The 288358-nt window shown below is 43.6% G+C and overlaps 1 protein-coding gene and 1 pseudogene across 2 annotated transcripts; both read left to right on the top strand.

Moving 5' to 3' along the window:
- Positions 1-174297: 174297 nt before the first annotated feature.
- LOC311107659 (matrix-remodeling-associated protein 5-like) lies at positions 174298-268684 on the top strand (annotated as a pseudogene). The gene is made up of 12 exons: positions 174298-174384; positions 182587-182815; positions 182920-183070; positions 256639-256762; positions 258052-258442; positions 259015-259167; positions 259262-260217; positions 261697-261946; positions 262090-263016; positions 263753-264683; positions 266469-267039; positions 268468-268684. The product of its transcript is annotated as a matrix-remodeling-associated protein 5-like (transcript).
- Positions 268685-270078: 1394 nt separating this feature from the next.
- Positions 270079-273955, top strand: LOC311107300 (ras-related protein Rab-33A-like; the record flags this gene model as incomplete). The annotated part of the gene is made up of 2 exons (XM_084149783.1): positions 270079-270462; positions 273506-273955. The coding sequence occupies 2 exons, from the start codon at positions 270079-270081 to the stop codon at positions 273953-273955; spliced, it is 834 nt and encodes a 277-aa protein (XP_084005909.1).
- Between the last annotated feature and the right edge of the window lie 14403 nt (positions 273956-288358).

The raw sequence follows: 288358 nt of genomic DNA, 5'->3' as shown, positions 1-288358 counted from the left end.
ACTCATCCTTCTTCTTCCTCCAAACACGGCGAGTGGAGTTTAGACCAAAAAGCTCTATTTTTGTCTCATCAGACCACATGACCTTCTCCCATTCCTCCTCTGGATCATCCAGATGGTCATTGGCAAACTTCAGACAGGCCTGGACATGCGCTGGCTTGAGCAGGGGGACCTTGCGTGCGCTGCAGGATTTTAATCCATGACGGCGTAGTGTGTTACTAATGGTTTTCTTTGAGACTGTGGTCCCAGCTCTCTTCAGGTCATTGACCAGGTCCTGCCGTGTAGTTCTGGGCTGATCCCTCACCTTCCTCATGATCATTGATGCCCCACTAGGTGAGATCTTGCATGGAGCCCCAGACCGAGGGTGATTGACCGTCATCTTGAACTTCTTCCATTTTCTAATAATTGCGCCAACAGTTGTTGCCTTCTCACCAACCTGCTTGCCTATTGTCATGTAGCCCATCCCAGCATTGTGCAGGTCTACAATTTTATCCCTGATGTCCTTACACAGCTCTCTGGTCTTGGCCATTGTGGAGAGGTTGGAGTCTGTTTGATTGAGTGTGTGGACAGGTGTGTTTTATACAGGTAACGAGTTCAAACAGGTGCAGTTAATACAGGTAATGAGTGGAGAACAGGAGGGCTTCTTAAAGAAAAACTAACAGGTCTGTGAGAGCTGGCATTCTTACTGGTTGGTAGGTGATCAAATACTTATGTCATGCAATAAAATGCAAATTAATTACTTAAAAATCATACAATGTGAATCTGATTTTCTGAGATTCCGTCTCTCACAGTTGGAAGTGTACCTATGTTAAAAATTACAGACCTCTACATGCTTTGTAAGTAGGAAAACCTGCAAAATCGGCAGTGTATCAAATACTTGTTCTCCCCACTGTATATTGTGAGCTTTTGTGAAAGAGCACATTTAGAAAGATATGGCATATAGAAGCATACCAGATTGACATCTTGAAAATGATTGGAGGAAGTTCAGGAGTAAAAACAAACAAAATATAATTATTGACTGTGTCCATAAAATGTATATAGTATGTATAAGCAAGAAGTAGAGGCCTAAGCATTGTTGTTCACTAGTTTACTCCAATTAGGGAAGAGATGGTGGGGTTCGAAAGTAATAAAGGGAAATATGTATATTTTTAAAGGATATGTATATATATATATATATATATATATATATATATATATATATATATATATATGTATATGTATATGTATATGTATGTATGTGTATATATATATATGGGTGGCTATTTGGCTATTTGAAGAATCTCAAATATAAAATATATTTTGATTTGTTTAACACTTTTTTGGTTGCTACATGATTCCATATGTGTTATTTCATAGTTCTGATGTCTAGGTCAGACAAGACATAGTGAGAGACAGTAGACACTCACCATGTTGTCGGTTCTCGGCACAGCTCAGAGATATACAGGACTTACTAGGAAGAGTCGCAGCAGCAGGTCAAGGCAGTGAGACGAGGGTTGTCTGGCCAAGACACAGCTCTGAGATGTACAATACTTACTGAGAGAGAGAGAGAGAGAGAGAGAGAGAGAGAGAGAGAGAGAGAGAGAGAGAGAGAGAGAGAGAGAGAGAGAGAGAGAGAGAGAGAGGTGTGAATATATGTCACACTGTTCTAGGTTAGTGTCTGCTCTGCAGACAAGCCAGAGAGAGACAATAGACACTCTGCATTTGCTCCTGGTTGTAACAACATTGTAATTACTCACTCTGAGAGACTAGGAAGAGTCAAAGCAGCAGGTCAAGGCAGTGAGATGAGGGTTACTAGCAGAGAGAGACAGAGAAAACAACAAAATTCAAATGACTGCTGGTTGTAACATTGTTATAACTCTTCTGTGACGAGAATCAACTGCCTAACTATACACTCTTTCTGAAATATTAATATAGAAACTCACTCAGAGGATGGGAGACATGGGTCTAGGCACAGTAAAATGATAACAGAGAGAAGTCGACAACTTTTGAAGGACTGCACAGCTTTAACTTCACGTTGAGAAAAATCAAATGGCTGGCTAGATAGCTAGCTACTAATTTAACGATAGCTAGGCTAGTGTCTGTTCTGCAGATGAGAGAGAGCGAGACAGTAGACAGCATGTGCATGACAGCCTAAGTAGTAGCTAAGTTAAGTTACACATGGTGGTTTATGAAACTAGCTAGCCACGTATCATCATCTGCTAGCTAAAGTTAAGTTACGTACTTAAGGTCAGAGGGCTTAAGCTGTCCAATGTTAGCTAGCTAACATTAGCCTAGCTAGCTAGCTAGCTATGGATAAGGGAAATGTTCAACACAACCAAACAGTGGGAAATGACTATGACTAAATTAATGTAGCTAGCTTACTGTCTATTTAGCTAGCTAGATATGTTCACTATATATACATCTAATACACAATGTCAGCTAGGTAAGTTAACGTTCACGTAAGGCTTGCTAGCTAGCTAGCCAGCTAATGTTAACGTTGGGCTTATTAGCTTTATGTTTTAAATTCATTGATAAAACCTAGCTTGATGACCAAATTCTACGAACATCTAACACATATTCAATGTTATAAATCGGCATTTGGTCAAAACTAAGTTTGGCTAACGTGCATTTTAGTTACCTAGCTAACTTTAGCTTACCTGAAAAAACATTATATGTTCCTTTTTAGAGGACGACGACGGAGTGAAAAAAAAACGTTGGAACATTGAGCGCCTCGATCCTCGACCACTCCGCGCGCTCTTCTCAGAATCCCACGAGACTACAGATTGGGACACATCCCGACCAATTTTCTGTACAAAATACGTTATCTGGGACATGAAAACGCCCCTCTAACCTCCCTTCCCCTCTACAATGTGAATCTAAAGTATTATGTTTTTCAATCATTTGTCATGTAGTTGCCTTGATCGGCCTGAGCTATTATCGCCATAACCCAAAACCTTGTGATAGCATCAAAGTCGGCATGGTGTTGGCCCAGTTGACGACACACAACGCTAACTCTCAGCTGATCATGCCTTCACTCAACCGAGTTCGGCCCGAGTCCTGGTGCTAGATGGGGTCTATGTGACAGATTAAACATTATTAGAAATGTTGTGTAAACATTGTTAACCTAATAATTATCTGATAATTAATCAAAACAAGCTGGCTCTGCTTCAGAGTCACTGTATCAAATCCAATATTCACAGTTAGTTGGACTGTTCTTCAAACACTACAAGAGGGACTTCAGAATTACATTTTTGCCTAAGAGCCTCTATCTTTTATCTTCCCTCTCTTCCTTCCACTTATTTTCTTCTATCTGTGGCACATGGCATGTTGCTATGGGAGCAAATGTATTGTTTCTTTGAAACATCACAGTCAGTTATTCACAGGGGACTGTAGCTGGGATAAGACACAGGACCTATAGGAGACTTCCTCCTCAATCGGCTAAGGGTTTAGACAGAGGTTAACTGTTGCATCAGCACCCCCATGGGAAAGACGGAAACTGCTTCCTTCTGAACCCAATATTGTATTCTCCATCCATATCATGGCTCATAGTAAAGTCCACCGGCTCTACCAGCATTAGCATAGTCATGGATGTCGAGGACTACACTACAGTAAATCTGAGTTCCAGAAATCTGCATTTTAACAGTGGCCCTTTAAAATGTGCTAAATGTGTGATATTGTGGGCCAGAGAGACTGGAGCCAACAACACATACCGAAGACTTTTGAAGAGACATACTTCAAAAGAGATTAGAGATGTGATATAAATGAACTGGCAAAATAGGAACTGATTTTAGTTTAATCGTCTAGTATTAAATTGCAAGGTTTAAATAGGAGCAGTGTTGAATGTACATTTTGGGAAAAAATGAAATGAAACAGTGCCGGAGAAGATGGCTGCCGTTTTACAGCCCTACACATAATGTTTCTGCCATCGTCTCTTATAACCAAAAAGAGCTTCTGGATATCAGGACAGCGATTACTCACCTCGTATTGGACGAAGATTTTTTCTTCAACGAGGCGGCCGCGAAGGATATCATACAGACACCCGACAAGGCCCAAATCCCTGTCATTCGCGTGAGGAAGAGACAGAGATATCGTGGACGTAGATCGGGGTGCCTTGTAAGGATCCGACGGCGAGCGAGTAAACTGCCTCTTCCATCAATCCTATTAGCCAACGTTCAATCTTTTGAAAATAAAGTGGACTACTTAAGATTACGGTTATCCTACCAACGGGACATTAAAAACTGTAATATCTTATGTTTCACCGAGTCGTGGCTGAACGACGACAATGATAACATTCAGCTAGCAGGCTATACGCTACATCGGCAGGACAGAACGGCTGACTCCGGTAAGACAAGGGGTGGCGGTCTGTGTATATTTGTATACAACAGCTGGTGCACAAAATCAAATACTAAGGAAGTCTCGAGGTTTTGCTCGCCTGAGGTAGAGTATCTTATGATAAGCTGTAGACCACACTATTTACCAAGAGAGTTTTCATCTATATTTTTCATAGCTGTCTATTTACCACCACAAACCAATGCTGGCATTAAGATTGCACTGAATGAGTTGTACAAGGCCATTAATCAACAGGAAAACGCTCATCCAGATGCAGCGCTCCTAGTGGCCGGGGACTTTAATGCAGGGAAACTTAAATCCGTTCTACCTAATTTCTACCAGCATGTTAAATGTGCAACCAGAGGGAAAAAAACTCTAGACCACCTTTACTCCACACACAGACGCATACAAAGCTCTCCCTCGCCCTCCATTTGGCAAATCTGACCATAACTCTATCCTCCTGATTCCTGCTTATAAGCAAAAACTAAAGCAGGAAGCACCAGTGACTCGGTTAATAAAAAAGTGGTCAGATGACGCAGATGCTAAGCTACAGGACTGTTTTGCTAGCTCAGACTGGAACATGTTCCGGGATTCTTCAGACAGCATTGAGGAGTACACCACATCAGTCACTGGCTTCATCAATAAGTGCATCGATGATGTCGTCCCCACAGTGACTGTACGTACATACCCCAACCAGAAGCCATGGATTACAGGAAACATCCGCACTGAGCTAAAGGGTAGAGCTGCCGCTTTCAAGGAACGGGACTCTAACCCGGACGCTTATAAGAAATCCCGCTATGACCTCCGACGAACCATCAAACAGGCAAATAGTCAATACAGGACTAAGATTGAATCGTACTACACTGGCTCTGACGCTCGTCGGATGTGGCAGGGCTTGAAAACTATTACAGACTACAAAGGGAAGCACAGCCGCGAGCTGCCCAGTGACACAAGCCTACCAGACGAGCTAAACCACTTCTATGCTCGCTTCGAGGCAAGCAACACTGAAGCATGCATGAGAGCACCAGCTGTTCCGGATGACTATGTGATCACGCTCTCCGTAGCCGATGTGAGTAAGACTTTTAAGCAGGTCAACATTCACAAGGCCGCAGGGCCAGACGGATTACCAGGACGTGTACTCTGAGCATGTGCTGACCAACTGGCAAGTGTCTTCACTGACATTTTCAACATGTCCCTGACTGAGTCTGTAATACCAACATGTTTCAAGCAGACCACCATAGTCCCCGTGCCCAAGGACTCTAAGATATCCTGCCTAAATGACTACCGACCCGTAGCACTGACGTCTGTAGCCATGAAGTGCTTTGAAAGGCTGGTCATGGCTCACATCAACAGCATTATCCCAGAAACCCTAGACCCACTCCAATTTGCATACCGCCCCAACAGATCCACAGATGATGCAATCTCTATTGCACTCCACACTGCCCTTTCCCACCTGGACAAGAGGAACACCTACGTGAGAATGCTATTCATTGACTACAGCTCAGCATTCAACACCATAGTGCCCTCTAAGCTCATCACTAAGCTAAGGATCCTGGGACTAAACACCTCCCTCTGCAACTGGATCCTGGACTTCCTGACGGGCCGCCCCCAGGTGGTAAGGGTAGGTAACAACACATCTGCCACACTGATCCTCAACACTGGGGCCCCTCAGGGGTGCGTGCTCAGTCCCCTCCTGTACTCTCTGTTCACCCATGACTGCATGGCCAGGCACGACTACAACACCATCATTAAGTTTGCCGACGACACAACAGTGGTAGGCCTGATCACCGACAACGATGAGACAGCCTATAGGGAGGAGGTCAGAGATCTGGCCGTGTGGTGCCAGGACAACAACCTCTCCCTCAACGTGACCAAGACAAAGGAGATGATTGTGGACTACAGGAAAAAAAAAAGGACTGAGCACGCCCCCATTCTCATCGACGGGGCTGTAGTGGAACAGGTTGAGAGCTTCAAGTTCCTTGGTGTCCACATCACCAACGAACTATCATGGTCCAAACACACCAAGACAGTCGTGAAGAGGGCACGACAAAGCCTATTCCCCCTCAGGAGACTAAAAAGATTTGGCATGGGTCCTCAGATCCTCAAAAAATTCTACAGCTGCACCATCGAGAGCATCCTGACTGGTTGCATCACCGCCTGGTATGGCAACTGCTTGGCCTCCGACCGCAAGGCACTACAGAGGGTAGTGCGTACGGCCCACTACATCACTGGGGCAAAGCTTCCTGCCAACCAGGACCTCTATACCAGGCGGTGTCAGAGGAAGGCCCTCAAAATTGTCAAAGACTCCAGCCACCCAAGTCATAGACTGTTCTCTCTGCTACCGCACGGCAAGCGGTACCGGAGTGCCAAGTCTAGGTCCAAAAGACTTCTCAACAGCTTCTACCCCCAAGCCATAAGACTCCTGAACAGCTAATCATGGCTACCCGGACTATTTGCACTGCCCCCCCCACCCCATCCTTTTTACGCTGCTGCTACTCTGTTAAGTATTTATGCATAGTCACTTTAACTCTACCCACATGTACATATTACCTCAACTACCTCAACTAGCCGGTGCCCCCGCACATTGACTCTGCAACGGTACCCCCCTGTATATATAGCCTCCCTACTGTCACTTTATTTTACTTCTGCTCTTTTTTTTTTCTCATCACTTTTTTGTTGTTGTTGTTTTATTTTTACTTTTTTTGTTTAAAATAAATGCACTGTTGGTTAAGGGCTGTAAGTAAGCATTTCACTGTAATGTCTGCACCTGTTGTATTCGGCGCATGTGACCAATAACATTTGATTTGATTTGATTTGAAATTATAAGCTTAACATGTAGCTGTTGATATGACATACTCACACTGGGGTATTCTTCATTATAAACTGTGTGGTTTGAGCCCTGAATGCTGATTGGAGGGAAGCCGTGGCATATCAGACCATATACCATGGGTATGACAAAACATTCATTTTACTGCTCTAATTACGTTGGTAACCAGTTTATTATAGCAATAAAGCGCCCCGGGGGTTTGTGATATATGGCCAATATACCACAGCTAAGGGCTGTGTCCAGGCACTCTGCATTGCGTTGTGCAAAGAACAGCCCTTAGCCATGGTATATTGGCCATATACCACAACTTCTCAGGCCTTATTTCTTAAGTAACACTCTATATTGATATGATCAACTCACTGATAGAGTTTGTATGAAGCTGGATTTACTGTGTGATTTCATTCCGATTTAGTCAAGGTGATGGTCGTAAGATATCTACGGTTGAAGTCGGAAGTTTACATACATCTTAGCCAAATACATATAAACTCAGTTTTTCACAATTCCTGACATTAATCCTAGTAAAAATTCCCTGTTTTAGGTCAGTTAGGATCACCACTGTATTTTAAGAATGTGAAATGTCAGAATAATAGTAGAGCGAATGATTTATTTCAGCTTTTATTTCTTTCATCACATTCCCAGTGGGTCAGAAGTTTACATACACTCAATTAGTATTTGGTAGCATTGCCTTTAAATTGTTTAACTTGGGTCAAACATTTCGGGTATCCTTCCACAAGCTTCCCACAATAAGTTTTTGGCCCTTTCCTCCTGATAGAGCTGGTGTAACTGAGTCAGGTTTGTAGGCCTCCTTGCTCGCACTCGCTTTTTCAGTTCTGCCCACAAATGTTCTATAGGATTGAGGTCAGGGATTTGTGATGGCCACTCCAATACCTTGACTTTGTTGTCCTTAAGCCATTTTGCCACAACTTTGGAAGTCTGCTTGGAGCCATTGTCCATTTGGAAGACCCATTTGCGACCAAGCTTTAACTTCCTGACTGATGTCTTGAGATGTTGCTTCAATATATCCACATTTTTTTCCTTCCTCATGATGCCATCTATTTTGTGAAGTGCAGCAGTCCCTCCTGCAGCAAAGCACCCCCACAGCATGATGCTGCCACCCCCGTGCTTCACGGTTGGGATGGTGTTCTTCGGCTTGCAAGCTGCCCCCTTTTCCCTCCAAACATAACGATGGTCATTATGGCCAAAAAGTTATATTTTTGTTTCATCAGACCAGAGGACATTTCTTCAAAAAGTACCATCTTTGTCCCCATGTGCAGTTGCAAACCCTAGTCTGGCTTTTTTATGGCGGTTTTGGAGCAGTGGCTTCTTCCTTGCTGAGCGGTCTTTCAGGTTATGTCGATATAGGACTCGTTTTACTGTGGATATAGATACTTTTGTACCTGTTTCCTCCAGCATCTTCACAAGGTCCTTTGCTGTTGTTCTGGGATTGATTTGCACTTTTCGCACCAAAGTACGTACATATTACCTCAACTACCTCAACTAGCCGGTGCCCCCGCACATTGACTCTGCAACGGTACCCCCCTGTATATATAGCCTCCCTACTGTCACTTTATTTTACTTCTGCTCTTTTTTTCTCAACACTTTTTTTGTTGTTGTTTTATTCTTACTTTTTTTGTTTAAAATAAATGCACTGTTGGTTAAGGGCTGTAAGTAAGCATTTCACTGTAATGTCTGCACCTGTTGTATTCGGCGCATGTGACCAATACAATTTGATTTGATTTGATTTGATCTCTAGGAGACGCGTCTCTTTCCTGAGCGGTATGACGGCTCCGTGGTCCCATGGTGTTTATATTTGCGTACTATTGTTTGTACAGATGAACGTGGTACCTTCAGGCATTTGGAAATTCCTCCCAAGGATGAACCAGACTTGTGGAGGTCTACATTTTTTTTTCTGAGGTCTTGGCTGATTTCTTTTGATTTTCCCATGATGTCAAGCAAAGAGGAACTGAGTTTGAAGGTAGGCCTTGAAATACATCCACAGGTACACCTCCAATTGACACAATTGATGTCAATTTGCCTATCAGAAGCTTCTAAAGTCATGACATCATTTTTTGGCACAGTCAACTTAGTGTATGTAAACTTCTGACCCACTGGAATTGTGATACAGTGAATTATAAGTGAAATAATCTGTCTGTAAACAATTGTTGGACAAATTACTTATGTCATGCACAAAGTAGATTTCCTAACCGACTTGCTAAAACTATAGTTTGTTAACAAGAAATGTGTGGAGTCATTGATAAACAACTTTTAATAACTCCAACCTAAGTTGTATGTAAACTTCCGACTTCAATGTATATCTACCGGTTAACACGATCTGTTATTTCTATCAGGTATGCTCCCCCTTGTACTGCTGAACAAGGGAGAGATAAAGCCTTGCGCCAAGACCGTATTCAATGTAGTAATTTCAATAACTATAATTTCAATAAAAAACTTGAACCCACCTGTCCCTGACTTTTTCTAAATATGTGTATTTTTACACTCTAGCAGTACTTTGAGATAAATGTCATAAAATAGAAAAACTTTCGAAGCACTTCATCCTCAAAGCACCAGACGTTCAAAATGACTATATGCATATTTAATAGTAGAATACCTGGGCCTTGAGGAGTACCAATAGCCGGCAGTCTAATAACTCAATTTAACTAGAAAAGCCTGGCCTCGTTGTTATTTGGTTGTGTTTATGAAGGTCTTAGGAAACATTAGAATATTACATGTAAATATTTGAATTAACATTTTCATTAGTTTATGTTACTGTAGGCTAAAACGAAAAATCCCAAAAAACAAAATTTCAAGTGTAAAATAAATTTTATCAAACCATGAAACAAAAAGCATGTGTGTTGGAAAATGGTAAAAGCTTCTGCAAACAAATAAAAATACCCAAACCACCAAGATGCACGGTCAGCGAAGAAAATATCTCGAACTATCATGTACATTTTACATTTAAGTCATTTAACAGACGCTCTTATCCAGAGCGACTTACAAAATCGGTGCATTCAACTTAGTGGGACAACCACTCCCTTTTCTTTTATTATTTTTTTTTTAATGGGGGGAGTGGGGGTAGAAGAATTACTGTTTTACTATTCCAGGTATTCCTTAAAGAGGTAGGGTTTCAAGTGTCTCTGGAAGGTGGTCAGTGAATCCGCTGTCCTGGCGTTGTGGGGGAGCTTGTTCCACCATTGGGGTGCCAGAGCAGCGAATAGCTCTGACTGGGCTAAGCGGGAACTGTGCTTCCGTAGAGGTAGGGGGGCTAGCAGGCCAGAGGTGGATGAACGTAGTGCCCTCATTTGGGTGTAGGGTCTGATCAGAGCCTGAAGGTAAGGAGGTGCTGTTCCCCTCACAGCTCCATAGGCAAGCACCATGGTTTTGTAGTAGATGCGAGCTTCAACTGGAAGCCAGTGGAGTGTGCGGAGGAGTGGGGTGACATGAGAGAACTTGGGAAGGTTGAACACCAGACGGGCTGCAGCATTCTGGATAAGTTGTAGTTGTTTAATGGCACAGGCAGGGAGCCCAGCCAACAGCGAGTTGCAGTAATCCAGACGGGAGATGACAAGTGCCTGGATTAGGACCTGTGCCGCTTTTTGTGTAAGGTAGGGTCGTACTCTGCAAATGTTGTAGAGCATGAACCTGCAGGATCGGGTCACCGCTTTGATGTTAGCGGAGAACGACAGGGTTATTTGCACTCTGGGAGGAGGACACAATGGAGTTGTCAACCGTGATGGAGAGATCATGGAGCGGGCAGTCCTTCCCCGGGAGGAAGAGCAGCTCTGTCTTGCCGAGGTTCAGCTTGAGGTGGTGATCCGACATCCACACTGATATGTTTGCCAGACATGCAGAGATGCGATTCGCCACCTGGTTATCAGAAAATGAATTTTGTGTCGTCTGCATAGCAATGATAGGAGAGACCATGTGAGGATATGACTGAGCCAAGTGACTTGGTGTATAGAGAGAATAGGAGAGGGCCTAGAACTGAGCCCTGGGGGACACCAGCGGTGAGAGCACGTGGTGCGGAGACAGATTCTCGCCACGCCACCTGGTAGGAGCGACCTGTCAGGTAGGACGCAATCCAAGAGTGAGCAGCACCGGAGATGCCCAACTCAGAGAGGGTGGAGAGGAGGATCTGATGGTTCACAGTATCAAAGGCAGCAGATAGGTCTAGAAGAATACATTTAGCTCTTATCCAGAGCGACTTACAATTAGTGAGTGCATACATTTTCATACTGCCCCCCCGTGGGATTATGGATAAGAGCAGAGGAGAGAGAGTTAGCTTTAGCAGTGCGTAGAGCCTCCGTGACACAGAGAAGAGCAGTCTCAGTTGAATGACCAGTCTTGAAACCTTACTGGTTCGGATCAAGAAGGTCATTCTGAGAGAGATAGCAGGAGAGTTGGCTAGAGATGGCAAGCTCAAGAGTTTTGGAGAGAAAAGAAAGAAGGGATACTGGTCTGTAGTTGTTGACATCGGAGGAATCGAATGTAGGTTTTTTGAGGAAGGGTGCAACTCTCGCTCTCTTGAAGACGGAATGGACATAGCCAGCGGTCAAGGATGAGTTGATGAGCGAGGTGAGATAAGGGAGAAGGTCTCCGGAAATGGTCTGGAGAAGAGAGGGGATAGGGTCAAGCGGGCAGGATGTTGGGCGGCCGGCCGTCACAAGTCGCAAGATTTCATCTGCGACTATCAGTAGCCTAAACATCAGTATAAGTGAGTAGTAAAAATCAGCACAAAAGCAATAATGACATTATAATTAATATAAGTGTCGATATGACTGATGTAAAAAATTGTATATTATTGTCAGTTATTCAACAAAACATTTTGGCCTCGCTCATGCTTACAGTATGGTGTGCGTCTTCACGCAACAGTTGGATCTAATTTAGCTGTTATCCCTTGTCCTAACAGTCGTCACACATTTTCGTCACTTTAACTTGATTGCAACACTTCCCACAAACGAGTCCCTTGCAGCTGAACCAGGTGTCACGGGTTCTGTTCCGAGTGCATCTGCCCACCTGTCAGTTTCTCCTCCACGGGTGCTGTGCTCAATTTGACTCGCGTGGAATCTTTGCTGCTTCCTTGGCCCTCATGTGTCTCTCACATAGCCCATGTGGCAGACTCATGATGAAGTCTCTCCTGCTCATGGTGTTGTTCATGCACTGCCAGAACAACACGTGTGCATTGATAGCGGCCAAGTCAAGTCATGTTGTAGAACACAGCAACAGGCCAGCAGCGAGTTCCTCCTTTCACTGTGTGCCATCTGAACCGAAACATTATCCGACACTCGCTCACCTGCTGCCAGATATGGATCCTTTTCCAGATATGGAAAGCCGTTCAGCATGAATCAAAATAATAATCATCAGAGATGTCATGATCCTCTTCTTCCCCACCATCTGAGTCGTTTTCATTAAGATCTTGTAGCAATGCTAACACAGCGTGTGCATCCATTTGTTTTGGTCTTGCCGTTGTAATTTACGGATGCTCTCACTGTGTAGCCTACTCCAAGTAGGCCTATAGTAGACTAATTTTACATTTTAGTCATTTAGCAGACGCTCTTATCCAGAGCGACTTACAGTTAGTGAGTGCATACGTTTTCATACTGGCCCCCCGTGGGAAACGAACCCACAACCCTGGCGTTGCAAGCGCCATGCTCTACCAACTGAGCTACAGGGGACTACACTAATAAAACTGCTTGGATTTGGTGGACTGATATAGTGTACACAGTTGAGATTATAATTAGAATAGATGAATACAATAGAATGGCCTTGTTCTTCATTCACAATTGGTGATTACATAATTATGCATTGTTCGCTTCCCTTCGCTCATCAACTCACCCATTCTACCCCTTTCTCCCAAATCATAATATACTGCATTTATTTAATCTGTTGTTACATGTGTGAAATTAGTTTCGGTATAGTTTCGGTTCAGTTTTGAGGCACATTTCAGGGTGAATATCAATTGGGGAAGGCACCTTGAACTATCGGGAGAACGAGTGGAGCAGGCTTTACTGTCGGGAGAAGGACAGGCAATGGGGGGGGAAACCCTTTAAAAAATGACATGACCTCCTAAAACTGGTTATAACTCCAGTTCTGTTTGTGATATTAAGATTCTAACAATGACAGTGTGTTATATAGACATATTTAAGAAAAGTCAAGGATGAGGGGGACATGACTTAAAAAATTAATTAAACATCTAAATTAGTTTTGAGTTATTATTATGCTCTCTGCCTTTCTAGTGTTAATATACACAATCACAAATAAATCTGTTGCATCCCCGGTTAAAGGAAGCGGGATCATTTTAGTTATTGCAAAGAGAAACTCGACAGTATTATGCATTAACATCATGAAAACGGTTTATTTCCAACATGACATGATACAACATAGCTGGTTCCAAGCTGAGTCCATCTGCAACCGCTCAAAGGTAGCACACTTGAATACCCTGGCCAACAACCAATGAGGGCCTGCCAATTAAGCTATGCACATCCAATCAGATACATATTTCTAATATCACGCGCTGAACACCTTACTCTCTTATTTTACCTATAATTATTATAATTATTTATTCTTTTAGAAAAAAATACAACTCCTGAGTAGATAACCCATTTACAGCATTTTTTCCTTTTACAGGTAACAGGAGTCTTCAAAACAAGTTGTTACACAGTTCTTTGTTTACATCTTTTTATTTAAAAATGTTTTAACAGTCTTTTTCCAGTAGTTCTTTTACAAGTCCAGCCTCTGTGGTGGGCGTTTGTTACGGACAGGACAGGGTCTCAGAACAACATTCTGAGGCTGTGGTGGAGGTATCTCAACTGCTTCAGCAGCTGTGCTCTGAGGCACGTTGATCGCATTGTCCTATATCAATGTCATCAACATCATACACCCAAAATCCTCCTACATAAATAGAACCATCTCCCTGTGCAAGTGCATCACCTTGTCTCCTTGGCTTTGTCAAGGGGTGCTGAAGGTGGGTGTGGTGCAGGAATCAAGCGCAGGACGCAGAAGCTCAGTCCAAAAGACTTTAGTGAAATAATCACGGAGTAAATGAGCACAATAAGCCCGGAGGCGAAATAATGGCGCACACAGGCGTCAAACAAACGGCGCACTAACATGTGCGAAAACCTCTCCAAACACTGGAGGGAAGTACGTAGCTCAAACACCAAAACAGAAGAGCAATCACACAAACACAGACACACACAACGAGACTTAAATAGGACACTAACGAGGACTAACTAGACACAGGTGTACAACATCAAGACAAAACCAAACGAACATGAAACATAGATCGGTGGCAGCTAGTACTCCGGGGACGACGACCGCCGAAGCCTGCCCGAACCAGGAGGAGGAGCAGCCTCGGCCGAAACCGTGACAGTACCCCCCCCCCTTGACGCGCGGCTCCAGCCGTGCGCCGACCCCGGCCTCGGGGACGACCAGGAGGACGCGGAGCAGGGCTCGCGGGATGGTCACGGTGGAACTCCGACAGGAGAGATGGGTCTAGGATGTCCCTCCGCGGCACCCAGCACCGCTCCTCCGGGCCGTACCCCTCCCACTCCACGAGATACTGGAGACCCCCCATCCAGCGCCTTGAGTCCAAGATGGACCGAACGGTGTACGCCGGAGCCCCCTCGATGTCCAGTGGGGGCGGAGGAGTCTCTCCTATCTCACCTTCCTGGAGTGGACCAGCTACCACCGGCCTGAGAAGAGACGAGGGGTTAATATTCTTATATTCAACAGGTAGATGTAACCTATAACACACCTCGTTCAATCTTCTCAGGACTTTAAAAGGCCCCACAAACCGCCGACCCAGCTTCCGGCAGGGCAGGCGGAGGGGTAGGTTTCTGGTAGAGAGCCAGACTCGATCTCCGGGTGCGTACACCGGCCCCTCACTGCGGTGGAGATCGGCGCTCGCCTTGTGACGACGGATGGCCCGCTGCAGGTGGACGTGGGCAGCGTTCCACGTCTCCTCCGAGCGCCTCATCCAATCATCCACCGCAGGGGCCTCGATCTGGCTCTGCTGCCAAGGTGCCAGAACCGGCTGGTAACCTAACACACATTGGAAGGGGGTTAGGTTGGTAGAGGAGTGGCGGAGAGAGTTCTGGGCCATCTCGGCCCAGGGAATGTATCGAGCCCACTCCTCAGGCCGGTCCTGGCAATACGACCTCAGAAACCTACCCACATCCTGGTTGACACGTTCTACCTGCCCGTTACTCTCCGGGTGGTACCCTGAGGTAAGGCTAACCGAGACCCCCAAACGCTCCATGAACGCTCTCCAAACTCGGGAGGTAAACTGGGGGCCTCGATCAGACACTATATCCTCGGGTACCCCGTAATGCCGGAAGACGTGGGTAAATAGGGCCTCTGCGGTTTGTAGGGCAGTAGGCAGACCCGACATAGGGAGAAGACGACAGGCCTTAGAGAACCGGTCCACAACGACCAGGATGGTGGTATTCCCCTGAGAGAGGGGAAGGTCTGTCACAAAATCCACCGAGAGGTGGGACCATGGTCGTTGTGGAACGGGCAGGGGTTGTAACTTAACCCTGGGCAGGTGTCTGGGCGCCTTACACTGGGCGCACACCGAGCAGGAGGAGACATAAACCCTCACATCCCTGGCTAACGTGGGCCACCAGTATTTAGTGCTAAGACAATGCACTGTCCGGCCAATACCCGGATGTCGAGAGGAGGGTGACGTGTGAGCCCAGTAAATGAGTCGATCCCGAATCTCGAGCGGAATGTACTTCCGACCCTCAGGACACTGTGGAGGGCTGGGGTCGGTACGCAACGCTCGTTCGATTTCGGCATCGACCTCCCACACCACCGGTGCCACAAGACAAGACTCCGGTAGTATGGGAGTAGGCTCAACGGACCTCTCCTCCGTGTCATACCGCCGGGACAGCGCATCTGCCTTACCATTCTGGGACCCAGGGATGTACGTGATTTTAAATACGAACCTGGTGAGAAACATACTCCATCGAGCCTGGCGAGGGTTCAGTCTCCTCGCTGCCCGGATGTACTCCAGGTTCCGATGGTCAGTCAAAATGAGGAAAGGGTGTTGCGCCCCCTCAAGCAAATGCCTCCACACCTTAAGGGCCTGAACTACAGCTAACAGCTCCCTGTCCCTGACGTCATAATTACGCTCCGCCGGGCTGAGCTTTTTTGAGTAAAAAGCACAGGGGCGGAGTTTAGGTGGCGTGCCGGACCGTTGAGAGAGAACGGCCCCTATACCAGCCTCAGACGCGTCCACCTCAACCTGAAAGGGTAATGCGGGATCCGGATGCGCCAGCACCGGAGCCGACGTAAACAGGTCCTTCAGTTTCCTAAAGGCCCTGTCCGCATCAGCTGACCACTGCAGGCGCACCGGACCCCCTTTCAGAAGGGACGTGATGGGAGCTGCCACCTGTTCAAAACCCCGGATAAACCTCCGGTAGTAATTCGCAAAACCCAAGAACTGCTGCACCTCTTTGACAGTGGTTGGGGTTTGCCAATTACGCACAGCGGACACACGATCCACCTCCATTCTCACCCCTGACGCGGACAACCGATAACCCAAAAAGGAGACCGACTCCTGGAAAAACAGACATTTCTCTGCCTTGACATATAGGTCGTGCTCCAACAGCCTCCTCAATACACGGCGCACCAGGGTTATATGCTCGGCTCGGGTAGACGAGTACACCAGAATGTCATCAATGTACACGACCACCCCTTCCCCCTGCATATCCCGGAAAATGTCATCTACGAAGGATTGGAAGACTGATGGAGCATTCATCAACCCATATGGCATGACGAGATACTCGAAATGACCTGACGTGGTACTAAACGCTGTTTTCCATTCGTCGCCCTCCCTAATGTGCACCAAGTTATACGCGCTCCTGAGATCCAGTTTTGTGAAAATCCGCGCTCCATGCAATGACTCCGTCATGGTCGCAATCAGAGGGAGTGGATAACTGTATTTCACAGTAATCTGATTGAGACCACGGTAATCAATGAACGGGCGCAACCCTCCATCTTTTTTCTTCACAAAAAAGAAGCACGAGGAGGCGGGAGAAGTGGAGGGCCGAATGTATCCCTGTCTCAAAGATTTGGCTATGTAAGTCTCCATAGCTTTTCTCTCCTCTTGAGACAAAGGATACACGTGGCTCCGTGGGAGCGCTGCTCCTGCCTGGAGATCAATCGCACAATCCCCCTGTCTATGAGGAGGCAACTGCGTCGCCCTAGTCTTACTAAACACGAGAGCTAAATCCCCATATTCAGGCGGAATGTGCAGTGCGGGCACTTGGTTTGGACTTTCCACCGAAGTCGCCCCCACGGAAACACCCAGACATCGCCCCTCGCACTGAGCAGACCACCCATCGAGAGCCCTCTGTTGCCACGAAATAGCAGGGTTATGGGTGCTTAACCAGGGAATTCCCAGCACCACTGGGTACGCAGGAGAGTCGATCAGATACAGCTGTATAGTCTCTTCATGACCCCCCCGCGCACACATCCTAAGTGGTGCTGTGATCTCCCTAATCAACCCCGACCCCAACGGGCGGCTATCTAAGGCATGAACGGGAAAAGGTTTGTCAACAGGTAGGAGAGGGATCCCTAAATCTAAACAAAACTTCCGATCAACAAAATTCCCAGCTGCGCCTCAATCTACTAGCGCCTTATGCTGGGAATGAGGTGCAACCTGTGGAAAACAAACAGGTATACAAAAGTGCGCAACAGAGAGCTCTGGGTAAGTGGGGCGTCTACTCACCTGGGAGTGCTCCCCAGTGCGTGGCCTGTTGTCTTCTCCCCCGGAGAACCCTCCCCAGCACCTGGCCGCAGTGTGCCCTCCACGACCGCACTTGGTGCAGGAGACAGGCCCCCTCGGGCTCCTCCTCCTCCTTTCTCTAGCGCCGGCACCCCCGAGCTCCATAGGGCCCGGCTCGGAGGTGCCGGAGGGCGAAATGGACGGACCCCCCTCGGGACGTCCACGGGTGGCCAGCAGGGTGTCCAGACGGATGGACATATCGACCAACTGGTCGAAGGGGAGATTGGTATCCCTGCAGGCCAACTCACGTTGAACGTCCTCCCGTAGGCTACATCGAAAATGGTCGATGAGGGCCCGTTCATTCCACCCTGCGTCCGCCGCTAGAGTCCGGAACTCCAGCGCAAACGCCTGTGTGCTCCTCCTCCCCTGTCTCAGGTGGACTAGACGCTCCCCCGCCACTTTGCCCTCAGGTGGATGGTCGAACGCGGCCTTGAAGCGACGGGAGAACTCGGCGTAGGAGATGGTGGTGGCGTCCATCTTCCTCCACTCGGCGTTGGCCCATTCCAACGCCTTGCCCGTGAGACAGGAGATGATGGCGGAAACGCTCTCGTGTCCCGAGGACACCGGGTGTACAGTGGCCAGGTAGAGCTCCACCTGCAGGAGGAACCCCTGACACCCGGCAGCTGTTCCGTCATACGCCCTCGGGAGCGAGAGCCGAATCCCCCTGGGTTCCGGACCTGGGACTGGTGGACCGGCCGATGGGGTTGGCAGGGTAGGTGGAGGTGTGGGTACCCCTCTGGCCTCCCATCAGTGCAGGGTGTTGATGACGTCCTGTAGAGCGGTCCCCAGTTGTCGTATCTGGTCATCCTGGCCACAGACATGCTCCTCGAGCGACTCAGGCGTGACTGTTGATCCTGCTGATTCCATTCAATGGGTGTGTGATTCTGTCAAGGGGTGCTGAAGGTGGGTGTGGTGCAGGAATCAAGCGCAGGACGCAGAAGCTCAGTCCAAAAGACTTTAGTGAAATAATCACGGAGTAAATGAGCACAATAAGCCCGGAGGCAAAATAACGGCGCACACAGGCGTCAAACAAACGGCGCACTAACATGTGCGAAAACCTCTCCAAACACTGGAGGGAAGTACGTAGCTCAAACACCAAAACAGAAGAGCAATCACACACAAACACAGACACACAACGAGACTTAAATAGGACACTAACGAGGACTAACTAGACACAGGTGTACAACATCAAGACAAAACCAAACGAACATGAAACATAGATCGGTGGCAGCTAGTACTCCGGGGACGACGACCGCCGAAGCCTGCCCGAACCAGGAGGAGGAGCAGCCTCGGCCGAAACCGTGACAGGCTTGATCTTCAACATCTGATTCACATGTATTTTCTAACAGTTACCCTCAACATTAACCATGTATGTGACAGGACCCAGAACCTTAGTTTGTTTCAAACAATTCTAAAAAATAAATAACGTTTAAGTGGTGCGTGCATATGCTATGAAGCCCCTAAATAAGATCTGGTGCAAGCAATTACCTTCAGATGTCACATAATTAGTGAAATAAAGTCCACCTGTGTGCAATCTAAGTGTCACATGATCTCAGTATATATACACCTGTTCTGAAAGGCCCCAGAGTCTGCAGCACCACTAAGCAAGGGGCACCACCAAGCAAGCGGCACCATGAAGACCAAGGAGCTCTCCAAACAGGTCAGGGACAAAGTTGTGGAGAAGTACAGATCAGGGTTGGGTTACAAAAAAAACATCCGAAACTTTGAACATCCCACGGAGCACCATTAAATCCATTATTAAAAAATTGAAAGAATATGGCACCACAACAAACTTGCCAAGAGAGGGCCGCCCACCAAAACTCACAGACCAGGCAAGTAGGGCATTAATCAGAGAGGCAACAAAGAGACCAAAGATAACCCTGAAGGAGCTGCAAAGCTCCACAGCGGAGATTGGAGTATCTATCCATAAGACCATTTTAAGCCGTACACTCCACAGAGCTGGGCTTTACGGAAGAGTGGCCAGAAAAAAGCCATTGCCTAGAGAAAAAAATAAGCAAACATGTTTGGTGTTCGCCAAAAGGCATGTGGGAGACTCCCCAAACATATGGAAGAAGGTACTCTGGACAGATGAGACTAAAATAGAGCTTTTTGGCCATCAAGGAAAACGCTATGTCTGGTACAAACCCAACACCTCTCATCACCCCGAGAACACCATCCCCACAGTGAAGCATAGTGGTGGCAGCATCATTCTGTGGGGTTGTCTTTCATCGGCAGGGACTGGGAAACTGGTCAGAATTGAAGGAATGATGGATGGCTCTAAATACAGGGAAATTATTCAGGGAAACCTGTTTCAGTCTTCCAGAGATTTGAGACTGTGAATGAGGTTCACCTTCCAGCAGGACAATGAACCTAAGCATACTGCTAAAGCAACACTCAAGTGGTTTAAGGAGAAACATTTAAATGTCTTGGAATGGCCTAGACCTCAATCCAATTGAGAATCTGTGGTATGACTTAAAGATTGCTGTACACCAGCGGAACCCATCCAACTTGAAGGAGCTGGAGCAGTTTTGCCTTGAAGAATGGGCATCCCAGTGGCTAGATGTGCCAAGCTTATAGAGACATACCCCAAGAGACTTGGAGCTGTAATTGCTGCAAAAGGTAGCTCTACAAAGTATTGACTTTGGGGGGGTGAATAGTTATGCACGCTCAAGTTTTCTGTTTTTTTTGTATTATTTCTTGTTTGTTTAACAAGAAAAAATATTTTGCATCTTGAAAGTGGTAGGCATGTTGTGTAAATCAAATGATACAAACCCCCCAAAAATCAATTTTAATTCAAGGTTGTAAGGCAACAAAATAGGAAAAATGCCAAGGGGGGTGAATACTTTCGCAAGCCACTGTACATAATAACATGCTGCTTATCTCTCAAACACTATAAAATGCATTAATATTTAGTCTTAAAAAAAACGTTTATTTCAAAAATACAGAATATAATTTATGTGCTTAGTAGCCAAGGCTATGGCTGTGCCATGCCAATCTATGGCTGTGCCATGCCAATGCCATGCCAATGAAATCAACTTGTTCATTTAGCAGACATCAAAGGCCCTGCCCTACCACACTCAACACACATTTTACAGTACGAAAATAATGGAATATAATAGAAGAAAATAACAATTGCTGATTGGCACCAGTAGCCTAATCGCATGAGGAGGCGCATGGATCCACAGTTATTCTAGGAAAAGGTTATATTTTGAAACGGAGACCATCTGCACAATTTGTAGAGTTGTTTGGCAAAAAATAGGTTATTAGAAACCTTGGAATCTTTTTGATAGGGTGTAGCAATCAAAACGTCTGGCCAACATGGACCTCTGTAGGATGAAATGGAAGAAATGCTATTTGGTAAGCTCCGTTCCCTTTGTTAATGCACACTGCGCTGGTCATCAGTTTCTTCATTCTATATTTTACAATTGATAATATTGTCACCCATCAGACTATTGTCAATTGAATCTTGTCTTTAGGCCACATCTATTATTATTATTATCATTATTATTATTATTATTATGATTATTATTATTATATGTGTGAAATTAGTTTCAGTATAGTTTAGGTGTAGTTTGGACGGGCCAGCTGGGCAGGCAACTGTTGTCTTACAGTCAGAAAATAGACTATTGTCTTATTTGAGTATCGATGCGCTTCTGGATCAATCAATACATTTTCTGACTGATTACAATTTACATTTGGTGTCCTGTTTTTATGACCCATTTTATCATAATAAATGCATTCATTTAGCAATGTATTGTTTATTATGGAATGTCTACACATTTGAAATATCAATGGCCATGACTGTCATGGCCATTCTAGTAGTTATGGAATTTCGGCACTCTGAGATATTTTGAATTGAGAATTGAGATATACGTTGATACTATTCTCATCCTATTTTCTGTCAAAGACTACTCTCTGTTCCTGGCCTGTTTCCATTCTGTGTCAGATGGTCTCTCGAGGTAGATGGAGCACGTCTGAGCTTCCATTCCATTAACGCCAACCTGCCCTTGGATGATCCACAACAGACAATCACACTATCTCCTCTTGTAAAGCTACAAGAGCAATGTGTATTACATATTAGATGTTAAATCAAACATAGATAATACATAACTAAAGTTGCAGAAACTAAAATGAGATAGGATACAAGAAATATGAATTTCTCTTCCCTCTTGAATACTATACAGGCAATGATTTTGTAAGAATTCCTTTTCACCTCATAAAACAACCACACTTTCCATTGCAAACCCGGGCATACTAGTGGAGAAGTCTCCATTAAATATAGAAGACAATCCCTTCATAAGTGGCTCCTGTGCTGTGTTGTATGTGCAAGGTACTGAAGCTGAATTAACACTGAGGGAAACTTCACTGGGTGGCTCTCTATGTGGGCAGTTTTCATCCAAAGGACACTGCTCATTGATTTATTATACAATAACCACAAACAACAGTCTGCCAGGGATGCCAACATCATATCAAACATACGTCTAAATGTAGACAGAAATGTAGTAAAATATTGAAACGTTTTATGTAGGTGACATGTTTAATTTATTCCTGATAGCTATGTACCTCTATATCAGGTCTGGCACTTTCTGTCACATGTTCATATGTTGATTGATAATTGATTGAATGTAACCATTTAAGCCCTCCTTATCTTGCTCTGTGAAACAGGGGTCGAAAGGACAGACAATGCGGCTATTATCTGTAGCAATTCATGTTCAAATCAAATCAAATTTTATTTGTCCATGCACCGAAAACTACTGGTGTAGTAGACCTTACTCTGAAATGCTTACTTAAGAGCCCTTAAAATAGCATGATTCTAGAATATAACTATTATATAATGTCAATCTATGTATCCATCTAGCTATCTATCTTTCTGTCTATTTACAGTGCATTCGGAAAATATTCAACCCATTCACTTTTTATACATTTTGTAATTGTATCCATTTTAAAATAAGGCTGTAACGTAACAAAATGTGGAAAAGGAAAGGGGTCTGAATACTTTCCGAATGCACTGTATCTTGTTTTCAGATGATGTGTCACAATGACGCTGGAGAACAATAACATTCCTTGTAATAAAGCCTACTTCTTTTGGATAGCAGGGGCACGTTCAGTAGCCAAACATTATCCTACATTGCAGATAGATATGTCAACAATAGAGCCAACATGATTCCATATTCTACCTGTCAGGGAGGGGTGCTTGTTCTACATAGCATATTTCTATATGAATGTTCCAAAGCGTTATGCACACAGAGTAATAATTATACTGAACAGAAAATATAAAACGCAACATGTAAAGTGTTGGTCCCATGTTTCATGAGCTGAAATAAAAGATCCCAGACATTTTCCATATGCACAAAGTGTATTTCTCTCAAATTGTGTGCACAAATTTGTTTACATCCCTGTTAGTGAGCATTTTTCCTTTGCTAAGATAATACATCCACCTGACAAGTGTGGCATATCAAGAAGCTGATTAAAACAGCAAGATATTTACACAGGTGCACCTTGTACTGGGGACAATAAAAGGCCAGTCTAAAATGTGCGGTTTTGTCACACAACAAATGCCACAGATGTCTCAAGTTGAGGGAGTGTGCAATTCGCATGCTGACTGCAGGAATGTCCACCAGAACTGTTGCCACAGGATTGGATGCTCATTTCTCTATCATAAGCCGCCTCCAAAGTTGTTTTAGAGAATTTGGCAGTACGTCCAACTAACCTCACAACTGCAGACCAAATTGTATTTGTCACATGCGCCGAATACAGTGAAATGCTTACGTACAAGCCCTTAACCAACAATGCAGTTTTAAGAAAGAATACCAAAAACAATCACACTAAAAAATACAATGTTAAATAATACGAAATAAAAGTAACAAATAATTAAAGTAAAAATAACGATAACGAGGCTATATACAGGGGATACCAGTACGGCGTCAATGTGCGGGGGCACCGGTTAGTTGAGGTAATTGAGGTAATACAGTGGGGAAAAAAGTATTTAGTCAGCCACCAATTGTGCAAGTTCTCCTACTTAAAAAGATGAGAGAGGCCTGTAATTTTCATCATAGGTACACGTCAACTATGACAGACAAATTGAGAGAAGAAAAATCCAGAAAATCACATTGTAGGATTTTTTATGAATTTATTTGCAAATTATGGTGGAAAATAAGTATTTGGTCACCTACAAACAAGCAAGATTTCTGGCTCTCACAGACCTGTAACTTCTTCTTTAAGAGGCTCCTCTGTCCTCCACTCGTTACCTGTATTAATGGCACCTGTTTGAACTTGTTATCAGTATAAAAGACACCTGTCCACAACCTCAAACAGTCACACTCCAAACTCCACTATGGCCAAGACCAAAGAGCTGTCAAAGAACACCAGAAACAAAATTGTAGACCTGCACCAGGCTGGGAAGACTGAATCTGCAATAGGTAAGCAGCTTGGTTTGAAGAAATCAACTGTGGGAGCAATTATTAGGAAATGGAAGACATACAAGACCACTGATAATCTCCCTCGATCTGGGGCTCCACGCAAGATCTCATCCCGTGGGGTCAAAATGATCACAAGAACGGTGAACAAAAATCCCAGAACCACACGGGGGGACCTATTGAATGACCTGCAGAGAGCTGGGACCAAAGTAACAAAGCCTACCATCAGTAACACACTACGCCGCCAGGGACTCAAATCCTGCAGTGCCAGACGTGTCCCCCTGCTTAAGCCAGTACATGTCCAGGCCCGTCTGAAGTTTGCTAGAGTGCATTTGGATGATCCGGAAGAGGATTGGGAGATTGTCATATGGTCAGATGAAACCAAAATATAACTTTTTGGTAAAAACTCAACTCATCGTGTTTGGAGGACAAAGAATGCTGAGTTGTATCCAAAGAACACCATACCTACTGTGAAGCATGGGGGTGGAAACATCATGCTTTGGGGCTGTTTTTCTGCAAAGGGACCAGGACGACTGATCCGTGTAAAGGAAAGAATGAATGGGACCATGTATCGTGAGATTTTGAGTGAAAACCTCCTTCCACGAGCAAGGGCATTGAAGATGAAACGTGGCTGGGTCTTTCAGCATGACAATGATCCCAAACACACCGCCCGGGCAATGAAGGAGTGGCTTCGTAAGAAGCATTTCAAGGTCCTGGAGTGGCCTAGCCAGTCTCCAGATCTCAACCCCATAGAAAATCTTTGGAGGGAGTTGAAAGTCTGTGTTGCCCAACGACAGCCCCAAAACATCACTGCTCTAGAGGAGATCTGCATGGAGGAATGGGCCAAAATACCAGCAACAGTGTGTGAAAACCTTGTGAAGACTTACAGAAAACGTTTGACCTGTGTCATTGCCAACAAAGGGTATATAACAAAGTATTGAGAAACATATGTTATTGACCAAATACTTATTTTCCACCATCATTTGCAAATAAATTCATAACAAATCCTACAATGTGATTTTCTGGATTTTCTTTTTCTCATTTTGTCTGTCATAGTTGACGTGTACCTATGATGAAAATATCAGGCCTCTCTCATCTTTTTAAGTGGGAGAACATTCACAATTGGTGGCTGACTAAATACTTTTTTTCCCCACTGTATGTACATGTAGGAAGAGTTATTAAAGTGACTATGCATAGATAATAAACAGAGAGCAGCAGCGTAAAAGAGGGTGGTGGGGGGGCAATGCAAATAGTCTGGGTAGCCATTTGATTAGATGTTCAGGAGTCTTATGGCTTGGGGGTAGAAGCTGTTTAGAAGCCTCTTGGACCTAGACTTGGTGCTCCGGTACCGCTTGCCGTGCGGTAGCAGAGAGAACAGTCTATGACTATGGTCGCAGGAGTCTTTGACAATTTTTAGGGCCTTCCCCTGACACCGCCTGGTATAGAGGTCCTGGATGGCAGGAAGCTTGGCCCCAGTAATGTACTGGGCCATACGCACTACCCTCTGTAGTGCCTTGTGGTCGGAGGCCGGACAGTTGCCATACCAGGCAGTAATGCAACCAGTCAGGATGCTCTCGATGGTGGATGGACCCATGCCAAATCTTTTCAGTCTCCTTAGGTGGAATAGGTTTTGTCGTGCCCTCTTCACGACTGTCTTGGTGTGCTTGGACCATGTTAGTTTGTTGGGGATGTGGACACCAAGGAACTTGAAGCTCTCTACCTGCTCCACTACAGCCCCGTCGATGAGAATGGGGGCATGCGCAGTCCTCTTCTTTTTCCTGTAGTCCACAATCATCTCCTTTGTCTTGATCACGTTGAGAGAGAGGTTGTTGTCCTGGCACCACACGGCCAGATCTCTGACCTCCTCCCTATAGGCTGTCTCGTCGTTGTCGGTGATCATGCCTACCACTGTTGTGTCATCGGCACACTTAATGATGGTGTTGGAGTCGTGCCTGGCCATGCATTTATGAGTGAACAGGGAGTACAGGAGGGGACTGAGCACGCACCCCTGAGGCATATGCAACGAACAATGAACACAATTGCATTTTATCGATGGCAATTTGAATAAGAGAGAGCATGACGAGATCCTGAGGCACATTGTCGTGCCATTCATCCGCTGCCATCACCTCATGTTTCAGCATGATAATGCACGGCCCCATGTCGCAAGGATCTGTACACAATTCCTGGAAGCTGAAAATGTCACAGTTCTTCCATGGCCTGCATACTCACCTAACAGGGAACCAATTGAGCATGTTTGGGATGCGCTGGATCGACGTGTACGACAGTGTGTTCCAGTTCCCGCCAATATCCAGTAACTTTGAACAGTCATTGAAGAGGAGTGGGACAACATTCCACAGATCACAATCAACAGCCTGATCAACTCTATGCAAAGGAGTTGTGTCGCACTGCATGAGGCAAATGATGGTCACACCAGATACTGACGGTTTTCTGATCCACGCCCCTACTTTCTTTTTAAAGGTATCTGTGACTAACATATGCTTATCTCTATTCCCAGTCATGTGAAATCCATAGATTAGGGCCTAATGAATTTATTTCAATTGACTGATTTCCTTATATGAACTGTAACTCAGTGAAATCTTTGAAATTGTTGCATGTTGCATTTATATTCTTGGTGAAATGAGTTGCTAGATCTATCTGTCTATAATTCTGACTATTGTCATCAGATGACGATGGAGCTGTCCAAGAGAGCAATACTATTCCTTGTATTAAAGCCTACATTTTTCTATATAATCTGGTCTGTTTTTCAGGCGGGTGGTCACGTGTGTTTGCGATCAGAGGGCTACTGGTTTGAGCCCAGTAAAGGGACAGTAGAGGAAGCTAAGCTATTAGCAGCACAGTGACACCGGCTACATATTGTGGCAATCTTTATTATTATTATTATTATTAATTTTTTTTTATCCCCTTTTTCTCCCCAATTTCGTGATTACGATTTTGTCTAATCTCTGAAACTATCCAACGGGCTCGGGAGAGGTGAAGGTTGAATCATGCATCCTCCGAAATATGACCCGCCAAACCGTGCTTCTTAACACCCACTCGCTTAAACCGGAAGCCAGCTACACCAATGTGTTGGAGGAAACACTGTTTAACTGACAACCGAAGTCAGCCTGCAGGCGCCCGGCCCGCCACAAAGAGTCGCTTGAGCACTATGAGCCAAGTAAAGCCCCCCCGGCCAAACCCTCCCCTAACCCGGACGATGCTGGGCCAATTGTGTGCTGTCCTATGGGACTCCCGGTCACAGCCGGAAATCGAACCCCAGGCTGTAGTGATGCCGCAACACTGCGATGCAGTGCCTTAGACAATTGCGCCACTCGGGAGGCCTATTGTAGCGATCTTAACCCAACACCTAGCAGCCTTTTCAGACGTGTCGGCATAATGGTTAAGGTGTTGCCTTGACAGTTGCTGGACCCAGGTTCGAGTCCCAGTAAGGCCTACCCCCTGAATTCGCTACATTGGTGTGAGAAGTGGGTTGGCGGCTGTGAGGCCATCAGAGAGGCGTGTACATGTGAGAGATTTTGTATAGAGACTTGAACTGGAGCAGGATTCAAGTCCCGGTCGGGCTAACCCCTGAATTCACTACAATATACACACATTTCTTTAGAAAATGAAGAGAGTCATGATTATATGATGATTATGCCACTCCTATTCTTTCTGAAAAGAGTTGTACACTTTGGCATGCATGTTAGATAGTTATCACCTTCAATTTTTCCGGTTGAACGATGTAGTAAGAAGTCGCACAGGGTTTCTCCTCCGACAACCTTTTGTAAATTATCTTTCATTTTGCCGATATTGTTTTTTCTTACTATCTCAAAAGTTAATTTAAGTATTCAGGAATCGAGTGTACCCAAGTTAGTATGAACAAACCAGTCACACGCTTTGGAAAAATCAACTAAACAAACTTTGCACTGTACCAAAGCAACTTCACCAAAGGCTGCGACCATCCCACCTTCTACGGCTACTCCGATAACACTGGAGATTTTCGCCAGAGTGCTAGCCAAGTCACGGAAAAGTCTGGCATCAGAACTCTCAGAGTCGGTGAATAACTCCCTGGTGGCTTCTCTGGCCCCAATTCAGGCGACTATTGAAACCATCTGTCGGTCTGTGGCATCCCATACCACCACACTGGCTGAAGTCAAGGCCGGGCTGTCGGGCCACAGCGACCAGATCACCACCCTGGAGACCAGACTTAATGAGGTGATTGACGCTAACAAGTCGCTACAGGCAGCAATAGGTGGAGGATTTGATTTCACGGTCAAAATGCAAAATATACACGTGGTGAACTGCCCGAGGAGTCTGAGACAGCAACTCCAACCCAATTCATGTCGGAGCTGTTCAAGGAGGTGGTGGGCGATGAGACTTTTCCCAAACCCCGACAGAGCCCACAGCAGCATGGGACCGAAGCCTTTCCCGGGTGGCCATCTGCATCACATCATAGTGGTTCCACCACTACAACGAGAAGTAGCTCATCCTTCAGTGGGCAAGGGAGCATTACTTTCTAAGGCTACAAGATCAAGTTCTACCAAGATTTCAGTCCTAGCTTGGCGAAGAAACAGGCCGCATTCAATGAGATAAAGTCTACTCTGTACAAGAAGTGAATCCGCTTCAGGCTGATTCACCTTACCCGCCTCCGTGTCATCTTTAACAGCGGGGACCACTTTGTTGACACCCCAGAAGAAGTGGAATCCTTCTACCGACAGCGCATACATTGAAGGGCTGGACAAGGCTATGGATTTTTCATCTGCCTTTATCAAATCAAATCAAATCAAATTGTATTGGTCACATGCGCCGAATACAACAGGTGCAGACATTACAGTGAAATGCTTACTTACAGCCCTTAACCAACAGTGCATTTATTTTAAACAAAAAAAGTAAGAATAAAACAACAACAAAAAAAGTGTTGAGAAAAAAAAGAGCAGAAGTAAAATAAAGTGACAGTAGGGAGGCTATATATACAGGGGGGTACCGTTGCAGAGTCAATGTGCGGGGGCACCGGCTAGTTGAGGTAGTTGAGGTAATATATACATGTGGGTAGAGTTAAAGTGACTATGCATAAATACTTAACAGAGTAGCAGCAGCGTAAAAAGGATGGGGTGGGGGGGCAGTGCAAATAGTCCGGGTAGCCATGATTAGCTGTTCAGGAGTCTTATGGCTTGGGGGTAGAAGCTGTTGAGAAGTCTTTTGGACCTAGACTTGGCACTCCGGTACCGCTTGCCGTGCGGTAGCAGAGAGAACAGTCTATGACTAGGGTGGCTGGAGTCTTTGACAATTTATGTCAGTAGGCCTAGCAATGCAGCTCTATTAGACGGCTGTATCCGACTGTTTACACTCGGACAAGGACCTGTTGCATGTGGATTTAATAACATGGAGCCATTTCATCTATTGAGTTTTAGGTTAGGCTATAAAACAAATTTTATAGCCTAACCTAACCTTGTTGCCTTCTTTTCATATGGACAGTATGGACACAACATGAATCTACATGGCTCATATTATTGATCTGTTGCGAGTTAAATATTTACAGCCAGTCTATTGAAGCAACACACTTTTGTTTTTGATATAGCATATTAAGCTAGACTACTGTATTGACAACCATGAGGTCGCCTAGGTAGAAAGCTCCTGTACATTTTGTTAATATTTATTCATATTTATTCATTTATTTATTCAAGTGTTTGAATAGCCGACGTGTATAGATTAAGCCTGGATTACATCCATTTGTTTCCTGCCCGTGAATTCATGGAAAATCAGCTTTCCCAAGATAGCTAGCTAGTAATGCTACCAAGCTAGCTAGCCAACTTTAGTGTATTTTGATTTGAATACACCAGCCTATTTCTGTTGTTTATATGGTCTCCTGACCCAATGAGGAGGACTACAATGCATGGCGAGCATTCATCACTAAGGAGGTTTTTCTCCGAAGTTATGAGCGAGCTGTCATCATTATTCTGAGTGCTTAATTATAGAGAACATACAAAATGTAAGTTTACACACTCCCAGGAATGTCATACATGATGGATCATTAGCTTATACACTAACTTTCACACATCTAGTTGGCCGGGTGGGGTGGGTGTGGAGCCAGAGACAGCAGGGGTTCAAACTGTAGAACCCAGTTTCTACATTTGAATATAAAAATGGATTTTATCAAACAAAAATATGCTACATTTTATCTCTGGGACCCTTAGGATGACAAATCAGAGCAAGATTACTGAATGTAAGTATATTATTTACCTTCAGAGATGAATGTATCAAACCAGTTGCCGTTTTTGGTTGTTGTGCACTCTCCTCAAACAATAGCATGGTGTTTTTTCATTGTAATAGCTACTGTATATTTGACAGTGCAGTTAGATGAACAAGAATTTAAGCTTTCTGGCCATATAAGACATGTCTATGTCCTGGAAATGTGCTGTCACTTACAACAGTCATGCTAATCACATTAGCGAACGTTAGCTCAACCGTCCCATATACGGGACACTGATCCCGTAGAGGTTAAATTAAAACCACACCACAAAAAATCAATATACAATAAAATAAAATAAAATGTATTTGTCACATGCGCCGAATACAACAGGTGTAGACCTTACCGTGAAATGCTTACTTACAAGCCTTTAACCAACAATGCAGTTTTAAGAAAAATATTTACTAAATACACTAAAGTAAAAAATAAAAGAGCACCAATAAAATAACAATAATGAGGCTATATACAGGGGGTACTGGTCCCGAGTCAATGTGTGGGGGTACAGGTTAGTCAAGGTAATTGAGGTAATATGTACATTAAGGTAGGGGTAAAGTGACAATGCATAGATAATAGATAATAAACAGCGAGTAGCAGCAGCTTAAAAAAAGGGGGGGGGGGGTCAATGCAAATAGTCTGGGTAGCCATTTGATTAGCTGTTCATCAGTCTTATGGCATGGGGGTAGAAGCTGTTAAGAAGCCTTTTTGACCTAGACTTGGCGCTCCGGTACCGCTTGCCGTGCGGTAGCAGAGAGAAAAGTCTATGACTAGGGTGGCTGGAGTCTTTGGCAATTTTTAGGGCCTTCCTCTGACACCGCCTGTATAGAGGTCCTAGATGGCAGGAAGCTTGGCCACAGTGATGTACAAAAAGGTTTCAGTTTGCATCACAGCCTCGAACCTAGATCAAATAGATATCCAATGAAGACATGCTGCATTCTCACGTTGAATGAGACTGTGTGATCTGTAATACTAATTCTGTCCATCTTTTTCTGTTTCTGCTTAACAAAGATGTATTATTAGTCGTTAGCATGTAGGGGTGGGAATTGTCAGGGACCTCACGGTACGATATTATCATGATACTTAGGTGCTGACACGATTCTCACAATTCTAAATGCATTGCGATTCGATATTGTGATTTTATTGCGATTCGATGTTCCAAACATATTTCTCACCATACGTCTCCTGCAGAGGGACAAGATAGAGACATGAAAAAGCCAGTGTTGAAAATAAAAGTGCTGGAAACTATTTGGCTCCCTATTTAAAAAGAAGATGGAGAACAAGCTATGATGAAATAGTGGAGTTTTGGTGCAGGTACAGTCAACAAGTGCAAAAATTATATTGCAATACTGTCAAAACGATACGATACAACGTCAAAAATAATATCCCGATATATAACATCACTATTAGCATGTGTGTGTTCTCCATTCATGAGCTAGCTTTCCTTCATTTTGAATGGGGAAATCAAAACTAGAAGATTCATTTAAATTACATCAACAACACCTTTCTCGAATATTCAAACGGAAGGAAGTGTTCATAATGAATCGTTCTCTGTGATTCGAGTGTCACTGTTGACAACTTGTAGGTCATTTCAAAAAGTGAATATGCGATATTGCAAATTTTCCAACCCCTTTTTCGGCAAGAAACTAGCAAACGGATCGTGGCGCCATCTGGTGACCATTTAGGGAATGGAGTTCTCAGCTGATGTGCCAAATTTAGTTCCAATTCAACATGCATTGGCCAATCAAAACCTAATATACTATAGATGCGGCTATAATACAGGGAATAGGGTGCCATTTGGGAAGCAGACAGAATCTGCCCAGGAGGATCAGGGGTCAGAGAGGAGGCTGCATAGATTCACTGCAGGGTTCAAAGGAGCTGAACCACAACATCATTAGGCTACACGTGGAGAGAAATGGATGAGATCATTGATAGGTGTCAAGCCATCTGTCAAGGCGTGCTGAAGGTGGGTGTGGTGTAGGAATCATGCACAGGACGCAGAGGCTCAGTCCAAAGGCTTTAGTGCAATATATATTATATATATACAACAGAAGCACAATAAGCCCGAAGGCAAAATGCACGACGCACACAGGCGACAAAACGAATGACGCACAAACATGTGCAAACAACCCTCTCCAAAACACTGGAGGGAAAATGTAGCTCCAAACACGAAACAGAAGCGCAATCACACACAACGACAAGCACACACAACGAGAACTAAATAGGACACTAACGAGGACTAACAAGACACAGGTGTACAACATCCAGACAAAACCAAACGAACATGAAACATAGATCGGTGGCAGCTAGTACTCCGGGGACGACGACCGCCGAAGCCTGCCCGAACCAGGAGAAGGAGCAGTCTCGGCCGAAACCGTGACAGTACCCCCCCCCCCTTGGCCTCGGGGACGACCAGGAGGACGCGGAGCAGGGCGCGCGGGATGGTCCCGGTGGAACTCCGACAGGAGAGATGGGTCTAGAATGTCCCTCCGCGGCACCCAGCACCGCTCCTCCGGGCCGTACCCCTCCCACTCCACGAGATACTGGAGACCCCCCATCCGGCGTCTAGAGTCCAAGATGGACCGAACGGTGTACGCCGGAGCCCCCTCGATGTCCAGTGGGGGCGGAGGAGTCTCCCTTATCTCATTGTCCTGGAGTGGACCAGCTACCACCGGCCTGAGAAGAGACACATGGAACGAGGGGTTAATATTCTTATACTCAACAGGTAGATGTAATCTATAACACACCTCGTTCAATCTTCTCAGGACTTTAAAGGGCCCCACAAACCGCCGACCCAGGTTCCGGCAGGGCAGGCGGAGGGGTAGGTTTCTGGTAGAGAGCCAGACTCGATCTCCGGGTGCGTACACCAGCCCCTCACTGCGGTGGAGATCGGCGCTCGCCTTGTGACGAAGGACGGCCCGCTGCAGGTGGACGTGGGCAGCGTTCCACGTCTCTTCCGAGCGCCTCATCCAATCATCCACCGCAGGGGCCTCGATCTGGCTCTGCTGCCAAGGTGCCAGAACCGGCTGGTAACCCAACACACATTGGAAGGGGGTTAGGTTAGTAGAGGAGTGGCGGAGAGAGTTCTGGGCCATCTCGGCCCAGGGAATGTACCGTGCCCACTCCTCCGGCCGGTCCTGGCAATACGACCTCAGAAACCTACCCACATCCTGGTTGACACGTTCTACCTGCCCGTTACTCTCCGGGTGGTACCCTGAGGTAAGGCTAACCGAGACCCCCAAACGCTCCATGAACGCTCTCCAAACACGAGAGGTAAACTGGGGACCTCGATCAGACACTATATCCTCGGGTACCCCGTAATGCCGGAAGACATGGGTAAATAGGGCCTCAGCGGTCTGTAGGGCAGTAGGAAGACCCGACATAGGGAGAAGACGACAGGCCTTAGAGAACCGGTCCACAACGACCAGGATGGTGGTATTCCCCTGAGAGAGGGGAAGGTCTGTCACAAAATCCACCGAGAGGTGGGACCATGGTCGTTGTGGAACGGGCAGGGGTTGTAACTTACCCCTGGGCAGATGTCGGGGCGCCTTACACTGGGCACACACCGAGCAGGAGGAGACATAAACCCTCACATCCCTAGCCAAAGTGGGCCACCAGTATTTAGTGCTAAGGCAATGCACCGTCCGGCCGATACCCGGATGTCCAGAGGAGGGTGACGTGTGAGCCCAGTAAATGAGTCGATCCCGAATCTCGCGCGGAACGTACTTCCGACCCTCAGGACACTATGGAGGGCTGGGGTCGGTACGCAACGCTCGCTCGATTTCGGCATCGACCTCCCACACCACCGGTGCCACAAGGCAAGACTCCGGTAGTATGGGAGTAGGCTCAACGGACCTCTCCTCCGTGTCATACCGCCGGGACAGCGCATCTGCCTTACCATTCTGGGACCCAGGGATGTACAGTGGGGAGAACAAGTATTTGATACACTGCCGATTTTGCAGGTTTTCCTACTTACAAAGCATGTAGAGGTCTGTCATTTTTATCATAGGTACACTTCAACTGTGAAAGACGGAATCTAAAACAAAAATCCAGGAAATCACATTGTATGATTTTTAAGTAATTAATTTGCATTTTATTGCATGACATAAGTATTTGATACATCAGAAAAGCAGAACTTAATATTTGGTACAGAAACCTTTGTTTGCAATTACAGAGATCATACGTTTCCTGTAGGTCTTGACCAGGTTTGCACACACTGCAGCAGGGATTTTGGCCCACTCCTCCATACAGACCTTCTCCAGATCCTTCAGGTTTCGGGGCTGTCGCTGAGCAATACGGACTTTCAGCTCCTTCCAAAGATTTTCTATTGGGTTCAGGTCTGGAGATTGGCTAGGCCACTCCAGGACCTTGAGATGCTTCTTACGGAGCCACTCCTTAGTTGCCCTGGCTGTGTGTTTCGGGTCGTTGTCATGCTGGAAGACCCAGCCACAACCCATCTTCAATGCTCTTACTGAGGGAAGGAGGTTGTTGGCCAAGATCTCGCGATACATGGCCCCATCCATCCTCCCCTCAATACGGTGCAGTCGTCCTGTCCCCTATGCAGAAAAGCATCCCCTAAGAATGATGTTTCCACCTCCATGTTTCACGGTTGGGATGGTGTTCTTGGGGTTGTACTCATCCTTCTTCTTCCTCCAAACACGGCGAGTGGAGTTTAGACCAAAAAGCTATATTTTTGTCTCATCAGACCACATGACCTTCTCCCATTCCTCCTCTGGATCATCCAGATGGTCATTGGCAAACTTCAGACGGGCCTGGACATGCGCTGGCTTGAGCAGGGGGACCTTGCGTGCGCTGCAGGATTTTAATCCATGACGGCGTAGTGTGTTACTAATGGTTTTCTTTGAGACTGTGGTCACAGCTCTCTTCAGGTCATTGACCAGGTCCTGCCGTGTAGTTCTGGGCTGATCCCTCACCTTCCTCATGATCATTGATGCCCCACGAGGTGAGATCTTTCATGGAGCCCCAGACCGAGGATGATTGACCGTCATCTTGAACTTCTTCCATTTTCTAATAATTGCACCAACAGTTGTTGCCTTCTCACCAAGCTGCTTGCCTATTGTCCTGTAGCCCATCCCAGCCTTGTGCAGGTCTACAATTTTATCCCTGATGTCCTTACACAGCTCTCTGGTCTTGGCCATTGTGGAGAGGTTGGAGTCTGTTTGATTGAGTGTGAAGACAGGTGTCTTTTATACAGGTAACGAGTTCAAACATGTGCAGTTGATACAGGTAATGAGTGGAGAACAGGAGGGCTTCTTAAAGAAAAACTAACAGGTCTGTGAGAGCCGGAATTCTTACTGGTTGGTAGGTGATCAAATACTTTTGTCATGCAATAAAATGCAAATTAATTACTTAAAAATAATACAATGTGATTTTCTGGATTTTTGTTTTAAATTCCGTTTCTCACAGTTGAAGTGTACCTATGATAGAAATTACAGACCACTACATGCTTTGTAAGTAGGAAAACCTGCAAAATCGGCAGTGTATCAAATACTTGTTCTCCCCACTGTACGTGATTTTAAATACGAACCTGGTGAGAAACATACTCCATCGAGCCTGGCGAGGGTTCAGTCTCCTCGCTGCCCGGATGTACTCCAGGTTCCGATGGTCAGTCAAAATGAGGAAAGGGTGTTGAGCCCCCTCAAGCCAATGCCTCCACACCTTAAGGGCTTGAACTACAGCTAACAGCTCCCTGTCCCCAACGTCATAGTTACGCTCCGCCGGGCTGAGCTTCTTAGTGTAAAAAGCACAGGGGCGGAGTTTAGGTGGCGTGCCGGACCGTTGAGAGAGAACGGCCCCTATACCAGCCTCAGACGCGTCTACCTCGACCTGAAAGGGTAATGCGGGATCTGGATGCGCTAGCACCGGAGCCGACGTAAACAGGTCCTTCAGTCTCCTAAAGGCCCTGTCCGCATCGGCTGACCACTGCAGGCGCACCGGACCCCCCTTCAGAAGGGACGTGATGGGAGCTGCCACCTGTCCAAAACCCCGGATAAACCTCCGGTAGTAATTCGCAAAGCCCAAAAACTGCTGCACCTCTTTTACAGTAGTTGGGGTTTGCCAATTACGCACAGCGGACACACGATCCACCTCCATTCTCACCCCTGACGCGGACAACCGATAACCCAAAAAGGAGACCGACTCCTGGAAAAACAGACATTTCTCTGCCTTGACATATAGGTCGTGCTCCAACAGCCTCCTCAATACACGACGCACCAGGGTTATATGCTCGGCTCGGGTAGACGAGTACACCAGAATGTCATCAATGTACACGACCACCCCTTGTCCCTGCATATCCCGGAAAATGTTATCTACGAAGGATTGGAAGACTGATGGAGCATTCATCAACCCATATGGCATGACGAGATATTCGAAATGACCTGACGTGGTACTAAACGCTGTCTTCCATTCGTCACCCTCCCTAATGCGCACCAAGTTATACGCGCTCCTGAGATCCAGTTTTGTGAAAAACCGCGCTCCATGCAATGACTCCGTCATGGTCGCAATCAGAGGGAGTGGATAACTGTATTTCACAGTCATCTGATTGAGACCACGGTAATCAATGCACGGGCGCAACCCTCCATCTTTCTTTTTCACAAAAAAGAAGCTCGAGGAGGCGGGAGAAGTGGAGGGCCGAATGTATCCCTGTCTCAAAGATTCGGCTATATAAGTCTCCATAGCTTTTCTCTCCTCTTGAGACAAAGGATACACATGGCTCCGTGGGAGCGCTGCTCCTGCCTGGAGATCAATCGCACAATCCCCCTGTCTATGAGGAGGCAACTACGTCGCCCTAGTTTTGCTAAACACGAGTGCTAAATCCCCATATTCAGGCGGAATGTGCAGTGCGGGCACTTGGTTTGGACTTTCCACCGAAGTCGCCCCCACGGAAACACCCAGACATCGCCCCTCGCACTGAGCAGACCACCCATCGAGAGCCCTCTGTTGCCACGAAATAGCAGGGTTATGGGTGCTTAACCAGGGAATCCCCAGCACCACTGGGTACGCAGGAGAGTCGATCAGATACAACTGTATAGTCTCCTCATGACCCCCCTGCGCACACAACCGAAGTGGCGCTGTGATCTCCCTGATCAACCCCGACCCCAACGGGCGGCTGTCTAAGGCATGAACGGGAAAAGGTTTGTCAACAGGTAGGAGAGGGATCCCTAACTCAAAACAAAACTTACGATCAACAAAATTCCCAGCTGCGCCTGAATCTACTAGCGCCTTATGCTGGGAATGAGGTGCAACCTGTGGAAAACAAACAGGTATACAAAAGTGTGCAACAGAAAGCTCTGGGTAAGTGGGACGTCTACTCACCTGGGAGCCCCCCCCCTGTGCGTGGCCTGTTGTCGTTACTCCCGGAGAACCCTCCCCAGCACCTGGCCGTAGTGTGCCCTCCACGACCGCACTTGGTGCAGGATACAGGCCCCCTCGGGCTCTTCCTACTCCGTTCTCTAGCGCCGGCACCCCCGAGCTCCATAGGGCTCGGCTCGGAGGTGCCGGAGGGCGGAATGGACGGACTCCCCTCGGGACGTCCACGGGTGGCCAGCAGGGTGTCCAGACGGATGGACATATCGACCAACTGGTCGAAGGTAAGATGGGTATCCCTGCAGGCCAACTCACGTTGAACGTCCTCTCGTAGGCTACATCGAAAATGGTCGATGAGAGCCCGTTCATTCCACCCTGCATCCGCCGCTAGAGTCCGGTACTCTAGAGCGAACACCTGAGCGCTCCTCCTCCCCTGTCTCAAATGGACTAGACGCTCCCCCGCCGCTTTGCCCTCAGGTGGATGGTCGAACACGGCCTTGAAGCGGCGGGAGAACTCGGCGTAGGTGATGGTGTTGGCGTCCATCTTCCTCCACTCGGCGTTAGCCCACTCCAACGCCTTGCCCGTGAGACAGGAGATGAGGGCGGAAACGCTCTCGTATCCCGAGGGCACCGGGTGTACAGTGGCCAGGTAGAGCTCCACCTGCAGGAGGAACCCCTGACACCCAGCAGCTGTTCTGTCATACGCCCTCGGGAGCGAGAGCCGAATCCCCCTGGGTTCCGAACCTGGGACTGGTGGACCGACCGATGGGATGGACAGGGTAGGTGGAGGTGTGGGTACCCTGCTGGCCTCCCATCGGTGCATGATGTTGATTACCTCCTGTAGAGCGGTCTCCAGTTGTCGGATCTGGTCCTCTTGCCCACGGAGATGCTCCTCGAGCGACACAGGCGTCACTGCCGATCCTGCTGATTCCATTATAAGGTGTGTGATTCTGTCAAGGCGTGCTGAAGGTGGGTGTGGTGTAGGAATCATGCGCATGACGCAGAGGCTCAGTCCAAAGGCTTTAGTGCAATATATATTATATATATACAACAGAAGCACAATAAGCCCGAAGGCAAAATGCACGACACACACAGGCGACAAAACGAATGACGCACAAACATGTGCAAACAACCCTCTCCAAAACACTGGAGGGAAAAATGTAGCTCCAAACACGAAACAGAAGCGCAATCACACACAACGACAAGCACACACAACGAGAACTAAATAGGACACTAACGAGGACTAACAAGACACAGGTGTACAACATCCAGACAAAACCAAACGAACATGAAACATAGATCGGTGGCAGCTAGTACTCCGGGGACGACGACCGCCGAAGCCTGCCCGAACCAGGAGGAGGAGCAGTCTCGGTCGAAACCGTGACACCATCCCATTCCCTTGGGGGAGAAACACCAATTCCCAAAGAATAAATACATCAGAGAGGGTCAACAGCTTCAGATTCCACCTCTCCCCTGCGTCAAACTCTAATCTCTATCCATTTCAGTGCTGCCACCCGCCACCCTACTCTCAATGGCTTGGCTATAGGAGTGATGTACTGTACATCGCTGCATTTTCAGAAAGGGTTTTGACCACAATCTGACAATAATAATAAAAAGCATATCAGTATATAGACTTTTCTAGAGACGTTATACTTTGGAGCCTTATTATACAGTGAGAGAGGGTGAGAGAGAGCTGTTGCAAATTTCAGCGGCAGCATCGCCTGGCCCGATGCTCAATGTAGGGTGGATCATTGATCTTTGCACAAGACAAACGTTCTCATCTGTATTCCACACATGACAAGAGTTGATAAAAGATTAAACTATATTTTTGCAGCAACGATGCCATAGCCAGCAGTGAAATTAATTAGAGTGTCATCAGAAGATAAACACGTTCAGCCTTTAATAACTCCATGGTCTGAAGATGATTGGGGGTTGATCTTAAAGATCTGACAGCCAATCTGAGAAGCGCAACCAATCAGCCACAGCAAAGATTTACTTTCTCTAACCCAACTCCCCAATAATACAGGGATCCCTCTTGCACTTTGTCTCTCAGTAATATATTATGGAAGTGCCTGGTAATATCAAATTAATGGTATACAAAGGCATTGCCTTTATCGAAGAAGCATTTGCATATTAAAGCAAATTGCCACAACCAGCGCTGTGCTGCGCTTTCACGATAAAGACACATTTTCTAGTGGAAGATTTGCCAAGCAAGTCATCTTTACGCCTTAAAGCAAACTAAACATTTTATGCGGAAAAAAAGACGATACCTTCTGTAATTAAAATGGATCAATCTGATTCCTTCTGGACAATGGCATTGAAGGAATTCAAAAAGGAAACTCTGAGGAGTTGTGATTGTGTGATGTAATGACTTTGAGAGGAAGGTGGATGAGCTCCAATGAGTAAGAATCTTAATATCTAGTGTCTTTTAAACACTTCTCATTTAAAAACCCTAGCCAAATCCTGAGTAGGGACTCTTATGGTTTGAGGGTTTCTGAAGGCCTTAACTTGATCATTGTCCATTGCAAATTACTTCCTAATTACCTTGTCGGAGAATTAAGGAGCACAAAGTGACACATCTGACCACTTAAAAGGGTGATTCTCCTAATAATGTCTCTTTTTATGGACTAATTATAGTTTTGTTTTAATAAAGAAGTTGTCTCTCCTGTAACAATATTGGTATCTTCAAACTATCCGAGTGTTTTTAATAATGTGGATCTTACTGATTAAATGTTCCTGCTCATGCCTTCATGCATTAAACCAGGTTTGGCTGTTTAATTTTAAATGGAGCACCTGCATTATATTTCTCGGCACCATTCAAATTAATCAGTCGTAGGGACCAAATTGAAGCGTGGTATTCAACTGTATTCAACTCCAGACAACAGGCAAATTGAGTGGTGGGAACTACTCATTTCATTCCCCTCTGTTCAGTACACACAGAGGGCCAGGCCAGGCATAAATTTTGGGAGCTCACCATCAACCTTGTAGAAATCTTAACGTTGATTCATGGCTGGCTATCAAGCGGCCTCAGTTTAAATAGTCCTGAAGGGCAATGCTAATGGTAGGGAGAGGGGTCGCCATATTTTTCATGTCAGAGCATGCATTTTCTCGTCAGCGCTTTATGTTTTATCATTTACTGCAAATGTGTTTGGCAATCTCACCAACTGATACTTAAATTCAGTCTGCTGTTGCTCTTGGGACTTCTCCAGATACTGAGTCACCCACAAGTAGAAGCTGTGGCAAACATATTTATGGTCCAATACCGGTCAGTGATGAAGCAACCAGTCACCTTTTAAATGAAATAAATGTGTTAGAGTTCATGAGAGAACTCCAGTAAGCAATATCTTAAACCTCTTACTTTGACCCCCCACTGCTCAAAAATAACATCTACACTACCGTTCAAAAGTTTGGGGTCACTTAGAAATGTCCTTGTTTTTGAAAGAAAAGCAATTTTTTTGTCCATTAAAATAATATCAAATTGATCAGAAATACAGTGTAGACATTGTTAATCCAGAAAATCACATTGTATGATTTTTAAGTAATTCATTTGCATTTTATTGCATGACATAATTATTTGATCACCTACCAACCAGTAAGAATTCCGGTTCTCACAGACCTGTTAGTTTTTCTTTAAGAAGCCATCCTGTTCTCCACTCATTACCTGTATTAACTGCACCTTTTTGAACATCGTTACCTGTATAAAAGACACCTGTCCACACACTCAATCAAACACTCTCAATCATACAATGTGATTTTCTGGATTTTTGTTTTAGATTCCGTCTCTCACAGTTGAAGTGTACCTATGATAAGAATTACAGACCTCTACATGCTTTGTAAGTAGGAAAACCTGCAAAATCGGCAGTGTATCAAACACTTGTTCTCCCCACTGTACATAGGCGTACAGAGGCCCATTATCAGCAACCATCAGTCCTGTGTTCCAATGGCACGTTGTGTTTGCTAATCCATGCTTATTATTTTTAAGGTAAAACTGCTCCAGCTCCTTCAAGTTGGATGGGTTCCGCTGGTGTACAGCAATCATTAAGTCATATCACAGATTCTCAATTGGATTGAGGTCTGGGCTTTGACTAGGTCATTCCAAGACATTTACAGTGGGGAAAAAAAGTATTTAGTCAGCCACCAATTGTGCAAGTTCTCCCACTTAAAAAGATGAGAGAGGCCTGTAATTTTCATCATAGGTACACGTCAACTATGACAGACAAATTGAGGAGAAAAAAAATCCAGAAAATCACATTGTAGGATTTTTACTGAATTTATTTGCAAATTATGGTGGAAAATAAGTATTTGGTCACCTACAAACATGCAAGATTTCTGGCTCTCACAGACCTGTAACTTCTTCTTTAAGAGGCTCCTCTGTCCTCCACTCGTTACCTGTATTAATGGCACCTGTTTGAACTTGTTATCAGTATAAAAGACACCTGTCCACAACCTCAAACAGTCACACTCCAAACTCCACTATGGCCAAGACCAAAGAGCTGTCAAAGGACACCAGAAACACAATTGTAGACCTGCACCAGGCTGGGAAGACTGAACTGTGGGAGCAATTATTAGGAAATTGAAGACATACAAAATCACTGATAATCTCCCTCGATCTGGGGCTCCACGCAAGATCTCACCCCGTGGGGTCAAAATGATCACAAGAACGGTGAGCAAAAATCCCAGAACCACACGGAGGGACCTAGTGAATGACCTGCAGAGAGCTGGGACCAAAGTAACAAAGCCTACCATCAGTAACACACTACGCCGCCAGGGACTCAAATCCTGCAGTGCCAGACGTGTCCCCCTGCTTAAGGCAGTACATGTCAAGGCCCGTCTGAAGTTTTCTAGAGTGCATTTGGATGATCCAGAAGAGGATTGGGAGAATGTCATATGGTCAGATGAAACCAAAATTGATTTCTTTGTTGCCTTTCTGATTAATGCCCTCCTTGCCTGGTCCGTGAGTTTTGGTGGGCAACCCTCTCTTGGCAGGTTTGTTGTGGTGCCATATTATTTCCATTTTTTAATGGATCAAAGTTTCTGATATTTTTTTATAACCCAACCCTGATCTGTACTTCTCCACAACTTTGTCCCTGACCTATTTGGAGAGCTCCTTGGTCTTCATGGTGCCGCTTGCTTGGTGGTGGCCCTTGCTTAGTGGTGTTGCAGACTCTGGGGCCTCTCAGAACAGGTGTATATATACTGAGATCATGTGACAGATCATGTGACACTTAGATTGCACACAGGTGGACTTTATGTAACTAATTATGTGACTTCTGAAGGTAATTGGTTGCACCAGATCTTATTTAGGGGCTTCATAGCAAAGGGGGTGAATACATTTCATTTCACTTCACCAATTTGGACTATTTTGTGTATGTCCATTACATGAAATCCAAATAAAAATGTACAGGTTGTAATGCAACAAAATAGGAAAAACACCAAGGGGGATGAATACTTTTTGCAAGGCACTGTACATCACAGGCATGCAAGCTGCATAGCGCTGCAAAGCTGAGAGTCTACTGCAGTGATCCTATTGTTCTATGACAAACACACCTCGATTTATATCGAACACAATTTGAAAATGTGTAACAAAACCACTTTGTGTTCATAACTTTATATTAGATGAAAGCTGAGATCATGACGAATCAGTAGATTAGTTCACAGGGGGGATAGACAACAATGAATGAGAGCAGGGCACCAGGAAATTAGTCGGATTTTCCCTGTCCACTAGTTATATAAAAAAGTAATAAGGCAGCTGAAATCTTATAGCATGTCATTTGTAAAGTTGATTGTGAGTATATGTAGATTATCAAAAAATTAAACAAATTCAAGTCCTATTCCCACATTTTTCATGAATAGGTTGTCCATAGCATATGAAATTTGAAAATGAAATCTACAATGTACTATTGTTCATACTATTTACTATAGCAGTGCAAAATGTGCATCAAAATCATAGATAATAAATATAAAAAAGAAAAAGAAAATAGAGCTTTCTAAAAGTATAATGCATTACTAGGTATTGTTCATGGCCCTCTCATGAAGATATAGTATGTTTTATACGGCCATCCACTTAACATTAACATTCAACAGGCTAAACTTGTAGTAATCATGGACAAATTACCGACCGGGCATGGAGGGCACGTGCCCAGGGACCCTGACCTCCAGGGGGCCCCCATTAATTTTGATAGACACTTTCACTCAGATATCATATTAACATGGTATAAGTCGTGGCAAAATGTGTAGAACTGCAGAACATTTGCTGTAAAAGTGCACATTTTTCTCTATGCCCCATGTCAAAATGAGTAGAATTGCATGAAATCTGTTATAAAATTGCTGCATTTTCTCTACTCCCTATTGCAAAATGTGACCCACCACCTCGATTCGGTCTTATATAGCAACATTTGAAATTGTGTTTTTTACATTGGATAAAAGTAGACTCAGAGCTAGAAAAGGCTATATCATACACTGCAGTTGAGGAACAATAGGAAAGTAATTCTGCTTTGAAAGTTAATAACCTTGTAACCCCACTTTTGAGAAAATGTCCCTTGAATGTTTTGGTACACCTACTGGAGAGCTCTTCTTTGTCTACACCCATTCAGCATCGTTCACAACCTCTTAAGCCTTATCCCCACCCATCTCTTTAAGGATTCACATGTAAGGCCATGTGCTAAAGAGAGTGAGCTAAACAATTAACAATAATCCCAACCCATGTTACTAGCAATGCAAACTGATCGTCATAGCTAGCCACCATGCATGAATCTGCAAGTAGCTAAAGCTAACCAACTCGGTTCAATGTTAGCTCGCTAGCTAACATTAGGCTATAACTAGCAATGCAAATGCCTTTCTGAGATACAAAAAATATTGCTACACAGATCATACACGTAACGTTAGCTAGCCAGCCAGCCAGCCAGCCAGCCAACTAACGTTAGGTAGTTAGCTAACAGTACACTTTAACTTGCAATGAAAATGACTCTGACAAAATTTGAAACTGATAATATCTGAAAATGTAGCTAGACTCCCGTATACATGGACGAACGCTTCTCCCTCTTTGTCATGGATGCCATACTTGCCCTTAGTTTGAAGATGTAATCCGGAGACAGGTGTCTGATTCATTTTCAGAGTCAGAGAGAGTCAGCATGGCACGATTGTCCTCCAGAAAATAGTCCATCACAACTTTTTCCCATTGATCTTTGTCGATAGCGCCTGTTAAATTCAGGGCAGCAATGTTGAGAGCAGTAGCAACTCTTTTGCAGTTCTCCATGATATCTTAAAAAGGCTAGCACTGGCCCTGCATACCAGACTAAAGTCTTGGAGGTTAAAGGTGACAGCCATCTATAGGGTTGCAAAATTTACCAGCAAGCTACCAACATTTTCTTAACTTAAGGAATTTAGGTAATTTTCATAACATGTAAAATTTATCAAATATTAGAAAGCTGTAAAACATTATCCTGAATATTACCCATCAACTTAGTGAATACCGTTGGTGTTTTTTTTTTAAAGGGTTCGGAGAAATCTGCAATCTGAGGGCTTGCTAGCCAGCTACAGGATTGGAGTAATCTCAGCCGTTTTCTAATAAAACAGCTCAGCTAGCCTATGCGAAATGCGATCTAATTTGTGACGCTAGCTATCTAGACTCGGGAGCGTGTGAGCACATAGGCTGCAGGAGCCAGCTGGTTAGCTATAATTATACAATGTGCAACACAACAACTCGAGACCAGTTCATTTTCAGACAAATAATATCTTCAACTCATAGTTAGTTTATCTATTGACCACCGCATTTAGGAGGATAACTGGCTGAAATGTAACGTTAGCTGGACACAATTGGTCAAACAAGAAACATGTGGGATTTGACAGCACAAGCGCGACTTGCATCATGACTGAAACTTTGTAACAGACACCAGAGAAATGCATGTTCATCGCTCACCATCAGATGCTGCAAAAAAGAGGTCTCTTCATTTTTTAAAATAAAAGAATGCTAGCTTGCAAAAGTTTTCCCTCTCTGGACCTGTGTTTACTATATATCCAACAAATGAAATCGCCTGGAGTTTGCTAAACGGCATTGGCACTTGGATTGGAACCGTCACTAATGTCTGATAGAGCTCTTTGGCTATGCACACCAGTGGTTGGTTTGGCGCCGAAATAAGGATGCATATGCAGAAAAGTACTTCTTACGTACTGTCAAATATGGTGGTGGATTGTTGATGTTATGGGCCTATTTTGCATCCACTGGTACTGGGGCCCTTGTTAACCTCTACGGGATCTGTATCCCGTATACGGGACTGTTGAGCTATCGTGCGCTAATGTGATTAGCATGACTGTTGTAAGTAACATCAAACTTTCCAGGACATAGACATGTCTGTGCAGAAAGCTTAAATTCTTGTTCATCTAACTGCACTGTCCAATTTACAGTAGCTATTACAGTGAAAAAATACCATGCTATTGTTTGAGGAGAGTGCACAACAACAAAAAACTTATCACGGCAACTGGTTTGATACATTCACCTCTGAAGGTAAATAATGTACTTACATTCAGTAATCTTGCTCTGATATGTCATCCTAAGGGTCCCAGAGATAAAATGTAGCATAGTTTTGTTTGATAAAATACATTTTTATATTCAAATGTAGGAACTGGGTTCTACAGTTTGAACCCCTGCTGTCTCTGGCTCCACACCCACCCCACCCGGCCATCTAGATGTGTGAAAGTTAGTGTATAAGCTAATGATCCATCATGTGTGACATTTTGTATTACCATATAATTTTTGTATGTTCTCTATAGTTATGTACTTCAAAATGTATCAATTGACCAATTCAGAACGTTTGGGCAGACTTGATACAAAATAGTCCGATATTGCAATGCTTCACTGGATCAATGTAAAACTTTGCACACACACTGCTGCCATCTAGTGGCCAAAATCTAAATTGGGCCTTTCTCTTGCATTTCAAAGATGATGGAACAAAACAAAACAAAAAAAAACGCTTTTTTTTTTGTTTGTATTATCTTTTACCAGATCTAATGTGTTATAGTCTCCTACATTAATTTCACATTTCCACAAACTTAAAAGTGTTTCCTTTCAAATGGTATCACGAATATGCCTATCCTTGCTTCAGGTCCTGAGCTACAGGCAGTTAGATTTGGGTATGTCATTTTAGGTGAACATTTAAAAAAATGGTCTGATCCTTAAGAGGTCAACGGCATCATAAACTTTACCCAGCACCAGGATGTTTTAGCACAAAACTTGGCTGCAATGGATCTTCCAGTAAGACAATAACCCCAAGCACACATCAAAATCCACAAAGAAATGGTTAATTGACCACAAAAATCTACATTTTGCAATGGCCATCTCGGTCTCTGAACTTGAACCCCATTGAAAACCTATGGTTTGAATTGAAGAGGGCAGTCCATTAGCACAGATGAATGATATCAAGGATCTGGAAATTCTGTATGGAGGAGTGGTTTAAGATCCCTCCCAATGTGTTCTCCGATCTAATAAAACAAACATTTTAGAAAAAGGCTCAGTGCAGTTATCCTCGCAACGGGAACATTTTATTATTTTATAATAATACAATTGCTCAGAGAAAATTATTTTGTAATAGCTTATTGAAAACAATTATTGAAAACAGTGGTGGCAGTTATTTTACCCCTATCTTTTTGAGAGAAAAAAATGTATTACATCATCTTTTTCTCTGAGCAATTGTATTAGTATTTATTTTACAGTCCTTTTTGCTCATCTTTATCAAGGGTGCCAATAATTGTTGACCTGACTGTATTTACATACAAGGTAGTCACACATTTTAGTACACTGTCATATACAGTATACACATTGTATTTTTCGACACAGTGATACCTGTGGCATCTACATTGTGATGTCTTTGTAAATCTATGAATTGAGCATCCCACAAACTGGTCTACAAACGGTAAGTAACTAGTATGTACACTACATTAACATCCACACTGTTGTTGTAATTCTAATGCATTTCTGTGAACCCTGCCTCTGACCATACCAATGTTGTCAATGTGTATATTATGTTAGAGGTGGCAGGTAGTCTAGTGGAGCGTTAGGTCAATAACTGAAATGTTGCTGGTTTGAATCCCCGAGCCGACAAGGTGAAACATCTGTAGATGTGCCCTTAACCATAATTGCACCTGTAAGTCGCTCCGGATAAGAGCATCTGCTAAATGACTTAAATGTATGTGAGAGTAGCCTACTTATGTGTATGCATTTTTTGCTATTTTTATGTGTGTAATTTATTTCAACCTCATTTGTCCAATTCACTTAATCCATTCTCCCTCTATTCCTTTTCCCTCAATCCATACTCATCTTGTTTCTGTCGGACTGTCTCTCATTCTCTCTTCACCCTCTTCCATCCGTTCACTCTTCTCTTCTCCCTCTCTCCCTGAAAACCCATTATCTTTGAAGATGGGGTCATTATGCTCCAGCCAATGCAAACAGTTGATTAATTGCCGCTTCGACCTCCTGCTCCAATCAGTCATAGAAGGGAGAGCTCACTAACTCAGTGTCCACTCGTCATGTGGGCCAGGATATCCACCACTGCACTGCCTCAGCTGCTGTGGGCTCCATGACCCTCTGCATGTGACCTATGTTTGTACCTCAGCCACCAGAGAGGTCAAAGCCCTGACAGATCAGATATCTATATCTTCTAAAATATTAGTTGGGTTGTTTTATTTTTCCCATAGAGAGCCTGTGTCATTGAAAATCCCCTCAGCGCCCAATCGAAGGTATTAGTCATTCACAGAGAGTAAGGCGCTGCATGCTGAAAGCATCACATTTTGTAAGTGAAGAGTTCTAGCTGAGGAATGTATAGAGAGAGCAGAGCCTAATGGAGAAACAGGGCCAATGATCAAGCTCTTCCCGCAAGCTACCCAGGCAACTGCCTCTCACTGGAAATGTAAAATGTGATGGCTGCTCTTAGTCCAGGAATTGAGATGAATTGGTGGTTCTGACACCATCCCTTTTATGCCAAGGGCATGCATATGTTGACTTTGATAAACACTTAAAATATTGGAAAGCCTGTGGTGGATTTATTTGCACATAAGCATGGTACACACACATGCATAATTCATCGCATGGACAAAGAGGGATTTATAATGTTGGTTTAGCGATGCTGTGTAATGAAGGTACAGGGATGTGGGTGTTTCTATCCATGTTTTGGCACAGACAAGGTCTGGAACCGGTGATAATCCGCCATTAGCTGTCTTTGCCTTCCAAATGTCACCGTTTCACATTGGAGGAAAGGATATATAACCAGAGCAGAAGACACACCCGTGAAGGACGTTCCCTGAATTACATAAATGCAGGTGCATACTGTATGTGACTACTACAGTATAGTAATATTATAAATCCATGTGATCCAGTTTATGGCCTAGTGAACCAATACCATATTATTAGCCAGTATTGTATCTATTATAATTCTTATGGCGTTTTAATAAGCCACTGCCTGATAAAAATTCAAGAGACAAATACGTATACTGTATGTATGTCTGATATACTAACTCAACATATCTCCTTTCAAATCACATCTCTCATTCACATTCACACAGCAATACTCACTCAACCATTTCCATGTAAGGAGCTACTAGTGAATAAGGAGCTACTCCCCTCCAACCCCCTCAGCTGCCCTGCCTCATCATGCCCATTCAGCATCAGCTATAGGATGCAGTAGAGCAGCTCACTGTCTCCCATCCCAGCAGCCTGTATAATTGGATCTCTCATTGGACTGTTATGAGTATTGCTGCTTTATTGGCAGCAGCCCAGTGGATCTGTCACATCATTAAAGGGGAACAGGGCCAACGACACTTTCATTTGGCGTGACCAATAACCATTCATCTGTGTAGCAGTTGTCACAGGAAGGCGTTGCCGTGGCGAACCCACCATTATCTCGCTGCTCAATGCTCACCTCATCTAGAGGGAGATTGAAATGGAATGTGTTCCGTGGGCATCCCCATTGATTTTTGTGCATTTTTGTCTGACTGCAAAAAAGGAGAGTGAGAGAGATCTAGAGTGGGGGCAACAGGGTCTCTACTGCCAGCAGAAGGATTTACAAACAGTAATTATGTTACCTGTTATGATGGGGACCTATCGTGAGCAATAACAAACATCAGTGGGGCTGTAGGGTTTACAGACATCTACGGTGTTATGGTTCAGTTTGACTAAAGTGCCCTCTGGTGGCTTGGCCGTGTTACTGTGCTGCAGCCAAGCTGCCTGGGCTTGCAGGGAATGAAGCTTCTCTCCCTCTGAGCTTGTATGTACTGCACAGCACAAATCCAATGGATCATCCAGCTTCAATAAAGTCTGACTGTAACTGACAGAACAGCTGTGCCTGTCCCCTGTCACTGCCGTAATAAATGCTGTTTTCTGCAGAATTGGAGAGCTCTGAAATATATTCCAGATTTTCGGCCCCCCTCCACAGAGGCACTTGATCAAACAATGCCCTTCATCCAATAAGCACTTAATTGAGCAGGCATAATGTTGAACATTATTGTTGGCCATAACGGCAACCGTCTCGGAAGCCCAGACATGGCGAGTAGTATATTTGACTTAGTCTATTATGTTAATATTGCCTGTGTTGAACAGACATCGGCTCTGGGTTTAACCTGGAGGCCAGGTTTATTGTCTGTGAAGGCTGTATGGCAGTGGCTGTGGGTGCTGTGCTGCTCATGGTGCAATGCCCCTGGCCTCTTTTCAGGAGTCTTAGCCTCGTCTCCAGCCTCACCAGTAAGGACCTAGCTGCCCCAGAATGCAAAATTAGAAAGCAGCCCAGCAGTACTTTTTTGTGTCTGTCTCAACACAAGAGAAATCCTCTTCAACCTAGACCTCAAACTGTCTGTTCTGTAAGTTAACCCATGTTTTATTACAGACACTGTAACACAACTCCTCTGCTGCACCAGTTCGTATGAGACACCATGAAAATCATTCAGTCCCTGTTTTTGACACGAGGGGCTATAAATTATGTTTCTGTTGACATGCTGGCGATTCAGTTGTGAGGGCACTACTAATGACAATCGATTGACAGTGTCTCAGTAGACTCTGTTGCTCATACATTTGTAGGGTCAGTTAGCGTCTCTTGGAATGACTGGCCCTTTGAGAGAGGAAGGGGGGAAAAGCACACTGGAGTCAATGACCCGCTCTTCTCTGAGTTCTATGACCTGGTAATAAACCAGAATGGCAGAAAACAACTGGGTCTGTCTGCTGCCGGGCCTTCTGCACGAGGACCACAATGTGCTCTGGATGGCTAAAGATGAGGAAGAGTAGAAGTGAAGGAGGATGAAGGCAAGCGAACACTCAACTCTGTGAGGGTCCATGATCACGCTGTCCTCTTACACTCCAAAGCCTCAGAGAGCTGGCCATCACCCCCCCCCGTCCCCCGTCCCCCGTCCCTTCATCACCTCAAATCTCCCTTCATCTCTCTCTCTCTCTCTCTTTGGGCTGCCCAGCCCAGCTGTGCTCCCCACTGAAATATCCCTCTATCTCTCTCTGTTGGTTTGTTACCAGCTGGGTTCCTGGTGGGTGTTTGCTCTTATCAAAGGCTCCCCTTGCTGGGCCTGACACACCCACAGTGCTGCCTGGATCAGGCCCATGATCAGAGCAGCGCATGAAGCGAGAGGGAGGAGTATCTGGGTCAGGATTTAGGTCCCCCCTTGGTGGAGTGGGAGAGAGAGAGAGAGGAAGAGAGAAACACGCAGGCCAAGACTCATTACGCCCCCTCTTTCCTTCTCTTTTTCTGTCTTTTTATCTCCATCCTTGTCACTGCCAGCAAGCAAAATCTTACAGATATTTATGATAAGGCAGGTTTCTGCTCATCACTGCAATGCCTCTTCCCCAAGCAGAGTCTAAATAGCCAGCAATTCCGCTATCAATGTATAATTTGATGAAAACACATTTCACCTTCCTAATATTGAGTTGCACCCCCTTTTGCCCTCAGAACAGCCTCAATACAAATGGGAAACTGTTGAGCATGAAAAACCCAGCAGCGTTGCAGTTCTTGACACACTCAAACTGGTGCGCCTGGCACCTACTACCATAACCCATTCAAAGGCACTTAAATATTTTGTCTTGTCCATTCACCCTCTGAATGGAACATATACAGTACACAATCCATGTCTCAAGGCTTAGAAATCCTTCTTTAACATGTCTCCTCCCCTTCATCCACACTGATTGAAGTGGATTTAACAGGTGACATCAATATGGGATCATAGCTTTCACCTGGATTCACCTGGTCAGTCTATCATGGAAAAGCATGTGTTCCTAATGTTTTGTCCACTCAGTGTACATTAATATATACTGAACAAAAATATAAACTCAACATGTAAAGTGTTGGGCTGATTTTCATGAGCTGAAATAAAAGATCCCAGAAATGTTCCATATGCACAACATTTCTCTCAACTTTTGTGCACACATTTGTTTACATCCCTGTTAGTGAGCATTTATCCTTTGCCAAGATAATCCATCCACCTGACAGGTGTGGAATATCAAGAAGCTAATTAAACAGCATGATCTTTACACAGGTGCACCTTGTGCTGGGGACAATAAAAGGCCACTCTAAAATGTGCAGTTTTGTCACACAACACAATGCCGTAGATCTCTCAAGTTTTGATGAAATGTGAAATCCATAGATAAGGGCCTAATGAATTTATTTCAATTGACTGATTTTCTTCTATGAACTGTAACTCAGTAAAATCTTTGAAATTGTTGCATGTTGCGTTTAAATGTTGGTTCAGTATATTTCCCATTTAGTCTTATGTGACACACATCCTGCTGTGACTTCCTTATTAGAACGGGAAGTTACTTCCAGAAATAATGAAGAGTTGGGTGAATAATTTCTCAGGAGGCAACCTTTACCCCCTCCACTCTAGCATCCCTCCATTCTCCACGGTACAGTTGATGCGGGGGGTGGGGGGACTGCACGGTAATTGGATTTGAGGGAGAAAAAGGTCTTAAGCGATGAGACATGAAATGAGGAGGAGGGAGGATAGCCCTCATCCCTGTTGCTCTTTCTACAGCTGCTCCCTGATATGACAAAGCTGGGCACTTGGAGCCGGAGGTGGAAAGCCTCTCCTTCACAGGAGGAGAATCGGCTCAGGAGGAGAGAGTTCCCTGATGGGATGATCTGGAGGGGTTGGCAGGGAATCCAGCCCCGTTGACAGAGATGGATGATCATGGCAGCAGATTGAAAGCACAGTGTACCGGAGTGCTCCAATTCTCTCTCTCTGTGGCGTGCCGCGTTGTGGCTTGTAGCGTGAAGAATGTGCTAGAGGGAAGTGCAGGTAATCCTGACGCAGAAGAAAGAAGCTGGACAAGGATAAAACGAGGAGACTAAGATATGTCTTAGCGTGTTGACTGGACTGGAAGGATGAGGAAATTGTCCATCTAGACGGGAGGCCAAGAACAGCGGCTGTCTCACGTAAGAGACTGCGGTCAGACAGAGAACCAACAAACTAGCAGAATTCTGTCAACTCTGTTAATGACCATTTTTGACAAATCAACTTCAAATTCCTTAGCACTGTCTTCATTATCCAAATTCTCACATTTCAATGCATGTCACATATAGTTTATGCCAACCAAATGTTGACACTACTTCAGGAAAGAACCTAAATGTTGCATTACGTAAGCTTTATGACAACACATTATCAAGGAAAGTAACTGGCTACCCAGATATACAGCTGGATGAGTGTGTGTGTCCTCCGATGGCCAGTATATTTCTTCCTAGTCATTTGTGTTAGAGCGCTTCATCTTCATTGATGGCTGTAATTAGTGTCAGCGGGGTCATTTTGTTGTTCAAAACATCTGGGTAGACACTTTTTTACATAATGTGCCATTATAATTTGTCTTCCTCTTTTAATTTTGTTTGAATAAAGCAATTTTCTCTGACAAGCTTTCCTTGATGACATTTTGTGAATATGTTTTATAATTTGCAGTGAAATTAGCTGAGATTACCATGCATCACAATTTCTGTAGCAACCCTAAGCTAATTGGATAGCCAGCTGTGAGCATTAGGTATTGGCCAATAAACTTATCCCTGAACTACCAAGCGTCTACTTTATTCTCAATCATATTACAATAATGAATCTTAAAATCAAGAGCAACAGCAACAGGACACCTTGGACTTCTTTGTAAGCCATTCATTATATGATGTAAAAGGTTTTGACATAGCACAAAGAAGAACACTGACATGAAATCATACCAATAAAAACACCACTCCAATAGCTGCAGAGGCTATAGACAGTTCTGGTAGTATTTGCAACAGGAGCAGTGAAAAGACTCACAGTAGATAGTCACAGTTCTAACAGATCTTTCATCCCACACGCCCACACTAGCTAGTATAATTAAGCGACGGCCAGAGTGTGTGCAGGAGAACATGATGAGTGAAGCAGCTGTCTACTTGATGAACTGCATTGCCTCTGGCTTCCCTCCCCTCTCCTCCCTTCTGCCTTCCATTACTCCCCGCCACCCGCAGCTCATTGAGAGACTGCCTGCCCCTTCTCAATACCCCCAGCCAGGGAACTGAGGGGAGGACCTCATTCCCAAGTACTGGGAACCACAGGAGAGAAGAGTGAGACACAGGTTATCTCCTGCAGGTAGTGGGAAATAGGGGGCAGAGAGAGTGAGGAGGAGTCCTAAATGGCACACTATTACCTAAATGGTGCGTATTCCCTATGGGCCCTGGTCAAAACTAATACACTATATAGGGAATAGGGTGTCATTTGGGACACACCGTATGACAAAAGCTGAACAGTGTTTCCTGGCACGCTGAGGCACTGTGCACTCTGAACAGCTGACCGTGCAGGAACTAGGGGGGAACAGAGGGGCAAAGTACTTATTTAGACTGGGTGAGTTAATGAAAACTTTGTCATGGCTTTTCCAGAGAGGCCCTTTTGGGGGCCCTAAGCAAGATTGTGTTAGTGCCCCGCCCCCCCCCCCCCCCTATTGACGGTGGAGAGATTTTATTTGAAAGTTAATTTCCTGCAATTCTACACATTTTGCCATTGGGTGTAGAGAACAATTTGCAGTTTTAAAAGGTCCGGTGCTGTCAAAAACATGATTTTCCTGTGTTTTATATATATTTCCACACAATGAAGTTGGAATATTGCTAAAATTGATAATAATGGCCTTTTAGTGTAAGAGCTATTTGAATAGACCGCCTGGAAGTTCAGCCTGTTTTGGTGGGATGGAGTTTTGGCCTTCCATGGTGACATCACCATGCTGTAAATTAGTTAATAGACCAATAAGAAAGAGAGTTCCAAACTTCTCTGCCAATAATAGTTCATTTTCAGTTATCCCCTCCCCACTCAGATCACTCCCAGACAGTCCTGTCAAAATTATTGCTTGAGAAATGTCTCTTTGCTAAGAAACATATTTTTTTAACAATTTGAATTGAAAACAATCACAGTAAGGTACTTAATTTTTACCCAGAAATGATTTGATATTGAGATAAAAACAGCAATTCTACAATTTTTGCCATGGTGTGGAGAGAAAACGTAGCAATTTTACAACAAATGTCATGCAATTCTACTCATTTTCCAGAAGGCAGAGAATTTTTTACAGTTTTACAGTTCATTTCCTGCAATTCTACCCACTTTGACATGGGGTGGAGGGAAATGATGCAGTTTTAAAGCTAATTTACTGCAATTCTACATGTTTTCTAATGACTTATGTCATGTTGTGGGGCGGCAGGTAGCTTAGTGGTTAAGAGCGTTGTGCCAGTAACTGAAAGGTCGCTGGTTCTAATCCCTGAGCCAACTAGGTGAAAAATCTGTCAATGTGCCCTTGAGCAAGGCACTTAACCCTAATTGCTCCTGTAAGTCGCTCTGGATAAGAGCGTCTGCTAAAATGTAGATGTAAATGTTAAAATGCTATTTGAGTGAGAAAGACTAACAAAATCAATAGGGGCCCCTTGGAGGTCAGAGCCCCTGGGCACGTGCCCTGCATGCCCAGTCAGTATTCGGTCATGATTACTACAAGTTTAGATAGCTGGCTAAACTTACTACCAATCAAAAAATGGTTAGCTGAGATGGCTAATTGCCTGACTGTCAGTGACTGACATAACATGAGAAACTGCTGATGCACAACCAAACCTGGTGTATTCTACTATTTGTAATCTCAATAGTAAATTGAGACCCTGACTAAGTTCCTAAAAAGTTAATAAATAAATACAAATCAACGTTTTTTTGGGGTCAGGCCCCCAAGTGGCTGGGGGCCCTAAGCGACCGCTTATGTTGCTTATGCCTGGAACTGGCCCTGCAGAGAGGTTTCAAGGCTGGTCTTAAACACAAACTCTTCACTGCGGTTTAAGACTTAAGCCTCGTTCACATTACCCATAAGCACTCCGTTACGTTGCACCGGATGTCATGCATTTCAATTGGGACGTCCACAATGGAGTGGAAACACAACGCCCCCTTGCGGTTTAAGGCTCCGTTGCGAGACGGACGCCACATACTTTTACATTTTTCACATTTTGCTTCGTCTTCAGTCCAGCCAGAGTGCTTCGAAAAACAGGATGTTACCAAACCCCAGAAGATGAAAATATGTGGTTTTTGGTGATGGCTTTATGGGATAGCTAGCAACTTGTAAACAATTACCCATTCCTGTAAGTGAGTACTATTTTAATAGTAATGTTAAATTATACACAATACCCCCTTATTGTATGGGACACTTTTAAATGTGCCTTTAGAGGCCATGCAATTCAGTGCTCATCTCTAAAACAAAAGCAATTTAGGTCAAAAGAGTCCATATTAACAAAGGAAATGGAAGGACTAACAGTACAGATACAGTGCCTTGCAAAAGTATTCATCCCCCTTGGCGTTTTTCCTATTTTGTTGCATTACAACCTGTAATTTAAATTGATTTTTATTTGGATTTCATGTAATGGACATACACATAGTCCAAATTGGTGAAGTGAAATTTAAAAAAAGAACTTGTTTCACAATAATGTCTAAAAAATAAATAACGGAAAAGTGGTGCGTGCATATATATTCACCCCCTTTGTATGAAGCCCCTAAATAAGATCTGGTGCAACCATTTACCTTCAGAAGTCACATAATTAGTTAAATAAAGTCCACCTGTGTGCAATCGAAGTGTCACATGATCTGTCACATGATCTCAGTATATATACACCTGTTCTGAAAGGCCCCAGAATCTGCAACAACACTAAGCAAGGGGCACCACCATGAAGACCAAGGAGCTCTCCAAACAGGTCAGGGACAATGTTGTGGAGAAGTACAAATCAGAGTTGGGTTATAAAAAATATCAGAAACTTTGAACATCACACGGAGCACCTTTAAATCCATTATTAAAAAATGGAAAGAATATGGCACCACAACAAACCTGCCAATAGAGGGCAGCCCACCAAAACTCACGGACCAGGCAAGGAGGGCATTAATCAGAGAGGCAACAAAGAGACCAAAGATAACCCTGAAGGAGCTGCAAAGCTCCACAGCGGAGATTGGAGTATCTGTCCAGAAGGGTAAATCACAGAATACAAAGTTTATTCCGGAATACAGAGTTATGGGCCCCGTGGAACTCAGTTGGTAGAGCATGGCGCTTGCAACGCCAGGTTTGTGGGTTCGTTTCCCACGGGGGGGCAGTATGAAAATGTATGCACTCACTAACTGTAAGTCGCTCTGGATAAGAGCGTCTGCTAAATGACTAAAATTTTTAAAAAATGTTACGCAGAATATACCCCGGCAGTACATTTACATTTACATTTTACATTTTAGTCATTTAGCAGACGCTCTTATCCAGAGCGACTTACAGGAGCAATTAGGGTTAAGTGCCTTGCTCAAGGGCACATTAACGTCATTTAGCAGACGCTCTTAGCCAGAGCGACTCACAAATTGGTGCGTTCACCCTATAGCCAGTGGGATAACCACTTTACAATTGGGGGGTGGGGGGGGTAGAAGGATTCCTTTATCCTATCCCAGGTATTCCTTAAAGAGGTGGGGTTTCAAATGTCTCCGGAAGGTGGTGAGTGACTCCGCTGTCCTGGCGTCGTGAGGGAGCTTGTTCCACCATTGGGGTGCCAGAGCAGCGAACAGTTTTGACTGGGCTGAGCGGGAACTATGCTTCCGCAGAGGAAGGGGAGCCAGCAGGCCAGAGGTGGATGAGCGCAATGCCCTCGTTTGGGTGTAGGGACTGATCAGAGCCTGAAGGTACAGAGGTGCCGTTCCCCTCACTGCTCCATAGGCAAGCACCATGGTCTTGTAGCGGATGCGAGCTTCAACTGGAAGCCAGTGGAGTGTGCGGAGGAGGGGGATGACGTGAGAGAACTTGGGAAGGTTGAACACCAGACGGGCTGCGGCATTCTGGATGAGTTGTAGGGGTTTAATGGCACAGGCAGGGAGGCCAGCCAACAGCGAGTTGCAGTAGTCCAGACGGGAGATGACAAGTGCCTGGATTAGGACCTGTGCCGCTTCCTGTGTAAGGCAGGGTCGTACTCTCCGAATGTTGTAGAGCATGAACCTGCAGGAGCGGGTCACCGCCTTGATGTTGGCGGAGAACGACAGGGTGTTGTCCAGGGTCACGCCTAGGCTCTTCGCACTCTGGGAGGAGGACACAGCGGAGTTGTCAACCGTGATGGTGAGATCATGGAACGGGCAGTCCTTCCCCGGGAGGAAGAGCAGCTCCGTCTTGCCAGGGTTCAGCTTGAGGTGGTGATCCGTCATCCATACTGATATGTCTGCCAGACATGCAGAGATGCGATTCGCCACCTGGTTATCAGAAGGGGGAAAGGAGAAGATTAGTTGTGTATCGTCAGCGTAGCAATGATAGGAGAGACCATGTGAGGATATGACAGAGCCAAGTGACTTGGTGTATAGGGAGAAAAGGAGAGGGCCTAGAACTGAGCCTTGGGGGACACCAGTGGTGAGAGCATGTGGTGCGGAGACAGCTTCTCGCCACGCCACTTGGTAGGAGCGACCGGTCAGGTAGGACGCAATCCAGGAGTGAGCCGCGCCGGAGATGCCCAGCTCGGAGAGGGTGGAGAGGAGGATCTGATGGTTCACAGTATCAAAGGCAGCAGACAGGTCTAGAAGGACAAGAGCAGAGGAGAGAGAGTTAGCTTTAGCAGTGCGGAGAGTCTCCGTGACACAGAGAAGAGCAGTCTCAGTTGAATGACCAGTCCTGAAACCTGATTGGTTTGGATCAAGAAGGTCATTCTGAGAGAGATAGCAAGAGAGTTGGCTAAAGACGGCACGCTCAATAGTTTTGGAAAGAAAAGAAAAAAGGGATACTGGTCTGTAGTTGTTGACATCAGTGGGGTCGAGTGTTGGTTTTTTGAGAAGGGGAGCAACTCTCGCTCTCTTGAAGACGGAAGGGACATGGCCAGCGGTCAAGGATGAGTTGATCAGCGAGGTGAGGTAGGGGAGAAGGTCACCGGAGATGGTCTGGAGAAGGGAGGAGGGGATGGGGTCAAGCGGGCAGGTTGTTGGGCGGCCTGCAGTCACAAGTCGCAGGATTTTATCTGGAGAGAGAGGGGAGAAAGAAGTACAAAATACACGTCGCTCAACCGAGCTACACTCTCCTCACAATAAACAATCACCCAAAAGGACAAGGGGGCAGAGGGAACACTTATACACATACTAATGAGGGGATATGAACCAGGTGTGTGTAATAGAAAGACAAAACAAATGGAATGATGAGCTGAGAAGCGGCAGTGGCTAGAAGGCCGGTGACGACGAACGCCGATGTCTGCCCGAACCAGGAGAGGAGGCAGCTTCGAAGGAGCTGGGCTTTATGGAAGAGTGGCCAGAAAAAAGCCATTGCTTAAAGAAAAAAATAAGCAAACACGTTTGGTGTTCGCCAAAAGGCATGTGGGAGACTGTGGGTGGGGGACAATGCAAATAGTCCTTGTAGCCATGATTAGCTGTTCAGGAGCCTATGCGTTCCAACAGGTATATCTCACTGTTCATCCCCAAAGCCAACACCTCCTTTGGTCGCCATTCCTTCCAGTTCTCTGCTGCAAATGACTGGAACGAACTGCAAAAACCTCTGAAGCTGGAGACACTTATCTCCCTCACTATCTTTAAGCATCAGTTGTCAGAGCAGCTTACCGATCACTGCACCTGTACACAGCCCATATGTAATTAGCCCACCCAACTACCTCATCCCCATATTGTTATTTACATTGTTATTTATTTTGCTCATTTGCACCCCAGTATCTCTATTTGCACATCATCTTCTAAATATCTATCACTCCAGTGTTAATACTAAATTATAATTGTTATTATTTTGCACTATGGCCTATTCATTGCCTTACCTCCATAACTTACTACATTTGCACACACTGTGTATAGATTTTCTATTGTGTTATTGACTGTACGTTTTGTTTAGTCCATATGCAACTCTGTGTTGTTGTTGTTTTTTCTGCACTGCTTTGCTTTATCTTGACCAGGTCGCTGTAAATGAGAACTTGTTATCAACTGGCTTACCTGGTTAAATAAAGGTGAAATAAAATAAATAAATAAAATGGATTGGGGGTATTATCTATGTTACCTAGCTAATTCTGATTTCTCCACCACATTTCCCCTCTCAAGGGACTTCGTTCCTTCCGGAGACATCAGAATAGTAACATGGTATCTTACATGGCAATGGTTACAATGAAAACCAATTAAAATGAATTAATTAAAGACGCTCACTGTCGAGTATTCTATTTCAATGTAAGCTTCCTCCGTTGGGAAACTGAGTTCAAACTGTTTATCTTCTACACATACCATATGCAGTTCTAACTTGCCAGTGTCTGCTGATGATTAGGTATAACAAAGATAGCCAACTGGATTATTTCTCAGTAAAGCGTTTGCTCCCAGAGTGCGGCTGCTTAGGAGAGAACACCTGGCAATCACAGAGTCTGGGCGTTCAGCCAATATTCCACTCCTACTGAGCCGACCCTGTGAGCGAACCTCTGTCTACAACAGGTGCATTTCTAAGTATGCAACAGGTCAAACATCACTGTCCTCAGCAGTAAAAGGTAGCTCAGCTAATCCTTCATATCCTGTATTCTGGCCAGGGCAACATTTAACATTACATTTGGCCTTGAATTTGGTTCCAGTTTTAAGACATATTGCAGTAAAACCTCAACATGAGGATGAGCAGCAATATCGATACTCTGTCCTTGTCATGGTCCGAATCACACATAGGACTATTGTTAAATTATAAACTTTTTTCTAATCATTAGTGTTTACCCTGGACCGTCAGACATTAGTTAAAGACATTTCAGACAATTTGTGTACCAGGTTTACATTGGGTTTTTCAGTACATTTGTTATCAGGATAATTTACATGTGTGCAACCAAAACTCTGGCAATAGAAACTTCAGAAAATATAATTTATGTGCCCTTTAAGGTGTATCATTTATAACCTGTGAAAAATCAACTAAACCAAAAAACACAACAATAAATCAAACACGGTATTAACACCATTAACAGATTTTCATAACATAAACATTTAATTCGTTTTCACTTTTGCTAAATCTTAATCAGTCCAAATAATTTAAAATTTGAAATCTTTTTTTCTAATTAACTTTCCAATTAACTTCACCTTCACATGGTGCAAAAAATTCTTAAGGGTATCATTTAGACAATTAAAAAGTTATACAGTAGTACACTCTTCATCTGTACAAAGAGGACACTCATCACGTTGATGCGTCGATCTCAGTCCTCTTAAACAATGCGGCGGCTATTTTTGCTGGCTGAGCCTGCCGTTGGCTCGAGCTGGAGCGGCTGTTATTTAAGTCCCACCGTGGGACTATGCTGGTATTCTTCAATTGCATTGTTGCCACTTCTCCCAGTGCCTATACAACAGCTGCAACGAGAAGACTGACCACAAAAGCAACAAACATGATGCGTAGAGTCCGGTCCTGGTCCTCCCATGGCCACTGGGGTCGCCTTTGACGATTAATCTGCTGGTACATCTTCGTCTGGGTTGTGGGGCACCTTCCTGCAGTGGCTGGCGTGAACCCACGTCGACCTCTCTGCACCGTCAGGAGCACCTGGAATGGACCAGTCTAGCGCTGTTGGTGCCAAGTCTTTCTGCGGAGGTCCTTGATGACCATCCAATCTCCTGGCTGCAATTTGTGGAGCTGTCCTCCCTTTGGTTCAGGCAAAGATGCTTTTATCTTGGGGAGAATATACTTCAGAACATTGTTAAGTGCAGCACAGTAGCTTCCTATTTGATCCTCGCAACCCATCAGTGTCAATCTGTTCTGTGGAAAAGGGGTTTACACATTTTGCACAAAATTGCGTATGTACATTTTGTGTTTCAGAGACAAAATTCCACTTGCCCTGCAGTAGACTGCAGGTTAGACACATCCTATAAAGAAAACATGTTTTTAACAGATACAGGAAGTGCAACAAAAGACTCCAAAAAGTTCTCAACAAATTTAGAATGTGAAATTGTCTTACCAGATGAGGTGAGGAACCCACACTGCTTCCAGAGTGCACAATCTCAAATGCATACCTGCTGTCAGTATAAATCGTAACAGTTTTACCCTTAGCCAAAATAAATGCTCAAGTAAGAGCAAACTATTCTGCAGCCTGAGCTAACAGATGGGGTGGTATTTTAGCACTTTCTAAGGTAGTGGCAGCCGTGGTTATTGCATAAGCCACCAATGATTTTTAAGCGGAACCATCCACAAATAGTTGCAAATCAACATTCATTAAAGGCACATCCGATAAATCGGGGCGTGGCTTACAGACCTGGTCAACTAGGACAGCACAATAATGGGGCTCACCTTCATCGACAGTTGGTAGGGACATGGCACATTGACATTGCTACAGCTCTGAGGCAACACACCAACCCTCTCACCACACTGTCAAGTCTCATAGTATGCAACGGGCCGCTGCTTCCCAATGTGATCCTGTATAAGGACAGATGACATGAAACCATTTTTTATTTTAATTTTTTCAAACATCAATAGATTAAATGGTTTAGAATGATCCGGCAAATCTAAACAAGGAGAAAAGGTTAGCAACTGTGTCACATTTTGTCAACTGCCTGCAAACCCTCAGGAGTCCCCTTTATATTGTCCTTCGTCGCCATCTTGTGGCCATGGGTGAAATCAGAAAATGGTTGAGTGATTTCCGTCATTCCTGTGAGTGTCAACATGTGTTAAACAGTTCAAACAGTTCTTCATTATGCAATCATTCATTCACAATCATTCTGTTATTGTGTGCATCCACACATTAATTAATGGGGTACCCCTCTTTATTTGTTTAGTTCTCTAACTGTATCTACATTTCTTAACAGCAGTCAAATGCTCTTAGATCAAACAGTTAACTAATTTCAGGCCTATTTTAAATTACATTTGGTTCACTTAAATTCAATTCCAAAGATCAGTCAACACAATTCTCACTACTTAAATTCAGTTCCCAATAGTACGGGTATTCTTACTACACGTATCAACTCACTTGAAAACCAGGAATCGGTTACATCAAGAACACTTTTTCAAATGTCGTACACAGGCCTTCTCTACACAAGGCTAAAAGCATTTCACTTTTAAAATCTTCACCGGTAGTGCTGTGAAAGTAAAGGTTAGCGGTTACAACACTGCTTCAACTAGCAGGTGGTCCGAAAATTGTATTGTTGGAAATCAGTCAAAACTTCAGTCAGTAGCTTAGTTATAATTTTGTAAAATTAGCAACTGTGGATAGTTGTTTCCAATGTTATTTCATGCTTAAGAGTACCTGTAATTATGCCAGCTAGCTACCTACCATTCAGCTGTTTTTCTAACCTCCTTATCTGAAGCGTTAACGTTAGGTAGTTAGTAGCTACTGTACTCGAAATGTAGCTAGCTTGTTGCTACCTGGATAGCTAACTAAACAATAGCTGGAACGACCTAGCTTTAATATTTGGAGACGCTTTCTCTCCGTTGGGACAGACGCGAACTGGCTGAATCGATTCAGTGGCTAGCTTTGCACTTAACTGGCTAACAGTAGCTACTAAGGGTAAGTTAAAACCTATATTTATTTGTGTTTTGTTTTTACATACTAGTAACCAGAGTCGTTCAAGGGAATTCGGGACATGGGTGACTAGTTAACGTTAGCTTGGCTCTCTCTGTGTGTTCGTGCCGAGGGAGGAGGGGTTGGTTCGTTGGCAGAGAGCAATGGCTAGCTAGTATGCTAAGTATTGTAGCTAACTAACTGGCTGAATAAGTTGACGACGTACTCACTCAAACTGTCGAAACTAACCCAAAACTTTACACAACGTTAGACACGGACACAAATGATCTGCTTGGCGTGTTAACACACTGGTGGTTTGTTGTAACCGAGTATTGGTGCTAAACCGTGTTATTGGAGGCTGGCATGCTAGTTGGCTATGGCGTCATAGGATTCGGTGCCCTAGACTGTTTTCACGGAAGAATACTGTACCAAGTTAGCTAGCTGAATAAACTAAGTTAGAGTCTATTCCTAGAAAACATTGAACAACTGTAGTTTACAACATTTATAATTTCTAAAGTGGAAGTTGGGAGAGTTATATTTGAGTGTTTCAGTGAAACGCAAGTGAGGGAGGCCCCGCTATCTCGCTTTTCAGATGTTTAGTTCATTTCATTCCGATCTCCTTTGCATTATTGTAGCCTTTTTCTGTAGCCGGTCAACTATGTTTCTGTCTATCCCTGTTTTCTCCTCTCTGCACAGGCCATACAAACGCTTCACACCACGTGGCTGTTGCCACTCTAATCTGGTGGTCCCTGCGCGCACGACCCACGTGGAGTTCCAGGTCTCTGGGAGCCTCTGGAACTGCCGTTCTGCGGCCAACAAGGCAGAGTTAATCTCAGCCTATGCTACCCTCCAGTCCCTCGACTTCTTGGCGCTGACGGAAACATGGATTACCACAGAGAACACTGCTACTCCTACTGCTCTTTCCTCGTCTGACCATGTGTTCTCGCATACCCCGAGAGCATCTGGTCAGCGCGGCGGTGGCACAGGAATCCTCATCTCTCCCAAGTGGACATTCTCCTCATTTGAATTCCATGCTGTCACAGTCACTGGCCCATTCAAGCTTAACATCCTTGTCATTTATCGCCCTCCAGGTTCCCTTGGAGAGTTCATCAATGAGCTTTACGCCTTGATAAGTTCCTTTCCTGAGGATGGCTCACCCCTCACAGTTCTGGGTGACTTTAACCTCCCTACGTCTGCCTTTGACTCATTTCTCTCTGACTCCTTCTTTCCACTCCTCTCCTCTTTTGACCTCACCCTCTCACCGTCCCCCCCTACTCACAAGGCAGGCAATATGCTTCACCTCATCTTTACTAGATGCTGTTCTTCTACTCATCTCACTGCAACTCCCCTCCATGTCTCCGACCACTACTTTGTATCCTTTTCTCTCTCGCTCTCCTCCAACACTACTCACTCTGCCCCTACACAGATGGTAATGTGCCGTCGCAACCTTCGCTCTCTCTCTCCCGCTACTCTCTCCTCTTCCATCCTATCATCTCTTCCCTCTGCTAAATCCTTCTCCCTCCAATCTGATTCTGCCTCCTCAACCCTCCTCTCCTCCCTTTCTGCATCTTTTGACTCTCTATGTCCCTTATCCTCCCGGCCGGCTCGGTCCTCCCCTCCTGCTCCGTGGCTTGAAGACTCATTGCGAGCTCACAGAAGAGGGCTCCGGGCAGCCGAGTGGAAATGGAGGAAAACTAGACTCCCTGCGGACCTGTCATCTTTTCACTCCCTCCTCTCTACATTTTCTTCCTCTGTTTCCGCTGCTAAAGCCACTTTCTACCACTCTAAATTTCAAGTATCTGCCTCTAACCCTAGGAAGCTCTTTGCCACCTTCTCCTCCCTGCTGAAACCTCCTCCTCCTCCCCCTCCCTCCTCCCTTTCTGTGGATGACTTTGTCAACCATTTTGAAAAGAAGGTTGATGACATCCGATCCTCATTTATTAAGTCAAATGACACCGCTGGTCCTGCTCACACTGCCTTACCCTATGCTTTGACTTCTTTCTCCCCTCTCTCTCCAGATGAAATCTTGCGACTTGTGATGGCTGGCCGCCCAACAACCTCCCGCTTGACCCTATCCCCTCCTCTCTTCTCCAGACCATTTCCGGAGACCTTCTCCCTTACCTCACCTTGCTCATCAACTCATCATTGACCGCTGGCCATGTCCCTTCCGTCTTCAAGAGAGCGAGAGTTGCACCCCTCCTCAAAAAACCTACACTCGATCCCTCTGATGTTAACAACTACAGACCAGTATCCCTTCTTTCTTTTCTCTCCAAAATTATTGAGAGTGCCGTCTCTAGCCAACTCTCCTGCTATCTCTCTCAGAATTACCTTCTTCATCCAAACCAGTCAGGTTTCAAGACTGGTCATTCAACTGAGACTGCTCTTCTCTGTGTCACGGAGGCTCTCTGCACTGCTAAAGCTAACTCTCTCTCCTCTGCTCTTATCCTTCTAGACCTATCCGCTGCCTTTGATACTGTGAACCATCAGATCCTCCTCTCCACCCTCTCCGAGTTGGGCATCTCCGGCGCTGCTCACTCTTGGATTGCGTCCTACCTGACAGGTCGCTCCTACCAGGTGGTGTGGCGAGAATCTGTCTCCGCACCACGAGCTCTCACCACTGGTGTCCCCCAGGGCCCAGTTCTAGGCCCTCTCCTATTCTCTCTATACACCAAGTCACTTGGCTCTGTCATATCCTCACATGGTCTCTCCTATCATTGCTACGCAGACAACACACAATTAATTGTCTCCTTTCCCCCTTCTGATAACCAGGTTGCGAATCGCATCTCTGCATGTCTGGCAGACATATCAGTGTGGATGTCGGATCACCACCTCAAGCTGAACCTCGGCAAGACGGAGCTGCTCTTCCTCCCGGGGAAGAACTGCCCGCTCCATGATCTCGCCATCACGGTTGACAACTCCATTGTGTCCTCCTCCCAGAGTGCAAAGAACCTTGGCGTGACACTGGACAACACCCTGTCGTTATCCGCTAACATCAAAGTGGTGACCCGATCCTGCAGGTTCATGCTCTACAACATTCGCAGAGTACGACCCTACCTTACACAGAAAGCGGCACAGGTCCTAATCCAGGCACTTGTCAACTGGATTACTGCAACTCACTGTTGGCTGGGCTCCCTGCCTGTGCCATTAAACCCCTAAAACTTTTCCAGAACACTGCAGCCCGTCTGGTGTTCAACCTTCCCAAGTTCTCTCATGTCACCCCGCTCCTCCGCACACTCCACTGCCTTCCAGTTGAGGCTCGCATCTACTACAAGACCATGGTGCTTGCCTACGGAGCTGTGAGGGGAATGGCACCTCCTTACCTTCAGGCTCTGATCAGACCCTACACCCAAACGAGGGCACTACGTTCATCCACCTCTGGCCTGCTAGCCCCCCTACCTCTACGGAAGCACAGTTCCCGCTCAGCCCAGTCAAAGCTATTCGCTGCTCTGGCACCCCAATGGTGGATCAAGCTCCCCCACGACGCCAGGACAGCGGAGTCACTGACCACCTTCCGGAGACACTTGAAACCCTACCTCTTTAAGAAATACCTGGAATATTATAAAGTAATCCTTCTCTCAACTGCTGTGTCCCAGTTGAGGGGGTAACAATATGTCAGTGTGCTGGATGAATAAGTTGACCCATCTGAACCCATCTCCCAATCAACAGCATTGACCAGGCCCTTTATCCAAACCCCAGCATCCTCCCACTCAACGCTGCATGATTTTGCCACACATGTGGTACACTATCTTCAAACATTAACCCCTAAAGCACAGAAATCACTGCTACAATACAACCCTTCACACTGGACAGATTCTGACGATACACTTTCTAACAGCCATTTGTTCTCATTTCTCAGGTCTCTTGTCAATGGTGAGAAATTGGAGGTGCAATGTAAGCCTGCTTCAGACATGAAACTGCCCTCGTGACCCCAATGGGGTTTAGCCATTTGAGAAAACACGATAAATATTGGGCACCTCATTTATCAACGTTCCATGCATAATACCAGTCACAAGATATTAACATCAATTGCTCCCCCGCTTCCTCCTATTCCTCATGAATAATGGTTAAACCGGTTGGGCCACATGTTATGTTGATGCCCAGTTTACACAGGAGGTCCCTGCCCATCAGATTGACAAGACAGTGGTCAGAGTAGAGAAATTGATGCTGACACTTCTTCTCACAAAAGGAGACAGGCAGAGGCATAGTTACATGCTCTCTGAATAGGAGGCCTGAAGCCCCTACAGTTTTGACTGTTTCACTAGACAAGGGAGGTTTGTCATAGCCTTTACAGTTAATCACAGACATCGTAGCTCCCGTATCAACAATAAATATTATTGACTCACCATTGATGCAGGCCTCCACTGTTGGCTCGATTCAAGGAAGGGTATGGCTCTTTAAAAACAAACGTTCTGGTTGCTCGGACATTTCTAACTCAACTACTACTTCCCCCTCCGCCTGTGAATATTCTCCCTCCTCCTCCTCTCCTGGGAGTTGACGTCATTCCCACCGCCAGCATGGCCAGCCCAGAAAGCAGTTTGTCCACCACTGCTACTACTAGGGGAGACTCATACGTGAGGGGAGGCACAGGAGTGAACTGTGGAGATGGGGGAGGAGGCGCAGTGGGGTGTAGAGCGAGGGCGTCCACTGGGTCTGCTGGAACGGGTGGAGGCGGGGGAGGGAGGTCATCAGCCACAGCCACAGGCCCAGGCAGCACTAGGTAGAGAGTGGTCAGGAGAAAACTAGGGGGGGGGGGGATCTCTCTCATCGTCTTTTCTGTTCTTTCTCACTGTCTCATCTCATCTGTTTTCCCTTCCTCCTCAGTCTGCACTACCATATTCTGACGAGGCTGTCCTCTAAATGAATCCTGTCTTTGTGTACGCCTTTCTGCCTCTCGCTCCCGTTTTCAAAATTTAACCCAGCCGATCTGTCAGTCTCTCCATGACTTTGTCTAACATTGTTACACTCAGTGTCCCTGTCAACGGAAAACCACCTTCCCTATCCGTAATTTCACCTGGTCCAGAATGTCCCTTTCCCACTTATCTGCACATAACCTTCAGGGCCCCCGTGGGAGGATCTGGAATGCCATGTAGACAAACAAAGAAAACCGGTTAGCGCTGTTTATGATTTAATATTTTATCCATATGAACAGGGAAATTCATATCTCCATTAAAATATTCCCTAATTAGTGGCCCCAGAACGGGGTGTTATCTTAACACGGGGATATCGTCTACTGCGATCACTGTAGTATAGATCCTCTTATGTCTATCCAGATATGCAAAACTTTCCATAGAATACCCATGCCTCCTATCTAATTGTGTAACACGGTCCCAAAAATCCAATCTAACCTTGCATTAGGTATTACAAAACACTCACAATAACATCTAACAATTGTGATTCTAACGCCCAATTTAATCTATTCAAGTATACTTAGGTTTCGCCAGGCCAGTGTCTCACTCAGACTCACCCAGCAACACACAGAATCCACTGGCTCTGGTCCCTCACCTAACGGACCTCACTGGACTGCTAGGGATCAATTCAAACAACCAGACTTTCAGTTGCCCTCAACTGGCTGATTTAACAATTATGTCCAAGGATACCTCACTTAAGAACACTCTTATCAACTCAACAGTCCTGCTAGTTATCTCAGCTGTGGCTTCTTAGGGAAGTCCCCGCTCTTGAGCGTACCCTCAACAGGGGCGTTGGTTGCCCTCAACTGGCTAGTTAACAATCACAGCTGGAGTCTGCACTCCCCCGCTCTTATCAACTCAACTAAGTCCTGCTAGTCACCTCAGCTGTGGCCCCCTTTAAGGAGGACCTCGCTCTGAGCGTACCCTGTATATTTATTTTTCTATTTTCTATTGGATCTTAGGCGGGTCCAGCTGCTCATTTAGGAGTGCGGCTCCCCTGAGATCCCAATTTGGAGATCCGCTGTGCACAGTTTACCCAGATCTTCAGGAGCGATCAACAGGTGAAGTTACAACATCCATTGTTACTTAGTTTCCACCTTGCTAGAAAGGGAACCAGGGGAGAGAACAATCTCCCAAAGCCAAAGGAGGGGGTGATTGACACACAGACATTGTGGAGACAAGTGATTGGTTCCCATTCCTCATGCCATCCCTTCGCATGGTTTGCAATAGGTAAAGACACATATTCACATATGGAAACAATATTTCCTTCTGACCTCCTTTGCCCTATTCTTTTTTTGATATTCTGTATAGCAACAGGGGCATGTGATAGACAAGCCTGACTTCTCCCCTTTCTGGGCCCCAGGTGACTGAGGCCCATATGAGGGAGGAAGTGCAGCTGCCAACACCCGAGTCCGAAAGGAGACATTCAACAGTTCAATCATATAAGCATATTCTGCAGATAAGACATCTTAATTATCTATGTTACCTAGCTAATTCTGATTTATCCACCACACCGGGAAAACTCCAAGGCTGGATGGCATACCAGTGGAGGTATACCAAACCATTCTAACATATATTTACTGAAGAGTTTGAATACCTATCTAATCAAGATATATCAGTGTTTTATTTTTCATAATTTTTTACAAATGTTTGAATTTTTCGTCCACATTGAGTATTTTGTGTAAATCATTGACAAAAAATGACAATTAAATCAATTTTAATCCCACTTTGTAACACAACAAAATGTGGAAAAAGTCAAGGTGTATAAATACTTTGAAGGCACTGTATATATTTATATTCTGGAGTCTGACATTGCTCGTTCTGATATTTTTTCTTTATACCTTTTGGATTATGTGCATATTGTTTTGTATTGCAAGGTATATTTACTGCACTGTTGGAGCTAGAAACGCAAGCACTTCGTTGCACCTGCGATAACATCTGCAAATCAGTGTACGTGACCAATAAACTTTGATCTGATTTGTTTAGTTCATGACTGGTTGAAAATGACTAAACAGATTACTGCACCAGCCTGCTGTATTATGGGGCTGTATTAAATGTATAGCCACCGTCGTGACCTGCTGGAGTAAGGTGTCATACATAAAGGCTTTCCTTGTGTATAGAGGGGATTTTTTCCATTTATCCAGAGGTGGCTAAAACTGCCTTTCTTTATTTTTTTGACTTTTCCCGACCATAATGAGGATAAAGCGTTACTATGGTAACCCAAGCACTCAATTCATCATTGTGAGCCCTTTGCAAATAGAAGCCCAGTCTATTACAAAAGCAGTGAAGGTTCCTGCTAAAGAAACGCTGAGGCACGACTTTTTTGGTAGCTAAGGCTTTTTAAAAATGTATCTACTGACAATCATAAACACATGAATATCCTTTCTGTATACACCTTGAAATTCTCCCTGTGCTCGAGCTCTACTCTTTTTATACAGAGGAAAAGGGCTATGATTTTCTGCTTCACAGCTTCTTAGCTGACTCACTCCCTTCTCCCTACAATTATAATTAGGGAATGTATAATGCCTTCAAATGTTAATCTTTCTCATATAATCAGTGGCACTCAGGGGAAACAATGACTTATAAAACAAACACCCAAAATAACAGCAGCCCTGTGAAACCGGGTCTCTCCTAGATTCTCCATTCGCCATAATTACCTGAAGTTTAGCGGTGGGGGCCGGCGTGGCAATCAATGCACTGTCTCTGATGGTGACATGTTGAAATAGAAGCGGATGAATAATGGCTAGCGTTTGATATTGTGGCATGAGCACAGAGGCATTTCTCAGTGCTGCAGGCTCCCCTCTCTCCTTTCTGCTGTGCAAGCAGAGTCAGAGTGTCAGAATATATATGTATAATTTGACTTTAGCACAGAGCCCAGGGGAAAGAGGTCTATTATCCAAGCCGGGCTGTGGGAAAAGCTCCTTTTGTTGGTGGAAAAGAAGTGGGAAGTAGAAGACAGGATGAGAGAAGGGGGGATCCTAGCTTGGTTCACTTATCGGAGACAAGGCCTAACCTTTGAGTTACCTCTGTACCTCCATGCTCCTCACTCCTTCAGTCCCCTGACATATGGACAGACAGAGTGATGAAGGAAGGGGTGGGAGTTGTAGAATAAGTTGAAAAGGGATTTGGAATAGGCTCAACTCCTTGAAAGAGTTCAGGGCCATCTCTACAGTTCACAACGCCCCCGTCAAAGTTTTTCCCTTCACGGCAGAGGAGCCTACACTCAGAACATGAGGTCTTAGACTAACTGAAGGGGATGCTCTTTCTGAGAAGCTCCTCCTGACACTAACCCTCCAAAATATCTTAGCGAACAGCCCCTGGTCATAGTGATGGAGAGATGTGGGTCTGTCTTGTAACCTATCATATGTTTCACATACAGTGCCAAAAGATCCTTCTCTATTGTATTTGCCAGAAAGGTTGCATTGGGTTGGCTGTAAATTCTCCAACATTGCTGGTTGTTGAAAATGTCCCCATTAACTGGGTTAGTTCTCTGCTGTGTCATTCTGGAGCTCTACAGCACAGAATGTGGTGGAGAATAACACATCACATAGACGTGTAACACCCAGCTGGACTACTTGACAGCAGACATTTTGCTTGCAGAGAAGCTCTCTCACATTAGTTTAATTTATTCACTCAAGTGTTTCCCACATTCAGGTACTGTATCCATGGAGGCCCCTCATTTTCTGCAGTCAAATGACCAAATCGCCCTCTAGTGGCCTCATGGGTCCAATGTTATTAATACTTCTCATAATTAATTAACGTTTTTGTTATAGTTCAGTCTTCTGTTATTTATATTAAGTGTAATATTGGGATGCAAACTCAAAATCTAATACATTTCAACTCTATATCTGAACAGGTGTCTTCTTTTTTTAAAGACCATAACCATGAGTGTGAGGTGTATACTTTTGTTTCAAATTAGATTTGTTTAAGACTATCAAGAAACACTCTGTGTGACCCTGATTTAGCCCACTGCAGTAAAAGGTTAAATGCCTTTTGGTAGCAGATACATGGTGAGATCCCCTGTAGCTTAGCACAGTCGACTGTCTGGGGATCTGATCAGCCGCTCAGTACTGCTAACACAGCTAGCTAATCATCTGATGTTAGATACTGACATGTAACCCCACTGACCCTGGTGACTTTGTGACTCAGAATGTTTGGTGTATAGATGATGCTTGGAGTGTTCCAGGTAACCTCTGGTACACTGCCTCCCTCGCATGCTTATCTCACTGCTCCCACTTGTTTTACAGGAAGCGATCAATATATTCTTAATGTCACATAATCCATCTCCCAACAGCCAAGACTCCCAAATTGGGACGTTTTGTTTCACACTTGAGGGGTGCACAGAACATCTGTTGTTGCAGTACAGGTAGGTGCTACACTGTATTTTCAACCACATCAAAGCTCGAAGATCAGAATTGTGCTCGTATTCAAAGTAATTTTTTTCTGATTAATTCTCAAAGTCCCTACTTTGCCAGTGTTCTCGTTACAGCGGCTGAAAATTAGCGAGATTGGTAGGGTTATACTTTGCTCTGAATGCTCTCTGCATTTAATTTAAAGTCTTTCTCTCCGTGAGCGATGACACTGCCTCCATTACACTGGGGCAGAATCGAGGCATGACCAGAGTGCTCTCCACCAATACACTGTCTATTAAAGTTTTAATCACCAATATGGATTGAGTATGAGTTTCCATTCAAACTACTGAATTTAAATGAATGCATAAAAAGTTGTCTTTGTGCGCTCATACAGGATTAATAAAGGCCTAGTGCACTAATTTTGTGGGGCAAAAAAAGTGATGTATTTTTCTATATATATATATATAGAGATTTTTTTGTGTGTGATTTAGAACGGGGTGCTGCAGCACCCTCAGTAACCTTTATTTCCAATGGTTATATTTGTGGCATTCTGTAGAACTCGTCTTCATTCCCACTCTAAATTAAATCAAGTGTAATTATTAACACAATGCGGAAGAAGAGTGGGCTGTGTTGGAAATAGAGGCAGCTTTGTGGCTGTTCTCAACACTTACCTACAGCATTGGCAATTCAGACATTTTACACCTTGGTGACACAGTCAGTAGCCAAATTACAGGGACATTCTTTGTCAACTCATTGAAACAGTGTGAGGATGAGCTGTCCATTGAAACAGACAGTACTATAGACAATAAGGGGGCTGCTTCCCTATCATGGCCCACCACCACAACCGATCAGACTTCATTGCTGCAGTTTATCATTGTTTATAATTTTGAAGGAAACCCCTCCCGTCATGGCCATGCACATCAAATATGCATTCCATCTCCCTTAGGGGAGATCTGGGGGGCCAAGGAAAGGACAGGAGGTGGGATATCCCCTCCCCTGCTTCTGTGGTTGTATGTTTTTATTTACTCCTTTATCTTGCAGTTAATCTGCCACGGCATGAGTGGTTTATTGGTACGTTAATCTTCTGTGTGGAGGAGATGGAGGTGGTTTGACTGAGGGATGGAGAGGAGTGAAGAGAGAAGAGGAGAGTGGAGGAGAGTAGGGAGAGGAGAAGGGTCGGTCCCCTGAGACTAGCCTCATTCCCAGGGGTGAGGCCTCCAGGGGCTCTGTGTCACAAGCCATTACTGCTCCTAATGCTCCCATGATGCTCCACAACATGCAGGGGCACCGGTGGCTGTCCATTGGTGGGGTTGCTAGGCCGAACATCTTCAGGTTGTTTTGACAAACAGATGCATGTGTAATGCAGCTGCACAAAGAGTAAATCCAACCCAAGGCGGTATAATAGACATGGCATGCTTTGTCCGATTCGTCATTATTTCATCCTTCGTGGGAGGGGATGGTTGTGAAGTGCCTAAATTGGACTGAAGCCCGATATCCTTTCTACTGTAGATCTTGTGATCATTGAGATTTGGTGCACTTTCTTTTTGAAGGGTTTGTTTACCTTACTCCCCCAGGTCTTCATTAGCTTAATTGAACATCATCACTAAAACGTGCATTGAGGTGAGGGGCCTGCTGCTACCTGTCTCTAATTAAGAGAATGGTGCACTTGACAGATCCACCCTATTTTCTTCCCTCCTGATTCTATCTACAGTGTCTGCAGGGCTCTACAGTACAACCATTTTACTTGCATATGCGGCTAAATATTTTGTTGTGTGACCTGGCATTTTTATTTTGGACCAGCAGTGGGCCTAGAAAAATTTTAGATTCTAGCTTTATTCCTCAAATATTTTGCATTGTGCTCCTACATTTTTGTGCGCGCCTACATTTTTCAACTTAGGTGCACACGTGCTCCTTGTAAAAAAGGTCAGTGTAAAGCCCTGAATGTCTGGAGAAATCATGTTGAGATGGGAAAGACTTTTTGAGGCATGGATCCGTTGACCCAGAACCAATCTACGCCACAATTATGACTGTCACAGGAACCACTGAGGGAGCAGTCAATGAGGGAGCAGACAACATCTGTCAGCCCTGCAATGGCCACCAGTCAAACTCCTACATACAGCATTTCTGGTTCTCATATCCTATTTCACCAGAAACAGGATATAATAACAGAGAGAGTTGGCACTTGTGATTAAATGGGGTATGGGAAGATTGATCAACCAACCAACAAATTACTTTTATAAGTCAATAGACAATCACAGAGTATTATATTTGAGCTATTCATTGTTCAGATTAATAATTGCATATGTCAGAATGAAATAGTTTTAATGAAAAAAATTGCCATCTAATGATCATGGGTTTTTGTGCACATTCTGTGAAGCGCAAATCTTAATTAGAATGAATGCGTTTGGATGCAATTACAATGGCTATCGTCACCCTGGGACATAATTTGCTGTCTCCCATCACAAAGCTGACTGTCTGGAATCTGGGAACACACATTCCCCCAACAGAAAGGATATATTTTAGGCCTGTCACGCTCCTGGTGCTGAGTACTGCCGGCCCGACGGGCCCATAAACATAAGCAGCATCTAGCGCCGGCCAGGCACGCGGCAGGAGCAATGTGATGGATGGCTGCGGGAGGGCCACCTTCCCTTTGTGCCTGAGCCTAGTCACTGAGGATTAAAACATCCATCAAATGAATGCCCAGGTGTCATAAGAGCCAGGGGAGCTGAGCACTGTTCGTTAAGGAAGAAACAGAGTGATAAGCACAGACAAGCCAGAGGGAGGTGGGGAGGAAAACATAAAGAGTGGGGAGAAGCAGAGATGCATATATAGTGCTGCAGAGAGGAAGAGAAAGCATCCAGTTTGATTACAACCATAACCTCTTGAAGAGAGATGTCAAATACATGGTTCATACTGGGCCAAAGCTAGCTCTATTTGCACACTGGCTCCCCTCCACTGTTGGCATGGCTGTGGCCAGATTGTCATGAAGAGCATAAATAACAGATAAAGATCGCCCCCTACCCAAGGAACAACAAGCCCCAAAGCAGCCATAAATGTATCACGCAATTATTGTCCTCCCCCTTGTTTGTTTGTGTTGTGTTTTGTCCTCTGTGAGTAGTCATTACGCTAGCCGGGATGTGTTGTTCATGTGAGGAGCTCAGGGCCCTGCTCTGCTAGCAGGAAGGAGCCAGCAGCTGGTGAGGAACCAGGCCGGATGGAGCTGCAGCGAGCCTTTAAATCCTGCAGGAGCCATGACAGCCACCACAGCACAGATTAAAATTGATAGGGATTAAAACTCTCCTCCCTATGCACTTGAGCACAACGAAAAGCCTGCCAGTGTGCATCGGAACAGAAAAGCTACCATTTTACCATTAATAAATTATGTGGCCTGCCTTTGGAAAACGATGTAAACAATCTGTCGGGTGACCATTACATGTATTTTGAGGATATAAGAGTTACCAAGGCGTATCATCACCTGTAAGCGTGTTATGCGATATAAAAGTGCACCGTCTACGATGTCATGAGAAAACCGCCTATGGGTTATCTGAATGAGATCTGTTACACATTCATTTGATGTGTGTGTGTGTGTGTGTGTGTGTGTGTGTGTGTGTGTGTGTGTGTGTGTGTGTGTGTGTGTGTGTGCGCGTGCGTGTGCGTGCGTGTGTGTGTGTGCATATACAGTGCCTTCAGAAAGTATTCACACCTCTTGACTTTTTCCACATTTTGTTGTGTTACAGCCTGAATTTAAAATGGATAAAATAAATGTTTAAAATGGTATAATCTTTGTAAATTATATCTTAAATAGGACTGGTGGGGTTATGTCACACATGCAGCTAACAAAAACATATGGAAATGTCCGCTCTATCCAAAATTACAACAAACTAATTGCAGCATTACCGCAAAAATGGAAGAGGCAAGTAGAAGTGAGAGAAAGTAAGGAACTTGTCTGTTGGCCCTGCATTAAAGACCAAAATTGGTTAAAGAAAATTGTGATAAATTAAAAAGTATACCAGTTTCATTTAAGGACCAAAAAATTGACAGCTTTGCCACACATATTTCAAAATAGTTGGGAAGAGATTTTTGACGTACCGATTCCATGGCACATGATTTATGAACTGATACACAAAACGACGCTGGATTCAAAACGTAGAGTTTTTCAATTTAATTTATTGTACAAAATTCTTGCAACCTATAGAATGTTATAGATATGGGGGATACAACCATCCTAGCTCTGCAGATTTTGCTGCGAAGAGACAGAATGATTAGATAATTTGTTTTGGTACTATCCACATGTAGCTTGGCGTTAACTCTGCAAATAGCACTGCTGGGTGATCTGAAAAGGTAATGGTCAATCGATCAATAATAATATAATAATACTCTTAGCAAAAAAATATATATTTGATTTACAGTTGAAAAACATATGGCAAATAAAATTCAAAACTGGATGGTGTTCAGAGATAGATGGAAGGGTTGAGTGGAGGTTAAGGGTGGGACTAAAAATAACAAGATAACGAATGTAAAATATACTGTGTCCATAAATGTATATAGTATGTATAAGCTGGAAGTAGAAGCCTAAGTGTTGTTGTCCATTAGTTTACTCCAATTAGGGGATGGGTGGTGGGTTAGGGAAAAATATTAAAGTAAAATATATTTTAAAATAATATATTTCTAAAGAAAATATATATGGGGGATTGGAAATGATATAGACAGTTACATTGATAGAAGATGCAATCTATTTGCAATGTTGAAGCTGATCCCAATCCTCCCTCAACAGAAACTCAGGGTTGTGAATACGTATGTAAATTAGTTTTAAAAAATCAAAATAATCAAAAAACATGTTTTCACTTTGTTATATGGGGTATTGTGTGTAGAGGGTGAGAAAACAAATTAATTGAATCCATTTTGAATTCAGGCTGTAACACAACAAAATGTAGAGTAATTCAAGTGGTATGAATTCTTTCTGAAAGCAATTAGATGGGGCTGAAAACATGTACCCACCCGCTCCCCCACCCCAACCCATCAGGAGGCCTTCCAGATGTGAGGAGAGTAAAGGTGCCTCCATGACGCCGCTACTTTAGCTGCTGCTACCGTCTTCTAGAAGCTATAGCCACAGTGCCTCAGGAGTATCCAAATAATTATCAACTGGCAGGAGCGTTGACCTTCGGTCTCATCCATATTCATGAGACTTCTGTTGTACTTAATGAATGACCTGAATACATTAGTCATGGTGAGATGTGGCAGCGTATAGGACCCAGGATCCCTCAGCTCTCCTTGCAGCAGGGCTCAAAGTGAGACTTCTTGCTGTGAAAGAGGTTAATCTGTCTGTCAGATGTTTAAAAAGGTCTGGAACAGTAAGGCATTAACGTACGTTTAGGCTAAACATAGTCAGGACGGGCCTGCAATGTAGTTAATTTAGCCAGTTTTAGACCCAGTAGCTCCCCAGGGTCTTCATACATTCTAGATTTGAAGAAGACATTGTGGATGTAGCTTGTGTCACATGTTACTGAAATACTTTGACAGTATTTGCTTTGCGGTAAGAATTATGTACTAGCTACATATTCACTGTGCATTTATAGCATCCAACATTGTTGTATATTTCTATCCCCACTCATTCCCTGTTAATAGATGGTATTTATGCATTATATTGCCGATCCATCACTCTGTGTGTTTTCCTCAATCTTTCTCAGTTTGGACACCATGTTGGTTATCAGCCTGTCAGTTGCCCCAGGGCAGTTCAACAGTCAATCTGTTTGATCTCGCTATCATGTCACATGCTGCTTTTGGCTGGGCCTCATTTTGTTCCTCATTAACTATGTATGGTGGTAGTGGCTATACTCCAGCCTTGTTTTGGGCTCTATGTGATCCACCAGGTCCCGCTGGGGAGATCTAATTGGGTGTTCAGCTAAAGGAGGATGACTTCTCTCTCTCTCTCTCTTCAAAGAGGCTTTATTGGCATGGGAAACGTAAGTTTCCATTGCCAAAGCGAGTCAAATAAACAATGAGCAAAAGTGAAAAGGCACAAAAACATCAACAAAAACCGATTAGAAATTAACAGTAAACATTGCACTCACAAAGGTTTCAAAAAGATAAAGACATTTCAAGTGTTATATTATCAGCTATGTACAGTGTTTTAGCAATGTGAAAATAGTACGAATAGTAGGGGAAGATAAATAAACAGATACATATTGGTGGGGACCTCACAATACGATATTATCAGGATACTTGGGTGCCGATACGATATGTATTGTGATTCTTACAATTCTCACGATTCTATATGTATTGCGATTCGATAATGTGATTTTATTACAGTTCGATGTTCCAAACATATTGCTGCTGCAGAAGGACAAAAGAGAGCCAAGAGAAAACGAGTTTTCATCAGTCATGGAAATAAAAGTGCTGAAAACAAATTGGCTCCTTATTTAACAAGAAGATGGAGAACAAGCTATGAAGGAAAAATACTAGAATATTGGTGCAGGTACAGCAAACTAGCGCAAAAATAATATTGTGATATTGTCAAAAATAACATCCCAATATGTAACTGTATCTATTTTTTCCCCTTTCGCTAATGTTCACTGAGTCTGTGGCAGTCACAGTCGTCAGGTATTCTACCACTGTGTACTCTCTGTTTAGGGCCAGAGAGCATTCCAAATGGCTCTGTTTTTTGGTTGATTCTTTCCAGTGTGTCAAGTAGTTATCCTTTTGCTTTCTCATAATTTGGTTGGGTCTAATTGTATTGCTGTCCAGAGCCCCAGAACCGGCTGGCTGAGGGGACTTTTCTTTAGGTTAATCTCCTTGTAGGTGAGGGCTTTCGGGTGGAATGTGTGGGCATCACTTCCATTTAGGTGGTTGTAGAATTTAACAGCTCTTTTCTGGATTTTGATAACTAGCCGTATAGTCCTAATTCTGCTCTGCATGCATTGTTTGTGGTTTTGCGTTGTACAGTACACAAAGTATATTTTTGCAGAATTCTGCATGCAGTCTCAATTGGGTATTTGTCTCATTTTGTGAATTCTTGGTTGGTGAGTGGACCCCAGACTCACAACCATAGAAGGCAATGGGTTCTATAACTGATTGAAGTATTTTTAACCCAATCCTAATTGGGATGTCAAGTTTTATGTTCCTTTTGATGGCATAGAAGGCCCTTCTTGCCTTGCCTCTTAGACCGTTCACAGCCTTGTGGAAGTTACCTGTGGTGTTGATGTTTAGGCTGAGGTAGGTATAATTATTTGTGTGCTCTAGGGCAATGGTGTCTAGATAGAATGTGTATTTGTTGTCCTGGCTACTGGACCTTTTTGGAAAACCATTATTTTGTCTTACTGAGATTCATTGTTTGCAACAAGGCACTAAAGTAATACTGCACAAAATGTGGGAAAGCAATTAACTTTCTGTCCTGAATACAAAGTGTTATGTTTGGGGCAAGTCCAATACAACACATTCATGAGTACCACTCTCCATATTTCCAAGCATAGTGGTGGCTGCATCATGTTATGGGTATGCTTGTAATGGTTAAGGACTGGGGAGTTTTTCAGGATAAAAAATTAATGGAATGGAGCTAAGCACAGGCAAAATCGTAGAGGAAAACCTGGTTCAGTCTGCTTTCCACCAGACACTAGGAGATGAATTAACCTTTCAGCAGGACAATAACCTAAAACACAAGTCTAAATCTACACTGGAGTTGCTTACCAAGAAGACAGTGAATGTTCCTGAGTGGCCGAGTTACAGTTTTGACTTAATGTATGGCAAGTCTTGGAAATGGTTGTCTAGCAATGATTAACAACCAATTTGACAGAGCTTGAAGAATTTAGAAATGAATAATGGGCAAATGTTGCACAATCCAGATGTGGAAAGCTCTTAGAGACTTATCTAGAAAGACTCACAGCTGTAACCACTACCAAAGTTGATTCTTCGACTTTAACGTTAAAGAGTATTTTGTGTAGATCATTGACAAAAAACAACAACTATTAAATCAAATTTAATCCCACAAAATGTGGAAAAAGTAAAGGGGTGTAAATACTTTCTGAAGGCACCGTAGCTTATTGCCCCCTACTGCCCCCTACCGCAGTATAAATACAGCTTTTCCCTCAGGAAAACCACCATGGATTTATCCAGCATTCCAGGTTGGAGTCATTAAAACTCGTTTATCAACCACTCCACAAATTTCTTGTTAACAAACTATAGTTTTGGCAAGTCGGTTAGGACATCTACTTTGTGCATGACACAAGTCATTTTTCAAAAAATTGTTTACAGACAGATTATTTCACTTATAATTCACTGTATCACAATTCCAGTGGGTCAGATGTTTACATACACTAAGTTGACAGTGCCTTTAAACAGCTTGGAAAATTCCAGAAAATGATGTCATGGCTTTAGATGCTTCTGATAGGCTAATTTACATCATTTGAGTCAATTGGAGGTGTACCAGTGGATGTATTTCAAGGCCTACCTTCAAACTCAGTGCCTCTTTGCTTGACATCATGGGAAAATCAAAAGAAATCAGCCAAGACCTCAGAAGAAAATTGTAGACCTCCACAAGTCTGGTTCATCCTTGGAAGCAATTTCCAAATGCCTCATCTGTACAACGTTCATCTGTACAAACAATAGTACGCAAGTATAAACACCATGGGACCAAGCAGCCGTCATACCGCTCAGGAATGAGACGTGTTCTGTCTCTTAGAGATTAACGTACTTTGGTGCGAAAAGTGCAAATCAATCCCAGAACAACAGCAAAGGACCTTGTGAAGATGCTGGAGGAAACAGGTACAAAAGTATCTATATCCACAGTAAAACTAGTCCTATATCGACATAACCTGAATGGCCGCTCAGCAAGGAAGAAGCCACTGCTCCAAAACCGCCATAAAAAAGCCACATTACGGTTTGCAACTGCACATGGGGACAAAGATCATACTTTTTTGAGAAATGTCCTCTGGTCTGATGACCATCGTTATGTTTGGAGGAAAAAGGGGGTCCTTGCAAGCCGAATGCTGTGGGGGTGCTTTGCTGCAGGAGGGATGGTGCACTTCACAAAGTAGATGGCATCATGAGGAAGGAAAATTATCTGGATTTATTGAAGCAACATCTCAAGACATCAGTCAGGAAGTTAAAGCTTGGTCGCAAATGGGTCTTCCAAATGGACAATGACCCCAAGCATACTTCCAAAGTTGTGGCAAAATGGCTTAAGGACAACAAAGTCACGGTATTGGAGTGGCCATCACAAAGCCCTGACCTCAATCCTATAGAAAGGTTGTGGGCAGAACTGAAAAAGTGTGTGCGAGCAAGGAGGCCTACAAACCTGACTCAGTTACACCAGCTCTGTCAGGAGGAATGGGCCAAAATTCACCCAACTTATTGTGGGAAGCTTGTGGAAGGCTACCCGAAACATTTGACCTACACTCAATTACATACACTCAATTAGAAATACTAATTGAGTATATGTAAACTTCTGACCCACTGGGAATGTAATGAAAGAATTCAAAGCTGAAATAAATAATTATCTCTACTATTATTCTGACATTTCACATTCTTAAAATAAAGTGGTGATCCCAACTGACCTAAGACAGGGCATTTTTACTAGGATTAAATGTCAGGAATTGTGAAAAACGGAGTTTAAATGTATTTGGCTAAGGTGTATGTAATCTTCCGACTTCAACTGTAGCTTTTTTGGATGTATACAGAAACTAGAACTGTGACGATTATGGAACTTTGAGAAACAACGTTTTTTTTGCTTGTAATGTTTCATAATACATCTTAAAAAATGTGTTACGACACACCTAATGAATACAACACAGCCTTGGTGACACGTCTCTAAAAAACTAAAGGTTTTGACAGCTTGGAACTTTTAAAGCTTCTCCACCCGACCATGCCTTTCTGATGACCAACTTTGGTAAACGATAGTATATCTACTTCAAAATAAAGTTGAATTTCCCCTCCCTCCTAAAATGAATGATGATTATTTTCCTTAGTTCATGTTTATTGTCCATAATTTTTTGGTTACATGATTATACGACTATTGTGCCAGCCCTAACAGGATAAAGTACCTGTATATGCTGTCTTTACAGTCTACAACATACAATTGGCTACCCAGCTAGCACATTTGGTTCCTTGGACGTTTTTGGTTTCCCATTGTTCTGGGAATGAAGCCATACGTTTCCTGACCGGTAAAACTGAATGTTTTTTAAGTGTTCTGAGAACAAAAATGAACATTTTACCTTTTTCTGGGAACGTTCATTTTTGGGTTGCAGGGAGGTTCTGAGAACGTTTTACTATGGTTCCCTGAATGTTTTCCTGGGATATTTTATTAACCTTTTGACGCGTACGTTCTAAATATGAATAACGGCCCTTACAACGTGAGTTCTTTTTGCACACGGTACCAGAATTCTATGCTGCTGTTCTAGAATTTGATTGTTGGATTTTGCCGCTATTCTCTGTACACCTCACTGCATCAAGACCGCAATGTCTGCTTCATATGAGGCTTTATAAAAAATATCTGTCACGTCTACTCCTGCTCCTCCCCTATGGCGTGCGACGTCGCCGGAATACTAACCACCGGTCCTGTGATTTATCATTAAGCACACCTGGCATCCATCATTACGCGCACCTGCATATCATCTATATTACATTCATTATTATCTGAAAGAGGCTTTGGTATTAGCCTGTCTGAGGGGCTGCGCGTGTGAGATGGGGCGGGAAACCTTAGGCACTAAGGTGTATTTAAGGTGTAGTACTAAGGTGTACTCCGGTGTATTTGATACAATAGTGGCGAACAACAAAAGTAAGAGCAGGGTATGAGCATATATTACATATGCCGACCATGGCTAAGGCCGGGAAACACTGGCATCCTAAATACTTTTTGTTAATTTAAAAAAAGTAATTTAATTTATTCTGCCCTGGAAAAACTAGGCAACAGAGGTGGCTACATTTCATCATCATGTCAATGTATTATCACCACTGGACATGTAGCCTACAGATGCCTGCCACATCACCAAGCGAGGAAGATATTTTGCAATCATCAAATGCGGTGAGTATTATGGCTTGGATAGGTTGTAGCCTGGTCGCGGTGTAGGATAATGAGAACAGGGTGGTGGATCAAGTCACGTAAGCAACAAAGTGAGGTAGTTTGTGCAGGTGATCAGATTGAATTGTGCATGCGTGTAATCAGCTATATTGTATGCAGAGACCGTGGCATGAGTGAAGCGAGGTTGTAGATACAGTATAATGGGTCCAAAAGTTTGTGTCCTGGATTCCTTTTAAGTTGGGGTTAGCTGCTGTCCATCATGAAAACAGTGCAGGCTAACGCTAGCAGTGCTAGCCCACCAGTGTTTCTATCCATGGCTGGGCACAAATGCGTCAGGTGTGCAATGTTTTCCACACAATCACAAGATGAGGATAAGGTGGAACTGAAAAATGGACAGAGATTTGTCTGCCCTAAATGCACCACCATCAAGCAGCTTAGGAAAGAGATCCTCTGGCTGTTAGCTCGGCTGCGAGAAAAGGATAACCTGCTTTCTAAGTACACCGACCTTGCTGTAACCGAATCTCAGTTTTAAATGCCTCCTATAGCAAAGCTGTCAATGAGTCGGGCGGCATTGATCTGTCCCAATCCAACGGACAGATGTTAATCTCAACTCCACGGCCCATGGGAGACTGGACACTCGCAAGGCGTAGGAGATCGGGGAGGTAGTCTGGCCACCCTTTATCTATCCGAGAAGATCTTATCCGGCTATCAAACAGCTTTGCCCCTCTTGAGACGGACCTACCTGCCCCAGGAGTCAGCACGGATCCTGGGTATATACCAACAGCCGGCGGCCGCCCAGTGGCGCCCTCCCCCACGGCCACCACAGTTCAGCAGGTCGCTTCCCCATCGGATTCCATCACGACCACCATCATTGTGGGCAGCTCGATGGTGAGAGATTTTGACCTACCTACGATCCTTGGACAAGATCCACTGTCACCCAGGAGCCTGTGTCCATGACATCAACTCCCTCCTGGCCAACTACTCCAATATTGACACCATCGTCACTCAAGTAGGTTTTAACAACCATTTTAGGCGATCTGAGGAACTGAGGGAGGACTACAAACATGTTTTAAACACCCTCGCAAGCACAAGGAAGATAATAATTATTTCTGCCCCCCATGCTACCGAAGGGGTTCGGAACGTTTCAGCCGACTCTTTGCCCTCAACGAGTATCTGAAGAAACTTTGCAATGACAGGAATGTCTCTTTTTGATTTGCTGTGGGAGCAACCAGCACTTTTAAAAAGAGATGGGATTAACCGTATCCGCAGGGGTTCCAGGATTATTGCCAGCAAACTGTTTTAGAGACTGACGGATAGGGTCTGGTAGTGCGCCAGTTCTCCCTGTCAGAATAAGCAACATAGGACTTAGAAAGCAGATCAATTCCTGTAGAAATGGCACTATCGTTATTGTGAATAACCTAATTTATGTTCCATTAACTCTGCCTTCTAGTGAGTTTTTACAAACGTATCTCCTACCATTCTGATAGATTGGAGACTGTCAGAAAACGTGGTTGTAACGTTAATAATTTGGCTGTTATTCCATTGGTTACCTCGAGGCAGATGCCCCAGGGTCAGAGTGGCCCACACTCATTGAATATGGCGCTTTAAATGTTAGAGCAATCACAAGTAAAAACTTTATTGTGAATGACCTCATTACTGAGCGCAACTTTGATTGCATGTTTCTCACTGAAACATGGCAGTCATCAGAATGTAGTGCCGCTCTTATTGAAGCCTCCCCCCCAGACTTCAGCTTTTCATACTCTATCAAAAAAGGGGAAAAAGGGTGGGGGGACAGCCTCTATTTTTAATAATGCTCTCAGCTGTAAGGACATTTCGTTTGGCGACTTTGGGTCTTTTGACCATCATGCTATACTGTTTAAATGTCAGCCACCAGTGCTGGCCATAACCCTGTATAGGCCACCAAAGCACTTCCCCACTTTCTTTACTAATTTATCTGAACTATTGTCTATTGTCCTTGAGCACTATGATAAAATCATTGTGTTGGGAGATTTTAATATTCATGTTGACATTGAGAATGACTCCAAGGCCATTGAATTTATGAATATTTTGAGCTCTATATCCAACATTTTACTGGGCCCACCCATAACCGCAGCCATACTCTGGACCTGGTTATTACCAAGGGGCTTTCTATTGACATATCTTCTATTGTTGATGTTGCTTTATCTGATCAACACTGTGCTTTTTTTACTACCTTGTTGCCCATAGCACAGGGTAATACTGAACGCATTATTAAGAAACGCTGTCTTACCTATGAAGTTGCTACAGATTTTATTGAGTTTATGAACAATACTCCACCACCTATTCTGTCTTCCTCTTGTGATGATTTAGTTGATAACTTTAATAGCAAACTAAGGGCAACCATTGATGCCATAGAGCCAGTAAAGTTGAAAAAGGCCACATCCAGACAGAGTGAGGAAACTAATCAATTAAAGAGAAAATTGCAGAAAGGCAGAGCGGAAGTGGAGAAAGTCATAGTTGCAGGTCCATTATGATATTCTGAGAGAGCAGCTTGGCATATATAACAAGGCAATTAGAAATGTCAGACAGGCACATTTTTCTAAATTGATCACTATTAAAAATAATAATCCGAGAGCGCTCTTCTCGACCATTGATGGCCTGATAAATCCTACCCCCGCAAATCTATGTGAACTTTCCTCCACATCTAAATGTGATGAGTTTGCGGCATATTTCGGAGATATGATAACCCCTATTAGGCTGGTTATCAGTCAAGAAAGAGATGATTAGAAGTTTGATGATATGTGCCCTAGCCTACCAAGCAAAGGCACTATGGATTTATTTTCCCTGGTTGACACAGACATGCTCAGGAAAGTGAGATCACAATTTAATCCCCACCACCTTCTTCAAAACAGTTTTTAATTGCATATCTGAAGAAGTGCAAGCTATTGTTAATCATTCCCTGTTCACAGGCACTTTCCCCACTGCATTAAAAACTGCTATGGTGAAACCCCTTCTGATTCTTCAGCTCTTAGCAATTTTCGGGCAATCTCCAAACTTCCATTCTTAAGCAAAATTCTGGAGAAAAAAATTGGTGTTCAAACAGCTAAAGTGCCAACTGTATTTTTGAAAAATTCAAGGACATTCAAAAACTTGTCACGAAGCCACTCCTGCGTTGTCTTGGCTGTGTGCTTAGGGTCGTTGTCCTTTTGGAAGGTGAACCTTCGCCCCAGTCTGAGGTCCTGAGCGCTCTGGAGCAGGTTTCCATTAAGGATCTTTCTGTCCTTTGCTCCATTCATCTTTCCCTCGATCCTGACTAGTCTCCCAGTCCCTGAAAAACTGAAAAACATTCCACAGCATAATGCTGCTAACACCATGCTTCACCGTAGGGATGGTGCCAGGTTTCCTCCAGATGTGACGCTTGGCATTCAGGCCAAAGAGTTCAATCTTGGTTTCATCAGACAAGAGAATCTTGTTTCTCATGGTCGGAGAGTCCTTTAGGTGCCTTTTGGCAAACTCCAAGCGGGCTGTCATGTGCCTTTTACGCTGGTTGTGGCTTCCGTCTGGCCACTCTACCATAAATGCCTGATTGGTGGAGTGCTGCAGAGATGGTTGTCTTTCGGGAAGGTTCTCCCATCTCCACAGAGGAACTCTGGAGCTCTGTCAGAGTGACCATCGGGTTCTTGGTCAACTCCCTGACCAAGGCCCTTCTCCACCGATTGCTCAGTTTGGCCGGGAGGCCAGCTCTAGGAAGAGTCTTGGTGGTTCCAAACTTCATCAATTTAAGAATGATGGAGGCCACTGTGTTCTTGGGGACCTTCAATGCTGCAGACATTTTTTGGTACCCTTCCCCAGATCTGTGCCTCGACACACAAGCCTGTCTCGGAGCTCTACGGACAATTCCTTTGACCTCATGGCTTGGTTTTTGCTCTGACATGCACTGCCAACTGTGGGACCTTACAGTGAGGGGAAAAAAGTATTTGATCCCCTGCTGATTTTGTACATTTGCCCACTGACAAAGACATGATCAGTCTATAATTTTAATGGTAGGTTTATTTTAACAGGGAGAGACAGAATAACCACAAAATAAACCAGAAAAACGCATATCAAAAATGTTATAAATTGATTTGCATTTTAATGAGGGAAATTAGTATTTGACCCCTCTGCAAAACATTACTTAGTACTTGGTGGCAAAACCCTTGTTGGCAATCACAGAGGTCAGACGTTTCTTGTAGTTGGCCACCAGGTTTGCACACATCTCAGGAGGGATTTTGTTCCACTCTCTTTTCAGATCTTCTCCAAGTCATTAAGGTTTCGAGGCTGACGTATGGCAACTCGAACCTTCAGCTCCCTCCACAGATTTTCTATAGGATTAAGGTCTGGAGACTGGCTAGGCCACTCCGGGACCTTAATGTGGTTCTTCTTGAGCCACTCCTTTGTTGCCTTGGCCGTGTGTTTTGGGTCATTGTCATGCTGGAATACCCATCCACGACCCATTTTCAATGCCCTGGCTGAGGGAAGGAGGTTCTCACCCAAGATTTGACGGTACATGGCCCCTCCATCATCCCTTTGATGCGGTAAAGTTGTCCTGTCCCCTTAGCAGAAAAACACCCCCAAAGCATAATGTTTCCACCTCCATGTTTGACGGTGGGGATGGTGTTCTTGGGGTCATAGGCAGTATTCCTCCTCCTCCAAACACGGCGAGTTGAGTTGATGCCAAAGAGCTCGATTTTGGTCTCATCTGAACACAACACTTTCACCCAGTAGTGTGTTACCAATTGTTTTCTTGGTGACTATGGTCCCAGCTGCCTTGAGATCATTGACAAGATCCTCCCGTGTAGTTCTGGGCTGACTCCTCACCGTTCTCATGATCATTGCAAATCCAGGCCGAGGGAGATTGACAGTTATTTTGTGTTTCTTCCATTTGCAAATAATCGCACCAACTGTTGTCACCTTCTCACCAAGCTGCTTGGCGATGGTCTTGTAGCCCATTCCAGCCTTGTGTAGGTCTATAATATTGTCCCTGACATCCTTGGAGAGCTCTTTGGTCTTGGCCATGGTGGAGAGTTTGGAATCTGATTGATTGATTGCTTCTGTGGACAGGTGTCTTTTATACAGGTAACAAACTGAGATTAAGAGCACTCCCTTTAAGGGTGTGCTCCTAATCTCAGCTCGTTACCTGTATATAAGACACCTGGGAGCCAGAAATCTTTCTGATTGAGAGGGGGTCAAATAATTATTTCCCTCATTAAAATTGTCCTCTGTAGCTCAATTGGTAGAGCATGGCGCTTGTAACGCCAGGGTAGTGGGTTCGATCCCCGGGACCACCCATACGTAAAAATGTATGCACACATGACTGTAAATTGCTTTGGATGAAAGTGTCTGCTAAATGGCTTATTATTATTATTAAAATTCAAATCTATTTATAACATTTTTGACATGCATTTTTCTGGATTTTTTTGTTGTTATTCTGTCTCTCACTGTTCAAATAAACCTACCATTAAAATGATAGACTGATCATTTCTTTGTCAGTGGGCAAACGTACAAAATCAGCAGGGGATCAAATACTTTTTTCCCTAACTGTAGTAAGACAGGTGTGTGCCTTTCCAAATCATATCCAATCAATTGAATGTACCATAGGTGGACTCCATTCAAGTTGTAGAAACAACTCAAGGATGATCAATGAAAACAGGATGCACCTGAGCTCAATTTCGAGTCTCATACGAAAGGGTCTGAATACTTATGTAAATAAGGTATTTCTGTTTTTTGTTTTTTTATACATTTGCAAACATTTCTAAAAACCTGTTTTCGCTTTGTCATTATGGGGTATTTTGTGTGGATTAATGAGGGAAATGTTTTATTTCATCAATTTTAGAATAAGGCTGTAACGTAACAAAATGTCAAAGGGTGCACTATATATGTTACCACTTGTCAGCATTATCAGAAAGCACAGCACTGATTTTCACTGCTACGCAGACGATATGCAACTTTACATTTCTGTGTCACAAAAGGATCTTAGCTCCACCGATAAACTATTAGACTGTATTAGCGATTTACATACTTGGATGGCTCACAACTTCCTCCAGCTAAATCAAGACAAGACCAAGGTACTTAGTGTTGGGTCCAAAGCACAGAGAGAGAATCTAGCCACACATTTTAATTAATGGCCAATAGAGACAAAACACCAGGTAAAAATCCTAGGTGTTATTTTAGATTCAGAAATACATTTTGAATCACATATTAGGAATGTGACCAGTGGAGGAACATTTCCAAGGTGTGGCTTTTTCTCTCTCAGGCTGATACAGAGAGACTCATCCATGTTTTTATTACAAGCAGGCTTGACTACTGTAATGCTCTCCTGTCTGGTCTACCCAAGGTCAACTGCAAAACATACATAATGCTACAGCATGGGTACTGACCAAGACCAGATGGAGAGCACACATTACACCGGTTTTAAGGTCTCTGCATTGGCTGCCCGTGAGTTTAGAATGAATTTTAAGATTCTTCTATTGGTTTTTAAATCAATCCACGATTGTGCACCACAATAAATGTCAGATATGCTTTTAAGTTATGTACCCAGTAGGTCCCTCAGGTCCTCTGGCACTGGCCTTTTAACTATCCCAAAGCCTAGGACCAAGAGGCATGGAGAGGCAGCCTTTAGTTATTATGCCCCCAGCCTCTGGAATAGCCTGCCAGAGAACCTGAGGGGGCCGAAACTGTGTACATATTTAAAAGAGATCTTAATACACATATTTTTAATTGTTCAGTTTGTGTCATTCTTTAGTTGTTATCTTATGTTTGTTGTGTAGTAAATATTTCAGCTTTTATTTGTCATTGTTTTTTATTTGTTTTTTTCCTGTAAAGCACATTGTGTTGCATTCCATGTCTGAAATGTGCGGTATAAATAAAGCTTGATTTGATTTGATTTGATCGTAAACTATGGCGCTTTACCGGATTAACTAGGTTTATGCTTTGCTGCCATCTATGGGCTAAATGTTTCGTGGGTGGACCAGTTATCGCTCTCCTTCCAAAACATGGTTACATTTGTAAAAACGTGAAGTATTTCTAACTATATACAGTGGGGAAAAAAAGTATTTAGTCAGCCACCAATTGTGCAAGTTCTCCCACTTAAAAAGATGAGAGAGGCCTGTAATTTTCATCATAGGTACACGTCAACTATGACAGACAAATTGAGGAAAAAAAATCCAGAAAATCACATTGTAGGATTTTTTATGAATTTATTTGAAAATTATGGTGGAAAATAAGTATTTGGTCACCTACAAACAAGCAAGATTTCAGGCTCTCACAGACCTGTAACTTCTTCTTTAAGAGGCTCCTCTGTCCTCCACTCGTTACCTGTATTAATGGCACCTGTTTGAACTTGTTATCAGTATAAAAGACACCTGTCCACAACCTCAAACAGTCACACTCCAAATTCCACTATGGCCAAGACCAAAGAGCTGTCAAAGGACACCAGAAACAAAATTGTAGACCTGCACCAGGCTGGGAAGACTGAATCTGCAATAGGTAAGTAGCTTGGTTTGAAGAAATCAACTGTGGGAGCAATTATTAGGAAATGGAAGACATACAAGACCACTGATAATCTCCCTCGATCTGGGGCTCCACGCAAGATCTCACCCCGTGGGGTCAAAATGATCACAAGAACGGTGAGCAAAAATCCCAGAACCACACGGGGGGACCTAGTGAATTACCTGCAGAGAGCTGGGACCAAAGTAACAAAGCCTACCATCAGTAACACACTACGCCGCCAGGGACTCAAATCCTGCAGTGCCAGACGTGTCCCCCTGCTTAAGCCAGTACATGTCCAGGCCCGTCTGAAGTTTGCTAGAGTGCATTTGGATGATCCAGAAGAGGATTGGGAGAATGTCATATGGTCAGATGAAACCAAAATAGAACTTTTATTTGTAGGACAAATAATGCTGAGTTGCATCCTAAGAACACCATACCTACTGTGAAGCATTGGGGTGGAAACATCATGCTTTGGGGCTGTTTTTCTGCAAAGGGACCAGGACGACTGATCCGTGTAAAGGAAAGAATGAATGGGGCCATGTATCGTGAGATTTTGAATGAAAACCTCCTTCCATCAGCAAGGGCATTGAAGATGAAACGTGGCTGGGTCTTTCAGCATGACAATGATCCCAAACACACCGCCCGGGCAACGAAGGAGTGGCTTCGTAAGAAGCATTTCAAGGTCCTGGAGTGGCCTAGCCAGTCTCCAGATCTCAACCCAATAGAAAATCTTTGGAGGGAGTTGAAAGTCTGTGTTGCCCAGCGACACTGCTCTAGAGGAGATCTGCATGGAGGAATGGGCCAAAATACCAGCAACAGTGTGTGAAAACCTTGTGAAGACTTACAGAAAACGTTTGACCTGTGTCATTGCCAACAAAGGGTATATAACAAAGTATTGAGAAACTTTTGTTATTGACCAAATACTTATTTTCCACCATAATTTGCAAATAAATTCATTAAAAATCCTACAATGTGATTTTCTGGCATTTTTTTTCTAATTTTGTCTGTCATATATTTGACGTGTACCTATGATGAAAATTACAGGCCTCTCTCATCTTTTTAAGTGGGAAAACTTGCACAATTGGTGGCTGACTAAATACTTTTTTTCCCCACTGTAGTATATTCCTAGGAAAAGTCAATGTAATGTAACAACTCAAATTGTGCTCTTTAGTCTACAGTAGTCTACAGGTTAGATTAAAGGTTGTTGGCTAAGGAAAATATGATTTTGAAAAGTTTGATTGAAATTGATAAAACATAATTGCAATAATGCATAATACATCAAGGAATAACAAAAGTTGATTACATGCTTTTCTTTTTCAGTTTTATCTCAGAAATGGAACCCAGGAGTCAAACAAAGTATTTAGTTTCAGGTAAACAACCATATATTTTTTTGTGTCCCTAATTATTTTTACAAAAATCTCCAATCCCCCTCACCCCACTACGCATCAAACACATAAACTCATACATTTCAAATTCATTTTGCAATTATAATTTGTTTAATATCAGCATAAAGCAACACTTTTCTTCTTCTGTTTTATTTCAGAAATAGAGCCCAGGAGTCAAACAAAGTATTTCATGTAAACGAACATATGTTCCTTTTATTTTTTTATTTTATTTTTTTCAGAACATTTCCCCAATCTCCCTATCAAACACCTGAAGTCATACAATGCAATACATTTTACAATTATATATTTTTAAATATCAGCATGAAGCAACAATTGTATCAGCCACTATATGCCTACTTTCCACTCAGAAGTGCTTCAGGGTGTGATACTTGCCAAAGCAAGGAACTGCACACAAGGTTGTGTTACATGGCTCACACGTACTTGGTCATCTTCCTTTGTTTCTGTCGTATGATAGATGTTTTTCCTTGCAGGGGTGGTCTGAGGGATATCACTTGGGAAGTGGCATCCAGTGAGGCGTAGAGGATTGTCAGAGGCAGGCCGGCCCCCGGTAGACAGACGACGAGGAGTGTGGTGGTCCTCAAGGAGCTGCCGCATCAGGTTTATCCTGTATCGCTGCTACTAGATCTCCTGTCCTGTGACCTGCCAGTGGACTATGTGGCCATTGAGGAGAGCTATGTCTATTATGTGGAAAAATTGCTTCTTATACCATTTAAGGGACTTTCTGGCACACTCAACAAAACTGTTCTGCATGTTCACTCTGTCAACTCCTCCCATCTTCTTGTTGTACTTCATTTCCCTCTCTCCGGTGACATAGTCCAGTTTTCCTGTGTCCGACATTTTGGAGGTATGCACAGTGGACAGAACATGGACATTGCGTTTGTCGTGCCATTTCACTGACATTATCTCCCTGTTCGTTTGGAACTCCACCTCAGGCTTGCTCATTCTCTTTTTGAATATTGGCATCCCCTTCCTGTTGGATCTCACTTTGCCACAGGCCCCTGTGTTCTCCATCAAAAGGTACTGGAAAAGGGTAGGGCTACTGTACCAGTTGTCCACAAATACAGTGTGCCCCTTTCCGAGGTCACCACTGACCCAGATATGCCAAGACCCTCAACATTCCTTATATATGTGGTGGCACTGGTGTACATGATCATGTCCTGTACATATCCTGACAGACAGTCACATAAAACAAAGAACTTGACTCCAAATCTGTAGCGCTTTGATGGGATGTATTGGTGGAATGCAAGCCTCCCTTTCCAAGCCATGAGAGACTCATCAATGTACAAGTCCTTGTGAGGCACAAACACTATTCCAAATGCCCTGGTCAAGCTGCCCAGGACATTCCTAATTTTATGAAGGGGGTTGGCGAGGTTAACATTGGCATTGTTCACAAAGTGGAGCGCTCTCAGCAAGACAAGGAAGAGGTCCTGGGAGAAAGGGGTTAGGAAAAAAGGGGTCTGCAGCATGGGGTCAGTGGTCCAGTAGTCCCTCACAGAGCCTTTCTTCACTAGCCCCATTAGCAGCACCACAACCAGAAAGGTATACATTTCACTGATGGTAGTGTTCACCCATTTTGAGAGCTTCCCTTTTACGCCAGGGGCAGTCTTCTCTTTCAGTTCATGAGAATACCTGCAAACAAATATGCATATTTAGTAGGCTAAAGGCATTCTGAATTTTAATACATTTGAAGAGAGCCTTGAATTTTTCTGTAACATGATAATGGGCATACAGTGGCTTGCAAAAGTATTCACCCCCCTTGACATTTTTCCTATATTGTTGCCTTACAACCTGGAATTAAAATAGATTTGTTTTTTGGGGGGGGGGGTTGTATCATTTGATTTACACCACTTTGAAGATGCAAAATATTTTTTCTTGTGAAACAAACAAGAAATAAGACAAAAAAACTGAAAACTTGAGCGTGCATAACTATTCACTCTTTGTAGAGCCACCTTTTGCAGCAATTACTGCTGCAAGTCTCTTGGGGTATGTCTCTATAAGCTTGGCACATCTAGCCACAGGGATTTTTGCCCATTCTTCAAGGCAAAACTGCTCCAGCTCCTTCAAGTTGGATGGGTTCCACTGGTGTACAGCAATCTTTAAGTCATACCACATATTCTCAATTGGATTGAGGTCTGGGCTTTGACTAGGCCATTCCAAGACATTTAAATGTTTCCCCTTAAACCACTTGAGTGTTGCTTTAGCAGTATGCTTAGGGCCATCTTACTCCAAGATGGCGTAGTAGTGCAGTCGTGTATTCTGTTGTGTCCTTGTGTAAATAGCCTGTTTTTTAGTTTTTTGTCTTTTTTTCGTATATATTTCTCTATCTCACTTTCCATCCTTTAACTAAATATGCTTTCCTGCAACCCGCCTCACCCAATGTGGAACGGATTTTATTATTTCTTTATTTTTATCAAGAACCTATGGCTGAAACTCGCCAGCTAGCCAGCTAACTAGCTACTTGCTTAGCGGTCTTCACCACTGTCTGTGGCCTGCACTACCTACCAGCCAGCTCTAGCCTGGACAATTATCGGCCAGTCTGCACAGCGTGCCTCTGACACAGAGCATATCGGATTTTCTGCCGGAATCACTCGACCGTAACACCGGACCATCGCAACTAGCTAGCTGCAACCGAATGGCTGTTGTTGGCTAATCATCACTGTCCCGACGTACCAGTTAGCCTTGAGCTAGCCTCGAGCCAGGCCTACCTCCCGGCTATCTACCTCTCTGTCAACCGGACGGGACCTCCTAGTGTCGACACGGAGCCAAAAATCTATGAAGCTGGAGACACTTATCTCCCTCACTAACTTTAAGCATCAGTTGTCAGAGCAGCTTACCGATCACTGCACCTGTACACAACCCATCTGTAATTTGCCCACCCAACTACCTCATCCCCATGTTGTTATTTACATTGTTATTTATTTTGCTCATTTGCACCCCAGTATCTCTATTTGCACATCATCTTCTGCACATCTATCACTCCAGTGTTAATACTAAATTGTAATTATTTTGCACTATGGCCTATTTATTGCCTTAACTCCATAACTTACTACATTTGCACACACTGTATATAGATTTTCTATTGTGTTATTGACTGTACGTTATGTTTATTCCATATGTAACTCTGTGTTGTTGTTGTTTTTATCGCACTGCTTTGCTTTATCTTGGCCAGGTCGCAGTTGTAAATGAGAACTTGTTCTCAACTGGCTTACCTGGTTAAATAAAGGTGAATTAAAAGAAAGGTCATTGTCCTGCTGGAAGGTGAACCTCCGTCCCAGTCTCAAATCCTTGGAAGACTGAAACAGGTTTCCCTCAAGGATTTCCCTGTATTTAGCGCCATCCGTCATTCCTTCAATTCTGACGAGTTTCCCAGCCCCTGCCGATGAAAAACATCCCCACAGCATGATGCTGCCACCACCATGCTTCACTGTGGGGATGGTGTTCTCTGGGTGATGAGAGGTGTTGGGTTTGCGCCAGACATAGCATTTTCCTAGATGGCCAAAAAGCTCAATTTTAGTCTCATCTGACCAGAGTACCTTCTTCCATATGTTTGGGGAGTCTCCCAAATGCCTTTTGGCGAACACCAAACGTGGTTGCTTATTTTTTTATTTAAGCAATGGCTTTTTTCTGGCCACTCTTCCGTAAAGACCAGGTCTGTGGAGTGTACGGCTTAAAGTGGTCCTATGGACAGATACTCTAATCTCCGCTGTGGAACTTTGCAGCTCCTCCAGGGTTATCTTTGGTCTCTTTGTTGCCTCTGATTAATGCCCTCCTTGCCTGGTCCGTGAGTTTTGGTGGGCGGCCCTCTCTTGGCAGGTTTGTTGTGATGCCATAATTTTTTAATAACGGGTTTAATGGTGCTCCGTGAGATGTTCAAAGTTTCTGATATTTTTTATAACCCAACCCTGATCTGTACTTCTCCACAACTTTGTCCCTGACCTGTTTGGAGAGCTCCTTGGTCTTCATGGTGCCGCTTGCATGGTGGTGCCCCTTGCTTAGTGGTGTTGCAGACTCTGGGGCCTTTCAGAACAGGTGTATACAGTGAGGGAAAAAAGTATTTGATCCCCTGCTGATTTTGTACGTTTGCCAACTGACAAAGAAATGATCAGTCTATAATTTTAATGGTAGGTATATTTGAACAGTGAGAGACAGAATAACAACAAAAAAATCCAGAAAAACGCATGTCAAAAATTTTATAAATTGATTTGCATTTTAATGAGGGAAATAAGTATTTGACCCCCTCTCAATCAGAAAGATTTCTGGCTCCCAGGTGTCTTTTATAGCTCAGCTATAAATAGATTTTGTGGTCCTCTGTAGCTCAGCTGGTAGAGCACGGCGCTTGTAACGCCAAGGTAGTGGGTTCGATCCCCGGGACCACCCATACACAAAAAATGTATGCACGCATGACTGTAAGTCGCTTTGGATAAAAGCGTCTGCTAAATGGCATATTATTATTATTATTATTTTATACAGGTAACGAGCTGAAATTAGGAGCACACTCTTAAAGGGAGTGCTCCAAATCTCAGCTTGTTACCTGTATAAAAGACACCTGTCCACAGAAGCAATTAATCAATCAGATTCCAAACTCTCCACCATGGCCAAGACCAAAGAGCTCTCCAGGGATGTCAGGGACAAGATTGTAGACCTACACAAGGCTGGAATGGGCTACAAGACCATCGCCAAGCAGCTTGGTGAGAAGGTGACAACAGTTGGTGCGATTATTCGCAAATGGAAGAAACACAAAAGAACTGTCAATCTCCCTCGGCCTGGGGCTCCATGCAAGATCTCACCTCGTGGAGTTGCAATGATCATGAGAACGGTGAGGAATCAGCCCAAAACTACACGGGAGGATCTGGTCAATGATCTCAAGACAGCTGGGACCATAGTCACCAAGAAAACAATTGGTAACACACTACGCCGTGAAGGACTGAATTCCTGCAGCGCCCGCAAGGTCCCCCTGCTCAAGAAAGCACATATATAGGGTCGTCTGAAGTTTGCCAATGAACATCTGAATGATTCAGAGGAGAACTGGGTTAAAGTGTTTTGGTCAGATGAGACCAAAATCGAGCTCTTTGGCATCAACTCAACTCGGCGTGTTTGTAGGAGGAGGAATGCTGCCTATGACAGGACAACTTCACCGCATCAAAGGGACAATGGACGGTGCTATGTTCTGTCAAATCTTGGGTGAGAACCTCCTTCCCTCAGCCAGGGCATTGAAAATGGGTCGTGGATGGGTATTCCAGCATGACAATGACCCAAAACACACGGCCAAGGCAACAAAGGAGTGGCTCAAGAAGAAGCACATTAAGGTCCTGGAGTGGCCTAGCCAGTCTCCAGACCTTAATCCTATAGAAAATCTGTGGAGGGAGCTGAAGGTTCGAGTTGCCATACGTCAGCCTCGAAACCTTAATGACTTGGAGAAGATCTGCAAAGAGAGTGGAACAAAATCCCTCCTGAGATGTGTGCAAACCTTGTGGCCAACTACAAGAAACGTCTGACCTCTGTGATTGCCAACAAGGGTTTTGCCACCAAGTACTAAGTCATGTTTTGCAATGGAGTCAAATTCTTATTTCCCTCATTACAATGCAAATCAATTCATAACATTTTTGACATGCGTTTTTTTTCTGGATGATTTTGTTGTTATTCTGTCTCTCACTGTTCAAATAAACCTACCATTAAAATTATAGACTGTTCATGTCTTTGTCAGTGGGCAAACGTACAAAATCAGAAGGGGATCAAATACTTTATTTAACTAATTATGTGACTTCTGAAGGTAATTGGTTGCACCTGATCTTATTTAGGGGCTTCATAGCAAAGGGGTGAATATATATGGACGCACCACTTTTCCGTTATTTATCATTTATAATTTTTTGAAACGAGTTTTTTTTTTCATTTCACTTCACCAATTTTGACTATTTTGTGTATGTCCATTACATGAAATCCAAATAAAAATCTATTTAAATTACAGGTTGTAATGCAACTAAATAGGAAAAATGCCAAGGGGGATGAAATTTTTTGCAAGGCACTGTACCTGATTGTATCCTGCACCACACTCTCCACTAATTCCTCATCAAGGAACAGTTTAAAACACTCTGCATCTGATGGATTGGCAGGGTGCTTTGTACGCCAGACATGGTGTCATTGAAGTCTATCTCTGAAGGTGTGAAGTGACAGGATCTCTAGCAGCGGGGACCATCCTCCTCAATTTCAACCTCTTCTCCCTTACAGCCTATAAGATTGGCAGCAGCACCATCATCTTGGGAAGGTGAGGGATTGCCTGCAAGGTTGGGGTGGGCACAATTGTCCTCAGACATCTCACGCTCACAGTCCAGAAGGTTGGGGGGTAGATATTCCTCATCACGATATGATTGATCCGACCCACTCTAATACACAGATCCTTCATCAGAATTACAAAATATGTATTGTATCTCCTCATCACTGAGGCATTTCCTTTTGAAACCAGACATTTTCTCTATACTCAATGGCTATCAGTGTCTGTCAAGACTGGACTGAACTGTCAAGACAGGATTGACTTAGATTGTAACTATAGTTACTCAGGGTTGCCAGCTCAAACTCCCTTTCCAGGGTTTTATTTTTATTCAGCTTATAAACTTCTCCTGTGTTGGCCCCCCATTTATTGATACATCCCCCATCATAGTAATATTTCCTCCATCATATCCCCCCACGATATCTTCCCCCATTTCTACCCCCCATGGACTTGAAAACCCCCCACAAATGGTTTCACACAAATCTGGCAACCCTGTTTAGCTTTCGCGCTACGGATAGGCTAGGCAGTAGGCTTGTATTTGGGTTTATGATCTGTGAGGTGATAACATTTTATTTGTTATTTGTCAAAAACTGTAAACAACCTGTCAAATAATGTGCTCCAGTTCTTGTATACACGGTAACAAGCACATCGCCGATTTGTAATATGCTGAAAAGTGGCCAAACTATTTTGATTTTTTTATGTTAATGGACGCAGCCATCTTTGACTTTGACTTTTTATTTGCATCTTATAGTTAATGGCATTCTGGGATAAGGGAGTTTTCACTTGTCAAACATAAACAAACATGGCTGTCATCAAAAATAATTTTGCCACTGTTACCATAGCTGACACAAATCTATTGTCTAAACAATATTACATTTCTCCCTTGTTCTCACCAGAAATGTGTTACATTGTAAACAAGTCTAGCTGTTAGGTTATGTTTAGTTTTTTTGTCAGCACAATCTGCTATTTAGACTGGTTTATGGAATGAGTTTGGCTGTGGATGTGTTCCGTGTGATGCTTGAATGACGAAGTTCCCATTTATCTTTTACAATAAAATGTGAAATTGAGGAATAAAGTTGAAGACCTTTATTTTCCATCAGTACAAAAAAATATTTAGAAATGGTGTTTAGACATGTTTGTTGCATCATGCATTCTGTTGCTACTGTTCCAATCACATATTTGCAATGGTACGCTGCAGGGACCACTCAACAATGATCACAAATATGTGATCGTACGCGTCAAAGGGTTAACATTCTGAGAATGTCACGCCCTGACCTTAGAGATCCCTTTTATTCTCTATTTGGTTAGGTCAGGGTGTGATTTGGGTGGGCATTCTAGTTTGTCTATTTCTGTGTTGGCCGCGTATGGTTCCCAATCAGAGGCAGCTGTCTATCGTTGTCTCTGATTGTGTGTATTTTGTTGGTGTTCATTGAATAAATTAATATGTTCGCCTACCACGCTGCACCTTGGTCTGATCTGTCAATCCACGAGCGTGACAGAGAATGGAAATGATAGGTTATTTGAAGGTAATTAAATAACGTTCTGAGAACATTCTCTAAATGTTGTGAATGTTTTGAATGAAATGTAAAGGTTATTTGGAAGTTTTTGAGTAACTTCCCTAAGACGTTTAATAACATTGGGTTAACTGTTTTGAACTCATTTGCTTAGCCATTAATCATGCAAACACATTGTAATCAGATTACCGATACTTTTGATGAACTAGATTTACTTCTGTGATTACTTTTAAATTCAGAAAGGATGGTTTCTCAATGACATCCAAATCAGCATTGAAAACAGGCACAAGTTTAAGTTTGTTCAGCCTGATCGAGTCTGACCACAAGTCAGAGACCACTATGATACCAAATAAAATGTGTTTGATGGATCATGGGAAAAGATAAGGAATAGGCTTCTGCAGGCTACAGTCCAAGCTATGTCTTCCAGTGGTGCAACTGCTGTTAGTATCCAAAGATTATCCAACTTCAATAAACACTTGGAGATAACGACAGCAGTGGTGTAGCCTATGGGCGATACGGATATCACTTATTATTGATATCTACATAGCGCATTGATGTGAATCACACTGTTGCTCTCTCATTTAGCTATTTGCGCCTTACAGATTGTGGATGGCTGTTCACAAATCTATATGTGTATTTTAACCTGTTGAATTGAAGAAGTTTAAGCTGCCTATCAATCAATGTTTTTGCAACCAGTGAACAGCCATTGAAAAATAAGCTTTTGCAACAGCTGCAGTGCGGATCCCAGCCTATGGAATAAAAGTTTAAGGGAGTTCCTCCCTTCTAACTCCCCCAAGGGGTTGTGCTCCATACTGTCAAAAACTAATTTAAGAACACCACGAGTAGGGCTTTCATCACACAATCTAATTTGTGCTGATCCCCCCCCCCTCCCCTAAATTTTTTTTTCCATAGGCTTAAAAGACATATGCTCAAACTCGTGCACTTTTGATAGACTTAAATAGCTGCAAATTATCAAGATATCAAAGTGTCACTCCTTGGCAGTACGTCCAACCGACCTCACAACCACAGACCATGTGTAACCACACCAGCCCAGGACCTCCACATCCGGCCGCTTCACCTGCAGGATCGTCTGAGACCAGCCTTCCGGACATCTGATGAAACTGAGGAGTATTTCTGTCTGTAATAAAGCCCTTTTGTGGGGAAAAACTAATTCTAATTGGCTGGGCCTGGCTCCCCAGTGGGTGTACCTATGCCCTCCCAGGCCCAGTCATGTGAAGTCCATAGATTAGGGCATAATTTATTTAAATTTACTGATTTCCTTGTATGAACTGTTGAATCTTGCGTTTATATTTTTGTTCAGTGTGTGTGTGTATATATATATATATATATAATACACATAGAAATACAAAAACACAGTCATGGAAAGCACAAATAAAACATCACAAATCACCCAGAAAAACAGTTACATTCCTCCACAAATAAGTCCCCAATCAATACTTTAAATTGACCGAATGGCACCAGAACATCAACATGAAATGTATTTAGAATTTTGTTCCAGCAATATGGTGCATTAAAACTAAAAGCAGATTTGCCTAGCTTGGTGGAGACCCTAGGAACCTCAAGAGTTAACCAATCCTGTGAACGGGTTAGGCAACTCAGGTGTCTATACTTGAATAGCAAAGTTAGATAAGACGGGAAGTTTATGAAGTAGGGCCTTGTAAAGAAAAAGGGAGTAATGTAGAGATATACAGGTCTTTAGTGAAGTCCAGCCATCCTTTTGATACAGGATGCAGCTATGAGTATCGAAACTGTCGCCTCTAAAAAAACAAAGGGCACTATGGTAGATGGCATCCAAAGGCTTAAGAGTAATAGCATCTGCACTTTGATAAATATCACCATAATCAAGAAGTGTGTTGGGTCATTGCCCTGTTGAAAAACAAATGATAGTCCCACTAAGCCCAAACCAGATGGGATAGCATATCACTGCAGAATGATGTGGTAGCCATGCTGTTTAAGTGTGCCTTGAATTCTAAATAAATCACAGACAGTGTAAGCAGCAAAGCACCCCCACAACATAACACCTCCTCCTCCATGCTTTACGGTGGGAAATACACATGTGAAGATCATCCGTTCACCCACACCGCGTCTCACAAAGACACGGCGGTTGGAACCAAAAGTCTCCAATTTGGACTCCAGACCAATGACAAATTTCCACCGGTCTATTGTCCATTGCTCATGTTTCTTGGCCCAAGCATGTCTCTTCTTCTTATTGGTGTCCTTTAGTAGTGGTTTCTTTGCAGCAATTCTACCATGAAAGCCTGATTCATACAGTCCCCTCTAAACAGTTGATGTTGAGATATGTCTGTTACTTGAACTCTGTGAAGCATTTATTTGGACTGCAATTTCTAAGGCTGGTAATGAACTTATCCTCTGCAGCAGAGGTAACACTGGGTCTTCCATTCCTGTGGCGGTCCTCATGAGAGCCAGTTTCATCATAGCGCTTGATGGTTTTTGCGACTGCAAGAAACCTTGAAGAAACTTTCAAAGTTCTTGAAATGTTCCGTATTGACTGACCTTCATGTCTTAAAGTAATGATGGACTGTCGTTTCTCTTTGCTTATTTGAGCTGTTCTTGCCATAATATGGACTTGGTATTTTACCAAATAGGGCTATCTTCTGTATAACCCCCCTACCTTGTCACAAGACAACTGATTGGCTCATTAAGAGGGAAATAAATTCCACAAATAAACTTTTAAGAAGGCACACCTGTTGATTGAAATGCATTCCAGGTGACTACCTCATGAAGCTGGTTGAGAGAATGCCAAGAGTGTGCAAAGCTGTCATCAAGGCAAAGTGTGGATATTTGAAGAATCTCAAATATAAAATATATTTATTTATCTGGTTAATACATGATTCCATATGTGTTATTTCATAGTTTTGATGTCTTCACTATTGTTCTACAATTTAGAAAATAGTAAAAATAAAGAAAAACCCTTGAATGATGGTGTGTCCAAACTTTTGACAGGTACTGTACATTTTTGTCTTCTTCTAATGTCTCTTGAGCAGGTTGATGGTTAGACTATTGGGATGAGTCTTGTCCTTGAGGCAGAACTAAGCGATTTCCGCTAGATGGGCCAGCTGCAAGGAAACAATTGACTATATTGTAAAAATTTACGGGGGGAAAAAAATGCAGTAATTTAAGGTTAGGGTTAGGCATTAGGGTTAGCAGTGTGGTTAAGGTTAGGTTTAAAATCATCTGATTTTATGACTTTGTGGCCAGCCGTGTAACTTGTGGGGGGACAGGGAGTTATATTAGATACAGGCCAATTTGACCCCCTCAATAACATACCATAATACATTTGATGGATTGGAAATCATTTTCCTACCATAGCTACTGGCTTTCTGTGGATTTAAACTATACAGTACTACTCAATTCCTAATTTTATGATTTTATGATTGGATCCCCCCAGAACTGAACGCACCCCGGAACTGACTTTCTCACAGTTGTTATATACAAAAAATGTGCCAAGCGTGGATCTTTCTGAACTGTTAGAGTTAGACCAACATTTTAAAGTAATACAGAAATTATTGGTATTTCAGTTGTGGTTGGAATATATTTACCAAATTATCAGGAAAGTTTTGGATGTATTTACCCTTCAAAACTGATCAGAAACAACCATTTCACAACCATTTCACTGCTATTTTTTATTTATTTTTTTATCTCCCTTGGCCCCGCTAGAAAGGTTTTGACCCCGGATCCCATTGACCCTGACCCCCCCAATATGCAACCAAAGTTACACCCTTGTTTGTGGCTCTTGCAACGGTAGGATTGTGGGTTAATTTCCCACGGGGGGGCAGTATGAAAATGTATGCACTCACTAACTGTAAGTCGCTCTGGATAAGAGCGTCTGCTAAATGACTAAAATGTATTCAAACAGACCCCATTTCAAAGGAAACTAGCACTCGTTAAGATCAGGTGTGGCCAATTAGTAGGTATGGTCAACACACCTGAAGACGCTTAACAAGATGGACGTTACTACAATTTTCAGAATTTCCCACAGAAGAATTTTATTTCTTAAAGTTCTTTGAACGTTCTGAGAACATGACTGTAAAAAGAACCCTGAGGAACCCTGTAGGAAACGTTATGCTAAAGTACTGAAAGTACCACAGAAAAACATTGTTTCTTAAAGTTCACTGAAAGTTCTGAGCACACTTTTTAAAGGCCCAGTGCAGTCAAAAACTCGATTTTCCTGTGTTTTATATATATTTCTACGCTATGAGGTTAGAATAATACTGTGAAATTGTTTAAATAATAATAATGTCCTTTTAGTGTAAGAGCTGTTGGAAAAGACAATGTTTTGGCCTGCCTAGCGACACCAGGCAGTAAATTAGTTAAAAGACCGATAAGAAAGAGTTCCAAACCTCTCTGCCAATAACAGCTCATTTTAATTAAGGTACTTAATTGTTACCCAGAAATTATTTGATATTGAAATAAAAATAGCTGCATTGGACCATTAAATATAACCATGAGGAAACCTGTAGGAAACGTTATGCTGAAGTACAACATTTCCCACAGAAGAATGTTGTTCCTTGACTTTCTCTGAACTATTTGAGAACATTCCCAATGACAAACCAGTTGTAGAACGTTTCTAGAAGATTGCCAACATGTAAATTAAATTTTAGATATTTTAGGAAATGTTCTGTTAAAGTTGTGAAATACCAAGAAAATTAAGTTTTGTCAAGTTCCTTAATTGTGCTGAGAATGTTCCAAAGTCAAGCAACTATCATTTAAAAAAAAATGTAAACTATCCTGCCCCATTCCCAGAAAGATGTGGGAAGGTTGTATGCAATATAACCATAGAACAACCACGCTCTCACCAAGCTGTAAGAAACATTTAGTTCTCAGAACGTTATATGCTAGCTGGGTGAGGCCTTGACAGGCTTCATGTTTCCCCTATGATGGAGCCTTCCTGGAATGTTGGTCTTAAAGGGATAGTTCAATGAAGCCCTTTATCTACTTTCCCAGAGACAGATTAACTTGTTGATACCATGTTATTATATCTTCGTCCCGTATGAAGGAAGTTAGATGTAGTTTCACAAGCCAATGCTTACTAGCGTTAGCACAATGACTGAAAGTCTAGTTGAACAGCTTAGCTGTTGCCATAGACTTCCAGTCATTGCGCTAACGCTAGTTAACAATTGCACTATCTCAAGTTAGCGGCTTCCTTCAAACTGAACACAGAGGCATACAAATGGTATACACAAGTTCATCTGAGGAAGTAGATAAAGGGCCTCATTGCCAAAATCCCGAACAATCCCTTTTACCACATCCACTCCCACAAGCGCTTTAGAGGAATAAGCTCTCTTCTTCTGAATCCCCTCCACCTGAGACAGATATCCCCACCTCAGCCATCTGAGATGACACCAAATGAATAATGAACTCAGTGATTGAGGTACTTAACTTAAGCAGGAGTGCATTCCATGGATGACATTGTACATTTCTTAGTGTGGGGGTAGACTGGGTTGGACAGAGTAGCCTAGCAGTAGAAACATGTCTCTGTGGTTATGTTTCACTATATTGGATCACTCCAATATATTGGTATCACTCCGCGGCGGAGAGATACATCCGAGGTGAGAATGAACAGATTTACTCCCGTGTACACCTGTGTCACGGCTGAGGTTCGCCCCTATATATAGACCCCATGTTCGCGACACATGTTCGTGACATCATTTTTGAGGCACCTCTAGCACCGTAGAGGATTGGAGTGATCCATATAGCTCACATAACCGTAGTTACATACGCAACCTTCGTTATGTTTCACTATATTGGATCAGTCCAATATATTGGTATACCCGTACCAGATTTAGTTGGTGCTAGAGGGACCTGGCCAGCCAGCAGCGAAGTCCCAGAGCGGAACCGAGATGCAGGGGCCATCAATGTGGAAGTGGGGTCCCTGCACAGACCCCGGAAGGGGAGATGACGCCCAGGACCGCTGAACCAACCGCAGAGGGTGGTGCCACATTTACCCGATAGTACCTAGCAAAGGTGCAAAAGGAAGCCCAGCTGGCCGCAGCATAGATATCAGCGAGGGGCACTCCTCTCAGTAGAGCCTAGGATGCAGGCACACCTCGTGTTGAATGTGCCACCACAGATCCCAGCACTGGCCTGCCAGCCAGGCGGTATGCTGTCGTAATCATGTCCACGATCCAGTGAGAGAGCCTCTGCTTTGATAGCCCAGCCCCCAGGATTCTCTCACCATAGCAGATAAAGAGCTAGTCTGTTGTTCTAACTGATCGTGTCCGCTCCACATAGGCAGCCAGTGCCCGCACATGGCACAGCATGCCGGAGGGAGGGCCAGACTCCCTTGCCACTGCCCGGGGGGTCGTAAGCAGACACAATAAAAGGGATGTTCACATGCCTGTCTGACAGAAACTTCAGGAGGAATGAAGGGTTGTGGCGGAGATATATACTCCTCCCACCGGGGTCACTCAAAACTTACAGAAAAAGCATGGAACTCACCCACCCTCTTCATGGAGGTATTCGCTATCAAGAAAATCACCTTCATAGAGAGGTGTTTCAGGGAGGCAGACTTCAACGGTTCGAAAGGCGGCTTTGCCAAAGCTGCCAAGACCACATCCAGATCCCAGCTCTCCATTGAGCGGGTCCTGCTGGACGCAGGTGACAAACCCCCTTCATAAACCTGGAGACCAAGGGATGGCACCCCACTGGCCTGTCCATCCACCCGACATGGCAGGCAGATATAGTGGCCAAATACCATCTCAGTGTAGAGGCTGCCAAGCCCTCAGCCAAGCGAGACTGCAGGTATTGGAGGACATACTGCACCCCGCATGACTCGGGCACAACCTCAATACCAGTGGTATCCACCTGCTCCATGGCCCGTCCGTTGGCTTGAGCCACATCCCTCTGGAGCAGGGAAAGCAGGCGAGACACCTCCATCTCTTCCCAGAGGATATCCTCTGTGCCCTCCTCCAGCCGGGGCAATAGAGTCTGCATGTAGGTCTGCAGCAGCATGGCCTCGTTGGTAAGGTGGCTAAGAGAACAGGGGGACCCATATGTCTTTCAAGTCCGCGTCAAAGACTCTGGGGGGTCCCGGCTTCAGTCGCGGGTTCCGCCCTATAATCTCCCGGTCCAGGAGGACCATGGTAGCTATCATTTTGTCCATAGTCGGGTACTCCCGGAGGCAGAGTGACTCCGCGCCTGCAACATAACTCCATGGTCCAGTCTCTGCTGTGAGTCGGAAGCACCCCTTGGCAGAGGGCCAGCTCTCTTGCAAGTCCTCGCGGACCTCAGCAGAGATGGGGAAAGATGGAGAGTCATCACTGTCCACCAGTTTGATGTCCAGTGCAGTGGCTACCCGAGTGAGTAGGCTACTCATAGCCTCTCTAGCCTCTGGGGGCGATGAAGCCCCGCTGCCGGCTTCTAATGGCCTGTCAGCCTGGTAGCCCCGCTCATGGCGGCGAACAGTGCCAGCATCGTCCCCCAGGAACAGCCTATCACTGGCCAACAGGGAACATCTGTCATTGCCACCAAAGCTATCAACCTCCTGAAGCAGGGCATGCGCCCTCCGTTTAAGGTGGTCCCAGCGGTCCGACTCCTGCCCCTGTCCAGGACTGGCAGCAGATGGGCTCTACCTGTGGTGGCTCCGGCCATGCTTCCTGGGAGGGGTACTGGGCCCAGTAGAGGGACTAACAGCTCGCTGGCGCACAACTCCTAAGGGAGGGAGCTCGTCCACAGCCTGAGCCCGAGCCTGGCCGACCCACTCGCGCATGGCCTTCAATCACGCCAGGCGCTGGCGTTCTGAGAACACCACACAAAACAGGCATCCAGTAAGGCGCTCCACTGCCCTCTCCCTGTGGCTCAAACCCAGGCAGTGCATACACGAGGTATGCGGATCCCCAGGGGGGATGCCACCATCACACCTGTCACAGACGGAAGCCATAAGCTCAGCCAAGTCAACAAGGCCACGGAGCAGGAGTCCGACGCCCTGGGAGAGCTTATGTCATGACCCACGTGGAGGAATAGGATTCTGGTGAGGGATAAATTACCCAGTACCTCCGCAAAAACCGTGGAAGACCCGTGTGGGAAAAACAGGCAGAAAAAACCCCAGCAACCAGGTAATGGATTTGATTTATTTGTTTTTTTGTTTTATGCCAACTGCAATATTACCTAGCCGGTTTAATATCCAAGCAGCAAAAAGAGCACCATATGATAGAGTAACTCCGCTAAGGAACTCCAAAGTGAATGTCTCAACGTAATACTTATGTCATGCAATAAAATGCAAATTAATTACTTAAAAATCATACAATGTGATTTTCTGGATTTTTGTTTTAGATTCCGTCTCTCACAGTTGAAGAGTACCTATGATAAAAATTACAGACCTCTACATGCTTTGTATGTAGGAAAACCTGCAAAATCGGCAGTGTATCAAATACTTGTTCTCCCCACTGTATACAGTAGCAGTCTGTTTGGACACACCTACTCATTCAAGGGTTTTTCTTTATTTTTTACTATTTTCTACATTGTAGAATAATAGTGAAGACATTGAAAACACTGTGAAATAACACATATGGAATCACGTAGTAACCAAAAAAGTGTTAAACAAATCAAAATATATTTTATATTTGAGATTCTTCCAGTAGCCACCCTTTGCCTTGATGACAGTTTTGCACACTCTTATATATATATAAATAAAACACAGAAATGACGTTTTTGAATGCACCGGGCCTTTAAATAAGAATGAATTGCAGCAAAGAAGCACAAGACCACATATGCCAGCCCTAGTTATATCATTAATCATCCTCAAGCATTTTACAGTCAATCCACATGATTCAGTCAGAAGCTAATACCTTTTACCCTTGGTTGCCCTGTAGAGAGCATACTTGTTTTAGTGCAATCGTTCATTTTGTGTCAGTGGAATGTGCTAGAATGAATGAGGTGAGTTTCAGGGCTGGTTTCATGGTTAATTAGTCCCCTGTGAGATAGCTTTGTTTGTTGTTTAGGAGCCTGGCTGTTAGATTCCTGGGCTGGCAATGGATTGCACCTGAGAGGAACACACTAATCTACTGCCTAATGTGCCATGTGTTTATCACCAATATACACACATGTTAAAATAATGCCCGGTTGTACTTCACCCTTTCCTATATCTTTGTGCTCTTAATATACCGTGCAAGTGTCGTGTTCCAACTCATTATGTGGGTAATAGAGCTAAACTCAAACTATTATAAAAGGTCACTTGGTCAGAGGGGACATTTTAATTCCGGCTTCCATAAAGTCGTTCAGTCCAAAAGGAGGGCTGGGTAGGGAGGGAAAGAGAACACTAGTATTCCATACGAGCCTGGGACTTTGGGTCCCTTGAAACAGAACAGAATATGATGTGTTTTTTTTCTCCCTCCTTGGTGGAAAAAGGGCCAAATGAGCTCATTTTATTTGTGTTTCTTTTTCCTCTAACTTAGCCTAAAGATCAAGGATCAAAGCCTCAGAGTTAAGTGTGCTGCAGACAGATCAAGAGTTTAGCCGTCTGAGATGGGAAATTGTAACTTGGCTATTCCATCACAGAGAAGCGATCTGAGGTTTGTGAGGAGTCCCCTGAGCCTTACCGAATTTAGCAACCAAGGAGATATATTGGACAAAATCTCAGCCCTTCAAGGCCAAAGTGTCTTCATTTTCATTTAAGCTGTCATTTTCTACTTTTCATTGACATTTTTATTTTAACCATAAAAAAAAAATGTTGTTTTTCAGTGTTTGATTTGTTTGTATTTACATCCTGTGTGCCCAAGAGCATAAATCCAGTTTGTAATCTCAGATTTTTTCTCTCATATATTAAACGGAGCCAGTTCAGAAAGGACACCCGAGTGCCCCACCTCAGTTGATGCATCAGCTGAGATGGTACCAATTAGAGGCTAGTATCAATTACGCCTACCTTATTGGGTGGGTATTTAAGCTTTACAGGTCTGCTCTTTTATGGAACGCCGTTAGGTTCATAAAGCACGTGGTCAAAACTCGATCTTTCTAATGCTACGCGTGTAAAGTAAGCAGGTGCAGGCGCTAAATTAACGCGTTCAACCGCTAATACTTATTTCCCTCATTTAAATGCAAATCAATTTATAACATTTTTGACATACATTTTTCTGGATTTTTGTTGTTGTTATTCTGTTTCTCACTGTTCAAATAAACCTACCATTAAAATTATAGACTGATCATTTCTTTGTCAGTGGGCAAACGTGCAAAATCAGCAGGGGATCAAATACATTTTTTTCCTCACTGTATATATATATATATATTTAAAATGAATGCTGGTGTTTAAATGGCTGGATTGCTAAATTAGTTACTAGTTAGCTTGCTAACGTTTCTTAGCCTCAAACCCCGGCAATAGCCGCAGTGAACGGCGCCTTCTTGTGACATTTCTTCAGCCCTGCTTGAATTTTTTTTTAAATTGTTAACTTTAACAGCCACTGAAACATGACATGGCTATGCTTTAAGACTAGCTAAATAAAGGTGACATATTATCGAGGAGTACTGACGTCAAACATGTTTTTGTATTTTTAGGCAAAACAACAGCTGAAGGTCTAAAACTTCAGGCAGGCAGGCTGGCTGGGTAGCTGTAATTTCAGTACTACCTAGCCTTAGCTGTGCTAGCTCGGGATTAGCATGAAAACATTTACAAAGCTCACATAAAGCTCATTCGACCAAGGACAACCCTGTAAAAACTTTGCTAATATCTACAACATATCAGCTTTCCAACAGCACATATATTACTTTTGAATACCCTTTGAAATATTAATATTTCATCTAAGCCTATGATGTAGAAATTAACATCTTCAGACATAAATCAGGAACGTTAAGGTTAGTACTATGGCACTGTTTGAACAGGAATCGAAGTCTTTGTAGTTTATAGCATTACTCCCAAGCACAACTGACCTTAGGCGCCTCTTCACTGTTGATGTTGAGACTGGTGTTTTACGGGTACTATTTAATGAAGCTGCCAGTTGAGGCCCTGTGAGGCATCAGTTTCTCAAACTAGACACTCTAATGTATTTGTCCTCTTGCTCGGTTGTGCAACGGGGCCTCCCACTCCTCTTTCTATTCTGGTTAGAGCCAGTTTGCGCTGTTCTGTGAAGGGAGTAATACACAGCGTTGTACGAGATCTTCAGTTTCTTGGCAATTTCTCGCATGGAATAGCCTTCATTTCTCAGAACAAAAATAGACTGACGAGTTTCCGAAAAAAGCTATTTGTTTCTGGCCATTTTGAGCCTGTAATCAAACCCACAATGGCTGATGCTCCAGATACTTAACTAGTCTCAAGAAGGCCAGTTTTATTGCTTCTTTAATCAGCACAACAGTTTTCAGCTGTGCTAACATAATTGCAAAAGGGTTTTCTAATGATCAATTAGCCTTTTAAAATGATAAACTTGGATTAGCAAACACAACGTGCCATTGGAACACAGGACTGATGGTTGCTGAAAATGGGCCTCTGTACGCCTATGTAGATATTAAAAAATTAAAAAATATAAGCTGTTTCCAGCTACAATAGCCATTTACAATATGAACAATGTCTGCACTGTATTTCTGATCAATTTGATGTTATTTTAAAGACAAAAAAAATGATTTTCTTTCGAAAACAAGGACATTTCTAAGTGACCCCATACTTTTGAACGGTAGTGTGTATGTATATATATATATATATATATATATATATATATATATATATATATATATATATATATATATACAGTGCTATGAAAAAGTATTTGCCCCCTTTCTAATTTTCTCTACTTTCGCATATTTGTTATACTGAATGTTATCAGATCTTCAACCAAAACCTAATATTAGATAAAGGGAACATAAGTGAACAAATAACACAACAATTACATATTTATTTCATAAACAAAGTTATGCAACACCCAATTCCCCTGTGTGAAAAAGTAATTGCCCCCTTACACTCAATAACTGGTTGTGCCACTTTTAGCTGCAATGACTTTGACTAGGCCATTCCAAAACTTCCAATTTGTTGCTTTTTAGCAATTTTCATGTAGACTTGATTGTGTGTTTTGGATCATTGTCTTGCTGCATGACCCAGCTGCACTTCAGCTTCAGCTCACAGACGGATGGTCTGACATTCTCCAGTAGAATTCTCTGATACAGAGCAGAATTCATGGTTCCTTCTATTAAGGCAAGTCGTCCAGGTCCTGAGGCAGCAAAGCATCCCCAAACCATCACACCACCACCACCATGCTTGACCTTTGGTATGATGTTCTTACTGTGGAATGCATTGTTTGGTTTTCGCCAGGCATAATGGGACCCATCTCGTCCAAAATGTTGACTCAAGTTTGCCAAAAAGCACCTGGATGATCATCAAGACTCTTGGAAGAACGTTCTATGGACAGATGATTCAAACATTTTTGGACGACATGGTTCCAGGAATGCCTGGCGAAAACCAAACACTGCATGTGTGTGTGTTGTAGATGTGGCCTATAGTTTATTGTATCTGAAGACTATTCCGTTGGGAGGAAACAATGGAATAGTCAATTAAGGTTTAAGTAAACCATTTTTATAACAATTACAGAGGTTAACAAATACTAACATGTTGTCAATTATCATAATAAGTTATATTAATAGACATAGAACAGAAGTAACCTCGCTATCAGGTACAATAGTATTTCTCACTCAAGCTTATAGAAAGTAAAAGATGATTTTCACTCTGAAAAGCTGTAAAATAAATTGTCCTTGATGTGAAACATAATATCATATTAACTTTCCTGATAGGTTTTACATTTTCAGAATTGAGCAGTCACAGAGTAGACAACACGAAGACGAAATGTAACCGCTACGTTTAGGGTTAGTCTTCTTAGGGCAGGAGTCCAACGCTTCACTACTGCAGGCGGTAAGAATATTATAGAACTATAGATTCATTCGCCACCTTTGTTGTTGTTGTTACATTCGTAGCAGTATGCCCTTATTCAAAACCATATTTTTTTAATGAACATTTGCCTTTTAGATGTCACTACTGCTCAGAGACTGGTGGTCCCAAGAGCACAATCTGAAAGGAGCCTGTTTCCTGAGCTCGCACAGGGGGATTTTGACCTCTGCCGGATGGACACACACAGGCGTGTTACCCCCTTAGAGTTACATGCAGTAACACCTGCTGCAGTCATTTCCAGTGGGCAATTGGGAAGGTCTGCACTATACATTCGGGAGAAGGTAAAATCACATAGCTGTACAACCAAGACTGATTACTGTGCCTTTCTTGATGCTTGATGTAATGTATATACTTTTAATGTGTCATGGTATCACTGTATAGTTCCGATATTTCAACATGTTGAATGTAATACATATTGAAAATATTATTTAAAAAATAGAGCTACATGCATGCTTAAAATGTCTTCTTGACCTACACATTGATTACATTCTATAGTGAGTGATGCATGCGGCTACATTTTTTTTCTGTAAATCATTTTCAGAATGCAATCACCTCATGTTTAACAGCTTTATTGCTTTCTCCATGTTTTTGAAATGTATAAGCCTTTAAATTACCTTTTACAGACTACTTCTACAAACGAGGCTACACCTGTGGCAGCACATATTCCTGTGCCCCCCCATCTTCTGCACCACTTCACCTCCTGTGCCAGAACTGAAAGAAATTGCGGAATAGGACTTCAGAGAGAATTTGGAGAAGGTAAGTCACTTTATACTTTGATGGATGTTATGTTACTGTTAATTTGCACTAAGTTTAAAGAATATATTAGGGTTGTAGTTGTTCACGATTACTTTTCCACATGGATTTGGTTTCCTTTTGTTGGAAGTAAATCTTTTTAAGGGTAGTGATTATCAGTTTAGTGTTTTGCTAATTTGTCCCAAAACACTGTTATTGAACTGTCTAAGATCCAGTTAGCACAAACTGTCATGGAGGCCTCCAAACAACTGGTCATATTGGGTTCAGTGTGATACATTTGTACATTGGAGGAGAGGGATGCCCTGGTGGAGTCAGCCACAAAGTTCTACTTAGAAAGCAGGCCACGGGATGCTCTTGAGCAGTGAGTTTCCATATATCTAAGGAATCTCATAAGCTGAGTTAAATTCTTCATGGCAAATTCATTATGTTACTTTTTTTACTTTATAGATTCAAAGAGGTTCTGGAGTGTCTAGGTCTCCTGCCTTACATGAATAGACACTCAAGCCTCTTCAGAGAGGTTTTCATCAATGCTGAGAAGCCGTTTTTGGCCAAAGACATAGCTTCTCTCTTCAAAGCTGTGCTCTCCCCACCTGGTACCAATCAAAGAGCAATATAGAGCAGAGTCATTTGTTTCTGGAGGGACTGGCTGCTGGAGGTGGAAGGTTAAATGCAAAACCATGATCATTGAAGTAACACGGCCCACGTCAGTAAAATATATCACCTATTCACTCTCACAACTGTGGGGCAGCATTTTATAGCCTTATTCTTTCATGGGCCCCCTAAGAACGTAATAGATACATTAAATCCCATACCACTTTCACTTAGAGTATCGTGTTCTCCAATAAGTGTTACTTATGGACTTTAATGTCCCCCCCCCCCCCCCCACCCCTTCTTTTTTCAGAGGGGAACGCATACCCTTTCACCCTGGAGAAGGTTCTCATTTTCACTTCGGGGGCATCGGCCATTCCTAGGCTGGGATTCCCAGTGGAGCCACAGCTACAGTTCTTCCACAAACAAGAGAATGAGGCTGCCAGGATCTTCCCATAAGCAAATATATGCAGCATTGTTTTAAGGCTGCCAATACACCCAATTTACACAGCCTTCAGGGAGAAAATGGAGAGTGGAATTCTACAGTCACCAACATTTGGTCTCATTTAAAGGGAATTCATTTAAGGGGAATTATCCAAAATGTTTATTGCATGACTACCTAGTAAAGTTCAGTGTACTGCAGTCAATGTTAATTGGTGATCTGTCCCAAAAGGGTTGATGTATTATGAACGTTTCAGACAGGATCGGCCATCAGCAAAAAAAGTTGTGTAGTGAAAGTTTTCAAAAAACATTACAACCAACCAGAAACAATTGGACACAGTAATACATAATGAAGCTTTAATATTTTAATACATGTATGATTTCTTAGTAGAGTGGGTCAACTGAGAATTATGCAAAGTAGTTAAGTAATGTATGTCAAGGGACTATAATGTTACAATATGTGCAATGTTACCGTAAATAAATCTTAGAGTAAATATGGACAACATTTCATTTACATGTGTTATGGCAAACAGACACTGCAGTTGGTACATAGGTCATGGTGCAGCAAGTTGATGAGGGTAGTGGAGAAGCACTGGTGGGGCTTTTTGAGAGAAGTGACTGAGGGCAGAAAAGAATATCAGGATGCCCAGGAACTTGAAGCTGCTGATCATCTCCATGTCAATGTACAGTAGATGGGTGAATGGTCATTAAGTGTCACCATCTACTTTGTTTTGTTTACGCTGAGGCTGTTGTCCTATCACCATTATGTCAGGTCCCACAGTTCCTTCATGTACTCATGATCACTGGTGATCAGGTGAACCATGGTAGTGTCGTCAGCATGTTTAGGTGTTGGGTCCATTCTGGGGATCCACATTCTTATGATAATGTAAAAAATCTAATTTGTTATTACAGGGTTTACACCCAGAGGCCTGAGTCTGCTAACCAGTTTGTGGGTCAGGATGGTGTTGAAAGCAGAGCTATAAAAGAAAACCACTCTGACGTATGTAAAATGCATAATTGACACATTTGTTGGGACAATAGGCAAACTGGAGTTTGTCCAGTGAATTTTTGCTACCATGTGCTACACGATATCTATTGTTCCAGTTTTTTAATTCGATATCGACTGGGCTGTAGTGGAGATGGTAAGAAGCTTCGATATCATGGGGACCTAACTTCTAATGTCCTTTCCTGGTACACCCACACAGACACTGGAGTCAAAAATGCCAACAAGCAGCTCTCCATCCTACGGTGGCTGAAGACGTTTTGCCTGACGTAAAACATTAACAAGAGTGTCGGATTTAAGAGCAGATTCCTTTTCTTTTGTAATCTTTACTGGCACAGTGGTTTTAAAATAATTTCTAATTGTAGTCACTTTCAATTGATTAATTGACTCCAAGAACAATAGATTGTTTGTAGTTCATAACATTAACACACAACTGACTTTAAACGTTGCTTGACCATAGATTGGGATGAATGTTTTAATACCATTGGATATTTGATTGGGTTTAATGTTGCATACCTTGCTGTGTTGTGCATGCCAACCAGGTGAGAATCACCAGAATGAACTGTGATACTTGATGAATCAGGTCTTCTCTGATGCTTTATCAGCTTCCCCCTTGCCCACTCCAAGCTCCTCTTCATGGTTCCCTTCTGCAAGACACAATTGTGTGAAAATAAAGTGGAAGGAATGGGAACACTATTCCTTTGAAGCAGTAGTATATAGTACTGGGTACAGTTGAAGTCGGAGGTTCACGTACACCTTAGCCAAATCCATTTAAACTCAGTTTTTTGCAATTCCTGACATTTAATCCTAGTAAAAATGTCCTGTTTTAGGTCAGTTAGGAACGCCACTTTATTTTAAAAATGTGAAATGTCAGAATAATTGTAGAGAGAATGATTTATTTCAGCTTTTATTTCTTTCATCACATTCCCTGTGGGTCAGAAGTTTACATACACACAATTAGTATTTGGTAGCATTGCCTTTACATTGTTTAACCTGGGTCAAATATTTCAGGTAGCCTTCCACAAGCTTCCCACAATAAGTTGGGTGAATTTTGGCCCATTCCTTCTGACAGAGCTGGTGTAACTGAGTCAGGTTTGTAGGCCTCCTTGCTCGCACACGCTTTTTCAGTTCTGCCCACACATTTTCTGTAGGATTGAGGTGAGGGCTATGTGATGGCCACTCCAATACCTTGACTTTGTTGTCCTTAAGCCATTTTGCCACAACTTTGGAAGTATGCTTGGGGTCATTGTCCATTTGGAAGACCCATTTGCGACCAAACTTTAAATTCTTGACTGATGTTTGGAGATGTTGCAATATATCCACATAATTTTCCTTCCTCATGATGCCATTTATTTTGTGAAGTGCACAAGTCCCTCCTGCAGCAAAGCACCCCCACAGCATGATGCTGCCACCCCCGTGCTTCACGGTTGGGATGGTGTTCTTCGGCTTGCAATCAACCCCCTTTTTCCTCCAAACATAACGATGGTCATTATGGCCAAACAGTTCTATTTTTGTTTCATCAGACCAGAGGACATTTCTCCAAAAAGTACGATCTTTGTCCCCATGTGCAGTTGCAAACCGTAGTCTGGCATTTTTATGCTCCCAAGGATTAACCAGTCTACAATTATTTTTCTGGGGTCTTGGCTGATTTCTTTTGATTTTCCCATGATGTCAAGCAAAGAGGCACTGAGTTTGAAGGTAGGCCTTGAAATACATCCACAGGTACACCTCCAATTGACTCAAATTATGTCAGTTAGTCTATCAGAATCTTCTAAAGCCATGACATCATTTTCTGGAATTTTCCAAGCTGTTTAAAGGCACAGTCAACTTAGTGTATGTAAACTTTTGACATACTGGAATTGTGATACGGTGAATTATAAGTTAAATAATACGTCTGTAAACAATTGTTTGAAAAATTACTTGTGTCATGCACAAAGTAGATGTCCTAACCGACTTGCCAAGACATTTGTGGAGTGGTTGAAAAACAAGTTTTAATGACTCCAACATAAGTGTATGTAAACTTCCGACTTCAACTGTATATGCCTGAAGTTATTTTACCCTAATAGGCTTCGATGGAATGTAAATATTCCAAAAACGAAGTGAACATGCACATTAAAATATATTCTGTTTGAAAGCTGTTATGTTGTAAATGTTAGCAAAGGTTTTATTAGGTTGTTACTTGCCAAATTTGCTTAATGTGAGCTTTTCAGTGTCTTCATGCTAATCGCGAGCTAGCGTGGCTAACGCTAGCATTGAAATGACAGCCAGTCAGGCTGAAGAAGTTGCCTACCTTCAGCTGTTGTTTTGCTTAAATACAAGGCTTTGGGCTAAAAACGTAACTCAAAAACATGTCCTGCTTCAGTACTAGCCGATAAGTCACATTTAGGTAGCTTGTCTTCCTTTAGTCAATGATAAAGCAAAATAGAGACAACATAGTCCAAAAATCGACAACTACCAGGATTTTGAGCGGGATGTTTTTGGAGTATCTCCATTTTCTAATATATGTATGCCTGGCCCTGCATTCAAGCAACAATCTTGCTAGTATGTAATTTACCTTGATAGTATTAACATAGTCCAATGTGTTTCCGTGGCTGTTATAGTTTACATGTTTTTTCAGCAGGGCTTTTAATAAAACACAAGTTTGCGCCGTTCACTGTGGCTAGCAGTATGGCCTGGCAGAGATTGAGGCTAACTATATGATATAATATGGCCGGGGTTTGAGGCTACCAACGTTAGCTAAATTAGCTAGCCAGTATCTGATTTAGCTTATGCTAAGCACTGCTGATCCTGGTGCTAGATTAATGTTAGCTGAATTTTATAGCCCAGTGATGAGAAACTGATCATTCCACTGTAAACTAGCTGATAAACCTTATGATTCAGTTAAAACAATTTTCAAAGACAAAACCGTTACCTTGTGAAGGAAGGAAGGTTCATATTCTGCTTGCAGTGGAAAAGGAAGTTCCTTCAAACTGTGAAATTGTCACGCCCTGGCTCTGGGGAGGCTTGTATGTTGAGCCAGGGTGTGAGTGTTCTTTGTTTTTCTAGTTCATGTATGTCTATGTTGGCCAGAGTGGTTCTCAATCAGAGGCAACGAGTGTCAGCTGTTGCTGGTTGTCTCTGATTGGGAACCATATTTAGACAGGCTGTGTTCCCACAGTGTTTGTGGGATCTTGTTCCAGTGTGGTTTGTGTTAGACCGAGGACGTCACGTTATCGTTTGTTGTTTTGTTCGTGTAATCAATAAATAAAAAGTATGTTCGCCTTCAACGCTGCGCCTTGGTCCTCTGTTCCCGACGATCGTGACAGAAGATCCCACCAAGACCGGACCAAGCAGCGTGTCCAGGAGCCATCGCCAGGGAGATCTCTAGCGGATCTCCTTCGCCTCCTCGACTGGGTCAAGCCGTGTGAGGAAGAGAGAGGCTGGACTTGGAAGCAGAAGGGCGAAAGTCTGGCGAGAGACATGGAGACCTGGTCCACGGGTAGGAGAGACGCCTAGGACATTTTTAGGGGGGGGGCTCACGCCGTGGACGACGGGGCAGCAGGAGGCCGCCAGGTTAAGGGAGTCACTGGTCACCAGGGGGAAAGAGGATGTAGAGGCACGGCGACAGGTACTGGGGTGTGTTGCCAGTCCGGTCCGGCCAGTTCCTGATCCCCGCATAGGGCCAGTGGTGTGTGTTCCCAGTACGGTCCGGCCTGTTCCTGCCACTCGCACCAAGCCTACGGTGCGCGTCGCCAGCTCGGCTTGTTCCTGCTCCCCGCACCAAGCCTGTGGTGCGCGTCGCCAGCCCAGTCCGGTCCATTCCTGCTCCCCGCACCAAGCCAGTGGTGCGCTTCGCCAGCCCGGTCCGGCCCGCTCCTGCTCCCCGCACCAAGTCAGTGGTGCGTTTCGTCAGCCCGGTCCGGCCCGCTCCTGCTCCCCGCACCAAGTCAGTGGTGCGTTTCGTCAGCCCAGCTCGGCCCGCACCTGCTCCCCGCACCAAGTCAGTGGTGCGCTTCGTCAGCCCGGCTCGGCCCCTTCCTGCTCCCCGCACCAAGTCAGTGGTGCGATTCGTCAGCCCGGTCCGGCGCTCCTGCTCCCCGCACCAAGTCAGTGGTGCGTTTCGTCAGCCCAGCTCGGCCCGCTCCTGCTCCCCGCACCAAGTCAGTGGTGCGCTTCGTCAGCCCGGCTCGGCCCGTTCCTGCACCCCGCACCAAGTCAGTGGTGTGCTTCGTCAGCCCGGTCCGGCCCGCTCCTGCTCCCCGCACCAAGTCAGGGGTGCGTTTCGTCAGCCCGGCTCGGCCCGTTCCTGCTCCCCACACCAAGCCAGTGGTGTGCGTCGTCAGTCCGGCACAGCCCGTGCCTGTTCCACCGGTGCCTGGTTCGGCACGGGTCAGCTGCTTCACGCCGGAGCTAGAGCAATCCGCTCCACCAGTGTGCAGTCCAGCTCCGGTCAGCAGGGCCAGACCGGACCAGGGGTACTTTGGGGGGTTAGAGAGGGAGTGGGGATCATGCCCGGAGCCGGATCCGCCGCCAATGCGGAGTGCCCACCCGGTCCCTCCCCTGTGGTATTTGGTTGGCGCGGTCGGAGTCCGCGCCTTTGGGGGGGGGGGGGGTACTGTCACGCCCTGGCTCTGGGGAGGCTTGTATGTTGAGCCAGGGTGTGAGTGTTCTTTGTTTTTCTAGTTCATGTATGTCTATGTTGGCCAGAGTGGTTCTCAATCAGAGGCAACGAGTGTCAGCTGTTGCTGGTTGTTTCTGATTGGGAACCATATTTAGACAGGCTGTGTTCCCACAGTGTTTGTGGGATCTTGTTCCAGTGTGGTTTGTGTTAGACCGAGGACGTCACGTTATCGTTTGTTGTTTTGTTCGTGTAATCATTAAATAAAAAGTATGTTCGCCTTCAACGCTGCGCCTTGGTCCTCTGTTCCCGACGATCGTGACAGAAATCTGGTTGAAAGGAGGAGCTAGGGAAATTGGCTGGTAAAATTAGCATATTAAAGAATGCATTAAATTAGCTGTGTAGGTGTATATTTAGTAGCTGTAGGCATTAATTTGACGCGTGCAGGACCGCCTGCAGCTGTTTATTTAGCGCGTTGGACCGCCTGCAAGCACATTTGCACACGCTTATTTGACGCGTGTAGGCATTAACTTAGCGGGTGAAGGCATTAACTTAATTTAGCACCTGCACCTGCTTACTTTACACACATAGCATGCACTTAATGCAGCATCAATATTGATAGTGTTCACTGCGTGTTGCGCACCTCAGGAGAATGCTGGAATTATGCATACTATCAGGGGCTATATTTTACAAGTAATCCCAGTCAAATTAGTAGTGACTTGCACTGGCAGTAACACTTAAATGTTGTACAAATCATTGACTACGGTTATTATTCTTGGAACACTATTCCCTTACAGTTTAAAATAGAATGCATTCAACTTGCAGACTGGTCTGGATTAATGCACTTGTATAGCTACACTCCTGCTGGTTTCTGCTCTGAGCAATCAGAGTATATGTATTCATTAGTGCATATTTATGTTCCAAGATAGCGTAGCAGTGCGGTCGTGTTCTCTTGTGTGTCCATGTACATAGCCTGTTTTTTGTATTTTACGTATATATTTCTCTATCACACTTTTCATCCTTCTACTAAATATAATTTCCTGCAACCCGCCTCACTCAATGTGGAACGGATTCTATTATTTACTCACCTTTATCTAGAATCTCCAGTTGAACTAGCCAGCCAGCTAACTAGCTACTTGCTATTAGCCACCGTTAGCGGTTTTCACCCAGAACATTGGATTTTCTGCCGGAATAACTGAATCACTGGACCTTAACACCGAATCTAGCTAGCCGCAACTGAATGGATGTCGAATGGATGTTGCTGTAGGCTAATCACCACTGCCCCCGTAGCACCAGTTAGCCTTGAGCCTTGAGCTAGCCCCGGCTATCTACCTCTCTGTCTACCGGACGGGAGTAGCCAGCTAACCAGCAAACTAGCTACTTGCTATTAGCCACCGTTTTCTACATTGTCCGTGGCCTGCACTACCTACCAGCCAGCTCTAGTCTGGACTATTATCGGCCAGTCTACACTGTCTGCACAGCGAGTTATCGACCCAGAACCTATCGGATTTTCTGCCGGAATCACTGAATCACTGGACTGGATAATCGCAACTAGCTAGCTGCAACCATATGAAAGTTGTTGTTGGCTAATCAGCCTTGAGCTAGCCTTGAGTCAAGCACATCTCCCGGCTATCTATCTCTCTGTCAACCGGACGGGACCTCCTAGAGTCGACACGGAGCCCTGCCGATCCATCACGAAGATCCATCTGCTAGCCCCGGCCAGCTAGCACACGCAAACTACAACCGTGCTTCCTGCTCGCTGTGCTGAAGCACCAATTTGTACTGCTCTCGGACTCACATATTGCTGTTCACTGGACCTTGTGATCACTCAGCTGCACAGCTGATGCCTGCTGGACTGTTCCTTTACACGGTACCCTGTCCTGTTTATTCTGTTTAGCCTCAGCCCAAACTTTATCGCCATTACCTGTTGTTGTCTTAGCTCTCTCTAATAACACCTGTGATTGCGTTATGCCTCTCTCACATTTCAATATGCCTAGCCTATTGCTGTTTGTGTTAGTTATTATTATACAATTTCACTGTAGAACCCCAAGTCCCTCTCAAACTGCCTCAAATAGTTCCTTTGTTCCACCCCCCATACACGCCGAGACCGGCTCAATCGGTGCCTCCAGTGATGCTATCTCTTTCATTGTTACCCAATGCTTAGGTTTACCTCCACTGTACTCATATCCTTCCATATCCTTGTCTGTACATAATGCCCTGAATCTTTTCTACAACGCCCGGAAATCTGCACCCTTTATTCTCTGTACCCAACGCACTAGGAGACCAGTTCTTAAAGCCTTTAGCCGTATCCTTATTCTAGTCCTCCTCTGTTACTCTGGTGATGTAGAGGCTAACCCAGGCCCTGCAGCCCCCAGTATCACTCCTACTCCCCAGGAGCTATCATTTGTTGACTTCTGTAACCGTAAAAGCCTTGGTTTTCTGCACGTTAACATCAGAAGTCTACTTCCTAAGTTTGAGTTATTCACTGCGTTAGCACACTCCGCCAACCCTGATGTTCTAGCAGTGTCTGAATCCTGGCTTAGGAAGGCCACCAAAAATTCAGAAATTTCCATCCACAACTACAACATTTTCCATCTAGATAGAACTGCCAAAGGGGGTGGAGTTGCAATCTACTGTAGAGATAGCCTGCAGAGCTCTATCATACTATCCAGCTCTGTGCCCAAACAGTTTGAGCTTCTACTTCTAAAAATCCACCTTTCCAGAAATAAGTCTCTCACTGTTGCCGCTTGCTACAGACCCCCCTCAGCCCCCAGCTGTGCCCTGGATACCCTATGTGAATTGATTGCCCCCCATTTATCCTCAGAGTTCGTACTGCTTGGTGACCTAAATTGGGATATGCTTAACTCCCCGGCCATCCTACAATCCAAACTAGATGCCCTCAATCTCACACAAATTATCAACAAACCTACCAGGTACAACCCTAAATCCGTAAACATGGCTACCTTCATAGATATCATCATGACCAACTTACCCTCTAAATACACCTCCGCTGTCTTCAACCAGGATCTCAGCGATCACTGCCTTATTGCCTGCGTCCGTAACGGGTCCGCGGTCAAACGACCACCCCTCATCACTGTCAAACGCTCCCTAAAACACTTTAGCGAGCAGGCCTTCCTAATTGACCTGGCAAAGGTATCCTGGATGGATATAGATATCATTCCGTCAGTAGAGGATGCCTGGTTGTTCTTTAAAAGTAATGTCCTCTCAATCTTAAATAAACATGCACCATTCAAAAAATACAGAACTAAGAACAGATATAGCCCCTGGTTCTCCTCACACTTGACTGCCCTTGACCAGCACAAAAACATCCTGTGGCGTACTGCATTAGCATCAAATAGCCTCCGCGATATGCAACTTTTCAGGGAAGTCAGGAACCAATATACACAAGCAGTTAGGAAAGCAAAGGCTAGCTTTTTCAAACAGAAATGTGCATCCTGTAGCACTAACTCCAAAAAGTTTTGGGACACTGTAAAGTTTCCTAGCCCACTGCACTGAGGCTAGGAAACACTATCACCACCGATAAATCTACAATAATCGAGAATTTCAACAAGCATTTTGCTAAGGCTGGCCATGCTTTCCACCTGGATACCACTACCCCGGCCACCAGCTCTGCACCCTCCGCTGCAACTTGCGCAAGACCCAACGCTTCTCCTTCACACAAATTCAGACAGCTGATGTTCTGAAAGGGCTGCAAAATCTGGACCCCTACAAATCATCTGGGCTAGACAATCTGGACCCTTTCTTTCTAAAAAATAGCCGCCAAAATTGTCGAAACCCCTATTACTAGCCTGTTCAAACTCTCTTTCGTAATGTCTGAGATCCCCAGAGATTGGAAAGCTGCCACGGTCATCCCCCTCTTCAAAGGGGGTGACACTCTAGATCCAAACTGTTACAGACCTATATCCATCCTGCCCTGCCTTTCGAACGTTTTTGAACAAACAGATCACCGACCATTTTGAATCCCACCGTACCTTCTCCGCTATGCAATCTGGTTTCCGAGCTGGTCATGGGTGCACCTCAGACATGCTCAAGGTCCTAAACAGTATTATAACCGCGATCGATAATAGACAGTACTGTGCAGCCGTCTTCATCGACCTGGCCAAGGCTTTCGACTCTGTCAACCACCGCATTCTTATTGGCAGACTAAATAGCCTTGGTTTCTCAAATGACTGCCTCGCCTGGTTCACCAACTACTTCTCAGATAGAGTTCAATGTGTCAAATCGGAGGGCCTGTTGTCTGGACCTATGGCAGTCTCTATGGGGGTGCCACAGGGTTCAATTCTTGGGCCGACTCTTTTCTCCGTGTATATCAATGATGTCGCTCTTGCTGCTTGTGACTCTCAGATCCACCTCTACGCAGACGACACCATTTTGTATACATCTGGCCCTTCATTGGACACTGTGTTAACAAACCTCCAAACGAGCTTCAATGCCATACAACACTCCTTCCGTAGCCTCCAACTGCTCTTAAACACTAGTAAAACTAAATGCATGCTCTTCAATCGAACGCTGCTGGCACCCGCCCACCCGACTAGAATCACTACTCTCGACGGGTCTGACCTAGAGTATGTGGACAACTACAAATACCTAGGTGTCTGGATAGACTGTAAACTCTCCTTCCAGACTCACATTAAGAATCTCCAATCCAAAGTTAAATCTAGAATCGGCTTCCTATTTCGCAACAAAGCCTCCTTCACTCATGGTGCCAAACATGCCCTCGTAAAACTAACTATCCTACCGATCCTTGACTTCGGCGATGTCATTTACAAAATAGTCTCCAACACTCTACTCAGCAAATTGGATGTTGTCTATCACAGTGCCATCCGTTTTGTCACCAAAGCCCCATATACTACCCACCACTGTGACCTGTATGCTCTTGTTGGCTGGTCCTCACTAAATATTCGTCGCCAAACCCACTGGCTCCAGGCCATCTATAAATCACTGCTAGGCAAATCCCTGCCTTATCTTAGATCATTGGTCACCATAGCAACACCCACCCGTAGTATGCACTCCAGCAGGTATATCTCACTGGTCATCCCCAAAGCCAACTCCTCCTTTGGCTGCCATTCCTTCCCGTTCTCTGCTGCCAATGACTGGAACGAATTGCAAAAATCTCTGAAGCTGGAGACTCTTATCTCCCTCACTAACTTTAAGCATCAGTTGTCAGAGCACCTTACCGATCACTGCACCTGTACACAGCCCATCTGAAATTAGCCCACCCAACTACCTCATCCCCATATTGTTATTTGTTTTGCTCATTTGCACCCCAGTATCTCTATTTGCACATCATCTCTTGCACATCTATCATTCCAGTGTTAATACTAATTGTAATTATTTTGCACTATAGGCTATTTATTGCCTTACCTCCATAACTTGCTACATTTGCACACACTGTATATATATTTTCTGTTGTATTTTTGACTTTATGTTTTGTTTTACCCCATATGTAACTCTGTGTTGTTGTTTTTATCGCACTGCTTTGCTTTATCTTGGCCAGGTCGCAGTTGTAAATGAGTACTTGTTCTCAACTGGCTTACCTGGTTAAATAAAAACAAATATTTGTTGCATGAGTCACACTATTAGCATACACTTATGGTAAATTTCAGTCAACGTAATTATATTTACTTCATTCTTATTTGCAGCAGTAGATTTAGGCTGTTTATTAATCATGTGTCATGCATTTTACATACAGTAGGTGGTCTTCCCTGTCAGTCCATATTGCGTTCTAGTAGTATTATTCTAGTGACTGGTCTTGTTTTAACCATATGCTATTGTAGCGATCACGTCATGCTAGTACACTCTTACATGCAGGTTTATCTAGTAATCTATGGGGTCTATTTATCTTGTTATCAGGTCATTTATTCTCCTCTCATGGCTAACCAGCATATACCGTTAGACATTAGCCTTAGCTCAAGTAGACTGTTTGTAGGTCAAGGTTTTGATTATCAGGTCACTCTCACTGTGCACAATAAACATGCTGCAGATGCATCCGCTACTGCTGAGCATTTTCAGTAGGACATTAGGCTATTTAGATAAGGTGGGTACATAGCTAACGTTAGTTGCGGTTTTGGGGGTTTGTTAGGAATACTGTATGTTTTATGCTATGTGATGGTATGTCATGGCTGGGCTGTGCCTCTCTGCAGCAGTCTTCTGTATGGTCTTCTCTCTGTACAATGTATTCTGTTATATAACCACGTATGCCTTTTCTATTCCAATTTCAGTCTGGCAAATGCGTCTTATGCTCCAATAGAAGGGATTCAGTTCATATTGGATGTCAGGACCCTTCAGCATGCAGTCTGCTTAAGAATCCATCTGTCTGTCTACTCTTCATGGCCCACAGAGAAGCAACAGACATGCATGTCAGAGTACCACTCCTCTCTCTCAGTAGCACAAGTTTGAGTTCACATTAAGGCAATGGTGTTGGGTTTACATTACGCTTTTCCAGAGGAGGTCAGTATGATTGCTTTAGGGGTTCTTCAGTCACTAAATGTTCCTTCCCTTTAATTTTGCATGATCTCTTAAATTCTGTTTCCATTATGGACTCTCACGTGGAACATTCTCGTCATGACCAGAACTAACACTGTTATGGGGTGGCAGGTAGCTTAGTGGTTAAGAGCGTTGTGCCAGTAACCGAAGGGTCGCTGGTTCTAATCTCCGAGCTGACTAGGTGAAAAACCTGTCGATGTGCCCTTGAGCAAGGCACTTAACCCTAATTACTCCTGTAAGTCGCTCTGGATAAGAGCGTCTGCTAAATGAATACAATTTAAATGTTATGCTGCCTGCATGCTGAGCACGGGCGGCACCTGGTGAACCTGGAACTTAGTATCGTCAGCACTGAGGGCTAGCTCTGAGCTATTGGCGCCCAATTCTGCATCAGCGCTGCTACTCTTTCTCAATTGATCCTGGTTTCACTCTGATCCTCTGCTGCTACGATACATTTGATTTATTCTGAGATTGTGAAAACTACCGGAGTTCTTGCAGTATTGCTATTTGATCATAATTCTGTCAGCCTGTGGTCCATTAGCTATTTTCATAGGTAGAATATCCTCATGCACCAAGATGCCAGCTCTTTCCGCCTCATGGGCTTCAAAAGAGAAATCTTCAGGCAATGACAAATGTTACCCATCACCCTCACTTTATGCAAAACATTTATTCACTTTAAGGGAAGGTTGTTTTGGCTCGTACAATGATTTTATTAGAGGCAGTCGTCGTATGGCTTTCTACTGGTTTTTTACGGTTGGGAATACACCTCGTGATCTTATGTTTTTCTGATTTAATTGTGGAGACATGTTCACCATGTTGGTAAAGCATTTCGCATATGGCATATTCGGTATCATTGCTCAAACTAACACTGCTTTCTGTCCACTCTTCCATGTTACGGAACCTGCAATGGCGACCAGTGGCCAAGCCGGGTGATCCATTTTTCATCACTGATTCTGGCAAACCAATGATGAGATGCTGGTTTTCTCCACGGCTCCGTCTCTTCTGCCAATGCTGTGGGATATCTCCTAAGCTATAAGCAGTCATTAATTTCGCATTGGCGCTGCTCTCTGTCCCTGCATCCACACTGAAGGTGTGGTCCTACGCTTCCTACGAACGCTATATTAGATTAAATGCCAAGGAGATTTTGGATGCCAGAAGTGATGAGTTCATCTGCGAGGTCTATTGCATTGCTTTGGTGGTTATTGTTATAAAGTTCAGTGCATATTAGCACAGGGGGTTGGCTGGGTGCTTGTTGCTTATAGTAGATATGTCATGTCGGCTACAAATGATTAGGCTACTCATATAGTTCAGTGATAGCACCCGGGGGTGCTTTTAGGGTGGCTGTGTTCACACTGCTACGTGGCAGATGGTCACGTGCCAAGATGAAGCTCATCTTGCCTCAAGCGAGGGTACCCGATGGTACGTCACAAGGGATAGATAGTTATATGTCGCTCAGTATGCACATATGGTTAACATTCTACTTAGGATTAATTTGCATGATAGGATTACTTTAGGTGGTCATTTGATTAATATTTAAACTGCGCTTCTGCTGTAGCTACACAGTCGTCTGGCGTAAGGTTCTGCTGTTTTGGGGGATTGGTATAGCATACCGCACTCACTGCCCATAGGCTATATTTTATATGAACGCTTTGCTCGGGCAGTGAGTTACCCTGAAGGAGCAGAGCCTATATCGCCAAGACGTGCAATATTCATTGTCAAATAAATGGTTAAACATATTTCGACGTGGTGTTTTCTTTCTGAAATTAATACATTTAATATTATGGTATTACATGATGATAGATCCTATTGACCCGATAGGGAAAGGAAACATGCTCAATTCAACATTCACAAGGATGCCTAGTACCATTGGGGCCATTCGTCTGTCTGACGTAGGCATAGTAATCACCTACTGACTGAGCCGAGTAGCATAGCAACAGCATGGCTGTCTACTGATTCCAAGTCTTCAAGTCAAGACCAGTCACTCAAACGGCACTCGGCTTTCATTGAGTGCTGTGAGTAATTCATTCAAACACTGGCTTGTTTGTGCTCAGATTATCCACTGCATTTAGAAGCCAGAGATCTGTCTCTTTCCCCATGCCCACACAGAATAGATGGGAGCTTTTTACACCAACACACAGTGCCATAATCAGATAAAGCACACAGCATTCTTATGTGATTTCCTCAGGGAAGCTTATGAAGGATAAGCTCAAACTTCAACCAGGCTTTTTTTTTTCACGTTAATTTGATTTCCCCCAATTGCTTTGGGGAGACTGTCATTTACAATTTATAATATGGACCCACTCAGACATGCGCCAGCACCATGCCATCTACTGTGAGAAAGCATTCAAGGCGTCTGTGGTCTTTCCGTCATACAGTAAAATGTTGTAAAAAATAAATAACGTTTTGTCACATACACTGGATAGGTGTAGTAAATGTGGTGTTTTACAGGGTCAGCAAATTAGGTTTAAGTGCCTTGCTCAAGGGCACATCGACAGATCTTTCACCTTGTTGGCTCGGGTATTTGAACCAGCAACTTTTCGGTTACCATCTGTAGTGTATTCAACAAAGTTATTCTTCATACAGTCAACCAAAGAGAAGAGGCACTGTCTGAGCTGGAGCACTGAAAAAAGCCTCTAGCAAATTTCTCTCCCTCTCGCTATCCAGCCTTCTCTCTCTTCCCTTCTCAATCCCTCTTCGCTCTCTCTCTCTCTCTCTCTCCCTCTCTCTCTGTGAGTCATGGTGGAGGGAGCAGAAAATCATACTCTGGTAAGGGACCGTGTCATTATGCTATCTCCCCAGAAGAGAGTGGCGTCACTAGAATGTGTTTATCACACGCAGGGAGCCTGGATCTGGGATGGAAATAATTGGACAGCGGCACTCTGTCACCCCCCTCCTGGGGTGCCATGCTTGTGTCCTCTCTATACCCCCTGTGGCGATGCCAGACAACAGCAGATGCCAGCTCTCTGAGATCACCAATGCACTTATTGTGTTAAGTTAGTGAAGAGGAGGGCAGTGCCCCTCACTGTTCTAGGTTACTAAGGAGGGGACATGGCAAGTGTCCTTATTATGGAAGGCTAGAGAGGAGAGACCGTACTACAGCCCATATTGTGTCTCATTGTCGAGGGGTCCAGTGTCCTTACTGTCTTTGGGTACCAGTGAGGTGACAAGACCATATCACGCAAGCCCATGTTGCCCATATTGTACAAGATTAGAAAAAGGGATAGAAGAATCACAGGGAGAAGTGCGAACAGCAAGAGGAACCGCAGAAACAAAATACTTGACGTGCCGATGACATGGCACAAGCTAAAATCAATTAATTAGCGCTCTGTGTTCCAGAACAGACCATGTCACTGTAGTTGTACATACTAATCAGTTGTGATTAATTTGAATAAAAAATGTATTCACTGACAGATTGGTAGAGGTCAGCTGTTTTCCAAAAAGGTGCTTCCAGCAAAAAGAAAGGCAGCTTCGGATTTCCATCTGCACAAAGCATCCCCCCAAATCTCTTAAATCATGCATAACTAATCAATTATGCAGCCTGGGAAGTGTGTCTTCCACCCAGGAGCAACAGGCAAGCCTCCAGTATGCATCAGCACATAACATGGCAGCAGCCCCATAAAAACAAAGCACATTAGTGGCCTGCTCAACCCCCCTGCACTGCATTCAGCTCAACAAACCCCACTGATTTCTGGGGGACCAAAAGCCACCCAGGCATTCCAGTTAAAATGTGTGACACGCACACTCTGCAAATATCAGCTCCAGGAGATGTTTTGTTTGTTGTTTGGCTTATTCTCTTTATGGGAGCTCTGTTTGGAGTGATGACGCAGGGAGGTCAGGAACACGATAAATGGCATGGTAAATAGCACAGTCAAATCAAATGTTATTAAAATCAAATGTTATTTGTCACATCCTTCGTAAACAACAGGTGTAGACTAACAATGAAATGCTTACTTATTTCCCAACAATGCAGAGCGAAAAAAAGAGAAATAATAGAAAAAGAATAACACAAGGAATAAATACACAATGAGTAATGATAACTTGGCTCAGTATACAAAACATTAAGAGTGCCTGCTGACTGACCAGGTGAATCAAGGTGAAAGCTATGATCACTTATTGATGTCACTTGCTAAATCCACTTCAATCAGTGTAGATGTAGGGGACGAGACAGGTTAAAGAAGGATTTTTAAGCCTTGATACAAATGAGACATGGATTGTGTGTTTGTGCCTTTCAGAGGGTGAAAGGCAGGCCTGGAATTCCGTGATTTTAGGGGCAAGGCCATTTGGCCTTCAAGAGGTGCCCAGTCTACCAGGGCACCAAGGCCATCTGCTAGGGCACCAAGGCCATTAACCAAAATATCCAATTGAAATTGATTTGAAAACCGAAAAACATGAGCTATTCTGTTAAGAAAAACCATAAGTGTATGTAAATGTAAATAAATAATTAGCATACATGGTGAAGTGTAAGCCGATGCGTATTGGCTACAGCATGTCATGTCCACACCAATGCTGACAGGGAGGCGCCTGATAGAAATATTTGTATGTTCAAAGTAAATGACTAAAGTATTCCACCCCGATACTCTATAACTGTGTAAACCAGGGGTGTCAAACGTACGGCCCGCAAACGGGTTTAATCCGGCCCACGAGATGATAAAAAAAAAAATTAAAGTGTTTTTTTTTTTTTTATAAAGTATAAAAATGCGCTGCAATTTTTCAATAAATAAACTGCTGTTACAATTGCGTCCACTGGATGGCGCAATAGCAATTGTGTTAAGCAAGCAAACGGTTTATACCGGGGCAGAGCAAGTAGGTCAAGCACGTGCAGCCAATGAGCTACTTTGTTTTGCCCGCGATATTTATTACGGCTTCTACTTTTAACATTATGTGCTTTGGCACCCTCATTGCCCCAATATGTCTCTGTCAAAAAAGAGAAAAGTGGACGCAGAGTGCAGAGTGTTCAAAGAAAAATTGTCATCCTATTTAATCACGGAATTGAATGGGAAAGCTGTATGTTTGGTGTGTTCAGAGCATGTTGCAGTGCTGAAAGAATATAACCTTCGTCGCCACTATGTGAGTCTTCATGCCGACAAATATGACAACTTTCAAGGACAGCGGAGATGAGAGAAGGTGAATGAACTGTTGGCGGGTCTGAAGAAACAGCAGTCTGTGTTTACTCACAGCCGAGACATCAGTGACGCTGCAGTGAAAGCTAGCTACCTCATTGCTAATGAAATCGCAGTGGCTTCAAAACCATTTAGTGAGGGTGAATTTGTAAAAACATGCATGATGAAGGCAGCGGAGATTGTGTGCCCTGAAAAGCGGCAGGCTTTTGCAAATATCAGCCTGACAAGAAACACAGTTGCAGACAGGATTTCCGATCTTTCAGTGGATTTGGACAGCCAGTTGAAGCAAAAAGTAAAGTCATTTATTGCGTTTTCGGTTGCAATTGATGAAAGCACAGACATTACAGATGTTGCACAACTGGCCATTTTTTCATCCGCGGAGTTGATGACACATTGACCGTCACCGAGGAGTTCGTGGAGTTGGTGCCGATGACAGATACAACGACAGCAGCCGGGAAAAAAAGCAGGCGTTGTGACAAAGTTCAGAGAGAAAGTGCAATCTGCAAATGGAGGACGTGATTTTTTGACTTTTCACTGTATTTTGCACCAGGAGGCTTTGTGTTGCAAGTCATTAAAGATGGATAACGTCATGAAGATGGTCATCCAAACTGTTAATTTCATCCGATCCAGAAGCCTGAATCACCGTCAGTTTGACAGCCTTCTCAGAGAGAAAGACCACATCTATGGCCTGCCATACCACACTGAGGTAAGATGGTTAAGCCGAGGTGCTGTGCTGTGCTGAGGCGTTTCTTTGATTTACGAGAAGAAATTGAACAGTTCATGGAAGAAAAGGGCAAACCAGTGTTAGAATTTCATTCCGCAGAATGGATGCCGGACCTTGCATTTATGGTGGATGTTACAGAGCACCTGAATAACTTGAACAAACAGCTGCAAGGGCGCAACAAAGTTGTCACGCAGTATTATGACAGCATACGTTCTTTCAAGTTGAAGCTGTCATTGTGGGAGACGCAACATGCCGGTGGTGATGCAGCTCACTTCCCCTGTCTGAAAAATGTGTGCGCGACCCAACATGTGGCAGACATGAAGCGGTTCAAAGATAAAATAACGGGACTGTTATGGGAGTTTGAGCAACGCTTTCAGATTTATGTTTATATGTTTTTATGTTGATGTGCTATTGTTTTTAATTGATTTTATTTTATTTGTATATTTAACCTATTCTTGACTCTGTGGTTCTTGCACTTGTTTGGGGAACAGGATTTCATTATTTTTATCTACATTTCTGCCTGAGAAATGACACCCTGATATAGTTCTGTGATTTTGAAACAGTTCTGTTAATCACTGAGGCATTGTGTGTTTGTATGTTCTTTTTCTTTAGAATTTTCAAATAAACTTGACGTGTTTTATGATTAATAGTGATGTTGTGCTTGTACTATTTTGGACACACTGTCCTCAGGCTCCAGCTTTATGTTGTATGTTGATCGTATTAAAACAAAGAAAACAATCTGAAGTTGTTGTTTTTAAGTTATATATATACCATGATTTTTCCGGTCCGGCCCACTTGGGAATAGATTTTCCTCCATGTGGCCCCTGAGCTAAAATGAGTTTGACACCCCTGGTGTAAACTGTGTTAGAGTTATAAGACAATAAAACCACTAACAGGGAAGATGGGTAGAAACTGTTGGAGACTAACATTCCATAGTAAGGGGGACCTAGAAACTGCTGAACTTAAACATTCTATACTGTGGAAAGTCACAGGCCGCCTAAAGGTGGGCAAAGCAAGTTCCTTTGTGTGAACGCATATAAAAAGGCTGTTGGTGTTTTTAGCGGGAGAGCTCTCATGAATAAAGAAACTGATTCATTGCAGAAATGGGACTTTGTTTAATTCATTATTAACTAGAGTCTTACAACCTCTGGAAATTATTCAAAGCTTGAGTAACAGTTTACTTTAACTATTAGAGATAGAAATTATCGTGACATTGCCTGAAAATGTAGCTTTAATGAGACTTTTAATTACATATACAGTACCAGTCAAATGTTTGGACACACCTACTCATTCCATTTTTTAAAAACTATTTTCTACATTTTAGAATAATAGTGAAGACGTCAAAACTATGAAATTACACATATGGAATCAAGTAGTAACAAGAAAAGTGTTAAACAAATCAAAATATATTTTATATTTGAGAATCTTCAAAGTAGCCACCCTTTGCCTTGATGACAGCTTTGTAAACTCTTGCCATTATCTTGTCTTGGATAATTATCACTATACTTGTTAACAATCAAAAGTTCTTCCAGAGTTTTTGTTGGATCAAGACAGACTTTTATTACACGAAGCAACAAAAGCTGAGCTGGTCCATGGAGTAGCTGCTTGCCATGACTCGGAGCTCTCCTTTTATACAGACACAAATGCATAGTCAAGCTTATACAACATACATAGTTACTCCTCTCTATGTCAATGAATAACATCTTTCATTGTCACATGTTGGTTACTCACGAGGCTACGTGCGTTTCTCTAAGTGGGGCTTCTGTCTCTTATTAGTGGTGTGACTCAAAAAATTATATACATACGTACGTTAAAGAACAATCACACTCTGTATAGACTATATTTACTATCCAAGAATGCATCTGGAGTACAAAGTATCAATCATATTAATCTGTTTTACCTTTATCATTTCATAACACATTATAAAACATATAAATTAATACTTAAACATGGTTTAAATATGTCATGTTCCTAACCCGTTCTCCACAGCCATCCTCCCAGGACCCTCTGGTTTTTCCTTGTGACTATGTGCATGTGACTATGTGCATCAGGTCATAAGCACAAACAAGTGATAACACCAGTTCCATTGTTACTCCTATCTCCACACAGCCACAACGATACATTTTCTCCATCACATATCATTGCCATACCCAGATCAGCTGCAGGGAATTAGAGGGAATCATCCATTATTAGAACCACAGCATTTGCACTAAAGAAATGTATCTGCTCTGTTTTAACCCTTTAATTTGTTCTTAATCCATAAGCATTTAAGGCATATAGGTGTTTCATTCTACAACATATGTACTAGAAAATCATCCATATATTCCCCCCTTTGGGACTTTCTAAGTCACAACCAATAAAACAAAAGTTAACATAAAATGAGTGTAAGCATGGGCATATACTTTTTCTTAGCCTTGCCATCTGTGGTTACATTTTATAGCAATATATATTCAGACCAATGTATCTTCCTCATTGTCTGACCCTTCACGATGAGGACAAGGAGCCCAGTCAGGTACTGAGTACAAGTCTGGAAGGTTTCCCTCTAAGCAAACCTCCAATTGTTACTGTTGAGCTTTGTAACCATGACAGCCCATCCTCCTCCTGCCACTACCTCATATAGACATCCTAGGTTGCCATAAGAGCAGTCAAGTGGTCGTCATTGTTGTGAAAGCCAAGCAGGACTCTCTTCTGCTAATGACCATCTGCTTCTGGGCCACTACTCCAGGCCGGCGGTGGTCCCTTTCGCTCAGGACCTTCTTTCGTAACTAGGGTCTCGACATCCTCAGCTTCCTCATCTCTCGGTCGTCAGTTTAGATGTTACCAGGTCGAGCTCCCCTCGACCCTTACAGCAGTTGGTGTAACCTGGATGAAGGCATAGGGTCCCTCATGTCTCGGTTTGTTCCACTTCCTTCTGAAGACCTTGACGTAGACCTTTTCCCCCGGGACCACTGGTCATGGTGGATTCACCTCTGGTTCTAGAACTCTGCTTCTCTCCTGTTGGTATATTACTTCATATATGACAGTTAGTTGACTGATATACCCTTCCATTTCTCTTTCCATGTGCTCTAGAGGCGGACCCTCATATGGTTCCCTAATCACCGGCACAGGCATGTCAACCCGTAAGCATTTCATGCGGTGTTAGATGCATATTTCTGTTAGTTTGCATGCGATAACACATTAGTGCCAGAGGTAAGGCCCCAAAAAACAAAACAACACTGTCTGTTAAATCAAAACACCAAATCAAATTAGAATAATAACCCTTGATAACACCTTAACTTACTTGTATCCCATACTTACTTATATTCCCTTATTTGTCATTCAAGGAATAGTAAAATATATTAGCGACAGGTGTCCCTCATTCAGGGCTAGTTCTCTTTCTCTGTCCTTGTTATGGTATGAATCATACATAGGCCTATTGCTAAATTATAAACTTCTTCCTAATTATTAGTGTTTTCACACCACTTATAAATCTCACACAATGTCTCTAGCTTTCTAGGGAGGGTGATCAGGCCCCACCAGAAAGTCAGAACAAAGGCCAGAGGTCATTCAACCCCATGTAAATGAATGTCTCCTTACATTTTTTTCACCCTTATCTAAGATTTTATTTAACAATATTTTAAACATTTCAAACATTTTGTGTACCAGGTTTACATTTAGTTTTTTCAGTACATTTCTTATCAGGATAATTTACATGTGTGTACTTAAAACTCTGACAATATAAACTTCAAAAAATGTCCTTATGTGCCCTTTAAGGTGTATTATTTCTACCCTATGAAACCAAAAATAAAATCCTACCCAACTACAAATATTAATATTAGGTGGGTCGTGTGTGCTGGTGAAACATAGGGCAAAAACAAACAAATGGTTAGGCCTTATTTAATTTGCTAGCTCCCTCTTACGGCTTAATTACAAGATTGCTGAGTTTTACTAATTGTTCTCCTCAGCTCACAGTCTCAGAAAACATTCCAGAGATATTGAAACTCCCATTCTCCTAGAAAATAAAATTTACATTTCGTTAACATTTACTATAGTATATCTTAATCAGCCACCCAAATGTTTTAACTATAAACAAAACATATCAATAATTCCCCTGTACTCAATAAATGTATGTCCTTTGTAAGTAAATGCAAACAAGTATCTACTTTCTCATGCCAAGGGTACACAAATTTTTTTCTCCACATAAATCTATTACTGAGAACCATTTTGCATCTGGTGGAATGTGTGTTAACAGTGTGTATGGATTGGGCACCTCTGCTTTATCCTGAACTACCTCATTTACTGCTCTCAGGTCATGAATCAATCTCCACTTCTGTTTGTCTGCCTTTAGTACTGGTAACAGTGGCCTGTTACAGTCACTCTGTTTTAATCACACACTCTGTTTTGATTCACATTGTGATTAATGCGTTAAAAAAAAATAACAACAACCTTGGCTGTTATCCCTTGGCCACTAAAAGTGTTATGACCCAGGTCTGTATGATATCAGATCCTAGAGCATCTTGTGCTTCCATTGGTGAACCTTGTTTTCCTATTACAAAATATTGCAATCTCATGGAAGCTGGTTTACCTCATGCCTTCCTTAACCAAGTTGTTCTAGCAACTAATTTTTATATGAATCATATTGCAGTGTACAATGATAGCCTGATTTTGGTACTCTCATTTCTTGAACTTTAGCCCTGAAGTTTGTTCTGACACTAATATAGCTAGCTTTTTCCTGCTTCAGGTTTTACTGGAACTGTCATATGTATTAACTGCATTTGTCATGAAAATTCTACTGTCTTTGCATATTTGCCTGATATGGGGAGGTAAGAGGCATAATTTGGACTTACACATTAGTAAGTTGCTCCAGTATCTATCATCATTGTTTTGCCTCTATTATTCACCTGAACCTGCAGCATAGGTTCTTAATCAGCCTGCATAGTTACTGCCACTAGCTGACCCTCCCCTTTGGGATTCCCTGGGCATCCCTAATATCCATGATTTAGTCCTCCCCACGGGTTTACTGTGACCTGTGGAGCCTGTGTCTGAGACTGCTGCCATGCATCTGAGCTGGTGTCATTTCTATTCCAATTACCCTGCTGTGGTTGCCTAGGTGACCATGGGTTCGTAGGACAATCCCTTCTCATATGTCCTGATTGATTGCACCCCCAGCAGACACCTAGTGTTCCTCTTGGTTCACCATTTTGTTATTTCTGCTGTTGTGGTTGGTGACCTTGATCCCTCAGTCCACTTTTATTATTTTGGTTTTGCCACTGTCTAGGGGATTGTTGTATGTACACATTCACTACTGGTAAGGCAGGAGCTCTTTGGCCTTGTGGTTGAGGCGGTATTTGTGGACCCCCTTGGAGAACAGGTGACATGGCGCCCTCCTCCGGCGGCGTCGGAGTAATCACTGGAGCTTGTGTTTTCTTTTTGTCCTTTGTCAGCTCTTCCGGCCGCATCTGTCCCAGTTTTCTCAGAATCTCTCTCCACTGCTTTGCCAATTTCCGTTCATCCCTCCTGTATTTCTCCATTGCGTGGATAATATGGTTGCAGAATTCCTTGCGTGATTCTGACATTATTCCCACCACATCTTCCAGTTTGCATCTGCCAGGCTTTGGCATTGCCTCCATCAGTGATGTCCTCAATAGTGTTGTCATCAATGGATCCCCCTCTGGGTCTATTTTGGCTGGATACTCCATTCTCAGAGTGTGCTATAGTCCTGGCCTATAACTGTCAAAGGCTACTCCATCCAGTAACGTCCTCCTCACCGCCTCCTCACCGCCTGTATAAGGCCACCCGCCTGCAACAGGTCCTCCATTTTGGCCACTCCCACCACCCTGGCCAACAATGCCTTCAAGTCTCCCGCCAGTAGCTTCCCCATTGTTTGTTCTTAAAATGTTCTAATCCATTTCCCTGCTCCTTCATGCAGGTTAGGCAGTCTAGTCACCAGGCCTTCCAGGTCCTGCGATCCCCAGGGCACATAGTGAACATGTGTCCCCTTTACCAAAATGGGATATTGAGCTCCATATTTTCCTTGCTTTTTTATTGTCCTTCTGCTTCTTAAATGTAATTTTTCCAAATGAGCTTGCAGTGCCTTACCTAATTCTGTTACTATAGTTTTGCCTCCCATGGCTCCTTGCTCTGACAACTGTCCCTCTGTCTCACTCTGTTCTTGATCAGAGTCAGCATACTGTCTAAGTTCTTCCCCTTCCTTATTACTTGCATCATCCCACTTGCTCTGTCCATCAACATCTTGTCCATCTATCCCATAATTTTCCAGTTTGTTTAACATACTCCTCAGCCCCCCATACCAGTCTATGTCTAAATGTGATCCTTCTTCTCTTCTTGGGGTAAAAGCCTGCTGCGTCCCTTTTTCTCCTTCTATCTCTACATTCCCTGTTATTGAGACTAGACCTGTGACCAGAGAATACTGCCCCCCTTCTGTTTATGGTGGTGGTGTAGTTAAACAAACCTTTTTTGGTTTACTCTCCCTCTCCATGATTATCCTTCTAGCTTTGGCTATGCTGTCCCTCCAACTCTTTCCTTCCATATGTGTACCTCATAGGTTATTATTTTTATGCTGGCTGCCACTGTATATTCCCCTATGTAACATCCCCATATATTGTATCTGTTTTCCTGTGGTTCTCTTTCTAATCTTCGTCTCTGCATTTATTCCCTAATCTTGGTTTTTAGCTTTCTCTTTTACTTGTTTATCTTGACAGCTAGTACCTATCCTAAATTCTCCTAACTAGATTGATATTATTACTATTATCCTGGTATCATTGCAGGATCAATTACATCGGTAATGGCTGTTACACATTAGATTGTGCCTTTTTCCAATAATGTTCTAATTGTAGTTTATTGCATTAATTTAGTCAAAATATAAATTGGTTGTTTAACAAATCTAGAACCTACATAAAGTTGGTGCTATCCCATCAGCATACTAGTTAAAACTACCTGCACTCCACTGGTTCACGTAACAAAAACAAATTCTCACTTCCCTATTAAATTACTTTCCGTTGTTAACAATTCAAATCATTGCCACAGCTCTATTGCTATTGCCAGTTTGCTATCCATATGTATGTAACTGTCCTTTCTGATTAGGCTATAGTTAATAAAACAAATACTTGCTATATTTGACAAGTATACATTCAATTCATATCCATATTCAATTCAATATTCCAAATCACAACCCTATTCACAGTAGTTTAAACTATAAAACCATTAGGCAACACCACAAATGACAATCTTGAACTGAACCCGCTATTCCTGTTTAATACATCATTGTTCCAATTCGGAAGAAGCAAGGTGCTACTCGTCCAGTCTTACCTCACTAAATAAACGCTGACTCTTCTATCAATCTAAGAAACCCATGACCACAGTTCAACTACAATCAGAAAACCTAGATTTTTTGTAAGTAATGCAGAATCTATGTTTTATTGAAATGGCAAGTAAATCCTCCTGTATTCCATTTATAATGGTCTGTAGTTTTAACATTTGTCACGTAACACACTCATCAGAAAATAGCTTTCCCGGACAAAGATCCCACAAGCTTGAATGAAATTAATTAATCGTCACCGAATCACTTCTACATTAATTGATTTGGAAACAGATCTAAGGAGTTTCATCGAATGGATAATGTTTTCCCCCTACAATATACTAAACTTCCTTTACTAAATCACCTCTGCTCCGAGGTGCTAGATAAAAATAAGATTAAGCGTTATAATAACCATCACATGATCTACAGTGGGGAGAACAAGTAATTGATACACTGCCGATTTTGCAGGTTTTCATACTTACAAAGCATGTAGAGGTCTGTAATTTTTTATCATAGGTACACTTCAACTGTGAGAGACGGAATCTAAAACAAAAATCTAGAAAATCACATTGTATGATTTTTAAGTAATTCATTTGCATTTTATTGCATGACATAAGTATTTGATCACCTACCAACCAGTAAGAATTCCGGCTCTCACAGACCTGTTAGTTTTTCTTTAAGAAGCCCTCCTGTTCTCCACTCATTACCTGTATTAACTGCACCTGTTTGAACTCGTTAACTGTATAAAAGATACCTGTCCACACACTCAATCAAACAGACTCCAACCTCTCCACAAATGGCCAAGACCAGACAGCTGTGTAAGGACATCAGGCATAAAATTGTAGACCTGCACAAGGCTGGGATGGGCTACAGGACAATAGGCAAGCAGCTTGGTGAGAAGGCAACAACTGTTGGCGTAATTATTAGAAAATGGAAGAAGTTCAAGATGGCGGTCAATCAACCTCGGTCTGGGGCTCCATGCAAGATTTCACCTCGTGGGGCATCAATGATCATGAGGAAGGTGAGGGATCAGCCCAGAACTACATGGCAGGACCTGGTCAATGACCTGAAGAGAGCTGGGACCACAGTCTCAAAGAAAACCATTAGTAACACACTACGCTGTCATGGATTAAAATCCTGCAGCGCACGCAAGGTCCCCCTGCTCAAGCCAGCGCATGTCCAGGCCAGTCTGAAGTTTGCCAATGACCATCTGGATGATCCAGAGAAGGAATGGGAGAAGGTCATGTGGTCTGATGAGACAAAAATAGAGCTTTTTGGTCTAAACTCCACTCGCCGTGTTTGGAGGAAGAAGAAAGATGAGTACAACCCCAAGAACACCATCCCAACCGTGAAACATGGAGGTGGAAACATCATTCTTTGGGAATGATTTTCTGCAAAGGGGACAGGACGACTGCACCGTATTGAGGGGAGGATGGATGGGGCCATGTATCGTGAGATCTTGGCCAACAACCTCCTTCCCTCAGTAAGAGCATTGAAGATGGGTCGTTGCTGGGTCTTCCAGCATGACAACGACCCAAAACACACAGCCAGGGCAACTAAGGAGTGGCTCCATAAGAAGCATCTCAAGGTCCTGGAGTGGCCTAGCCAGTCTCCAGACCTGAACCCAATAGAAAACCTTTGGAGGGAGCTGAAAGTCCGTATTGCCCAGCGACAGCCCCGAAACCTGAAGGATCTGGAGAAGGTATGGAGGAGTGGGCCAAAATCCCTGCTGCAGTATGTGCAAACCCGGTCAAGACCTACAGGAAACGTATGATCTCTGTAATTGCAAACAAAGGTTTCTGTACCAAATATTAAGTTCTGCTTTTCTGATGTATCAAATACTTATGTCATGCAATAAAATGCAAATTAATTACTTAAAAATCATACAATGTGATTTCTATCATAGTACAAGTGTACCTATGATAGAAATTACAGACCTATACATGCTTTGTAAGTAGGAAAACCTGCACAATCGGCAGTGTATCAAATACTTGTTCTTCCCACTGTATTTACTGTCTTCCACCCCTCACGTACATCTACATTTCGGGTGTGTGCGGCAGCACCTATTATCTTATTCCACTTATTATTCTATCCAATCTCTTGTAATCAATTATACGCACATAAAATTCGTCATATTTTAATATATTTATATCAACCAAACCTTTTGTATTTCTAATGATTCTTTATTGCCACAAATCAGTTTATCATAATCTTAAACTACTCAGACCCTTCCCCTCAATCATAGAATCTTATAGACTGGCAACTATTCACTGATCTTCACTGAACCCCAAGACATCATTATATGAAAAAGCTTATTATCCAAACTTATATAAAATCATCATACACACCCCTGTAGCTCATCATTCAAACTTCAGAGTGCAACTCATTTTTCACATTTATACCACTCTCGTTCCATATTCACACAATGTTGTTCTCAAATGTGCTTAATCACTATTTGTATAACCTACAGGAATATTTTATTCTATCAAAGGGCCCAAATTTGGAATGGTAACACTATCACATTTGACATTTCACTAAGGTCAATTTTACCATAATCCTACATTACTTCTAAATTTCCCAAATGTAATGATACCCTAAAAATTGGCCAAAATACAATGTGTAGACGTCATATGATCACACCCGTACACGTGACCTGTTCCTCCAACAGGATTTGTTCTACCCCTCCTGGTAACGTGAATTTTCCACACTCAGTTGGTCAATGAATATCCACATACCATTTATTTTTCTCTTTCCTAATGTGAGATTGGGCACCCCCTTTCTCCACCAGTCAGAAGCTTCAAACGACCTCAAATATAGTTCATTTCCTTACAGAAAATGCAATTATCTGCAGGATTTCTTATTATTGTCACTCAATCAATCAATCAATCAATTTTATTTTATATAGCCCTTCGTACATCAGCTAATATCTCGAAGTGCTGTACAGAAACCCAGCCTAAAACCCCAAACAGCTAGTAATGCAGGTGTAGAAGCACGGTGGCTAGGAAAAACTCCCTAGAAAGGCCAAAACCTAGGAAGAAACCTAGAGAGGAACCAGGCTATGAGGGGTGGCCAGTCCTCTTCTGGCTGTGCCGGGTGGAGATTATAACAGAACCATGTCAAGATGTTCAAAAATGTTCATAAGTGACAAGCATGGTCAAATAATAATCAGGAATAAATCTCAGTTGGCTTTTCATAGCCGATCATTAAGAGTTGAAAACAGCAGGTCTGGGACAGGTAGGGGTTCCATAACCGCAGGCAGAACAGTTGAAACTGGAATAGCAGCAAGGCCAGGCGGACTGGGGACAGCAAGGAGTCACCACGGCCGGTAGTCCCGACGTATGGTCCTAGGGCTCAGGTCTCTCAGTTGGCTTTTCATAGCCGATCATTAAGAGTTGAAAACAGCAGGTCTGGGACAGGTAGGCGTTTCGTAACCGCAGGCAAAACAGTTGAAACTGGAATAGCAGCAAGGCCAGGCGGACTGGGGACAGCAAGGTGTCAGCATGCCCGGTAGTCCTGACGTATGGTCCTAGGGCTCAGGTTCTCAGAGAGAAAGAGAGAACGAGAGAATTAGAGAGAGCATACTTAAATTCACACAGGACACTGGATAAGACAGGAGAAGTACTCCAGGTATAACCAACTAACCCCAGCCCCCCGACACATAAACTACTGCAGCATAAATACTGGAGGCTGAGACAGGAGCGGTCCGGAGACACTGTGGCCCCATCCGAAGAAACCCCCGGACAGGGCCAAACAGGAAGGATATAACCACACAGATGAGCAGCCACTTGTGCCTAAATGAATCAGACAGGGCCAAACAGGAAGGATATAACCACACAGATGATAACCACACAGATGAGCAGCCACTTGTGCCTAAATGAATCAGACAGTTCAATGACTCACAGCCGCCCAAGCAAACCATTCACCCACACAAGATGAGCAGACCTACTCTATTTAACACTTTCTCTATATTTTGAAGCCCTTGTGGCTATTTAACCCGTTCAGGATGACCGGTGTTACTTCCAATTTATGGTGTCACCTACTAAGGATGACCTACTTTTTTACCTGATCGACCCTGCCTAACTTTGGCATCACCACAACACAGGATGATGCCCCACCTACCCGAGCAGACCTCTAACAATGAATTCCTCATTAGAGCGGTAACCGTAGGTCCCAAATTTAGCTAGCCACCTGCCCGTTCAGCCCTCTGGAGCACTAATTTTAGCTCTCCAAAGCGGTATCCACAGGATTTCAACTCATTCACACTTTATCAACAATATCATTGCATGCATGCTTATTTCTCATTCCAACAAAAAACTCTGCACTTTTCCTAAATTTAGTCCTTAATGTTGGAGAGACCCCGACCGTAACCTACCCTCAGATTCAGCTTGATCGAATCACACAATTTCTTATTAAAAGTAAGAACGTTGCTTACCTCTATTAACAGTGGCCACTGAACTTTTTTGTGTGTGACTCGTTCAACCTTTCTCCGATGGCAAAGTACCCAAAGATCCCTTCCAACCCTGCTCGCAGCGCCAAACATGTCATGGATAATTATCACTATACTTGTTAACAATCAAAAGTTCTTCCAGAGTTTTTGTTCGATCAAGACAGACTATTATTACGCGAAGCAACGAAAGCCGAGCTGCTCCATGGAGTAGCTGCTTGCCATGACTCGGAGCTCTCCTTTTATACAGACACAAATGCATAGTCAAGCTTATACAACATACATAGTTACTCCTCTCTATGTGAATGAATAACATATTTCAGTGTCACATGTTGGTTACTCACGAGGCTACGTGCGTTTCTCTAAGTGGGGCTTCTGTCTCTTATTAGTGGCTTGACTCAAAAAATAATATACATACGTACGTTAAAGAACAATCACACTCTGTATTGACTATATTTACTATCCAAGCATGCATCTGGAGTACAAAGTATCAATCATGTTCATTCTGTTTTACCTTTATCATTTCATGACACAATATAAAACATATCAATTAATACTTAAACATGGTTTAAACATGTAATGTTCATAACCCGTTCTCCACAGCCATCCTCCCAGGACCCTCTGGTTTTTCCTTGTGACTATGTGCATGTGACTATGTGCATCAGGTCATAAGCACAAACAAGTGATAACACCAGTTCCATTGTTACTCCTATCTCCACACAGCAACAACGATACATTTTCTCCATCACATATCATTGCCATACCCAGATCAGCTGCAGGGAATTAGATGGAATCATCCATTATTAGAACCACAGCATTTGCACTAAAGAAATGTCTTTGCTCTGTTTTAACCCTTTAATTTGTTCTTAATCCATAAGCATTTAAGGCATAAAGGTGTTTCATTGTACAACATATGTACTAGAAAATCATCCATACTCTCAACCAGCTTCATGAGGTAGTCACCTGGAATGCATTTCAATTAACAGGTGTGCCTTCTTAAAAGTTAATTAGTGGAATTTATTTTCTTCTTAATGCGTTTGAGCCAATCAGTTGTGTTGTGACAAGGTAGGGGTGGTATACAGAAGATATCCCAATTTGGTAAAAGACCAAGTCCATATTATGGCAAGAACAGCTCAAATAAGCAAAGAGAAACAACAGTCCATCATAACATTAATATCTATTAAAGTTTCTTCAAGCACAGTCACAAAAATCATCAAGCGCTATGAGGAAACTGGCTCTCTTGAGGACCGCCACAGGAATGGAAGACCAAGAGTTAACACCTCTGATTGCAGCCCAAATAAATGCTTAACAGAGTTCAAGTAACAGACACATCTCAACATGAACTGTTCAGAGGAGACTGCGTGAATCAGGCCTTCATGGTCAAATTGCTGCAAAGAAAACACTACTAAAGGACACCAATAATAAGAAGAGACTTGCTTGGGCCAAGGAACACAAGCAATGGACATTAGACCGGTGGAAATATGTCCTTTGGTCTGGAGTCCAAATTGGAGATTTTTGGTTCCAATTGCCGTGTCTTTGTGAGACGCAGAGTAGGTGAACGGATGATCTCCGCATGTGTGGTTCCCACCGTGAAGCATGGAGGAGGAGGTGTGATGGTGTGGGGGTGCTTTGCTGGTGACCCCCCCCCCCCCCCCCCAAATTGTAAAGTGGTTATCCCACTGGCTATAGGGTGAACGCACCAATTTGTGAGTCGCTCTGGCTAAGAGCGTCTGCTAAATGACGTTAATGTGCCCTTGAGCAAGGCACTTAACCCTAATTGCTCCTGTAAGTCGCTCTGGTTAAGAGCGTCTGCTAAATGACTAAAATGTAAATGTAAAATGTGACACTATCTGTAATTTATTTATAATTCAAGGCACACTTAACCAGCATAGCTACCACAGCATTCTGCAGCGATACGCCATCCCATCTGGTTTGCGTTTAATGGGACTATCATTTGTTTTTCAACAGGACAATGACCCAAAACACACCTCAAGGCTGTGTAAGGGCTATTTTACCAAGAAGGAGAGTGATGGAGTGCTGCATCAGATGACCTGGCCTCCACAATCACCCGACCTCAACCCAATGTAGATGTTTTGGGATGAGTTGGACCGCAGAGTGAAGGAAAAGCAGCCAACAAGTGCTTAGCATATGTGGGAACTTATTCAGGGCAGTTGGAAAATGAAGCTGGTTGAGAGAATGCCAAGATTTTGCAAAGCTGTCATCGAGGCAAAGGGTGGCTACTTTGAAGAATCTAAAATCTAAAATATATTTTGATTTGTTTAACACTTTTTTTGGTTACTACATGATGCCATATGTGTTATTTCATCGTTTTGATGTCTTCACTATTATTCCACAATGTAGAAAATAGTAAAAATAAAGAAAAACCCTTGAATGAGTAGGTGTGTCCAAACTTTTGACTGGTACTCTATATTATAGGCTACACGCCAGTCATGTTTGACAAATATAATGTAGGATCATTGTTAATATCTAACGTCTTGATTCAGTCGACATACTTGATGCACTGTTTGTTTTGATAGGAGTGAAAGGCCAGTGCCTGTTGTGCATTGCAACATCACCCACCTTGCAATCTGAGTGGAGGCAGTCAACATTTTGAAACTATTTAACCATAAACTTAATTGTTTAAAACCTGTACGTTTTTGGTCATTTTATGAGGCATGTCTTACCATGTTCCAACCATAGGAATGTTAAGAGGATTATTTTATAAAACACTTCCTCATATGCCATTGAAACCATTATGAGCTATTTCTCTCATGTTCTCATCTTTATTTTGTTGTCCAGCAGCCAAAGACACAATCCCAGTCAAATTAACAACCCATGCTTGTTGTTGCGTCTTTAGATCTTCCTTCTTTCAACATTTCTGAAGTATATTTTCATCTCTGTCATATGAAACCGCACACATTTGAGTTACACTTTTGAGAAAGGTGTTTTTATCACTAATTACATTTTGGAACATTTGCGCTTATATCCTACTGCCGTGTGCGCATTTCTGCGTTTATAATGTGAAGAAATAGCCTAATAGTTTATCTACATTTTAAAGTAAACGTTCTGATCTGTTGCATCAGTCTCCAAAAAGTTTTTTTGATGTACAGTGTTTGTATTAATTTGGGATCTATCGCATCCCCAACTGTCCCAGAGTATGTTTGGAATATTTATTTCTTGCACAGAAGGACAATCTGACCAATAGAATAGGTCAACTTTTGTACTATGAGGGATAGTACACTGACATAGGCTAGTGCTTTTGCTGTTCGTTAGGCCTACTCATCTTGCTGGCTAACAAAAAGTAAATGTGGATAGTTTTTCTAACATCTTCAATATGCGCCTAAGTAGGACACGCGCCATTGCTTCCCCGATGTGTCTGTCTTCACTTGTAGCCTACTTCAGAGCTGTGATGCCTCTGAGAAGGACCCGATCACGTGACAGCCATTGGCTAATAAGAATTTAGATATCTGAGAGAGCCATGTGAGTGAGAGGTGCTTCGGAGTAGGCTAAGGCAATTGTCAGCCGGGAGAAGAGGGGTTGCAACTTAATATTAGGAAGGTGTTCCTAATGTTTGGTATACACAGTGTACACGGGGTACCAGTACCGAGTTGATGTGCAAGGGTACGAGGTAATTGAGGTAGATATGTACATATACGTAGGGAAAAGTGACTAGGCAACAGGATAGATAATAAACAGTAGCAGGAGTGTATGTGATGAGTCAAAAGAGTGAGTGCAAGGGTCAATGCAGATAGTCCGGTGATCAATTTGTTAACTATTTAGCAGTCATATGGCTTGGGGGTAGAAGGTGTTTAGGGTCCAGTTGGTTCCAGACTTGGTGCATCGATACCGCTTGCCGTGTGGTAGCAGAGAGAACAGTCTATGTCTTGGATGGCTGGAGTCTTTTACAATTTTTAGGGCCTTCCTCTGACACCGCCTGGTACATGTCCCCTTGCGCAAAGCAACCCTATACCATCTGAATGCGACCCCTATCAAATCACATTTTATTTGTCACATGCTTCGTAGACAACAGGTGTAGACTAACAGTGAAATGCTTACTCACGGATCCTTTTCCAACAATGCAGACTTAAAGATAAGCTAAAACAATTAAAAAAACATTGAAATGGTGACTAAAGGAATAAATATACAGTGAATAACAAATAAAAATAACGAGCAAAAATAGCATGGCTAGGGAGTATATAGGGAGTAGAAAATAACATGGCTATACACAGGGAGTACCAGTACCGAGTCGATGTGCAGGTGTACGAGGTAATTGAGGTACATATGTACTGTACATACTCTATACAGTGCATTCCGAAAGTATTCAGACCCCTTGACTATCTCCACATTTTGTTACGTTACAGCCTTATTCTAAAATGGATTAAATAGTTTTTTTCCCCTCATCAATCTACAAACAATACTCCATAATGACAAAGCAAACACAGGTTTTTTGAAATTTTAGCAAATGTATTAAAATAAAAAACTGATATCACATTTACATAAGTATTCAGACTCTTTACTCAGTACTTTGATGAAGCACCTTTGGCAGCGATTGCAGCCTCAAGTCTTCTTGTGTATGACGCTACAAGCTTGGCACACCTGTATTTGGGGAGTTTCTCCCATTCTTCTCTGCAGATCCTCTCAACCTCTGTCAGGTTGGATGGGGAGTGTCGCTGCACAGCTATTTGTGTGGCTGGGCCACTCAAGGACATTCAGAGACTTGTCCCGAAGCCACTCCTGTGTTGTCTTGGCTGTGTTCTTAGGGTCATTGTCCTGTTGGAAGGTGAACCTTTGCCCCAGTCTGAGGTCCTGAGCACCCTGGAGCAGGTTTTCATCAAGAATCTCTCTGTACTTTGCTCCGTTCATCTTTCCCTTGATCCTGACTAGTCTCCCAGTCCCTGCCGCTGAAAAACATCTCCACAGCATGATGCTGCCTCCACCAAGCTTCACCGTAGGGATGGTGCCAGGTTTCTTCCAGACGTGACTCTTGGCATTCAGGCCAAAGAGTTCAATCTTGTTTTCATCAGACCAGAGAATCTTGTTTCTCATGGTCTGAGAGTCCTTTAGGTGGCTTTTGGCAAACTCCAAGCGGGCTGTCATGTGCCTTTTACTGAGTAGTAGCTTCCGCCACTATACTGTAAAGGCCTTATTGGTGGAGTGCTGCAGAGATGGTTGTCCTTCTGGAAGGTTCTCCCATCTCCACAGAGGAACTCTGGAGCTCTGTCAGAGTGACCATCGGGTTCTTGGTGACCTCCCTGACCAAGGCCCTTCTCCCCCGATAGCTCAGTTTGGCCAGGCGACCACCTCTAGGAAGAGTCTTGGTGGTTCCAATCTTCTTCCATTTAAGACTGATGGAGGCCACTGTGTTCTTGGGGACCTTCAATAATGCAGAAATGTTTTGGTACCCTTCCCCAGATCTGTGCCTCAACACAATCCTGTCTCGGAGCTCTACGGACAATTCCTTCGACCTCATGGCTTGGTTTTTGCTCTGACATGCACTGTCAACTGTGGGACCTTATATAGACAGGTGTGTGCCTTTCCAAATCATGTACAATCAATTGAATTTACCACAGGTGGACTCCAATCAAGTTGTAGAAACATTTCAAGGATGATCAATGGGAACAGGATGCACCTGAGCTCAATTTCGAGTTTCATATCAAAGGGTCTGAATACTTATGTAAATAATATTTTTTATTTGTAAAAAATGTGCTAACATTTCTAAAAACGTGTTTCCACTTCGTCAATATGGGGTATTGATGAGGGAAAACATTAATTTAATCCATTTTAGAATAAGGCTGTAACACAAAAATGTGGAAAAAGTCAACAGGTCTGAATACTTTCCGAATGCACTGTAGGTAGGGGTAAAGGCAACAGGATAGATAACATTTTTTGATAATAATGGACTTCCACTGCATGTTGGCCAGTGCATCTACAGTACATCAACATAGAGGTTTGGTTTCTCAAATGACTGCCTCGCCTGGTTCACCAACTACTTCTCAGATAGAGTTCAGTGTGTCAAATCGGAGGGCCTGTTGTCTGGACCTATGGCAGTCTCTATGGGGGTGCCACAGGGTTCAATTCTTGGGCCGACACTTTTCTCCGTGTATATCAATGATGTCGCTCTTGCTGCTGGTGACTCTCAGATCCACCTCTACGCAGACGACACCATTTTGTATACATCTGGCCCTTCACTGGACACTGTGTTAACAAACTTCCAAACGAGCTTCAATGCCATACAACACTCCTTCAGTAGCCTCCAACTGCTCTTAAACACTAGTAAAACTAAATGCATGCTTTTCAATCGAACGCTGCTGGCACCCGCCCACCCGACTAGAATCACCACTCTTGACGGGTCTGACCTAGAGTATGTGGACAACTACAAATACCTAGGTGTCTGGTTAGACTGTAAACTCTCCTTCCAGACTCACATAAAGAATCTCCAATCCAAAGTTAAATCTAGAATCGGCTTCCTATTTCGCAACAAAGCCTCCTTCACTCATGCTGCCAAACATGCCCTCGTAAAACTGACTATCCTACCGATCCTTGACTTCGGCGATGTCATTTACAAAATAGCCTCCAACACTCTACTCTGCAAATTGGATGTAGTCTATCACAGTGCCATCCGTTTTGTCTCCAAAGCCCCATACGCTACCCACCACTGTGACCTGTACGCTCTTGTTGGCTGGTCCTCACTACATGTTCGTCGTCAAACCCACTGGCTCCAGGCCATCTATAAATCACTGCTAGGCAAATCCCCGCCTTATCTTAGCTCATTGGTCACCATAGCAGCACCCACCCGTAGTCTGCGCTCCAGCAGGTATATCTCACTGGTCATTCCCAAAGCCAACACCTCCTTTGGCCGCCATTCCTTCCAGTTCTCTGCTGCCAATGACTGGAACGAATTGCAAAAATCTCTGAAGCTGGAGACTCTTATCTCCCTCACTAACTTTAAGCATCAGTTGTCAGAGCACCTTACCGATCACTGCACCTGTACACAGCCCATCTGAAATTAGCCCACCCAACTACAGTGTTACTGAGAGAGCATATTGTTATTTATTTTGCTCTTTTGCACCCCAGTATCTCTATTTGCACATAATCTCTTGCACATCTAGCATTCCAGTGTTAATACTATTGTAATTATTTTGCACTATAGCCTATTTATTGCCTTACCTCCATAACTTGCTACATTTGCACACACTGTATATATATTTTCTGTTGTGTTTTTGACTTTATGTTTTTTACCCCATATGTAACTCTGTGTTGTTTTTATCGCACTGCTTTGCTTTATCTTGGCCAGGTCGCAGTTGTAAATGAGAACTTGTTCTCATCTGGCTTACCTGGTTAAATAAAGGTGAAATAAAATAAAAAATAAATAAAAGAGCTGTGAGTCAGTCAGTTTGAGGTATCCCTATTCCCGTTCCTTTCTCTAGAGTGGGTCCCCTGCAGTGCCTGAGGCATGGTTCCTAAACAGACTGTGGGACTGCATTCCCGTTTGTTGCCTCGTTTCACCACTCATTCAGACTGGAGCCAGAGCATTATTGATGGCCTTCCTTCACTCTCCCAGCAGGAGGCCAATATCAGGCCCAACTACTGTATATCTCTTCAACAGGAATAAACCATTGATTACAATGTGTAAATTCCATCTGGCAATGCAGCAGTGTTTGTGTTGCATTGGAATGTGAGGTGAATAGCAAAGAGAAGAGTTGAGACCTTTTTTAATCAAGTTCTGTTACTGCATATGTTAGTTGGCCACATTTATAAGTGTTTGAACATATTTATCCCAGAGAGGTTCCCTGTGCAGAGGCTGCATGAGGGGCAAATAGCTCTGGGGTTACAGTCCCACAATACCTTGGGGGAAAGCCTCTCTCTGCCGGGTTCTTCTTGTTGCTGGTTTGATGTCCATCTATAAAGTCAGCTAAGGGTGCTAATTAAAGCTTAGCGCTGCTACAAGGTTACATTTGTGCAAGCTTTTGTGCAAGCTTAAATGTATCTCTGAGGATTTCATTCATAAAACACTGCAAATTGCTGTAGCACTGTTTGTGTTGAGGTGGTGTTACTTTGTATTACTATGAATGGACTGAATGGCAGATGTTGTTGCTTTTTAACCTGTTGTTAAAATAATTTTGTTCAACTGTTCAGCTGGGGATTTTGACATGCCTTTGCATCAGATATCGCCAAATATGTTTTGTTCGCCGCCATTTTTCCATGTATTTACCTTCACATTACTGTCGTCTGGAACTTCACTTTCAATGGTACGTTTTAGTTGCTTGTACATGTTTAGCTTAGCATTGCCAGATAATTTCGGCAGCTTGCAATAGGTACATTGGGGAAAAAAAGTATTTAGTCAGCCACCAATTGTGCAAGTTCTCCCACTTAAAAAGATGAGAGAGGCCTGTAATTTTCATCATAGGTACACGTCAACTATGACAGACAAAATGAGGAAAAAAAATCCAGAAAATCACATTGTAGGATTTTTTATGAATTTATTTGCAAATTATGGTGGAAAATAAGTATTTGGTCAATAACAAAAGTTTCTCAATACTTTGTTATATACCCTTTGTTGGCAATGACACAGGTCAAACGTTTTCTGTAAGTCTTCACAAGGTTTTCACACACTGTTGCTGGTATTTTGGCCCATTCCTCCATGCAGATCTCCTCTAGAGCAGTGATGTTTTGGGGCTGTCGCTGGGCAACACGGACTTTCAACTCCCTCCAAAGATTTTCTATGGGGTTGAGATCTGGAGACTGGCTAGGCCATTCCAGGACCTTGAAATGCTTCTTACGAAGCCACTCCTTCGTTGCCCGGGCGGTGTGTTTGGGATCATTGTCATGCTGAAAGACCCAGCCACGTTTCATCTTCAATGCCCTTGCTGATTGAAGGAGGTTTTCACTCAAAATCACAGGATACATGGCCCCATTCATTCTTTCCTTTACACGGATCAGTCGTCCTGGTCCCTTTGCAGAAAAACAGCCCCAAAGCATGATGTTTCCACCCCCATGCTTCACAGTAGGTATGGTGTTCTTTGGATGCAACTCAGCATTCTTTGTCCTCCAAACACGACAAGTTCTATTTTGGTTTCATCTGACCATATGACATATGACATTCTCCCAATCCTCTTCTGGATCATCCAAATGCACTCTAGCAAACTTCAGACGGGCCTGGACATGTACTGGCTTAAGCAGGGGGACACGTCTGCACTGCAGGATTTGAGTCCCTGGCGGCGTAGTGTGTTACTGATGGTAGGCTTTGTTACTTTGGTCCCAGCTCTCTGCAGGTCATTCACTAGGTCCCCCCGTGTGGTTCTGCGATTTTTGCTCACCGTTCTTGGGATCATTTTGACCCCACGGGGTGAGATCTTGCGTGGAGCCCCAGATCGAGGGAGATTATAAGTGGTCTTGTATGTCTTCCATTTCCTAATAATTGCTCCCACAGTTGATTTCTTCAAACCAAGCTGCTTACCTATTGCAGATTCAGTCTTCCCAGCCTGGTGCAGGTCTACAATTTAGTTTCTGGTGTCCTTTGACAGCTCTTTGGTCTTGGCCATAGTGGAGTTTGGAGTGTGACTGTTTGAGGTTGTGGACAGGTGTCTTTTATACTGATAACAAGTTCAAACAGGTGCCATTAATACAGGTAACGAGTGGAGGACAGAGAAAACTCTTAAAGAAGAAGTTACAGGTCTGTGAGAGCCAGAAATCTTGCTTGTTTGTAGGTGACCAAATACTTATTTTCCACCATAATTTGCAAATAAATTCATTAAAAATCCTACAATGTGATTTTCTGGATTTTTTTTCCTCAATTTGTCTGTCATAGTTGACGTGTACCTATGATGAAAATGACAGGCCTCTCTCATCTTTTTAAGTGGGAGAACTTGCACAATTGGTGGCTGACTAAATACATTTTTTCCCCACTGTATCTAGGTAATTAGCTTTCACAGTAGCTAGTGTCCTTTCATCACTTCGCCGACATGTCCAAACAAGCTAGCTTGCTAGCTGTGAACAGCTAACTTGTGCTTCTCTCAGATTGGTAGAACTCCACAAAACACCTCAGAAGTCGAATGACTTTAGTGATACAATTTTGGGGGGCAAGTATATGACGCTAGAGAAATGTTTTGTGGTATTTTTGTGAAAACCCGGGATGGTGTTATCGCCAGTCAGCACAACAAAGAGAAATTGTGCTCCTGTAACGTTAGGGCAGCGCCGTGTGATTGTGAAGCAATGTGTTGTTACGTGTAGCTACCTAGCTAATTTAACCTGGTACCTGATAAGTAAAACACCATGACATACCTCAAAAGTCATGTAATTCTAGTGATAAAATTTTGAGGAACAAGTATAATTCATGTGAAGAATGTAGAGAAATGTGTTAGGTGCTATTTTTGCATGTGAAAACTGATATTTTTTTTGTTAGCACAAAGAGTGGACCAAATGGATTAAAAGTCATTTTTTCGAAAATATGCATGTTATAGTGATCATAGAGGTGACGATGTGTTTAGGAGTTTTACTACCAGTAAAAAATGACCCGAGAGTGCCAATGAACTAAAGAGGCATAAGATTACTAAGTACGGTATATAAATTATATTCATCCATCCTCAATAGTAGGCTAATTGCCTTTTTGGATGATCCAAACATTCTGGTGGAAGAAAAAAATAGTTTTCGTAAATCCAGAGCCTGTATCGATCATATCTTCTCTGTCTGCACAATAGTCAGAAATAGATTACAGGAAGATAAGCCTACTTTTGCACGTTTCAATGATTTCCAGAAACCTTTTGATTTTGTAAATAGGGATCTTTTGGCCTATAGTTTGATAAAGACAGGAGTTTATGGGAAGTTTTATCACACAATCCAGTCTCTCTACAAAGCACCAACTGCCTGTGTGCGTGTTAATGAATATCGTACAGATTGGTTTCCAACACCCTCGGGTGTAAAACAAGGAGATGCCTTATCTGTTTGCTAGGTTTATTAATGATTTCGCAAATAAATTAAACAGTTAAATATTGGGGTAAGATATGATGATGAAATGCTAAGTATCATCTTATATACTGATGATATTATTTTGATGGCAGAAACTGAACAAGACCTGCAGAAAATGTTATTTTGTACAGTCAATTGGTGCAAAAGATGGAGACTCATGATCAACCAGAATACAAACACAGATAATGCATTTTAGAAAAACAGGTACTAAGAGAAGTGTTTTTCAGTGTTGTTGTGGTGGAGTTTACTAGCAATTCTGATGAACATATATGACCATTCTATAAGGCACATCTGCCCTGGCTGACTCAGAAAGTAGAGCTCTTGGGAGAGTCATAGGAATAACAAAACCACTCAAAGAGATTGGTTATGGCACGTATTCCAAACAGTATCAGACATGCGTGTGTCCAGTTCTGGACTATTCAGCAGGAGTGTGGGGTGCTAAATGGTGTCTAAAAAACTAACTGTTGGATATGTCAATTGCCAGAATACCCAGCAAAAATGTTCAATGGGATCTTTCCATAGGGGGAGCTTGGGCAACCAAAATGTCTGACCTTTTCCAACAGTCTGACTGTGAACAGTTGTACAAAAACAAATTAAGGGAGACATAGATGCTATTAAAAAACAACTGATAATGCAATATAAAAATAATGGGTAGAGGAGATTAATCATAAACCCAAATTGAAAACATTTTGTTTGATTAAGGGTGAATTTGTGTATGAGAGATACAGTGGGGGAAAAAAGTATTTAGTCAGCCACCAATTGTGCAAGTTCTCCCACTTAAAAAGATGAGAGAGGCCTGTAATTTTCATCATAGGTACACGTCAACTATGACAGACAGAATGAAAAAAAAAAATCCAGAAAATCACATTGTAGGATTTCTAATGAATTTATTTGCAAATTATGGTGGAAACTAAGTATTTGGTCAATAACAAAAGTTTCTCAATACTTTGTTATATAATAATAATAATAATAATAATAATAATAATAATAATAATAATAATATGCCATTTATCAGACGCTTTTATCCAAAGCGACTTACAGTCATGTGTGCATACATTTAGTGGGTTCGAACCCCGGGACCACCCATACACAAAAAAAATTATGCACGCACGACTGTAAGTCGCTTTGGATAAAAGCGTCTGCTAAATGGCATATTATTATTATTATTATTATTGTGTATGGGTGGTCCCGGGGATCGAACCCACTACCTTAGCGTTACAAGCGCCGTGCTCTACCAGCTGAGCTACAGAGGACCACTATATACCCTTTGTTGGCAATGACACAGGTCAAACGTTTTCTGTAAGTCTTCACAAGGTTTTCACACACTGTTGCTGGTATTTTGGCCCATTCCTCCATGCAGATCTCCTCTAGAGCAGTGATGTTTTGGGGCCGTCGCTGTGCAACACGGACTTTCAACTCCCTCCAAAGATTTTCTATGGTGTTGAGATCTGTAGACTGGCTAGGCCACTCCAGGACCTTGAAATGCTTCTTACGAAGCCACTCCTTCGTTGCCCAGGCGGTGTGTTTGGGATCATTGTCATGCTGAAAGACCCAGCCACGTTTCATCTTCAATGCCCTTGCTGATGGAAGGAGGTTTTCACTCAAAATCTCACGATACATGGCCCCATTCATTCTTTCCTTTACACGGATCAGTCGTCCTGGTCCCTTTGCAGAAAAACAGCCCCAAAGCATGATGTTTCCACCCCCATGCTTCACAGTAGATATGGTGTTCTTTGGATGCAACTCAGCATTCATTGTCCTCCAAACACGACGAGTTTAGTTTTTACCAAAAAGTTATATTTGGTTTCATCTGACCATATGACGTTCTCCCAATCCTCTTCTGGATCATCCAAATGCACTCTAGCAAACTTCAGATGGTTCTGGACATGTACTGGCTTAAGCAGGGGGACACGTCTGGCACTGCAGGATTTGAGTCCCTGGCGGCGTAGTGTGTTACTGATGGTAGCTTTGTTACTTTGGTCCCAGCTCTCTGCAGGTCATTCACTAGGTCCCCCCGTGTGGTCCCACACCCCGTTCTTGTGATCATTTTGACCCCACGGGGTGAGATCTTGCGTGGAGCCCCAGATCGAGGGAGATTATTAGTGGTCTTGTATGTCTTCCATTTCCTAATAATTGCTCCCACAGTTGATTTCTTCAAACCAAGCTGCTTACCTATTGCAGATTCAGTCTTCCCAGCCTGGTGCAGGTCTACAATTTTGTTTCTGGTGTCCTTTGACAGCTCTTTTGTCTTGGCCATAGTGGAGTTTGGAGTGTGACTGTTTGAGGTTGTGGACAGGTGTCTTTTATACTGATAACAAGTTCAAACAGGTGCCATTAATACAGGTAACGAGTGGAGGACAGAGGAGCCTCTTAAAGAAGAAGTTACAGGTCTGTGAGAGCCAGAAACCTTGCTTGTTTGTAGGTGACCAAATACTTATTTTCCACCATAAATTGCAAATAAAATCATAAAAAATCCTACAATGTGATTTTCTGGATTTTTTTCCCTCAATTTGTCTGTCATAGTTGACGTGTAGCTATGATGAAAATTAAAGGCCTCTCTCATCTTTTTACGTGGGAGAACATGCACAATTGGTGGCTGACTAAATACTTGTTTTCCCCACTGTATATTATGTACAACCTACCTACAGTATAGGCAAGAGATCACTTTGTGAACAGGTAAGATCAGGGATATTGCCCCTGTATATTGAAACAGGTCGGTTTTGTGGTGAAATGGAAGAGGAAAGACTATGTAACTAACTATTGTGTTCTCGAAGAAATAGAAAATACAATTATTTCTACCACAATATACGCTTGTCATTATTCCAGAAAGCCCACCAGATATACTCTGGCATTATGTTGCTGAGCGATGAGGAGAAACTGAAATGTTTTTTTTTGTCCGTTGTGTATTTCCGTTTGCGGAATGTTTAAATAAAGCCTTGAAAATAAGAAAAAGGGCGACCTATAATTAAATTATCAAATATTTAGCTCCTTTATAGTAAATGGCACATATGTGCAGTATATAGATTGTGTGTAGGCCTGTCTCTCACTTGAATCTTCTCTTTGTGCCAGACTAGGTTCAAACACCTTTTGTAAAAAAAATCTGTATTTATTTATCTTTATTTATTTGTATTCTTTTTACTCCTCTATGGTTATAATTATTGCTTGGATAACTTTATTTACTATTATGTATTGATTAAATTTTCACTTTTTCATGCGGTGCACACTGCACAGAACACTGGAAGAATCATCACTGAAATATCACAGTGAATGATTGTATTGTCTGTTTATGTGTCAATTAATCCCATAAGGGATGGGTTGCGAACACGTGAAAATGTCATTCATTCATTCACCAGTTGAGCAAGTATAGTGCTCACGAAGTCAAGTTATTCCAGATTTTGGAGAAAAATAAAATAACAGTTAGCTAGCTAGCTAAAGTTAGTGATATAACATATTTTTATATAGTATTTGTTAGTGTCTTTAAACTCATGAGCTGTATGTGGGAGAGAGGATAAGGACACGCCATATAATTATTTCCGTCACTGGTGGGTGCCAGAAGGTCTGTGTGCCAAGATAGCTTGGGGGCCACTTAGAAGGAGTACGTGATGGAATATCCTGGCTAGGGTGCCACACAATACCATGTAGGGGGATCCTATTGTTGGAGATGAGTGACACTCAATAATGTTTGGCAACTGTTGGATGGAATTAGCTCGGAAAATATTATATAAACTGAGAGGTTTTCTATGTAAGTCATTCGGATGACAATAGGCTACGCCCATACCGCTTGTCATACGAATCCAGTACTGTAAATATTAAATATCTATGAATAAACTCTCCATCTAAGTGTTTAACTATTCTCTTACATCCTGAAGTACTCGATACCAGAGAAACTCGTCATAACAGTTAGCGTCTTGCATACAAAACTGTAAACTGGCCTAATCTACTATGTCATTAACTTTTCATTCTGTTTTGCAGTAGGCTTACTTTCAAGTCAGCATTTCTAGGGGCCCTTACACAACTACCAACCCTGAAAGAACCAGTTGGGAAGTAATTTATGTTTGTTGATGGATAACACATTTTACAGAAATGTTTTAGTTAGATGGTCCTTCTCCTGGCCCCTTAACCCTTTCCAATCATGGGAATTGGCCTATATGGATAAGGCTAAATGTAAATGTTTCTTACAGAAGAAATATTAAAAGAATATGCATAAGCATGTTAGCAATTGAAAGGGAACAGTTTGGAGATTATGGGAAAATTATTAGACCAAAGGTGAGGACAGCGTATGTGAAGAGTGTGAAAGCGTGTATATGTGTGAGTGTGCCATCAATATACATGTGTGTGAGTGTGTGTGCGTGTGTGTGTGGGTAGGTAGAGTCCACTGAGTGTGCATAGAGCCAGTGCAAGAATGTCAATGCAAATAGTCCTGGTAGCCATTTCATTAACCAGAAGCTGTTCAGTAGCCTTTTGGTCCCAGACTTGGCACTCCAGTACCTCTTGCCATGCGGTAGCAGAGAGAACAGTCTATGACTTGGGCGGCTGGAGTCTTTGACAATTTTTAGGTATTTCCTCTGACACCGCCTGGTATAGAGGTCATGGATGTCAGGGAGCTCAGCCTCAGTGATGTACTGGGCCGAACGCACTACCCTTTGTAGCGCCTTGTGGTCCGATGCCCAACAGTACATGCCCGTACATGCCCGTACTAAACAGTAATGCAGCCAGTCAAGATGTTCTTAATGGTGCAGCTGTATAACTTTTTGAGAATCTGAGGGCCCATGCCAAATCTTTTCAGCCTCCTGAGGGGGAAGAGGCGTTGTCGTGCCCTCTTCACGACTGTGTTGGTGTGTTTGAACCATGATGGTTCCTTAGTGATGTGGACATCGAAGAACTTGAAGCTCTTGACCCGCTCCACTTCACCTTACACAAGGCTGAATCCAAACATTACACTGTTGATTTTACAGTATTTGCATTTTACATTTACTGTACTTTTCGTTGTATTTGTTGATAATGAAATCTGAAAACACTCTGGATTCATTCAGTAAAATGAGAATATTTCTGGAAAACGTGGGGTAGGTGCAACATAAGACAAAAAAATGACAAGGGTTTGAGTGAGAGGACTAACTGGTGTCTCCAAAATGTGCATAGTTCCTAAGTAATTTCAATGCACGCAGAGAAGAGTCTTCAACTATAAGGTGCTTTTTTGAGCTCTCCTAGCTGTGCCGTTGAGGAACTAGAGCAAGCGCACTTGTAATTGTTTTGCTTGGAACACAGCCCTGCATCCCCGCCATCACACAATTACTGTTGTTTACGCTATCCAAAAACTGCCCATTATAAATCGCAATCTGGGTCAGGTGGGCAGCATTTGAAAGCTTGTTATTTTGCCAACATGACTCGCTAAGTTATAAAATACTATCTTACAGTGTTAGGCTTTCACAGGGCAATTCAGAGAAACAGATCGTAATTTTGGTGGGCATAGACAGGAGTTATGCGTGCATTCAGGTGCGTGTCCACTGTGAATTTTCTTCACAATAGACAAACATAGGCTCATTCTGTTCAGAACAACCCAGGGTATGACGCCATGTCATCTTGTAACTGTACATCAAACATAATGATCATAAATGTTGACACTGTATATGACATGAGTTTTATGATATGGAAATGTGAAGTGCACAAACAATAGTACGCAAGTATAAACACCATGGGACCATGCATCCGTCATACCACGCGTTCTGTCTCCTAGAGATGAACGTACTTTGGTGCGAAAAGTGCAAATCAATCCCAGAACAACAGCAAAGGACCTTGTGAAGACGACATTCTTGCCGCAAAACTGGGGGGTGCAGAAGTGACAAAGGAATAAGAAGACACTGGAACAATCTCATCGGCCACCAGAAAAGCAATGATCAACATACTGGTTGGAAACATGATAGAAGTTGTGGGGAATGTTTTTTCTCTCAATATTATTGCAAGATGTTATTGTGCTTGGTATGTACCATGAATACAACCCAACATCATTTCTCCATTTGCCTTGACTGCAGTTGACTTACCAAAACAGTTTATCCATGTAAACTCTCTTGGTGAGTTGAATGCAGCCAAGGTAACTGATAAAATCAGATTGTATATTGAGTAGAATATTCCTTTAAACCTGCCTGAGATATGCCATAGGTAGGTTTTTCAAGAGGCTCTCTCGTCGTCAGACAAAAGAGAGGTACGGATTGAGAATCATATCACTGTGCCTGTCATTGAGAGATCCTGGATACAAGAAAGGCTATGTAAGTTACTGAACTACTCTAAGAAACACACAGACAGTAATCAAATGCAAATGTTTTTACTTCAAAGCATTACTTGGCATTAATTTCTTCTTAAAGCAACAGGATTACTATTGCACAAACAGAAGCTCCAACCTACTGAACAAAACAAACACATTGTCCGAAAATACAGGGATGAGTACTTGTCTAATGCTATGCAACCATTACATTGCCGCTACTGGTAGGGTGGCTAAACTCTAAAATTCCTGTCCAACAGGCAAAGAAAATGTACACCCCCGACAAAGCCACATGAGAAAAGTTCAGAGACCCAGACAAGTCAACATCAGGGAGCTTCAACCCTTAGAAGGGATGTGATTCACCTTAACAACCATCTAGAAGAACACAGTTACAGATCGACTGCTGAAGATGCAATAAATATTTCACTACAGACAGCGCCTCCTCTGCAACCTGGAGACGTCATAGACAGTCCTTACTGTATTTCCTCGGCTTTTGGAAACAAAAGGACTGCTAATATCTTATTGAATTATGAACACCAATTGCTTGTAACATGGTGGTCTATTTAAAATATTAATTGCACAGAAATTATAAGGATGCACAATGGTTTTCAGATAATTCACGATGCTCTTCGGCACAGAAACGGCAGTTAAGCTGCTTGACCAGGTTGAATAAAGAGAAAACAATGCATTAACAATCCATAAATGTTTCATTCTTGTGCAATTCATATCTATAGGCCACATTGAGGTTTTCCTTAAATTATTTGTACCTGCCGTTAGTGCGTAGCCTAAGCCTAAGATTTAGGGCCTAACTGTAGAGCGCCAAATACACGCCAACTGCTAAATGCTTTTGGGAACTTGGGCAGAAAAAGTGAACAACGATTCACTGAGGCAAAAAGGACAATGTCTGAGTTTAATTCAATATGAGAAAAGGTGCTAAATGGAGAGTTGAAAATAACTAGCAGGGCCAGAACAAGCATCTAATGTTTGGCAAAGATTTGGTGAAGTGGTAAAAGCTTGTAAGAATTGTAGTTATTGTAAGGGCAGAAATTATTACGGTTGGTTAAGACAGGCATCCAATCAAAACGGGGCAGAGGCGGGAAAGGGGCAGAGGTGGGAGTGGGAGCTCAACTAGGAGAGGATGCTGGGGGTGACTGGTTTGAAAAGAAAGTTGTTGACAGCAGCAAAACTTTTGCAGCAGCAAACGTAAATTGGATAGTAGCAATGCTAGTTAGCTAGCTAGCTGCATTATAGTAGTTTAAAATGTTAGGCCAGCAAGTTCTCACATTTGCTTTTTTTGCACTGGGTTTAGCTATCTATCTATTGATTAGACACTAAATGTGAAATTTGACCCTAGTTGCCAGCTATCTTGCTACATTAGCTAGCTAGCTAGGAAGCTAGCTAATAGCTACCATATTGTAGTTTACAATGTTATGCTAGCAAACTAGTTATTTTGCTACCAAAAGCTACCTACTTGGAATTCCACATTTCATAAATATCTGGCTAATAAATTAGCTAAGCTAGCTCAACTTTCTTCTGCCCTGGGGGAAACTGTAAAACCTTGCAGCTTTGAGGACAACTAGCTAGCGTTCCACAAGGTTCGATTTTGGTTATGGTACTCTTCAGTTTATATATGTTACCCTTGGCAGTGTTATCAGAAAGCATGGCACTGATTTTCACTGCTACACAGACGATACACAACTTTACATTGCTGTGTCACCAAAGGATCTTAGCTCCACAGATAAATTATTAGACTGTATTAGTGATTTAAATACTTGGATGGCACACAACTTCCTCCAGCTAAATAAAGGCTGAGGTACTTATTATTGGGGCCAAAGCACAGAGAGAGAATCTGGCTCCACATTTTAATTCACAGGCAATAAAGATAAATCACCAGGTAAAAAACCTAGGTGTCATTTTAGATTCTGAACTCAATTTTTAATCACACATTAGCAATGTAAACAAAATAGCATTTTACCACCTGAAGAACATTGCCAAGGTGTGGCCGTTTCTATCTCAGGCTGATACAGAGAGACTCATCCATGCTTTTATTACAAGCAGGCTTCACTACTGTACTGCTCTCCTGTCTGGTCTACCCAAGAAAGCCATTGGTCAACCGCAAAACATACAGAATGCTGCAGCACGGGTACTGACCAAGACCAGACAGAGAACACACATTACACAGGTTTTAAAGTCTATACACTGGCTGCCTGTGAGTTTTAAAATACATTTTAAGATTATTCTATTGGTTTTTAAATCAATCCATGATTGTGCACCCCAATACATATCAGACATGCTTTTTAGTTATGTACCAAGTAGGTCCCTAAGCTAGCTCAACTTTCTTCTGCCATGGGGGAAACTGTACCACCTTGCAGGTTTGAGGGCAATTAGCTATAAATATTTCTCTAGCTAGCGCAACTTTCTTCTGCCCTAGGGGAAACTGTACAACCTTGCTGCTTTGAGGGCGTCTATTAATGTTTCTCTAGGTAGCTCTACTTTCTTCTGCCCTGGGGGCAACTGTTCAACCTTGGTGCTTTGAGGGCACCTATAAACATTTCTCTAGGTAGCTCTACTTTCTTCTGCCATGGTGGCAACTGTTCAACCGTGCTGCTTTGAGCTTGCTATCTTCCTAGCTAGCTAGCTAATGTAGCAAGATAGCTGGCAACTAGTCAAATTTCGCTTTCAGTATCTACTCACTAACAAGCAATTGTTGAAAAACTTGCTACTGTCTAACTGATGTTTTCTGCTGCAAACATTTTTTCTGCTGTCAATTGTTTATTTTTAGACCAGTCAGTCCTGCTCGCCAGCGTCCTCTCTGTGTTGATCTCCCGCCTCTGCTCTGTTTTGATTGGACACCTGACTGAACCAATCGTAATAGTTTTGCCCTTAGGGGGTCTTACAATAACTAAAACTCCTATGAGCTGGAAAAAGATTATGATATCAGTGTCAGCTATGTTATGTGTGATGATTGTGAGGCGCTATAGGCTACAAATTCGACAGTCACAGGACGAGGACTTCAAAATGGCACGCCAAGGGAACTGTACTGTTCAGATGGAATAGTAGCCTAACTGAAATCTGGACACTGACTCATATAATATTAACTCCTGCAGAATTAAGCATTTATTGTAGTAAAATGACTCAGGAACAGGAATGGAGAAACATTTTTCATTTCAGCATCTTGAGAGAAAGAATGCGTGGTTAGGGACCGTCTGTAAAGGTGGCGGTGTTATCTTTATCATCGTCATAAAAGCTGATAGCATTTCAACCACATAAAATATGCATCCAAGACGAACTGAAATCTTATCAAAAACATGTTGCGTCGTTTTAACAGCTTGTAATTTCCTTAAAACTGGTCAAACTGATCTCATTTGAAAATGTTAAAGTTTTTTGTTTTGCATTTTCTCCCCGGTCCCTAAACGTTTTTGCTGCGAAAGAGAAGCAGAGATGAAAGAGGAAAGAGAAAACAAACTTCACCGATGTCAACTACATTGAAGCATTCATTCTATGACATTATTCTGGTAAGCAAGGGTTTATTTACTCTTCTAGGGCAACAAGTAATGACAAAAGATAAGCTGCATATATCTAATTATAGAGTTGACTAACAAAATGATGGAAATTATAAGCAGAAAAATAGGCCCATCTAAAAGGCCTTTAAAAAATTCGTAGTCGGACGGTTTTTGTTACTCTGACTGTACATCGCATTTTCTATATTTGCGGGTTAGGGTCGGGTGCAGGCCTCAGGTTTTCTTTCAAATTGTCTTTCAAAGATAATTTGTAAAAATCCAAATAACTTCACAGATCTTCATTGTAAAGGGTTTAAACACTGTTTCCCATGCTTGTTCAACGAACCATAAACAATTAATGAATATGCACCTGTGGAAAGGTCGTTAAGACACTAACAGCTTACAGATGGTAGACAATTAAGGTCACAGTTATGAAAACTTAGGACACTAAAGGGGGGGGTGTACAAAAGATAGCCCTATTTGGTAAAAGACCAAGTCCATATTATGGCAAGAACAGCTCAAATAAGCAAAAAGAAATTATAGACCATCATTACTTTAAGACAAGAAGGTCAGTCAATAAGGAACATTTAAATAACTTTTAAAGTTTCTTCAAGTGCAGTAGCAAAAACCATCAAGTGCTATGATGTAAATGGCTCTCATTAGGACCGTCACAGGAATGGAAGACCCAAAGTTACCTCTGCTGCAGAGGATAAGTTCATTAGAGTTACCAGCCTCAGAAATTGCAGCCCAAATAAATGCTTCATAGACTTCAAGTAACAGATTCATCTCAACATCAACTGTTCAGAGGGGACTGTGTGAATCAGGCCTTCATGGTCAAATTGCTGCAATGAAACCACTACTAAAGGACACCAATAATAAGAAGAGACCTGCTTGGGCCAAGAAACACAAGAAATTGACATTAGACCGGTGGAAATTGGTCCTTTGTTCTGGAGTCGAAATGTGAGATTTTTGGTTCCAACCGACGCTTCTTTGTGGGTGAACGGATGATCTCTGCATGTGTAGTTCCCACTGTAAAGCATGGAGAAGGTGGTGTTATGGTGTGGGGGTGCTTTGCTGGTGACACTGTCTGTGATTTATTTAGATTTCAAGACACACTTAACCATCATGGCTACCACAGCATTCTGCAGCGATACGCCATCCAATCTGGTTTGGGCTTAGTGGCACTATCATTTGTTCTTCAATAGGACAATGACCCAGCACAACTCCAGGCTGTGTAAGGGCTATTTGACCAAGAAGGATAGTGATGGAGTGCTGAATCAGATGACCTGGCCTCCACATTCCCCCGACCCCAACCCAATTGAGATGGTTTGGGATAAGTCGGACCGCAGAGTGAAGGAAAAGCAGCATACAAGTGCTCAACATATGTGGGAACTCCTTCAAGGCTGTTGGAAAAGCATTCCAGTTAAAGCTGGTTGAGAGAATGCCAAGAGTTTGGCGATTTGTAGAATCTCAAATATAAAATATATTTTGATTTGTTTAACACTTTCTTGGTTACTACATGATTCCATATGAGTTATTTCATTGTTTTTTATGTCTTCACTATTATTCTACAATTTAAAAAATCGTAAAAAATAAAGAAAAACCCTTGAATGAGTAGGTGTGTCCAAACTTTTGACTGGTACTGTACATCTTCCTCCAGAAAAGTGTTTGAAATTGATGTTGGCAGCACCAGAAATTGCTTCAAGGTCAAGGAACTGAGAGCTAAACTGAGGGATGTAGCTCAGTTTATAGAGCATGGCGTTTGCAACGCCAGGGTTGGGGGTTCGATTCCCACGGGGGGCCAGTATGAAAAATTAAAAAAATTATGTATGTAAGTCGCTCTGGATAAGAGCATCTGCTAAATTACTAAAATGAACAATGTACAGATGCTACTACATCTGCCAGTCATTGAATGACACACCTTGAACTTGGAATTGAATATTGTATGTGAGGAGTGTTCTTATAAGCTGATGAACTGAGCAGATTTTTGTTACACTTTGTCTATTTTCCAACAACATGGACGTTTACAATCACATTTTATTTGGATAGTCCCAAATGATGATCTACAGATGGTCAAATTATCTGTTTATATGCTTGCTAACGTTCCGGTATAGGGTTAGGTTTAGAATAAGGGTTGGGTAAGGGATAGGGATAGGGCTAGGGTTAAGTTTAGGTTTAGGATAACAACAATATCAATATAAATAGCACTATATACAGTGGGGGAAAAAAGTATTTAGTCAGCCACCAATTGTGCAAGTTCTCCCATTTAAAAAGATGAGAGAGGCCTGTAATTCTCATCATAGGTACACGTCAACTATGACAGACAAATTGAGAAAAAAAAATCCAGAAAATCCCATTGTAGGATTTTTAATGAATTTATTTGCAAATTATGGTGGAAAATAAGTATTTGGTCACCTACAAACAAGCAAGATTTCTGGCTCTCACAGACCTGTAACTTCTTCTTTAAGAGGCTCCTCTGTCCTCCACTCGTTACCTGTATTAATGGCACCTGTTTGAACTTGTTATCAGTATAAAAGACACCTGTCCACAACCTCAAACAGTCACACTCCAAACTCCACAATGGCCAAGACCAAAGAGCTGTCAAAGGACACCAAAAACAAAATTGTAGACCTGCACCAGGCTGGGAAGACTGAATCTGCAATAGGTAAGCGCTTGGTTTGAAGAAATCAACTATTGGAGCAATTATTAGGAAATGGAAGACATACAAGACCATTGATAATCTCCCTCGATCTGGGGCTCCACGCAAGATCTCACCCCGTGGGGTCAAAATGATCACAAGAACGGTGAGCAAAAATCCCAGAACCACACGGGGGGACCTAGTGAATGACCTGCAGAGAGCTGGGACAAAGTAACAAAGCCTACCATCAGTAACACACTACGCCGCCAGGGACTCAAATCCTACAGTGCGAGACGTGTCCCCCTGCTTAAGCCAGTACATGTCCAGGCCCGTCTGAAGTGCATTTGGATGATCCAGAAGAGGATTTGGAGAATGTCATATGGTCAGATGAAACCAAAATATAACTTTTTGGTAAAAACTCAACTCGTCATGTTTGGAGGACAAAGAATGCTGAGTTGCATCCAAAGAACACCATACCTACTGTGAAGCATGGGGTTGGAAACATCATGCTTTGGGGCTGTTTTTCTGCAAAGGGACCAGGACGACTGATCCGTGTAAAGGAAAGAATGAATGGGGCCATGTATCGTGAGATTTTGAGTGAAACCCTCCTTCCATCAGCAAGGGCATTGAAGATGAAACGTGGCTGGGTCTTTCAGCATGACAATGATCCCAAACACACCGCCCGGGCAACGAAGGAGTGGCTTCGTAAGAAGCATTTCAAGGTCCTGGAGTGGCCTAGCCAGTCTCCAGATCTCAACCCCATAGAAAATCTTTGGAGGGAGTTGAAAGTCTGTGTTGCCCAGCGACAGCCCCAAAACATCACTGCTCTAGAGGAGATCTGCATGGAGGAATGGGCCAAAATACCAGCAGCAATGTGTGAAAACCTTGTGAAGACTTACAGAAAACGTTTGACCTGTGTCATTGCCAACAAAGGGTATATAACAAAGTATTGAGAAACTTTTGTTATTGACCAAATACTTATTTTCCACCATCATATGCCAATAAATTCATAAAAAATCCTACAATGTGATTTTCTGGATTTTTTTTTTCTTATTTTTTTCTGTCATAGTTGACGTGTACCTATGATGAAAATTACAGGCCTCTCTCATCTTTTTAAGTGGGAGAACTTGCACAATTGGTGGCTGACTAAATACTTTTTTTCCCCACTGTACACTACCATTCAAAAGTTTGGGGTCACTTAGAAATGTCCTTGTTTTCGAAAGAAAGGCAATTTTTTTGTCCATTAATATAACATCAAATTGTCAGAAATACAGTGTAGACATTGTTAATGTTGTAAATGGCTATTGTAGCTGGAAACGGCTGATTTTTTTTATGGAATATCTACATAGGCATACAGAGGCCCATTATCAGCAACCATCAGTCCTGTGTTCCAATGGCACGTTGTGTTTGCTAATCCCAGTTTATAATTTTAAAAGGCTAATTGATCATTAGAAAACCCTTTTGCAATTATGTTATCACAGCTGAAACATTTTGTGTTGATTAAAGAAGCAATAAAACTGGCCTTCTTGAGACTAGTGGAGTGTCTGGAGCATCAACAATTGTGGGTTCGATTACAGGCTCAAAATGGCCAGAAACAAATAACTTTCTTCTGAAACTCGTCAGACTATTCTTGTTCTGAGAAATGAAGGCTATTCTATGCGAGAAATTGCCAAGAAACTGAAGATCTCGTACAACGCTATGTACTACTCCCTTCACAGAACAGCGCAAAGCGGCTCTAACCAGAATAGAAAGAGGAGTGGGAGGCCCCGGTGCACAACTGAGCAAGAGGACAAATACATTAGAGTGTCTAGTTTGAGAACCAGGCGCCTCACAGGTCCTCAACTGGCAGCTTCATTAAATAGTACCCGCAAAACACCAGTCTCAACGTCAACAGTGAAGAGGCGACTCCGGGATGCTGACCTTCTAGGCAGAGTTGCAAAGAAAAAGCCATATATCAGACTGCCAATCTTAATCTTTTGTTTTTATTGGCCAGTGTGATATACAGGGGGGGGGGGGGGAAGTATTTAGTCAGCCACTAATTGTGCAAGTTCTCCCACTTAAAAAGATGAGAGAGGCCTGTAATTTTCATCATAGGTACATGTCAACTATGACAGACAAAATGAGATTTTTTTTCTCCAGAAAATCACATTGTAGGATTTTTAATGAATTTATTTGCAAATTATGGTGGAAAATAAGTATTTGGTCAATAACAAAAGTTTCTCAATACTTTGTTATATACCCTTTGTTGGCAATGACACAGGTCAAACGTTTTCTGTAAGTCTTCACAAGGTTTTCACACACTGTTGCTGGTATTTCGGCCCATTCCTCCATGCAGATCTCCTCTAGAGCAGTGATGTTTTGGGGCTGTCGCTGGGCAACACGGACTTTCAACTCCCTCCAAAGATTTTCTATGGGGTTGAGATCTGGAGACTGGCTAGGCCACTCCAGGACCTTGAAATGCTTCTTTTTACGAAGCCAGTCCTTCGTTGCCCGGGCGGTGTGTTTGGGATCATTGTCATGCTGAGAGACCCAGCCATGTTTCATCTTCAATGCCCTTGCTGATGGAAGGATGTTTTCACTCAAAATCTATACATGGCCCCATTCATTCTTTCCTTTACACGGATCAGTCGTCCTGGTCCCTTTGCAGAAAAACAGCCCCAAAGCATGATGTTTCCACCCCCATGCTTCACAGTAGGTATGGTGTTCTTTGGATGCAACTCAGCATTCTTTGTCCTCCAAACACGATGAGTTGAGTTTTTACCAAAAAGTTATATTTTGGTTTCATCTGACCATATGACATTCTCCCAATCCTCTTCTGGATCATCCAAATGCACTCTAGCAAACTTCAGAAGGGCCTGGACATGTACTGGCTTAAGCAGGGGGACACGTCTGGCACTGCAGGATATGAGTCCCTGGCGGCGTAGTGTGTTACTGATGGTAGGCTTTGTTACTTTGTCCCAGCTCTCTGCAGGTCATTCACTAGGTCCCCCTGTGTGGTTCTGGGATTTTTGCTCACCGTTCTTGTGATCATTTTGACCCCACGGGGTGAGATCTTGCGTGGAGCCCCAGATCGAGGGAGATTATCAGTGGTCTTGTATGTCTTCCATTTCCTAATAATTGCTCCCACAATTGATTTCTTCAAACCAAGCTGCTTACCTATTGCAGATTCAGTCTTCCCAGCCTGGTGCAGGTCTACAATTTTGTTTCTGGTGTCCTTTGACAGCTCTTTGGTCTTGGCCATAGTGGAGTTTGGAGTTTGACTGTTTGAGGTTGTGGACAGGTGTCTTTTATACTGATAACAAGTTCAAACAGGTGCCATTAATACAGGTAACGAGTGGAGGACAGAGGCGCCTCTTAAAGAAGAAGTTACAGGTCTGTGAAAGCCAGAAACCTTGATTGTTTGTAGGTGACCAAATACTTATTTTCCACCATAATTTGCAAATAAATTCATTAAAAATCCTACAATGTGATTTTCTGGAATTTATTTTCTCAATTTGTCTGTCATAGTTGACGTGTACCTATGATGAAAATTACAGGCCTCTCTCATCTTCTTAAGTGGGAGAACTTGCACAATTGGTGGCTGACTAAATACTTTTTTCCTCCACTGTATGGCTTTTTCTTTGCAACTCTGCCTGGAAGGTCACCATCCCTGAGTGCCTATCTCCTCCCTATAGGCTGTCTTGTTGTTGTTGGTAATCATGCCTACTACTGTTGTCATCATCAAACTTGATGGAGTTGGAACTGTGTGAGGCCACGCAGGAGTGGGTATTCTGGGAATACAGGAGGGGCCTGAGGACGAACACTTGTGGGGCCCCCGTGTTGAGAATCAGTGTCGAGGAGTTAATGTTGCCTACCTTCACCACCTGGGGGCGGCCCGTCAGGAAGTCCAGGACCCAGTTGCATAGGGAGGACTTCAGATCGAGGGCTGTGAACTTTATAATGTGCTTATAGGGCACTATGGTATTGAAGGCCGAGCTGTAGTTGATGAACAGCATCCTCACATATTCATTCCTTTTGTCCAGGTTGGTAAGGGCAGTGTGCAGTGCAATGGCGATTGCGTCATCCGTGGATCTGTCAGGGCAGTAGGCGAATTGGAGAGGGTCGAGTGTGTCGGGGAGGGAGGAGGTGATATAGCCTTTGACTAGCCTCTTGAAGCACTTCATGATGACGGAAGTGAGTGCTACTGGTCGGTAGTCATTCAGTTCAGTTACTTTCCCTTTATTGGGCACAGGGACGATAGTGGACATCTTGAAGCCGGTGGGCATAGTGGCCTGAGCTAGGGAGAGATTGAAAATGTCGGATAACACAACAGCCAGCTGGTCTGCACATGCTCTGAGAGCATGGCTAGGGATGCCGCCTGGGCTGGCTGCCTTGCAAGGGTTAACACGTTTGAATGAGTTTTATACGTCCTCAGTGGAGACTGTGAGTGTGTAGCCCACGTTATCATCGGGGGCTCTCGCCAGGAGCTCAGGTTAATTGAGTTCGAATCGTGAGAAAAAGGTGTTTAGGTCCTCCGGTAGGGTGCTGTTGGTGACCGCGATGGCTGGCTTTCTTTTTGTAACCTGTGATCGTTAGGAGCACCTGCCGCATATGCCTTGTGTCCGAACCACTGAATTGCTCCTTTGACTTGTGTTTCGCCATCTTGATCGATCTGCGTAGGTTGTATTTGTACTGTTTAACCAAACTATTGTCCCCGGTCACCTTGCCCTGTTTATAAGCAGCATTTCTCCTTTTCAGTTTTCCTACAAGGCTGCTATCTAAATCGGGAACATTTTGAAAGACACTATCGGTATCACGTCATCTATCGAAATTTTTATGAATCCGGTGACTGAGTCGACTTATTCATTGATGTTACAGTATCTGTGATGCGTGATTTGAAGGAGTCAGGCGCAGGAGGGTAAATCGCAGTATACAGAGTTTATTCCGTAATCCAGCGTACCCAGTCCAGTGCGCAAAACAGGCGCACTGGAACAAACATGCACACAGGGAAAATACCCCGGCAATACTAAATACTGAGCTCAACCGAGCTACTAATCCTCACAATGAACAATCACCCACAAGGACAAGGGGGGCAGAGGGAATACTTAAACACGTACTAATGAGGGGAATATGAACCAGGTGTGTGTAATTGACAAGACAAGATAAATGGAATGATGAGCTATGGAGCGGCAGTGGCTAGAATGCCGAAGCCTGCCGAACAAGGAGGGTAGGTAGCTTCGGAGGAAGTCGTGAGGCGACTCGGAACATATTCCAGTCCACGTGATCAAAATAGTATTGGAGCAGTAATTCTGAATGGTCGGACCAATGCTGTACAGACCTGACGACCGGAACCTCCCTCTTGTTTTTGTTTGTAGGCAGGGAGAAGCAAGATAGAGTCATGGTGGATTTGCCTAAAGAAGGAGGGGGCCTTATACCCGTGTTGAAAGGTGGGTGGCAGTGGTCAAGAGAAGAATTTCCGCAAGTTAGACAGTCGATGTGTTGGTAATAATTTGGCAGCACGGTTCTCAAATTACTTTTGCTAAAGTCCCCCCGCAACAATGAGCGCTGCCTCCGGGAATGCGGTCTCCATTTCGGGTCCAATTAAGATCTTTGAGAGCCTTTTTGGTGTCAGCTTGGGGCGGGATGTACACAGCCATGGCGATAATCCCTGAGAACTCTCTCTGATGACCAAGTATTCCAAGTCGGGGGAGCAGAAGCTCGCAAGTTCCTGTACATTTCCTCCGTTGCACCATGTGTTGTTGGTCATAAAGCAGAGAGGTAATGGAGGACGGTAATGGAGGACGGGTCGCCCGGCGTCTTAATCTCACTAAGACCCCGCCACGTCTGCCTCTTCGTCCGAGTCTTCACTTCCTACTCTCAAGTAGGACTCCCAAGCAGCTCGGCGCCTCGCCGAAGAAGCTAGTCCATTGTTTCGCCGTCTCAGGGAATTCGGGGAGGTCCGGTGGGCAGTGTGTATTCAGCGACTCGTATTCCAATAGTTCTACCCGGGGGGGGGGGGGGGTGCCACAGCTATGCCGATCTACAAGTATGATTTCCAGATGAATTCTCAGATGGAATTCATTTCAAATGTATTGGCTGCTCTGAATTACAAATTGTTATTAATTAAATAGGGACTGACTGTCAGATATGGAGGAAGAAATTGATACCATGTGAAAAGGAAGGGAAGAAAACAAGAATTTGTCAACTAAAGGGTATGGATTAGTTGTAGGGAGAGGATGCACCGTTACACTACCTACAGTGGCTTGCGAAAATATTTACCCCCCTTGGCATTTTTCCTATTTTGTTGCATGACAACCTGGAATTAAAATGAATTGTTGGGGGGTTTGTATCATTTGATTTACACAACATGCCTACCACTTTGAAGATGCAAAATTTTTTTTATTTATTTTTTTGGGAAAGAAATAAGACAAAAAAACAGAACTTGAGCGTGCATAACTATTCAACCCCCCAAAGTCAATACTTTGTAGAGCCACCTTTTGCAGCAATTACAGCTGCAAGTCTCTTGGGGTATGTCTCTATAAGCTTGGCACATCTAGCCACTGGGATTTTTGCCCATTCCTCAAGGCAAAACTGCTCCAGCTCCTTCAAGTTGGATGGGTTCCGCTGGTGTACAGCAATCTTTAAGTCATACCACAGATTCTCAATTGGATTGAGGTCTGGGTTTTGACTAGGCCATTCCAAGAAACTTAAATGTTTCCCCATAAACCACTTGAGTGTCACTTTAGCAGTATGCTTAGGGTCATTGTCCTGCTGGAAGGTGAACCTCCGTCCCAGTCTCAAATCTCTGGAAGACTGAAATAGGTTTCCCTCAAGAATTTCCCTGTATTTAGCGCCATCCATCATTCCTTCAATTCTGACCAGTTTCCCAGTCCCTGCTGATGAAAAACATCCCCACAGCATGATGCTGCCACCACCATGCTTCACTGTGGGGATGGTGTTCTCGGGGTGATGAGAGGTGTTGGGTTTGCGCAAGACATAGTGTTTTCCTTGATGGCCAAAAAGCTCAATTTTAGTCTCATCTGACCATAGTACCTTCTTCCATATGTTTGGGGAGTCTCCCACATGGCTTTTGGCGAACACGAAATGTGATTGCTTATATTTCTCTTTAAGCAATGGCTTTATTCTGGCCACTCTTCTGTAAAGCCCAGCTCTGTGGAGTTTATGGCTTAAAGTGGTCCTATGGACAGATACTCCAATCTCAGCTGTGGAGCTTTGCAGCTCCTTCAGGGTTATCGTTGGTCTCTTTGTTGCCTCTCTGATTAATGCCCTCCTTGCCTGGTCTGTGAGTTTTGGTGGGCGGCCCTCTCTTGGCAGGTTTGTTGTGGTGCCATATTCTTTCCATTTTTTTATAATGGATTTAATGACGCTCCGTGGGATGTTCAAAGTTTCTGATATTTTTTTATAACCCAACCCTGATCTGTACTCCTCCACAACTTTGTCCCTGACCTATTTGGAGAGCTCCTTGGTCTTCATGGTGCCGCTTGCTTGGTGGTGCCCCTTGCTTAGTGGTGTTGCAGACTCTGGGGCCTTTCAGAACAGTTGTGTGTGTATATACTGAGATCATGTGACAGATCATGTGACACTTAGATTGCACACAGGTGGACTTTATTTAACTAATTATGTGACTTCTGAAGGTAATTGGTTGCACCAGATCTTATCTAGGGTCTTCATAGCAAATGGGGTGAATACACTTGCACCCATCACTTTTCCATTATTTATTTTTTAGAATTTTTTGAAACAAGTTATTTTTTTCATTTCATTTCACCAATTTGGATTATTTTGTGTATGTCCATTACATGAAATCCAAATAAAAATCAATTTAAATTACAGGTTGTGATGCAACAAAATAGGAAAAACGGCATGGGGGGATGAATATTTTTGCAAGGCACTGTAGATATCACACCCACACCAACTGCCTCTAATTGAGTAATTTGAATGTCTTCACGTGATGTTGTCCCAAGACTGACGGAATTACACTTTGCAGCATGGTGAACGCTGAGAACACCACCATCTACATCATGCTACCAGCCCGCTCATTACCCAGGCCCCTACATAGGAGAAGAAAGGATGTTGATTGCTGTTCTCTTTTAATATTATTCTCACCCCAGTTCCTTCTCTTTTCATTATAAGGGCTTGGTAATAACATCCCCTCTCTCTCCCGTAGCATGGCAGTGGCAGAGGCTCAGATGTAAATAGGCGCTCAGAGCCACGCCGCTTTGTGCTCCTGAGGTCGTGACAGATGTTCCCTCCGTGACAGATGTTCCCTCCGTCTCCTGGTGGGTAGTAGAGAGACAGTGGCCCATCCATCCATCAGCTCTCCCCATGCCAGGGCTGTGTGATGGATTCCTGTGGATGGGGGGGGAGGGGGTTGAGCCTGAGATATACAACAGGCTAGCAGGGGCAGAGAGATGATGAGGGGATGGGGAGGAGAGGGGGGCATCAGGACTCACTGACTGCTGTGTAATTAAGGCTGTGCTAATTGATGCAGCTGTTGCCGTAGTGACAGAGGACAGGATCAGTGCGCTGGGCACTGAAGGGGCCCATATGGAGTTCTCAGGTGGCTCGTACTGGAGCCGCATGAACACCAGTACAAAAACTAAAGGGCTCAGGCTCATTATTAAAATAACACAATGTCCAGGTAGATAAAGAAGGAATTACAGCGTATTATTTTCTAAACAACACGTCACTTGTCTTTTACCAGTAGGACTGGAATGATAGCATTCATTATGGGCGTATTATATGCTTTCTGGAAATGATTGACCAAACAAATGAATCAGCACCAATTAATTTCTGCTGACACAAAAGGGGTATTAGTCCTAATGCTCGCACACCTTAGTGGATTGCAGTCCTTACCATCCAACCATGGCTAGCCTAAATATGCTTATATGAATGCTTGCATCTGTTGATTAAGTGAGGGAGCCCATATACTGTAGATGTGCAGAGTGGAGGTAATAAGGGCATCAGGGACCATCTCTAAGTCCAACACAGCCACTGCAGCACTGGAGCTGGGCGGCCTGGGCCTGTGGCCTGCAGCCTTGACCTTGGAGCCTGCCTCATGCCCATGGCTGGTCCCCCATTCCAGTCCTGGAAACTAAACACACAGAGGGCTCTGCCAGAGGACACGGCTCATTTGTCAGCCATTCATTTTCCTAAAGGAGACAAAGCTCTGTTAGCTAAGCGACAGACAGGCCAATACATTACTCATCTGCTAGGGGATTCATTTGGGGGCCCAGGGCCGGGACGGGCCTAATTGTGTGGCTCCTTATTTAACTGGCACAGCCATGGCAGAGCACTGCAGAGCACAATCAGACTGCATTGCATCCCTCATCCTGGGTAAGAGGGCAGAACAGTGGGAGAGAGGAGAGTCGACTGCTGCTGCGGTCCAAAAAATTCAACCACTGCAACAAACCAAGACAGAGGTGGTTTGGCTGTAGAGTGTGAATACATGCCCAGTCCTGTGTGAGCAGTTAGTGAATTAGAGCCTGTGCTTTTGTTGGCAAACACAACAGGCATTCCTCAGCATAGTGTGATACAAATTCCTGTGATTTATTTTGGCCTAAAAGACTCTGGGAAAAAGGCCTTAATTTACAGAAACAATCCGTCAGACTTGTAAGGGGCCATGCTGAAATCTCCTTCTCAACATATTGGCCTTGTACTGTAAATAGTTGGTGTATCTGTGTGCCCGTGTGTGGGTGTGTTTGTGTGCGTGTGTAACAGGGTTGGTTATGTTTCCACTCGAAACTGCAGAAATAAGTATTTTATGTTTATGTATTCCTATTGGTTGGTTGAATTAACATATCAATAAGGTGTTATGCCATTGGTCATGCTTGCAGATAGGTGGATATCGCGAACGTCAATTCTTCTCAGTCTGATATTGACATGCAAGTGGTAGGTCACATTCTGAAATAGTGCATTCTATTTACAATCTGTATGAGTTCACTATGTACATTTATTGATATACACAGTGCCTTCAGAAAGTATTCATACCCCATAACTTATTCCACATTTTGTTGTGTTAGAGCCTGAATTCAAAATATATATTTTTCTCTCACCCATCTACACACAATACCCCATAATGACAAAGTCAAAACATACAATATTTTTGCAAATATATTAAAAAAGAAATACAGAAATATCTTATTTACATAAGTATTCACACCGCTGAGTCAATACATATTAGAATCACCTTTGGCAGCGATTACAGCTGTGAATCTTTCTGGGTAAGTCTCTAAGAGCTTTGCACACCTGGATTGTACAATATTTGCACATTATTATTTGTTAAAATTCTTCAAGCTCTTTCAAGTTGGTTGTTGATCATTGCTAGACAGCCATTTTCAAGTCTTGCCATAGATTTAAGTCAAACTGTAACTAGGCCACTCAGGAACATTTAATGTCGTCTTGGTAAGCAACTCCAGTGTAGATTTTGTCTTGTGTTTTAGGTTATTGTCCTGATGAAAGGTGGATTTGTCTCCCAGTGTCTGTTGGAAAGCAGACCAAACCAGGTTTTCCTCTAGGATTTTGCCTGTGCTTAGTTCTGTTCAATTAATTTTTATCATTTAAAAAAACTTGCCGATGACAAACATACCTATAACATGATGCAGTCACCACCATGCTTGAAAATATGAAGAGTGGTACTCAGTGATGTGTTGGGTTGGATTTGCCCCAAACATAACGCTTTGTATTCAGGACATGAAGTTCCTTTCTTTGCCACATTTTTAGCAGTTTTACTTTAGTTCCATATTGCAAACACTATGCCTGTTTTGGAATATGTTTATTCTGTACAGGCTTCCTTATTTTCACTCTGTCATTTAGGGAAGTATTGTGGAGTAACATTGTTGATCCATCCTCAGTTTTAACTCCTATCACAGCCGTTAACCTCTGTAACTGTTTTAAAGTCACTGTCACGGATCCCCCGGTACTGCTGCTCATTCCTTTCACCAGCTCCGGAGGTCTACGTTACCGACCTTCTAGGCGTCACTGACCTGGTTCATTACCACCTACCCCGGACTGTCTTGTCTCATTACGCACACCTGGTTCCCATTCCCCCTGATTAGTATGTGTATATATGTGCCCTCTGTTCCCCATTGTCCTTGTCGATTATTGTGCTGCTGCTACGCTGTTTATTATTTATGCATAGTCACTTTTTCAGAGGCATCCACCTCGACGATGAAGGGGAGTGAGGTGTCGGGATGTGCCAGCACGGTAGCAGTGGAGAAGCGTGCCTGATTGTAGGCGCTCCTCAAGTCCAGTTTCGTGAAGTACTGCGCCCCATGTATTTGTTCGATGATGGTTGGGATGAGTGGTAAAGGATACCTGAACTTAACGGTGGCTTTGTTCAGTGTCGTGCTCTCTTCATGACTGTCTTGGTGTGTTTGGACCATGATAGTTTGTTGGTGATGTGGACACTCTCAACCTGTTCCACTACACACCGTTGATGAGTATGGGGGTGTGCTCAGTCCTCCTTTTTTTCCTGTAGTCCACAATCATCTCCTTTGTCTTGATCACGTTGAGGGAGAGGTTGTTATCCTGGCACAACACGGCCAGGTCTCTGACCTCCTTCCTATAGGCTGTCGGTGATCAGGCCTACCACTGTTGTGTCGTCGGCAAACTTAATGATGGTGTTGGAGTCGTGCCTGGCCATGCAGTCATGGGTGAACAAAGAGTAGAGGAGAGGACTGAACATGCACCCCTGAGGGGCCCCCGTGTTGAGGATCAGCGTGGCAGATGTGTTTTTACCTACCCTTACCACCTGGGGGCGGCCCGTCAGGAAGTCTAGGATCCAGTTGCAGAGGGAGGTTGTTTAGTCCCAGGGTCCTTAGCTTAGTGATGAACTTTGAGGGCACTATGGTGTTGAACGCTGAGCTGTAATCAATGAATAGCATTCTCACGTAGGTGTTCCTCTTGTCCAGGTGGGAAAGGGCAGTGTGGAGTGCAATAAAGATTGCATCATCTGTGGATCTGTTCGGGCGGCATGCAAATTCGAGTGGGTCTAGGTTTCTGGGATAATAGTGTTGATTTGAGCCATGACCAGCCTTTCAAAGCACTTCATGGTTATCTTAGTGTTCTTGGGCACAGGGACTATGGTGGTCTGCTTGAAACATGTTGGTATTACAGACTCAGTCAGGGACATGTTGAAAATGTCAGTGAAGGCACTTGCCAGTTGGTCAGCGCATGCTCGGAGTACACGTCCTGGTAATCCGTCTGGCCCTGCCACCTTGTGAATGTTGACCTGCTTAAAAGTCTTACTCACATTGGCTACGGAGAGCGTGATCACATAGTCATCCAGAACAGCTGATGCTCTCATACATGCTTCAGTGTTGCTTGCCTCGAAGTGAGCATAGAAGTGATTTAGCTCCTCTGGTAGGCTTGTGTCACTGGGCAGCTTGCGACTGTGCTTCCCTTTGTGGTCTGTAATAGTTTTCAAGCCCTGCCACATCCGACGAGCTTCAGAGCCGGTCTAGTACGATTCAATCTTAGTCCTATATTGACTCTCTGCCTGTTTGATGATTCTTCTGAGGTATAGCAGGATTTTTTATAAGCATCCGGGTTAGAGTCCCACTCCTTGAAAGCGGCCGCTCTACCCTTTAGCTCAGTGCAGATGTTGCCTGTAATCCATGGCTTCTGGTTGGGGAATGTACGTACGGTCACTGTGGGGACGATGTCATCGATGCACTTATTGATGAAGCTAGTGACTGATGTGGTGTACTCCTCAATGCTGTCGGAAGAATCCCGGAACATATTCCAGTCTGTGCTAGCAAAACAGTCCTGTAGCTTAGCATCTGCGTCATCTGACCACTTCCTTATTAACCGAGTCACTGGTGCTTCCTGCTTTAGTTTTTGCTTATAAGCAGGAATCAGGAGGATAGAGTTATTGTCAGATTTGCCAAATGGAGGGCGAGGGAGAGCTTTGTACGCATCTCTGTGTGTGGAGTAAAGGTGGTCTAGAGTTTATTTTCATCTGGTTTCACATTTAACATGCTGGTAGAAATTAGGTAGAATGGATTTAAGTTTCCCTGCATTAAAGTCCCCGGCGACTAGGAGCACTGCCTCTGGATGAGTGTTTTCCTGTTTACTTATGACCTTATATAGCTCATTGAGTACAATCTTAGTGCCAGCATCGGTTTGTGGTGGTAAATTAACAGCTACAAAAAATATAGATGAAAACTCTCTTGGTAAATAGTGTGGTCTACAGCTTATCATGAGATACTCTACCTCAGGCGAGCAAAACCTTGAGACTTCCTTAGTATTACATTTTATGCACCAGCTGTTGTTTAAAAATATACACAGACTGCCACCCTTAGTCTTACTGGAGTCAGCCGTTCTATCCTGCCATTGTAGCGTATATCCTGCCAGCTGTATGTCATCCATGTTGTCGTTCAGCCACGACTCGGTGAAACATAAGATATTACAGTTTTTAATGTCCCGTTTGTAGGATAACCTTAATCTTAGGTTGTCCAATTTATTTTCAAATGACTGAACATTGGCTAATAAGATTGATGGAAGAGGCAGTTTACTCACTCGCCGTCAGATCCTTACAAGGCACCCCGAACTACGTCCACGATATCTCCGTCTCTTTCTCATACGAATGACGGGGATTTGGGCCTTGTCGGGTGTCTGTAGAATATACTTCGCGTCCGACTCATTGAATAATTTGTTTTTGTCCAACACGAGGTGAGTAATCGCTGTCCTGATATCCAGAAGCTATTTTTGGTCATAAGATACGGTAGCAGAAACATTATGTACAGAATAAATTACAAATAACGTGAAAAAACACACATAATAGTACAATTGGTTAGAGGGCTGTAAAACGGCAGCCATCTTCTCCGGCGCAATTCTCATGGAACGCCTGTAGGTCACGGTCAGTCTCACCTCCGGGTACCATCCTCAAGCTAATGGGCAGGTGGAGAGGGTCAATCAGGAAGTGGGCAGGTTCCTGAGGTGTTACTGTCAGGACCATCCAGGAGAGTGGGCAGAATTTATACCTTGGGCTGAGTACGCTCAGAATTCCCTCCGCCACTCCTCCACTAACATCACTCCTTTCCAGTGCGTGTTGGGGTATCAGCCGGCCCTGGCACCTTGGCATCCGCACCAGACCAAGACCCCTGCGGTGGACGAGTGGTTTCGGCGTGCTGACGAGATCTGGAACGCTGCGCACACTCGTCTCAAGCTGGCCATGCGTCGGCACAAGGAACAGAACGACCTCCCCGCAGTTCTCTCCATGCGACCGGGTCTGGCTCTCCTCCCGGAACCTGCCCCTCTGCTTGCTCTGCAGGAAGCTGAGCCCATGGTTTGTGGGGACGTTTAATGTCCTGAGGAGGGTTAATGAGGTAACGTACCATTTGCAACTCCCTGCTGATTACCGCATTAACCCGACTTTTCATGTGTCTCTCCTCAGGCCAGTGGTGCCTGGGTTTCGCTGAGGCTGAATCCAGTGACGCCCTGCCTCCTCCTCTGGACATCGAGGGAGGTCCGACATACTCGGTCCGTGAAGTCCTGGATTTGAGGCGTCGGGAGGGGCTACTCAAGTACCTCATCGACTGGGAGGGGTACGGCCCAGAGGAACGGTGCCAAATTCCTGCGGTGGACATCCTGGACGCTTCGCTGACCAGGGATTTTCACCGTCAGCGCCCTGACCGACCCACACCGCGTTCCTGTGGTCGTCCCCAAGGCCGGTTTCATCCCGCTGCTGGTGCAGCGTGTCGGGGGGGATTCTATCAAGGATCCCCCCGGTACCGCTGCTCATTCAGAACAGGTGTATATATACTGAGATCATGTGACAGATCATGTGACACTTAGATTGAACACAGGTGGACTTTATTTATCTAATTATGTGACTTCTGAAGGTAATTGGTTGCACCAGATCTTATTTAAGGGCTTCATAGCAAAGGGGGTGAATACATATGCACGTGCCACTTTTCCGTTATTTATTTTTTCGAATTTTTTGAAAGAAGTAATTTTTTTCATTTCACTTCACCAATTTGGACTATTTTGTGTATGTCAATTATATGAAATCCAAATAAAAAAAACATTTCAATTACAGGTTGCAATGCAACAAAATATGAAAAACGCCAAAGGGGATGAATACTTTTGCAAGGCACTGTATGTGCCCTCTGTTCCCCACCTCGCTCTTTTGTTTGGGTTACATCCCTGTGTTATATATACACTACCGTTCAAATGTTTGGGGTCACTTAGAAATGTCCTTGTTTTCGAAAGAAAAGCCATTTTTTTGTCCATCAAAATAACATCAAATTGATCAGAAATACAGTGTAGACATTGTTAATGTTGTAAATGGCTATTGTAGCTGGAAACGGCTGATTTTTTTAATGGAATATCTACATAGGCATACAGAGGCCCATTATCAGCAACCATCAGTCCTGTGTTCCAATGGCACGTTGTGTTTGCTAATCCAAGTTTATAATTTTAAAAGGCTAATTGATCATTAGAAAACCCTTTTGCAATTATGTTATCACAGCTGAAACATTTTGTGTTGATTAAAGAAGCAATAAAACTGGCCTTCTTGAGACTAGTTGAGTATCTGGAGCATCAGCAATTGTGGGTTTGATTACAGGCTCAAAACGGCCAGAAACAAATAACTTTCTTCTGAAACTCGTCAGTCTATTCTTGTTCTGAGAAATGAAGGCTATTCCATGCGAGAAATTGCCAACAAACTGAAGATCTCATACAATGCTTTGTACTACTCCCTTCACAGAACAGCGCAAGTAATTAATAAGTTCAATTTGCGCAAAGGGATATTCAATGTATGCTATTTACCCATCTACCAATAGGTGCCCTTCTTTGCGAGACATTAGTAAACCTCCCTGGTCTTTGTGGTTGAATCTGTGTTTGAATATCACTGCACGACTGAGGGACCTTACAGATAATTGTATGACAACCTGCTGCCTTAGTGCTCCAGGAAGGGGCGCGGGCGTCGCATGTGGGCTTGGGCACAACACCACAGCCTGTTTCCAATGGATACCTATCCAATTACTTCCCACCTCCCACCTCTGCCGCAGGAATGAGGGACAGGAGAGGGGGAAGAGGAGCAGGGAGGTGGAGGAGAGGTGCGGCTGCTGTTTCTGGTTACACAGGCCAATTACCCTTGTGCAAAGGGGACCTCTGTTTAGGAACCCAGCCTGGTGGACAGTTGGAGCAGGGACAGTAAGCAGCAACGACAGGCTCCATGTGCGATGGAGGAGTCAGAGTGAACAGCAGGGCTTATTATGATATGAGGCAGCAGCTCAGCCATGTCCTGCTGTCCTGTCATTAGCCCGTCACCCTGCCAGGTGTACTCTGCCTGGGAGGCTCTTTGGGCTCTGGGCAGCACTCCGATCACCCCCTCTCCCCGGTCCAATGGATCCTCCCTGGAACAGGCTCTAATCCCCCTCCCCTGGGTGAATGAAAGAGACTGTGTCCCAATTGACACCATATTTCCTGTATTGTGATGTACTTTTGACCAGGGCCCAAATGTAGTGGACTATATAGGATATCGGATGCCATTTGGGACGCACACATAGAGAGAGAGGCCCTGTCTGAATGGCTGGCTGGCTGGCTGGAGAGGGGCCAGTACTCTCTCTCTGCCGGGGCTGGCTGTTATGAACCAAGCCAGATAGAAATAGAGCTATTAATGAGCAAGGCTGCTTTTAACTGGCAGCCATGGAGCCACAGCAAAAAATACTCCTCCAATAACTTGCCTGGAGAGAGACTCAGAGGGCCTGGAAGCACTGTGTGACGTATATGGGAGGAGAGTGACATTACTGCAAGTCTCTCTTTCAAGGACTGGAAGAAACTGTACGGTAGGTATCCTATCCTCGAAGCCTGAAGTCAATGTTAATGATATGGACAATTTGTGGGGAAAGTGGTGCTTTCCTTGCGGTGCTATCTCCCTCGTACATGTCTGAATGCCTCAATTGAAACTTCAAAAGATTCCCCAGCACCATTGTTGGTGGACATGTCCACATTCTAGCAAATACAATAAGAAAATCAAACCACTCTGAAATGCAGGCAGTGGTAGTGTGGCTTTGATGTCCCCTCCTGTATAATAGGAATCAAACTTTTATCTTTGTCTGTATCTCTCTCTCCCAATAGTCATCAAGCAATGGAGTAGCCAGCACAAACATATTTTCATGATTTCACTAATATCATCACAATCAATAAATCATAGCACGTTTTTGGGCTAGTGTTTACCTGATAAAGTAGAATCCTGTTGAAAAATAATGTAAAAATTACATAACTAAAACACACATTGTGTGACGAGTACTGAGTATACGAAGGGGCAGGACGCAGACGAAGGAATTAACAAGGTAAAGGTTTACTTAATAATGAGAAAGAGAATAACAAAGAGAGCGTAAACAACACAACGCTAACAATTACACACAACAATGAACTAACAGTCCAGGGCTATATAGTGGTGGTGATGATATGATGATGTGCAGGTGTGCTGGAGGTGATTAGGCTGCGTTGGGTTTCCATTCCTGTGTTTGCCGAGGTGGTGCGCTCAGACCGGTGGCTCAGTAGACCAGTGAATCAGAGCGCCGGAGGGGAGCAACGGGAGGAGACGTGACACATTGAAAATGATACTGTTACTGCTTCCTGTTTTCATGGCTTTTTGATTTATGGCCAAGTCTCAAAACACCAGTTTTAGATGTCCAAATTCATAATCAATATACTGAATTAAGTTGTGATATTTTGAAGACCAATACATAATAGTTACTCCCTACACACGCGTGTCACACTTGTATTCAGATTACTTGTATTTTGCTAAATTAGTACCTTATAAACTGCAGATGCACCAATATTTACCAAGCGGTCACTCTAGACTGGAATTGTTTAGCTTCTTCTATTGTAATCAATAGCACACACAAATTAATCACTCACATAGATAGAGTATTGAAATCAATGGAACTGGGACAATAACCATTGCAACATGTACCGTTTGCGTTCTTCTAATAGACAAACTTCAATGAACTTGGGTATACTACGTATACTGAACAAAAATATAAATGCAACGCAAAGTGTTGGTCCCATTTTTCATGAGTTGAAATAACAGATCCCAGAAAAGCTTAATTCTCTCAAATGTTGTGCACAAATTTGTTTACATCCCTGTTAGTGAGCATGTATCCTTTGCCAAGATAATCCATCCACCTGATAGGTGTGGCATATCAATTAAACATCATGATCATTACACAGGTGCACCTTGTGCTGGGGACAATAAAAGGCCACTCTAAACTGAGCAGTTTTGTTGCACAACACAATGCCATAGATGTGTCTTTGAGAGAGTGTGCAGTTGGCATGCTGACCGCAGGAATGTCCACCAGAACTGTTGCCAGAGAATTGAATGTTAATTTCTCTACCATAAGCCTCCTCCAATGTCATTTTAGAGAATTTGGCAGTACGTCCAACTGGCCTCGCAACCGCAGACCACGTGTAACCACGCCCGCCCAGGACCTCCACATACGGCTTCTTCACCTGAGGGATGGCCTGAGACGAGCCACCCAGACAGCTGATGAAACTGTGGATTTGCACAACCAAATAATTTCTGTACACACTGTCAGGGAAGCTCATCTGCATGTTGTCCTCAACAGGGTCTTGACCTGACTGCAGTTCGGCGCCATAACCGACTTCAGTGGGCAAATGCTCACTTTTGATGGCCACTGGCATGCTGGAGAAGTGTGCTCTTCACGGATGACTCCCGGTTTCAAGTGTACTGGGCAGATGGCAGACATCGTGTATGGTGTCGTGTGGGCGAGCGGTTTGCTAATGTCAACGTTGTGAACAGAGTGCCCCATTTACATTTTAGTAATTTAGCCGACGCACTTATCCAGAGCGACTTACAGTTAGTGAGTGCATACATTTTTCATACTGGCCCCCCGTGGGAAACGAACCCACAACCCTGGCGTTGCAAGTGCCATGCTCTACCAACTGAGCTACACGGGGCCCCATGATGGAGGTGGGGTGATGAAATGGGCAGGTATAAGCTACGGACAACGAACACAGTTGCATTTTATCGATGGCAATTTGAATGCACAGAGATACCGTGACGAGATCCTGAGGCCCACTGTCGTCCCATTCATCCGCTGCCATCACCTCATGTTTCAGCATGATAATGCATGGCCCCATGTCGCAAGGATCTGTACAGAATTCCTGGAAGCTGAAAATGTCCCAGTTCTTCCATGGCCTGCATACTCACCAGACATGTCACCCATGACAGCGTGTTCCAGTTCCTGACAATATCCAGCAACTTCACACAGCCATTGAAGAGGAGTGGGACAACATTCCACAGGCCACAATCAACAGCCTGATCAACTCTTTGCGAAGGAGATGTGTCGCGCTGCATGAGGCAAATGGTGGTCACACCAGATACTGACTGGTTTTCTGATCCATGCCCCTACCTTTTTTTAAGGTTTCTGCGACCAACAGATTCATATCTGTATTCCCAGTCGTGAAATCCATATATTAGGGTCTAATGAATTTATTTCAATTGATTGATTTTCTTATATGAACTGTAACTCAGTAAAATCTTAGAAATTGTAGTATATTGCGTTTACAGTATATTTCTGTTCAGTTATATACAGTATGTCGATAGATGACAACCTGTCGTAGCCATTTATCAACTTATATCTCTGTGAGAAAATTATTTTGGTAAATGGAAATATAAACTTTTTTGAATGGATAATTTCAATGAATCTAAATAGCAATAGGGGATGGCTTTATTTGAATGATAGCTTAACCTTCAAATCCATTAATTAATGTGAGGCCAGAGACGTTTATGGGAGGAGCACCCAATTTTTTTCAAGACACCGTGGTCTGAAAATGACAGCCATTCTAAGTCCCACTACCGACTGGCACATATGACAAAAACACTTGTAGTAAACCAAAGATATTGATCTGTTTCAAGCAATCGATTTTGTGAGAACGTGATGACTATAAACTTTATTACTAACATCACCAATCTGAGGTAAAAAAGGATGTGTATTTTCTGTAATTCTTGTGTTGTGAAAAAGTTAGTCTGTGTAATGTTCTGTCCACCATAACCGAAATTAGCATCACATAAAATAATTAATAATGTCAAAATAATTCAATATTTTGATTTAAGTTGATAGTAAATGATACAACAATTACATCTATTTCTCACTACTTTAACCATGGAGAGAGTTTAAAAAATGATCCTAAACATAATTTATCAAGGCGCTCTAGACTAGAGCTTTGATGTCCCCTCCTGTATAAAAGGAATAAACCATTTATCTTTGTCTGTATCTACCTCTCACAGTAATCATCAAGCACCACACCACCGCTAAAGGGATAGAGTAGCCAGGATAAACATATTTTCACGATTTCACTAATATCATCAACATCAATAAATCATAGCATGTTTTTACCTGATGAAGTAGAATCCTGTTGAACAATAATGTTAAAAACATTCCTAAAACACGGTTATATGGTAATTGACCAGCCCTAACAGAACAATCACACACTGTACACACACACACACACACACACACATATACAGTACCAGTCAAAAGTTTGGACACACCTACTCATTCCAGGGTTTTTCTCTATTTTTACTATTTTCTACATTGTAGAATAATAGTGAAGACATCAAAGCTATGAAATAACACATATGGAATCATGTAGTAACCAAAAAAGTGTTAAACAAATCAAAATATATTTTATATTTCAGATTCTTCAAAGTAGCCACCCTTTGCCTTGATGACAGCTTTGCACACTCTTGGCATTTTCTCAACCAGTTTCATGAGGTAGTCACCAGGAATGCATTTCAATTAACAGGTGTGCCTTGTTAAAAGTTAATTTGTGGAATTTCTTTCCTTCTTAATGCGTTTGAGCCAATCAGTTGTGTTGTGACAAGGTAGGGGTGGTATACAGAATATAACCCTATTTGGTAAAAGACCAAGTCCATATTATGGCAAGAACAGCAAAGAGCAAAGAGAAATGACTGTCCATCATTACTTTAAGACATGAAGGTCAGTCAATCCGGAAAATGTCAAGAACTTTGAAAGTGCATCAAGCGCTATGATGAAACTGGCTCTCATGAGGACTCATGAGGACTGCCACAGGAAAGGAAGACCCAGAGTTACCTCTGCTGCAGAGGATAAGTTCATTAGTTGATGTTGAGATGTGTGTGTTACTTGAACTCTGTGAAGAGTTACCAGCCTCAGAAATTGCAGCCCAAATAAATGCTTCACAGAGTTCAAGTAACACACACATCTCAACATCAACTGTTCAGAGGAGACAGCATGAATCAGGCCTTCATCATAATAATAATAATAATAATAATAATAATATGCCATTTAGCAGACGCTTTTATCCAAAGCGACTTACAGTCATGCGTGCATACATTTTTGTGTATGGTCGAACTGCTGCAAAGAAACCACTACTAAAGGACACCAATAAGAAGAAGAGACTTGCTTGGGCCAAGAAACACTTGCAATGGACATTAGACCGGTGGAAATATGTAATTTGGTCATATGAGTCCAAATTTGAGATTTTTGGTTCCAACCGCCGTGACTTTGTGAGACGCAGAGTAGGTGAACGGATGATCTCTGCATGTGTGGTTCCCACCATGAAGGATGGAGGAGGATGTGTGATGGTGTGGAAGTGCTTTGCTGGTGACACTGTCAGTGATTTATTTAGAATTCAAGGCACACTTAACCAGCATGGCTACCACATCATTCTGCAGCGATACGCCATCCCATGTGGTTTGCGCTTAGTATATTTTAGTCATTTAGCAGACACTCTTATCCAGAGCAACTTACAGTTTAGTGAGTGCATACATTTTCATACTGGCCCCCCGTGGGAATCGAACCCACAACCCTGGCGTTGCAAATGCCATGCTCTACCAACTGAGCTACACGAGACTATCATTTGTTTTTCAACAGGACAATGACCCAACACACCTCCAGGCTGTGTAAGTGCTATTTGACCAAGAAGGAGAGTGCTGGAGTGCTGCATCAGATGACCTGGCATCCACAATCACCTGACCCTAACCCAATTGAGATGGTTCGGGATGAGTTGGACCGCAGATTGAAAAGCAGCCAACAAGTGCTCAGCATATGTGGGAACTCCTTCAAGACTGTTGGAAAAGCATTCCAGGTGAAGCTGGTTGAGAGAATGCCAAGAGTGTGCAAAGCTGTCATCAAGGCAAAGGGTGGCTACTTTGAAGAATATAAAATATAAAATACATTTTGATTTGTTTAACACTTTTTTGGTAACTACATGATTCCATATGTGTTATTTCATAGTTTTGATGCCTTCACTATTATTCTACAATGTAGAAAATAGTAAAAATAAAGAAAAAACCATGGAGTGAGTAGGTGTGTCCAAACTTTTGACTGGTAGTGTATATTGTACACTCACACACCACCACACTCACAAAAGCCCACACACAAGCTCAGGTCACGCAGGCTCCGATTTGTGACAGTAAAAAGGGAGTACTTTTCCAGTTCCCTTGATTGACCTTCTGCTGTGTTAATCCTCGACAGTGAGCTTTGTGATACCTTGATGAAAGGAAGAGCAGAGTGTGTTCCCTGATATGTAATCCTAAAGCACGCCTAAAGAATGAAATCAAGATAACCACATTCCTTCGAAAGCGTTTCCTGCTTCCAGCCACCTGCAGTTGAAGTCGGAAGATTACATACACCTTAGCCAAATGCATTTAAACTCAGTTTTTCACAATTCCTGACATTTAATCTGAGTAAAAATTCCCTGTTTTAGGTCAGTTAGGATCACCACATTATTTTAAGAATGTGAAATGTCAGAATAATAGAATAATAGTAGAGATAATTATTTATTTCATCACATTCCTAGTGGGTCAGAAGTTTACATACTCTCAATTAGTATTTGGTAGCATTGCCTTTAAATTGTTTAACTTGGGTCAAACGTTTCGGGTAGCCTTCCACATGCTTCCCACAATAAGTTGGGTGAATTTTGGCCCATTCCTCCTGACAGAGCTGGTGTAACTGAGTCAGGTTTGTAGGCCTCCTTGCTTGCACACGCTTTTTCAGTTCTGCCCACAAATGCTCTACAGGATTGAGATCATGGCTTTGTGATGGCCACTCCAATACCTTGACTTTGTTGTCCTTAAGCCATTTTGCCACCACTTTGGAAGTATGCTTTGGGTCATTGTCCATTTGGAAGACCCATTTGCGACCAAGCTTTAACTTCCTGACTGATGTCTTGAAATGTTGCTTCAATATATCCACAAAATTTTCCTTCCTCATGATGCCATCTATTTTGTGAAGTGCACCAGTCCCTCCTGCAGCAAAGCACCCCCACAGAATGATGCTGCCACCCCCGTGCTTCATGGTTGGGATGGTGTTCTTCGGCTTGCAAGAACCCCCTTTTTCCTCCAAACATAACGATGGTCATTATGGCCAAACAGTTCTATTTTTGTTTCATCAGACCAGAGGACATTTCTCCAAAAAGTACGATCTTTGTCCCCATGTGCAGTTGCAAACCGTAGTCTGGCTTTTTATGGCGGTTTTGGAGCAGTGGCTTCTTCCTTGCTGAGCGGCCTTTCAGGTTATGTCGATATAGGACTCGTTTTACTGTGGATATAGTACCTGTTTCCTCCAGCATCTTCACAAGGTCCTTAGCTGTTGTTCTGGGATTGATTTGCACTTTTCGTACCAAAGTACGTTCATCTCTAGGAGACAGAACGCATCTCCTTCCTGAGCGGTATGACGGCTGCATGGTCCCATGGTGTTTATACTTGTGTACTATTGTTTGTACAGATGAACATGGTACCTTCAGGCGTTTGGAAATTGCTCCCAAGGATGAACCGGATTTGTGGAGGTCTACAATTCTTTTTCTGAGGTCTTGGCTGATTTCTTTAGATTTTCCCATGATGTCAAGCAAAGAGGCACTGAGTTTGAAGGTAGGCCTTGAAATACATCCACAGGTACACCTCCAATTGACTCAAATTATGTCAATTAGCCTATCAGAAGCTTCTAAAGCCATGACAACATTTTCTGGAATTTTCCAAGCTGTTTAAAGGCACAGTCAACTTAGTGTATGTAAACGTCTGACCCACTGGAATTGTGATAAAGTGAATTATAAGTTAAATAATCTGTCTGTAAACAACTGTTGGAAATATTACTTGTGTCATGCACAAAGTTGATGTCCTAACCGACTTGCCAAAACTATAATTTGTTAACAAGAAATTTGTGGAGTGGTTGAAAAACGGGTTTTAATGACTCCAACATAAGTGTATGTAAACTTCCGACTTCAACTGTATATCTCATAGCATGATCATTTCAACTCTGTTCGCCGGATGGCTTTTTTATTCTGACGTCATCATCCAGAAATAAATATATCGCCTCTCATGAATTACATGCAAGAGGGGATTACGTGTCTTGGCTGCCTAAATGTGCAAACTCTGATAGATACACTTCTTTAATAAGTCATGTGCGTGCCTTTCAGCGTTTTGCATAACACAATGCTTATTGGTGTGGAAGTATTTACAGATCTAGGACTACTGTTCACAAATTGTATGAAAAATGGGTGAGTTCACTATAGTCAATTGGCACAAAGAGCATGTTTAATCAGATGCTAGGAATAGCTCAGCTAGGGGTGGCTGAGAATGGGCTGACATGCCAGCTTTTTCTGGAACATCATACAGCATGAGTTGAACCATGTCCCTGTCAAACTAATAAATTAACAACACCATTATGATTCATGCTCTCAAGGATGTGGGTATTAAGAGCAAACCTCTACGTATCGAGGCGAAGAAGAGTGTTGAATTAAAAGGAATTTAAACAGACCAATAGACTACAGTGTCCTGCTGCTTCTCTTCTCTATTCCACTGCAATGGATTCCAAAGACTTGCTTTGTCCCCAATTCTGTCCTGTCATTCCATCTGGGCATTGACAGATCATTAAGTAGTAAATCTATCAGCCTCTGCCATGCGTCTCTCGGGCTGACGCTCCAAATGCCATGGGGCTGTAGAAAGGGGAGAGCCTGCCCCAAACAAGGAGTGAAAAGTTGCTGAGCTGGGTCCAATATCCTCCCTTTACCCCCACCCTCAACTCAATAAACTGCTTGTCTGCTCTTTCCCTCTTGCAGAAGTGCCGATCAATCCCTCAGCTAGAGCCTGGGCCAAAACCCACCATGCCCCAGGGTTCGATACCTGGCACGGGCCTTCCCCTCCATCGTTACTGCAGCCTGGGGACCGCTCCTCCAAAACAAGAGAGAAAAATCTAGCTCCAAATCACTGGCACACAGCTGCTCAATATGCAGTTAATCTATTTTTCATCCCTCTGATGATATTTGAATTAAGTCTAATTAGCTACGGGCTTCCTGAAACATTATATGTCAATTCCAGGCCTGGTGTTACTGTATGTGTATCAGCTGTCCATCTCAATTGTATTTAGCTATGCTCACATCCTGTAATAGCCTTGATTATTGTAAATCTAAAATAGTATTGCTTTGACCATGATTGGCATCCAGCAGGTTAACAGGGGTTATGAATGATATTGTAAAACTGCCAGATTTGGATTCATCTCTTTCCCTTGCCTAGGTTTTGCAACATTCACTTGAACTTTTACATCAAAAACAGAGATAATCTTTGCTCTTCATCTAGCTTAATGTACTGAATATATTCCCCCTTATCGCATATCACAACCTCCTATTACCAAGGTAACTGATATTAATTCAGTTCACCATTGATTTAAAGTTATATTTATTTATCTCCCATCAAGTGTGTATAGCTTCAGAAGCCAACAACATTACTGAGCAAAAGGAAAAACCCACCAAATTGATCACATCATGATGAAAATCTGTAATGTAAAAGCTATTATTTTTTCCCTTTCCCAGCCAAGCTAATGTCAGACAATCTGTGTGCCTCGTGCTATGGTTATGTACCCAGAGAGTAGAATGAAAGTGTCCCTGAGATTTCATCCTTCTCCACGCGTACAATGTGCCTCATAAAATAGAAGGGACATTATGTGCATTCACCTACACAAAGTATGTTCATAACGTCAACAGAAGGGAAACCTTTCCACCCCCACCACCACTTCACCATCCCCCCTCGGTCTGATTTAATTATCTGCTGTGCTCTCCAAAACCAGAATGAAAGCAGTCAGGAGCCATGGTAACCAACCAGTAGGCAAGTAGAGTATAGAATGGAGTCCTATTCACCACCACTTCTCTGTGACTCTAGTGACTGCTCCCCTAGCTGCTTCTCTGTAACTCCAGTGACTGACTGTTCCTCCACTGCTTCTCTGTGACTTGAATGACTACTCCTTTAGCAGCTTCTCTGTGATTCCAGTGACTGACTGTTCCCCTATCTGCTTCTCTGTGACTATATTGACTGCTCCCATAGCTGCTTCTCTGTAACTCTAGTGACTCCCCTAGCTGCTTCTCTGTGACTCCAGTGACTGACTGTTCCTCCACTGCTTCTCTGTGACTTTAGTGACTGCTCCCCTAGCTGCTTCTCTGTAACTGTAGTGACTGCTCTCCTAGCTGATTCTCTGTAACTGTAGTGACTCCCATAGCGGATTCTCTGTGACTCTAGTGACTGCTTCCCTAGCTGCTTCTCTGTAACTCTAGTGACTGCTCTCCTAGCTGCTTCTCTGTGATTGCTCCCCTAGCGGCTTCTCTGTGACTCTAGTAACTGCTCCCCTAGCTGCTTCTCTGTGACTCTAGTGACTGCTCTTCTTGCTGCTCTGTGACTAGTGACTGCTCCCCAAGCTGCTTCTCTGTGACTCTAGTGACTGATCCCCTAGCTGCTGTGACTCTAGTGCCTGCTGTTCTAGCTACTGCAGGACACATCCCTACCTTTCCTTAACTGCATCCCAAATGGCACCCTATTCCCTATATAGTGCCGTTATAGGCCCTGGTCATAGGTAGTGCACTTCATAGGGAATAGGGTGCCATTTGGGACGCAGACCCTGCCTCAGTTCAGACCTAGCCTTGGCAAAGCCCATGTCTATGGACTCAACAGTGTTTGGGTGGATCCCATCAGAGCAGAGGGATACACCCAGTGTTATGCTATTGTCTATTATCTATCCTCTTGCCTAGTCACTTTACCCCTAGCTATATGTACATAGCTATCTCAATTACCTCGTACACCTGCACATCGACTCAAAACTGGTACTCCCTGTATATTGCCATGTTATTTTTACTCGCTATTGTTATTCGTTATTCACTGTGTATTTATTCCTCATTTCTATTTTAATTTTTTAATTTTTAATTTTTAAATCTTTATCTTTAACTCTGCATTGTTGGAAAATTACCCTTAAGTAAACATTTCACTGTTAGTTTACACCTGTTGTTTACGAACCATGTGATCAATACATGTTTATTTTATTTGCCTCACACAGCAGCCAAAAGACGGAGCCTGCTCCCTCCGCTTCTGAGCAGCGTGCATTGTGTTCATAATGTGAGTTAATAGCACAGTATAAGAAAGGAGCAGAACGTGTAATGATTTGGCTTGGTGGCGGTTATTGGAATCTCCCTCTGGTTTTTAATGATAGCACATCTTACACAATGGGGTGAGTTTAGAGCCATGATGACTGGGGGGTGTCAGGAAGCCTCCCTCCCTACCTAGTAACTACATTTGCACCACCGACCCGCACCCAGCCTGATGTGCCTGGTTCTGACCTATAGGAGCCCTAGGGGCATAGCGGGGTTCAATAACAACCGCTGGTCCAAAGACCAGGAGAGGAGAGGTCTCCACTCAGCAGAAAGGGATCAGTCAGATTAAGGGGAGTTTCAAGACCCATCTATTGTTGCTGCTCTAGTTTGTTAGATTTTCTGGCGAGGTAAGGGGATAAGAAACCTTGCCGCCTGGGCGACATGAGTTAAACAGAGAGACACAGCGACACCTACTGAAGGGGACGAGAATGCCAACAAACCACGAAATGACAATGAGTCTGTTTTCATTTGGGATCAAGATTATTGACTCTGTGTAAGTAATGTGAAGGACGAGGGAGCAGTCAAGTGAAAATAATGTGGCTGGCCTGAAAGTTCACATAATAGAAAATTGAAATGTGTGTTGTCGTTTTTTCTGCAGAGGTTGTGCAATTGAAAATGACTGTTTTTATAATATGTGCATTTCATTTTCAATCTTAAAAGCAACTGCAACTGAGATAGACCTCTGCCTGACAAAGCAATTTAGTATTATTTCACCATAAAGGGCTCTAAAGTAACTTTTTCCACTGGTGGCACTCGTGCTACGAACCTTTTCAGTTGATGGCACCAGTACATGATTTGGTCACACCAATTTTTGCAGCTGCTCGGCGATAATGACCTGACCTATGTCCGATAATGTACCAGCATTCCATACACAACCAGGCTAATAATGACTAGCCATCTTTTAAATTAGCATGCCCTTGCAGGGCTTGACATTCAGGTAAATTTGCCAGTGGCACAGTGCCAACTGAAAGCTGATGGCCTGAATGAAAAGAATACTGAAAGCAGATGATGTGTGCATTTAAATGTTATCTTTAATTTATCTTTCTCTTTTTTCTCTTTTGTTCATTTTGTTGGTTATTGGTGCAGGGGCGGTGGGGGGGGTGGAATTATTGTATTTTCCAGTTTTCCAGTTTTTTTCACTCTCAAAATCATTTTTTTACTACCCAAATTGGATGTTCTAAACAATGCTGAAATCACATCAGGAGACCACTTTTGAGGTCTGGGAACAATAAAAAAAAAAGACATGTGGAGGGTCAGGTGTAGTTTCCCTTTTAATTCAAGCAGCTAGCAAGAGACCATTGTGCTTGGCTAGCAGTGTAGACTACATGTGATGGCAGAGTTTGCAAAACAAATGCCCCGCGACTGATATAAATCGTCATGATATCATTCTGCCATGTAGGCCTACTTTACAGTCACATTTTTTTGTTTTTTTTGTGGGGGGAAAGCCTTTACAAATGTTCATTCAAACAGCGCATGATGACTGAATTGCACATCGCAAAGATTCAACCAAGACTTCATACCAAACTTTTTGAATACCTGGTCTGCATTTCCATTGTTGCATACCCATTGCTGTTTGAATAAATCTTGATAATAAAAAAAGAAAGCAACATGTGAACCAAAAATTTACGTGACCAGCTACATTTTCTTCACTGGCACCCTGGCGACAATAAAAAATTGGTGTCACACTGCCAAGTCAAAGAGTTGCAAAATCAAGTGTTTTGGTAACAGTTTTGAGCCCTGCCATAAGAGGCTTGACTAGCACAAGCACTGCAATAATGTATGCATGCCCCAGGCAAAATCACAAGGTGAGAAAAACGGTGGGAATTCTTAGATGAGAATCACGTCCTAGAGGATAATTGTGTTGCCCCAGCTTTGAGGACTCAGAGGGTCACAGATGTATTTGCCTGAACGGAAATCGGCTGCTCTTTCATGTTGGAGTGTGTTTTTGCTTTCCAAACAAGATGGCAGTGTTTTGTAAACAGTGGTGTTCCCTATCATGTAGAGGCGGGGGCGACATACAGCTCTCCCCTTCAGGCACACACCAGGCTGTGTTAACCTCCCCTGCTCCTCTGCCAGCTAACACAAACCCTGGCCACAGACTGAGCAGCCACACCACGCATAACTCAGCCACACCGCCACTGAAGTGCTGACTTTCTGCTTAGCAGGGATAAAGCAGAACAGGATGAGGAAAACAAGCCAAATCATGAGGGAGGAAATATCTGATATATACCCAAACCCACTCAGAGAAGTCACCTCTAGCAGAGGATAGCAGTGAGCTGCGGGGGAAGTTTATGGAGGCAGCGCGTGCCAACGGGGCTTAAGTTTGTGACGTGGGAGGTTCAGAGTCAGACACTCGCCAGGGGAGACAGACTGCAGTGTTGGCAACTGTCAATTGAGAGGGTGAGAGTCATGTGCTGATACTCCCAGGCAGATCAAAGACCCCAATCCACCCAGGGAGAGCCTGGTGAAGGCAGGCCCAGCACAGAGAGGCCCAGCTGGGCTTGACTAGCAGATCTGAGGCGAGCTGCACACGAAGACATGGATCTCATATATAGAACTGATCCAAGTACAAACACAACAGTGGTCCTTATGAACCTGCCCATGGAGCAATACACTCAATAGATATGACATCACCTGGGCTCTCCCCTAAGGTGGGGGCGGATAACCAAACACAATCATACCTTCAATTATCTCTACCATACAGTCCCCCGTTTCTGGGATTTACAGCTGATAGGGAGAGTATGATATTGACAAAACAGGAATAGATAAGACGTGGGGGGGTGGGAGGGGGGGGGGGGGGGGGGGTTGTGTTTATCAAGACTTGTCTGAAAGACAGGGCATCTGATTTTATATTCCAATTTCTGTGATGGGGATGATTTCATACCAATATACAGTGCATTCGTAAAGAATTCAGGCCCCTTGACATTTTCCACATTTTGTTATGTTACAGCCTTTTTCTAAAATGGATTAAATTGTTGTTTTTTTTCCCTCATCAATCTAAACACAATACCCCATAATGAAAAAGTGAAAACAAGTTTTTAGAAATGTTTGCAAATGTATTAAAAATAAAAAACAGAAATACCTTATTTACATAAGTATTCAGACCCTTTGCTATGAGACTCGAAATTGAGGTCAGGTGCATGCTGTTTTCAAAGATCATCCTTGAGATGTTTCTACAACTAGATTGGAGTCCAGCTGTGGTATATTCAATTGATTGGACATGATTTGCAAAGACACGCACCTATATAAGGTCCCACAGTTGACAGTGCATGTCAGATAAAAAAACCAAGCTATGAGGTCGAAGGAATTGTCCGTAGAGCTCCGAGACAGGATTGTGTCGAGGCACAGATCTGGGGAAGGGTACCAAAAAATGTCTTAAATGGAAGAAGTTTGGAACCTCCAAGACTCTTCCTAGAGCTGGCCGCCCGGCCAAACTGAGCAATCGGGGTAGAAGGGCCTTGGTCAGGGAGGTGACCAAGAACCCGATGGTCACTCTAACAGAGCTCCAGAGTTCCTCTGTGGAGATGGGAGAAACTTCCAGAAGGACAACCATCTCTGCAGCACTCCACCAATCAGGCCTTTATGGTTGAGTGGCCAGACAGAAGTCACTCCTCAGTAAAAGACAAGTCTCTGAATGTACTTGAGTGCACCCAGCCAGAGCCCGGATTTGAACCCGATCTAACATCTCTGGAGAGACCTGAAAATAGCTGTGCAGCGACGCTTGAGAGGATATGCAGAGAAGAATGGGAGAAACTCCACAAAGACAGGTGTGCCAAGCTTGTAGCGTCATACCCAAGAAGACCCAAGGCTGTAATCGCTGCCATAGGTGCTTCAACAAAGTACTAAGTAAAGGTTTGGAATACTTACAGTTAAGGTCAGAAGTTTTCATATACTTAGGTTGGAGTCATTAAAACCCGTTTTTTCAACCACTCCACAAATTTCTTGTTAACAAATTATACTTTTGGCAAGTCGGTTAGGACATCTACTTTGTGCATGACACAAGTCATTTTTCCAACAATTGTATACAGACAGATTATTTCATTTCAAATTCACTGTATCACAATTCCAGTGAGTCAGAAATTTACATACACTAAGTTGACTGTGCCTTTAAACAGCTTGGAAAATTCCAGAAAATAATGTCATGGTTTTAGAAGCTTCTGATAGGCTAATTGACATAATTTGAGTCAATTGGAGGTGTACCTGTGGATGTATTCCAAGGCCTACCTTCAAACTCAGTGCCTCTTTGCTTGACATCATGGGGAAATCTAAAGAAATCAGCCAAGACCTCCACAAGTCTGGTTCATCCTTGGGAGCAATTTCCAAACACCTGAAGGTACCACGTTCATCTGGACAAACAATAGTACGCAAGTATAAGCAGCCGTCATACCGCTCTAGAAGGAGATGCGTTCTGTCTCCTAGAGATGAACGTACTTTTGTATGAAAAGTGCAAATCAATCAATCCATTTTTGGAGAAATGTCCTCTGGTCTGATGAAACAAAAATAGAACTGTTTGACCATAATGACCATCGTTATGTTTGGAGGAAAAAGGGGGTTGCTTGCAAGCCGAAGAACACCATCCCAACCGTGAAGCACGGGGTGGCAGCATCATTCTGTGGGGGTGCTTTGCTGCAGGAGGGACTGGTGCACTTCACAAAATAGATGGCATCATGAGGAAGGAAAATGATGTGGATATATTGAAGCAACATCTCAAGATATCAGTCAGGAAGTTAAAGCTTGGTCAAAAATGGGTCTTCCAAATGGACAATGACCCCATGCATACTTCCAAAGTTGTGGCAAAATGGCTTAAGGACAACAAAGTCAAGGTATTGGAGTGGCCATCACAAAGCCATGACCTCAATCCTATAGAACATTTGTTGGCAGAACTGAAAAACCATGTGCAAGCAAGGAGGCCTACAAACCTGACTCAGTTACACCAGCTCTGTCAGGAGGAATGGACCAAAATTCACCCAACTTACTGTGGGAAGCTTGTGGAAGGCTACCCGAAACGTTTGACCCAAGTTAAACAATTTAAAGGCAATGCTACCAAATACTAATTGAGTTTATGTAAACTTCTGACCCACTAGGAATGTGATGAAATAAATCATTCTCTCTACTATTATTCTATTATTCTGACATTTCACATTCTTAAAATAAAGTGGTGATCCTAACTGACCTAAAACAGGAAATTCTTACTCAGATTAAATGTCAGGAATTGTGAAAAACTGAGTTGAAATGTATTTGGCTAAGGTGTATGTAAACTTCCGACTTCAACTGTATGTAAATATGATATATATATAATTTTTTTTATATACATTTGCAAACATTTCAAAAAAACGGTTTTTGCTTTGTCATTATGGGGCATTGTGTGTTGATTGATAAGAAAAAAATACTATTTAATCAATTTTAGAATAAGGCTGTAACGCAACAAATTGTGGAAAAAGTCAAGAGGTCTGAATACTTTCCAAATACACTGTATATGAATATAACATAGAGTTTCTGGTCATTTATCGTTATTCCATAAACCAATAATACTAGATTTCATCATGTTTTCAGATTCAGGGCTTTTCTGAAATATCCTTATACAGCCTTGTGCAGTCTACTAAGAGGACATCAAAGATTTTGAGTGGAATGGAGAGCCATCTACTGGAGGAGAGGTGAATGAACTGAGGAACGCAATGCCATGTGTTGCCATTCTTTATAAAGGCATTTCCTGGTTTGACTGCAGCAGAGGCTGAGCTGTAACAGTATAGAATCCTGCACATGAGGCTGCCAGCTTTCCAGTCCATTCTCCTGGGCGCAGAAAGCCTCATGGTTGACTGAAATGCTCCATGGGCCTTGACCCATACTGTCTAGACCCATTTTGTCTAGTCCCTAAGGTCCAAAAAGCGCCACATTCTAAAACAGGAAGCTGATATCTTTTAAAGGTGCTCTTCTGCAGCAGGCAGGCATTCCATTCCTGGACACTTGGCTGGGTTGAATGTGGAAACAGAGCGGCCTGGACAAATGTAGATCGTTCTGGGGCAGGAGTAGAGCGGGGAATAGGAAGTGGTATTTGGAGGCCCATAAATCATGTGGTGGTCCCCAGGATGGAGTTGTCTGTGTGTGGACAGACCTGACCTGCCTGGTCCCTTCTGACTGCAGCCTGCAGCTCAGCAGCCAGATTTGGGCCTGCCATCAGACAGGGGAGCCTCTGTCTCTGTATAGGGCCTGGTGTGGGGGGGATTTCCCCAGGTACCATCCACCAGGCCCTTCCACTGAGCCACCCCCATACCCACTACTTCTCCCTCTAATACTATGAGCTAGTGCCACTGAGCTAAAATATGAGCCTGTCCTGTAATTGTGTGCCTGCTCGAAGGCCTGAGCTACTCATTGACTGTGGTGATTTCTTTGGTTGTCTACATTTAAAACGGTGCACTTTGAAAGCCTGAGTGCTGAGCTCTTGCTTTCCTTCTCTGGCAGGCACAATGGCTTTTCCATGCCTGCAATTCATTTAGCAAGTTAGCGTTAGCCGGCGAGCGCCAGCCCAACGAGCCATCCACCCGCCACACAAGATGGCTGATGGAAGTCAGCCATACTGGATTTGTTAGTGAATGGGCTTGAATTGAAGTATCACTCAATCCGTCTCTCTGAAAAGCCTGCCGGATTTCTACTCCTCATTCATTTTTCATCTCAGACATGAGATGGGTGTAAAATTCCATACATTTTCCAGCTGCACAACTTCATTAATGTCAAAATAACAAGGGCAACCTGGAACTATTTAGACAGCAGCACAGCAGTTTCAGCGTTGCACACCTTCTAATGACCCAGCTAGGAAATATGGATCATATCTTACAGATAAAATCTGATCTATAGTTACATTGACTGACCATAATCTTTCTCTGAAAAACATACATAGCACAAAGGGCTAAATGGAGACAACACCCCATGAAATCAGCATGAAAGACTGCCCGAACGCTCTTTGTCTGCGTGCGTGTGTGTGTGTGAACTCCCGTGACAGCCATAACATGTGAAATCTTAGCTGAAGAGTGTGATAAAGGAGCCAGTCTAGCTAACGCTTTGAACACACCGACTGCATCATTGTGCAAAATAGTGTGCAGCATCATCTAGATATGTGTGCAACAAAAGTTCAACACTCACCATCTGCTACCATTTCTGTCAACCCGTTTACGCATACAGTTTGATGCATACGTTCGATAAATCCAACGTATGCACCACACAGAACGCACTGCAACTGCCTCTGCAACGCAATGCTGCAAGGCAAACACAGCGTTCCTTTGGAAATGAATGTACCTCTGGTGTATGCAATAACGCAGTCGGTGTGTTCGAAGCGTAAATCTCCATGGCATGATCCTTCTGCATGATCAACTCAGGCAATACGATCATCTGGATGGCATTGGATTAATGCCTGGCAGCCAAGCATTGTTAACCTATTAACGGAGGGAATCAGATGGCCCAGACCTCCATCTACAGAGACGGAATCATAACTGACACTGATCCTCCCTGAGAAACGCCTTCTGATCAGTGTTGCCAACTAATTTTCAGGGGAAGTTGCTAGAGGCAGGTTGATTTGTTGCTAAAAGTTGCTAAATGACGTTGTGATGCATGATGACGTCATTACGTAATAACGTAAAACTGCGTCATTACGTAGAATACACAATAACGTTACTCAAATTGACTGGCCATCTCAGCCATTTGTTTGTTTATTATCACATATATTTTTTTGTAAAAGTAATATAAACACAACACATTTTATATGATCAGATATATTTATTTTTAAACACAACACATTGAATTATTGATCAATTACATTTTATTTATTTTCTTATTATCTAGTAAACCTACACATTCTGAACATTTATCGTTTTAAGCAGTGTATTGGTAGTTAGTTAACATGCTACCTAACTGATCAACAATTATAGGTACAAGCTAATTACAAGGTATATACGCTATCTTATTGAACAAGCAACTTAACTCAAATAATGATGTGTGTGCTAGGCATCTTTCTCCCGCTCTCTCTAGGTTGTTGTACTGCTTGGCTGGCCTGCTGCTGCCTGTGCACGAGCTGAGCGCCTGCTGCTGACATCACTCACAATGCACTTTTGCAGCCAGGCACGTGTGTTGTGACTGAGTGTGTGACAGAGAAAATCGTTTTTGTGTCATTTAGAGGGAAAATGCTTGCATTTAAGCGTTTGAGTCACTTTTCAAAAGTTGATAAAAGTTCCAAAAAACATTTTAAAAGTAGCTAAATTTGTTGCTAGGTGCTGTTTGAAAATAAAGTTGCCAGGGTAGTCTGAAAAGTTGCTAAATCTAGCAACAAAATTGCTAAATTGGCATCACTGCTTCTGATCATATCCAGCTCCACAACCTGGATCTTATCAATTTGTCAAGCTTCCTGCAGTCCACAGCAGCAAATGAGAGCAGAGGGAATGATGGCGCTCATGCTTTGCTTTACTACACTGACCCTACAGTGATGCTTATTATGACTTGAGATTATGAATATTACCCAACCTCTGCTTTGTGCATGAGACGGCTTGTCGGATGTTTTGCGTTGAAATGTTCATGTAGTGTTTCCCCTATGTGCCTTTAGCAGCAGGGCACCGCTAGATCGTGGCCACCACTGCAAAAAAATATATATAATGTAGATATATAGATGTATGCCCCAGAAAGACCCCATCTCGCTTGCCTCTGAGCCAAATGGCAGCAATTCAATACAATGCACTATTTTCTGCTGAAGGGAGGTCATTGCAGGTTACTGTTATGCATTGTAATTTTGATTCAGTATAATCAATCTAATGTACACTAGTATCCAATAATTTTGTCAAATATGTGCATATAATATCCCTCCAGACCTCTCTCTGACTCCAATCTACTCTGACTCATAATGCTACAGCGTTGAGGGCTGTTCTGTCCCTTAAAAATTGTTTTATGATAATTGATCATGAAGTATGAAGTCTGAGGCTTGTTGACTCATTTGCATATGTATAGATCTACAATCATTTATATTTCATCTGGCAGGCGTGTTCTGGCCCGGGGCAAAGCAGCTGTCTCCTCCTGTTTGTTCAAACACTCCACTTAGAAGGAGATGCTATAGAGATGGAACATGGCTGATCATTGTCAGAGGTTGTTGAAGCTGTGTAGCTCCATATTGGGCTGATGGTGATGATCATTGAGGGGGGCTGTGCCTGTGGATATCTGGAAAAGACCAAGCATCTATATGTTAGAGAAGGAAGCACCACAGGGATTCAATATTGAGGGGAGTAAACTGCAATTTTCAGAGCAGTGAGCAGATCAATGGCTCTACCCAGTCTAGTGTATTGTATTTCCACAGCTTTGTTCCAACCAAAGAATCTATACAGCTACCCAGGGTGGATCAACATGTGGAAATGGCCAAAAACCATTCAGATACGGAGGTTAAAGAAGTAGCTGAGACAAAGAGTAGATGAAAGTGTTTTGTTCAAAAAGACAGTTAAGGAGATATCATTTGGTGCATGGCAAGGTATGTTCACTCATCCAACACCTGAGCTCAAAGGATAAAAACACAAAGTACAAAACTGTGATTGATTTAGTCCATGAAAACATGATGGTTTACGTAGCTAGCAATTTTCAGGGAAGGAAGACAGTGAAAATGTTCCATGCTACGGCAGTTTAATCACAAGCAAGGCCACATCATCTCCCAATATGTGGACTCTGAGGAGAGGAGAAACGTGTCGCAGATGGTTTCCACATCACACCGTTGGTCTTCCTCAGGCAGTTGAGAGAGCAGCCACTGAGACCAGCAGACACTAAACTAGCTCTTCCTGCTCCGCCTGGAGTTGTCCTAGGTGAGCTGAGGCTAAGGACACGTGCTGTGTGAAAACGTGTAAATGGAACACAGTCCAAAAGAAGAGAACACGCCTACATGAAACAGGACTTCAAAAATCTCAACTGAAACATGACCACAAAATGAGGCCACAAAACACAACGCACGATCAAACAGAAGCAAAGCATGACAATGTTTTATTCTGCCCTAACACCCCAAGCCAGCAGTAAGGATGCTTGACTGCAGCAAGACTACACAAAATAACTTCAGAAGTCTATCCACAGCCTTTTGGGCTGTAAAAATTGGGTTATCGCCTTTTTTTCGTGACCAGAATCTGGTCTTGTGGATGTTACATTGCTTAGCAGGGCTTACATGTGAGATATACATTACGCTTCTTCTCGGATCCCATTATCTCCAACAGAAATCTTTACACACCTGTCTCATATACCTGATGTTGTCTCTACCTTAGCCAAAAATAATTGAACTACTGATACAATGGCCAGTCGCCTAGTCTTGCTGTGTCCTGTTTTAAACATGTGCTACTTACTGTCTGTTAGAGTTTCTGAGTTGCTCTGACTCATGCCTGCTTGTCATTTCCCTCCATGCTTAGACTTGATTTCCATTCACATAATGGCCAAGATGCCATACTACAGAATACCAGAGAAACTACAGGGATGCAGAAGTAATGAGGAGAGGCATTTCCACACATCTGATGTAGAGCCTACAGCTCAGACTGCTATTCTGATTAGTGGAGTGTTGGCTTCTCCTCGTGGGCGTAAAGAGATACAGTGGAAAGGAGATTCCATGTCTCCTATACAAATCTATTATCCTGTTCTAATGAGCCAAAGCTTGTTTGGAGTCCCGGCTAGTGGAGATTGACCACATGCCAGCACTTTCAGCAGCTTGTCATAATAGCTCAACACTTTTTCACTCAAGTGTCTTAGATTTGTTGCTTTGCTGCCAATTTGTTGTAGCGTATCATGAATACATGTGCTGTATCGAAATGCATCCAAAGCATTTGCTGGAAGCTTTGTACCATAAACTGTATGTTGCATTAATTATTAAGTCTCTGTGAAGTGCATGTGTCAGTGTTGTAGTACGTCACAGCTGTCTCGGTCTCGAGTCCTGTCTTGAGTCCACATATTGAGTGTCTCGGTCTTGGATACATTTGTACTCTGTCTTGACTCGGTCTCGGACAGTGAGGACTTGTAATTTCTTCTGAGACCAGCAGAGTACAAATCTCATAATTATCAGCTTCTATTCAGTCAGCGCATAAAACCGCTTCGCCAGGCTAAATATATACACTCCTTTCTTGAAACATGAATATCTTAACAGCCTTTATATCTATTATAGACATGTTTGCGCAGTGGCGAACCTATAGACCTTCATTATGTGACAGGTTCGTGATTCTGAAAGGACAGCAACGGTAATACCAGCGCACTCATGTAGGAGAGTGCACTTCTTGTAAAATACAAAGTGCCAGTGGTGTAGTGGAGGGTATACGCAGGTATAAGCCTTATACCCACTTATTTTAAGTGGGCATTGCTTATACTCACTTCTTAATCCCTACTGATGCATATCAAAGTAGTGAAGGTATACTATTTATCAATTGGTAATACAATAGAGAAATCATGCACAAAGTAGAATATACAATCGCAAAGCACGTGAAATATATTCACATGCACGCCGCACAAATTTCAGCGGAATATCATCCCCAGACAGCACACATACATCTCGCAGACGTCGGCCCGATGTATACTTGATACATCGCGCCGATGTAGTATGGCGAGCCATTTGCACTTTGGCAAGATGTCACCGAAATGTCGGCATTAGATCGCATTCGCCCCTCAGCCGCTGTTTGGCCAATGCATGTCAAAGTTGCATGCTGCCTAGCCACTCTACAGACGACATTAAAAATAACTTTATTTGAGGTCGATCCAACAGTAAATAATGTTTCACTACACAATTCAAATTACCCTTACCAAATGAGTGTAAAAATCGAATTTGAATGGAAAATATAAGTAAGATTATCTAAATTATACTGGCAATAATAAAAAAAACTGGTGATTTTGTTTGTGGGTAAAATGAAGAGAAGATTCAAGTTAATGTCAAGTTTATTAGGCTATTGCTATACCATCAAGTTCTTAAAAGAACTCCAGCACAAAGAGAGAAACAAGGCACAGAGAAACAGAAACATCACATTTAACAAAAAGATAGCTTATGCAGAGGGTGTGCAGTTGGTTCGATAAAGATGGAATCATGGTTTTATTATAGGCTAAGAGCAGTGAATATGTGATTAATATATTTACAAAAAAAGCTAACGTTTGAGTCCAAGAACGCAGTAGACAATAGACAAAAAGGATGTAATGTCCAAATAAAGAGCAATATACCAAATTATGTCATTGGTGTAGAGAGGAGTAGGCGTAGATGTAGAGCATACCAGGAAAGCATCCGGCAGTCTGGGGAGGTCAATCACCATAACTTCACTCTCCAGGACGACAGAGATCTTGACCGGATTGTAGTGGACTGGATTTTCTGTGTTGTCAACAACGATTGTCAGCAGGGCTACCGGTGAGTCACCAAGCTCTGGGTTGTCTGAATCCTCCACCTGAAATACACAATGCACTTCAGATGAGAATACTAGACAGACTTGTTATGTAGCAATATATCTACGCTGACCTATGGTTGGCTAGATAGACCATACTCATCCATCTAATCCTCTCAGATCACCTCAGGAGCTAGGGTGTGTTGATTGGGAATGGGCACAATAATAAAAAATAACCAGAATGACAGGAAAACTACCTTGCATGTTTTGAAAAATCCGGAGTCTTCCTCGGGCAGCAACACAGGAAGAGTACAGAGAACAGTTGTATGCATTTACATTTACCATTTAGCAGACGCTCTTATCCAGAGCGACTTACAGTTAGTGAGTGCATACATAATTTTTTTATTTTTCATACTGGCCCCCCGTGGGAATTGCTCTACCAACTGAGCTACATCCCTGCCGGCCATTCCCTCCCCTACCCTCGACGACGCTTGGCCAATTGTGCGCCGCCCCATGGGTCTCCCGGTCGCGGCCGGCTATGACAGAGCCTGGATTCGAACCAGGATCTCTAGTGGCACAGCTAGCACTGCGATGCAGTGCCTTAGACCACTGCGGCACTCGGGAGATACATGCCTTGTGTGGGCATCATGTAGTTCCTAAAGGGATACATAAATGTCAATTTTATGACATTGGCTTACTAATCTAAGCTGGTACCAGAGAAATATTTGAATATTTAGCCTTAAATCACTTGTGACATGTGCTGAGCTTGGTTTAATTAGGAACGTGGTATAATGGAACAGTTCCAAAAGGACAAACTTTCAGGTGCCTTTTAAATACCTATTAAGCCTAGTCCTGGACTAAAAAGCAAGCTCAATGGAGAATATCCATAGAAAATTATTTTAGTCCAGGACTAGGCTTAATCTGTGTCTGAGAAATCTCCCCACAAGGTTTAATACGTAGTTGATATTTGCATTAGACCAAGATCTTTTTCCAGTGCAATTGTAGTGGACTAATGATCGGAGTGCTCGGTCTTACCTGTAGATCATGACACCTCAGAATGTCAACCAAAGCGTCAGCAGTCCTTCCAGTCTTTGATACCCTCTGTCTATACAAGGTAATCAACTGAGGGGTGTGACAGTCAATCTCAGCATAGAAGATGTTTGGCAGGTTCTGGTTTGTAATTAGCTGAAAATCTGCATACACCTACATTTGGAATAGACAGACAACAAAGGACAGTATTTAGAAGTTATCACAAGTTTGGAACACAGTTTCACAATTTAATTCAGTATAACTAATATATTAAAGCAGGTAGAAAATGTGGGTAAAACAGCATTGCAATTTTACCTGAGATGCCATGCGCAGAGATCAAGGAACTCCTTTACAGGTTGAGTGTCGGTGAATATTCCCTGGCGCTGCAGGGGGAATGTGGTCTGCGTCTTTCCTATCGATCACGGGTAAGTTCCTTTCCATCTTTTGAACTTCTTGGACCATTTCCTGCCTCAGTGTTTCAAGACTCCCCGAGTCCTCTCCCAGGGGGAAGTTTGCAGAAAGTTAACTTCAGCCCACTTAGGTCTCTGTTTGAGTGCGGTGGTTAATTCTCTGGATTGCTTCTGCTTGTTTTTGCTGCGTTTACAGAGACCTCCTGACATCCTGCTATCCTCAACTTGGTTCTGTAGTTATCCATCTTGAATTTGATGCTGTTCTTCCATCCATTCCACCCAGTGTCAGATCCTGCATCTTTCAGACAGGGGAGTTTCGTAACAACAGCATCAGCTGCCTTTCCTATCTCGCGGTCATTTGGGTAAGCCTTGAAACTGCACATAGTAATAGCAACTTTCTCTATGATGTCATATTTTGTCTCTAGACAACTGAAGATATTTTCCATTCCTTTCAAAGGCAGCATTTCCTTCTCTAAGCTTCAACTCTACCTCTAATGCAAAAGTAGGCACAGAAAAAATGTCTGGTGGCCACCTACTGAGGTGCTCTGGGGAAGAAACATCGGAAAGTATTTCTGTGTCAGCTGTAGAACTTGTATCTCCTCCTTCCACTAAAAGGTGCAGTGTTGCCTTTTGTGGCAACTCCTCAATATCCATCAAACAGGTAAGTTGTCCATCAAAATTAGAAGGATTACTTTATCCTATCCCAGGTATTCCTTAAAGAGGTGGGGTTTCAAATGTCTCCGGAAGGTGGTGAGTGACTCCGCTGTCCTGGCGTCGTGAGGGAGCTTGTTCCACCATTGGGGTGCCAGAGCAGCGAACAGTTTTGACTGGGCTGAGCGGGAACTATGATTCCGCAGAGGTAGGGGAGCCAGCAGGCCAGAGGTGGATGAACGCAATGCCCTCGTTTGGGTGTAGGGACTGATCAGAGCCTGAAGGTACGGAGGTGCCGTTACCCTCACAGCTCCGTAGGCAAGCACCATGGTTTTGTAGCAGATGCGAGCTTCAACTGGAAGCCAGTGGAGTGTGCGGAGGAGCGGGGTGACGTGAGAGAACTTGGGAAGGTTGAACACCAGACGGGCTGCGGCATTCTGGATGAGTTGTAGGGGTTTAATGGCACAGGCAGGGAGCCCAGCCAACAGCGAGTTGCAGTAATCCAGACGGGAGATGACAAGTGCCTGGATTAGGACCTGTGCCGCTTCCTGTGTAAGGCAGGGTCGTACTCTCCGAATGTTGTAGAGCATGAACCTACAGGATCGGGTCACCGCCTTGATGTTAGCGGAGAACGACAGGGTGTTGTCCAGGGTCACGCCAAGGCTCTTCGCACTCTGGGAGGAGGACACAACAGAGTTGTCAACCGTGATGGCGAGATCATGGAACGGGCAGTCCTTCCCCGGGAGGAAGAGCAGCTCCATCTTGCCGAGATTCAGCTTGAGGTGGTGATCCGTCATCCATACTGATATGTCTGCCAGACATGCAGAGATGCGATTCGCCACCTGGTTATCAGAAGGGGGAAAGGAGAAGATTAGTTGTGTGTCGTCAGCGTAGCAATGATAGGAGAGGCCATGTGAGGATATGACAGAGCCAAGTGACTTGGTGTATAGCGAGAATAGGAGAGGGCCTAGAACTGTGTCCTGGGGGACACCAGTGGTGAGAGCACATGGTGCGGAGACAGCTTCTCGCCACGCCACTTGGTAGGAGCGACCGGTCAGGTAGGACGCAATCCAAGAGTGAGCCGCGCCGGAGATGCCCAGCTCGGAGAGGGTGGAGAGGAGGATCTGATGGTTCACAGTATCAAAGGCAGCAGACAGGTCTAGACGGACAAGAGCAGAGGAGAGAGAGTTAGCTTTAGCAGTGCGGAGAGCCTCTGTGACACAGAGAAGAGCAGTCTCAGTTGAATGACCAGTCTTGAAACCTGACTGGTTTGGATCAAGAAGGTCATTCTGAGAGAGATAGCAAGAGAGTTGGCTAAAGACGGCACGCTCAATAGTTTTGGAGAGAAAAGAAAGAAGGGATACTGGTCTGTAGTTGTTGACATCAGAGGGATCAAGTGTTGGTTTTTTGAGAAGGGGTGCAACTCTCTCTCTCTTGAAGACGGAAGGGACATAGCCAGCGGTCAAGGATGAGTTGATCAGCGAGGTGAGGTAAGGGAGAAGGTCACCGGAGATGGTCTGGAGAAGAGGGGAGGGGATAGGGTCAAGCGGGCAGGTTGTTGGGCGGCCTGCCGTCACAAGTCGCAAGATTTTATCTGGAGAGAGAGGGGAGAAAGAAGTCAAAGCATAGGGTAGGGCAGTGTGAGCAGGACCAGCAGTGTCATTTGACTTAACAAACGAGGATCGGATGTCGTCAACCTTCTTTTCAAAATGGTTGACAAAGTCATCCACAGAGAGGGAGGAGGGGGGGGGGGGGGGATTCAGCAGGGAGGAGAATGTGGCAAAGAGCTTCCTAGGGTTAGAGGCGGATGCTTGGAATTTAGAGTGGTAGAAAGTGGCCTTAGCAGCAGAAACAGATGAAGAAAATGTAGAGAGGAGGGAGTGAAAAGATGCCAGGTCTCCAGGGTGTCTAGTTTTCTTCCATTTCCGCTCAGCTGCCCGGAGCTTTGTTTTGTGACCTCGCAATGAGTCATCAAGCCACAGAGCTGGAGGGGAGGACCGAGCCGGCCGGGAGGATAGGGGACATAGAGAGTCAAAGGATGCAGAAAGGGAGGAGAGGAGGCAGAATCAGGAGATTGGAGGGAGAAGGATTGAGCAGAGGGAAGAGATGATAGGATGGAAGAGGAGAGAGTAGCGGGAGAGAGAGAGCGAAGGTTGCGACGGCGCATTACCATCTGTGTAGGGGCAGAGTGAGTAGTGTTGGAGGAGAGGGAGAGAGAAAAGGATACAAAGTACTGGTCAGAGACTTGGAGGGGAGTTGCAGTGAGATTAGTAGAAGAACAGCATCTAGTAAAGATGAGGTCAAGCGTATTGCCTGCCTTGTGAGTAGGGGGGGACGGTGAGAGGGTGAGGTCAAAAGAGGAGAGGAGTAGAAAGGAGGAGGCAGAGAGAAATGAGTCAAACGTAGACGTAGGGAGGTTGAAATCCCCCAGAACTGTGAGGGGTGAGCCATCCTCAGGAAAGGAACTCATCAAGGCATCAAAATATGCCATTTAGCAGACGCTTTTATCCAAAGCGACTTACAGTCATGCGTGCATACATTTTTGTGTATGTGTGGTCCCGGGGATCGAACCCACTACCTTGGCGTTACAAGCGCCGTGCTCTACCAGTTGAGCTACAGAGGACCACCAGGAAAGGAACTCATCAAGGCATCAAGCTCATTGATGAACTCTCCAAGGGAACCTGGAGGGCGATAGATGACAAGGATATTAAGCTTAAATGGGCTAGTGACTGTGACAGCATGGAATTCAAATGAGGAGATAGACAGATGGGTCAGGGGAAAAATTGAGAATGTCCACTTGGGAGAGATGAGGATTCCTGTGCCACCACCCCGCTGACCAGATGCTCTCGGGGTATGCGAGAACACATGGTCAGACGAGGAGAGAGCAGCAGGAGTAGCAGTGTTTTCAGTGGTAATCCATGTTTCCGTCAGCGCCAAGAAGTCGAGGGACTGGAGGGTAGCATAGGCTGGGATGAAGTCTGCCTTGTTGGCAGCAGAACGGCAGTTCCAGAGGCTGCCTGAGACATGGAACTCCACGTGGGTCGTGCGTGCAGGGACCACCAGGTTAGAGAGGCAGCAGCCACGCGGTGTGAGGCGTTTGTGTAGCCTGTGCGGAGAGGAGAGAACAGGGATAGGCAGAGGCATAGTTGACAGGCTGCAGCAGATGGCTACAATAATGCAGAGGAGATCGGAATAAAATGAACTAAACATCTGGGAAAGGAGAGAGCGGGGCCTCCCTCACCACAACTCCCAAATATAACTCTCCCAACTTCCACCTCAGAAACTATAATTGTTGTAAACTACAGCGGTTCAATGTTTTCTAGGAATAGACTAACCTAGTTTATTCAGCTAGCTAACTAGGTGCAGTATTATTCCGTGAAAAACGTCCGGGCACCTCATCATAAGACGCCACAGCCAGCTAGCATGCCGGTCTCCAACAGCAGGGTTTAGCGCCAATACTCAGCCACAACAACCACAGTGTATCAACACGCAAGCAGATCATTACCAGGGCCGGTTGTTTGTAAACCGGCGACGTCGAACGCCGGAGGGGAGGAGCGGGAGTAGACTTGACAAATGGCTTCATTAAACAAATAATGACTCACCATAACATTTTCAACTCTGTCTCACTCGAATGAACCTCATGGGGGTCAACAGCAGCTGGCCATCAATGTTGTATGCAGAAAAGGTGATAGTGTCGTTGAGCTCAGATTGCAATTGGACAGACAGGCTAACTTTTGTAGATGATAGCTCGTAGGAACAAATATGTTCTACATACCATGACTCAAAGTGACTGCAGAGGCAATACACATTGTTATTCACAAGATATATCTGAGCAATTACAGAAAATTATATTCATAACTTTAGATTTATGTTTCACACCCAAGGCAAATATCAACGACAGAAAATAAGCATGTTATTTCAATAGTACATAACTAATTCAGAATTTGTTTTAACTTTCAAAAATCTCAGTACTGCATTGTAATTAGACAGCATGCCATTGAATGAAGCTTAGGCTGCGCCATTTTGTGCATCTGTCACATTGCACTCAGCAATTGCAGACATGCACCAAATGAGGTAGCTAGCTAGCACCTCAGCTAGCAAGCTAGACAAGTAGCGTAGCTAGCAAGCAAACATAGTTGCATATAACCAGGAAACATGGCGTAGCTAATAAGCACATTTTACAAAATATGCTTCAGAAAAAAATAATCACATATGACACCAAAATCCTTATGTTTAAGCAACTAGCTAGTTAACGTTATCCATCAACGCTTTTTTACAGCACGTTGGTGAGTTAGCTAACGTGTTTGTCACGTTCATTGAATGACGGGTCAGACCAAGGTGCAGCGTGATATACGTACATGTTTATTTACTGATAAACACCACAACAAAACAACAAACCATGACGTCCAAGGTAGCACACACAACATACCTTACACGGAACAAGATCCCACAACTAGACAGTGCCAATAGGCTGCTTAAGTATGGGCCCCAATCAGAGACAACGAGCGACAGCTGCCTCTGACTGAGAACCACACCGGCCAACATAGAACTAGACATACTAGATCCTCATACATAGAACAAGCACAACAAGGAATACACCCTGACTCAACATATAAGCGTCCCCTGAGTCAAAGGCGTGACAGTGTTTGGCGCATTTTATAATTCAGATAGGGATAGAGATCTTGACAATGGATATATTCTCCAAAGAAACGCTACCACACATAATGTTCAAACATTAAAATGTATAGCTACCGTTATCTATCGAAGCAAAGTAATTAACTTACCGCTTGAACCCTCACAAGCGTTGCGAAATACAAGGTGATGTGCTATACGCAATTGGCACTGCCCTTTCTCTCCATTCTTGTGACCATTTGATCTTAACAAACCGTGCCTTGCCTATGTCGATAGAATCAAGCCGATAATGTTGGTTAACATTATATTTGTCAAACATGACTGGTGTTTAACCTAGCCTATATTTTTGTAATTTAAAGTCTAATTAATGTTTGGCTACCTTTCTGGCGCCTCCCTCATGTCAGCATCGCAGTCTCATCACAGTGGAGCTACATTTATACTCATTCAAGTCACGAGTGTGTCCCGCAGTTGAAGGGTTTATTTATCTCCTTGTCACTTTCTGGAAGTCACCCTCAGTTTTGTCTGCAACACATGACAACAGAGGGCCCTCCGAGCAAGTTGGTAGGGGCAAGGGGTTTGTTTAGGATTCAACGAGAGTCCACTGGCAGACTTGAACCGACAGCCTGTTTGAGAGAGGGAGACAAACAATAACTTATTGTAGATGGGAATATGAGAAGCTACATCTCTGCTGTAGCTTGATCAGTAGGCCTATCTTTAATCACTTTCTTGTTCTGCTCTCTCTTCCACTAGTCCACTGGGCCTTATTCGCCTCCCTTTTGCTCTGTCTTGGCTCAGACTGAGCCAATTTTGAATGGTTTATTTCTAACAGCTGCATTTCTAGGAACTGACACTAGAAGGGAAAATATTAAGTAAAAAAGTATCAGTATATTTCTAATTAACAAGAGTGGTGATGGGCTGCATCCCAATAAGCCACACTTTTCCTAATGTATGCACTTGTACACTCCTTCTCATTGGTCTTAAGGGTATTGCATTGGTGTGGGTATTTCATTTATTTGACAATTAAAAAAGTACAAGGCTGCTCCAGCTGGAGACAACCGAACATGTATAACAAAATGATTGAGGATAAGAAGAAGGCAAGATGGAATGTTATAGCAGCGGGTGCTGTGGGTGGGCTCTCTCTGATGTTTTCTAAGAGCTTCTGTATAATAACACCCATTTGATTTACAAAGGCGTTTGCTTTCACTTACTAATCATAAAACAGAAAAATATCACAGTAATGGTTGTACCTACCCACTATGATGTCCTTCACTGGTCGCATCTTGATGCAAATTTTCTGTCCTCTCCCACACCAATTTAATTGGTCTAGGTCAGATCTGAAAACCTTCTCGCACACCTGTCACTCTGTTTTTTTTTTTTACATCATTACCCCCAGTTATGGATAACTTTGAGATCTGAAATGAAAATAAAATGTTAATACAGACAAATATATTGTCTTTCAAATCTGCCTGTTATACTTTCAGAACATACTAGTTCAAGTCTTACCAGATACATTGAGGGAAAAAAGTATTTGATCCCCTGCTGATTTTGTAAGTTTGCCCACTGACAAAGAAATGATCAGTCTATAATTTTAATGGTAGGTTTATTTGAACAGTGAGAGACAGAATAACAACAAAAAAATCCAGAAAAACGCATGTCAAAAATGTTATAAATTGATTTGCATGGTAATGAGGGAAATAAGTATTTCACCCCCTCTCAATCAGAAAGATTTCTGGCTCCCAGGTGTCTTTTATACAGGTAACGAGCTGAGATTAGGAGCACACTCTTAAAGGGAGTGCTCCTAATCTCAGCTTGTTACCTGTATAAAAGACACCTGTCCACAGAAGCAATCAATTAATCAGATTCCAAACTCGCCACCATGGCCAAGACCAAAGAGCTCTCCAAGGATGTCAGGGACAAGATTGTAGACCTACACAAGGCTGGAATGGGCTACAAGACCATCGCCAAGCAGCTTGGTGAGAAGGTGACAACAGTTGGTGCGATTATTCGCAAATGAAAGAAACACAAAATAACTGTCAATCTCCCTTGGCCTGGGGCTCCATGCAAGATCTCACCTCGTGGAGTTGCAATGATCATGAGAACGGTGAGGAATCAGCCCAGAACTACACGGGAGGATCTTGTCAATAATCTCAAGGCAGCTGGGACCATAGTCACCAAGAAAACAATTGGTAACACACTACGCCGTGAAGGACTGAAATCCTGCAGCGCCCGCAAGGTCCCCCTGCTCAAGAAAGCACATATACAGGCCCGTCTGAAGTTTGCCAATGAATGATTCAGAGGAGAACTGGGTGAAAGTGTTGTGGTCAGATGAGACCAAAATCGAGCTCTTTGGCATCAACTCAACTCGCCGTGTTTGGAGGAGGAGGAATGCTGCCTATGACCCCAAGAACACCATCCCCACCGTCAAACATGGAGGTGGAAACATTATGCTTTGGGGGTGTTTTTCTGCTAAGGGGACAGGACAACTTCACCGCATCAAAGGGACAATGGACGGGGCAATGTACTGTCAAATCTTGGGTGAGAACCTCCTTCTCACAGCCAGGGCATTGAAAATGGGTCGTGGTTGGGTATTCCAGCGTGACAATGACCCAAAACACACGGCCAAGGCAACAAAGGAGTGGCTCAAGAAGAAGCACATTAAGGTCCTGGAGTGGCCTAGCCAGTCTCCAGACCTTAATCCCATAGAAAATCTGTGGAGGGAGCTGAAGGTTCGAGTTGCCAAACGTCAGCCTCGAAACCTTAATGACTTGGAGAAGATCTGCAAAGAGGAGTGGGACAAAATCCCTCCTGAGATGTGTGCAAACCTGGTGGCCAACTACAAGAAACGTCTGACCTCTGTGATTGCCAACAAGGGTTTTGCCACCAAGTACTAAGTCATGTTTTGCAGAGGGGTCAAATACTTATTTCCCTCATTAATATGCAAATCAATTTATAACATTTTTGACATCAATCAATCAATCAATTTTATTTTATATAGCCCTTCTTACATCAGCTAATATCTCGAAGTGCTGTACAGAAACCCAGCCTAAAACCCCAAACAGCTAGTAATGCAGGTGTAGAAGCACGGTGGCTAGGAAAAACTCCCTAGAAAGGCAAAACCTAGGAAGAAACCTAGAGAGGAACCAGGCTATGAGGGGTGGCCAGTCCTCTTCTGGCTGTGCCGGGTGGAGATTATAACAGAACCATGCCAAGATGTTCAAAAATGTTCATAAGTGACAAGCATGGTCAAATAATAATCAGGAATAAATCTCAGTTGGCTTTTCATAGCCGATCATTAAGAGTTGAAAACAGCAGGTCTGGGACAGGTAGGGGTTCCATAACCGCAGGCAGAACAGTTGAAACTGGAATAGCAGCAAGGCCAGGCGGACTGGGGACAGCAAGGAGTCACCACGGCCGGTAGTCCCGACGTATGGTCCTAGGGCTCAGGTCTCTCAGTTGGCTTTTCATAGCCGATCATTAAGAGTTGAAAACAGCAGGTCTGGGACAGGTAGGGGTTTCGTAGCCGCAGGCAGAACAGTTGAAACTGGAATAGCAGCAAGACCAGGTGGACTGGGGACAGCAAGGTGTCATCATGCCCGGTAGTCCTGACGTATGGTCCTAGGGCTCAGGTTCTCAGAGAGAAAGAGAGAACGAGAGAATTAGAGAGAGCATACTTAAATTCACACAGGACACTGGATAAGACAGGAGAAGTACTCCAGGTATAACCAACTAACCCCAGCCCCCCGACACATAAACTACTGCAGCATAAATACTGGAGGCTGAGACAGGAGCGGTCCGGAGACACTGTGGCCCCATCCGAAGAAACCCCCGGACAGGGCCAAACAGGAAGGATATAACCCCACCCACTCCGCCAAAGCACAGCCCCCGCACCACTAGAGGGATATCCCCAACCACCAACTTACAATCCTGAGACAAGGCCGAGTATAGCCCACAGAGGTCTCCACCACAGCACAAACCAAGGGGGGGGGCGCCAACCCAGACAGGAAGATCACGTCAGTAACTCAACCCACTCAAGTGACGCACCCCTCCCAGGGACGGCATGAAAGAGCACCAGCAAGCCAGTGACTCAGCCCTTGCAACAGGGTTAGAGGCAGAGAACCCCAGTGGAGAGGGGAACCGGCCTGGCAGAGACAGCAAGGGCTGTTCGTTGCTCCAGCCTTTCCGTTCACCTTCACACTCCTGGGCCAGACTACACTCAATCATATGACCTACTGAAGAGATAAGTCTTCAGTAAAGACTTAAAGGTTGAGACCGAGTCTGCGTCTCTCACATGGGTAGGCAGACTGTTCCATAAAAATGGAGATCTATAGGAGAAAGCCCTGCCTCCCGCTGTTTGCTTAGAAATTCTAGGGACAATTAGGAGGCCTGCGTCTTGTGACCGTAGCGTACGTATTGGTATGTACGGCAGGACCAACTCGGAAAGATAGGTAGGAGCAAGCCCATGTAACGCTTTATAGGTTAACAGTAAAACCTTGAAATCAGCCCTTGCCTTAACAGGAAGCCAGTGTAGGGAAGCTAGCACTGGAGTAATATGATCAAATTTCTTGGTTCTAGTCAGGATTCTAGCAGCCGTATTTAGCACTAACTGAAGTTTATTTAGTGCTTTATCCGGGTAGCCGGAAAATAGAGCATTGCAGTAGTCTAACCTAGAAGTAACAAATGCATGCGTTTTTCTGGATTTTTTTGTTGTTATTCTGTCTCTCACTGTTCAAATAAACATACTATTAAAATTATAGACTGATCATTTCTTTGTCAGTGGGCAAATGTACAAAATCAGCAGGGGATCAAATACTTTTTTCCCTCACTGTATGTGTCTGCACACTAATACAGTTCCCACCCAGCACTAACACCTGACTCAACTAGTCAACTCCTCATTTTTGTTGAAAAGGTGTGTTTGAGGTAGGCTTGAACAGCCTTTCTTAACCCATTCCCAGGGCGCTACAACCATTTCATATTTGCTGTATTCCAACACCATGCACACTGCTGCTGGATGTGCTAGCGTTAGGGTATATCAAATATATGGAACAACTGATGGACCCTGACTGGGTCGAGAAAAAGGCTGTGCTAGAACACATAAAGGTTATTAAGAATTATACTATAACACAGAGTTGTTATGAATCCCTCTATGTAGCCCATGAAAGTGTTAGAGAACATACACTTGTGGATGAAATACATCCACAGGTACACCTCCAATTGACATCATTTGAGTCAATTGGAGGTGTACCTGTGGATGTATTTCAAGGCCTACCTTCAAACTCTGTGCATCTTTGCTTGACATCATGGGAAAATCAAAAGGAATCAGACAAGATCAGACAAAAACGCATGAAGGTACCGCGTTCATCTGTACAAACAATAGTACGCAAGTATAAACAGCATGGGACCACACAGCCATCATACCGCTCAGGAGGGAGACGCGTTCTGTCTCCTAGAGATGAACGTACTTTGGTGCGAAAAGTGCTAATCAATCCCAGAACAACAGCAAAGGACCTTGTGAAGATGCTGGAGGAAACAGGTACAAAATTATCTATATCCACAGTAAAAGGAAGATGCCACTGCTCCAAAACCACCATAAAAAAGCCAGACTACGGTTTGCAACTGCAAATGGGGACAAAGATCGTACTTTTTGGAGAAATGTCCTCTGGTCTGATGAAACAAAAATATAACTGTTTAGCCATAATGACCATTGTTATGTTTGGGAAGGCTTGCAAGCCATCATGCTGTTGGGGTGCTTTGCTGCAGGAGGGACTGGTGCACTTCACAAAATAGATGGCATCATGAGGAAGGAAAATTATGATCTCAGTATATATACACCTGTTCTGAAAGGCCCCAGCATCTGCAACACCACTAAGCAAGGGGCACCACCAAGCAAGCGGCACCATGAAGACCAAGGAGCTCTCCAAACAGGTCAGGGACAAAGTTGTGCAGAAGTACAGATCAGGGTTGGGTCATAAAAAAAATATCAGAAACTTTGAACATCCCACAGAGCACCATTAAATCCATTATAAAAAAATGGCACCACAACAAATCTGCCAAGAGAGGGCCGCCCACCAAAACTCACAGACCAGGCAAGGAGGCCATTAATCAGAGAGGCAACAAAGAGATAAAAGATAACCCTTAAAGAGCTGCACATTTCTACAGCGGAGATTGGAGTATCTGTCCATAGGACCACTTTAAGCCGTACACTCCACAGAGCTGGGCTTTACGGAAGAGTGGCCAGAAAAAATCCATTGCTTAAAGAAAAAAATAAGCAAACACGTTTGGTGTTCGCCAAAAGGCATGTGGGAGACTCCCCAAACATATGGAAAAAGGTACTTTGGTCAGATGAGACTAAAATTGAGCTTTTTGGCCATCAAGGAAAACGCTATGTCTGGGGTGAATAGTTATGCACGCTCAAGTTTTCTGTTTATTTGTCTTATTTCTTCTTTGTTTCACAATAAAAAATATTTTGCATCTTCAAAGTGGTAGGCATGTTGTGTAAATCAAATGATACAAACTATACTTTAATTCCAGGTTGAGGTAATAGATGAGAAATGCTGATTAAAAACATCAGCTATATCTGCTGGCATTTGAATTACATAGTTATTGAGTATTATTTGCTTAAAAGGTTTGATTATTAAAAGGTTGATTATTTGTGTATTTCCAGAACTGCTGTGGATTTGTCTAACTCTTCGTAAAATTGTCCATATAGAAGGAGGCTTTTGAATTTTAGCTTTAGTTTTTACTAGCATTTCTTAATTTTCTATAGGACTCCCAATTAGATGGATCTTATTGGTTCTACGATACATAGCCCAGGCTTTATCCCTCTCTCCACGGTGCATATTGATCACATACCTTTGTGAATTCAGTAAGAAAGTAATCCCATGCATTTTGGACTGTTGGGATCAGTTGGAATCTTTGCCAGTTTATAGATAAAGTCATCAATGAAATAGTAAATATTGATATTTTTACATTGTCTTCAATGAATCAATTTGGGTAGTGCTTTAGGTAGTTTAATTTTACAAACACAGTAGATGATGGAATGATCACTGAAGGATTAACACCTGGTAACAGATTAACTGTAACAGAATGACATGATGGGTCATTATGACCATATTCTGGTTGGTCTGGACCGGACCAATTACAAACAATTAAGCAATTATACATGAGGTCATGTGTTATGACATTTTTATCATGGCTGTGAAGTGGTCATAGCCATGAGACGAAGCAGAGACCACCACAGCCATGATAAAAATGTCATAACACATGGCCTTGAGTGTATTATTGCTTTAATACAACAGGTTACCAGCATTAAAAATCAAGATTATTTCCCAAACCATCAATTTTTCAACAGAACGTGATGCTACATTCACTAACACTGGTTATCAAGTGACATTTTAAGTGTTCTCTGGGCGTTAGTTCTATTCGTATTGACTGCCATGTAAAGCAAAACGACCCAAGCGCTGGTTGATAGTTCCAGAACCTTGGTTTCTAGGGACACTGTCCATGGTTCTGGAAACAGCGCGAGTCTGGTCTATGCATAGGAAAACTGAATGCCAGATCGAACCATTGTATAGGGGCGCTGTCCATGGATCTGAAAACAGCGCTGAAACATTGTAGCAAAGACATTGATTCAGCAGATCAGAATAGAAACCACAATGACACATTTTTTCAGATGGTCACAGCATCGACAGCTATTTATTTATGATAGACATTGAATTGCACATTTCCATTCAGTGTGCAGTTAGTGAAGTAGCTGAGAGAGAGAGAGAGAGAGAGAGCGTGAGTGATTAATAATGACAATATGACAATGATTCTATTTATGTTTATTCTATTAACATACGTAGGTAAACGATGCCACTTTATATGAATGTGGCCATGTGCATGTTGTCTCATATATCATGGGCAGGAGAGGCTCAATGGGAATTCCAAACCACCCCGTTGTATAATCACAGAAAATCACAAGTCATAATCACAAGTTTGCCACACAGAACAGCACAGTAGAGCACAGTACAGTATAGTTTGGCACAGTACAGTGCAGTACAGTACAGTACAATTATGTACAGTACAGTAGAGTTCAGTACTGTAGGCTACAGTACAGTATGGTTTAGTACAGTACAGTGAACTACAGTACAGTAGAATACAGTAAATTATACTGTGCTCTACTTAAGTGTGTGCTACTGAACTAAACTCTACTGAACATAACTGTATTGTACTGACCTATACTCTACTTTGTGTACTTCTGTGCTGTCCAAACTTGTGAAACAGACTTGGCCATGCAGTAACGGAGACACATTTCCAAAAAAAGGCTTTTGAGGTACGCTTGTTCCCGTTTGGTGGGTGTGGCGATGTGTGGCCTGATTAATATGGGTGTGGTAATTAGAAATCGCGAAACGTGTTCAGCACACCATACACAATTGCCCTGTGGTCATTCAGTACAGTACCGTGTCCGTTGAATTAAACTCTCTACACTATTCAGTTGTACTGAACGCACACCTGGTCTACTCAGAATTCGCCCATGAAGAGTATTTCTTTGAATATCCCATGCCTTGCATTTGGCATACAACTATAAATGGCCTCTTGGACACGTTGTCTCTTTCCCATCCATTGTCTCTCAGCCTGAAGATGAAATTGACAACCATTAGGAAAATCGAAAGTATTTGTGGATGTGTAGGGGTTCACGCTGTTACAACATGGTAGGTATGGGACCAAAAAAGAGGAGAAGTTTAGGTTAAATGGTTTCCAGATCTATGGACGGCCAGGCGAGGTGTGTGCTCGCAACACCACATACCTCCAGGAACAGGTCTGGATGACCAAAGGTTGGAGTCAGAGGGATGATGGTCGCTTTTTGAAGAAATTGAGAGGATTGAGAGAGAAACACTTATTGGAAGCAAGCCTATATCCTGCCAGAGACTTCCATCAATGTAATTGTCTGCATCACTTCCAATCCCCCATGTTTTTTATATACAGTGGGGAAAAAAAGTATTTAGTCAGCCACCAATTGTGCAAGTTCTCCCACTTAAAAAGATGAGAGAGGCCTGTAATTTTCATCATAGGTACACGTCAACTATGACACACAAATTGAGGAAAAGAAATCCAGAAAATCACATTGTAGGATTTTTAATGAATTTATTTGCAAATTATGGTGGAAAATAAGTATTTGGTCACCTACAAACAAGCAAGATTTCTGGCTCTCACAGACCTGTTGTCAGAACGCTGAGTGTGGATGTGGTGCAGGGAATCAAGCGCAGGATCAAGGGTGTTCGTCAACAGACTTTAGTAATCCAAAATAGTAACTCCAAACAGGTGAATAGCCAACCCAACCGGGAGGCATGAACAAATTACGCACACACACAACAGTGCGTAAAACAAGAAAAGGCGCACGCAGTGCGGACTCTCGACACAAACAACACGAGAGAGAAAAACCATCAACAGCAACAGCTGACATAACAATCACACATAACACCTGCCCCAACACACGATAACTAAATAGGAAACAAAATCAAACACTAACAAGGGACAGGTGTACAAACAGACAAAACCAAACAAACATGAAACATCGAACGGTGGCAGCTAGTACTCCGGGGACGACGACCGCCGAAGCCTGCCCGAACAAGGAGGAGGAGCAGCCTCGGCCGAAACCGTGACACCTGTAACTTCTTCTTTAAGAGGCTCCTCTGTCCTCCACTCGTTACCTGTATTAATGGCACCTGTTTGAACTTGTTATCAGTATAAAAGACACCTGTCCACAACCTCAAACAGTCACACTGCAAACTCCACTATGGCCAAGACCAAAGAGCTGTCAAAGGACACCAGAAAAAAAGAATGTAGACCTGCACCAGGCTGGGAAGACTGAATCTGCAATAGGTAAGCAGCTTGGTTTGAAGAAATCAACTGTGGGAGCAATTATTAGGAAATGGAAGACATACAAGACCACTGATAATCTCCCTCGATCTGGGGCTCCACGCAAGATCTCACCCCGTGGGGTCAAAATGATCACAAGAACGGTGAGCAAAAATCCCAGAACCACACGGGGGGACCTAGTGAATGACCTGCAGAGAGCTGGGACCAAAGTAACAAAGCCTACCATCAGTAACACACTACGCCGCCAGGGACTCAAATCCTGCAGTGCAAGACATGTCCCCCTGCTTAAGCCAGTACATGTCCAGGCCCGTCTGAAGTTTGCTAGAGTGCATTTGGATGATCCAGAAGATGATTGGCAGAATATCATATGGTCAGATGAACCCAAAATATAACTTTTTGGTAAAAACTCAACTCGTCGTGTTTGGAGGACAAAGAATGCTGAGTTGCATCCAAAGAACACCATACCTACTGTGAAGCATGAGGGTGGAAACATCCTGTTGCCCAGCGACAGCCCCAAAACATCACTGCTCTAGAGGAGATCTGCATGGAGGAATGGCCAAAATACCAGCAAAAGTGTGTGAAAACCTTGTGAAGACTTACAGAAAACGTTTGACCTGTGTCATTGCCAACAAAGGGTATATAACAAAGTATTGAGAAACTTTTGTTATTGACCAAATACTTATTTTCCACCATAATTTGCAAATTAATTAATTACAAATCCTACAATGTGATTTTCTGGAAAAAAAATGCTCATTTTGTCTGTCATAGTTGACGTGTACCTATGATGAAAATTACAGGCCTCTCTCATCTTTTTAAGTGGGAGAACTTGCACAATTGGTGGCTGACTAAATACTTTTTTTCCCCACTGTATATATTCCCCTTTATTACTTTCCAACCCCGCCACCCTTTAAAACTAGTGAACAACAATGCTTAGGCCTCTACTTCCAGCTTATACTTACTATCTACATTTTATGGACACAGTCAATTTTACAATAATTATATTTTGTTTGTTTTTTTCTCCTGAACTTCTTCTATTCTCAACCTCTCCGATCATTTTCATGATGTCCATCCGGTTTGCTTCTATATAACATATCTTTCCATACTTTCCCAAAAGCTCCCAACATACAACCTACATACTTATTATGGACACAGTATGCTTACATTATTAGTTATCTTGTTATTATTTTGTTGTTAGTTGTTATTAGTCCCATCCTTCAGCTCCATTCAACACCTCGCATCTATCTCTTAACACCATCCACATAGGATTTCTATTTGCCATATATATTTCAACTGTACTGTGATGAACCTTTCTATTATCATTGTTTCTACAGATTGTGAATTAAAAATAAACATTTTTGCTAAAAGTATTATTATATTATTGATCGATTGACTATGACTTTTCAGATCACCCAGTAATGCTATCTGCAAGGTTAGCTCCAGGTAAATATTGCAATCCTTTAGCCATTCCTGGACCTGTGTCCAAAAACAAGCTACAAATGGACAGTACCAAAACAAATGATCTAATGATTCTGTCTCTTCGCAGCAAAATCTGCAGAGCTGAGAAGATTGTATCCCCCATATCAATAACATTCTATTGGTAGCAAGAATTTTATATAATAATTTAAATTGAAAGATTCTAATTTTTGAATCCGGTGTCGTTTTGCATATCAGTTCATAAACACTATGCCATGGGATCGGTACGTCAAAAATCTCTTCCCAACTATTTTGCAATCTATATGGGACGGCTGTCAATCCTTTGGTCCTTAAATGAAACTGATATACTTTTTTATTTATCACAGTTTTCCTTAACCAATTATGTTCTTTAATGCTAGGCCGACAGACAAGTTCCTTACTTTCTCCCCCTTCCACTTTCCTCTTCCATTTTTGCGGTAAGGCTGCAATTATTTGGTTGTAATTTTGGGGAGAGCAGACATTTCCATGTGTTTTTGTTAGCTGCATGTGCGACATAACTCCACCAGTTCTACCGATGATATCATTTATCATTATACCTTTTTTTTAAACATTTTGTCCAAAAAAAGTTTTTTTGTCAATTCGTATATTTGAGTTTAACCACAATATTTGTTGCATTATTTGTTCTGTCGTTTCTGGAGGATTAAATTGAAATTGCAACCAACTTTTTATGGCTTGTTTTAGAAATAGTGATAATTGGGAGATGATTTCCTTTTCAAATAACTGAAAGTGAGTGGTTGTAATCTGAATAAAGGGAAAAAGGCCATTCTTGAACATTGGGTGAGACAATCTTACTAATTTGCTAGAGAACCAGTTCGGATTTAAGTATAACTTTTGTATGACTAAAGCTTTTAGTGATAGGTCTAATGCTTTAATATGTAATCATTTCTGTCCTCTGAATTCATATTCATTATATAAATAGGCCCGTTTAATTTTGTCTGGCTTGCCGTTCCAAATAAAATGGAATATTTTATTCTCATATAATTAAAAAAACTGTTCGCTAGGCGTAGGCAAGACCATAAGCAAATAGGTAAACTGGGATAATACTAAAGAGTTAATCAGGGTGATTTTTCCACAAATTGACAGGTATTTACCTTTCCATGGTAGCAAGATCTTATCTATTTTTGCTAACTTTCTATTATCATTTATTGAAGTGCTGTCACGATCGTTAGACGGAGTAGACCAAGGCGCAGCGTGATGAACGAACATCTTTCTTTATTTAATGAATACACGATAAACAAAACAACAAACGATGACGTGACGTCCTAGGTTAACAACCAACACGGAACAAACCAAACGGAACAAACCAACTGGAACAAGATCCCACAACTATTGTGGGAAAACAGCCTCTATAAATATGGCTCCCAATCAGAGACAACCAGCAACAGCTGACACTCGTTGCCTCTGATTGGGAACCACTCTGGCCAACACAGAAATACAATGCATAGAATAAACACACCCTGGCTCAACATATAGAGTCCCAGAGCCAGGGTGTGACAGTACCCCCCCCTAAAGGCGCGGACTGCGACCGCGCCTCAACTTAGACCAAACAGGGGAGGGCTGGGTGGGCATTCCTCCTCGGAGGCGGTTCCGGCTCCGGGCTCGCCCACCACCCTCCAATAATCCCCCCGTCGCGCCCCTGGTCCGGTCTGGCCCCGCTGGCTGGAGCTGGACTGGACATCGTAGGAGCGGATTGCTTAAGCTCCGGTGTGGAGCAGCTGACCGGTACCTGACCAGGCACCGGTGACCGAGGCACGGGTTGTACCGGACTGACGACGCGCACCCCTGGCCTGGTGCGTGGAGCATGAACGGGCCGGACCGGGCTGACGATGCGCACCCCTGGCTTGGTGCGTAGAGCAGGAACGGGCCGGACCGGGCTGACGACTCGCACCCCTGGCTTGGTGCGTGGAGCAGGAACAGGCCGGACCGGGCTGACGATGCGCACCCCTGGCTTGGTGCGTGGAGCAGCAACGGGCCGGACCGGGCTGACGATGCGCACCCCTGGCTTGGTGCGTGGAGCAGCAACGGGCCAGACCGGGCTGGCGACGCACACCGTAGGCTTGGTGCGAGTGGCAGGAACAGGCCGGGCCGGGCTGGCGACGCACATCGTAGGCTTGGTGCGTGGAGCAGGAACAGGCCGGGCCGGGCTGGCGACGCGCACCGTAGGCTTGGTGCGAGTGGCAGGAACAGGCCGGGCCGGGCTGGCGACGCGCACCGTAGGCTTGGTGCGAGGAGCAGGAACAGGCCGGGCCGGGCTGGCGACGCGCACCGTAGGCTTGGTGCGAGTGGCAGGAACGGGCCTTACCGGGCTGACGACTCGCACCGTAGGCTTGGTGCGAGGAGCAGGAACAGGCCGGGCCGGGCTGGCAACGCGCACCGTAGGCTTTGTGCGAGGAGCAGGAACAGGCCGGGCCGGGCTGGCGACGCGAACCGTAGGCTTGGTGCGAGGAACAGGAACAGGCCGGACCGTACTGGGAACACACACCACTGGCCTTAAACGGGGATCAGGAACGGGCCGGACCGGACTGGCAATACACCTCAGTACCTCTCGCCGTGCCTCTACAACTTCCTTCCCTCTTCTCACCAATGGCTCCCGTAACCCGGTGGCCTTCTCTCCTCGTCTCCCATTTCGCCCTGTGGCAGCCTCCTGCTGCCCAGTCGCCCATGCCGTGTGCCCCCCCCCTAAAAAAATTCTGGGGTTGCCTCTCGTCCGTCCGACGACGACACTGTTGACGCCGTTGCTCCTCTCTCGCCAGGGCGTTAATCTTAGCCCATGGCCCTTTGCCCCCGAGCATGTCCTCCCAAGACCACGACATCGCCAACCTCTCCAGCTCCTTTCCCGGCGCTTCCTCCCATGTCCAGGCCGCCTGCTCCTGGACACGCTGCTTGGTCCTGGTATGGTGGGATCTTGTTCCGTTTGGTTTGTTCCGTGTTGGTTGTGTTAACCGTAGGACTGCACGTATCGTTTGTTATTTTGTTCGAGTGTTTATTCTCTTTAAATAAATATGTTTGCTCATCACGCTGCGCCTTGGTCTACTCCGTCTAACGATCGTGACCAGTGCGATCATTTATTTCCTTTGGGATATGTATTCCGAGTATATCCACATCACCATCAGACCATTTTATTGGTAAACTACATTGTAATGTAAAAATTGTATTTTTTAGTGATCCAATACGTAATATAGTACATTTGTCATAATTTGGTTTTAATCCAGAGAGGTTAGAAAATGTATCTAGATCCTCTATGATGCTGTGGAGGGATTCTAGTTGTGGATTTAAAAGAAAACATGAATCATCAGCGTACAATGACACCTTTGTTTTTAAGCCCTGTATTTCTAATCCTCTGATATTATTGTTGGATCTGATTTTAATAGCTAACATCTCAATGGCCACAATAAATAGATATGCCGATAGTGGACAACCTTGTTTCACTCCTCTTGACAGTTTAAAACTTTCTGAGAAATAGCCATTATTTACTATTTTACAGATGGGTAACTTTGTGTGAACAGGAGACTTGTCATCTCATCTGCTTGGGATTTCCCCCCAAACTAAGACATTTCGATCGATCTCGCCGGAACCTAATGTAGCTACGGTTAGCTAGCTATTCAATGGAATATGAGCTTGTCATGCGGCCCTGCATGGTGAGTAAAATTCAATTACTAGCAACAAGTGAGTGTTCTCCAGTCCAAAGATTTAGATAGCTAACGTTACCGGCATGGAGTAGCTCAAAGAAGAATGACATCGGTAGCCGGTAGGGTAGAAAAGACGTTTCAACTTATGATATCTACCAGTAAATGCTAACTAAGGCAACAATGGGTATGCAAATAAGGTATTGAAAAAGTTTAGTCCGAAGTATTGGTTTGTAGGCTATTTGTGATACGCAATTGTCATCATGCACTGTTTGCATCAGGGGCGTACACATGGATGGGCCTGGGTGAATAGGATTTCATGTTGCTAAAATGCTGTCAGTTCAACTATAAATGCAACAATGTTTCACACACATAAGTTATTTTCAAAGAGATGGCTAACAACAGCAAGCACTCTGCAATAAAAAACACAGTTCCACTCACCAGATAATGATCATTTGAAACTTAACTTCTTGTTGAAAGTTATTCTTGAAAAGGGAGAAGCTAACAAATTAGCAACAACATCCTCTTTGATAACACCTGCTGCAGCCGCTGCAAACTAGCCAACAACAAAAGCTAGCTAGCTAGACCATGGGAAAACTACTGCTCACTATTGCGCAGTGACCTGTTGGCCTTCAGAAGTTTCCATACGTTTTTGTAAAAACGGTCCCACTCATTAAGTCAAAATGTGATTGATTGATTCCACTGTCACTCCAAAATGTTGCCCTATGTCACGCCCTGGCTCTGGGGACAATGTTATGTTGAGCCAGGGTGTGTAATTCTAGGTTAGATTTTTCTATGTTGGTCTGAGTGACTCCCAATAAGAGGCAACGAGTGTCAGCTGGGTGTCTCTGATTGGGAGCCATATTTAACTGTCTGTCTTTCACGTTGTGTTTGTGGTTTCTTGTTCGTGTTGGTGTGTGTTTACCATAGACGTCACGTTTTTCGTTTGTTGTTTTGATCGTGTGATCATTTAATAAATATAATATGTTCACCCGCAACGCTGCGCCTTGGTCTCTCCATGACGATCGTGACAGAAGAAACCACCTAAACCAGACCAAGCAGCGTGTCCAGGAGCCATCGCTGGCAGATCTCCGTGGCAGCCTCGACTGGGTCAAGCCTAGTGAGGAGCAGAGAGGGTGGACTTGGGACCAGTTGAGGAGGAGCTTCGACTGGGTCAAGCCCATTGAGGAGCTGAATGGCGAGAGTTGGAGACAGAGGAGCGAGAGTTGGGCGAGAACGATGGAGGCCTGGCCTACGGGGAGGAGAGACCCCCAGAAATTTTTGAGGGGGGGGCTCTCGACGTCGGGGCAGCAGGAGGCCGCGATAGAGCGGTCCAGCGGGTTGGCAGAGGAGGCCGCCAGGTTACGGGAGTCACTGGTCACCAGGGGAAAGGAGGTTGTAGAGGCACGGCGAGAGGTACTGGCGTGTGTTGCCAGTCTGGTCCGGCCTGTTCCTGATCCTCAAGTAGGGCCAGTGGTGTGTGTTCCCAGTACGGTCCGGCCTGTTCCTGCCACTCCCACCAAGTCAGTGGTGCGTTTCGTCAGCCCGGCGTGGCCCGTTCCTGCTCCCCGCCCCAAGTCAGTGGTGCGCGTCGTCAGCCCGGTCTGGCCCATTCCTGCTCCCCGCACCAAGTCAGTGGTGCGCGTCGTCAGCCCGGTCCGGCCCATTCCTGCTCCCCGCACCAAGACAGGGTTGCGCTTCGTCAGCCCGGTCCGGTCCATTCCTGCTCCCCGCACCAAGTCAGTGGTGCGCGTCGTCAGCCCGGTCCGGCCCATTCCTGCTCCCCGCATCAAGTCAGGGGTGCGCTTCGTCAGACCGGTCCGGTCCATTCCTGCTCCCCGCACCAAGGCAGTGGTGCGCTTCGTCAGCCCGGCTCGGCCCGTTCCTGCTCCCTGCACCAAGTCAGTGGTGTGCTTCGTCAGCCCAGTCCGGCCTGTCCCTGCTCCACGCACCAAGCCTACGGTGTGCGTCGTCAGCCTGGTAAGGCCCGTTCCTCCTCCACGCACCAAGCCAGGGGTGCGCGTCGTCAGTCCTGCACAACCCGTGCCTGGGTCATGTCCGGAGCCGGATCCGCCGCCTAGGCGGAGTGCCCACCCGGTCCCTCCCCTGTGGGATTTAGTTGGCGCGGTCGGAGTCCGCGCCTTTAGGGGGGGGGTACTGTCACGCCCTGGCTCTGGGGACAATGTTATGTTGAGCCAGGGTGTGTAATTCTAGGTTTGATTTTTCTATGTTGGTCTGAGTGACTCCCAATAAGAGGCAACGAGTGTCAGCTGGGTGTCTCTGATTGGGAGCCATATTTAACTGTCTGTCTTTCACGTTGTGTTTGTGGTTTCTTGTTCGTGTTGGTGTGTGTTTACCATAGACGTCACGTTTTTCGTTTGTTGTTTTGATCGTGTGATCATTTAATAAATATAATATGTTCACCCGCAACGCTGCGCCTTGGTCTCTCCATGACGATCGTGACACCCTAATACAGCTTCTGATTGCCTAGCCAATGACTGACTAAGCTAGCCAGATTTATCTTATCCCTTTCCAACAAAAACTGAAGAGATTAAATCAGAACATCATTGAAAATAATAAAATAATGATCATTATAATTATAATTATTATAATTATTAAAATCCTTAGCCCTTCTCTGAAGGCCCATTGTTCCCCTCTGTGTTTGGGTTAGTAATAATTTGTAGAGTGGCTCTATTTTCCCTCAGCATGCATTTTTTCACTATTCTGAATGTCTAAAGAATCCATATGTTGTCCTGAAATAGGAATACAGAAATACTGGATATTTTGAACTCTTATTATGGTGGTGATTTGACAAAATTACAATCATGGTCTTGCATTGGACTCGCATTTTTCAGGTCTCGGTCTTGACTCGGTCTCGGACCCCTTGTCCCCCTCCCAGTCTTGACTCGGTCTTGCCCCCCCTCGGGTGTTGGTCTTGATTAGGACTCGATTTCCTCCGGTCTTGGTCTTGAATCGGTCTCGCTTTAGGTGGTCTCGAACACAACACTGGCACGTATCACCCCACTCACATAGATTTACTTTGATATTATTCTGCCTTTTCCATGAAAGAATCCACAGGAGAGGTAGCCCTTACACTCGTACCCGTATACGGGTTGAAAGTTACAATTTGGACTGATAAGTGCCTAAATTGGAACGCAGTGGCTGTATAGTAACATGCTATATATGACATCAGAGCTCAGTGTCTCCTCTTCACAGTTCTGTATGGGTTTTGACTGACAGCCGTTCTGAACTTGAGCACCGCACGCGACAAGAAGTTGCCCCCATCCCTCCTGGTAATTGGGCACTTTAGCAATTATTTTGTTGTCTGAGTGAAGGAAATGCTGTAAATTACGAGGACTCAGTGTATTTTCAAAGATGAGACATTGAGGAATAAATATCACTTTGATGTCATACAAGCAAGCCAAACACCAGTGAGTCCAAATGTGCACTTCACATTTCCATTTAATAAAACTCATGTAATATACAGTGTCAACGTTGATGATCCCTATGTTTGATTTACAGTTACAAGATGATATGGCCCTGGGTTGTCCTGAACAGAATGAGCCTATGTTTGTTATATTGTGAAGAAATTTGCCACGGACCACGCATCTGAATGTACTTAAGACTCCGTTCTACAGTGTGCGCACCAAAATTGCGATCTGCTTCTCTGAATTGCCTAACACTGTAAGATTGTATTTGATAATTTAGCTAGTCATGTAGGCAAAAGAACAAGCTTTCAAATTATTCCCACCTGACCCAGAGGGTGAGGGTGAGAGCAAGAGAGAGTGAGATGATAACCCTGTGCCCCTGAAAGGCCTCCTTTCTATCAGCTATCTGGATGAGCCGCCCAGAGGGGGCCTCTCAGCAGGTTAGTGATATTTAAAATGTGGATCTGCCAAATCCCTTTGCTACCTTCATCTGGGAGTGATGAGGGACTGGGGATGCCACGGCACCACCTGCTGGCACGCCTTCAGCTACCCCAGGCAGGGAGAGTGGGGCAGAGGGTGTGGAGGGCGAGGGTTGGCACACACAGCCGGGAAATGAAAGACATTCGTGCTTTGCTGTGCCCTCTTTCACACACACACACACACACACACACACACACACACACACACACACACACACACACACACACTGTGTTAGTAGGGAATGTCACGTCCCATGTTTGTTAGGGGTGCATTGTTTGACAGTAATAGTGTGATGTATATCTATGTGTTCCTTCCAGAGACATCTGCTGTCTTCTTCACCATGTCTCTATAAAACAATGGGAGGTTAAATCATGATGATGCGTTGATGATTCATCATCCCGTTCCAATAAAGCTCCCGCTATTGAAGTGAACTTGGCTGACTTAACCGCCATGAGTGCGTTCACCTGCTCCCCTACAGTCCGGCTGCCAGGGCTGCACACACACAGGGCAGTCAGTGTGTATAGTATCCTGTCCTATCCTTCCCCCCTGGTCTGGTCTGACTGTAGAGAGATTTACAGCCCCTGCAGAGGAGGAAGAGAGGGAAAGAGAGAGGGATGACGGAGCATGGATGAGCTGTGGATCTTTTGTTCTCAGAGCTCCAAACATCTCCCCAGCTGCCCAGACCACCCAGGGATTCTTGGCCCTGCTCCATCCCAGCCAGGGAGTGAGTCTGTCTGCAGCAGGTCTTAGTTAGGACCAATTTCCATCGGCCCACTCCTGAAGGACGGACTTGATCCACCGCGTTATTTGAATTGGGCGAGAACAAACAAAGTGTAAAATAAATGGAGGGACGGACACAATTGATTCATTTATAGTCCTACACACGTTCCGAGGGCATCACAATGGATATTCACTGTCTAGACAGTAGACACCTATTAGCATTGTATCAATGAGGTAGATAGATAACCAATGGTCTTAGGCCTAACTCTTTTTAAATTGATATGGAGACATTTCTCAGTGACTCTGCGCTTCTCTAATTTGCTTTCTCCATTGACACTAAGAAAGAAAGGAAGTTACGGTGTCCCAGAAGGGTCAGGTGTATTTCAGATAAATAATCCCACCATGAAGACAGAATGTCACAAAGAGCAGTGACCCGTGAAAGGGTTAATCGTTAATAAATGAGTGTCGAAGCCAAGTGGAAACATCTGAGGAAGATCAATTACTGAGACAAATACAGTCCAGTCAGAGATTAGATTATCCCTCACGAAAGCTGGGTATGCCTCAAAACTCTATAAAGGAAAATAAATAAACTGGCATGGCCCACACAGGCTTACAGAAAAATTAGCTCTTATTAAATTCACAAGGAAAAGATTACAAGACAAAAAGATTCAGTAGAAGTTGTGATAACAACTATGTTCAGTGAACTTTGAACTTCCTGTCCACTGAGCTGTTGACCACTTGATTTGTGGCGGATTACGAGAGAGAGAGAGAGAGAGAGAGAGAGAGAGAGAGAGAGAGAGAGAGAGAGAGAGAGAGAGAGAGAGAGAGAGAGAGAGAGAGAGAGAGAGAGAGAGAGAGATCGTACCCAGCTGGACAAGGTGAGAGAGGCATCGTTGATGAACGGCATGGTTCATGATGATTTAGGAGACCCCCTGTAAGTATGTGATTGGCTAAACTCTTCATTTGTCTCACTGAATCACTGAATTAATTACCTAATTTAGTAATTAAATAATCTACATGTCATGCATCACACTGCTGGGTTATTTTCAACGCTGGCGAATGGAGAAAAGTTCCTCTGCTCCTCCACTCCGTAAATTTTTTTTAGATCATTAGAATGATTGGCTGGCTCATTGTGAAACAGCAAGTAAATATCATTGGCATCTTAATAATTGAGATGTGAAATGCATGATCAGACCATCACCCACCACGGAGTGCACATAAACCAGTGATCCCCAACTGGCGACCCGCGGGATGAATTTGACCCACGGTTGATTTTATTGGACCCCCAAGTTGTCTGAGCAACAAAATATATATATATACAGTGAGGGAAAAAAGTATTTGATCCCCTGCTGATTTTGTATGTTTGTCCACTGACAAAGAAATGATCAGTCTATAATTTTAAAGGTAGGTTTATTTGAACTGTGAGAGACAAAATAACAACAAAAAAATCCAGAAAAACGCATAACAAAAATGTTATAAATTGATTTGCATTTTAATGAGGGAAATAAGTATTTGACCCCCTCTCAATCAGAAAGATTTCTGGCTCCCAGGTGTCCTTTATACAGGTAATGAGCTGAGATTAGGAGCACACTCTTAAAGGGAGTGCTCCAAATCTCAGCTTGTTACCTGTATAAAAGATACCTGTCCACAGAAGCAATCAATCAATCAGATTCCAAACTCTCCACCATGGCCAAGACCAAAGAGCTCTCCAAGGATGTCAGGGACAAGATTGTAGACCTACACAAGGCTGGAATGGGCTACAAGACCATCGCCAAGCAGCTTGGTGAGAAGGTAACAACAGTTGGTGTGATTATTCGCAAATGGAAGAAACACAAAAGAACTGTCAATCTCCCTCGGCCTGGGGCGATCTCACCTCGTGGAGTTGCAATGATCATGAGAATGGTGAGGAATCAGCCCAGAACTACACGGGAGGATCTTGTCAATGATATCAAGGCAGCTGGGACCATAGTCACCAAGAAAACAATTGGTAACACATTACGCCGTGAAGGACTGAAATCCTGCAGCGCCCGCAAGGTCCCCCTGCTCAAGAAAGCACATATACAGGGCCGTCTGAAGTTTGCCAATGAACATCTGAATGATTCAGAGGAGAACTGGGTGAAAGTGTTGTGGTCAGATGAGACCAAAATCGAGCTCTTTGGCATCAACTTAACTCGCCGTATTTGGAGGAGGAGGAATGCTGCCTATGACCCCAAGAACACCATCCCCACCGTCAAACATGGAGGTGGAAACATTATGCTTTGGGGGTGTTTTTCTGACAGGACAACTTCACCGCATCAAAGGGACGATGGACGGGGCCATGTACCGTCAAATCTTGGGTGAGAACCTCCTTCCCTCAGCCAGGGCATTGAAAATGGGTCGTGGATGGGTATTCCAGCATGACAATGACCCAAAACACACGGCCAAGGCAACAAAGGAGTGACTCAAGAAGAAGCACATTAAGGTCCTGGAGTGGCCTAGCCAGTCTCCAGACCTTAATCCCATAGAAAATCTGTGGAGGGAGCTGAAGGTTTGAGTTGCCAAACGTCAGCCTCAAAACCTTAATGACTTGGAGAAGATCTGCAAAGAGGAGTGGAACAAAATCCCTCCTGAGATGTGTGCAAACCTGGTGGCCAACTACAAGAAACGTCTGACCTCTGTGATTGCCAGCAAGGGTTTTGCCACCAAGTACTAAGTCATGTTTTGCAGAGGGGTCAAATACTTATTTCCCTCATTAAAATGCAAATCAATTTATAACATTTTTGACATGCGTTTGTCTGGATTTTTTTCTTGTTATTCTGTCTCTCACTGTTCAAATAAACCTACCATTAAAATTATAGACTGATCATGTCTTTGTCAGTGGGCAAACGTACAAAATCAGCAAGGGATCAAATACTTTCTTCCCTCACTGTATGCATTGGGGCAGGTAGCGTTCTCCAGGCATCCACCAAACCCAGATTCGTCCGTTGGACTGCCAGATGATGAAGCGTGATTCATCACTTCAGAGAACGTATTTCCACTGCTCCTGAGTTCAATGAAGGCGAGCTTTACACCCCTCCAGCCGACGCTTGGCATTGCGCATGGTGATCGTAGGCTTGTGTGCAGCTGCTCGGCCATGGAAACCCATTTCATGAAGCTCCAGACGAACAGTTCTTGTGCTGACGTTGCTTCCAGAGGTAGTTTGGAACTCGGTGGTGAATGTTGCAACCGAGGACAGACGATTTTTACACTACCACTTCGCGGCTGAGCCAGTGTTGTTCCTAGACATTTCCACTTCACAACAACATCACTTACAGTTGACCGGGGCAGCTCTAGCAGGGCAGAAATTTGACGAACTGACTTGGAAAGGTGGTATACTATGACGGTGCCAAGTTGAAAGTCACTTTGCTCTTCAGTACGGGCCATTCTACTGCCAATGTTTGTCTAAGGAGACTGCATGGCTCTGTGCTTGATTTTATACACCTGTCAGCAACGGGTGTGGCTGAAATAGCCGAATCCACTAACTTGTTGGGATGTCTATATACTTTTGGCCATGTAGTGTATCTAACTGATACTAACATGTTCAAATATATCTGAAAATATGCAAAACACGATTATCCTTTTATCCTCATTCATATTAATGAAATGCAATGTAAAAGCCAACAAGATATGCCAACAGGATAGAAAGAATCACAGAAAAAGAGAGACAGAGCGAGAAAGACTGAGTAGAAGAGAAGGAGAGGTGAGGGAGGGAGGGAGGGAGAGAATAGAGGGGATGGAGGAGAGAGAGGCCAGAGCACACCATTCCTCCCCTGTATAGCCAGGCTCTCAGGAAGAGAGGAGTGGGGAGAGTTAAACTCTAATCGAGATGGGTATGGCTGGGTGGACCATAGCAGAGAGCAGAGGCCGCTACGGTGTCACCCCTCTAACACAGACCCAACTCTCCTCCATCACTCATAACACAGATCTAGAGCGGCTTGGTTTACCATGGAGGGTCACTAAACACAGACTGCATAACTCACTCCTCTACCAAACTGGTGTCTAACATTCCAGGCTACTTTGAAGACAGCTGTTGTCAAACTTTTTCTTGGAGGAATTCCCAGGTAAGCAACATACAGTATTTGACAAGAATTTAAGGATATTGCCATATAGTGAAGTTGACATTGTTGTTTGTTGGTGCAAAAAATTATTGCTGATGTACAAAGCTAATTTCTTAGGTGATTAGTCAACTGACGCCAAATCTGATAGAATTATTCTACATTTTACATTTTAGTCATTTAGCAGACACTCTTATCCAGAGCGACTTACAGTTAGTGAGTGCATATATTTTCATACTGGCCGCCCGTGGGAATCGAACCCACAACCCTGGCGTTGCAAACGCCATGCTCTTCCAACTGAGTTACAAAAGAGCACTTGCCTGAAGAATATTTGATTGGTCAACACATGGGCTAATTTAGCACACAAAGCATTTATCTATAATAAAATGTCCAGTCTAGTTGAAAACTACACTGCAAAAAAGTGAAATCTAATCAAGCCTAAATATATGTTATGTTGAGTGATAATTAACTTAAAATTAGTGTTTTTCTTCTTTTTTTTTTCTTACCAAGCTACATTATCTAACGGTCATTGGCTGATCATTTTGCTTATTTTAACCTAAAAAAGCCTTAATACAAGTAATTGATCTTATTTGAAGATAATTTTCAAGATATTTTACGTTAATAAGGCGACTACGGTAAAATATAGTGAAAAATATTTTTTAATTAGATAAATTACTTGTAGGCTTGCTTAGATTTCACTTCTGCAGTGTTACTCAACACTTACAGTATATCAAGACTTTGATACATCATTGTTCTTTTGTTTGGTTCATGTCATTATGGACTGATTGACTTGTGGTTAGGATGCACATAACCGCAATGCATAGTAAAGTGCTTAATCACAATTCAAAGAGAAGAAAGAACCAGTTTCTGACATGTGGAAAACAGGCTCTAGTTCAACATTTATTTATTTTTTATTTATTTATTTTTTTGTCATTTAGCAGGTGCTCTTATCCAGAGCGACTTACAGGAGCAATTAGGGTTAAGTGCTTTGCTCAAGGGCACATCGGCTGATTTTTCACCTAGTCGGCTCGGGGATTAGAACCAGCGACCTTTCGGTTACTGGCACTACGCTCTTAACCACTAAGCTACCTGCCGCCGACATGTCATTTTATTATATCCCGAAACATCAACATTTGAAATAGCACCTTCAAAGGCCAAAACTAACTCATTTTGCTTGAAATCTCAATAAAAAGTGTGAAGGTTCTTCATAACACACATTACGACATATAAGAAACATATGGGTGTCATATATTACATATGTACACTGAATATAAATATAAACACAACATGTAAAGTGTTCGTCCCATGTTTCATGAGCTGAAATTAAATATCCCAGAAATGTTCCATGCGCACAAAAAACGTATTTCTCCAAAATGTACATCCTTGTTAGAGAGCATTTATCCTTTGCCAAGATAATCCATCCACCTGACAGGTGTGGTATTTCAAGAAGCTGATTAAACAGCATAATCATTACACAGGTGCACATACAGTGGGGGAAAAAAGTATTTAGTCAGCCACCAATTGTGCAAGTTCGCCCACTTAAAAAGATGAGAGAGGCCTGTAATTTTCATCATAGGTACACGTCAACTATGACAGACAAAATGAGAAAAAAAAATCCAGAAAATCACATTGTAGGATTTTTTATGAATTTATTGGCATATGATGGTGGAAAATAAGTATTTGGTCAATAACAAAAGTTTCTCAATACTTTGTTATATACCCTTTGTTGGCAATGACACAGGTCAAACGTTTTCTGTAAGTCTTCACAAGGTTTTCACACACTGTTGCTGGTATTTTGGCCCATTCCTCCATGCAGATCTCCTCTAGAGCAGTGATGTTTTGGGGCTGTCGCTGGGCAACACAGACTTTCAACTCCCTCCAAAGATTTTCTATGGGGTTGAGATCTGGAGACTGGCTAGGCCACTCCAGGACCTTGAAATGCTTCTTACGAAGCCACTCCTTCGTTGCCCGGGCGGTGTGTTTGGGATCATTGTCATGCTGAAAGACCCAGCCACGTTTCATCTTCAATGCCCTTGCTGATGGAAGGAGGGGTTTCACTCAAAATCTCACGATACATGGCCCCATTCATTCTTTCCTTTACACGGATCAGTCGTCCTGGTCCCTTTGCAGAAAAACAGCCCCAAAGCATGATGTTTCCAACCCCATGCTTCACAGTAGGTATGGTGTTCTTTGGATGCAACTCAGCATTTTTGTCCTCCAAACATGACGAGTTGAGTTTTTACCAAAAAGTTATATTTTGGTTTCATCTGACCATATGACATTCTCCCAATCCTCTTCTCATCCAAATGCACTTCAGACGGGCCTGGACATGTACTGGCTTAAGCAGGGGGACACGTCTCGCACTGCAGGATTTGAGTCCCTGGCGGCGTAGTGTGTTACTGATGGTTGGCTTTGTTACTTTGGTCCCAGCTCTCTGCAGGTCATTCAATAGGTCCCCCCGTGTGGTTCTGGGATTTTTGCTCACCGTTCTTGTGATTATTTTGACACCACGGAGTGAGATCTTGCGTGGAGCCCCAGATCGAGGGAGATTATCAGTGGTCTTGTATGTCTTCCATTTCCTAATAATTGCTCCCACAGTTGATTTCTTCAAACCAAGCTGCTTACCTATTGCAGATTCAGTCTTCCCAGCCTGGTGCAGGTCTACAATTTTGTTTTTGGTGTCCTTTGACAGCTCTTTGGTCTTGGCCATTGTGAAGTTTGGAGTGTGACTGTTTGAGGTTGTGGACAGGTGTCTTTTATACTGATAACAAGTTCAAACAGGTGCCATTAATACAGGTAACGAGTGGAGGACAGAGGAGCCTCTTAAAGAAGAAGTTACAGGTCTGTTTCCACCATAATTTGCAAAGAAATTCATTAAAAATCCTACAATGGGATTTTCTGGAATTTTTTTTCTCAATTTGTCTGTCATAGTTGACGTGTACCTATGATGAAAATTACAGGCCTCTCTCATCTTTTTAAGTGGGAGAACTTGCACAATTGGTGGCTGACTAAATAGTTTTTTTCCCCACTGTAATATTTCTGCCACCGTCTCTTATGACCAAAAAGAGCTTCTGGGTATCAGGACAGCGATTACTCACCTCGTATTGGACGAAGATTTTTTCTTCAACGAGCCAGACGCGAAGGACACCCTATAGACAACCGACAAGGCCCAAATCCCTGTCATTCGCATGAGAAAGAGACGGAGATATCGTGGACGTACAGTTGAAGTCGGAAGTTTACATACACCTTAGCCAAATACATTTAAATTCAGTTTTTCACAATTTCTGACATTTAATCCTAGTAAAAATGCCCTGTCTTAGGTCAGTTAGGTTCACCACTTTATTTTAAGAATGTGAAATGTCAGAATAATAGTAGAGAAAATGATTTATTTCAGCTTTTATTTATTTCATCACATTCCCAGTGGATCAGAAGTTTACATACACTCTATTAGTATTTGGTAGCATTGCCTTTAAATTGTTTAACTTGGGTCAAACGTTTCGGGTAACCTTCCACAAGCTTCCCACAATAAGTTGGGTGAATTTTGGCCCATTCCTCCTGACAGAGATGGTGTAACTGAGTCAGGTTTGTAGGCCTCCTTGCTCGCAAATACTTTTTCAGTTCTGCCCACACATTTTCTATAGGTTTGAGGTCAGGGCTTTGTGAGGGCCACTCCAATACCTTGACATTGTTGTCCTTAAGCCATTTTGCCACAACTTTTGAAGTATGCTTGGGGTCATTGTCCATTTGGAAGACCCATTTGCGACCAAGCTTTAACTTCCTGAATGATGTCTTGAGATGTTGCTTCAATATATCCACATCATTTTCCTTCCTCATAATACCATCTATTTTGTGAAGTGCACCAGTCCCTCCTGCAGCAAAGCACCCCCACAATCAACCCCCTTTTTCCTCCAAACATAACAATGGTCATTATGGCCAAACAGTTCTACTTTTGTTTAATCAGACCAGAGGACATTTCTCCAAAAAATACGATCTTTGTATCCATGTGCAGTTGCAAACCGTAGTCTGGCTTTTTTATGGCGGTTTTGGAGCAGTGTCTTCTTCCTTGCTGAGCGGCCTTTCAGGTTATGCCGATATAGGACTCGTTTTACTGTGGATATAGATACTTTTGTACCTGTTTCCTCCAGCATCTTCACAAGGTCCTTTGCTGTTGTTCTGGGATTGATTTGCACTTTTCGCACCAAAGTACGTTAATCTCTAGGAGACAGAACGCGTCTCCTTCCTGAGTGGTATGACGGCTGCGTGGTCCCATGGTGTTTATACTTGCGTACTATTGTTTGTACAGATGAATGTGGTATCTTCAGTCATTTGGAAATTGCTCCCAAGGATGAACCAGACTTGTGGAGGTGTACAAAAAATTTTCTGAGGTCTTGGCTGATTTCTTTTGATTTTCCCATGATGTCAAGCAAAGAGGCACTGAGTTTGAAGGTAGGCCTTGAAATACATCCACAGGTACACCTCCAATTGACTCAAATGATGTCAATTAGCCTATCAGAAGCTTCTAAAGCATGACATATTTTCTGGAATTTTCCAAGCTGTTTAAAGGCACAGTCAACTTAGTGTAGGTAAACTTCTGACCCACTGGAATTGTGATAAACTGAATTATAAGGGAAATAATCTGTATGTAAACAATTGTTGGAAAAATGACTTGTGTCATGAACAAAGTAGATGTCCTAACCAACTTGCCAAAACTATAGTTTGTTAACAAGACATTTGTGGAGTGGTTGAAAAACGAGTTTTAATGACTCCAACCTAAGTGTATGTAAACTTCCGACTTCAACTGTAGGTCTTGTAAGGATCCGACGGCGAGCGAGTAAACGGCCTTTTCCATCAAGCCTATTAGCCAATGTTCAATCATTTGAGAACAAATTGGACGACCTAAGATTACGGTTATCCTACCAATGGGACATTCAAAACTGTAATATCTTATGTTTCACAGAGACGTGGCTGAACGACGACATGGACAACATACAGCTGACGGGATATACGCTACATCGGCAGGATAGAACGGCTGACTCCGGTAAGACAAGGGGTGGCGGTCTGTGTATATTTGTAAACAACAGCTGGTGCACAACATCTAATACTAAGGAAGTCTCGAGGTTTTGCTCGCCTGAGGTAGAGTATCTCATGATAAGCTGTAGACCACACTATTTACCAAGAGACTTTTCATCTATATTTTTCGTAGCTGTCTATCTACCACCACAAACCGATGCTGGCATTAAGATTGCACTCAATGAGCTGTATAAGGCCATAAGTAAACAGGAAAATGCTCCTCCAGAGGCAGCGCTCCTTGTGGCCGGGGACTTTAATGCAGGGAAACTTAAATCCATTCTACCTAATTTCTACCAGCATATTAAATGTGCAACCAGAGGAAAAAAAACTCTAGACCACCTTTACTCCACACACAGAGACGAATACAAAGCTCTCCCTCGCCCACCATTTGGCAAATCTGACCATAACTCTATCCTCCTGATTCCTGCTTATAAGCAAAAACTAAAGCAGGAAGCACCAGTGACTCGGTTAATAAAAAAGTGGTCAGATGATGCAGATGCAAAGCTACAGGACTGTTTTGCTAGCACAGACTGGAATATGTTCCGGGATTCTTCAGATAGCATTGAGGAGTACACCACATCAGTCACTGGCTTCATAAATAACTGCATCGATGATGTCGTCCCCACAGTGACCGTACGTACATACCCCAACCAGATGCCATTGATTACAGGCAACATCTGCACTGAGCTAAAGGGTAGAGCTGCCGCTTTCAAGGAGCGGGACTCTAACCCGGACGCTTATGCCCTCTGACGAACCATCAAACAGGCAAAGAGTCAATACCGGACTAAGATTGAATTGTACTACACCGGCTCTGACACTCGTCGGATGTGGCAGGGCTTGAAAAATATTACAGATTACAAAAGGAAGCACAGCTGCGAGCTGCCCAGTGACACAAGCCTACCAGACGAGCTAAATCACTTCTATGCTCGCTTCGAGGCAAGCAACACTGAAGTATGCATGAGAGCACCAGCTGTTCCTGATGACTATGTGATCACGCTCTCCGTAGCCAATGTGAGTAAGACTTTTACGTAGGTCAACATTCACAAGGCAAGACAGATTACCAGGACGTGTACTCCGAGCATGTGCTGACCAACTGGCAAGTGTTTTCACTGACATGTCCCTGACTGAATCTGTAAAACCAACATGTTTCAAGCAGACCACCATAGTCCCTGTGCCCAAGGACACTAAGATAACCTGCCTAAATGACTACCGACCCGTAGCACTCACGTATGTAGCCATGAAGTGCTTTGAAAGGCTGGTCATGGCTCACATCAACACCATTATCCCAGAAACCCTAGACCCACTCCAATTTGCATACCGCCCCAACAGATCCACAGATGATGCAATCTGTATTGCACTCCACACTGCCCTTTCCCACCTGGACAAGAGGAACACCTACGTGAGAATGCTGTTCATTGACTACAGCTCAGCTTTCAACACCATAGTGCCCTCAAAGCTCATCACTAAGCTAAGGATCCTGGGACTAAACACCTCCCTCTGCAACTGGATCCTGGACTTCCTGACGGGCCGCCCCCAGGTGGTAAGGGTAGGTAACAACACATCTGCCACGCTGATCCTCAACACGGGGGCCCCTCAGGGGTGCGTGCTCAGTCCCCTCCTGTAATCCCTGTTCATCCATGACTGCATGGCCAGGCACGACTCGAACAACATCATTACGTTTGCTGACGATACAACAGCGTTAGGCCTGATCACCGACAATGATGACACAGCCTATAGTGAGGAGGTCCGAGACCTGGCCGTGTGGTGCCAGGATAACAACCTCTCCCTCAACGTGATCAAGACAAAGGAGATGATTGTGGACTACAGGAAAAAAAAAGAGGACTGAGCACGCCCCCATTCTCATCGACGGGGCTGTAGTGGAACAGGTTGAGAGCTTCCAGTTCCTTGGTGTGCACATCACCAACGTACTATCATGGTCCAAACACACCAAGACAGTCGTGAAGAGGGCACGACAAAGCCTATTCCCCGTCAGGAGACTGAAGAGGTTTGGCATGGGTCCTCAGATCCTCAAAAGGTTATACAGCTGCACCATCGAGAGCATCCTGACTGGTTGCATCACAGCCTGGTATGGCAACTGCTTGGCCTCCGACCGCAAGGCACTACAGAGGGTAGTGCGTACGGCCCAGCACATCACTGGGGCCAAGCTTCCTGCCATCCAGGACCTCTATACCAGGCGGTGTCAGAAATTGTCAATGACTCCAGCCACCCTAGTAATAGATTGTTCTCTCTGCTACTGCACGGCAAGCAGTACCAGAGAGCCAAGTCTAGGTCCAAAAGGCTTCTCAACAGCTTCTACCCCCAAGCCATAAGACTCCTGAACAGCTAATCATTGCTACCCGGACTATTAGCACTGCCCCCCCATCCCCACCCCCCTCTTTTACGCTGCTGCTACTCTGTTTATTATTTATGCATAGTCACTTTAACTCTACCCACATGTACATATTACCTCAATTACCTCGACTAGCCGGTGCCCCCGCACATTGACTCTGCACCGGTACCCCCATGTATATAGCCTCCCTACTGTTATTTTATTTTACTGCTGCTCTTTAGTTATTTGCTTTATTTATTTTTTACTTAACACTTTGTAAAAAAAAAATACTTTAAAAAGTGCATTGTTGGTTAAGGGCTTGTAAGTAAGCATTTCACTGTAATGTCTACACCTGTTGTATTCGGCGCATGTGGCAAATAAAATTTGATTTCATTTGATTTGTGCTGGGGACAATAAAAGGCCACTCTAAAATATGCAGTTTTGTCACACAACACAATGCCACAGATAGCATGCAATTGGCATGCTGGCTGCAGGATTGTCCACCAGAGCTGTTGCCAGATAATTTCATGTTAATTTCTCTACAATATGCCGCCTCCAATGTCTTTTTAGAGAATTTGGCAGTACGTCCAATCGGCCTCACAACCGCAGACCATACACAAAAATGTATGCACGCATGACTGTAAGTCGCTTTGGATAAAGGCGTCTGCTAAATGGCATATTATTTATTATTTATTTATTATGTGTATGGCATCGTGTGGACGAGCAGTTTGCTGATGTCAAAGTTGTGCCCAATGGTGGCAATGGGGTTATGGTATGGGTAGGCACAAGCTATGGATAACGAACACAATTGCATTTTATCATTTGCAATTTGAATGCACAGAGATACCGTGACGAGATCCTGAGGCCCATTGTCATGCCATTCATCCGCCATGTTTCAGCATGATAATGAACGGCCCAATTTCGGATCTGTACACAATTCCTGGAAGCGGAAAATGTCCCAGTTCTTCCATGGCCTGCATACTCACAGATGTGTCACCCATTGAACATGTTTGGGATGCTCTGGATCAAGTGTTCCAGGTCCTGCCAATATCCAGCAACTTTGCACAGCCATTGAAGAGGAGTGGGACAACATTCCACAGGCCACAATCAACAGCCAACTCTATGCGAAGGAGGCAAATAGTGATCACACCAGATACTGACAGGTTTTCTGATCCACACCCCTACCTTTTTTTAAAGGTATCTGTGACCAGCATATGCATATCTGTATTCCCAGTCATGTGAAATCCATAGATTAGGGCCTAATTAATTTATTTCAATTGACTGATTTCCTCATATGAACTGTAAGTCAGTAACATTTTTGAAATTGTTGCATGTTGTGTTTATATTTTTGATCAGCATAATTTTGACTCCCAAACAGAACATTTTTATATGAATTAGATATATTATACAGCGAGGGAAAAAAGTATTTGATCCCCTGCTGATTTTGTACGTTTGCCCACTGACAAAGACATGATCAGCCTATAATTTTAATGGTAGGTTTATTTGAACAGTGAGAGACAGAATAACAACAAAAAAATCCAGAAAAACGCATGTCAAAAATGTTATAAAATGATTTGCATATTAATGAGGGAAATAAGTATTTGATCCCTCTGCAAAACATGACTTAGTACTTGGTGGCAAAACCCTTGTTGGCAATCACAGAGGTCAGACGTTTCTTGTAGTTGGCCACCAGGTTTGCACACATCTCAGGAGGGATTTTGTCCCACTCCTCTTTGCAGATCTTCTCCAAGTCATTAAGGTTTCGAGGCTGACGTTTGGCAACTCGAACCTTCAGCTCCCTCCACAGATTTTCTATGGGATTAAGGTCTGGAGACTGGCTAGGCCACTCCAGGACCTTAATGTGCTTCTTCTTGAGCCACTCCTTTGTTGCCTTGGCCGTGTGTTTTGGGTCATTGTGATGCTGGAATAGCCATCCACGACCCATTTTCAATGCCCTGGCTGAGGGAAGGAGGTTCTCACCCAAGATTTGACGGTACATGGCCCCGTCCATCGTCCCTTTGATGCGGTGAAGTTGTCCTGTCCCCTTAGCAGAAAAACACCCCCAAAGCATAATGTTTCCACCTCCATGTTTGACGGTGGGGATGGTGTTCTTGGGGTCATAGGCAGCATTCCTCCTCCTCCAAACACGGCGAGTTGAGTTGATGCCAAAGAGCTCGATTTTGGTCTCATCTGACCACAACACTTTCACCCAGTTGTCCTCTGAATCATTCAGATGTTCATTGGCAAACTTCAGACGGCCCTGTATATGTGCTTTCTTGAGCAGGGGGACCTTGCGGGCGCTGCAGGATTCCAGTCCTTCACGGCGTAGTGTGTTACCAATTGTTTTCTTGGTGACTATGGTCCCAGCTGCCTTGAGATCATTGACAAGATCCTCCCGTGTAGTTCTGGGCTGATTCTTCACCGTTCTCATGATCATTGCAACTCCATGAGGTGAGATCTTGCATGGAGCCCCAGGCCGAGGGAGATTGACAGTTCTTTTGTGTTTCTTCCATTTGCGAATACCGTAATTTTCGGACTATAAGCCGCGCCTTTTTTCCCATTTTTCGACCCCTGCGGCTTATATAACGGTGCGGCTAATCTATGGATTTTTACAGCTAATGGCCACTAGAAGACCTCCTAAATCTATGGATTTTACAGGTTACAGTCCACCAACTTTAACTCTATGGGCTCTATGACCGGTCCGTGCCCCCCACCTTTAAGCGGCGGGCTCCAGCAGGAAAAGCTGGAGGCCGGAAAAGAGTGAGACAGGTAGCGCGCAAAAGTAAAAGTGGAACCGAGAGTGGTACGAGAGACAGAACGAGAGACAGAACGAGAGCAAGACAGACAGACATTACGAGAGCGAGACAGTTTGTGCAAAGGAAGTTTTCATGCACAAACCCTCATTATGGAAAACAAACGTAGAAATGCATATGATGCAGCTTTTAAGTTAAAGGCAGTCAAAGAAGGAAATACACCTGCTGCACGTAGCCTTGGCATCAATGAGTCAATGGTGAGACGTTGGAGACGCCAGCGGGAAGAACTGTCTCAATGCAAAAAGTAAAAAAATGCTTTCAGAGGTAATAAAAGCAGATGGCCCGAACTTGAAGACTTTCTTGAAGATTGGGTGAACACACAGAAAGCAGACGGCCGAGGTGTTTCCACCGTGCAGATCCGACTGAAAGCTGAAACAGTCGCCACCGAAATGAAAATAGAAAATATTGAATGGCATCTCCTTTAAAGTCAACAAGAAAGGGTGGATGATGGAAAGCGTAATGAATGAGTGGCTGAATGAGTGCTACGTCAAGCGCCCTGGAGGATTCTTTCAGCAAAAAAAAGCTTTGCTCGTTTTGGACAGCATGAGGGCCCATATAACGGATTATGTGAAAGCAGCCATCAAGAGCACAAACTCCATTCCAGCTGTGATTCCTGGGGGCACAACGAAGCATCTGCAGCCATTTCGACATCAGTGTCAATCGTGCGTTCAAAGTGGCACTACGCGTTTAGTGGGAGGCGTGGATGACTAGCGGCGATAAATCATTCACCAAAACTGGTCGCATGCGAAAAGCAACTTTCGCTCAAGTTTGCGAGTGGATCCTGATAGCGTGGAGGAGTGTCAAAACATCCACGATCATTAACGGGTTCCGAAAGGCTGGACTGCTGCGTGATGAAGAGGAGGACGCCGCCACAGCTGAGGCCCTTCAGAGGCTGTTCGATTCCGACAGTGACGAAGAGGAGTTCGTTGGTTTTGAGAGCGTCAACGAAGGAGAGAGGAGAGTGGCTGACGAAGCCACCCTGAGCCTGTTTGTTTCCGACACTGAAGATGAGGACTTTGGTGGTTTTAGTACGCAGGAAGAAGACGGAGATGAGGATTAATGACTTGACTTTTCTGGTTACAGCCGTGTACTGCACCTTAGCCTAAAAGATGAAGACGAGGATTAATGACTTTTCTGGTAGGCTGATTACCGTATATTTTAAGCAGCCGTGTTGCTGCAACTTTAGGTTTACGCGCTTACTGTCGTGTTACAGGAACTTTATTTTGCACTTTTAAAAAAACACATTTAATTTAGCCATTGATATTGCCTCGTCAAATGCTGTAAGCTTAGTTTTTTGTTATGGTACTACTGTAGGCTATAATGTAGATAAATATTCAAAGATGTGCACACTTTTTCAAGGTTTTTCAAAAATAACCAAAGTTAAGTGGTTAAATGATTGTGACGCTATTAACTAATTTTGCTGGAATACGTTATGCAAATATGCAACTTGTTTGTTGAAATGTTAATAAATGGGAGCTTCCTCAAGCAGCCATCTCTTTCCCGACAATCCCCTCTGTGCACGAACCCTTACATATGGTAATTAAACATTAAAACACCTGCGGCTTATAGTCCAGTGCGGCTTATATATGTACACATCATTCAATTTAGCTGTTGCGGCTTATACTCCGGTGCGCCTTATAGTGCGGAAAATACGGTAATCGCACCAACTGTTGTCACCTTCTCACCAAGCTGCTTGGCGATGGTCTTGTAGCCCATTCCAGCCTTGTGTAGGTCTAGAATCTTGTCCCTGACATCCTTGGAGAGCTCTTTGGTATTGGCCATGGTGGAGAGTTTGGAATCTGATTGATTGATTGCTTCTGTGGACAGGTGTCTTTTATACAGGTAACAAACTGAGATTCATCAAGGATCTCTCTGTACTTTGCTCCTTTCATCTTTCCCTCGGTCCTGACTAGACTCCCAGTCCCTGCTGCTGAAAAACATCCCCACAGCATGATGCTGCCACCACCATTCTTCTCCGTAGGGATGGTGCCAGGTTTCCTCCAGACGTGACGCTTGGCATTCAGGCCAAAGAGGTCAATCTTGGTTTCATCAGACCAGAGAATCTTGTTTCTCATGGTCTGGGAGTCCTAAAATTCCAAGATGGCGAAGTAGTGCAGTCCTGTTTCTGTCGTGTGTCTGTAAATAGCCTGTAAATACCTTGTTTTTTTGTATTTTTCGTACCTATTTCCCTATCAGACTTTTCATCCATCTACAAAATATACTTTCCTGCAACCCGCCTCACTCAATGTGGAACGGATTCTATTATTGACTTACCTTTTATCTAGAATCTCCAGTGAAACTAGCTAGCCAGCTAGCCAGCTAACTAGCTACTTGCTATTAGCCATAGCTAGCGGTGTTTCACCCAGAACATTGGATTTTTTTCTGCGGGATTAATTTTAATCACTGGACATTGATCACCGGATATTCGGCCAGTCTGCACAGCGCGTTATCGACCCAGAACATATCAGTTTTTCCGCCGGAATCATTGAATCACTGGACCTTTAACTCCGGATTCGTCGCTACCAGCTAGCTACAACAAAACGGACGCTGTGGTCTGGCTAATTATCCTGAGCTAGGCCCATCTCCCGGCTATCTACCTCTCTGTCAACCGGACGGGACCACCTAGTGTTGACACGGAGCCCCGCCGATCCTACACGACTGGTCTGCCGACGAAATCGTCTGATGTGGTTACGACGTTAACCACGAAGATTCCATCCATCTGCTAGCCCTGGCCCGCTAGCCGTGGCCTCTTACTCACTAGTACTTCACCACCGGACCTTATGATAACTCAGCTATACAGCTGATATCTGCTGGACTGTTACTTTTTACGGTACTACATCCTGTTTATGTTTAGCCTCAGCCCAAACATGGTTAGTTTATTGTTGTTTCGGTTATTTCTAATTGTACTATATCACTGTAGACCCCCCAGCCTAGCTAAACCTGCCTTAGATAGCTCCTTTGCACCTCCCCCAATACACGCGGAGACCGACTCAATTGATGCCTCCAGCGATGCTATCTCTTTCATCGTTACCCAACGCTTAGGTTTACCTCCACTTTACTCATATCCTTCCATATCCTTGTCTGTACATAATGCCCTGAATCTTTTCTATAACACCCGGAAATCTGCCCCCTTTATTCTATGTACCCAACGCACTAGAAGACCAGTTCTTAAAGCCTTTAGCCGTATCCTTATTCTAGTCCTCCTCTGTTCCTCTGGTGATGTAGAGGCTAACCCAGGCCCTGCAGCCCTCAGTATCACTCCTACTCCCCAGGCGCTATCATTTGATGACTTCTGTAATCGCAAAAGTCTTGGTTTCTTGCACATAAATATCAGAAGTCTACTTCCTAAGTTTGAGTTATTCACTGCGTTAGCACACTCTGCCAACCCTGATGTTCTAGCAGTGTCTGAATCCTGGCTCAGGAAGGCCACCAAAAATTCTGAAATTTCCATCCCCAACTATAACATTTTCCGTCTAGATAGAACTGCCAAAGGGGGTGGAGTTGCAATCTACTGTAGAGATAGCCTGCAGAGCTCTATCATACTATCCAGGTCTGTGCCCAAACAGTTTGAGCTTCTACTTCTAAAAATCCACCTTTCCAGAAATAAGTCTCTCACTGTTGCCGCTTGCTACAGACCCCCCTCAGCCCCCAGCTGTGCCCTGGACACCATATGTGAATTGATTGCCCCCCATTTATCCTCAGAGTTTGTACTGCTTGGTGACCTAAATTGGGATATGCTTAATACCCCAGCCATCCTACAATCCAAGCTAGATGCCCTCAACCTCACGCAAATTATCAACGAACCTACCAGGTACAACCCTAAATCCGTAAACATGGGTACCCTCATAGATATCATCCTGACTAACACACCCTCTAAATACACCTCAGCTGTCTTCAACCAGGATCTCAGCGATCACTGCCTTATTGCCTGCGTCCGTAACGGGTCCGCGGTCAAACGACCACCCCTCATCACTGTCAAACACTCCCTAAAACACTTTAGCGAGGAGGCCTTCCTAATTGACCTGGCCCAGGTATCCTGGATGGATATAGATCTCATTCCGTCAGTAGAGGATGCCTGGTTGTTCCTTAAAAGTAATTTCCTCTCAATCTTAAATAAACATGCCCCATTCAAAAAATACAGAACTAAGAACCGATATAGCCCCTGGTTCTCCTCAGACTTGACTGCCCTTGACCAGCACAAAAACATCCTGTGGCGTACAGCATTAGCATCAAATAGCCCCCGCGATATGCAACTTTTCAGGGAAGTTAGGAACCAATATACACAAGCAGTCAGGAAAGCAAAGGCTAACTTTTTCAAACAGAAATTTGCATCCTGTAGCACTAACTCCAAAAAGTTTTGGGACACTGTAAAGTCCATGGAGAATAAGAGCACTTCCTCCCAGCTTCCCACTGCACTGAGGCTAGGAAACACTATCACCACCGATAAATCTACAATAATCGAGAATTTCAACAAGCATTTTGCTACAGCTGGCCATGCTTTCCATCTGGCTACCACTAACCCGGCCACCAACTCTGCACCCTCTGCTGCAACTTGCTCATGCCCCCCCCGCTTCTCCTTCACACAAATTCAGACAGCTGATGTTTTGAAAGCGCTGCAAAATCTGGACCCCTACAAATCAGCTGGGCTAGACAATCTGGACCCTTTCTTTCTAAAACTAGCCGCTGAAATTGTCGCTACCCCTATTACTAGTCTGTTCAACCTCTCTTTCATAACGTCTGAGATCCCCAGAGATTGGAAAGCTGCCGCGGTCATCCCCCTCTTCAAAGGGGGTGACACTCTAGATCCAAACTGCTACAGACCTATATCCATCCTGCCCTGCCTTTCGAAAGTATTCGAAAGCCAAGTTAACAAACAGATCATCGACCATTTCGAATACCACCGTACCTTCTCCGCTATGCAATCCGGTTTCCGAGCTGGTCACGGGTGCACTTCAGCCACGCTCAAGGTCCTAAACGATATTATAACCGCGATTGATAATAGACAGTACTGTGCAGCCGTCTTCATCGACCTGGCCAAGGCTTTCGACTCTGTCAACCACCGCATTCTTATTGGCAGACTAAATAGCCTTGGTTTCTCAAATGACTGCCTCGCCTGGTTCACCAACTACTTCTCAGATAGAGTTCAGTGTGTCAAATCGGAGGGCCTGTTGTCTGGACCTATGGCAGTCTCTATGGGGGTGCCACAGGGTTCAATTCTTGGGCCGACACTTTTCTCCGTGTATATCAATGATGTCGCTCTTGCTGCTGGTGACTCTCAGATCCACCTCTACGCAGACGACACCATTTTGTATACATCTGGCCCTTCATTGGACACTGTGTTAACAAACCTCCAAACGAGCTTCAATGCCATACAACAATCCTTCAGTAGCCTCCAACTGCTCTTAAACACTAGTAAAACTAAATGCATGCTTTTCAATCGAACGCTGCTGGCACCCGCCCACCCGACTAGAATCACCACTCTCGACGGGTCTGACCTAGAGTATGTGGACAACTACAAATACCTAGGTGTCTGGTTAGACTGTAAACTCAACTTCCAGACTCACATAAAGAATCTCCAATCCAAAGTTAAATCTAGAATCGGCTTCCTATTTCGCAATAAAGCCTCCTTCACTCATGCTGCCAAACATGCCCTCGTAAAACTGACTATCCTACCGATCCTTGACTTCGGCGATGTAATTTACAAAATAGCCTCCAACACTCTACTCAGCAAATTGGATGTAGTCTATCACAGTGCCATCCGTTTTGTCTCCAAAGCCCCATACACTACCCACCACTGTGACCTGTACGCTCTTGTTGGCTGGTCCTCACTACATGTTCGTCGTCAAACCCACTGGCTCCAGGCCATCTATAAATCACTGCTAGGCAAATCCCCGCCTTATCTTAGCTCATTGGTCACCATAGCAGCACCCACCCGTAGTCTGCGCTCCAGCAGGTATATCTCACTGGTCATCCCCAAAGCCAACACCTCCTTTGGCCGCCATTCCTTCCAGTTCTCTGCTGCCAATGACTGGAACGAATTGCAAAAATCTCTGAAGCTGGAGACTCTTATCTCCCTCAATAACTTTAAGCATCAGTTGTCAGAGCACCTTACCGATCACTGCACCTGTACACAGCCCATCCGAAATTAGCCCACCCAACTACCTCATCCCTATATTGTTATTTATTTTGCTCTTTTGCACCCCAGTATGTCTATTTGCACATAATCTCTTGCACATCTAGCATTCCAGTGTTAATACTATTGTAATTATTCTGCACTATAGCCTATTTATTGCCTTACCTCCATAACTTGCTACATTTGCACACACTGTATATATATTTTCTGTTGTATTTCTGACTTTATGTTATTTTTTTTACCCCATATGTAACTCTGTGTTGTTTTTATTGCACTACTTTGCTTTATCTTGGCCAGGTCGCAGTTGTAAATGAGAACCTGTTCTCAACTGGCTTACCTGGTTAAATAAAGGTGGAATAAAAAAAATAAAAAATAAAAAAAAGGTGCCTTTTGGAAAACTCCAAGCGTGCTGTCATGCCTATTACTGAGAAGTGGCTTCCGTCTGGCCACTCTACCATAAAGAACTGATTGGTGGAATGCTGCAGAGATGGTTGTTCTTCTGGAAGGTTCTCTCACCTCCACAGAGGGACTCTGGAGCTCTGTCAGAGTGACCATCGGGTTCTTGGTCATCTCCCTGACCAAGTGACCAAGGCCCTTCCCCTCCGATTGCTTAGTTTGGCCGGGTGGTCAGCTCTAGGAAGAGTCTTGGTGGTTCCAAACTTCTTCCATTTAAAAATGATGGAGGCCACTGTATTCTCTGGGACCTTCAATGCTGCAGAAATGTTTTTGGTACCCTTTCCCAGATCTGTCCCTTGGCACAAGCCTGTCTCGGAGCGCTACGGACAATTCCTTCGACCTCATGGCTTGGTTTTTGGTGTGGGACCTTATATAGACTGGTGTGTGCCTTTCCAAATCATGTCCAATCAGTTGAATTTACCACAGGTGGACTCCAATCAAGTTGTAGAAACATCTCAAGGATGATCAATGGAAACAGGATGCCCCTGAGCTCAATTTAGAGTCTCATAACAAATGGTCTGAATACTTATGTAAATAAGGTATTTCTGTTTTTTATTTTTTATACATTTGCGAGAATTTCAGAAGACCTGTTTTTGCTTGGTCATTATGGGATGTTGTGTCTAGATTGATGAGGAAAATAATGTATTTGATACATTTTAGAATAAGGCTGTAACGTAACAATGTGGAAAAGGGAAGGGCCCCGTGTAGCTCAGTTGGTAGAGCATGGCGCTTGCAACGCCAGGGTTGTGGGTTCGTCTCCCACGGCGGGCCTGTATGAAAAATGTATGCACTCACTAACTGTAAGTCGCTCAGGATAAGAGCGTCTGCTAAATGACTAAAATGTAAATGTAATTAGGAGCACTCCCTTTAAGAGTGTGCTCCTAATCTCAGCTCGTTACCTGTATAAAAGACACCTGGGAGCCAGAAATCTTTCTGATTGAGAGGGGGTCAAATACTTACTTCCCTCATTAAAATGAAAATCCATTTTTGACATGCGTTTTTCTGGATTTTTTTTGTTGTTATTCTGTCTCTCACTGTTCAAATAAACCTACCATTAAAATTATAGACTGATCATTTTTTGTCAGTGGGCAAACGTACAAAATCAGCAGGGGATTAAATACTTTTTTCCCCTCACTGTACTTTAGCTAAACAAACTACAGTAGCCTCCAGACAGTGGGGGTATCAGAGTTTACACACCTCCGCCAGCTGGAGATGCTTATGCTCCATGGGAATGACATCACGACTGTGTCTCCAGGAGTGTTTTACAGCCTGCGCTCTCTGGAGGTAAGGCCTCCCGACAGGCTGGCACCAAGGAGGGTCTCTTGTCTCACTCACGACAAGAAAGATAACAAAGGCTACATACACTACATGGCCAAAAGTATGTGGACAACTGCTTGTCGAACATCTTATTCCAAAATCATGGAAGTTAATATGGAGTTGGTCCCTCCTTTGCTGCTATAACAGCCTCCACTCTTCTGGGAAGGCTTTCCACTAGATGTTGGAACATTGCTGTGGGGACTTACTTCCATTCAGCCACAAGAGCATTAGTGAGATGGGACTGATGTTGGGGGCGATTAGGCCTGTCTAACAGTTGGCGTTCCAATTCAACCCAAAGGTGTTCGATGGGGTTGAGGTCAGGGCTCTGTGCATGCCAGTCAAGTTCTTCCACACCGATCTTGCCAAATCATTTCTGTATGGACCTTGCTTTCTACATGGGGGCATTGTCATGCTGAAACAGGAAAGGGCCTTCCCCAAACTGTTGCCACAAAGTTGGAAGTACAGAATCGTCTACAATGTCATTAAGATTTCCCTTCACTGGAACTAAGGGGCCTAGCCCGAACCATGAAAAAGCCCCAGACTATTATTCCTCCTCCACCAAACTTTACAGTTGGCACTATGCATTCAGGCAGGTAGCATTCTCCTGGCAACCGCCAAATGCAGATTCATCTGTCGGACTGCCAGATCGTGAAGCTTGATTCATCACTTCAGAGAACACATTTCACTGCTCCAGAGTCCAATGGCGGCGAGCTTTACACCACTCCAGCCGACGCTTGGCATTGTGCATGGGGATCTTAGGCTTGTGTGCGGCTGCTCAGCCATGGAAACCAATTTCATGAAGCTCCAAACGAACAGTTATTGTGCTGACGTTGCTTCCAGAAGTAGAGGGTGTTGCAACAGAGGACAGACAATTTTTACATGCTACACGCTTCAGCACTCGGCGGTCCCATTCTGTGACGTTGTGTGGCCTACCACTTCGCGGCTGAGCAGTTGTTGCTCCTAGACATTTTCACTTCACAATAACAGCACTTAGAGTTGACCGGGGCAGCTCTAGCAGGGCAGAAATTTGACGAACTGACTTGTTGGAAAGGTGGCATCCTATGACATACGTTGAAAGTCACAGAGCTTTTCAGGAAGGCCTGTCAGCAATGGGTGTGGCTGAAATAGCCGATTCTACAAATTTGAAGGGGTGTCCACATACTTTTGTATATTTGGTGTCCATAAAACTCAGTGTTATCCTGTCTCACTATCCCTATAAAATGTTCAATCATATGGTAAATCATGTTCCTTGCCAGATTCTGAAGCTGAGCTACAACAAGCTGAAGACCGTCACCCCTGGTATATTTGAGGGCTTGGTCAGCCTGGTGCGACTCCACCTCGACCGCAACAACATAGACTTCAACGAGCCATACACCTTCAGTGGGCTAACGTCATTAAAACTACTACAGCTAGAGGGGAACAAGCTGAGGGACCTCCACCCACACAGATCCGTCACCCTCTCTCTCCTGGGAAACTTCTGGACCTCTGGGCTGCATCACCGCCACCTTTCTGACAACCAGCTGCACTACCTCCAGCCTGGGACCCTGCAGCCCCTCAGCAAGCTGGAGCTACTATCCCTGCATGGCAACCCCTGAACCTGTGACTGCCATCTCCAGTGGCTGCTAGAGTGGAAAACCAAGCATGAGGGTGAGGCCTCTCACACATACTCTCTCTCTACGGTTGTTTGTGCTGTATAGTCCTGAAGAGTCTCCCATCCACTCCAACATTTGTCGCTGTGCTTTGATTACGTTTTCACTCCACAACAATGATTAGGCCCATGTGTAGGCTCTTTTCATGCATGCACATGGATGATAATACATCATTGTGAGTGTTTATGTGCTGTTTCCTCTGCCCGAGTTAGACTGAAAATGCTCATATATATCAATAGTTGCATGACTCTATCACTGAACAATGTTGTAATTAGTGTGCAAATAGTTGCATGACTCTATCACTGAACAATGTTGTAATTAGTGTGCACATAATCTGTAACTTTCTCGGAACCCAGTTTCAGGTAAACAAACAGAAAAATTCTCTCTCTCTCTCTCTCTCTCTCCTCTCTCTCTCTCTCTCTCTCTCTCTCTCTCCTCTCTCTCTCTCTCTCTCTCTCTCTCTCTCTCTCTCTCTTCTCTCTCTCTCTCTCTCTCTCCTCTCTCTCTCTCTCTCTCTCTCTCTCTCTCTCTCTCTCTCTCTCTCTCTCTCTCTCTCTCTCTCTCTCTCTCTCGTGATTAAGTGTAAGAAGGAGCGGAAAGCTGCATCCGGTGAGAACTGTGCTGTGTGCTCCTCGCCACAGCCCTTAAATGGCAGCCAGGTCTGAGGTTGTCTGCTGGCCAGCTGGCATGTGAGCGGCCCTCCCTGGTGTCCCCTCTGAAGCAGTGGACAGCCCCGGCTGGGACGGCCAGGACTCAGAGCCTGACCTGCCTGACACCAGGGACCTGGAGCGTCCCCTGGGCCACCTCGCCTGGTCAGCCTGCTGGAGTGTGAGATCAACCGGGACACTCTGCAGAACCTCTGGAGGCTGGTGGCCTACTACTACGAGAGCCCCGCCCTCCTGAAAAGGGGGATGAGGCGAGAGAACACCAGCAGAGTCACGTTTCAGTACTCCCAGGGTCACAACGAGGAATCCCCTTACTTTACAGATCTCAAAGGACACTTAATGTCTGAACCAGCATGGCTCCTCCAACTCAGGGTCACCCTGCAGCTGAACAGGTGGCAAACCACCACGAAAAAACTGGTGCTGGACTTTACCAAGTTCATCTCCAAGCACATCAGTGGTAGGGGAGAACAGGAGGACGTGACTTCCTCCTGGGCCCTGATTCAGAGAGGAAGTCCGGAGAGAGTTCAGTCTGTGCTGGAGGGCTCTGAGGTCAGTTTGGGGTGTACAGTAATCAGTTCGGGTCACAGTCTGTAGAGTGGATGCTCCCAGATCTATCTATCCTGGAAGAATCAATATCACTGTCTGGTCCGCACCAAGACTGATGTGGACATGGTGCCTGTGAGATTGACAGTGAAAGAACGCCTGTTCAGCCCGAACACTCTGAATAGGAAGAAGATGGAGGTGGAAAACAGGGAGTCCCTCTCACTCTGTGACCTCAGCACAGCCCTGCGAGACACGCTGGTACATCCCTAAAAATCAGATCCTACTACCATCGCAACCGAAGGGGAGGGTCTACGTCAATCAAAATGGCACTCATGAGGACGCTGGGGAGTACAGCTGTTTGGCTGCTAACCTCTATGTAGTAGACATGTTGGCTCATCTCACAGGAGAGAAAAATGTGGATGCAAAAGAAGAGGGTGAGAAAGAATCATCAGGTGTTGAAACAGCCAGAGGAGACTCACCTTTGTTTGGGAATAAGAAGGATAAAGGTGAAAGGTTGGGATTCAAGGAGATAAAACACCCACATGCTACACAGTCTCGAAAGAGGGTGGGTGGACAACAGAGGTACCCTGGAAGGTTTCTACGCCCTGGTATGAAAGGGAAGAGAATCAAGAATAACAAGAGGAAAGTCTATCAAGGTGCTCAACCCGAACCACTGGGCTGAGATCCTAGCCAAAGCTAACGCTAAGCCTCTGACAGCACCACCTACAAGACAACCACTAACTACACCAACAACAAAAATGGCAATGACAGCCAAAACCCCTGTGACCACTCTCTAACCCACTACTACTACCACTACTACTAGAAAAACTACAACTACTACAATTTCGACCACTGCCACAACAACTACTACTCCTCCTCCAGCTGCAACCTCAACTAAAAAGCCCATCATGAGCCATTCTAAAACAAAAAATGCGAGTCACTACACAGAAACAGAAGAGGAATTGAACTTTTCCGAAAAGCAACCTGAATCTTTACGACCTCCACCTAGAAAACAGGCCCCAAGACGGAAAGCACCACCTGTGAACAGTGGTAGAGGAGATCCAAACAGAGACTCAAACAGAGCTAGAGGACAAGCATGTCGAGAGAGAGAAGAAGAGGGTGAACCCCAAAAACAATCCTGTTTGGACTAACAGACGGAGACTCCCTTACAGACGGAGCAGACCCCAACAGAGACGGTTTCGATCTCAGAACCCCTCCCTCCCCTGATCACACAAACTACAGATGACCCTCCCTCAACCCACAACAACAGTGGAAAAACATGAATCTACTGCATCACGCAATGACAATTCTAAAATGGAGGACAATATTACAGAACAAATACCCACTATTTCAACACATGATGACAATGAGCCCGTTGAGCCAATCATTGAGCCCAGCACTGCTATAGTAAAATCAGATATCATTCACATAAAATCATTAACAGCAGAGGTGAAAGACCCTAGTGTATTTAACCCTTCAAACAGAGAGCATGTACATGCACCAGAGACAATCACCACACCAGAGCCTGAAAATATGCCTCCCCCAACTGAGATGCCTCGATAGGAGAGGACACGGGATAACTCAAATAAACAGGATGCTATCAGACAGACTACCCAAAACAGGCAAACATCCACAAAGATAACAACTACAAAGCCCACTCTTATTAATTATTACATTAATTTAGAACCTCCTATGTCACGTGACACAGTTACTATGGAAACACAGGTCCTGACTAAAGACAAGGGAGCTACACAGCCAGAAACACCTATAACAGAAATCCACATTCAAAATCCACCTCCTAAAAAATAACAAGTTGATAAAACACAAACACATTTGAGAACACCCGCTGCAAAAGGCATTACTCCTCTGGAGGACATTGTAAGAAACAGATACACAAACACAGACAAAAAGAAGGAGGATCACTTTAAAACTAAACCTGAGAGTCACAGTCTCCCCATCCACCCGTGGATCCACCAACAGCACGTCCAAAGGAGGGTTCAAACCACCTCTCCGCCCGCTCTCCCATCCCCTATTGCCCTTATAGCCGCTTCCCAGTGTGGCCCTCAGCTCATGGTTCAGGGCCATATCCTGCCTTTACAGAGAGCACGGCAGCCGCTGGCACTACAGCCACTGGGGCCCGAGGAGGCTCAGCCGTTCCCCAACCTGATGGGTAGTGGGGTGAAGTCTAGGATCACCTCTGTGAACACAGTCAGTGTGTCTGCCCTGGCTGAGGGCGATGTGCTGCTGCCCTGTGAAGCATCAGGACACCCACAGCCAGTGCTCTCCTGGACCAAATAGATTAACAAAATGGCACCACCTGAGTGTGCTCAACTCACAAGTGACTAATATTTCATGCTGTAATATTTGACAGAGAGACCCTTGACAAAAGCTCCACAATGATTCACAGCATTAACATTATGATGCAAGACTAATCCAGAGTATCAATTATGTGGTTCTCTCTACTTTCAACAACAGGTGCTATCATCCAAGCCAACACAAAACACGGACAGAGATTTGAAGTTCTAAAGAACGGCACCTTTGAGATAAAAAATGTTCAGCTACAGGACAGAGGCCAGTACCTCTGCACGGCACAGAACAAATTTGGCTCGGCCCGATTGGTCATTACCCCTGGCTGTGCTGAATCAGCCTCCCAAAATCATAGGTCCCCACTCAAAAGAGGTCCCAGTGTATTTGGGAAAGCCTATAAGCTTAGACTGTGTAGCCTCAGGCAAGCCTCAGATCTCCTGGATTCTTCCAGACAGGACCTTAGTGCGTGATGTGGGAGTTCTTGACAGGGCAGCCTCTTTGCTGGCTAATGGCACCCTGAGGGTCCAATCAGCCAACTTCTCCAGTAAAGGAGACTATAAGTGTATCGCTAGTAATGTGGCCAAGGCTGACACGGTGACCTATCACATTGACGTGGCAGCGCTACCACCCACCATCAATGAGGAGGCCTCGGAGAACATCGTCATCCAGGCAGGGAGAAATGTGTACGTCCACTGCACTGCCAAGGGAGAGCCTGTGGACCCTCCCTGCAGGGGTACACGTCAAACCCTCCCAGTTCCTCGGTAGGAGACTGTTTGTCTTCCCCAATTGGATGCTGTACATCAAGAACATCTCTCCGGCCACTCTGGGAGGTATGAGCGCTCTGTGACTAACGCTGTGGGTGCAGCCAGGAGAGCTCCGCACCTGGACGGCAGGCAGGAAATCCCCAGACACGACAGTCACAGCACCCCTCCCAACAGCACATAATCAAAGCCATGTATGGCTCCACTGTGTACCTGCACTGTCCAGTGTCCACTGGCTCTCCCCGTGGCACTCTTTGGCAGCTACCATCCAAAACATTGCTGGAACATCGCTACAGGTAACTCCCCCATGCTAGTAATCAAACCTACATGTATATGGCAGTTTTCCTATAAAAAAAATAAGACACTGTGCTGATATTGATTAGGTATAAGAGAGCTGAAGGATTGTTATAGTTATAAATTAAGCTAAATTATAATTAAGACATTCGGAAGTCATATTTTTCCCATGAGTTCTATCTGCTGAGATTTTGTGGCATCATTTGAATCGCTTTCTCCTCTGTGACATGAAAAATAAATTCTGAACTATATTACAACACTCAATTTCGGGGAGGTTCAATCAAATGCAATTAGTGGAATTAATGTAAATAAGTTAACGGCTGGAGCCTAACCAAGGTCAACCAGCCTGTGGTTTCAGGGTCAGAAACCCTGATGGGTCCCGCTGTCAGAGACAGACAATACTGTGATTGAGAATATCGATACATTTGCAGGCATCTGTCGAGTACACCCAATGAATTCCTGCTCAACATGGTTCCCAAACAGTGAAGCACTAGTGGCACAGAATTCAGTAAGCAAAGAGAAGCAGCAAATGACAGAAGCATTGTGGTACAAATACAAAGTAGCTATTGTGTAGTTATATGATGGAATTACGCTATAAATGAAAATCCAGTGTAAATGGTGTAAATTATTGAACATCATTTGATTAGAATGTAGATATTCTTACAAAATCATATACAATTGTTCTCAATGTCACTTACATCATATTTTATTTAATGTGTCTATCTCTTTCATTCTCAGCACTGAGAGACCTGTCACTGTGTTCTCCAATGTAACCTTACAGATCCTGCAGCTGACTGAAATGGATGGAGGCAACTACCTGTGTATGTTCCAGAGGACCAACGGTGAGGACATGGAGCTGTTCCAGGTGGAGGTGCTCATTACAGATTGAACACCTGGGCACAGCCCAGAAGAGGGTGACCTACAGGGAGAACTTCCAGATGGACTGTGTTGCCTCAGGCCTCCCTGACCCAGAGGTGTCCTGGAGCCTCCCTGATGGAACCATGATCAACAACGCCCTCCAGTTGGACGACAGCGACACACGTTCTCGCCACTATGTCATCTTTGGGAATGGAACACTATTGCTGCAGCAAATGGAAAATAACGATGAGGGGGACTATACGTGCCATGCTAAGAACGAGCTGGGGGAGGATGAGATGAAGGTGAGCGTAAGAGTAGGCCCTGACTCCCCCCGAATCACATCCAAGGCTCAGCTCTTGCTCACGGCCCAACTAGGAGAGTCTGCCTATATGACGTGTCAGATGACTGGGGATCCTCCACTGACCATTGTGTGGCTCTCCCCAAGCAATGACGTCATCACATTGTCTTCAAGCAAATACCAAATCATAGGTGATAGGACTTTCTTTAGAGATAAAGAGGGTGACTTTGGCCGACCAAGGGAAGTATGCTTGTGTGGTAAGGAATTCTGCTGGGGATGACATCAAGAACATGAAGATAGAAGTAGAAGCAAGAGAGCCGCACATCAATGACCAACGTGGAAGAAGCAGTATGAAAGTGTTGGCAGTATCTTATCAGACAACACTGCTCAACGCGTCGCCTGGGCCACACCCTACGGCCTCTCTCTGCCAACACCTTAACTGGGAGGACGCTTCCAAGTCCACAAGAACGGGAGCCTGGAGCTGCGTGGAGTGAGGAAGATAGACCAGGGTCAGTATGTACAGTACCAGTCAAAGGTTTGGATACACCTACTCATTCAACGGTTTTTCTTAATTTTTTACTATTTTCTACATTGTAGAATAGTAGTGAAGACATCAAAACTATAAAATAACACATATGGAATCATGTAGTAACCCAAAAAGTGTTAAACAAATCAAAATATATTTTATATTTGAGTTTCTTCAAAGTAGCCACCCTTTGCCTTGATGACAGCTTTGCACACTCATGGCATTCTCACAACCAGCTTCATGAGGTAGTCACCTGGAATACATTTCAATTAACAGGTGAGCCTTGTTAAAAGTTTATTTGTGGAATTTATTTCCTTCTTAATGCATTTGAGCCAATCAGTTGTGTTGTGACAAGGCAGGGGTGGTATACAGAAGATAGCCCTATTTGATAAAAGACCAAGTCCATATTATGGCAAGAACAGCCCAAATAAGCAAAGACAAATGACAGTCCATCATTACTTTAAGACATGAAGGTCATTCAATGCGGAAATAGTCAAGAACTTTGAAAGTTTCTTCAAGTGCAGTCGCAAAAACCATCAAGCGCTATGATGAAACTGAAACTCATGAGACCCGGCACAGGAAAGGAAGACCCAGAGTTACCTCTGCTGCAGATGATAAGTTCATTAGAGGTACCAGCCTCAGAAATTGCAGCCCAAATAAATGCTTCACAGAGGTCAAGTAACAGACACATCTCAACATCAACTGTTCAGAGGAGACTGTCTTGAATCAGGCCTTCATGGTCGAATTGCTGCAAAGAAACCACTACTAAAGGACACCAATAAGAAGAAGAGACTTGCTTGGGCCAAGAAACACGAGCAATGGACATTCGACCTGTGGAAATCTGTCCTTTGGTCTGGAGTTCAAATTGGAGATTTTTGGTTCCAACCGCTGTGTCTTTGTGAGACGCAGAGTAGGTGAACGGATGATCTCCGCATGTGTAGTTCCCACCGTGAAGCATGGAGGAGGAGGTGTTATGGTGTAGGGGTGATTTGCTGGTGACACTGTCTCTGATTTATTTAGAATTCAAGGCACACTTAACCAGCATGGCTACCACAGCATTCTGCAGCGATACGCCATCCCGTCTGGTTTGGGCTTAGTGGGACTATCATTTGTTTTTCATCAGGACAATGACCCAACACACCTACAGGCTGTGTAAGGGCTATTTGACCATGAAGGAGAGTGATGGAGAGTGATGGAGTTCTGCATCAGATGACCTGGCCTCCACAATATCCCGACCTCAACCAAATAGAGATGGTTTGTGTAGCGGGTGAGGAGGACGGAGTCAGGCGCAGGAGGTGTGAATCACAGAATATGGTTTATTCGTCCAGTACAGCAGTTCGCAGCAACACAAAAACCAAATACAGTGCGACTTCAATGCGCACTGGGGAAACAAAACACACGGGTGAATATCCCGACGACAAAAGTAACATGAATGCTCAACCGAGCTAGCGACACCTCCACATGGAAACAATCACACACAAAGACATGGGGGGCAGAGGGAATACTTATACAGGGACTGATTAGGTTATGAACCAGGTGTGTGTAAAAAACAAGTCAAAACAAATGGAATGATGAGATGAGGAGCGGCAGTGGCTAGAAGGCCGGTGACGACGAACGCCGAAGCCTGCCCGAACAAGGAGAGGAGGCAGCTTCGGAGGAAGTCGTGATAGTTTGGGATGAGTTGGACCTCAGTGTGAAGGAAAAGCAGCCAACAAGTGCTCAGCATATGTGGGAACTCCTACAAGACTGTTGGAAAATAATTCCAGGTGAAGCTGGTTGAGAGAATGCCAAGAGTGTGCAAAGTTTGTTTGGATCCTGCCAAACGGCACAGTTCTGTCGCCTGGCACTAGACTCCAATGCTTCACTCACTATCCAGGAAACGGGACGTTGCGCATCGCCCAACCAGTGACAATTGACAAAGGTGTTTATCGTTGTCTGGCCAAAAACGTGGCTGGGACAGCAGAGAAGCGATATGCTCTCGAACCAGGAAGAAAGCCTGTGATTCTAGGCACAACAGGGGGCATGAAGATCACGTTTGGCCAAATTCTGAGCCTGCCGTGCTCATTGGATGGCTGACCACAGGCCTTGATTACATGGACCCTACCAAACGGCCTGGTCCTGGACAAGCCCCAGGTTAGTGGGATAATTACTTTTTCATCAAACGGCACACTCCAACTCAGATAGGTTGTCACATTTGACAGGGGAAACTACGTCTGCAAGGCCACCAACACATTTGGATCATCTACGTTTTCATACCCAGTTGCAGTTATGGTGTATCCTCCACGTATCACAAACCATCACTAGAGTCCACAGGGGCTCGCCAGTAACATTTAACTACATACAGTGCCTTGCAAAAGTATTCATCCCCCTTGGTGTTTTTCCTATTTTGTTGCATTACAACCTGTAATTTAAATGGATTTTTATTTTTATTTCATGTAATGGACATACACAAAACAGTCCAAATTGGTGAAATGAAATGAAAACAATTACTTGTTTCAAAAAATTCTAAAAAATAAATAACTAAAAAGTGGTGCGTGCATATGTATTCACCTCCTTTGCTATGCAACCACTAAATAAGATCTGGTGCAACCAATTACCTTCAGAAGTCACATAATTAGTTAAATAAAGTCCACCTGTGTGCAATCTAAGTGTCACATGATCTGTCACATGTTCTCAGTATACATCTGTTCTGAAAGGCCCCAGAGTCTGCAACACCACTAAGCAAGGGGCAACACCAAGCAAGCTGCACAATGAAGACCAAGGAGCTCTCCAAACAGGTCAGGGACAAAGTTGTGGAGAAGTACAGATCAGGGTTGGGTTAAAAAAATATATCAGATACTTTGAACATCCCACGGAGCACCATTAAATCCATTATTAAAAAATGGAAAGAATATGGCACCACAACAAACCTGCCAGGCAAGGACGGCATTAATCAGAGAGGCAACAAAGAGACCAAAGATAACACTGAAAGAGCTGCAAAGCTCCACAGCGGAGATTGGAGTATCTGTCCATAGGACCACTTTAAGCCGTACACTCCACAGAGCTGGGCTTTACGGAAGAGTGGCCAGAAAAAAGCCATTGCTTAAAGAAACAAATAAGCAAACACATTTGGTGTTCGCCAAAAGGCATGTGGGAAACTGGTCAGAATTGAAGGAATGATGGATGGTGCTAAATAAAGGGAAATTCTTGAGGGAAACCTGTTTCAGTCTTCCAGAGAGTTGAGACTGGGACGGAGGTTCACCTTCCAGCAGGACAATGACCCTAAGCATACTGCTAAAGCAACACTCAAGTGGTTTAAGGGGAAACATTTAAATGTCTTGGAATGGCCTAGTCAAAGCCCAGACCTCAATCCAATTGAGAATATGTGGTATGACTTAAAGATTGCTGTTCACCAGTGGAACCCATCCAACTTGAAGGAGCTGGAACAGTTTTGCCTTGAAGAATGGGCAAGACTCCCAGTGGCTAGATGTGCCAAGCTTATGTAGACATACCCCAAGAGATTTGCAGCTGTAATTGCTGCAAAAGGTGGCTCTACAAAGTATTGACTTTGGGGGGGGGGGGGTGAATAGTTATGCATGCTCAAGTTCAGTTTTTTTGTCTTATTTCTTGTTTGTTTCACAAGAAAAAATATTTTGCATCTTCAAAGTGGTAGGCATGTTGTGTAAATCAAATGATACAAAACCCCCAAAAATCATATTTAATTCCAGGTTGTAAGGCAACAAAATAGGAAAAATGCCAAGGGGGGTGAATACTTTCGCAAGCCACTGTAACTGCAGGCATACCAAAGTCTGAAATTACATGGACTCTACCTGGAAGAACCACACTTGTTCACAACAACTGTTTCACACCACAGGGAGGAATTCACATGACAGTTGAGGGCAACTTGGTCATACAAGATCCAGTGCTTATGAATTCAGGGATTTACAAATGCAACACAAAAAATGCTATAGGAAGTGACTTTAAAGCAACATATCTTCAGGTGATCTGAGACACAACCAAATAGAAGTGGCTAAATTAATCTTATCTGACAATTTCAATTGAATGTGAAACCTAATCGTCTAGAATACCATATGTACAGTGCAATTATGTAACCGTGTAATTACTGTGCATATTATCAGGGGTAAAATATTCTGAACAGTAATATCACTATAATGAGGTAAAGATAAAAAAGTGTGCTTAAAATGTTGGCTGAAATATAAGCATATGGAACAACAAAAATCGAACTCTGATGTACCTTAGGGAATGCTTTAAATATATATATATATATATAAAGATTTGTGTCTGTAAATATCTAAGTATACTTTTGACTGAACTCTCATTGTTGGTTTAACTATATGCCTTTTTTTTTACTAAGATAAAGTTTACAGGTGACTAGTGTTCCTCCTGACCATCCAAAATAATACATGTGAATCCCTTACACAGGAATCTGTCTGTATGCCCTCTCTGATTGTAAGCAGTGCGAATCCCATTCTGAGGCATGCTTTCAGATTTCATACAAACCATTTGGAACAAATGAGCCTTTCATAGAGAGAGTCAAAGGAAGCTTTGCATGATAGAAATGTTAGAATTGTTTTCTACAGAGCTAATCAAAATGGAGACCCAGCATCTAATTCTACCAGCTCTTTTGGAACCAATATTTCATTAGGTGAGTGATATGAATTTGTTTATTACATTGTTAATACATATTTGGTACATTTTACTTAATGACTAGACCTACATATTTAATTATAATAGACCTAGGATATCCAGTGCAAATGGGAAACATGCATCACTGGTGCACTTACTTGAAACCTCTCAGTATAGATTTTCACCTTTCAAGCTGCATTATACATCAGACAATTGTCTTGCCTGGACCACAGGTCCCACAGCCACAAAGTCATAAACCCCGCCTATTTATAAACATTATCTTCTTAAAATCTGATTTTAAACCTAACCCTAACCTTAACCACATTGCTAACCTTATGCCTAACCCTAACCTCAAATTAAGACGAAAAAGCTAATTTTAGTTTTTATGAATCTTTACGATATTGCCAATATTGACTTTGTGGCAGTGGTAACTAGTGGAAACACTGATCAGCAGAATGGATCACATGATTTGTCTGTGTGAAATCAAACCTGTGTGAGACATTTGTAGGTAAAATTTGTAGGCGTGTAAAAATATCTACTGCAGCGGTATAAACAATAACGACATTTTGATTGGCAATCTAAATATTGTTTAATATTAGCCTACTGAATTATTAATTTCCTCTCTGATATGACCTGATAGGCTATAAATCACATTAAACATTACCATTGTGTTTACTGACTATAAACTATTGTATATACATACATAGCTATTTAGAAATACGGGAACTTTTAAATAATTGTATTTTCCCTTCTTCCATGAGGAAGCTGCTTGTGGGGGAGTGGATTGCTGTTGTTGCCCTGCCTGGTAGCCCTACCTTCCTTCCCCCATCCGCGAGTCCAGTACACAACTGTGTACATCATCTTAACGTAATGGCAAATGAATCTCTTGAAAATGATGGAGGGACCGGTTCGAGAAATTCAAGAAATACACATTTGACATCATCTGTGGATCTCAGCACATCCTTAGAATCGAGTGTTCAGACTCGAATATTTAAAATAATTGTAATCGGGGATTCAAATGTAGGGAAGACCTGCTTAACCTTCCGCTTCACCGGTGGGAGCTTTCCAGAGAAGACAGAGGCGACAATCGGTGTGGATTTCCGGGAGAAAGCAGTGGAAATAGAGGGCGAAAAAATAAAGGTAATATCCTAATTAAGCATCTGATCGAGACAGGGCCGCTTTTCTTTGTTTCCTTGTGTTAATTAACCATTTATGTGTTCATTGTTTCAACCGTTATAAACCTATGCATGACATGTCAATAAACCGAGTAGATAATTATTTCTCTCCAGAGTCCATAAGCAGTTAAAATGTTCCATTTATATTTAGATAGGTTGTTAGGTTTAATGTTTCTATTAAGTAATAGATCCATCAACAATGTTTGCATGGTTTTTGAGTTAAGGAATTTACAGTATAATATCAGATAATCTACTGTTTCATTGCACCTGCCTCTAACTAGGCCTACAAACGAGTCGACAAACCTCTGAATGCCCCCGGCCTAACCGACCTGACATGATGACCTAGTCCCAGTGTTTTTAGCAACAGACAGTGACATAGCTAATGTGATGTTTTAACAATATTTATCGTCACCTGTTTTCTCATTGAGATTCACCCTCAAAATAAAACACCGAGGTAAAGACAGATTCAGGTTGGATATTCGTCGCCTGTAGTTTTCCTTACGTCCACCAACAGCAGTTAGGGACCGTCAACATAGTGACACATCTAATTGTTCAAATTTCAATAGCTCTTTAACCATTACTCCTAAAACTTTCAAAACTGGTTCTAGCTAACCCGATGGCAGAGACACATATTGCACACACTTTTTTTTGTTGATTTACATATCGCACTATTTTAAATGATTTATTTTAATTTTTAAAATGCAATAGTGCCTTGGTCATGTGACCCACACACCTCAAACAAGGTTCATAATGTACACTCAGTGGACTCACTAGACTTATATATTGCACACCCTTTTGTTCTTCCATTTTCATCTCAGGTGATTTTATGAGAACTTTTAAAAGTTTCAAATGTCAATAGCTGCATGGTCATGTGACCTACAACCCTCAAACTGCTGTCAGGATATCCACTGACAAGCCTTATATATTGCACACCCTTTTGTTCATCCATTTTCATCTCAGGTGATTTTACATTAATTTTTCTGTTTTTCATTGTTTCAAATTTCAATAGGTTTCTGGTCATGTGACCTATAACCCTCAAACTGCTGTCAGAATATCCATTGACAAGCCTTATATATTGCACACCCTTTTGTTTGTCAATTTTCATCTCACACGATTTTACATACATTTTTCAAACTTTCAAATTTCAATAGCTCCTTGGTCATTTGACCTACAACCCTCAAACTACTTTCGGAACATCCACTCACTTGCCTTATATATACGGGGTTCTGGTCCACATTCAATAAATTATAATGGATTTAATGGTGCTCCGTGGCATGTTAAAAGTTTCTGATATTTTTTTATAACCCAACCCTGATCTGTACTTCTCCACAACTTTGTCCCTGACCTGTTTAGAGAGCTCCTTGGTCTTCATGGTGCCGCTTGCTTGGTGGTGCCCCTTGCTTAGTGGTGTTGCAGACTGGGGCCTTTCAGAACAGGTGTATATATACTGAGATCATGTGACAGATCATGTGACACTTAGATTGCACACAGGTGGACTTTATTTAACTAATTATGTGACTTCTGAAGGTAATTGTTTGCACCAGATCTTATTCAGGGGCTTCATAGCGAAGGGGGTGTTCCGTTATTCATTTTGTATACTTTTTTGAAAGAAGTAATTATTTTAATTCCACTTCACCAATTTGGACTATTTTGTGTATGGCCATTACATGAAATCCAAATATAATAATAATAATAATAATAATATAATATGCCATTTAGCAGACGCTTTTATCCAAAGCGACTTACAGTCATGCGTGCATACATTTTTTTTTTGTGTATGGGTGGTCCCGGGGATCGAACCCACTACCTTGGCGTTACAAGCGCCGTGCTCAACCAGCTGAGCTACAGAGGACCACATAAAAATAAATTTAAATTACAGGTTGTAATGCAACTAAATAGGAAAAACACCAAGGGGGGTGAATACTTTTGCAAGGCACTGTAACTACTCTGTCAGTCAGATACTCTCATTTTTTCCCCAAATGACTTCTGAGTGTGGGTGTCCACTGTGCAGCAATGTCCACACCTACTGGGTTAAAAATTCAAGTAAAACTTTGAAAGTTTCATTTACAATCGTGTGAGATGAAAATGGACAAACTAAAGGGTGTGCAATATAGAAGGGTAGTCAGTGGACATTCTGAACCTTGTTTGAGTCCAGTAGGTCACATGACCAAGGAGCTATTGAAATTAGATAGTTTGAAAAAAAATCATGTAAAATCGTGTGAGATGAAAAGGGACAAACAAAAGCTTGTGCAATGTAGAAGGGTAGTCAGTGGACATTCTGAACCTTGGTTAGGTCAGTAGGTCACATGACCAAGGAGCTATTGAAATTTGAATGTAAAAAAAGTTTGTAATTTGTTTACGCTCCCTTACTAATTCAACTCTGAATACCAGAATGCTCCTCACATTTCCATGTGTTTATTAGCTGTGGAAAGCGAATGAATGTCCAAATCGTGAAAATAAGACCTGTGCAATGTTGTGCGCAACTTTTTCAACATCATGACACTTATTTGGAGTCTGTGGCTCAAGTGGTTTGAAAGCTATTTAGGTTTGAAAGTGTGAATATCTGGCGAATATCCAAGCTGAAACTGTCTTTACCTCAGTTAACAAAACCTGTCCTCAGTATGAAAGCATTAGCAATAGAGCATCTTTGTTCAAATATCTATTATTCTATTTATTTTATTCAGAAATGGAAGACATGCACTAATGCAGTATTCAAAACATTGGGCCTTTGATCTTTTATAAAAGCATACATGTGGAATTAATCTGTCCTCCCTTTTCACATGGAAATTTCATGTCCACTGGCCTCATAATGCAATGATCCTCCAAACATAATTATTAAACTAAGCCGTTGTTACCTACATTTTCCTTTGTACATTGTCCAGTCTAGTATTTATTCTGATTATGTCTCAAACCTTTTAATATAGTATGTAGACATGTTGTCCCATCTCTCTCTGACCAATACCCACGATTACTCTCTGACCACTGGATCTGTGATTACTCCTCAACAGGTGCAGGTGTGGGACACTGCAGGACAGGAACGCTTCAGGAAGAGCATGGTAGAACACTACTACCGCAATGTGCACGCTGTCGTTTTTGTTTACGACGTCACCAAGATGAACTCATTCCAGAACCTGAAGACGTGGATCCAGGAGTGCAACGGGCACCGCGTCTCACCCACTGTGCCTCGGGTTCTGGTGGGCAACAAGTGTGACCTGGTTAGTCAGATCCAAGTGCCCTCCAACACTGCCCTCAAGTTTGCAGACGCCCACAACATGCTGCTGTTTGAGACCTCGGCCAAGGACCCCAAGGAGAGCCAAAACGTGGACTCCATTTTCATGTGCCTGGCATGTCGGCTGAAAGCTCAGAAGTCCCTGCTGTACAGGGATGTGGAGAGGGAGGATGGAAGGGTTAGGCTTTCACAAGCGACAAACGTTAATAAGAGCAACTGCCCTTGCTGAGGGAAATACTGTGACTCTCCTCCACTCTGCAATGATTCCTCCTCTCCTTTTAAGACTGCTGTCACTTGAATTGAAGAATTTAACATAAACAAACAACATAAGAAGATACTGTTCTAATGTTAACATTTCTAATATTGGATTGTTGTCTGTATGTATACACCTCTTTTTGACCCTCTCTTGCTTTACTCTCTTTCTTTGATATATTATCATTATCACATTCTGTGTTTCCTCCTAATAATGGCCTTAAGGCAAGAGATGTTATCCAATGGTGTGTAAAATATGTTTATTTATTTTGTATTTGAGTTGTAAAGGTCTGTACATTTTTGCTGTCAATATTATTGTTTCATGCAATATACATGTGTGTAACATGATTGTCACAATCTCACAAAGGGACTTTCATGAAGACTATTCCATGTCAGACTATTTGGGTATTACGTATGTGCATCGTTATACATCTGGAGAGTATTGTTTGTGTTTTTTACCAATCTGTTTTTAATATTAAGACATATCTGCTAATAATCCTTCACCATGAATTATCATAGCCATAACACAGATGATGGGGGAGACAATTATTCTAGTTTCTGGTTTTGTCATATAGTTATCCCAATACGCTCCCCCTCTGCCCACCAGAGGTTTCTCAGATTTCAGGTCTGCTATCCTGCTTTCTGTTTTCTCTCCATTGATCATCATCATATTTCTGACTCCCATTGATCATCATCATATTTCTGACTCAAGTCTCCCCAAAACATGCGATTTGTAAATATTCAACAGATATCATGTGTCCCTGAATGTATCTTGCAGCTGGTGAACACAAAGCACATACTACTGAAAATAGCGTTTTGAGAAGAGGATTTTTCACTAAGGATCTTCCACACATTTCTAAAGGTTATAAATAAAAAAATGTACACTAGATGTAGTGGAAATTGGTAGTCATAGTCTGGCTTTCATGAAAATAGCATTTAATATTACTTAGCATAAGAGTCAAATTTTACACACTTTATAATATCAAAATTGTTTATTGGCTCTTTTGGGATATCTATTGGATCTATTCATAAGACACTGGGACATTTTAAAGCATCTTAGTGCTCCAAATGACATGAACTATTCAGCAAGAAATGACTTTATGCCATTAAAATAATAAAACAAATATTTTCCTTACTGTTGGTTTGAAAGCATCTCCCAAACATAATGAATGAAGGATGATAGCTACATATACAGCTACAATGTATCTATACAATCAGAGAGGAAGAGGCAAAGCGAGAGGTAAAGCGAGAGGCCCAACTCGGCCCACAGGCCAAAATCTGTCTTCTCCAGCAGGTGGCGTTTAAAATAAAAAAAAGGTCAATGAGAGAGTGGAATTTGTATGGAGGTCAATAAGAGTGTAGAATTTGGTCAACAAAAAGTGGAATGGCTTATTTGCTAGGTGAGGCATATTGATTGAATAGAAGATTTGTAATGCTTAGTGTACTAATAAGTAGGACATGTCACAACTTTGAGAAAAGCAAACTTTATATCGGAGTTGTGCCTGTTCTAACCTTAACCCATACCATTTTAAATTTCAACTTCAATGGGGCAGGGACGTCCCATTGGTGGGCATTGCATAGTTTTTTGGGGTGGGCATTGCATATACTAATTTCTTAATCCCCAAGATGCATATCAAAGTAGTGTAGTGACGGTATACTCCGTATCAATTACTAAGGCTGATGAAACAGATCAAAATGTTTAGCTGAAAAAAAAATTACGCGCAGCAATGTACACACGGTGGTAGGCCAAGCAATTTAATAGACTTTGAGATGGAAATATCCATTAGAAATGTTGAAAAATGGGAGATCTAAAGATGCAACAAATATCATGGATTACTAATATGACTAGGATAATGCCTTTGGCTGCTAGATAATGAAAGAAAGTTGATTTCAAAACCAATAGACCATAGACCAATTGCCTCCACGTTTCTATGGTGGGATTGTGGCTATAGGCTACTTTGAAGCAAGGTAAGACATGCCTCATAATAGGATGTAAAACGTCCAGGTTTCAAACAATTAAGGAACAGTAGATGGAAGGGCTTTGCCAAAAACCATCTCAATTAAATGTTAACTAGCTACAAATTAGCCTATGCCTACCTGGAAGAATGATATCATGATTATTTGCATCAATCCAGTGGCCATTTGTTTTGCAAACTCCATCTCATGTGCGCTACAGAAACACTGCTAACCAAACAACAGTGCTAGGTGCCTGCTCAGTGGAATTAAAGTGTAACTACATTCAAAAATCTAAACGTCTTAGATTTTCCCCAGACCTCAAAAGTGGTCTCCTGATGTGGTTTAAGCATTGTTGTTAACTTAGAACATCCAATTTGTTGTTTTTCTATTAAAAAGTGTAGCCTACGTAAAACCTTTAAAAAAAAGAAACTTGTGAATTTCTGATTCAGTTGACCGTCTCATTTATCTATTTCAATAGTAGGCCTACTATTAGCCTACTTTCACAGTACAGCTTGGGTTGGCCTGACTGAAAGACCAATATGGGATTTATCATTTTAGGTCATTGAGAGTCACAGGGCACCGTTCCTTCGCCGGGCAGAACGGTTGGGAAGTTTTTGGCAAAATTAGTGTATACCAACTTCTCCAGGCACCACTACACAATTGCCGACACTGTATTTCCTGTTAGCATTCCTATGATCTGGAGAAGCACGTTTTGCGAGCATGGAGAGGCCAGAGATAGCCAGACTAGTAAATTGGGCTAGGCAAAAGAAGGTGGGTATTGGAAAAAGGCCATTAGTGCATGTTCTGCAAGCAGTACAGCGGATAAAGGCGCGGCATGAGCGTGTTGAACGGAGAGATGTGGTTATGGACAGTGAGAAGAAGGAGAAGAGTCAAATGCAGTGGGAAGATGTGTGTTGAGGAAGAATGGCGCCAAGTAACCTGACGAGAGTGAGGATGAATTACCTGTGGTGGCAGGTGTGGTGAAGAACTCCCAGATGGTCATGAAGAACTCCCAGAGTCTCGCCCCGATGGTCATGCAAAGGATGATTCGGGCCCAGTGGGAGTGAAAGTTTGGGAGAAAGTGGATCCCTGTCTTTTGGCTGATCCATATGTAGTCTCAGGCTGGGTAGAAAATAAGTTGGGTACTGTTAAATCGGTGAAGGTAGCTCGAAGTGGATTTTCTGTGTTTCTTCTGTCCAGCGGGAGCTTCGTGTCACGCGCCTAGGGACAAGACCTGTGACTTTGAAAGGAGTGATTACTGAGGTGGCATTAAGTGTTGAGGTGGAGTAACTGAAATGTAAGATTCCTTGTGTCTGTGACGCCCGCCGTTTGGTGCAACGCAGCTCCAGTGGCGAGCGTGGTAAAACTAAGAAGACACTGTCTGTCCTTTTAAGTTTTGAAGCAGAGGTTTTACCTGATAAAGTAATGTAAGGATATGTCAGTTATCATGTGGGAGCTTTTGTGCCGAACCCACTAAGGCATTTCAGATGCCAACCTTATGGTCATGTTGCAGCAGTGTGTGTGAGGGAGATTCCAAGATGTGATAAGTGTGCAGGAGGGCATGGGACAAAGGAATGTGTAGTATCAGTGGAAAAAACTGTGTGTCAATTGTGGGGGTGCCCATGTTGCTGGGGATCAGAAGTGCCCAGTGCGAGAGAGACAGGTTGAGGTTGCCAGGGTCAGAGTAGAACAGAAGGTGTCGTATGCTGAGGCAGTATAGAGAGTACAGGATGATGGGTCAAGGGTGAGTACTAGGCCTAGGCCAATACAGAGTGATACCAATTTGTGCTTCAGTAAGGCTGGCTTCTTAACGTTCATTGCCATGGTTATCAACTGTACTGCAGAAATGGAACGTAAATTACAGAAAATATATGTTGTGGTGGCAGATGCAGAGAAGTACTTGGGTGTATGAGGTTTTACTGCAGAAGAGTTACAAGGTGTGTTGAACGCAGTGGCGATTTTAGCATGTAAATCTTGGTGGGGTAAACTAAAGCTTTTTTTTTATGCATGCCAGCAAAGCCACTACACAATATTTATTTATTTTATTATGCCTATGTGGTCTAAAAAGGATGAAAATATAATCACGAGGATCCACCTTTATAGACAATATACAGATGCACAGACAGTGCATTGCGCAAACAAAACAACCCTCACAATATCAACTGGAATTAGATGGGTCTATTACTGAATCTTTTGTAGATTTTCTATTTTTTTTCAATGGGAAGAAACTCACTGGCAAACATGGTTACAGACCCAACAACATTATATAGTATCCCCTCCTCATGAAGAAAAGCACATGAGCTAATTATAATACACAAAGTAAGCAAAACAATGAAATCATTCCAACATTGCCTAAAATGATGAATAAGATACTAATGATAAGCAATATAACAATTGAGATGTACAAACTATGGCATAAGAGAACAATGAGCGGATAAGAGGCAAGCCGTAATTTCGATTAAGACATTCATGAGCGAGTAGTCGATATAACTATTTGCTCAGCACTTTTAAAATGTACTGTGACAAAATTCAGAACATGGGCCATTCTTACAGTAATCTCCCTGTACACCAAGTCAGAACCATAGGATAAATAATGGGGGCATATAAGCAGACAATAAAAGCTCTTACAATATTCAATGATGACATTTCTCTAAAACAGGCTATAGGCTACATGTACACCACCAAGTCAGAACAGTAGGCTAAGTTCTGAGGGGGAGAGGGACCAAATTCTTAGGGTGAGACACATGGGCTACTAACAGCTTACTACACAACATTAGTGTTACTTACTTAGCTACTGTATACATACATTATCTCCCTGGCATATTACATCATTTATGCAGCAGTATACAAGACATATTTTTGGACTCACCGTTGTTGTGCTGTGCTCACTTGAACGCGGCGTGGTGGTCCTTCTTGTCATCAAACTTTGTCATCAAAGTCTGGCATTCTCTGGATTTGTGGTGCTTTAAAGACAAAAAAACAAGGTTGAATCATGACGTCAGTGATCTTGAAGTCGGAGCTCTAGAAAGAGGTCTGAGTTCCCGACTTGGAATTCCGAATTGAATGACAGCTCAAAACGTATTTTCCTACTCCAAACTCGTTTTTTCCCGAGTTCCCAGTTGTCTTTTTCTCTTCATATGACAAGATTTGAAAAATATTTGCCAGTAGATTGTGGATGTGATTCATGATGATATATGATTGTCTAGCTTGCTAGCTAAGATTGTGAAAGGATGATGTTGACATGATCAGTCCAATCAAAGCTATGGTAGATATAACGTGATTTGACCTGTGGCCAATGCCCTTCAGCCTTCTTGGAGGGGCACTTCTACTGTAAATCTATGGCAGCACCCAAAGGGGCTTGAACTGCATAGCTCTCCCTGTAGATTTGGCAGTGACGCAATGTCCCCATGAGTGACAGAACACTGAGCAAATCACGGCGCAACTAGAGAAGATTACCAACGCCTACGCTCTGTATTTTTGCTGGCTGCCCTCCACCACAGAAAGCACTGAGCTAGGCTGAAACACCTGCATTTTGGAGCTGCCTTACTCAAGAAAGAGACCATGTTTGTATGCGGCTTTATTAACTCAATGATTATTTTTTTTACATTGTTTGCAAACTAATGTGTGACACAAATTAATGCCAAAATAACATGCAAAACAGGCAAAAAATAAAATAAAAAAATGTTTTTTTAGGATATGTTAGGGTCAAAGTAGTGGAATGGGGTGGTGATTTAATTGTTTTATAAAATAGTGGTATATATATATATATATATATATATATATATATATATATATATATATATACAGTTGAAGTCGGAAGTTTACATACACTTAGGTTGGAGTCATTAAAACTCGTATTTCAACCACTCCACAAATTTCTTGTTAACAAACTTTAGTTTTGGCAAGTCGGTTAGGACATCTACTTTGTGCATGACACAAGTAATTTTTCCAACAATTGTTTACAGACAGATTATTTCACTTATAATTCACTTTATCACAATTCCAGTGGGTCAGAAGTTTACATACACTAAGTTGACTGTGCCGTTAAACAGCTTGGAAAATTCCAGAAAATGATGTCATGGCTTTAGAAGCTTCTGATAGGCTAATTGACATCATTTGAGTCAATTGGGGGTGTACCTGTGGATGTATTTCAAGGCCTACCTTCAAACTCAGTGCCTCTTTGCTTGACATCATGGGAATATCAAAAGAAATCAGCCAAGACCTCAGAAAAAAAAAATGTAGACCTCCACAAGTCTGGTTCATCCTTGGGAGCAATTTCCAAACACCTGAAGGTACCACGTTCATCTGTACAAACAATAGTATGCAAGTATAAACACCATGGGACCACGCAGCCGTCATACCGCTCAGGAAGGAGACGCGTTCTGTCTCCTAGAGATTAACGTACTTTGGTGTGAAAAGTGCAAATCAATCCCAGAACAACAGCAAAGGACCTTGTGACGATGCTGGAGGAAACAAAAGTATCTATATCCACAGTAAAATGTGTCCTATATCGACATAACCTGAAAGGCCGCTCAGCAAGGAAGAAGCCACTGCTCCAAAACCACCATAAAAAAGCCAGACTATGGTTTGCAACTGCACATGGGGACAAAGATCGTACTTTTTTGAGAAATGTCCTCTGGTCTGATGAAACAAAAATAGAACTGTTTGGACATAATGACCATCGTTATGTTTGGAGGAAAAAGGGGGTTGCTTGCAAGCCGAAGAACACCATCCCAACCGTGAAGCACGGGGGTGCCAGCATCATGCTGTGGGGGTGCTTTGCTGCAGGAGGGACTGGTGCACTTCACAAAATAGATGGCATCATGAGGAAGGAAAATAATGTGGATATATTGAAGTCAAGATATTAGAGTGGCCATCACAAAGCCCTGACCTCAATCCTATAGAAAATGTGTGGGCAGAACTGAAAAAGCGTGTGCGAGCAAGGAGTTCTACAAACCTCTCAGTTACACCAGCTCTGTCAGGAGGAATGGGCCAAAATTCACCCAACTTATTGTTGGAAGCTTGTGGAAGGCTACCCGATACGTTTGACCCAATTTAAACAATTTAAAGGCAATGCTACCAAATACTAATTGAGTGTATGTAAACTTCTGACCCACTGGGAATGTGATGAAAGAAATAAAAGCTAAAATAAATCATTCTCTCTACAATTATTCAGACATTTCACATTCTTAAAATAAAGTGGTGATCCTAACTGACCTAAGACAGAGACTTTTTACTAGGATTAAATGTCAGGAATTGTGAAAAAATGAGTTTAAATGTATTTGGCTAAGGTGTATGTAAACTTCCGACTTCAACTGTAGGTGCAGGGCTGCCAACTTTTGAAAAAAGCTTGGAGTGAGATTTGCTATGTGAATTTCATTGCCCCCTAGCACAAACCTTAGAGGGGGGGGGGGAATGTTACTGTTTTAAAGGTAATTTCCTGCAATTGTACGTATTATGACATGGCTTAGGCCTATGACCAGGGTGGAATTTGTTTTAATAAAAAACACAGGTCAGGTGTATTCAGAATGCTTTGAACATTAAATGAACACTCAAAATTGGATGACTTTGTTACTTTGCGATTTCTCGGGGATGAAATTTAAAGTATGCTAATATTTTTTGCAACATATTTCTTTAGGTGGTTTGACACTTTATTCAGACAGTAATTAAATGAGATAGGGAGACAGGCAAATGCTAGAAACAGTGGGAAGGTTAGAAGCAGAGATCCCTGTTCTCAGGTGGAAAGTTGTATACGACATGTGCCATGGAGTGTTACCATTACACCAAGGCTCTGCACAGGAAATATTGTTTGATGGCAGTGGGTAACCAAATCATTTTTACATTTTAGTCATTTAGCAGACGCTCTTATCCAGAGCGACTTACAGTTAGTGAGTGCATACATTTCCATACATCATAGATTGCAGTCTCCTTGTCTATAGACTGCTTTCAAGGCAAGGACACAAACATTTTGTATTTTGTAATTTGGGTGAACTCTCTCTTTAAAATAGGTCTGGAAGAAAATCCTGCTTGCTCTCCAGGAGGGTTGGCCACCCCTGATCTATGTTTCCAAAGTACTGGGTGTTTGAAAATGTTATTGTTATAACAATGAATTTCTCAAAATCCCCAAACCTTCATGGCAAATCTAATGAATATCAATATTCAGGTGGTACTAGCTGAAGATCCTTGCCTTCATCTTACTCTAGATCAGTGGTGTAAAGTACTTAAGTAAAAAATACTTTAAAGTACTACTTAAGTCGTTTTGGGGGGGGGGGGGGGGGGGGGGATCTGTATATTTTTGACAACTTCTACTTTCACTTCACTACATTCCTAAAGAAAATAATATACTTTTTACTCCAAACATTTTCCTTGACACCCAAAAGTACTCGTTACTCTATTAAGGTATCTTTACTTTTACCTAAGTATGACAATTGGGTACTTTTCCCACCACTGCTCTACATAGACAAAATATTATGTGTTTAGGAGTTGCCTAGCATGTGCACAATACCAAAATGTCAAAAAGTATATTTGATTCCTGGATCATTTAATATCCAATGCTTATTTGTATGACTTATTCAAAACTGTCCACGAATGGCTGAAAAAATACATAGCCTCATAATTCATTTTCAAAGACAATGGTAGGCATATGACATTTCAAATATGTGATTACTCTGGCAAAATTGGGAAGAAAATAAGTGTGGGGAATAACAGCAGTGTTCTCGCTGACAAGCACAGTAATTACCCTATTTTTTAGCCCATTGTTAAGAATGTTCTATCAATCAATCAATCAATTTTATTTTATATAGCCCTTCTTACATCAGCTAATATCTCGAAGTGCTGTACAGAAACCCAGCCTAAAACCCCAAACAGCTAGTAATGCAGGTGTAGAAGCACGGTGGCTAGGAAAAACTCCCTAGAAAGGTGAAAACCTAGGAAGAAACCTAGAGAGGAACCAGGCTATGAGGGGTGGCCAGTCCTCTTCTGGCTGTGCCGGGTGGAGATTATAACAGAACCATGCCAAGATGTTCAAAAATGTTCATAAGTGACAAGCATGGTCAAATAATAATCAGGAATAAATCTCAGTTGGCTTTTCATAGCGAATCATTAAGAGTTGAAAACAACAGGTCTGGGACAGGTAGGGGTTCCATAACCGCAGGCAGAACAGTTTAAACTGGAATAGCAGCAAGGCCAGGCGGACTGGGGACAGCAAGGAGTCACCACGGCCGGTAGTCCCGACGTATGGTCCTAGGGCTCAGGTCTCTCAGTTGGCTTTTCATAGCCGATCATTAAGAGTTGAAAACAGCAGGTCTGGGACAGGTAGGGGTTTCGTAGCCGCAGGCAGAACAGTTGAAACTGGAATAGCAGCAAGGCCAGGCGGACTGGGGACAGCAAGGTGTCATCATGCCCGGTAGTCCTGACGTATGGTCCTAGGGCTCAGGTTCTCAGAGAGAAAGAGAGAACGAGAGAATTAGAGAGAGCATACTTAAATTCACACAGGACACTGGATAAGACAGGAGAAGTACTCCAGGTATAACCAACTAACCCCAGCCCCCCGACACATAAACTACTGCAGCATAAATACTGGAGGCTGAGACAGGAGCGGTCCGGAGACACTGTGGCCCCATCCGAAGAAACCCCCGGACAGGGCCAAACAGGAAGGATATAACCCCACCCACTCCGCCAAAGCACAGCCCCCGCACCACTAGAGGGATATCCCCAACCACCAACTTACAATCCTGAGACAAGGCCGAGTATAGCCCACAGAGGTCTCCACCACAGCACAAACCAAGGGGGGGGCGCCAACCCAGACAGGAAGATCACGTCAGTAACTCAACCCACTCAAGTGACGCACCCCTCCCAGGGACGGCATGAAAGAGCACCAGCAAGCCAGTGACTCAGCCCCTGCAACAGGGTTAGAGGCAGAGAACCCCAGTGGAGAGGGGAACCGGCCCGGCAGAGACAGCAAGGGCTGTTCGTTGCTCCAGCCTTTCCGTTCACCTTCACACTCCTGGGCCAGACTACACTCAATCATATGACCTACTGAAGAGATAAGTCTTCAGTAAAGACTTAAAGGTTGAGACCGAGTCTGCGTCTCTCACATGGGTAGGCAGACTGTTCCATAAAAATGGAGATCTATAGGAGAAAGCCCTGCCTCCCGCTGTTTGCTTAGAAATTCTAGGGACAATTAGGAGGCCTGCGTCTTGTGACCGTAGCGTACGTATTGGTATGTACGGCAGGACCAACTCGGAAAGATAGGTAGGAGCAAGCCCATGTAACGCTTTATAGGTTAACAGTAAAACCTTGAAATCAGCCCTTGCCTTAACAGGAAGCCAGTGTAGGGAAGCTAGCACTGGAGTAATATGATCAAATTTCTTGGTTCTAGTCAGGATTCTAGCAGCCGTATTTAGCACTAACTGAAGTTTATTTAGTGCTTTATCCGGGTAGCCGGAAAATAGAGCATTGCAGTAGTCTAACCTAGAAGTAACAAATGCATGGATTAATTTTTCTGCATCATTTTTGGACAGAACATTTCTGATTTTTGCAATGTTACGTAGATGGAAAAAAGCTGTCCTTGAAACAGTCTTGATATGTTCGTCAAAAGAGAGATCAGGGTCAAGAGTAACGCCTAGGTCCTTCACAGTTTTATTTGAGACGACTTTACAACCATCAAGATGAATTGTCAGATTTAACAGAAGATCTCTTTGTTTCTTGGGACCTAGAACAAGCATCTCTGTTTTGTCCGAGTTTAAAAGTAAAAAGTTTTCAGCCATCCACTTCCTTATGTCTGAAACACAGGCTTCTAGCGAGGGCAATTTTGGGGCTTCACCATGCTTCATTGAAATGTACAGCTGTGTGTCATCCGCATAGCAGTGAAAGTTAACATTATGTTTTCGAATAACATCCCCAAGAGGTAAAATATATAGTGAAAACAATAGTGGTCCTAAAACGGAACCTTGAGGAACACCGAAATGTACAGTTGATTTGTCGGAGGACAGACCATTCACAGAGACAAACTGATATCTTTCCGACAGGTAGGATCTAAACCAGGCCAGAACTTGTCCGTGTAGACCAATTTGGGTTTCCAGTCTCTCCAAAAGAATGTGGTGATCGATGGTGTCAAAGGCAGCACTAAGGTCTAGTAGCACGAGGACAGATGCAGAGCCTCGGTCTGACGCCATTAAAAGGTCATTTACCACCTTCACAAGTGCAGTCTCAGTGCTATGATGGGGTCTAAAACCAGACTGAAGCATTTCGTATACATTGTTTGTCTTCAGAAAGGCAGTGAGTTGCTGCGCAACAGCTTTTTCTAAAAATTTTGAGAGGAATGGAAGATTCGATATAGGCCGATAGTTTTTTATATTTTCCGGGTCAAGGTTTGGCTTTTTCAAGAGAGGCTTTATCACTGCCACTTTTAGTGAGTTTGGTACACATCCGGTGGATAGAGAGCTGTTTATTATGTTCAACATAGGAGGGCCAAGCACAGGAAGCAGCTCCTTCAGCAGTTTAGTAGGAATAGGATCCAGTATGCAGCTTGAAGGTTTAGAGGCCATGATTATTTTCATCATTGTGTCAAGAGATATAGTACTAAAACACTTAAGTGTCTCTCCCGATCCCAGGCCCTCGCAGAGCTGTGCAGATCCAGGACAGCTAAGCCCTGGAGGAATACGCAGATTCAAAGAGGAGTCCGTAATTTGCTTTCTAATGGTCATGATCTTTTCCTCAAAGAAGTTCATGAATTTATCACTGCTGAAGTGAAAGCCATCCTCTCTTGGGGAATGCTGCTTTTTAGTTAGCTTTGCAACAGTATCAAAAATAAATTTTGGATTGTTCTTATTTTCCTCGATTAAGTTGGAAAAGTAGGATGATCGAGCAGCAGTGAGGGCTCTTCGGTACTGCACGGTACTGTCTTTCCAAGCTAGTCGGAAGACTTCCAGTTTGGTGTGGCGCCATTTCCGTTCCAATTTCCTGGAAGCTTGCTTCAAAGCTCGGGTATTTTCTGTATACCAGGGAGCTAGTTTCTTATGACAAATGTTTTTCGTTTTTAGGGGTGCAACTGCATCTAGGGTATTGCGCAAGGTTAAATTGAGTTCCTCAGTTAAGTGGTTAACTGATTTTTGTCCTCTGACGTCCTTGGGTAGGCAGAAGGAGTCTGGAAGGGCATCAATTAATTTTTGTGTTGTCTGAGAATTTATAGCACGACTTTTGATGCTCCTTGGTTGGGGTCTGAGCAGATTATTTGTTGCGATTGCAAACGTAATAAAATGGTGGTCCGATAGTCCAGGATTTTGTGGAAAAACATTAAGATCTACAACATTTATTCCATGGGACAAAACTAGGTCCAGAGTATGACTGTGGCAGTGAGTAGGTCCAGAGACATGTTGGACAAAACCCACTGAGTCGATAATGGCTCCGAAAGACTTTTGGAGTGGGTCTGTGGACTTCTCCATGTGAATATTAAAATCACCAAAAATTAGAATATGATCTGCTATGACTACAAGGTCTGATAGGAATTCAGGAAACTCAGAGAGGAACGCTGTATATGGCCCAGGAGGCCTGTAAACTGTAGCTATAAAAAGTGATTGAGTAGGCTGCATAGATTTCATGACTAGAAGCTCAAAAGATGAAAACGCCATTTTTTTTTTTGTAAATTGAAATTTGCTATCGTAAATGTTAGCAACACCTCCGCCTTTGCGGGATGCACGGGGAATATGGTCACTAGTGTAACCAGGAGGTGAGGCCTCATTTAACACAGCAAATTCATCAGGCTTAAGCCATGTTTCAGTCAGGCCAATCACATCAAGATTATGATCAGTGATTAGTTCATTGACTATGACTGCCTTTGAAGTGAGGGATCTAACATTAAGTAACCCTATTTTGAGATGTGAGGTATCACGATCTCTTTCAATAATGGCAGGAATGGAGGAGGTCTTTATCCTAATAAGATTGCTAGGGTGAACACCGCCATGTTTAGTTTTGCCCAACCTAGGTCGAGGCACAGACACAGTCTCAATGGGTATGGCTGAGCTGACTACACTGACTGTGCTATTGGCAGACTCCACTAAGCTGGCAGGTTGGCTAACAGCCTGCTGCCTGGCCTGCACCCTATTTCACTGTGGGGCTAGAGGAGTTAGAGCCCTATCTATGTTGGTAGATAAGAGGAGAGCACCCCTCCAGCTAGGATGGAGTCCGTCACTCCTCAGCAGGTCAGGCTTGGTCCTGTTTGTGGGTGAGTCCCAGAAAGAGGGCCAATTATCCACAAATGTTATCTTTTGGGAGGGGCAGAAAACAGTTTTCAACCAGCGATTAAGTGCTGAGACTCTGCTGTAGAGCTCGTCACTTCCCCTAACTGGGAGGGGGCCAGAGACAATTACTCGATGCCGACACATCTTTCTAGCTGATTTACACGCTGAAGCTATGTTGCACTTGGTGACCTCTGACTGTTTCATCCTAACATCGTTGGTGCCGACGTGGATAACAATATCTCTATACTCTCTACACTCGCCAGTTTTAGCTTTAGCCAGCACCATCTTTAGATTAGACTTAACGTCGGTAGCCCTGCCCCCTGGTAAACAGTGTATGATCGCTGGGTGATTCGTTTTAAGTCTAATACTGCGGGTAATGGAGTCGCCAATGACTAGGGTTTTCAATTTGTCAGAGCTAATGGTGGGAGCCTTCGGAGTCTCAGACCCCGTAACGGGAGGAGTAGAGACTAGAGAAGACTCAGACTCAGACTCCGACTCGCTACATAATGGGGAAAACCGGTTGAAGTTTCTACACCCTAACCCAATTATTTGTATATTTATTGTCCCCCCTCTAGAGTCAAACCTACACTTTTGGGTTCACAATCGGTTTGACAAAATCATTTTCATAGTTACAAATCAGGTCACCCTACTAAACTTCCCTGCTAAAACATACTGTAGGTCTGTCTGCTGCCTTTTTGTTGTCACAGCCTAAATCCCAATCACCAAACGAGTAGAAGCAACCTAATTGTGTTGACAACATTGTACATAAAACAGTGCCACCGTGCTACTATTTTTACAGTCCACTCTAATCTTGAGGGGCGTTTCTTTAAAACATGCATTCAATCCCCTTGATCCCTTACATAACTAGACCAATCATAATACCTCAATGTGCCTCGGTTCACAGTGCTGTGGCAAGAGAGGACAACAATAGAGGTTGTGCTCGTGAAAAATTGCAGGCGCAGATGCTCCAATTTCAAAACGATTTGGAGCACAGTTGAAAAGTTAACGCGCTGACTAATGGGCAATTTAGAAAATAAAGGTAATACATTTCAATGCGTGAGATATAAGAGGTGTGCCGTGAGATCGTGAGCAGATGGTCAAATGCGCGTGTCTCACGGCCAATGCGTGAGAGTTGGCAGCTCTGTAGGTGAAGTTGGTGGTGGTATTTCTTTCGTTTTCCCCCT

The sequence above is a fragment of the Coregonus lavaretus genome, assembly GCF_964263955.1.
Source record: "Coregonus lavaretus genome assembly, chromosome: 32".
Taxonomy (NCBI): domain Eukaryota; kingdom Metazoa; phylum Chordata; class Actinopteri; order Salmoniformes; family Salmonidae; genus Coregonus; species Coregonus lavaretus.
Note: the sequence above shows the minus strand (reverse complement) of the source record. Positions and strands in the feature narration are given on the sequence as shown.